Source organism: Numenius arquata, chromosome 5 (assembly GCF_964106895.1).
Source record: "Numenius arquata chromosome 5, bNumArq3.hap1.1, whole genome shotgun sequence".
NCBI classification, from domain to species: domain Eukaryota; kingdom Metazoa; phylum Chordata; class Aves; order Charadriiformes; family Scolopacidae; genus Numenius; species Numenius arquata.
Window position 1 is genome coordinate 8496056 of NC_133580.1, and position 286549 is coordinate 8782604.

General features: G+C 44.5%; 5 protein-coding genes across 13 annotated transcripts; 4 read left to right on the plus strand and 1 right to left on the minus strand.

The window, feature by feature from the left end:
• The first annotated feature begins 5712 nt into the window (after window positions 1–5712).
• MAMLD1 (mastermind like domain containing 1) lies at window positions 5713–88877 on the plus strand. The gene is made up of 5 exons (XM_074148086.1): window positions 5713–5957; window positions 54682–56379; window positions 85142–85288; window positions 86363–86444; window positions 86737–88877. Exons 1-5 carry the CDS (start codon window positions 5904–5906, stop codon window positions 87756–87758), a joined length of 3003 nt encoding a protein of 1000 aa, XP_074004187.1. The 5' UTR covers window positions 5713–5903; the 3' UTR covers window positions 87759–88877.
• Window positions 88878–101934: 13057 nt separating this feature from the next.
• Window positions 101935–148269, plus strand: MTM1 (myotubularin 1). Of its 4 annotated transcripts, XM_074148237.1 has the most exons (16): window positions 101935–102013; window positions 104070–104225; window positions 114220–114291; window positions 115297–115369; window positions 116461–116555; window positions 117570–117680; window positions 118327–118428; window positions 129152–129235; window positions 130487–130636; window positions 132428–132616; window positions 136246–136431; window positions 137470–137676; window positions 141047–141139; window positions 141973–142086; window positions 142438–142614; window positions 145031–148269. In XM_074148237.1, exons 3-16 carry the CDS (start codon window positions 114229–114231, stop codon window positions 145196–145198), a joined length of 1812 nt encoding a protein of 603 aa, XP_074004338.1. In that variant the 5' UTR covers window positions 101935–102013; window positions 104070–104225; window positions 114220–114228; the 3' UTR covers window positions 145199–148269. The 4 variants fall into 4 exon arrangements, with proteins under 4 accessions (XP_074004338.1, XP_074004339.1, XP_074004340.1 ...); XM_074148238.1 differs by lacking the exons at window positions 101935–102013; window positions 104070–104225 and having other exon boundaries at window positions 114229–114297; window positions 115306–115369; XM_074148239.1 differs by lacking the exons at window positions 101935–102013; window positions 104070–104225 and having other exon boundaries at window positions 114229–114291; window positions 145034–146824.
• Window positions 148270–148618: 349 nt separating this feature from the next.
• MTMR1 (myotubularin related protein 1) lies at window positions 148619–187343 on the plus strand. Of its 6 annotated transcripts, none has more exons than XM_074148282.1 (17): window positions 148619–148752; window positions 151616–151721; window positions 154410–154433; window positions 156629–156682; window positions 158089–158164; window positions 159061–159155; window positions 159372–159479; window positions 159891–159992; window positions 160677–160760; window positions 161416–161565; window positions 162337–162525; window positions 163017–163202; window positions 166341–166547; window positions 167368–167460; window positions 172184–172297; window positions 173700–173876; window positions 186096–187343. In XM_074148282.1, exons 1-17 carry the CDS (start codon window positions 148619–148621, stop codon window positions 186258–186260), a joined length of 2064 nt encoding a protein of 687 aa, XP_074004383.1. In that variant the 3' UTR covers window positions 186261–187343. The 6 variants fall into 6 exon arrangements, with proteins under 6 accessions (XP_074004383.1, XP_074004382.1, XP_074004384.1 ...); XM_074148281.1 differs by having other exon boundaries at window positions 156632–156685; XM_074148283.1 differs by having other exon boundaries at window positions 156632–156682.
• A 2600-nt stretch (window positions 187344–189943) lies between these two features.
• On the minus strand, window positions 189944–223012 carry CD99L2 (CD99 molecule like 2). Its single transcript, XM_074147902.1, has 10 exons — window positions 222911–223012; window positions 205678–205743; window positions 203382–203420; window positions 200972–201052; window positions 199907–199999; window positions 197762–197824; window positions 196705–196740; window positions 196500–196613; window positions 193894–193959; window positions 189944–193480 (listed from the first exon to the last, which is right to left on the minus strand). Exons 1-10 carry the CDS (start codon window positions 222966–222968, stop codon window positions 193416–193418), a joined length of 681 nt encoding a protein of 226 aa, XP_074004003.1. The 5' UTR covers window positions 222969–223012; the 3' UTR covers window positions 189944–193415.
• A 38879-nt stretch (window positions 223013–261891) lies between these two features.
• Window positions 261892–268464, plus strand: HMGB3 (high mobility group box 3). The gene is given in 6 exon segments (XM_074147341.1): window positions 261892–261975; window positions 261978–262045; window positions 264862–265018; window positions 265538–265677; window positions 266252–266426; window positions 266967–268464. Coding segments are annotated over 6 exon segments (768 nt in total). The 3' UTR covers window positions 267111–268464.
• Window positions 268465–286549: the final 18085 nt, after the last annotated feature.

The following is a 286549-nucleotide window of genomic DNA, read 5'->3' on the forward strand; positions in this document are numbered from 1 at the left end:
TCATGTAACTAATGACTTACTGAAGGAAATGTTGATCAACTGAGTTCTTCTTTCATGTCCAAATCAACAAAGGCCATGCTGAAACCCTTTACCTAACTGTTCACAAACAAAAGCTTTTTCCTTGAAGCTTTCTATTTTCCTAAAAGTTGTGTTTCTTTAAAAAATTAGAATTGATATGTTAACAATTCAACATATTTTTCTACATGACTAATAAAATTACTTAATGTAGCAAGCATTGCTGAGGAAATTAAAATGGTTTATTGATGCAATTTATATATTTTCAGGTATTTTCCATATATTTTTACTAGGAAAAAAAGGAGATCCAATTAAACACATTCAGAAATGACTTGACATGCCGTTTTACTCAACACATGATGTTACTGATGCTAATAGTATAATGGGTTTCAGAAATGAACTGAAATTTTGCATGCATTCGGAATCTCATCCCTGATATACTATAGCATACTATGGGGGAAGTGCACGAGGACACGAGCCCTCCTGGTTCTGAGCATCAGCCAGTTACAGATTGTCTATGCTTAGAAAGAAATTTGCACCGCTACGTGCAATTTGTCCAGCCCATGATCAGAGACAAGATACCAAACGAGCCAAATCACAGATCTGACCTAGCATAAGAAATGCAATACTGACCAGTCAAACCAAAGGTTCATCAGGCCCAAGTTCATCAGTGCCTGAAAGCGGCTGATACTAGGCCTTTAGGAAAGAACCTGCTTTGTACATGAGGCATGGACAGAGAGAGTCCTTCCTCCCCTCATATCACTTGCCAGCTTCCAGCATTTGGTGGTTCAGAACCAGAGGTCACATCCAGACTTTTGCATTAAATAGCCACTGATGAATTTGCCCTCCTCCATAAGTACTTCCAATCCCTTTTGAACCCATTTATTCTAAAATGTCCATCCATGGTAATGATCTCCACAGTTGAATTAAGTGCTTTTTGAAAATGGGTATTACTGATAACCTGAAGAAAAATAGTATTTAGGTGCATCTTTGATCTGATGGGAATTCTTATGTTCTTATTTGTATTATGCTGACTTGTGATTATGCCACAGTTGTCTTCATTCCTTGAGAGCAAAGAGTTGGATTTGTGTGTGTTTTCTTTAATTTTCTATCAGAGGAATAATTTCATCCTTTTTTTATATTCTTCCTCATCATCCTGTTTGTGTTCAGCCTAATAATTATCTTTGCTGTGGGTTGGAGTTACCCACATCCCAATTCATACATCGCTCCCTTGAATTTTGCACCTCATTCTCACATGCTAAGGGTTTGCATTTCGGGTAGAATTAGGACAAACTCTTGTTTTAGCTTATGAAGGCTTGTGTATATCTGTTGCAGTTCATGTGATTTTACTCCCTGAGAGCTTTGATTTGTGTTTTAGCTCCCTAAAAACATACATTCAAAGTGTATTTCAGCCAAAGCCATTGATTTCACCTGATTTTGGGTCAAAAACATGCGAGTTGCAAGCATCGCGTGATTTCCATCCATCTGATTCTGGGTCACTGACAAATTTGTGAATCCTTCAGTGAATCTGTGGTGAATCCTTGCCCTGCTCAGTTGCTGCTTCCCTTCAGTACACAAGACATGCCGCAGAGCAGCCCTTGTCTGCTTGGACTTTCCTTGTCCTTGCTGATGTCAGGAACTCCCAGAGGAGTCGGGCATGGTTCTCCTGGGAAGACAGAGTCCCAGCATTAAGGCTACCGGGACGATCAGTTTTAGCATGTTTAGTTCACACCAGCCTGAAAGATGCAAATCTTTTCTCTAGCCCTTTTTCAACTGATTTTGGCAGTGCCTGTTGCTCACACGACTCATCAAGATTGGCTCAGTGTGTGATCCTTTCACTTGGTGAACATAACATTGGCCAGTTATTTAGCACAGTGCAGCTTTCCAACTAAGAGTTCTCCTTAGATAGCTAAAAAGATACTGCTTTTCAAAAACTATGGAGTACAGGACAAGCATTGGTTCTGTTTGAGGTTTCTTTTTTTCGGAAAAGATACAGTTCAGGGCACTCCTTTCACCATTTTTTAGATACAGTTATAACTGCTCAGCTCTCAGACTGACTTTTGAATAAGACAGCTCTATTTGAAAAGAAATGACGCTAGTTTGACTAAGTGAACAAAGTAAATTATCTTTTCTGTGGATATTAAAGATGCTAAGTAAAATATGGCAAACTACTGTAAAATTGATAAGGAACAGAATTAATCCCAGGTGGTCATTGCCCAGGGTTCAATGCCCAGCCTTGGGGGAAGCATTTGAGGTACTAGGATGCATTCTCGCAAGACTCAGCCTGTGGCCATATGCATTGGGTTTGCATGGCAAGGTTTTGGTGCTCCAGGGGCTGGACCAGAGATTCCCCTGCAGCCCGTGGTGAAGACCATGGTGAGGCAGGCTGTTCCCCTGCAGCCTACGGAGGTCCATGAGGGAGCAGATATCCACCTGCAGCCTGTGGGGGACCTCACGCCAGAGCAGGTGGATGTGCTGCAGCACATCTGCAACACATTTCTCTGCTACCATCCCTTGTGCCACCTGGGGGGAGGAGGCAGAGAAAATCAGGAGTGAAGTTAAGCCCGGGAAGAAGTGAGGCGTGGGGGGAAAGGCGTTTTAAGGTTTAGGTTTTATTTCTCATTACCCCACTCTGATTTGATTGGTAGTAACTTAAACTAATTTCCCCATGTTGAGTCTGTTTTGCCCGTGATGGTAATTGGTGGGTGATCTCTCCCTGTCCTTATCTCGACACGTGAGCCTTTCATTGTATTTTCTTTCCCCCATCCAGCTGAGGAGGGGAGCGATAGAGCAGCTTTGGTGGGCACCTGGTGTCCAGCCAGGGTCAACCCACCACATCCCATAACAACAGCCTTGATGTCCTTCGAACTGCCTCTTCTCTGCAGAATCCAACAGCTCCCCTTTTCAAAATAAGACAGAAGCACAATAATAAGACAGTCTGCAATTTGCTTAGGGTAGGCCTAACCTAGGAAGATAAAGTGCTGCCCTGAAGAAGCCAGTGGAAGTTTTGTCACTGATTCCAGAGCAGCCAGGGATTCCCCCATGTCAGCTGTAGTAAATATGCCTTAAGAAAGGGCTCATAATTTACTCACCAAAGACCAAAATTGCAACCCTGAAATCCCCTGCTTAGCCATTATCCATTGCTGAAAATGAGTGATCTCTGCGAGGGTGTTACTTCTCTGTTAAATGCTCCCACTGTCTGGAATTAGGCTTCCGTGTACACCCAAAGCTGTCCTTGTTGTGACACTGTTGAGCATCCCAGCACGTACCTTACAGCTTCTCCCGATCAGTCCAGAGCCCCACACATGGCAGCATGGGGACTTGGCACTGGATGAAATCCAGACCTTGTGCAGCTTCAGCCAGTAGTTTCAAAGGAGAAAATGTTGCCACAATTCTGCTGTGGACTAACCAACTGCTACAAGTACTTGTCTCCATTTGATTTCCATCTGAGAGTGTATCCCACCTTACAGAGGAGAACACAAACCACTCTCTGGCAAGCAGATCCCCTTGACGACTGCAGGCAGCAGCATCATTCCTGCTGCATGAGCAGGAACAGACAGGACTCCTATACACCCTACTCGCTTCGTCTTCCTTTTGGGAAAGTCCTTTGGTCTGGTTTTATGAAATGAACAAAGCAAATGACAGTCCTTAGGAAATATTGCCATTTGTCGGGAACTTCAGATGTCTGGCAAGAGTCATGAATGACATGGTTTGTCCAAAACTTCTGGACAAATGACTTGTGTTCACTCGTGTAAGTACTGCATAGAAAAACTGGCATGGACCTACCATGCATTTATCATCTGATCATGGTGTTGTCAGTAGGTCCAGTATATCTACAGAATGTGGGAATCCCCGTATGTCCTACATGTTTCATACATGTGTATTTTAGTCCAAAAAACTCCAGGCAGAAAGGTGGGAGCCCTTGCACACACACACACATATCTTCAGGGGAGGGTTCCAGACATTGCACACCGGGCAGACAGCGGCACCTCCTTGCAGGTGGAGCTTAATTCATGCATGATGAACGCGTGTCTTCACTGAGCTTGCTCATTTTAGGTGACTCCTCCTCAGCTCTTTCAGATCCCATGCTGATGCCCTAATGGTGTGTTTGAGCCCCAGCACTTTAGCCAGGGTTGTAGAGTCGATCTGGGCAGCCCACAAACCCAAACATCAGGTCTCAATGTGCCTCCCCTTAGCCACCGAAACCTTTTGAGATCCGGCCTGCAGAGTCTGTAGAATTGAGGGTGTTTGCAACCACACAAGTTTATTATTTTTTTATTTCTTTTTTTTTTTCAATAGACAAAATACATTGAAGTAATTTTAAATAATATAGAAGGCAAAACCAGTAGAAAAGCAAGCCAATAAACTTTCCAAACAATGTAAACTGAAGTGACAGAAATACTGCTCGGGGAGTGGGCCCATTCATACAGCAGTCACAGGAAAGCTAGAGGCTTCAGCAAAGGGGAAAACAAATTTTTCTCCATTGATGAACTGATATTCCTGACAGTTATTAACTTGGGGTACAAAGATGGGCTTGGTTTTTACGTTGAAGATGATTGCTGTGTGGAAAACTTTCAGGAAAGTGAGGCCAGATTCTGGCTCCACTTGTACGTGTTTGGCCACGGCAATTGAGTTTTATTCTAGTAACTTTCTTCTTAATTTTATAGAGCATAATTTACAAATATTACTATTTTAGGAATTAATAAAAAATCAGACATTTTATTAGAAATGGTACAGTGTCTTCCGCATCTCACCCCCTGAGTCAGTGTACTGGGACAGGGTCTCTAGCATCGCTGGTGTATCAGGACAGGAGTGACAGTGGTACTGAGTTAGCAAGGTAATGAAATGAAATGATACCAGCAATTATTTGTGGACCCGGGGTGCTCTCCGAGCTGCCTGCAGCTTGCTCTTCCCAATCGTGCTCTTGCACAATCCAAGAGGAGGTCTGAACAGGTTCTCAGCTTTCAGTTGATGGTCTGTCAAAATTAATATTCAAAGACTGCAGCTTGTAACAAGCACGTTTATAGCCATATGAGAAGTGCGTGGTTTTATGGGAGCTTTCTATTCAGAATTGCATCTGTCTTCAGAGATACACGTACATAGCACAAAGGGGGAAAATGAAACAACTCCACTGTTTCCTTCTTGGTAACCTGGGTTCACCTGTGTGCGATGAGTTTAACCCTTTTGTGAGTGTTAAGAGTGCTGAATATCGTATGGTAATGGCAACAAGACAGGAAAACTACACTTTTTAAGAATAACTCAAACCTTTACACTTCATGCCTCGGTCTCTCTTTTCAGTGATTTGTACACTTTGATTTGGAAAAAAAAAAAGAAATTATCCATTAGTTGCCAGTATATTTCAGAGCTACTTTACTTTTGTACTAAGTAAACTTGAAGCTCTACAAAAAAAAAAAAGGCAGTAAATATGCTGCCAAGCAGCTCTTTGCCTGTTAAAATACTCTCCGTAGGCTGCCTGATTTTTTTACTTCATGCAACGAAAAAAAAAAAAAAAATAAAATCCTTGGATGTGTGAGGTTTCCAGTTTCTAAAGAGAAGAAAGTGTTACTTCCCCTTTAAGCCGGGAGCCGTTCGTGTGTGTGTGTGAGAGTGTGTGTGTGTGTCTCCTCCTCTTTGAGTGACACAGCACTTAGATATGCCTATCAGTAACTTAAACCCCACAAACTCCACCTTCTAAGTGAGGAAGCTGTGGGTTGATGGAAATGTAGTGAGCAGATTGAGACAGACAGTGAATCATTAGCAAACTGCAACGCCAGGATGAACTTGTCTGGAACCTAAAAGGAGAAAACAGTCTCAGAGTCCTTGGCGGTGCTGGGTTTTGCTAAATACAGCCAAAGTGGATCTAAAAGCCGGTTGATCCCCAGTCCAAGATGCTGCTGGTTTCCCAGCGGGTAGAAGCACCACGCATGGAGCCCCATATTCCGGTAAGTAGCATTTGAAATCGATACGGGCTGGAAAAGTAGGAGTTGATTTAAAAGGACTTAAACACCCTCGGAATAGTTGCTGGCCCGGCCTCGGCGGGGCTGTAAAGTTTGCCGGCGCGGTGCAGGGAAGTGCCCACCTTGTGCTGGCTCTGCCCGGCTCCTTCGTCTTTTTGGGGGGGGGGGCTTTGAAGGAGCAGGGACCAGAAACTTGGGGTGAAGGTTTCGCCCTCCTTTCTGGTGAGAGCTGATGTCAGTGCGGGGAGAGCCTTGCGGCGGGAGGGAGGGAGAGAGGGAGGGGGTCCGTGGGCTTAAAAATGGTGGTGAACAAGGTGATCTGCGGGGCGGTGCGGTCCCCCGGCGGGGCAGCCGGTGCGGCGGGGAGGGGACAGCCACGCCGGCCAGCCCCGTCCGCCGCCCGGCGGGGGGAGACGCTCCGTGGGTTTCCGTGTCGTTGCTCGTGTGGGGACGCGGCGGGAAGAGGAGGTGGATGCTGCCGGTCCCGGCTCCGGGGGCGAACGGGATTAGGGCACTGCCGGTGCGCCCGGGTGGTGTCCCCGTGTAAACACAGCCCGGCGCTGGGGGGGGTCATTTAAACTTAGATCAAACGGGCAGGGAAGGACAAACCCATCGTCGCAAGGGGACTCCTCCGGGAAGGTGGCACACGTAGAAGGGGTAGTGCTGGTCCGTATTATTATTATTTAATAACTCCTGCTATTTGCGTTGGCAGCAGCGTGCCTGCTTATTTTGGGAGTCCGAAGCGGGCGTTCTACAGGCAGGATTTTGAACAAAAGGCTCCGCCGAGCCCTGGGTTATTCCTGAAAAGAGTGCGGAGCCCGGCATCCAGCCGCCGTTTTGGCGAGGGTGCGTGTGTGTGCGTGTGTGTGTGTGTGCGCGGCTCTGGGAAGGGGAATAGCCCCGAAGTGAGGGAGCTGGTGCAAAGGCGGCGTGTTTGCCGCTCTCTCCGAGACTCTGCGTGTATTTGAAAGAAAATGCGTGCTGACTCACGATTTAAACTGTTTTGGTTTCTCATCCTGTGATTAAGATCGGGGTTTAGAGCAATCGCGGGGTAAACAGGGCGCTCGCTGACTCGGTCCCACGTCTCCTTCTAAGGCAGGGGCTGCCCCTCTCCCCCAGTCAGCCGGCGATCCCTCCTCCCGGTCCCTCCTCCGCCGCCTTCCCCGGCCTGTTGCTCGGCCCGGGGGAGCGCCGGGGCCGCGGGCACCGCGGCTTTTGTTCGGCTTTGGCTGGCGGGGGGTTGTCACCAGGGTGACTCGGAGGGATCCCGGGGAGAACGGCCGTTTCTTGGAAGAAAACGGGCTTTGGTTTCCTTTCACACCGCTCCCCCCGCCCCCCCCCCCCCCCCCTCCCCGGAACAATAAATTAAAAGGCCGCTTTTGTTTTCCACGGTGCTCCCGGCAGGGCGGCGGGGGGGAGGCGGCGGAGCCCGGGGCTGGGCAGCGGGGGCCGGGAGGCGCCGCCGAGCCGCGGCCGCTGCCCGACGCGATCGCCGGGCGGTTTCCCCGGGGCGGTGCGGGGCGGCGGGCGATCCGCCGGGCGGTGTCTCTGGTCGGGGCGGTGGGCGGACGCCTCTCCCCGTCGGAAGCAGATGAACCTCTCGGGCACCGGCCGCTTGTCGGGAGCCTCCTGGCACGGGCGCTGCACGAAGAGCCCGTCTCCTCCTCCTCCTCCTCCTCCGGCACCGGGAGGGGGGGTACACCCCGCAGTCCCTCCCCCGACCCGCCAGCGGGGAGATTAACTGCGTCTGGCCCCTTCCCCGAGCCGGGGGCGGAGGCGCCGGGCTCCCCCCGCTGCCGTGCGGCCGCCCCGCTTTGGGAGGGGGGGGGGAGGGTTAGCAGGGCCGGGGGGGAGGGCGGAATGCCCCCCCTGTTATATAATGTGAGCGTGCCCCCGCTGAGCCCCGTAATCCTCGGGTAATGCCTAACGCCCGCGCCCCTGGAGGCTGGGGGGGTGGAGACGGGCTGCCCCTCCCAGAGCTCCCCCTCTGGGCCGAGCTGATGTGGGGAAATAAAGCTGCTGATGTGCGAGATGGACCATATGGTGCCTCCAGGAGAGAGGGAGCCGGAACGGCCTTGAACCTGCCGGCCCCAGCAGCTGCGTGCTGCCCCCTCGGCTGGGCTGGGCTCGCCTCCCCCCGGCTCGGCGGCAGGCGCACCGGCATCCCCCGGAGAAGGGGGGGGCCTTGCGCCGGGAGCGGCTTTTCCCCGCCACCCCCGAACCGGGCTCTACCCGCGGGAACGTATTTTTGTGTATTACCGTGCGGGAGGCTGACTGCAAGTAGAATAACAGCAGCGACAGTGCGGGGGGGCGTGGGGGGTGCCAGATGCTCGGGGGACGAACGCGGGCACCGGTGGGAGAAGCTCCCTCGCTCGGGGGCTGCTCTGCCTGCGGCCGCGCTCCCCCGGTTAAAGGCAGGCAAGAGCAGTTCGAGTAAGTTATACGCTAGCACCTAAAAAAGCAGCAATCTAGTTCTGGCACTGACCATTTTCAGTTCTCTCTCCCTGCCATATGTTGGGGGGGGGGGGGGGGAAGAGGCAATTTGGGAAAGATGCGCTCAGCTGAAGGGAGGAGGTGGGCTGAGGGAGCGAGATACAAGGAAATTCCATGTTAGGAAAGCATTAGCAAGGGGTGACTTCTAATGTTTTCCTGCCACTGACGTTGACAGTGACACACATGTGTGGGTTGAAATTGGAACGTCACTGAGTTTTTAAACTCAACCAGGAAATAGTCTGTTGCTCAGGGATAAAAAACAAATAGTATATATTGTAAGGCAGGTAACATGCAGTTAACAGCTCCTCTCGAGTGAGTGAAAAGCTGTTTAATGCTTAGAATTGAGCAGCTCAAATTTAATTTAGCTTTTTATTTTCAGAGGGTGCTTTTTTAACTTGAGGTTTTTCATGTCTATTTTTAATCCTTTCAGCTAATACTTTAGAATCAGAAAAGCAAATATTGACAGGGCTTCACTTTTAGTACCTTGTAACTAAATAGTTCAAACCTGCAAAGTCTCTTGGATTTTTTTTTAAAGTAAAGGTAGTTGTTAAAGGGCTTTGGGGGGGATTAGTAATTACAGGAGGCAGTTATATTTTTTTAAATTCTTTTGTATGGCTTCCTGTTACACAGGTAGAAGTGTTTTATAAATACAGTGTGTTTGTTTTTCGCTTTTTACTGACCTTGTTACAAATGTTACAGTGTGGTAGCATTCAGAGATTTAAAATGGGATTGGGGAGCTATTGTGCTAGATGCTTTCTGAATATACAGAAAGATTTACTGCAAGAGTTCATGATCCAAGGTGCTGGGCTGACACCCTTGCCCTGACTTCAGTGGTCACTAACCTGCTTGGATGCAACCGTAGGACAAGGATCGACCTAGGGACTGGCTTCAGGAGAGACAAAAGTTAGGAAGGCAGGAGGTAACACAAGGGCAAGGATAACAGTAAGTAAAATCCCTGAGTTGTCCTGTAGGTTAAGTACAGTGCAACTCACTGGTTCCCAGTCATTTAATCGATAAATGTTCTGTGTTACTTGCTACTCTGATGAAAGTTGCCTTAAAATAACTTTTATGAGTACGTAGCCACGAGAAAGCGAAGTAAATCTTGCAGAAGCTGTGACAAATGGATTTATCTAAACTGGGGGATGGAGTAGTAGAAGGTTGTCTGAGCTCCTTAAGTAGGGAAAAAGGCAGGATCCCCAGGTTTTCATTGTTCCCCCGTGCTGGCTGTTTCTCAGTGTCCGTGTTTTTCAACATTTAGGTGAAGGTGACTATAAGTTACAATTCATTAGTGATTGGTATGGTCTCCAAATAAAGATAGTTAAATCAGTTTAAATGATGCTGGCGCCTCTCCGAGGAACCCTCTGTATATCTGACACATTTGCCACTCACTTCTTTAAGGAACAATTAATATTGTACACTGCTATTTTTTCCCTCTATGGGAAGAGCAGTAGTGTAACTCATTATGAAGGCTTTCTACCTGACGTTCCAGTTTGACTTGCTATGTTTAAAAAAAAAAAAAAAAGTATTTTGAACTGAAAGAAGCAGAAGACACACCAAGGCTTTGCGTTGAACTGTTTTATATCAATATTGATTTTTTAAGGGGGTTTGTGTTATAAAGAGGGAGCTTTTATCCCCCTGAGCTCTTTGGCAATTATCTTCCTGCCATAAATGTTGATACGCACATAATGGATGTAACTAAAAAATCTCCTTATCCCAGCAGAAAAGGCTGACTGTTTGTTGGAGCAGAGAGAATGCTGAGAGTGTGAATAGACAAACCCATATGTCGCTGGTGAGAGAGATAAATGATGGACGAACAGGAGTTGGTTACTATGGATCAGCACAATAAACCAATTCCCATCATACACCTCTCTTAATAATATACCAGTTTCAATGCCATTGACGGGTAACCTAGGTAGCACCAGTCAACTGTAAGTTTTTCAACTGTTCTTTTATACATCTCAAAGAACAGTTGGGACTGTTCTAATTTTTTCAGATGTTGAGTGCTAAAATTATGCAGAACTTCCTTCCTTGCCAGTAATTTTGCAGGGGAACTTTAGAGCGTTGCTGTAAAATGCCAAATGTGCGCGATACCGTTGTGTACTCATAGTAAGTTTTATTTTGTGCACCCATAAGAGGGGTGCACTCAAAAAGGCAACTGCTTAACAGATATCTGAAGGAACTGCTTAGGCGTTTAGTGCTACCCTTGTTAGTGGTGCTTCAGATTAGATTGCATATTGGAAGATACTGGAGTAGTGTTTTAAGTGAAAATAGCAAAAGAACGATGCTGGTTTATTTTAAAAACAAACAAACAAAACAAAACAACAACCAACCAGCCCTGCAGACTAGGCAGTGATCAATAACACAGTTTTAACTTTCTGTAGCCCATTTGAGAGCTGCCAGCAGCTGAAGGGAAACTTCGCAAAACAATCTGTGCTTGCATCATGGTCTCCTTCCCGTGTTCTTCATTATTACTGCTAACGCTGTGTACAGAAAATTGAAATCTTTGTCAGTTTAAGGTTTCACTTCATGTCCTTGTCTTCTGGTAGATATTTTTCATTGCAGTTGCTGAGGACTGGACTGTTAGCTCTGTGCAAAATGAAAGTATATCTCAGGGTGACAGTGTAAGCAGGACTCATGGCTCCTAGGATATGACTCCATCGTTTTTGAAGCCACCAGTTGCACTACTGGAGAGTGATGCAGTGGGAGAGGGATAACTAGCGAATGCAAATGAGCTAAGAAGAGTCTTTATTCCTCTTGGGAAGCCTCCTCCCTGATAATAATTTTCATTTTTTAAATGGAAGAAAATGTATTACTAAGTCATTACTTTCCTTTAAGAGGAAAATACTTACTTTGTGCAGCTTTTACTTGCAAAGTTGCAGTAGCTCTTTTTAGGGCTGTTTACTTTGGTGTGCGCCTGGGATGAACTGAAAGGTGTTTGTTAGGCCAGGCGGGAGGAGAGTACACCCATCCTTCTCCCGTCAGGGCCCAGCTGAGCAGCCCTTTTTCAGTAGAAAAGACTCGGATCTGATCCTAGAATTGAGGGCTCAGGGATCAGGCCCTTGAGCAGGGAAGGGGGTTGTTATGTTTCCCCCACGCCGCTCGCTCTCCCCTGTTGGAGGAAGCATAATGGAAGTGGCGCAGGGCAAGGGATATTGTCTCTGCAGGCTGGATTTTAGCTGGCCCTTTGCTCCTGTGGAGGAGCAGTTGTGCCCAAAGGGTAGAGCAGGGGAAGGAGTTGTGGGTTTCCCCCCTCCGCTCGCTACCAAGCGGCCCAGCCAGCTGGACCGGTGGGGGGACACAGGCTGTGCCTGGGGAGCGGGCGGCCGGTGGCTCTTTCCGTGGGGCCAGCGACGTGCCAGTGGGGCCCAGGCGTGGGAGGTGGAGGGGGATGTGGGATTTCGTATGGCTCTTCACTCCGAGTGCTGCCACATGGCTACAATGAGCCATTGATAAGCGCTGACCTGATTAAAGGGCTGCTGCTGACGGGAGGCTGGGGTGGCCCCGGGGGCTGCTGGACGGACCAGCACCTCTGTGGGAATGGGTGGCCGGGCTGAGAAGGGGAAAACCAGAATTCATCCTTGGACCCTGCCCAAAGGGAGGCGTCGTATTATGACTTGTCGAAATCCGCTCTGCTTTTCCCTGCGAGGAACTTGGCAGTTTTATTGATAAAGAAGTGTTACGTAAGTACCCCATCAGGCATGTCCTAATTTGTTAATAATTGATGATCTGGGTAATACAGAAATACCAGTGGTGTTAATGCACTCCCACACTGATCTGCAATCTCTGCGAGCCCCCTGTTTTGCTTTTCCTTTAATTGTAATACAGGCTTTTTTCCTTTTTTTTTTTTTTCTCTTTTCCCCCCCTTTTTCTTTTGAATTTCCTGGTGATCCAACTGCAGCCGCCCGTTGTGCTTTCCCGTTTGGGCAGGGACAGCTGGGGGCTCAGCCTGGCGCAGCCGTGCTATAGATTACCTCTGCAGGGGAGGGTGTTAACTACGTTATCGTTTCCCCCGACGTCAGGCAATCTATCGAGTGGCGTCAGCGTTAGCCCAGGGGGAAGCCCCTTTTCTTGCACCTTCCACCATCAGAGGTGCAGTGTATGTCAGGTGGGACGGACGCGCTGGTGCCCCTGCAGTTCCCGCACAGGGAAGCCCGGGCGCTTTTTTGGCACAGCACAGAGCGAGTTTCTCCCCGTCTGATAACACGCTGTATTCGCCTGGATTTAAAACCCAGCTACTTTTGTCGTGCCACAGCTAGAGAGAGAGGAAAAACCATTTATTTCTGTTGACGTGCACAAAAAAAGAAATACTTACTGGCTAGCATCAACATGATCTGGCCGCCTCTTTTGTCCTGTGTTGTTTTTCTTTTGCATTTCTGTGGAAGTTTCTTTTTCTCTAGAATTAAGTACCTGAGAACTCAGAGCACGTTCAGGAGTTACACCTGCCCAAGACATACCTATTTATCGTTTTCAGAATAAGGCAGCGTGTTTACTCTGTTGTGGGCAATGAAATCCATTGCCTGCATTAAAATCAGAAGCAGCAAGGTAACTTTCTAGTTATGTTGTGAAATATAATGCCATTGTTCGCTTTTATTAACGTCTCGAGGTTGATTATACGGTGGTTAGAAGCCTGTTCTGCTGTGCAAAGGGCTGGCTTTAATTTCAAGTGGTTGGTCCTGATCAGGCAGTTGGAGCGGCTGCAGCAACAATTGCTTGGAGCTCGGAGTCACATTTGTCACAAGATCTGCCGGGGAGTATTGGCTGCTCGAAGACTTACCCCGACTTCTCAGCGTTACCCTTGGGTTGGATTGCAGCGGTGAGGGACTTGCCAATCTTGCCTGTTCTTTGTGCCTAATTCTGAAAGACTGGCAAGCTTTATGCTGTGTTTTCTGAAGAGAGCCCAGCTTTACTAAGCTGCCTGTCTGTCAGGGATTAATTTAACCTCTAATTACTACATTTTCTTCACAGTTTGCTGCACATGAGCGTGTTACAACAAAAGCACAAAGAAGTATGTCATTTTATTTAGCCACTACTCTGAAATTAATTTAGGGGGTATAGAGTCAGATCTGACACACTTGGTGTTAAAATAATTGTCCTGGCATTAGAATTAAAGTACATAATCTTGTTGTTTCTAATGATACAACAGTACTGGTGTAAATAGTGTTGTTAACTCGTTAGTCATAGCCACAGTAATAGAAATGATATCTAGTTACGGAGAAATACTCAAATAAGCATGGCAGCAGAAGTTTCCCCAAAATAATGGTTTCCCCAAAATCATGTATGGTTTCTGCTTGATCCCCATCCACCATTTGGGTTTAGGATTACATGTCTAACAGTCCTTGTTTTTTTTCTAAAAAGGTCTTCCAAATTGCAATAAACAAACATTTACGATAGCTTGGGTTTCTTCCAGTCTGGATAATGGGTTTTGAATTTTTTATTTTTTTTTTTTTTAAACATGCAGCATCTTGGGAACAGTACAAAAGGCCATATGTCCTCTTCTGCCTGCTCACACTGACATCAGCGATGCTGCAGTTCACGTTGCATCGAGAGCAGTGGGTAGTCTTGAAGGAAGGGAGTGAGTCTGTTTCTGTTATGAGACATAGGGTGACTTTCTCCTTTTCCAGTTCTGTGTCCTGTAAGATTTACAACAAAGGGTTTTTTTCCTTTGGGAAATTCTGGGTTGGGAAATGGAGCCTATCTCCAGTTCAGGTGACTGTAGTTAAAAGAACTGTTGTTGTCACATGAGAGATTTGGAGTAGCTGCATCTTCATTCTGCCCCATGTCCATCACTTCTGAGCAGGCCTGTTGAGATGACTTTGGAAATGTAAATTCTCACATAGGGCTAGGTGTGCAAAACCGTCGGTGGATGATTTATTTCTAGTGGAAACAGAAGATCGGTTGTATATTTTTGTGTCGTGCATTCGAGTTATAAAGCACGGCCCCAGTTCAGTAATTCTCCTTCAGTAAAAATTGTAACTGCATTTGATGGGAAGCTTCCCCCAAAGATTCCCCAAGGTCAGATAGGACACAGTTGCAGAGTCAAATCTTGTAGTCCCTTTCTCAAAAGGAGAATTAATGTGGCATCGTTATCCAGGCTTGTGACCACAGTGACACAGGATTGCCAAAAAGACTAATGGAAGGAGATGGATGATTGATTCTCTTTACAGTAGTAGATCAGGTTATTTCTCTGAATTCTTTCTTCAATTCTCTCAATTCCCAAACTGTAAGCAGTTACTGTGATTATTTACTCTAATAACTTCCAATCTACAAGCAAATTGAACATAAATTAAGATCAAGTGACGTAAGGGACAGGAGGGTTCGGTGAGCTGACACTCAGATGGAGAGGCTTTTGCTGCTCAGTAGTTACACGGGATGGCTGTGTGATAGTGGTGTGCAGTGAGTGGTAAGTCCCTGCTCTGATTTTTGTGGACATTAGTTTTCATATAACAGTTTGGGGATCTCCTAAGGTAGAAGCCAAGACCAAATAATGCCTACTCTAATTTCAAAACTGTAAAGGTTTTTTTTCAGAGGGTCTGACTATCTGTAGCCCCGCAGGCCTCCAGAGGTGGAGGCAGTTTTTGGAGTAAATAGTTCCCAGGTTCTTACTTGTCCATTGCAAAATGGGAATAATGGTGCTTTACCTTAACTTTCACACTAAGCCTTAATGAGTTAAATATTTTGTAAATTCTAAGTGCTTGTTACTAGCTGAGGTCTTTAGGCACTTCTTACATAGTTGGAAGTTATATTGAAAATAAAGGCAGGTGCATCTGACTCTAAGACCCCCTCAGTGTGAATGATAGTTTTATTTCTTTGCTTTGGCTCTAACGCCAATGCAGGCGGATTATTTTTTTTCCCCTTGATATCACATCATAGTATTTTCCTTTTTGCTGAAACTTCAGAATTTGATACGGGGGAAAGACAAGATTTAAAGACAAAAATGGCATCTACTCTAAGGCATGTATTTCATGTTTCGTTCTCAGTCACAGGTCTTCACAGGTTAAGTTTTGGACAAGGGTAAATAAATTATTATTTTATGAAGACATTTGTCATACACAGTTCCACTCACATGCAAGAAACGTTTTCCCCATACCTTAGTATGTAACGCTTAGTATGTAAACATTTTCATTAGTTTAGGAGTAATTATGCAACACTCATTTTGTATGGTTATCAGGATAGATACTGAGTACAATTTCATTTTGCTTTGACTAGTTACTTCAAAACTTACTAGGATTTTCACAATTCCAAATTTATATGTGGAAATAATTTCTAAACTCTTCCAGTGTTTCAGTAACCCAGCAGATCATGCTGATCTGGTCAGTTACTTTTTAAGGGCTTCACTTTTCCTGTTCCTTTAACTAACTTATTTTCTTAATTAACTGTGTTGATTTAAATAAAGTTACACAGACTGAAAAAACCCCAAATATATACAATCTTGCAGTCAGAAATACAGGCAAAAGGTTTTGATCTCTGACTGCCAAATGGTGACTCATTAAAAAGGAATTTTTGTTCCTCCCTTTTCAAAGGGTTACTCACTACCAAGCAGTAAATATCTAGTTTTGATGCTCCTGCATTGAAATGCCTGACATTGTTGGTGTATTAAGTCCAAACTCTGTAAGGCTATTTGATCACAGGCTCCATGAAGTTTTATTTTGTTGTTTTTCTCAATTAAAGAAAACCTGTGGGGGGATTTTCTTCAAGCTTTACCCTGTCAGTTTGAGTACAGTCTAAAATGAAATATGTTTGGATTCTAATAACAGAGGACCCTTTCCATACTTTAAGCAGCGGGTCATTCAGATTATTTTTAAACACACAGGACCATGCCAGCACTAATTTCTTTCTAATTTTGCATTGGATAACATTAGACAAGGACATTGGAATTTGTCTAAATCAAAAAAATTCTTTTTGTCTTCCACATCGAGGGTTGTGTGCTAAGCATTTTCTAATATTGCATTGCATAAAGCTGAAAATAAATTGTACTGAAGAGACACAGTAAAAATCCAACCAAAGGCATGCCCTTTTTCTTGATTTCCATATTAATCATGATTCTCTGAGCTATCTCCTTTGTCTTCCTGTTCTTACCTATTCTACACATTTGATGAAAGGGCACAAAGGCATGTTTGAGTCCTCCATCTCATCTCCTCCTCTTATTTATGGATTGGTTGGTTTGAACTTTACATAGCGTTGGAAGGATGTTTTCTTGGTTGCAGCAACACTTGTGTTTGACTCGAAGCAGAAGAAGAGTGCGTTGGGGCTTTTCAGCCTTTATGAGAAGTGAATCTTGGTCCCTGATCCCAGAAGGTAGATCAGCCTTAATTTCAAGTGAAAGTCCTGCATCTTCAAATAACTTCCCATGTCAGTTAAAGTTCAGCACTCTTGAATTCCAGAGATATAGATGAGTCAAATCTAAAGTTTACGGCAAGTGTGAAGGATGTAAGAGAAAATGTAGATGTTTCTTCTGATGCCTCTCCCCCCTCCCCTTCAGGGTTCCTACAGTCTGTCAGCTGTAACGGAGTGATTTGATTACTTTGTAGTGTTAAGCTAAAAGAATAAATCTAAGTGCCTTGGGAATGGGGAACCAATCCAACAATCAAAAACAAACAAGTTAATAAATGTGAAGCATTTCTGCACGGTGCTGCTGTAGAAATGCTACTTCCAGAAATGCTTGGGGGCAGCCATGACTATTGGACCAGTCAATTAGTGTAAGTGTGTTCACTGTACGCAGCACCATTAATTGGATGCTGGGGGGTGCACTCTGTGTTTTGAAGAAGTGTGTGTCTTCTGTTGGTTATAAATTATGAAAATCGCGAGTGTCACAGGCTGAACTGTTTGTTGCCCACCCCCTTTCTTCCCAGTCACTCTAGCATACCTGGAAAAAGCTTGACTTGGGCAGTCTTAATAGCCCTTTATTTAAAATCATTCTGGCTCTACCCATCATCTGCAATTTCTTTTTTTCCCCTTGTCAGCTCTTCACCTCCTGTACCCCAGTCCCCCCAAATCTGGCCAGATATACAGCATTTGAGTGACTGTCCACAGAGGCAGTTTGAAGTCCAGATTAGCCACTCGAGCTGGTTTCTGCTGCCCACATGCCAGGCTGCCTACAGTCTGGGGTCATTTGTAAGGACAGCGTGCATTAGAAATATTGTTAGCTGCAGCAACAGTGTCAAGTGTTGTTGTGTAAGAAAACCCCTACTACTCGCCTGTGTGGAACTGATTTTGGATGTTGGTACTTGTGTGGATAAGGTGCAGATTAATTACTGGAAGTCTTTATGCCAGCCTTTAATTTCATCATATCTAAGAATGGCAGTAATGGTGAACTAGTGGGTAAGTGGCTGATTCTGGCTGCCCATGAATCCCCTTTGGAGGAACATCTATAGTAACTACATGTCATTTAGGATTTAAAAAGGTCACCCACTTCAGGTAGTCCAGTGAATGTCCCTTTGGCGGCATTCACAGCTGGAACAGAAACGGGTATAGGCCTTTGTACAAGGACTGCAGAAAACGTACCATCGAGTGCTTTGCCATCTGCTACCCAGGACGCAGTGAAGCAAACTGTTAAACTTCACGTGGAGCTTAGGGCTCGATTAACTTAAATTACCACCCTGGTGTACATGTTTGCAATGCCGAGGGGATTAGGTGGCATGTATTTTCAAGAAATACACGTTCATTACTAAGAAAGGTTAAGCAATAACATCCAGTGGTCATTTCCTTTTGGAGCACAGCTCTGTTTGTAGCGTAATTTGTTTGTTTGTGTGTAGTGCTGGGTCCCAGCAGAGAGGTGGACCGGCACTGCAGGCGTGAGCTGCTCTGCGGCACTGGCTGGCCCGGCTGCACAGGCTGGGGCTGCCTGAGCCACCGATGGAGAGCCAGCGACCTCGGGGTGTAGAGCTGAAGAGGTCCAAAGCATGAGGAGACGATGGTAGGGGAGAGAGAACAGGAATGGGCTGGGACCAAAGGGAGGGCAAAGCCAAGGAGACGGAGGGAGAGCTGAAGAAGCCGGGTGGGTATCTGGGGGGAGGACGGAGGCACAGCAGGTCCAGGCCCACCTTGGGACGGCTGGGATCCCCCAGGTGCCTGGTCCGCCAGGTCCAGCATCTCCTATTGCTTCCACTTAAGCAGTGTTTCCTGTGTGCAGACTCCTCCTGTGCTCCTTCAACGCTGACGTACAGACAGTGCTTTTTCTTTACCTCCATTGTCTTTTTTACGTTTGCGACTCTTGCTTTTCTCCTTGTACTCTCGCTTTCATACCTTTGTTGTGATTGCTCTGCTGGAGAGGTTGGACCCTGGTAGCAGCAGTGAAGGGGTGCTCCAGGGAGCTCCCCCAGTGTGGGCTCTCCAGAGGCAGGTGGAGCTGTGGCGGAGAGCGGGCACGCAGCCGGGGCTGCACACCTTTGATGGCCCCGTGATCGCGGCGTGTGTTGGCTGGGCTTGTTTTGTTGGAAGGGTTTTTCTGTGGGGCTCGTGCAGCCCAGCTCCTGAGCAGCTGACCCAGGCACACCAGTGCTGTTGAGCACGCAGCCGCGGAGCCTGCCGCTTGGCTTTGAGCCGGTGCTGGGACAAAAGTCAAGGTATGTCTGCACTGCTCTCCTTGTTGTGTAAATTCGCTGGTTCGGGCAGAAATAGTGAAGACTGCTTTCACCTGGCTAATCTGCCAGTTACTGCCAGCGGGACAGCGGTGGTTGCAAGAGCTAAGTTTGAGCTGCAGAAGTTGCTTAAGACATTAAGTAAATAATCTGGCTCTTGACCCACATGGAACAGCAAAAGTGTGTGGTGTGGCATCACCAGCCTTCCCTGGGCCAGCCTGGCGAGCACGTCTGCGTGAGATCTGTGCGCCTCGCTGTGCCCAGGAGGCTGCTGCAGAAGATCAGCTGAGCTGCTAATCATAGAATCATGGAATGGTTAGAGTTGGAAAGGACCTTTAAGATCATCTAGTTCCAGTCCCCCTGCCACGAACCAAATCTCCTTCAATAGAAATTTGGGATCTTAAGGTGGCCTTGGATTCTGTCAGCCTAAGATGGTAATGTTCTCTTTTACAGCTGGCTCTGAAGCATTGTAGCTTCTCCAAAGTAAGGAGGCATAATTCAGTGTTTATAAAGGCAGACAGGAAAATGAAAGATTCTTTAGTTCTCTCAGAGCTTTTTCACACGTAGAAAGAGTGAGTCACTCGACATTGCATTATTGAATAGGAGCTGATTTACAAGTGTCTATGCTCCAAGATGAATGTTGGTGGATGAACTCCTATACTCCATGACCATGCTGTAAATGGGCTTCAGCCAGCTTGACGTAATTCATTCTGTGGCACTGTCCTGTCTTTTGGAATGGAAGCATCATGTTTCTTATGATCTTCTGAAGGCTAGAAGGCCTATTAACATGGGAATTCTTGATTAGCTTTAATTCAGCTCTGCTGCTCCAGGAAAGCATAGTTCCTGGAGTACACAAAGGCAGGCTCTTCAAACACGGATCCAAATCAGTGCATTGGAGATCCTGTTGGTAGGTGTGGTGACTATGATTAATATTTACTTGATGCCTTTCATCTTCTAAGTGCTTTACACAGAACAAGCATTTCATCTTCACAAAAGATGTATGACTTAGGTGAAATAAGTTTTACTGTCCCTACTTTATTAATAAAGGCAGGGAAACCGAAGCAAAGAGATTAAAGCAGTTTGCTCATGGTTACAAAGGCAGCCAGCACTGAAACTGTGTAATTTCTGGTTTCTATTTCTGTGTCAAGACTGATGTCTCTTCTTTGTAAGAAGAAGCAGCAGGACAAAATTTTGAGTAAGAACATCCTAAGATTTTTAGCGAGGCAACCGAGCAGATGTTGCAGCTGCACCTGTGGCACTCAGGCTGGTGCCCTGCTGCGTGATGCACTGTTCTCCCTTGGCACCGCAGTCTCTCATCCACCCTTATGGAAGCATCACCACAGACTGCTGCTTGAGTTGTGAAGCACCCGTGGACCTTCTTAGGCTGATATAATGGCTCAATTTAATCACTGGTCCAGCTGGACTGTTGCAGACATAAGTATGTGTTGAGATTTCGGCAGTAAAAGAGTTTCTGCTGGAGTGAATACAATGAGGTGCATACTTGATTTTATTCAACTCGGTGACTTCTTGAGATGTTCCTTTGGAGATGCACTAGAAAGTGCTCAAATTATATTGTTGAATTTTAAGCACGCAAGCGGTCTCACTAATATGGAAAAATTATTTCTTTACCTTTGGTTTGCATAGGGCTGCTCATAGAACTCAATGTAAGTATGTGCTGAAGTGCATTGCTGAATCGGGGACCTCGTTAACAGCAAAGGCTGTGTCACCCTCATCTGCAGACTGGCAGAGAAGGTGTCGAGGGCCCAAAGGTCGTTTTTGGTTTAAAGAGCTTCCTATCAAGATGAGTCAGTGGACAAAGCTCAACATCTGAGAAAGTTCTTATCTGAGAAGGCATCTGAACTTTTGAAAGAGAAACCTCCTTTGTGGATGCCTACGAGTTGTGTGCAGCCTCCCTCGGGTTGTGCGCCCGGTTGACTGCAAAGGAGATCCTCGCCTGGGGAGGCCGTGCCAGGAGCCTCCCTCCCTCTGTGCTGGGAAGAGCAATTGCCTTTTGGTTGCTCCAGTCCCACCTTAATGAAGGAAGAGAAGACGCCCTTGGCTGAAACTGGAGTCTGCTCGGAGATGGCGGCTGTAGAAGCCACTTCATTTAGTCTAGATTTGACTATAAATTCAGCCTCCTGTTTCGCGTGGAGTAACGATTTTTATGCTGCAGTGAGGAATCACTCAGCGAGAGAAGGGAGACAGGAGATCAGAGCAATGCAGCCCTGCTCTCCTCGTAAGGCCGTGCTTCAAAATGTTTAATTAGTTGTTTCGAAACGGTGGCTCCTCTCCTTTGAGGAAGGAATGATGTATCAGCAAAAGCTGACCAAATTGATGTAGCAAATCAATTCTATGGTAATCCGTTTATTTAAACTTTGGTACTTAATTTTATAAGCTCTTCTCAAGTGCTCCTGTGCTCCCGTTCATTAGCCAGTGTTCTTTTATGGTATTGCTTGGAGGTTTGTGCTGCAGATAGCAAAATGGCCAGGACTTGCCACTCGAAGCTGCCTCTAAATGTAATTCAAGTAGGTCTGCAATAATAGTGCTAAAAGAAGAGCTATTTAGCAGCATTATTAATGGGCAAAGAGTTCAGGCAGGATTATGAAAAAGTAAATTTTTATTAAGAGTGGAGGAGCTAGAAGAATGGACTGATTGCCCTGAGTCCTCTGGGCCCTCGAGCAATCAATTTCCCTTTCTACTATTCAGTTACTTGCTAATTGTATTGATTTTTATCAAATATGTGTACAAATCAATTTTATATTTTAGTGCTGTTAAAAGCTTCCTTCCTTCCTTGCAGGCGGTGCTCTTCTGATCATTCTCATTGTCTTCCTTTATTTTAATGCTTTTATCTTAATGCATATTTTTGTTAGGACACGCATGTTTTTCTTTGGGACATTTGACCAGGGAGGAGTTTTACGGAGATGCTCAGGGTTGGAGCAAATAGGCGTCGCTGGGACAAAACCTCTGTGAACGCAGTGGAACTGTCTGCTTGAGTAAAAATTGCAGGAAAGGGATGTGTTGTGTCGTAAAATGGGTGGGTGCGAGTGAGCATGGAGTGTGACCCCCTGAAGAGCAGGAAGCCCTGCTAGCGTGGGGGATGAATTGTGTTGCGGAAAGACTGTAACTAGAAACAAAGAAGGGGATAAATGCTGAACATGACGCACTCTTACTGAATAAACACGAAAATGAAGTCAGGGCGACAAAAATTAAACTCGGTACCTCCTCCATCGTTTCTGAAAACCGAGTCACTCGGGCACTTCATGTAAAGTGGATGCTGGAGACATCTCTAAGCAAAGGGAATGTATTGAACTCTGAACAAAATAAAACAACGTTCTCCGTTTGTGTTTGTTTATGCCCGTGGCGGTTTAAATTGTTCCTGTCAAACGTACCTATTTTCTGAGATAGCACATGCTCGTGCTCTCTTTTTAATGTAAGCTGCACAGTTTGGAGTCGAGGAGAATCTCTCTGGCCGTGTAAGCCTGAGAAATTCAGTCTCATAATTGAAATGTTTGGGGTATGTACAGTGCTGCCGGAGACAGTGGGAGAGACTTTGAACTTTTAATGGTGTGAGCAGTAGTCGTGAGAGCAAGGAGAGTTAGAGCTCTGCTTTTCCACTTGCCTCAGACTTAATATTACACTGCAGAGTTTATGACGCTGTGTTTTCTGCTTTTATTGCCAAGGCACTTCAAAAAATACACTTACTCTTTTCTTCCAGAGGGAAGAGTTGCATTAGGAAGTGTCCAGGTATATACACATACCCAGTAAAAACACACTTTTCATTTAAAAAAAAACCCTAATACGGTGGTAGAAACATAAAGCATTTTCTATTTTACATTGATCTCTTTAGTCTTTTTGGTTTTGTTCTCCTCCCTGGTTCTGCTGATGTTTCTTCATTACACAGCGATCCCAGCTGGGAAAGCCAGCAGAAACCACAGGTTTCTCAGTCTCTCTTGTCTGCCAGTAGCTGCTCCCAAAGGCGGTGGTGCTGTGCTATGAGAAGCCATACCCAGGCCCTCCTGCCAGTTGCAGGGGCACGGAGGAGGGACCTGGGTGGTGGTTCACCGGGAGCCCCCAGACAACAGGTCAGTAAGAAGCAGGCACCTTTAGTGCCCCATAATGCATTTTTCCTGTGCTCCCCAGCTGCCGCGGCGGCTTTTCTCGCTTACGGGGTGCTTGGTATTTCCAGATCCAGTGTAGGCACCTCAACCATAATCATCCGTATAATGTTTTAGAAGCTGGTTAAGAGAAACCAGTCTTATTCTCCTTTGATCTCTGTGCGCGGTGAGATTCCTCGCCGTGTTCCCAGCTGGAGCGAGGGGGGACGGATGCCGCCTGCCCCCGGGAGCCGGCCGGCTCCCTCGCCCACCCAGCCCCGGCCCTGCGGGGGGAGAGCTGCTGCCTCCGCTGCAAACCGTGAGCACGGTTTTGTCATTAGGTTTATACAGCACCTCTTGTACGAGAAATCACAAACTGGATAAGCTGTATGAGGGGTCATTATAACACGGAGAAGATAAATGTACCGGTTCTGCTGGAGGCTGTCCTCAGGCTGTTTGTTATGTGTCTCTAACACTGTCGCTACATCACACACTTCCTCGATCTCCGTATTACCCTACAAGCCTGTCTAATGGGATCCTCTGTTGCTGATTCCAGCTTACCCTGACCTACTTCTTTCTTGTGTCCCAGCAAGCTGTCAGGAGCGATCAGAGCACTGGGAGCTGAAATAAACACTCACTGAGGGGAAAAGCAAGGCTGTCTCCAGTGAATTTAATTAGCTTTGTTTAACTGGCTTGTTTGCTTTGTAAATCACATCATTTTTAGTCAAATTTAAGGGATAAAAAAAATCTGTAATTAAAATCAAATGATGCACGACCTTATTAAAAGTCAAGGGGTTTAGAAGTTCAGTACAAAAAGTCATTTAGTTTGTAACACATTTGCAGTACTCTGAATATTTTAGGGGGAAGAAGGATGAATTTGAGATGCTTTTTGGTTTTGGGGTCTTTCTTCAGACACAGGGGGAGATTGTTACTATTATTATTAAAGTCAATATCTTTACCTTTCCTTGAGTTTGGAAAAAAAAATAAATCACTTCTTTTTAAATTAAGACTCAAGTCTTTTCATCAATACTGCAAGCTTGCTGGATAAAATTTTTCAATCCAAATTAAGATTCTTACTGTTTCTGTCCTGTGGCCTAAGTATCAGTATATTATCCATACTTTGAATCCCTGCTGTTGTGTGGGTCCATGGTTTAAATCCTGGCTTTCCTTTGCACTTCTGTTGCATCTTTGAGCATTAAAACAGAAGTCGTCGTAATTTTGGCTCTGCCAGACAAATGAAGCACTGACTGGGCAAGTCATCACTGGGTTGAATTTGAGAGTGCTTATAGTGTTTTTATCAGACAGTATGTTATGTCTTTCAGGTTCTTTACGGTATTTCAGTGTGGTGCATATTTCGTCTAACAATTGATGTTCTTGCTCTTGTCAGCGTAGGGTCTAATCCTCTTGCTGCTGAAAATGATAAAAGCCCTATGAATTCCTAATATGTCTTATCAAAATCTGGCTAAAATATAAAACGTCTGACCCCAACTTCTGATTCTTCTTCAGCAGAAATATGTTTCTTCCTTGCACCATGCATGCATATTGATAGAGCCTCCTGAGTACATGGCTTACAGAAATACACCTGTCCTTGTGCTGAGCTGCAGCATCAACAGAAAAGGATTAAAGGACCACCGAGAAAGAAATGGGTATGGATGAACTTGCAGTGTGCAAAAATACAGGATAAAATGACTACCCAAGAGTATAAGAGGAATTCAAAATCTGTTTCACATAAGCCACAGTACTTCTCCCAGTCCTTTGAAAAGGATGTAAGATCGGCCAACCTGTACTACGGCACTGAGAATTACTCCTGGTAATAATTTCATTGAGGAGTATAATGAGCGGCCTGATTGCTTGATGACTTCTGAGCAACTCCCTGACTTACTGAGCGCTGTGAGATTTCAAAGAAGGACCAGAGAAATGTTCTTTGCCAGTAGGAATTTCGGAGGTGGCTTGGCTCCACTGGAGCGCGTGGGGCAGGGAGCTCTCTGCTGTGCCAGGGTAGAAGTCGTGTGGAAGTCTTACCAGAGGCAACACATTGGGAGACTTCAATGATTTGACAAAATTGAATCAAAATAAGAACAGCCAGGTGAGTGGGGTAAAGCAGCGCCAAGCTGTTGGAGTCAGTGAACTAGGTTTGCTGAGTTACAGCAGTGGGAAGTGAGGCAAGGAAAGCTGAGACATCCCAGTTGCAGAATTCACATATCTTCAGAGACTCCGCTGAATGGAGAGCAGAAAAATTGAAGTATTATAACCTCGGAAACTTTGCTTGCGTTCTGCTGCTTTACCGGATCCTGTCTCTCCCTTGTGGATTGAGGTCTTAAGTATTTTTGGCATCGGTAGCTGAGATGTGTAGAGTGGGAGGAATACAAGTACTTCTGGGTCATCGCCCCAGAGAAAGTGGGTGAGGTGGATATTGTGGAGCTTTTATCATAGGCATGGAAGCAGACATGTTTTATAATCTAATCCAGTGTGAATAGCAAGAAAAATTTTATGGTGTTAATGCGCTAGCAGAAGGGTGAGTGGTGGAGCACTGAGGTAACGGGGGGGGGCTAAAGCTCGATGCTCGTTTGGACCCATTAGCTGCTGAGTGCTGCTCGCTGCAGCTGAGAACCAGGTGTGAGGACAAGGGGACTTCAGCACTGTGGGAAAGTGGGAATTCAGTGTGTTTAGCAACAAACATGTGATTAATAGATGCGTGCCTGTCATCTCTGCCGTAGCTCCATAGCCCCTCCATTCATCTCCCCGGCTGCGGGGGGAGCAGAGCAGGAGAGCGGCTTCATGCTTGGAGGGCATGTTTCTCTGGGTGTAAATCGGGAGCAGAGAGAGGGATCTGTCCCGGCGCCTCCCTCTGTGCTTAGAAGAGTGCCTGGCGTGTTCTGGGCACCGCTGTAATCTGAATAATAAACACTTAATTCCGAGCTCCTCATATTTGGCTGAGGTTGTTCTGTTAAATGATGCTTTGCTTAGAGGACACAGAAAGGGGCAAATGTTCAGTGAGACTTGAGTCGTTTAACTTAAATCAACCTCCTCCTACCCACTATTGACATATCAAGAGAACCAATGAGGCATGTTTAATTACACATGCACAGAGTTTACAATTAGACTATAGACAGTGATTTTTTTTTTTTTTCTGTTTTTTTTTTCTTCTGATACAGCATGGAAAGATTTGATCCTGCAAGAGGTCTTATTAGCTGTAATACAAGCAGGGCTGGTTTGTGTTTTGGTTTTTTTTCTATTTTAAATGTAAGTGGAATGTTTTTATCTTCTAGGTCAAATGATTTAATCTGATGCTCTAATGTTACATGGTTTAGCAATCCTTCTGCTCCCCTTTTGCTTGTAATAAGTGACAAAAGTACGGCTTCTTGCTTGATAAATGGGTTAACAGTATTCACCAGGCAGGTAATAGAAATCCATATTAATAGGTGGAAATTGGCTTTTGATGCCAGGCAGGAGAGCCTAATGAAAGTATTATTGTTTTAGCTTCCAGCTCCTTTGGAAGCTGAAAGCTAAACGCCTGTATTACATTCTTATTACCTATTTATCACACCATATAGCTGAGTGGATGTTTATTAAATTACATTCATGTTTAATGCCTGTTTGTATACTTTTCACTGAACGTGTTCTCAAAGGAAATTCTCTGGAAGCATTTCAGAAATGCACGACTATTTTCCCATTCTCTTTTTATAAAGTAAAACCATTGTTGCCAACTGTCAATATACAATTGGCTTGGAAATTAAATTGTTTCCTGCTAAGCTGTAAGAACCAGCTAAACCTACCCTATTTAATTTAGGAAATAAATATTTAAAAATCTGAAAAACACACGGTGTTCTTGGGTAGTGTTGATTCTATTCTAGTCTTTGAAAATACCCAAGATCCCAAGAGTTGGGCTTACCTAGCTTCAGCTTTAATTTAGCATTAAATTGCTTCATCAGGGATTTTATGTATGACCTTCTGTATGTTTGTGATTCTTTTGAGAATATTTAAAATAGTACTGAATACCATCAAAGATAAGAAATTAGGAGCCTGTTTATTAATATACCTACTTACAGCACTTCTCCAGTTTTGCATTCTTATTTTCTTCTTAAGCAGCACTTTCAATTCATTCCATCTAGATTAAAAGAAAAGAAAAAAAAAGCCACAACACTCCAAATCCAAAAGCCCAGCCCAGCTCAGCTACTCCCATGTAGCTTTGACCTGGAGAGTGCTGGGATCTCAAGAGCTTTCTGCAAGTTCTGGGAGGTTAAAAAAGGAAAGGTGGGCTTGCATTTTTTTCTACCTGTATTAGCCACAGTTTGTCCTCCTCGTCAGAGCACTGTGACCACGCAGCACGGTGGGGTGATGTGGCTTTGGTCACAGTGTGAGTCAGGTGAGGACTGTGGCTGGTAGCCAAGGGCTCCTGGTTGCATCTCTGCCTCGTCTGGTGGAGTCACACCACTTCCTTTCCTGACCCAGTGTCCTGCCTTGACACCTCTGTCCTGCACTCACAGACCAGACAAGAGGGATGCTCAGCTTTTCTGGAAGCTGTGTTTCCTGGTCCTGGGCTGCAGACGCCCATGACTGGAAATCTGTGCCAGTTTATTTAAGCAATCCCAAACAGGAGGTTTGACTCCCACTCTCCCACTGGGAAATATCTGTAACATGTAGAAATCTGAAGTGTGCATTCTTTCCCTTCACCAAGTAATTAGCAGATGCCTCAGAAATACCTGGGGCGTGGTGCAGGTGACTCTTGTGCTTGTGGAGAGCCTCGGCGGCTCTGCCAGGCACCCTGACCATAGATGAAAGCAGCCCAAGTGCCGGTGAAACACAGGGGCTCCTGCCATGAAATCCTGCTTGGAGGATCAGGCTGGAAGATCTGGACCCAAATGAGAAAGACCGAGGGTTTTTTAATCAAAGGCTTTGGTAGCTCTTCTCTGCTTGAAGTTTGAGTTCAGTAGAATATTGTATTGATCCACCAGTGCAATCTGTTAAATACTGTGATTTGAACCATGCTTACTTGCTTATATTAAGAATAAATAAATCAGAGCTGCTACATGCATTTCAGCTCTCTGCTGGGCAGACAATAATGAAAACATTCTCACTTCTGTAAAGAGCAGGTTAATCACTTGATCGCTTTTACTAAAATCTTGCTGCCAATGCCCTTTAAAGAACTAACCTTTGTCTGTAGTGGGTCCTAACAGCGCACAGTGAACATACGTTCAAGTTAGAGACTGAAAAAAAATCTGTATAAAAGAATGTCATGTTATGCTCCACTTAGTACTGATTTACATTATTAATTTAGCAGAACAATTCACAACACAGTTGTAATCATGCTACCTTTTTTTTAAAAAAAAAATTTAAAATTTATTTTAAAATTAATTTAAAAAAAAAAATCAATCAATTTCCTGGAGTATGTGGAGCATGTGAGAAAGTAGTATTTGAAACAAATTTTAGCGGGCTTATTGGGTTTTGAAATTTCAGCTATCTTGCATCAGCAAATATTATTAATATTATAAGAGCCATTGCAAGTGTTGCTTTTATTGTATATATATAAAAATATATATGCGCTAAGAAAAAATATATATGCGTGTATGTATATGTATAGAGAAACTCCATTTTTGTTAAACATTTTAGATGTCGTGGGAATAAGCTCTTTAAACTGTTATTCTTTCAGTTTTAATAATCTTAAATTCCTTCTCAGAACTTGCGCCTCTGCTTTACCTTTGTGTTCACTCAGTCTGATGAAGACTCTACAGACTAATTAGTTTCATTTCTGCTTATGGCCGGTCTCTAATAGTTTTCATTCTTTTGGCTTCTCAGATCTTAATCAATGCTTCGGAATGTTTGCTGTAACCACTGCAGGGAACGATTGCTCTCTTTTCGGTATCCCAGTAAAACACGTTGTAGCGTTTTACTCGTTCTGGATTTTGTAACACCTTTAAAATAAGGATCTGTTTGAGTCAAAATGCAAACACTGCTTTCTTAAATCATATTGATAGAAAAGTTGCATTAGGTCCTTTTTCATGTAGTGTAACAGTACAATGAATTTATCCCATCGGAACTCATCCGAAAGATCCATAATAACGCTAGTATTTTCTAATCTGCCTTAATTTCTTTTCTTATTCCAAGCACCTGTAATTGATTGTGTTAATTTTTTGTTTTGTTTAATGAAGTTCTTTAACATGAGACTCTGCCAATTGGTGTTTGAGCAAGTTTTTAATAATATTTTTTATTTTCTAAAGTTATTACCTTACTCTCCAACAGTTTGTGCGTATTTGAGCTGTGTGAGTTTGGAGTCTGTCCTTGGAAGTCAACAGGAGGTGCTTAGCACAAGGGAGAGGTCTTGTAGATCCTACGTGTAACATGAAAGCGGTTCGTGGGACTGCAGACAACAGCAAAACCACTTGCAGGTTTAGTGTGTTTGGATAGGGAATGCCCATGAAAACGTATTTCTGAGCCCCGTGGTGTTTGTTAAGTCACGCTGACGTGCAGCTGAGGGCCCGAGGAAAAGTTCAGGAACGGCAGAGCTTGACGGCGCAGACAGCGAGGGAGGAACTTGTCGGTGGAGCACTGCTGTTGAGATAGTTTGTGGCTGCGTATTGATTGCGCAGGTCATTGGTGAAAGGTCAACAGCTCTGCTGTGTCGGCAGATAAAGATAGAGGAATGGCATGTTGAGGTCACATTGGGAAGGAATTCAGTCACGCTAAAGAAAGAGCGTTTTAAACCTTTATTTACTCAAAAAGGGTTGTGAGGTATTGAGCTTGCACATTTACAACCCTTCAGTGTAAGATTAAGAAACCTTATTCTCAGCTTTCCCTCGGAGCTTTCCCCTTCTCTTTACAAGCTGTTTTTAAAGTTGAATAATTTTTAGCTTATCACTGTAATTCCTTGCGCCTGCTTTTGTTTCTTGCAGAGCATTAGAAGGATATTTCTTTGTGCAAAGAAAGGCTGGTCATTTTTTCTGAACTACCAGATTTTGAAGCAATTATGCTCTAATTTTAATATTTTTCCCTTTTTTTTCCCCTCAAATTGCCTATAAAGCCCTGAGCACTCTTTACGCATTTATTTCTATTGTGTTTTGCTTTTACGCTATTTGGAGGTAACTGTTGCATGGCAGGGCTGAGATGTAACACATCTGAAAGGTAAACTGTTTATGTTCAGGACAAATTTTAAATCAGGAGGACTCGGGTCTTGTCTGAACAAGGTAGTTACACTGATTATCAGCTGGGGCATGCTGTAGTTTAAACAGGCTGGGTAAAGTCATTCCTTTTCATTTTATTTGCCTCCATTAGCAACTGATTTAAATGAAAGCTAATAGGCTGTTATACTTTAGAAAAAGTGTTCTTATATAAACAGCTTAAAGTTCACACTTTTAACTAATCCGATGCAGATTGTTGTGCAGGTAAGATGTAAGTAGATGGCTCACTATTTTCTGGAGTTAGGAGCCAAAATGCCTTCCAATAAACATGATATTTTTTCTAATGCAAAGTCTTGGTTGAGACCTTCCCTGTCACCAAATTCTGCGTAATTCCTGGAAGTGGTGCAGAGCGTCTCTTCAGTGCAGGGAATTACACCAGACACGAGGATAACCTTGTGGAGAGGCACCTCTGGCAATCCCTTGGCAAACAGGGTGGCAAAGAGCATGCGTGTTTCTTTTGTTGGGTTTGGCATAAAGGCAATATGAGAATAAGATTTGCCTTTTATAGAAGATATGAGAAAAGGTTTGTATGTTGGAGACAGGGCTGCTTTGACTGATGATTTTAATATTGCCACTTATTCTGGGCTTCTAAACTCCAAAATTACATTTTTAAAAAATCCATGTCTCTTTCTCCAGTGACTCAAAGCCCCTGAGTTTATGATCAGGGTAGATTTTTTAATATTTTAATATTAAAACTAATAAATCCTGCCTGTTAGATCATCCAAGAGTGCTCAGGTAGCTTGCTTCCCCGCCGCCGGCCTTGATGGAAAGCACTATGTAAAGATAAACCCTTCTGCTTTCATCCAGTTCCATGAAGACACTCAAAACTGCTCAAGAGAAGATGCTAAGGAGCACTTCCAGGCACCGGGCATGTCCCCGCCAGCATCCTTGTGCACCCTCTGCATCAGTGCTGGCGGCCGGGGCTTCTGCTTGCTCAACTTCATAGATTGATATTTTCCAGTGCAGTCGGTTACCTTCTGTACCTCCCAGGGAACACAGTAAAAAATAAATGTTTCTCCTGCGTTTTGCAATCGCCTTATCTCTGCTCTTCCCCAGCAGCACACGTATGTGGGTGGAAGATGATAGTGTTCTTCCCAGCTCTGCCCGTGGAGCAGGGTCCACTGGCCGGAGGCGGCTGATGTCCCTGCTCTGCCGCGGTCCTAACAGGATGGAGCAACAGAGAAGCTGCTTCCAGCTGTTGGTGTAAGGCAGCTGTGGTGGGGGCTGCATTTTGGGTGAAATTTTGATAATATGGGGAAGGAACCTTTTCAGAGCATAAGACTGACGTGATAGTGAACACGGGGTTTATTTAGTGTTATTGATGTGTGGCTATACTATGATTTCTCATAGGTCTTCTGAGTACTGGAGGAGAGGAGTAATAGTGTGTATTATGTAAGATCAATAGTGACTGTAATAAAAAAAAAGACCGAAGTAAAAACTCTAAACTGAATTTTAGTTTAATTTATTAAGAAAAAAGGAATCTAGGGGATGCAAGGGACACACTGCTACTTGCCTGTAGTTGCTGAATCACATCCTGCTCCTTCCAGAGGTAACTACATGTTGGCATCTAAATGCTGTTGAGTCACCTCTGCAATATGAACTGGTGATTTTACATTCATACATCAGAAAAGTATCTCCGTTAATAGTAAAAAAAAAAAAAAAAAGAAATCATTAAAAAAAAAAGCACTTTTGCAAGGGGCCGCCCCAGAAGAAAAATCTCTGGATGGGGTTAAGATTTCCATTTCAAGAGGCAGGGAAAACTTTGCAAGGAACCTGCCCCACGTAGCTGCTGGGAGAAGGTGTGGAGGTCGCCAATAGCCAGCTGGCAGCATTGGACAGAAGCACATCCAGGAGGTGCCGGAGCTACAGCTCCCTCCTTTTTCATTATTGCCAGGTCCCAGAACCTGCAGCGCAGCCTGGGGAGCAGACTCCTACAGCTACCGGCAGAGTAACTCGCCAGCACCGTGCCCAAAGCAGCGTGACCGTGTTTTCTGGTGTGCGTGCCCTCCTCTTGCAGAGAATCAGGCCTTTGTCTCAACAGCTCCTTTCTCCTCTCCTTTTCTTTCTGAAGTTTTCAGTTGGCGACTAGGAAGGCGGAGGGCGAGGGGGGGAGCAGCCTGCAAAGATGAAGCAGCTCATGAAAAGAAAGCTGCTGAATAGGCAAATTGTTTTATCTGGACGGGTTTTGTGTTCCTGACTCCGCGTTGCAAGGGAAGGTACAGTGGAAACAGTGTTCTGGCTCATGCACTCCTGCTCCAGCCAGGAGATCGCTCTTTCTCCTGCTGCTTCTAATGCTCAAAAGCTCTGAGAGTGTGTTATCTTTTTCCTCCTCCCCCTGAAGAAATCCATTCGCTGCTGATGGCATTTCTATTTAGTAACGGCCGTGTTTACACACTGTAAAAAATGCGAACTAGTCTCAAGGATTCTGCAGCTTTGTGCGCCCCCGCAAAGTGGTATTTCCTATGGCAGTTGACTCCAAAAAGGTCCTGTGTTTCCAGCCTCGTTTGCTTAACAGTCTGGAAAGAAAACTGCAAAGCTGAGGATAAATCGTCTGCATGAGCTTGAGAAGGAAATTTGAAAGCCCAGGCTTGGAGTGGGGATCCTGACTTGCTCTGGCATTGGCTGAATCTTCTCCTGCTTCTCTCTTCTTCCTTCAAAAAAACTTTCGGAATAGCTGAGGCTCTGCTGGTCACTTCGGTAGCCCCTGTAATCCCAGGCTCCAACATCAGATGTGTTGACGGTCTTTGAAACGGAGAGGCGATGGCCTCTGTATTATTAAAGGTCATCAGGCATCTGGTACGAGCTGAAGGGATTTTTTACTGTGAAGGCAAAAGAGCAAAAAGGATGTATAAATTTTTAAAATAAGAAAAGAAAAAAATTATGGTAAATTTAGTGGCTCAGCTTCAACACTGTGGGGAGGGAGAGGAAGGTAGGACGTGTGTGTCCAGGCAAAAAAAATCCTGATTAAATAAGTCCTGTTGATTAAGGGCCTGTGAAAAGACAGTTCCTCATCTGATGCGACTGGGGTTTTTTCCCATCCTAAACTGTGTCAGTGAGACACGGAAATCCTCATCAGTGGGGGGGAGAGGAATGGGGCTGCCGGCTGCTTCTGTGCTGAAACCGTAATTCAAGAATAAGGTGGGGGCTTTAGGGCTGCTAGAAGTTTTCTGGCTTTTCATCTGAGAATAAAGTGCTAAGGCGTCCCCCTGCTCAAAGGTAGGAAAACAGTGAGCAGGACTCTCCGCAAACACAATGGCTCTATCTTGCTCTATTATGCCACAAAGGAGTGGCTTGCTTAATCTCCGAAATTAATAGAGCAGAGAGGAAACGGCTCTTAAAGAGATGTGTGTCTGCTTCCTTCCTGTGCATAGCACGGGGAGCCTGGGGCTGTGAGGTAATGTCATTTCACATAACTAGAGGGCTCTTCTTATAAAGGACAATTACAGTAAGTGTAGCGAGCCTGGAATTTTTGACTTTTCAGTGGTTTCTTTCCTGCTACGGTGGTGGGGGTTTTTGTTTAAAACCTGACATATTATTTTGGTGAAAGATGATGCAGTGAGAGTTTGTCCCGCGCTTGATTTTCAAGAGACTTTATATGGTTTTTTTGTGTCTGCCTCTCATTTAGTGACATCGGAGAGAAACCAGCCTGCTGCTCCGATCCCTGCCACGCTTAATACAATAGTCTAAACGCATTTTGAGCCGTTGTCCTAGGAGAATGTCAGTTCAACCAGAATTAACGGAGTGTATTCTAGTAGAACAGCTCCTTTTTCACACTGTGTTGGCCCTTTATAGCAGTGTGTTACTCTTGGTGTGAAGCCAAATCGACTGATAAGCAATGGACTAGATTTTCCTGCACGTGGTCAAGGCTGCTCACATCTATCCAAACATTTTTAGCTTTAGGAAAAAGACCTAGCACTTAAAAAACTAAAACCCACCTAACTATTATCGCTTCGGAGGGAGTAAAAGGAGAGAAAAAATAGGCTTGCCCAGAAGCCTTCAGGATTTTTTAATTGCTTCGGGAAGAAAGATGGGAAGACCAGGCAGAGATGCCATAGGGACCAGGGCTCCTGGGTACCACGCTGCCTCCAGCCCATTTGACTGGGGAACAGGGGGATGATGCTCAGCATGTTTCAGGATCTGTCTGTAGTTGGACAGATAAAGCTTTGCTCTGCTTTCATTTCTTAACTTTTGTTAATAATTTATGTGTGATACTGCAGAAATATCCCTCCAACACTGCATTTTAAACCACTGTCTAGAGCAGCATAACACAATCCAGCCATGTTGTGTAACTTGTGCATTTATTAAAAAGAAAGGATGCATGAAACGTTTGTTTTCTGAGTCACAATCGGAGGAATCTGTAATAAAATGACTATCTATAAAATGCAGGACAGTTCATTCCCCACTAGCAGCATGATGTATTTTACATATGAACAATAGTAGGTTGCTTTGCAGAAAATGTGTTTTTGATATAAAGATTATCAGTGCTGCCACCCCTCTTCCCTCATCTATTATTGGACTCACCACAGCAAAATTGCCGAGCTCCAAGTGCTTTTTCAGCTTTCATTCAGCTGCATGATTTGTAATGACTGTGGTGAGCTGGGGAAAGGAGGAAGTTTAAATTTGGGCAGTTGTGCATCTATCCACAGTTAACGAGGCATCTAATTTCTCTGCAAATTCAATACAGCTTTACCACAGTCCTGGCTGTAGCTTCAAGTATGCTGTAGTATTTTTCAATTTGTTTCTGTACCTTTGCTGTTATCTGTGTGTGTTAAGCTCCATCTCTTTCGGATTTTATTTATCTGAAAGATGAGATAAAGAACTGGCTTTGTATCAGAGCTGCTCACTCAGGGCCAGGGAGGCTCAGCAACCTTTTGACTGCCTGACTCCACACTGCCCGTGCGTGCTCCTAACCAGATACTGAAAAAGGCCAATATTCAGTGGAGATTGTATCGCTGCTGTGTCCTCTTCCTCTTGATGCATTTTCAGGAGCATCGAGTAGCTACATCTGCCCGTCTGAACCACCACTTTAACGCCCTGCACCAGATCTCCCTTCACGGTGTTAGTAAAGCTTAGCTTCAGAGTTACTGCAAGCACCTGGGGGCAAAGACTATCTTTTCTTCTGTTTTTTGGGGCAGGTATCCGGCCCTGTCTGTCTTTGAAGGAATTACCATGATTCACGTAGTATTGACTAAGAATGGACGGCAGCACAGCGCAAGGTGGGATGGCTACAGTTTAAAATAGAAGATGGCATAATGAAGTTCTTAGGCTAAATGCCAACGTAAAATTAGCATTTAACCTCCCTGTTAGTATTTGCCTGTTAATTGGGTGTCACTGTCTATATTGGCATAGTGTTTAGAGATTGTTACGACAATATTAACATGATTGAAATCCATTACATAAAATTATAACACCCATCGAAGTTTTCTCCTGGTGGGGGCTTAGATCATCCAGCCCACAGCTGGGAATGGTATTATTTTACTTGTTCTATTATAGACATCCAGACGCATACACAGCCCTCAGACTTACAAGAATGTGTCTGCAAAGTGAAATAATAAGCGTATACTAGACAGTCCGCAGGATTACAAGGCTATTTAAATAAGAAGAAAAAGTTAGGGACAGAGATAATAAAGGAGGGAATTATATGGCTTGTAATGATACCCTCTCTCACCGTCCAGCTAGGACTTCTCAAACTGGGTTAGGGCACTGGGCTTTTTCTTTCTTAAAGCCTGATCCAAGTATCCAGGAGGAGGTTGGATAGAGAGCCTTTCCATCACATCCTTTCTTTGGATTTTTTTGGTTTTTTTTTTTTACCTAAATATTATTGCAGTGCCTTTCATGATTTTTGATGTCAAGTTTCACCAACTTGCAAAAAACTTCCACTTCTGGCTGCTCTCCCAAAAAAGATGCGGCCCTCAACTGCTGTTGTTGGGCTTCCTCCATGGCCAGGGCCCTTCTGAAATCCTCTGAAGGTCTGGGATCCAGTTTGTGTGGGGCCGCCCGTTCCTTATACATCGCGATGCCTCCTGTTCCCATGCCGTCACTGTGTCTTTTTGGGGGCCTCCGTGTTGTGGGGGCCCACCCGGCCGGCCTGTCACAGCTCTGCCCATTCATTTTCCCCGGCTCCATTCCACCCTCCCCTTAAAACCAGCCTGGAGATAGAGGGAGGCTGGGGCTAGATGCAGGCTCTGGGGTCCTGTGCCGTACACCGCAGCAGTACCAGAAGGCAGGCAATTTGCATTTTAATAACTCCCTCATTATGTATTTGTCTGATCTTGTCAATATTTTGCATTTTTTAAATTTTGCTGACTGTAGACGTTGTGGACTATCAACTTGATAATTAGATTGCCTGATTTTAAACACCTCAGTTATAAATCAGAGCAGCCTATTTCTATAGCCCAGTGCTATTGGAAGGCAGCTGTCCTATATATGCGGAAGGTGAAAGATTTGAGGAAAGCGCTGCACGCAGATTTACTGTTGTTAGGAATTCCTTGATGAACATGTGGGGGATTGATCCTTTTTCAGAAATAAAAATTACAGAAGTGAAATCTTTATCACAGGATGTAGCATCACCTTGCCTGCCAAGTGAGCGTGGTTCTTCCCGCACCGAGCAGGAGTGCCACAGGCTTCACCTTCCGTTGATTCCACCTGTCTGAGGAGGATTTTTTTTGTTTCACCTAAAGCTAACAGCAAAAACATTAAATGCAAATTGCACCTTCAGGGCCCCCTTTAAATCGCACAGCACAGCTTGCGCTGCAGTTGATGCTGGGTTTATCTCGATTGCCGTCTAAAGCTTTGGAATTATAAATGTTTGTGTTAGACACACACTTTGTGTAGTGCAGTTCTTTGTAGCGCACATGGGGTTTGAAACAAGTCGAGTATGGTGAGTGCAGAAACAATAAAAACTCTTTATACGCACAGGTATTGGGAAGGAAAGGATAAGCACTGCTACCATCAGAAAAGATGTGGCGATCGTTCCATTCTCAAAAGAGCCAACTCTGAGTAGATACACAGAGAAACGCCCACTGAAATCAGCTGAAAAGTTTCCAGTTGTTTCAGCACCCCAGGTCCGATTGTAAAGCAGAATAGAGATTACTCTGCATATAGAATATCACACAGACAGATTTCAGAGAGGAAAAGACTCAGTTTGCTTTTATTTTAAAAAATATTGCTGACAAGCACTGGGATACCCAAACAGAAATGTGTTTGACGCATGAGGCAGCAGAAAGCCTGGACCCGATGAGATCTACAATTGGCGCTGAAGTGGGGCAAAACGGGTCCTGGGAGAACATCCACACAAGGAGCACCCACGAACAAGTGAGTGTAGAAAAAGGCAAGTTTTGCTTCTTTAAATTTGTATCGGGAACCAGGGAAAGTTGTGTGCAAATGTGTTGGAGAAGGAGGCAAAGAAGCATTAGAGGTTGCATTATTTCTCTTACTGTAAATAGCTTTCTGTTCAGCGTGGAAAGACTGCAGCTTTTCCTGGGATTGTTTGCTGATCTCGTGTGACTGATGGTTCAGTTCGTTAATGAACCAGGTTTCTATTAAAAGTATTTAGTTGTTTGACAGCCATGTGCTTCAGAAACCAGGAACATATTACATGCTGGTGAAGGATAAACATAAGCACATTTTTAAGGGGTAACAAAAATTCCTCCTTGTTCTTGGATTACTCTTAGAATTAAGCACAAACCATTTACAAGTAAAGGAAATGGACCTGAGGTTAATTCTCCTTCCCTCCCGTTCAGTCCATGAACTTCTACACATTTTAAGGGGGAAAAAAAGTCCGGTGTCTTTCAGAAACCCTAAACTAGTATGTGGCAACGAGAGATCCAGACAGTGGCAATGCGAGAGCTGTCTAGGAATCCCGTCGCAGCTCCATTTTGCCATAATTAAACGGCCAGTCCCGACGAGCTGGTGGTTTTCAGAATCGTTGTGCAAGAGCTGCCAGAGCCCGGTCCGGCCGGGCGCCGCGCTCCCCTGCCGCCCTGCAAGCGGGAGGGACGTACCCACCAGCAAAATCTCGTCTGGCACAACCCCCTGGTGAACAACCCTGGTGACACGGCATCTGAGGGGCTGACACTGCAGTTGGTGCAGAGAATCCCATTTTCTTCGCTGGGTTGAGGAATCGGGCCTCGCGCTTTGCCGTGGGGGCAGCTCGCTTGCAGGCAGCCCCATAAGCTCCTTCCCCGCAGTTCGGTTTCATGGCCCACATTAGAAAAGCTGTGTTGTAAATGAGCGAAGTTTATTTTGAGGGAGTTACTCATATTGACGCTTCTGACTGAGTGTCTGTCTTGTTACAGAACAGATTTGTCTCGCAAAAACCAGGAAGCGCCGTGTAAGGGAGCACACACTCTGCTGCTGGAGAAGAAACTTCCTTAAATCAAAAGTCTACTCCGGTGTGACCCCATTTCTCCCATGCGTTATTTTTGGTGTCTTGTTGTGTACTAACCCAAAGTACTTCAAATTGGTGTATTGTGAGTTAATTCTTAATTGGCCGTGTCCAAATATAACACAGACTTGATTTTTCAAAAACGACCAGCATTTCAAAAATGATCCAGTATCTGGAAGATACTGGGTGATCAATCAGGACCTGTGAATTCTTGAGTGATATAATGAGGCATGTTTTCTTGGCATTAGATAGAAACTACAAAAAGCTGAAGACAGCTACTGGAAAAAGAAAGCACTAATTCAGGAAGAAGGAGATTTATTTATTTTTTTTTATTGGAGGACTGATAAATTGTGGTGCATTTTTCCTTTAAAGCTACACTTGACATTTATCTTTCCCTGTTCATGTATAATTAATGGTGAAACAAAAGATGAAAATGGTATTTCAATTTAAGGTGTTTAAGAAGAAAAGAGGGGTAGTTTTATTAGAGAAATACATGTGTATCTGATTCCATTTCCTTACTCCTTATGCTGTCATTTACACCTGGATAAAGTGAATATAAAATGCTGCCAGGTTAGAAAAGTATTTTACATCCATTGTCCAAATGATTGTGCAAAGAAGCAAGGTGAAGGACTAGGTCTTAGTTGGTTTTCTGCCTTGGATTTTTTTAGTGGAAGCAATATTAAGATGACTGTAAAAGGGAGAGGGAGAAATATAACAGCTGAAACCTCCTCGTGCTTAAACTCATGTGCTTAATCATAGTACACCTTTTTTGTGCATCAGCATCTCTCACGTCTGTACAGAGCTCCAGAAATATAAATTCTTTAACAGGCTTTACACTGGTACCAGGAGGAGTGAAAAATAGGTTGAGTTTTTTTAATTTTGTTGATCTTATAAAATTCATGCAGTTATAAATGCGCAGTTTGTTTTAGATTTGGGTACGCATAGGTATCAAACAGAGTGTCACCCACTTTCATTAAAAAAAAAAAAATAGAATTAGGGGACGTGTTTGGCTTTGTTTGGTTTTGGCTCCAGATCTGACTCAAATGTTTGTGTAAAAAAGTCTGCACTAAAAAGTGCAAGGTCAGGTCTTGGTATGCCGCTCGGTTGTGGCAAGGAGGGAAGGGGAAGAATTGCTGCGATACGTAAGGTTGACGTTTCCTGCCCATTTCCTGTATCACGTCTGGCAAATCTGGTGACTGAAACACGGGAAACCAGGTACAGTTTCTTTGCAGTCTCCGTAAGCTACTTCAATGGGAAATAGGTTTGTTTTGAAGAACTGGAGCTTTCTTCTTCCGAAGCAACCACAGCGGTGGGATGCGGTGTACCGGGCTGGGTGTGCGCTGTGCCGTGCTGTGGTGCCAATGCCGCTGGTGGGCACCGGGAGGTACTCTGTTGAAAATTTGGTTCAGAAGAGACATTGGCTCTCTGTTAGGAACTTGGGAATGGGAGACTCGGGAAATGCGTATCAATGCTCACAATACATGCTGGAAATACTGTCAAGGACCAAAGCTAAGCTGGCAGGAGCTTTGTGCAGAGGTGAGGGGTCGCAGCTATGGTAAGCATTTGGAAGTGCTCAAGTTAGTCCCTTTGAAGAAGTGGTGTTCCCTTCTACAACGCGGTACCTGACAGCCTCTGTGCCAATATGAAATAAAATGGTTACCCGCAGTCACTTTTCAGTGGCTAACCTGGCTCAGTCTCCATTGCATTTGCAGTCAGTCAGTGCTTCTCTGCTGGGGTTCAGCACCTCCCACCCGCGGGGCTGTCATTTCATAGCATAGAGGACAGTCACCTTGCCATGCCTAAGAGGTCCCTGTTCACCAGCACTGAGTAAGCTAAGGGGAGTTTCTCTTGATGCAGTTCAGCTTGAGATTGTTGAGACTACCGGCGCACGCTGTGTCCTGCTGAGGTCCTAGCATGGCCCAGCGTGGTGGGTCACATTAACACAGTGCTGACCCCTGCTAATTAGTCCCAGAGCTAGCTCAGTGCAGCCTTGGCTTCAGGATGTGTGAGCCCCGGGGAAGGAATACGGTCTGAAGTGATGAAGTGACCTCAAGCAGCTCTGCTGAAATGAAGTGAACCTCACCTCTTTGGGCTAGGGTTAAACTGATGGTCCTTCAGTTCCCTTAAAAGCCTGAAACTTGAAGGAGGACACGAGACTCTGTTTAGTGACAGATTAGAGCACTTCCAGTAAATCCAAACTTTTGTCCCCAGTTTGCAAGGTCCTTGCATCTCCCCGATAACCCTCTGTAGTGCCATGCGACATGACAGTCGTTTCCTGATCGTTACAGCAGTTATATCCTCCCTACGCCATGTAACTGTAACTGAAAGGGGAAGTTCCTCCCATTCTTTCAGAAAAAATTAAGAACTATCCACCCTCCAGCTCTGTATTTTGGGAGATTTCATAGTTCTTTCAGGCTTGCAAAGTTTGGTGTGAATGGTCACCTGTGGCTCTCCTGGGCAGCAACTCGCCATCGGCTGCCGTCTGGGCAAGTCAGGTTCCTCCAGCCCCTTCTCCTCAAAGGTGGACAAGGTGTCCCCACGCACGTGTCTGCTGGTGGCTGAAGCCCTTTGGAGAGGAATGGCTGTATTCTTGACAAGTCACTGGATTCGGTGATGGCTCTGATAAGTTAATACACAAAAAGAGTTTCACCTTCACTTTCCAACTGGGAGAAAAGCATGGGTTTGGGCTTGAAAACTTTTAGGGGAAGTAGTGTAATTCTTGTGGGTAAACTGAAATGTCATAACTAAAAGGCAATAGCAGTTTTTTTCATCCTAAACTAGGTACCTACAGTTTAAGTGTTCTGACCTTTCAAGAATGTGTTTGCTCAACTCCAGACATCGTGTCTGTATTAGAAAATGGAAGAGTAATTTACTGTTGATGTTTGAAAGTATGCAGTGAGTCTTCCTGTAATATCATTGTTTCTTAGTAAAGGCTAAGTCTTGCAACCCACGGTTTTCATTTGAAAAGCCCTTAGTAGGATGAGGACCATACCCCAGGATGTCATCCTCGCATCCTGGGTGGAGGGGAAGCTTCTACTCATTTAAAAATTAAGTCCTGTTAAGAAAACACTCAGAAAAAACAAAGTACCTGCGGTTTTGGGTTTTTTTCTTTTCTCCTTAACCTGATGCTCATGTTACATAATGCCAACACGTCGAATGAATAACTGTGATATCCTTGATTGAACACGTGCTATGCTTAAAAAGGAAAAAAAAACAACTCTGACAAAAAAAAAAAGAAAGAGAAGAAGAAGAAAAACCACAGATGTGTATTGTAGACTAGTGCACAGTCCGTGCTGCTGCCTAGCCACTGCCTCCTGTGCATCTCAGCCTTGCTCTGGTGCCGCTGCAGAGCCAAGGGACACCCTCCCAGCCCTGATGCCGCTTCCCCAGTTCTCACACCTCCCAGATGTACGGCCATACCTGTGGAAGGGTAGAGGAAGCTAATGAACAGTTTGTTTAGAAAGTTCCATTATCTTTTAAAGAATTTTAATACTAAGTAGTGTTTGATAGCGTGTAGTAATGGGAGAGGAGATTAGTGTAAATGGGGAAGTGAGGAGCCCATTTGTGAAGCTCTCACAAGGTCTAAGGTTTTCTAAGGGTTTTCAGGTTATCTTGTCCCCTTGAAATTAAATTGGAGCCAAGTGTCTAGGCTCATCTGCAAACCTCATCTGAGACACTTAATGAAAAATAGTTCCTTTATATAATTCCCTTCCTTTCACCGTTAGCAGGATATATGGGATTCCATCAGTACTTCCTCTGTAAATCAAGGTATCAGAGGGTATTGTCTCCATACGCAGCCCCAGCTCAGTGTGGAAAGCATTTCAGATTTGAAGCTTCTAAGGTCAATCATCTGATTAATACTGCCATTCCCATGATGAGTTTTTCTCTCTTTGTGGTAAACCTGTAGTTTTGAAACGCCTCATACAGATGACTCTAAAAACGTACCCTACGCACTCAGGCCTGACTCAGCCGCTGTGGTTGCATGTTGGAACGGGTGGTGCTGCAGCCATTTTCAAAAGTTCCTCCAGGGAGTGGAGGAGCAACCTTGGGGCCAAGCCCCAGCCATCCAGGAGGCTTCAGCGAGACAGTCTGACAACAGTCAGCAGTAAATGTCAAGCTCTTTTTTCCCCCCTCTACAGTACATCTCCTTCCTGAAGTTTTACAAAGAGACCAGGACCATGTAAAGTATTCCCGAACGGAGCAGCACGCTTCATTCTGTGTATTCAAAACTACCTCCTCTGTTGTGACAGATAACTGCAGTCTGGCTACAAAATCTGTAACAGGGATTGGTAACCCTCCAGGATGATACTTGGCACTCAAGAGCTAACACATGTTTTTGTTACATGAGCGTCAGTCTAATAAAATGGCTCACTGGTTTAAGATGCCTCTTTGTAAAAACAAGACGCAGTTGGATTTAGAAATTGTGATGATTTGGCAAGTTCAATTATTAACTCCTCTTGCGGGGTTAAGCTTTGGCCAGAAATTTGCCATGAACCCATGGGCACATCCTGCTAGGAAACAACAGGCAGAAATCCTTCCCTGTCCTCCTTGATTTATCTGCACCCTGTGAACTTGGAGCACAGAGCTGTATTTTCCCTGGAGGAAGTCACGGCCACCTCCATCCCCACTCCAGAGCAGAATGCTCTAATGTTTTAACGTTTGATATTGTTCTGCTCTACTTGAGACACTGCACCTAAGGAAACTGTGGCAGGTCCTGAACTGGCCTGTTGTATCGTCTGCTTTCACCGTGTTTTGGGAGAAAAACTGAATGTGGTGAAGAGCCGGAGCTATGTTAGCTATGCAGCGTCCTGTGGGATTGTTTGTGAACACAGCAGCTAAAGATAGAAGTGCACCATAGAGATGCTAAAAATACTGTCCAACTCTACGGTGGTTGTTTAGCATTTGGAGCGCTATAGTTGGCCTTACACAGACAAAGAGAAGATGCAGTTTTGCAATTTGAATATGCAAATGAAATCCTGATCTTGCAAATGTGCAATCATATGCTCAAATCTAAAAAGACCGCTTGTATTCCTGAAGTTAAGCATTGGCAAGATTAAGAGTTTAATCAGTCAAATACGGTGTCATCAGAAGTTAGTGTGATTGCATGGCAATGTGGGGACTTTACTTCAAAAAACAACAAAAAAAATCACGTTGCGTGATTAAGATCACATTTTCACATTCCACATGTTGATACTTGGAACCGTGTTGTCTGATAAATCATCTCTTATTAACACAGTAGGTTGCAAACAGTTTCTTCTTTACATTTATATGCATGATTTAGTAAACAGTATTTTAATATCAGTGGGAACACATGCTATGCTTCATAACTTTCAACTGTGTGACCTTTAAAGGCAGAACAAAGGCTTAGAAATTAGAGTTTACATAAAACTGGGAAGTGTAGAAAGCTTGAAAGGCTGTGTAATTCACTTCTGCAGCAAGAACACCATTTTCTCTAACATTGCTTGCACAAGTCAGCATTTATGTTGTCAATTTGCAGTGATGAATGTGTGATTAACGTTGCTTCTAGGACAGAAGGGAACTGGTATCTATAGCAAGTCAAGAGGTTCTCTGGTTAAAAAATTAGTAACTTCAGCATTGCGTTTTCTGCTGGAGAGGATTTCTCCAAATCCTGTGTATTTTTAATTCACTCCTTTACTGAATCATAATGAAAGAGCAAAGAGTGAAATCCCACCCCTGCTGAAGTCAGCGTCCCAAAATATTTCATTGAGGCCAGGATTTCAACGGCACGATGGTCTGTGCTTGGTTTGGGGTCGTTAGTCCCACTGTTTCACAGAACCCCTTTAAGGGTCGCTGGGTAAGTAACAGATGCTGTTCAGAGAGTGTGTGTTGCAGGAGCCAGAGCTGCACGCTGGTGCGGTCATCTCGCTGGTCCAGGGAGGGAGCCTACGCATAACACGTTGCCAGTGAACCGTGTTCCTATTCCAGTTAATGCCCGCTGAGAATAGTGGAGTTGCTGTGCAGGGAAAGATGGAAGTGGTGGGATAAAATGAAGTAGTCAGAAACAAATTAAATATTCACTACCAGACTCTTCTGCTTTACAAAACATTTCTGCTTCTGGCTGTATAAAGACTTCTCCCTACACCAGGTTCAGTGGGAGACTCACTAGATTAATGATCTTTTTACTCTAAGCGAGGCTTGGGTTTATGGTTCTATATTAATCAACATTCTGTTTATTGTTTCATATTTTTGAAAGGTAGGGGACCATCCAGGAGGCCAACAAAGGCCCCCCCATGACTGGGGAGGAGAGGAGCTGGTTGGGATGTTTCCTTTCCTTGCCTGCTTGTTCCACCTTTCCTGGAGTTACGCTCCAGTTTCTGCTACTGCTTAGGAGAAACTTCAAACTGCTCTTTTAAATGGTTTGTGTCCTCCCCCCCCACACCCCCCCGGCCTATTGGGGAGCTCTGGGTGCAGTAATGCCTTGCTTTCCCACACAGAAAGTACGCAGAAGGCCACTGGGCAGTCAGTCGTAAGCCACACTGCGTTAGCCACCGGTGCAGCCACCCAGGTGAGGTTGGGGGAGTAAGTGTGAGTACTTCAGCTGTTGAAACATAAATGCCTTTTTTTTCAGGCTGAAATCCCGTTGTTCCTTATTGTTCTGAGAATTTGAGAGCTTTTTGGCCCCAGGTTTGACCTAATTGAAGGCTTTGCCTCCAGGCTGTGAATTCCCCAACCATACCTTTTGACAAAATGGAACCTGTAGTTTGATAAATCCGCAGGATTAATTCTTCCGGGATTTTAAAAAGCAAAGCAATATGTAGCAGCAAAAAAGTGACAGACTGGTTTTTATGTGGTTATCTAGTAAGCGGTAAGCCTACCTCACAATTTAGGAACCTATACAGCCTGTTTCTTTTTCTTAGCTCCTGTTAACTTGTGGTCATTGCATAACTGTGCGATGTTAGGGGCTGTGTTAGGTGTTAGGGGCTGAAAAAGAGGAAAGAAAAGTATCTTTCAAATCCCAGTAGACCCAAGTAGCAAAAACATCACTTTTTGCTCAGTGGAGAGGATCTACAATTCTCCAGCCTAGCTATTGCCATGAGAAATTAAAGTAGTCTACAAAATTACTGCAAAGTGTTCCATAGGACTTTGAAATTAATGGACTATAAAAAAAGATATAAAACAATACTGCTGGTATTAAAGCTGAGGTAAGATGAGGTAATACTGATGGAAAGGCGTTGAGTCTAAGATTGATCTTGATTTACAGCCAGATATGAAAGAACTGCTCTTGTACTACAGCCTAAAAACCGAGAGGCAGAGAACTTGTTCTGTCTTCAGCTGTCTAGTTAATAACACTTGTCATTAAATGGAATGTGGAAGTTACAGCCAAACAATATGCGTGACGTGATTGCTGTAAGTCTTCAGATGACTAATTAAGAGGCATCTGTACAGAGATCTCCTGCTAGCAGTACAACACGGGAGCAAGCAGTAGTCCTGTTCCTCCAAATCCATTTGTCAACAGCAATTTTTTCCCCTGGAAAAATTTCCATTTTAACAGTGCCATTAATACTGAAAGCAGATGAATTACTAAGGAAAGACAAGATGGGAAGGCTCTGAACATTTGTTTTGATAGGGAAGATCTCTGTTGGTGCCTTTTAAGTGAGATTGGTAATTCTGTCTGACCTGAAAAGGAGCAAAGCTACTGGTTTGGGGTTTTTTCTTTTTTTTTTTTTTTCTTTACAGTGAATGTTATTTGGTCTCTTGCTTGTGGCTGGCTTGTGTGGGGCGGCAAAATAAGTATATTCTTGGCTCTGTTTTTTTTTCTCCTTGGAACTGATTCTACATTGGTATCTTCACACGGACATTAGTGTTGTTGCCTGTAATTTTACACAAGGGTAATTAGAAAAACCTTGTTCCCAGACTTGCTGCTGTGTAGCCTGTAAGGTGTTCCAGTTTAAAGCAGGATGTACATCAGATATATTTCTGTAATGATGTGCGTAACTGCATTCACACAAATCCCCACAAATTCACACACAATCACACAAATTGCCCCATCCCTGGAAGTGTTTAAGACCAGGCTGGATGGGGCTTTGAGCAACCTGCTCTAGTGGAGGTGTCCCTGCCCGTGGCAGGGGGGTTGGAACTCGATGATCTTTAAGGTCCCTTCCAACTCTAACCATTCTATGATTCTATGATTCTATGAAATCGGTATGAGAAAATCATAATTGTAGTATTTCCTTCCCTTTAATTTTTGGTTAAGATTTAAGAAAAAAAGAGCTAATACCTTAGGCTCTTGGTAGTCCAAGTTGAGTTTCCTGTTAGTTTCTGTGGTTTAAGCTTATTGTAAAATCACATCTTTCCGGTTTTGTATAGTCATGATGTTTTGGATTTTTGTGCTTACCAGGAAGACGGTGAGGTTCTGAGTATTTGCAGCCAGGATTACTTCCTACGCTGCATGGTGACTTGGGGAAGACGGCCACGTAGATGAAAGTGCCAGGTCGACAGTCACCATTTAAAAATTCACATATATTTGGTCAAACGCAAAACCTGTTGCACTTGAGCGATGGCACGGGGAAGGGGAATTGATGGTAGCTCTGGAGCAAGAGCACATGCCAGCAAAACCTCTTGTTATGGGCTCTGGTGACGGACAGGAGGTGTGTCTGCCAGCCCAGGTCCAGGTGATGGAGAAACTGCCCTGATAGTTCCTATCTATATTTTAGCACTCACAACAGGGAGTGTTGCCACCTTTCTATGGGAAAGCACACACCTTGTTTTCTTCTTTCTCTTTTAACACAGCATGAAGTTCCTGGTTTGCTGGGGGAAAAACGGGAGAAGGTAACAAGGCGTGGTGACAGTAATGGGGCAAAGGATCACAGCACACTCCTGTCAAGTCAACTGGTGTTTGCTGTACTGATGGGAGATCAAATTCTACAAATGTAGCAGCGGTGTTTAGGAGGTGTTTTGTACGTGCAGTCTAAGTAACAACTTCCAATCTATGTTAATATGCTTTTTTTAAAGATGGCAGTTTTCATATTGCCACTGTAAATTATAAATTGGGAGAAGCTGTAGTTGCAGGTAAAAATAATGCACATAATGCATGCAAGCTAGCTAATGACCAATGTCCTTTCATGGTTAAAATAACTGCTTGCATTCCCGGTTCCTCTTCCTACATCCTCCCTTCCAGTTGCCTATTTCGATGAGCGTGATGAATAGAAGGAAATCCACCCTGTGAATTTTCCCTAGTTATAATCCTTTCTCCACTACCACACCTCATTACAAACGGATCTGCCACCTTTCCAGCCTACAAATACCCAGCAGACCCAAAAGCAGACTTTACTCTGGTGCTCCTTAGCTGAGGAGTTGGGGTATTGCTATTTTTAAGCACAGTGAAGCACATCTCTGGTAGCTTGGAATCACAATGTGATCTCTTTCCTGACAATGTGAAATGACAACTTTGCGTCCATCCATGCTGAAATCGCTTGAAATCAGAATGGTCAAACAGCCTACAGCAGTAGGAAGAATGTGATTTTAGCTTATGTTTAATCTTAGTGTGGAGAAAGTGGATGGTAGTTTTAATTGCTTGAGCCTCCTTGAGTTCTCCTTGTAGCCTGAGATGTGACTTTGATAAAGAGTAGTTTATGTTCCTCATAGCCACGGACTGCTTTGGCTACTCGCTGGTCAGCAGGAGGCATTTTTTCTTGGATTCAGATATATAATGTGAGTTTCTGTTACCAGACTGCAGGCTAGCGTGCACGAATGGAAACTTGCAGATGTGCTACATGCACTTAATGCAGTGCCAGGTTCTGCTGGGAGTTAAATGGGATCTTTGCCCATGAGCACTTGGGTTTCGTTGCTCACGTGCAAGCCAGCCTGCTACCGAAAGCACCACGTCTGATAGTTTAAGCAGGGCTGCAAGGAACTACTGCCATTGAAGAGGTAATATTATATCAGATCCACTCTCCAGCCTTAAACACACAGTTGAAATCTCACCTTCTTTATTAAGTGTCCTCAAAGATTAGTAGGTCATTAAAATTTATCTAGAGCGTGGATAAATGAGCAATAGCGAGCACAAACCTTTCCAAATTGTGTATTTAAGGCACAGGAGAAAAAATTGTGAAGTTTTCTTGTTTTATATGGAAAATTGCCCATTCCATTTTCTCATTAACATGACTGTTTTTGTCAGAACAGAGAGAGACATTTTGGGCTGATGGGCAGATAGCTCTCGCTGAAGCTTGTTGAAGCCACAGAGACTGAAGTCTTGATCACTGAATGCTGCAAACAGTTTGCCTCTGGCAAATACATACTTCCAGTTTTGGCAGTGTCTAGTGTTTGACAGAGACAGAGAGTGATGGATTCTCTGGTCAGCTCAGTTGAGCAAACCTTAGAGTCAGGTTTTATACTTTGCAGAGGGAAAAACCAGTTTGCAATATACCTTGAAAAACACTGGGAAAAAAAAAAAAAAAGACTTCTACTCATCTCAAGCTGCTGCGTTGCTCAGCCCTTCCACCAAAAATTTAATGTGCTTTCTGTCAAAATAATTCAGATATGCCAGATCTTAGCAGCCTGTTGGTGACCTGGATTCCCCAGGTTTCTGAGGTTCCTGGTTTCTTGCTCTGAAGTGCTTTGTGCAAGGCTGCCACAACACTAGCATATCTCAGTATCTGGGGTGAGACTAAAATTCTCCTCGCCTGCCCCATCTTCCTTTTACCACCATTTCTCTTTTCTTCATTCAAACAAACAGAAGAGCCTGGTGTTTCCCAAGAGTTACAAGGGTCTTGAGATTCCCAGTGGAAGAAGGCTATCTGACTCCCATTCTGGATATCCCAGTCATGGATCCGTAGATTTAATGCTATTAAATCAAGGGAGTCTCCAGCACTGCTGGTGCATGCTGGAGGCAGGGGGAGGTGGACTGGCCGCCGAAGGAGAACGTGGAGCAGCCTCTGCAGACACGGGTTCAACGTGGCAGCGTCCCACCGGTCTTGGTTCTCACTTGAAGAAGCTGCGTAGGTGTGGGAATCGCTGCTGTAGGTTGGATCTCTCAATGGCAGTGAGCGGGGTGGGGTGGTTGCAGATCAATAATCAGCACCCTGCGGTTGCTGTAAATCAAGGCTTGAATCTCTGACAGGCTGCAGAAGCCAGGAAGAGGCACAGAAATACCTCAGCTAACGTTTTTCCTCTCTCTCATTTCTGCATTATGTTGACCTAAATAGGAATCTCTGGTTAGACCGGGCTTCTTTCTGGCGGAAGGGGGGTCGTTGCAAGGCTGGAGAAAGGAGGGTCTCCCGAGCTGGCCGTGGTGGCTCTTTCCCCCCAGAGTTGGTGCAGGAGAAGGAGCAAGTGATGGGAGGAGAACGAAGAGGGGCTGGCAGCAGGGCCATGGGGCAGCCCGGCTCCCTGGAGAGCTGGAGCAGTGGCTGAGGATGGCCGGTGTATTAAAGAAAGGAGGAAGGCTGAGTGGCAGCAAGGCAAGGAGCCAGCCCGGAGATGCCCGTTCGGTTGGTTACTAAAATCCGATGGAACCACCGCAGTGTACATTTATTAACAATTTGATCTCTCTGCTGCAGCTTCTGCCGCTTCCAGCCTTCCTTTCTCCCTTTGGTGAGACACAGTAAGTTACTCAGGGCCAGCCCCGCCTCCTGAATTTGGAAAGTGCCTGACACCAAAAGCCACCCGAGCGGGAACTTCAGAGAGCTCAGTCGAGGAGAGGGTGCAGCCGAGGACTGGTTTCACTTCCCGAGTCTGCCTCTTCTTCCTTGCACAAGAGGAGCCCGTGGAGCTCTCTGCCCACACGTAGGGAATGGGTTCTGTGCGAAGAGGTAGCGTGTGACAAATCAGATGTTTGTCACCCACAGCTGAATAGCTTCCCTGGACGGAGCAGGGTGAAGAGTTATTATTTATTCTTGTTACGCTGGCATTGGGAGCTAGTAGCGCTACTCGGTTGTAACTTGGGTCTTTCCCAGAAAGACAGCCTCTGGGTTTTGAGAGGGCAGTAGGGCTGGGATCATGGCACTCTCACTTCTGAAAGCAACCCTGAGATAATGGAGAACCTATAGTCGGATATTCCCCGAATCGGAGGGCCTGTCTTTGTTTCCCAGGTATTCCCAACCAGAAGTTAGCCTGTGCATGCTAATGCATTTTAATGAATTTTGACAAGGTCGCAAGAGCCCCTTTGTTGCTTGTCTGCTTCGTCCTTGCACATAGGAGTGAAGCTTTCCCATACTTAGCCATAGGCAGCCTCCAGCCAGCTTAAGCGCGTCTCTGTGTGTGTGTCATGTGTTTCTAAAACATTTCTGTTTGCTTCTCAGGTATTCAATTTGAAACAGAGCTGCCCAATATACTAATCAGCAGAGAAAGGGGAAGAACGTATTTTGGTGCTCTTCTCGTTTCTGTTGATTTTGTCAAACAGCGAAAGCCCTCTTGAAGAAGAGGAGAAGGAGTTGGAACAAATCAGATCCTTCCTGGGGAATCTAGGGCCAGATGAATGAAATGGGCAGTAAAAATGTTTTTAGTAAGGGAAGAGTCTAGAAAAGGATAGATAGGTTTTAAAGAGACGGTCTTGAGAGTATTGGATGAATGATCTGCAACAAGCAGCTTCTTCAGTTAGGTAGGTCAGGAGCTCCTGGTCCTAAAAGCTGTAGTGCCTCGGTGACGATCTTCTGCCACCATTGTTGTCAGCACGTCTGACCCAGCCAGTGTCCCCACAATACAAAACTGCGTTACTGTCCCCTGCACCGGTTAGGGCTGTCACAGTGGCACGTTCATGGAGAGCAGTCACTGGGGGTTGGGGAGAAAAATGCTGGCTCCTGGTAGAGAGCACCAGCACAGAGCATCCTGCACGGGAGCAACGACCACCTGCCCTTCAGTGGGGAATACTGAAGCAAACGTCTCAGCCCATCCAGCCCAAGAAGGGACTTCTGTGTGTAGTTGATACTTCATACTTAAGTGCCTGGTGAAATACTGTTGTCTATCGTCTATTTGTTTCATTTGTGATGTGCTTGAAACCAAGGGCTGATGATATCCAGGTGTCCCTTCTAACCGAAATTATTCTATGATTTGTTTAGTTGCTTTAAGGGTGGTATCTTTCTATTTCAAATTTGGAGCTGTGTTCAAATCTATTTTAAGGAAAAGCAATGCTACTATATCGTGTTGAGTTGTACTTGCCTGCACTGGGGTAAATTGGTCTTCTGGATTTTATGGTCCTTGTGCAGATATTCACCTGGGAAACAGGAGTCTTGTTTTTCAAAAGAACGTGACACCCAGCTAATTTCACTGCCTCTCTTCCAGCCAGGCTTCTCACAAGGGCTAAGCAACAGCATCCTATTTAAAAATCCTGTCCCAGTTTTGGAATGCCCATGCCATCTGAAAGCTATGGCCTTATTTTATCTGCTTATCTCTAGTAATAGTCTTGGGGAAATGGAGTTTTGTTTTCCCATCACATTTACTCCCCAGTGAAACAGTTAAAAAACTATTTTTCAAAGGGTTTAGAAAGCCCAAATTTTTCCCCAGTAACTCAGAGCAAAGGAATGTCCTATGGCAAAAGAAGCACTGGCAAGGACATGCCAGGATGTCAGCTGGCCAAGTGTGGGAGATCCCCCACCACTTCCTGCCTCAAGGTTCCCAGGGTGCAACTTGGGAACACGCCGTGTTTATTTTGGATGTGTGAAGCCCCTGTAAAGATTCTCTATACATGTCTGGGTTTAAATATATGTAGTTATGCTCTACCAACATGTTTCAGCCTACACAGGGCAACATCTGTTGAAACATGCAACTCTGGCTTAGTTTTAGCAAAGAAAATGAAGGAAAACAATTTCATCCATCATTAGACCAACACTTGGGAGAAGATTTAGGCCTTGTTCCATTTCCTAAAGCTAAGCAAATTTTGGCCTCATCAGCCCAGAGGAATAATCAAATCGCTGATGCTTCAGCTGGCTCTGGCTGTGATGTAAGGGCGGTCTCTCGCAGAGCAACGGTTCAAACCACGCGTAGCCCTGCTGACCGAAGAGGGCTCTCGGGTAACCAGTGAATGGTGCACTGAAAGCAGCTCTCCCCATTAGCCTCGGTGCTCACTTGCCAGTGGTTTTTGAGGGCAGCCCACGTTAAAGCAATGCAATTGGAGGTCACAGGAGAGAAGCACTGATTGCTTGAGTGAGGGGTAACTCTTAGAGGGTAAGGGGAAAATATCCATGTAAAAAGGTCTCTTTGCCACAGTGCCATTCAAAACTGCTGTGTCTGCTGATGGAGGGTATGTGAACTCCTCCTAAAACCTGATGAGGCAGCTCTCCTTAGTATGCAGACCTGATTTTCCATCTGCCATGGTGATCATGTGCAATTAACTTGTATCTTCTCTCTCTCCTCCAAATGTCCGTGTGAGCTGGATACTAGCATGGCAATGTCCAATACTAATCCTAAACTGCATCTCTAGCCTAAGCAACTCTAGGCACAAATCTGCAATCTTCTCACTGCCGCCAGTTTAGAAGTAAGTGATGAGAGAGAACTTGTGCGGGTCTGGCTGAGTGAGCCACCGGGCAGCTCTCCCATGTTCCCAGGTCAGAACAATGCATGTTTGTGGATTGCCTGAAGACAGGCTGAATTTAGGGGTGGACATTGGCCCTTTGCACAGTGACCTTCATGGGCACATTGCAGAAGGAGCTGCACAAGGTGTGCCCGCCTTGTGCCCCGCCGCCTCTGCACATCCTACGGTGATCGTCCCGGGACACCGTTGTCTGAGAGCGCTGGTGGCTGCGGCCGGTGCGTAGTGACTCTTGGGCAAAACTATGATGTGCTTGATGACTAGTGTAAAATTTAGAAGCTGGTCATATCCACCACAGCCCTAGAGTGGATCTGGTTACACCGGGGTTAGGTGGTGGGGCTTTTCTGGTGATACGAGCTGTTATTAGGTGTGAATTTTTTCCACGGTACTAGATGACTGGCTGCACTTGCAATTGTAGGCCAGGGCTGGGAGAGGCTTTGCTGTGAGCTGGCTTAGAGGAACAGTGACTTTCTATGGCTTTCCCATTGCTGATTAGATAGTTGTCTAAATGCTGCCTCCCTCTATTGATAAACAAGGACATAATGCTTATTTCCCTTAACTTGAAGCAGCAATGTTAATGTCTGATTAATCCTATGACATACAGGTCATGCTTGTTAAAATTGAAAGCCACAGATGATTATATTTGGAAGAGATTGCCATATCACACTGCATCAGTAGTAGAAGCGTTGTTTTCAGTTTCACTTTCTTTATATGTATAAGGCAGGGTTTTTTCCCTAGGATTCGTGGATTTACAACTCTACCATTTCTTGTAGATCAAGATATTTATATAATTGTATTTTGAAAACAGTTCCATTTTTATGAATGAGATTCAATCCTTCTAAAGAATGAAGCCTTAGACTTAGAAGAATAAACAAAAATTAAGAGGTTTAGCTCTTATTTACTGGTTTCTGAAATCTGAAACATCTGTGATTAGGAAACTTGAAAGTCTGTTTAGATAGATAGTTGAGAATTTGTTTTGTTTTGGTTTGTTTAGAAAATATGCCAGTTATTTCAGATGTTGTGCCTATAAAGAATGTAAAACAATTTAGTTGTCTCAGGTCTGAATTTAATCCGAGCCACTGGCAGAAGGTCACTAAATTCATTCCAGGGTTTCATTCAGATCTGCCATTGTTTAGACCTAAAAAATGTTACCGTAAAAATGTTGGCATGTTTGTAATTCAGGGAGTATAATGTCTTAATTGAAATGGTACCAGAAACTATTTAAAAAACTTCTATTACAGTTCACATGACAGTATTTTATAGCTTTAACATCTGTTTTAAGGTCAACATGTGAGATTTAGCCTTTGTCTGACTATAACTCTCTTGATTTTAGTGAAGTTTCACCCACTTAAATCCTGATTGAATTTGTCTCACATGATTGGTTTTTTAATTGTATGATTTAATTTTCTTTATCTCCAACCCAGTGTTACAGCATGGAGCTTCAGAGCATGTTTGAATAAGGTCAATAACGGATCTTTCTTCCTTTTTTTTTTTCCCAGTTACAGGGATCAATTAAAAGAAAACTGGAAGATGATAGCTCTCCTGCCTCCAGTGGCGTGTCTGATGTCATTTTCCCAAATGACAGTAAAAGACTTTGTCTTGATGATGTAAACCTTGCCATAGGCCAAGGTGCCAATCCCAATGTGGCGTGTCCAGAAATGCAAAGTTCTCCGTTCTCCACCAGTCACAGCGCTTCTTCCCTGGGAGTCGCAGGTCATTCAGTGCTTCTCGAAAACAATCACATGAATGGCAGTGGCATTGGTTCCCCATTTTCAGTGCCACCCAACGCGGAAATAAATCAGAAGGGGTCAATAGGAGGACAAAACAATAGCATTGTCCACTATGATGAGAAAGGAAATAGCTTACAGTCTGTGGACCAAGAGCTGCAAGATCTATTGGAAGAGCTTACGAAAATGCCAGACCCTTCTCCCAATGACCTGGACCTGGAGAAGATTTTGTGCAGCAAGGCTGAAGAGCCACTTGGGCTGAATCATTCTCAACCAAGCATAAATACCACTCCAAAGTCCTCCCCACAGACTTCCCACTTGGAGAACCATGTTGCTAACAAAGACTTTTCTCCAGGCTGCAATCCAGCCAGTGGAGGATCTCCTCAGATGAGACCATCATCTGCTGGAGCTAACTTCCAAGTTCCTCCCTCAAACAAACCTGCTGCGTCGCCCATTTCTACAGCAGCTCAGAGCAAGAACCAGCCACCACCTATGCTTCCAGTACCCTTACCCAACATACCTGGCTCCAACTGGCATGCTCAGCAGCTAAAGCAACTGGCAGCTAGCAAGCAGGTGTCTACTACTAAACAACAAGTACAGGCTCCCAACTGGCCAACCATGTCTCCTTCTGGTCTCTCTCCGCCTTACAGAGCAGGATCATCCCCACACCATCAACCTTTCAGTCCTCAAAATGTTATGGTGTCTGGCATGCCTGCTAATAATTTAGCAGGAAACAACATTCAGAGTCCTCAAAACACTCTGCTTTCAAGCATGACTTCCAGCAGCACCCCGTCCAGTGGGCCTTCTCCTCCTTATGGGTCTGAGAAGCTCTCCAGTCCGGCTCTGAACCAGCAGCCCTTCAGCCCACAGAGCTCCATGCTGCCCACCCTGACGGCAGCCACTTTACCAGCCAACAACATTAAAAGTCCTCAGAACAATTTGGTTGCCAGCATGGCCTCCACAAATACTGGACCTTCTCCTCCGTACAGGCCAGAAAAGCTGTCAAGCCCAGCTCTGCATCAGCAGCCCTTCAGTCCTCAAGGTACATTAATCTCTAACATCACTCCCACCAGCAATCCCACAAATATGCAGAGCTCGCTTTTTAAATCAATGACTACAAACCAGTCCAAAAACATGAACATAATTATGCAACAGCCATCCGGCAGCTTACAGTCAGGTCTGGTGAACGAGAGCCCTGTTAGCCAAGACCAGTTTTCTTTCAATAACACCAAACCACTGTCTCACTTTGCCTCAGAGTCAGCTTCTCAAAAGATGTCACCTCTGACGGCAGGACAAGGGCAGCAGTCTCTCATTCACTATCTCCAGCAGCAGCAGCAGTCCCCAGCCACGCAGCAGTCCCAGCAGGCCAACAACAGCCAGTTCCTCCAGCAGCAGTTTCGACAGCTGATGCAGCCACATCGGATGCAGAGACACATGCAGCCTGCCACGCTGCCATCTCAAAGCAGACAGGTAAGGACATCTCTTCTGTCTTATCAGGCTTATGTGAAAATATTGAGTCATTTATTTGCTTACTTTGACTTTCATTTGTGTTTCGAACGTGACGTTGCTGAACTTCTGGGGTGTGCAGAGTGTCTACATGGACAAGGCAATAACAACATCCTGGTGTTATCAGAGTAACTTTATTTATTTCTTCAGTTGAAATGTACTGTAATTCCACCATGCATTGTCTCTTCTAGCCCAGTGGAGAACTTTATGCTATTAGGCGAAACGCATTTCATAGCACTAAAATGAATTATTTCTACGTGTATAGGTGGTATTCCTATTTAGCTTATATTGTAAGCTGTAGAGATGTTGCCATAACATGTTTCCCATCATCTTTTTAGTGGGAACATTATTTTTTTTTTCTTAGTGCCCTTAAAGAAATTCATCTCCATGTTATGCTTCTGAGGCTAGAAAAGATCGGGTGGGGTGAGACGTGAAGTTAAAATATGACTCCTTCATGGACAGCAGGTCAAACAGTGCAGCTCCCGAGCAGCAAAGAGGCAGACTTGAAATACCTGTTACTAGCATTTGCCAGAAGCACTGCCCTGCTTTGGATGAGAGCCATTCCCCACCCTTTGTTGATCTGTGATACCAACCGAGCTGGTAAACGCAAAAATGCAGCTGGCAGGAGGGAGAGACAGCCCTGATTTCTCTCCAGCAACCTTCTCCCTGAGACTCAAGGGGCGGTGGGAAGCACTATCCACTACCACCCCAGATAAGAGAGATTGACTGTGAAGGGGACTTCAAAGCAAGGAAGGGCTTGGGGACTCAGTCTGAGAGCAGCCTGGGTGTGAGGAATAGCTAGCTATCTTTTTGTTAGGAAGAATAGGACACATTGAACCTCACCACCAAAGCCAAGTACCTTGTTAGGCTGAACCAACACTCAGAAGCAGAATCCTTCAAGGCGCTTAGCTGTGCACACAGGTGCTCCATCAGCTCCTTGAGAAGCATTGAAACACTTCTCACCCAGCTAACCAGGGACTGATCTCTCAAGCGCTGCTAGGATCTGCTTGAGAGCATGGTGCTTAGCTGGGCAATATGCTCCAGAGCCTGGGTTTCTTTGCTCTTCTTCCCTGCTAAGTGACTGGTTCTTGCAGAGGTGGATTTCTTCAGTGTAGGTGGCTTAGTGTAACCTTTTCCTATGATAGCAATGAGAAATAAGGGGATATTTAATAAATGTCAGCTTCTTAGTGGTAAATCAATGAGGTGCATTTCCACTGTGCCACTTTAGGATCGACTCATTCTGCTCCAAGTTGTGCACACTCACTACTCCCTTGCTTCGACACAGCAGCTTAAAACAGACAGCGGGAAGGACCGGTGAATTCCTGAATTTGCTTATCCAAATATATAACATGTAAAGATATGGCATATATAGTCCACTTTAAAGGGTTTATCGGTATAAGGCCCCTAATTCAACAAAGGCCTGAAGCAGTTATCTTGCTTTAAGCATGTGAGGAACCCGTTCGTATTCAGTGGGATCCAAATTAAACACAAAGCAGAGGGTACTGCTGGCCTGGGATCTGGGAGCATGGATGGACATACAATTGAAAGTGAGTTGCTGCAGCTTCGTAAATTACTGCCCATCAGATGTTTTACTCTGGAGGCAGTGTGGGTGAAGAATATACATTCATGGTGTTTTACTGCATTTCAGGTGATGGCTGGTAAGTTGTTAAACTGCAGTAACATGATCGCTTTTGATCGTATGTCCATAACCTTTGAGCATATATTTTTTTTCTGTCTCCCCCACTGGGTGTGTGGAATTGCCCCATCCCTGTTGGATTCCTGAGGTTTCCTGTGCCCTAGTTTTCCCTGCTTTGCATTTTTGTCTTACACCTCTGAACCCCCTACATCATTGATTAGCTAAAAAAAAAAAAAAAAAAAGGAGAAAAATTCCTGCAGTGAGTCTCTTTAATTGGCCTAAACAGCCCCTTTTCCAACAGCTTTCCTAGTGCTCTGCCTGTGCTGCATCTTTAGTGGATTCTCACTGTCAGAGAGAGAGTTATTATAATTTGGCGGCTATCAGTAAAGATCAGGGACAGTTAAGACAATGATTACAGGTGATGAACATTTTACATTTTCAGACTAGTTAGGTAAGCTTATGGTGCCTCCCTCATTTTACAAGTAAGACTTATTACAATAATTATACACCAGATGACAGTGCTTCAGTTTTACAGTCTGCTGAGCTGCTGAAGAAAGATGGTGGATGTTCAGGAGTGGAACATTTAGTTAGATTTTGATAACTTTACTGCAAATCTCATAGGAGAAAATGGATCTTGAGTGCTGAATTGAAAGAAAAATGACATGGGAAAAATATTCTAGGGAGGAAGCCTTAAAATTCTGGGATACTCGCTACATTTCTTTGAACATAGCATGTAGATCTGTTATTTGTCTGCAATAGATTTCTTATTTACATTGAAACATTGATACTGCAATTTTGGACCCGACCGGCTGTGTACCGGTTTTACTCCATTTTAGCGAAGTAGCTCCAGTGACCGTGGGTTTGATTTCCAGCAGTGTACCTGAGAGCTGAATTTGAGCTTTGCGGAATCTCGGTGCCGATTCTCTCCTGAGGTGGGTGATGAATTTCAAGAATAGAGCAGTTATTTCATTAAAAGGCAAAAAATGTTAAAGGTTCAGAAGACAGGGAGACATCTTCTGCATCTTCAAAAATTAGTAACCTTCTGGTGGAAAGTTGCCTTTTTTAGCCTCGTTCAAAGAAATTTTCTCAAAGAAAAATGACAGCATTCCTTGGAATGCCATTTAACATTTAAAAGTCATCCCCTTACTCTGTGTGTGTGTTTGTAAATGTGACTAAAATTTATAAAAAGAAGGCATAGTACTCTGTTCTTTAGAGCAAGAGGTGCAGCTTTGTACACAAGAAGAATGTGGATGGTGGCCAGTTGGAGGGAGAACAATAAACCATGAAATGTGATCCTTGTAGGAGGCAGAGCAAGATGGGGAAGAGCGCAGCGGCCGGGACACCGACCCAGAGTGAGCTCTTTGCTGTTGTTTTAATGCGTATTAAAGCAGAGACTCCACATTCCGAAAGCTGGGTTACTACTGGTGCCTCACAGATCTACCTTTTTTTTCTTTTCCTTAATGATACATCTCTTGAAGTGTAATCAGTCTGCATCCCAGATCCTGTACTGCCTGGACAACTGGTAAATCTGATAAGGGCTTATCTTTTCCCATCTGAAGCACTAGGTCTTTATTGTCGAGCATTGACGGATATTGATTGAGGCGCTGACAGTTTGCATTGTGCGTTACTGCAAAGCCTGGTGGTGCTAACGTTGCTCTTGTGGATATGTGCAGGTTTTCATTTTACTCATGTAGGACTGATACTTGCCGAGTGAAATTATACTCAAAGGCCTGGACTCATAAATCCACAATATAAAGATGGTAGTAAATGGCAGAGAGTCAAAGAAAGCCTACAAAACTATCACACACTGTTTTCTGGGCTTAAGCTCAGCCACTTGACTTTATTGGCTGTTTCTGGATGCATGAAAAGCTGCATTTGCCCAGGCAGGTTGAATAGTTGGGCATCTCCCTGATTTTCATGTCTAAATACAGTTTGTACTTGCAGATCTCCTCGCCTGGCACGTCAGATATATTGGGCCCAATTGTGCCTTCAGCAACGCTGGTACACCATCACCGCCCCCAGAGCACTCTGCCTGTACTCCCTCCAGTATAACAACAGCCACAGGTTCTTTGCAAACGGGAAGGAGGGTTCCCCTGAAGGCAGGAAAATGAGCCGGCGACCTTTGCAGTTTAAATCAGGCTGGAATAAAGGAAGCCCTTTGGGTGGCCATTACTTTTCCAAGCCCGAGTTTGTCCGAGTTACAATTTGAGAGTCTCGGGGAGGAGGGCAGCATTGCCCGCTGCTCTACGGGTAAAATGTTGAAAACCAAAACACAACTTAAAAGGTTGTTTTGTTGGGGGATGCAGCTAATAAATAGCCATTGTTTGGGTGGGACACACTGTGCATTTCTGAGCTCCGCGTGCGCTGCAAGAACCGAATGTGCTATTCTTAGAGCTCTCTGCATTCCTGCTGCCATCCAGATAGTTCTATACTGGATGGTCAGTGAAGGGTATATTTGTTTCAGCTCCATTGCCAAAAGTAATGGTAGAGGAAAAATGATAGGAGAAGAGACAAAGAGAAAAATAATATTATTTGCAGTAAAATGGGCAGTGGACTGCATATGAGATAGTGAAGAAGGTGCTGAAGATTAACATCCTTTGAAAAGGACTTGACACTGTTTCTTTAACTGTGGTAAAAGCACCAATACAGTATCTGAGTTGGCAGAGTAAATTATAGGTTGCAGAGAAACACCAAAACCCCTGAGCTAGATTAAATGGGGGGGGGAGGGGACTAAACAAAAAATCTTGTTTCTGAGCATGGGTTCTCTAAATATAGAAACAAAACTGAAGAAGAAATGCGCTGTTATAAAGAGCAAAATGACCCAGAGCTTAGATGTCAAAGGTTAAATAAATATAATGGAATACAAAATACAGCTTTTATTAATGTAAACAGAAATGTTAATACCGCAGACTGATTCCTGGATGTCCTATGTTATGCAAAGTTATTTCTGCCTGTGAAAAGTCAGTGCACCGTGACTGTTAGGTGAGACTGTTCTGATTGAGCAGCACTTCATGTTTATAAGCTCTGGTGCAGATTGATTAAGAGTTTGGAAAAGCAGAAAACACAGCCCACAGCATCTGAGTACATACAGTCCTCTTGTAAGTACAGGGAAAAATCATGTTTTATTTGGGATTTCTGAGATGTCACAAGAAGTCTTTCTAACACATAAAATAACTACAGTATCATGTATTATTAATAAGACCAAAAGTATTGGCCAAATTTCATCTGCAGTTTCAGCCTCCCTCCCCCCCTTTTCTTCTTTCCTTTTTAAAGTGTCAAACTTTAAAGCCACTTTGAATGAAGTTCCGTTGGTATTTCCCCTTTTTCCTTTTTCTTTTTCTTTTTATTTTTATTTTTATTTTTATTTTTATTTTTTTTCTTTTTCTTTTCCTTTTTCCCTGGAAAAAGTTTTTAAAATATTACTTTTTTTTTTCTTTTACTAATGCTGTGGAGAAGAAAAACAGATTTGATTTCAAAGGGCAATGGTAGCACAATACCGAAGCAAAGCCTTTGAGGGAGTGGAGAGCTTTTGAAGGCAAAGCAACAAGCCCTTCAGCTAATTAAGTGCCTTTGAATAGGCGAATAAAGGAAGCTGGTGATGAATCTGGATTACAGAGAGCAATAAGGCTGAGCCTGGAGTTTGACCTCTCCACAGATGTAAAAACATCTTCTTGAATGGTCATTTCTGAATTTATATTTATCTGTGCACTTGCAACTGAGTTGATTTTTTTTTTTTTTTCAAACGTGGAGATTCTCCCCTCCCTTCTTTCAAGAGAGTCTGAAAGGAGCTTGACTGAATCTATCAGACTGCCACCTTCTCCCTTCCCTTCCCTCCCCTGCGAATATACAATCTAAGATAAGTTTTGGAAAGTAGGGAGTAAACTTGTGGAAAGAAATGGGATGTTTGGCCTCAACATGCCAACAGTAATACAACATTTTCAGAAGTGCAGTAATCAAGATAAAAAAACTTAGTTCACATTTGATCTTCTCAGCCCATTCCTCTTTTGCAGTGTGTTTTTAAATCGCCTGTGTTGTCGTCTTCTGTTAGATTACAGGTATTTCAAAGCATTTCCCTGTTGCAGTGAAGCCCCTGTAGCCATGCCTTAACTTTCCCGGTTCTGTGGCTTGTATTTTAAGATGTTTACAGGCATTGATGTTTGTAGCAGCTCTGCCTAATGCACTCATCATTCCTTCCAGTTTAGCTATCTCTTGTGCTGAAAGCACTTTTGGACACCACATAGCACATCATTAGTAGAAACAATTGGCAGAGGAGAAGCTTGTAAATAGACCAGATCCTTCTGAACACCACGTAGGGAGCATCCTGCCTCACCATCATTTCCCCTTTGGATTGGAAATTCATGTGGACACTACATCAGAGCTGCAGCACTTGCCTCAATCCAGCCAGGTCTTTCCCTTAGTTATTACCTGTTTAATAAAATGGAAGATGTTCTACCGGCAATTTAGCACTTAGGACACAGGCAGCTCTATGGGAATCTCACGCTGGACTAATTAAAATCCACTTGGAAAGAAACGAGAGACTCGGGTGGCACTATAAACTCCAGCGTGGGGTGCTGGCAGGCGTTGGGGGAAGCCTTTCTCTTCATTACCTGCAGGATGATGCAGTGATGTGCGTGTGGGCAGACCTGTATTGCCCAGCTTCTCGGTGGAGAAAGACAAGAGGAAGTAGTACTTCTGTATTGTATACATGTAGATGGAAATATGACTTAGCCCAGAGACATGTAGGACAGAGCACTGAATTTCAGCCTGACGGGCTGCTTTTAATCGCTTTCCTGGTGCCCAGGACATGGGCTGTGTGTCAGTGCTGTGTCCCCCTGCTTCGCTCCTGGCAGGGCCGTACAGCCACAGGGTGAGCGAAGGAGAGTGTGCCATCACACAGAGGTTCTGCATTAACTCTAAAAAAAACCCCAAACCTCTTGCTTCTGTGGTTTTGAGCTTTAAGCAGCAGACGGTTGTTTCCTTCTGCTCTGCAGCGGGGGGTGGGAGAGCACCTCTTCTCTCAAAGGTGATGGGAAGGTGGTGGTGTCACCCTAAAAAGTGTCTGATTCATTTGATGTGAAACCATATTCCGCCACCCATTTGTACCAAAACCACCCTGATGCTGCCAGCCTAGCTGGGCAGTTTCTCTTGCGTTTTCTAGGCAGCTTGGTAGCAGCATTCACAAGTTTTCCTGGGCTAAACATCAGCTGAATCAGGCCCCAGCTGGAGATTTTCTTGCTTTCTTTTTATTTTAAAGTAACCCATTTTGCTTTCTTTATTACTACCAAAAAAAAAAAAAGCAATCCAGCAAGAAACCAACACCCATCCATATGCAGAAATCTTTAATTTATAAGCAGCTGAGCAAAAGGTTTTTAACATCTTTTTTTTTTTTTTTTTTTCCTCGCCTATGCCCTTAGATGCAATGAAGTTAAAAACATCCCAGGAATCTAGGGAAAGGCTTGGGGACTTTCTCACTGTTTGGCTTCATAACGAATGCCGTAACTTCCTTCTGTGTATCATTCTTAAAAATAACAACGTGAACAGAGGTTAGTGATGGATAAAACATGCTACTTGCATCCTCACTCACAAGTCAGTGCACCCATAATTCTTACACTGCAAAGGTGTGTTTGTGGCACGGCGTGCTGATGAATAGCAATGAGGAAATGGTTTCCATGACCCTGTTGTACACCCAACTTGTTTCAGCAGTGCTGTAAAGTCTCATTAATGTCAGAACATCTTAATTCCATATTTTTGCCACATTCGTGGAAGATAAATTCGTTCATTGTCTGTATTTTCTCTCTCTTTCTTAGTAAATGGCAGTTTGAGGAGCTTATTTTGAAATAAAAGCAGCCTGGCTTTCAGAAAATGTGCTCACTTCCCTAAAACCATGCCCTTCTTAATACCTCCAATTTGATGCCTAAATTAATAATTAATTTTAATACTTTTTGCAGTGATACTGGGAGAGCATGGTTTGTACCCTTGAATTTTGGGGTGGTTTCGACCTAGTGCTGTCTTGTAGTAGACTAAAGTTACATCTGGAATCCAGAAGGCAGAAATACTTACAGAACCGAAGTTTAATTTAACAATTAGACGGAAAAGCAAACAAATAAATAAGAGAGTCCCTGCGATGCTGTTAAATCATGAGCCTGGCGCCGGCCGGCGGTTGGGCAGGGTGGGGTGACTGGAGCAGCCTACTCTGTCCTCCTGCTCTGCTCCTCTTGTCATTTCTGCCTCCCTGCAGTAAACGCCACACGCAAAATAAAAGTACAAACATGTTTTGTTTCGGATGGAATACCTAGAAATAACTTTCCTGGTAAAATGAACTCAGTCTCTTTTTTTTTTTTCTTTTTCTCTGGGCATTTTGGAGAAATTTCAGCGTGTGGGTGGGGGAAAACAAAGCCGTGGCTGTAAACAGGAACTGATATTGTCTCCGCGTCTGAATGGGGAGAGAAACTGAACTGGCCTCAGTGGTTCTCTCGTACATCTGCAAGTCTGGAAACACTGGGATGATTCACAGTTTGCTGATTAATACAGGAGCAAGCAAAATGGTGTGAATTAACGGCCATTACAGAGCTGCTCTGGATGGCAAATATCCCCCTAGAACAAATGATGTTTCAGGAAGATTGCTTAGAGGAAGAGGTAATGGGTCTTAAATACAAATTAGAAGCAGTCCCATCAAAGCTGTTAACATTAAGGTTTGAAAGCCAAACACTATTATGAGCTGTCTTCAAAAACTCTGTCCATTTAGGGAGCGTATCAGTCTGCCGTGGTGGCTGGGCAATATTTCTGTCTCGAGCATTTTGGACTATTTCAAGCAGCCGGCACTAATAATTGATAGAAATCCACAATCAGAGTGTAGCAGCTCTTCTTAGGGCTTTGAAGGCTAATCACTCTATTCCGTGTACATTTTTAAGTTAAAAATTTTATAGCATATATAATGGCAAATATTATCATTATCGGTATGTAATTCTTAAAAGCTCTACTGTTAACAAAAAGTAATCCTGTATTACAGTTTAACCCTTCACATATGGGAATGTTAAAAAAAGAAGATAGGAAATACATTACTTTAGCATAAATAATATTCTCTATATGAGCAGCAAAGTGATTTAATATTTCTCATTGTAGAAATGAAGACACGATACCTTAGATCAGTGTCAGGCAGATGCAGATGGGAATGCAGGTTATGAACAATTATGCAGAGCTATTTTTCCCCATTACAGGATTGATAAGAGACCCACACAAACAGGGTAAGCCCTGTAATATAGACAGAATACTGGGATATCCTGGTCTAAGACATTACATTAACAGTTTGATCTTCTAAAGATTCAAACACACACACCTAAATTTACACAGTGGGAGGTCATCCCAGGACAGCTACAGGATTATTTCTGAGAGCAGGGTGAATCATGTGCGTATGTCTGTGTGTGCTCAAGAAAGACCAAAGGTGGAGGAGAAGGATGCAGCAAAGGGCACAGTAATCATTGGCGATGGCATATAAGTGCTACGACAGAAAAAGAGAGAGTTGGAAGCTTTGATGCGCTTGTTCCTACCTCAGCTCAAATCTCCATTTGAATTATTTTTAGCTTTTCTGGTTTTATTTTCTGGGGGTTAGTACCAGCTCTTTGTATATGTGCCAGACTTTGAATAAGTTTATGTTTTAATCAATCCAGTGATTATTTGTAGTCCTCTGGTGGGTTTTTTTTTTACAGTCATGAATTGCAGGAGCAAAATTTGCCCCTTGCAGAAGAAAAGCTGCCCCCTCCTCTCGAGCACAGCACTAACAAAGGCAAATGAAGAAGAAAAATTCTTAGCAGAAACTTCCCCCCCCGCCTTTTTTCTCTTTGGCGTTTGCAGGCTGCTAATGTGTTCCTTCCCTTTCCAGAAAGATGAGGACATATTATCCTGGGATACCAGTAGTCTATACCCCTTGTCATAAACAAATCTGTTTCTCTCAGTACTTAAATACTCAGGGCTTTTGGAAGCTTCCCTTTGCATAATAAATGTGTTTAATATTTCCTTTACTCTCCATCATTATTAAGTATAAACTGTTACTGTATTGGATTGAAGGGTAGTTTACATGGCACTTGTGTTTGGATAGTCTGTTTTCTTTTACCCTTGCTTCAAAGGGTGTGATTAAGCAATGAATAAATGATTGTATGAGCACTATTTTGTTTAGTACAACCCCCTTTTTCTCCTCCTTTCCAGCTCAGTCAGCACACCTGCAGCAGCAGCATTTTAGTTTCCTACATGGAAACGTGGCGTTTAGCAGAACAGATGCATGCCGAGGACGAGATACTTTTTTCTCCTTTCCCTCCTCTCCCAAGAGATACCCTGTGACTTCTTCTATGAGTCCATTAATCGCCGTAGCTCAAAATTCAGTCTGATCAAAGCAGCAGAACGAGGTTGAAAAGTGCAGATTCTGGCAATTGACTTGACTGTTTAGATTCCCCGCTGAGCTCATTTAGAGCTGGAATTAAGCTATTCCTGCTGTATTTTTCGTCCTTGGCTGGGCCATAGGGCTGTGCCTCGCGCCGTGCCGGGGAGTGCTGAAGGCAGAGTGGCCATTCCCACCGCCTGGACCAGCCCGGTCCAGGGAGCGAGCTCCGAGACCCACAGAGCTGAGCCTCCCCGTGCCAGGAGAGAGCCGAGTAATCTCGCCTTAGTTTGATAAGAAGGTCTGTGTTTAAGTCGCATTAGCTGTTCGACTGTAGAAAAAGTGGAGAAGCTGTTAACCGAAGTTGCCGGAGTCGGTATTTGGTGATTCTGTGGGGTTTTTTTTTTAATTTAAGCATCAGGTTTCCGTCTCTTGCAGCTCTTTGCTGAGGTTGGTGCATGTGTTATGAGTGGGAAGGAAAGAACTAAAAAAAATATGTAAACGGGAAATTTGTAAACAACGTGAAGTTTCTTGTAAAAGTTTTCTTTACGATGTAATGACTCACTTAAGGAATACAGTTGTTTTTAATGCCTGTTTATACGTGCAGATAGAAACTGGTGCTGTTTTCTCTCATTAATAGTCTTGTTGGTTCTTGTTTGCTTAAGGCAAAAATGCAGGCTGCCCATACCTGTGTTGTTCGCTGCAGATTAATATCTGATTTTGCAATCCTTACACATCTCAAATTCCTATTGATGTAACCAGGAGTTACAAGTTCTCCAGGAATAGTGTTGGACTCTTGATGTCATTATTTGTGAGTCTACAGTTCCCCAAAGTGTGCTAATATTTCTCAAACAGAGATAGAGTAATTTGATGTGTAAATTCTTATCTCATTAAAGTGAATTATTGTTACTGAAATGTGAATGGCGCTCTATTATCAGAAAATATTGTGTATTTAATAGTTTAAGAGTGCTTAAGGTCAGCAAGAACAGAGAAAGGCTGATAACATCACCATAGGCTGTGGGATGGTCCTGAAATGTGAGTAAATCTTTAACTGGAAAAAGTTTTGCGAGACATATTGGTGTTTTCCCATAGTTTAGGGCTTTGTCTAAAATCACCAATATTGGAAAAAAAAAAAAAAAAAAAGGCTGACCATTTAATAAGAACTTTTTTTATTAAGAAAAAATATTAGCAGTGAGGGGGGAAATGGACAATCCATTTCATGCCCAGTCCAAAGTTTGAGCTTTTCCCTACATAGATGGCATATATCTGTATGTCTATAAATTTCAATTTTAAAAAGAACGGTGGTGTGCATCAGGGACCCTATGTGGAATAAGATTAGAAAGGGGTGCCTGACTTGGGTGTGCTGCTTGGTTCTAGGTTGCCACAATATCTAAAACTACTCTGCTTTAGCTTACAGAGGTTTCCTCAAATTTCATACTTTATAAAGCATTTGTCAGTACGGTGAGCTAAAATCTTGTGCTGTCTGTGATTTCTTATTTTTTCTGCTTATGATAACAGTATTGAGGCTTTTCGTAAGATGAAATGCTGTCTAGCTGCATTTAAAATACACATTTTTGCCTGTTTCTGTCTTGATTAAGCTAGAGCGAGGGTACCTACCTGCTGTCTAGATTGCTGTCAAACTTAACTGAAAGTGAAGTTGAATTGTAGTGTGTTCTCTAACAGAGCCTATTTGCTCCTTCTGACTGGCTACTAAAAGGCTTTTACTGCTGCACTAACATTTTCCAAATGAAACATTTTTGCCAGTTTCTGAAGAAATATCAGAACAAGTCCCACCTTAGACGTGCTGGAAGGAGTCCTGCGCCATAGATTATAAACTGAAACAGTTGGCTAGAATAAGGAATTAAAGTAATCCCTGATATTAGGAGCATGGAAATGAGATGACCTTCTGTATATGCCCTGGGTGAGTTTCTAACCCAGTTGCGCTATAGGCGCCCCGTTATCGCTGTTCCTCCATAGCTATACTGTGCAGGAAACAAAAGACCAGCCATTCAGCTGGGAAGCTGGAACACAGGCTTGCAAATATTACAGACTTTAAATGCATTGTATTTTTAACAGTAGTTCGTGATTGGAATGACAGGAAGGAAATGAGCAGAAAACATCCTATTCTATCTCTATATAAAATCTTGCTTGTGAAAGATACAGTTACCACAATAATGATCGGACGCTAATTGATTCATTGTGCTGGGAGACAAGTGCTGAGCGGAGGAGCCAGCAGGGTCATTTTCTTGCTCCAGCTCCACTTTGGTTGTTTGCTGAGGAAGGGCAGGAGAGGGTTATAAAGCTGCTGCCACTACATTCAGCGCGTGTTTTTCTCAGAAAAGAAGAGACACCGCCAGCCAAGATCGCTTTCCTTTGGAAATTGTGGCTGGGAAGGGCCCCTTTGGCTCGGCAGACAAAGTGGGCAGTCAGACAGCCCCTTTCCTGAATCCCAGGCAGGCACCAGACGGCTGAAGGAAGAGAGGCACCAGGCTGAATTAGATTGCCTCCTGCTTTGGACAGTGAGGCAGAGAGGCAGGCTTAATTGCTTTGCAGCTGTTCGTTTTTTCCCCTTCTCCCTCCCCTGCCCTCCTCTCCCTCCTCCCCGCTGACCCCGGCCGCAGCCGCAGCTCCAGCCCCAAGGAGACCTCGCCATCCCGGGGAGAAGTACCAAGGGGTTCTGCGCTGGGTTTTGTCACCCTTTGCCCCTTACCCTCGAGTCCAGCAGCAAACGGGGAGAGAAACTACAGGAGAAAAGGAGTCTTCAGTGTAACCTAGTAATGTGGGGCTTTTTTCTGGGCTGGTTTGTTCGGTGGTTTCTGAACGCTGCTCGTGGCAAGGGGCAGGCTGGGACAGGGGACAGGGCAGCGACAGGCAGACGTGTCTCAGGTGGCGTCCTTTCAGGAGAGGCAGCGGGATGTCATCCTTGACAGGTCCCGGCATCCTCTCCAGGGGGCAGACAAACCAGGGGGAGCCTTTGAACTGGCCCCCTGCGATGTGGTGCGGGATTTACCAGACGTGGGAGATTCCCGCTCCAGAGCTGCGACACCAGTTATGGAGATCTCCCAGACTGGTGCCTGGCGGCGTGAATGTTGGTTAGGGTCGATTTGGTGATGCTCTCACTGGTAAAAGAGCCTCAACACCAAAATGTCCTTGACCTGACTATTGATGGAAAAGCTTTTTTGAACCTCAGAGGACTTGCAGGGGTCTCCAGCCCTCAAAAACTGGCTGAGAGCGGGCTTGCAGATTTGCATGTATCTCATAATCCCGAACTGTCAGAACCTCGTGTTTGTGCAGGAAACGGAGTTTGTTTTCTTAATTGCTCTCACTCCGCTCCCGGATTTAAACATTTGAAAACGCGTTTCCGGGCCTTAGCAATGAGACCGCAGCCGGTTTCCAGCTCACCTGGTTTGCAGCGGGGGGCTCTGCTCTCAGCCAGCCTTCCTGGCTCTCTTCACCTCCAGCAGCAATGTCGAGCTAACCCAATTTTGCAGCTGGTATCGAGCGCCAGAGGCGAGCTTGGTAGATGTCTCTTTAATTCCCGCACTTGTAGAATCTAGTGTATATTTTCCCTCCAGTTCCACTGACTCACGCAGCCCTCGGGGGCGGAGGCAGGAGGAGAACAAGGCGGCTGTAACCCAGCTCTAATTTACTCATCTGGTAGAGCCAGGCGGCGATGAGCCTTTCCCCTCTCTGTCCACAAAGATGGTCCCTCTCGGGAGCCTGTTTGGCCTCCCAGTTATAATTATGGCATCGGTAGTTTTGTACTTGACTGTCCTCCTAGGCCGACTGCATCCCCTCTGCCGGGGCATCGTGTCTGGGTGACAGCAGAACGTGAACTGCCCGGGGAGCTGAGACTGGGACCTGGGGGGGCAGCCCCGCACTGTTGGGGACCATGGGCTGCCAAAGCACGCTAATCGCTTTATACAGCACGTATTTGCTGCTTCTTTTTTATGATATCCTTAACAACATAAAGCAGAACTTGGGGTGGGCACCAGGGCAGGTTTCTGGCAGGTTTCTTTTAAGGGACAAAACTGTGAATGGGATCTTTGCTCAGGGCCACTGGAGGGATGGAGGGTGTCATGCCTGGGAGGGCAGCACAGCTGCCAGGTGCTTTGGGGGTCAGAGGGATTTGTGTCTGTAAGAAATGGATTTAGATATAAGGTACAGTAGTGTGTAAGTGACTTTTTTTTTTTTTTTTTTTTTAATCTGTTCAACATGCAGCCTACAATAGCTCCGCCAGTTAGATTTGAATTAAAACCGGCTCCACAAGCTACAAAGGCTCTTGAGCCTCACTGCCGGGACCGGAAACCCATTGTGGCGTCCTGATTAGTGCTGGTGAAATCGGAAACCTTTCTCGGGGCAGATAACAATCTCGCAAATGAAAATATAACCTGTTAATCCTGAATTTTAACAAGGATAGTTATGCAACTCCAGGCCAAATCCAGGATGTGTCCTCTCCGGGTGCCCCTCGGTCAGAAGGGACGTGCTGATGGGGAAGAGGTGGGATCGCAGCCCTCTCTCCCCAGCACCCTGCTTCATGCCCGGTCTGTGGCCAGAGGCAGGAGGAGGGGTGCTGGGGGATGAGGCTCAGCACAGGAACTGGGGTTCACATTTTGGGACTGACCTCTCTGAAGCTCTTGCCTGAAGTATCTGAAGATGGGACCACTATTTAATGTTCCCCTCCATGCCAGTCACCGCTGCCAAAGGAGAGGTGGTCTGGCTGGGGCCATCCATGCTTTTGCAGTCCCATAATAGTCCCCTTAATTATGGGTAACAATAGGTTCTGTTTTTTCCTATGTTAATAACAAGTTCCAGGGTATAAATAACTCTGCAATTAAAACGAAATGCCTAACGATTTACCATTTGACACCTATGCAAGCTGCCGGAGCCTTGGCTGTGCAAGGAATTTTTTCTCCTGTCCTGAATATTTTATAATTGTTTTACAAAGAGCACGTGGACGCTCCTGTCATTAAGAAATGCCAACCAAGGTACATCGTGGCACCAGGGAGCAGAGAACAGATCGCTGTGCCTGTGCCGAGGCCGTAGAGAGCTCTCCTTTCAGATGTGCCGCCATGGTTCATTTGACTACTTCTGTATATTGACCTTTGTTTTTTAAGAAAAACACAGTCGGGATTGCTTTATTGTAGGACCCATTAACTCCTTCAGAGACTCTGCGGTGTCTGTTGGTAAGAGCAGCGCATGTGTGGCCATGGGCTGCAGCCCGGGAACCACCTCTGCTGCTCTGCTGTGTTTGGATGTTTGCAGGCAGATGCTGCATGTCTCTTGCTTTGTGCATTTGGAAGAGCCAGTCTAGAAGTAAAAATACATGGAAGTGGGCCTGGGGACTCTGCTCACATTGGCCAAGGAGACAGGGGCCATGAGGAGAGGGGAATTCATCTCTGCTTTCAGTGGGGAGGCACGGAGCGCCGTCTCTTGTTTTCCGAGACTGGCTGTGATGTGTTTGATGTGGAACCTGTGAATGCAGTTGCTTAAATATACAAGTGTGCCTAAAAATGTAAAAATAAAAGCAGTGCTATTTTAAGACTGTAGAATCAGGGATTATAAATAGCCCGACTGGTGTGTTACTCCTGGCTGGGTGTGTCGGCCCTAAAACATCACCACAACTGTCACTTCCCTTTGAAGCAGCTCGTCAGCTAATGACAGCGGCAGTGGAGCCTCCTCTGCATTTCCATGTTCTCTTGATAAGCACAGGTCAATGATAAGATGCTCTCCAGGCTGACGTGTCTGTCACACAAGCCCTTGCTTTGCCAGCTTGGTCCTGCGAGCAGACCCAAACGGGAATGTGGGTGGACGCCGGCGGGGAGCACTGAGGAGCTGGGATTCGGGGCTGAAAGGAGCGTTAGTGGGGTAAAGCAGAGCTCACTCTGCTGGGCACGAGCCAGGGAGATGGGGCTGCTGAACCCCGCACAAACGGCAAAATAGTTGTGTGGTTAAGTGTGGGTTTGGGACTTGTGAGATGTGGGTTTAGCGCTCTCCGTCATCAGCCTTCCTCTGGGACTGGTTGGGATTCTTCTTCCTGCTACCATCATTTAGGCTTCTCCTGCGGCCAGGGGAGGAAAAGATCTTTAGAGGGTAATTTCACCTCAACCTAATGCGCACCTCCAAGGTGTGATAGATAGTCTGTGGTGAGGGAAGCCCGGACAACACGCTTAGGCTTGGCCCTTGTTTGCTGGAGGTACCTTTATTCTCCGTCTTTGGAAGCAGCAGCAGCTGTGGTGATCCAATATACAGGAGTCTGTGAAGCTGAAAGTCCTATAGGTACCGTAAATAGCTGACTTCTGCCTCAGAAGGCATTTTTGTTTCTGTCTGTTTTTCCAGTGCGGTGGCTGGAAAGAAGTATCTTTGATGGTGTTCCACCGCCTCGGTACCGCTGGGGGCTGGGGAGCAGGCTCTTCTCTGGTGGCCGTTTCCGAGAGGAATTCTGGCTGACTCCTGCACCGAGTAATGATATGTTTATTTGCAATATATGGAGCCAGGAGTCGTCTCTGAGATGATAGGGATCGGGAGACTAGTAAACAAAAGAAGGCAAGGTTGGAACTCAAACTGTAAGAAGACTTGTTTGGGTCTAAAGAAAACAACCATAAAACCAAATAATGATGGTGTTCAAAAAGGTCTGCAGTGGTGTATCTCAGGACAAGGGGCAAATGCATCTGCCGAGCCCCTGCACTGGTAGGATGCCAAAATCTGGGTTATTCTTACAGGGAGCTCTAAGCAGCCTGTACCCAGAAGGTGAAGAAAAGGCAGCTTGTTGGCCTCTCCTTCTTTTCGTAATAGATAGAAATGGGCCAGGAATCTCTCCTGGTGTAGCTGAGTCTTCCTCAGAAAGGGAGAGCTTATTTCACGTTCTCAGTGGAGGAAAGCTTGCAAACAGGCTGTGTCTAGCATCTCCAAAAGAAGCAAAACACCCTGGTGTCTGAAGGTTTCCCAGAGTTTGTGCTGAATTCTTCCTCTGTGACCTGCTTGTAACACAGAGGAGCCGTGTCCTGACACGATGCTCCCCTAGCACGGAACAAGCCACTTGTATTTTATGGTGATGGAGAAGATGATTTCCATCAAGAAATGAATGGGGGTGACAGCAGTGACAAATAAAGATCGTACGTGTTCAAAACCGAGAAGCTGACAGCTCCGTTTTCAAACCCGGATGTCTTGAACTAACTACCTAGAAATGGTGTTTTGGCAATCTGCTGACTGCAGTGGGCACCTGCGTTCTCCGCACTGCTGACGATCAGGGCGCTTCTTGGGGGGGGGCTGGACATGGGTATGAAAAGTTACAGAAAGTGCCAGGTCAAAAATTAAAGCCTTTGTCTGCAAGTGAAGTTGTTACTTCAGTCTGAAAACGGGGACTTCTCCCATTGCTCGCTGTGGTCAGAGCTGCTCCTGGAGGGCAGTAGGAGGACTGATTTAATGCTCCGTGTCTTTTTTCTTTTATGCTGAACTCTTAATTATGCCTGCATTTCACTGCCGATTAGCAGGGAGTGCGGTGCAGGGCCCGAGACCCCTGGGGTGCCGCGAGTGCCTGGATGTCCTCTGCCCTGGCCCTGGAATGTCCTTACAGGGACGTGTGGCTCTGCGAGGACACACACACACACACACTGTGAGGGTATGAAGAAGCTCGGTTTGCTTTTTATTCCTCCCCCCGCCGCCTTCTTTTCTATAATCATTGCAAAACAGGAACAAATGAGTGTGTCACTTTAAACCATGAAACCACTTAGTCCGTAAAGACAGATTTGGCGTCTTTGTGCTGGCAGTGACAGGCCAGCGCGGCGTTCCATAGTGATCCCACTGTTCTCCCTCTGCCCCGCACCCCGCCGCCGCTCCCCACCCCCTCCCAGATTTGCTCCGTGTTTGCCTGCCTCTGTTTTTGTGGTTGGTAACCAGCAAAAGAATGGAATGGATTTAATGATTTGTTGGCTGCGGTGCCGGCATGATTAAGTCAATAAAGCTGCAAGCTGAAAACAGACAGTGTAGTTACAGTATATGACTTTAACCTTGTTAATGCATGTTTATGTCCTCCTGCCCACTGTATAGCTGTACATTGCATAAAGAAGATCTGACCAATCTTTAACCCATTAAATAATTCATAAAGTGAGAGCAGACATCAGCTACTTGCGGAGCGGATCAGTAACCATGGGGTCAGCAATAACTTTGGCTCCCTGGACCATATCCAGCATGTTTAAACTCTGGTGATGTCACCAGGCAAGCTTCTAACCTTAATCATTTGGATGGGAACAAAGGGAAGTTAACTGTTGACATGCGGTGTCTCCGCGGAAGACACGCTTGCGAGAGCTCTGCACCATCTCTGCCTCGCAGGGAACGTGGACTGGCTCCAGCCTCCTCGCGTCTTCTGCATGCTTCCCTCTTCCCTTACAGCAAAAGTGTGGCTGGCCAAATCTTCAAAGGCACGTGTTTCCTGGACTCCTAATACCTTAAGTGGCAGAGGCACCAAAATCCCACAGAATTTCAGGGAAATGTTGGCTGACTGGAGAAGATGGTATTCGGAGGCACTTGGATGGTTTTTTCATCGTGGCTAAATTTTGAATGGAAAGCATCTCCTGCCGTGCAAATGACAGGGAAAGGACATACAATGGGGATGGAAGGGGGCAGAAGCCAGGGATGCGGGAGAGGATGTGGAGGGAAGCAGGACTGTTCTCACTGCAGTAAAAGCTCTCAGTGAAATACCAAGCAGGACTTGCAGAAAATTCTAGGATTCTCACCCAGGCAGCCTCTTCTTTTTGTGCCAGTCAAAACACAGGGCTGATTTCTCCCAGCACAGAGCCCTCTTCCCACAGCTCCCAGCTGGGCACCAAGGGATCCTCCAGGTGCGGCGATATCCATAGTTGTTGCAGTGGCCTCTTTTGCTGGCATATAAGGGGCAAGTCATGGGATCACGGGGCATGTGGCCGGGACACGCTGCGCTCCACTGATCTGTGCAGCCAGGTTAGAGGCCCCAGGGGACCATTACGAGTTGGTGTAGTTTAGTGCTGTTCTGAGATGCAACCAGCTGCAGCCGGAGCCGCAGGAGAGATGCAGGGAGGAGGACACAACAAAATCTCTTACGTGGAGTGAACCAGAAAAAGCCCTTACACCTCTCACCGGTGAGCGGAATGGAGCGCAGTTCTGCTGCAGGACCTGATGGCATGGGAGAGGCACCGTTTCAGGAGGATGAAGACATAATTCCCACGCTGCCCCAGGAATTGACCCTCACCTTCCTATTTGGTGAGAAACTTCCATTCCTTTTTGAGTGAAACTGAGACAGAGAGAGAAATGAAGTGACTTGTCCATAGTCATCTGAAGAAACTATGTGTGATGGAACTGGAAGGTGAACCTGGTCATGTGAACCTGAGTCTATGTGGCCAGTTTTTATCCTGTGACTTGGTCATGAAACAAACTCACCTTTCAAGATCATCTCCTTCAGGGGTGGCTTGGGAGTTCACCTTTAATGATCCCATTTTCTGTGTCTCCTTCTGGCAAATTGCATGCTCCCAGTCTCACGAGCTAACCCTCCACTGTGGGACCAAAGGGACATTTGCTGGTGCAGGTAAACCCATTGGAGGCCCATGTGCCTGTCTGCACAGCATGTATCCAGGTGTGTTTGCAAACAGACCTCTATGATGTACGTGTCTTCATGTCTAGAACTATTGGGCCTATTAAAAGCACGCACGTAGAAGCTCTCACATGGTCATTTGTGAGCCAGATGGCTGCGTACAGCAGAGCATATCTCAGGATCCACTACATCAGCCCAGTAGTGAATTTTCCAGGTGCCAAAAGATACGCACCTTGAGTTGCAGATTGGAGCAGGGACCTTCAGTCTGCTGTTGCCAGCATCTGCATCCTGAGACCAGAGGGAAAACGACCCCCAGAGCTAGTGCAGAGATTGTTCTCACTCACTCAGTTATTCCCTTTTGCTTTATGATTGTGCTAATAAAGACTCTCAATTAACTTACCCTGGGGTTTTTTTTTTTGGGGGGGGGGGGTTGGTTGGGTGGCTTGGGTAGGTTTTGCTATAACCCAGAGAAGTAATGTCCGCTTTGGAGAAGATGCTCCAGAATTTAGGGCAAGTCAAATCTGATCCAAGTAGAAAGTCCATGTTCCATTTTCTTTGGTTTTAGCTTGTCAAGTTGTGTGATGTGCCTGAAAACCTTTCCTTACCGGTCTATTGATTTCAATGAATGAACCCACATACACCTAGTGATGTTTTATTATCGCTCACCCACCATAGGGTATATAGCAGCTGGTAATTTTTGTGCATTGACTGCATTTTTTTTTCTGCTTGATGGAAAACAGACTCGCTCCAAGCGTATGCTAATGCTGAATTGGGGGGTCCCAACTTCTGACCCATAGCTAATATCCTGCAAGTCACATGAAGCTACCAAGGATTCTTGAGCTGGAGTTCGAAATGCCTATGTTATCAGCAAATAAACACCATTAATTGCTTCTAATATGTCATGGAGTGGTTAAATGACAAGATCCTTATTAATATGCGTGTATATCAGCCTTTTCAGTGTGTATGAGGGGGAGTATGAAGTGGTAAAATTATTTAAAATTAGTGGGGAATATTTACAGGAAGGCATAAAGAACTGTCAGTTGAGGAAAGCAGCATTTTATGTTCTTGTCCCGGATGACCTTGCTCCAAGGACAAATCAGAGCTTGATGAAATGAAGCTGCAGATGGCTAGTGATCTCAACTCTGTAATAATGAAATGACACAAGAAAAAAATGAGACATCTACAGTTTGTAAATACAATCTGAATGGAAGGGGAGAAGAGGAATTTTTAAGGGGAGATTGAGTTGACTTGGTTACAGCAGTTCAGCTTCGGGTGTTTTAATAATAATTTCCATTTAAAAAAATAATGGAATAGCTCCTTGTTCCCCACACTCAAGGTCACCTTAATAAATTTTTCTTTTTTAACATGTCAGTATCTTGGTTTTCAAAATTGGATCATGAGGACTACCTAGTCACAGCCTAATTTCTATCCATTATTTTAGCATATTATTTATCACTGGATTTTGTTTTCTAAGTTGTGGTGGTGATTTTGGGCACCTGATTGGGTAGATGATCTGATATAACCGTTTTACGTGTTTCAATAATTTCTTCTGTCGGGAAGGAGCAAGCTTGTGAGAGGTTTAATACTGAAAAAGTGATGTGGTATGTTGTGCCAGAGCAGGCTTTGTTTGTGCACTTACATGAGAAATCAGGAGTATTTACTGTTGGGTTTTGCATGTGGGCAGGTTTTCATGCAAAGGGCTTCTCAGAAGCGGTTGGGCAGCCAACTGCTATTGAAAGTTAACAAGACTCGCGCATCTGCCTCTGCAGATTGAACCTTTGCATGAAAAGGAAAAAGAAATTCATGGAAAAAATAACTTGGAGAAATCAAGAGATTTGCAAATCTCTATGATCCAGACCACCTCACTGCAGTTCACAGAGCTTTTCAGGAATGGGCAGGTAGAGAACGGATTTCTCCCATTAGCTCAAGGTTTCTTGACTTTCACTACAGTGAAATCTTCACTATTTTTTTTGGGGGTCAGATATTTTCTGCTCTCCCTAATACATAAATTCACCAGCCAGTCATTGCAGTTTCTCTGTAGCAGCTTCTGCCGGGTGCTGAGCTGACCTGGCTCCTTCTGAATCTCATCGACACCTCTGAGAGCGTGCCTTGACATAACACAAGGATTACTTGAGTCAAACCGCTTTATAGATAGGAGATGTTGTAGTTTGTCATCACAGCTAGCGCAGCCTTGCAGAGACAGGCAGAAGGACTACCAGCTGAAATTGGGTGAGAGAAATACAGTTTTAGATTATCTCATTGAATTTATAGGCAAGCTGCCCTCCATGGGAACAAGAGTGGGGTGTCAGGGCTTGGAGAATCATGATAGCTGTACAAGCCAAATATAAATATTTTGTTCTTTGCAGAGAATTCAATTTTGGATCCTGACTATATGTTACGTAGACAAGTACAAAACACCCATCTCTGCATCTTTGGGTGTATACACGTAAAAACAATAAAAAAAAATAAAAACAATACATTTATGTTAAAGTACGGTGGTACAAAGTTTGGTGGGGCTGAGTCCAGCCCCAGAGCGTTGCTGTCAGGTTGAAGAGCAGTGTGTTAATACTGCTGGTGCCAAGCTCCTGCTGCCATCAGAGGTCTGGCAGAGCCCCTGTGCGCCTCGTCCTGCTGAAAGGTTTGCCTGTCACTTGGAATGGTGGAGCAAAGCTATTCTCTGGGCTGCCTTCACCCATGGCCTGGCAGTTTCTCTGGGCCAAAGGACCTTTACGCAGGGGAACTTCTGTTGCTGGAGTTCTGATCGTGCCTCCTCGCAAGCACCGTAGTCCCTGGGAGTCTGTGTGTGTCTGTGTGTCTGTACACCAACTCCCCCATCCATGTTGTGCCTCAGGCTCTTGGCTGCTCCCAAAGCCGTTTCCCATGTTCCGTCTAACAATGTGGTGCTGGTAACAGCATTACAGCGTGATTTCAATGTGCCTGCTAAATGTGGATGCGTTTTCATCGAGGAGAAAAATCACTGTTGCAATAATTCACTCTGGGTTTTCTGTCATTCTGTTGGTCTGATTGCTGCTGCTCTACAGCAGCATGTTTTGATGGATAAAACCAGCTCTGAAAATATTGGTAGAGTCTTTGCACAAAAGACTAATTTGATTAATTAATTAATTGATTTAATTTTTTTTAAGAGAGGAAGGGACTCAGCTTCCATCTCACTAAAATTCCGGGTGCATTTTTAAAAGCACTTTGGATTCTTTGATGGGATTTTGTTTTGTTTTGAACAGCATGCAGCATAAGAGCAGCTATAGGGAAATTAGTGTTTCATCTGCTTTGCTTGAAGGGGGGAGATCCTGATACAATTGCTAGCCAGGTGTGGTGATCTTGTCATTGCTCTTAGCAAAGAAGGAGAACTACCTTTGAAGGAAGCTGTGCATGCTCGTGCCATATGAAAAGAAAGAAAAACTTAAAAGAACTTTTTTTTTCAAAACAAAACCCTATACTCATGGATCACTTACAGTCTTCAAACAAAGCCTTTTTCTGACTGACAGCCCCCAAGATAAGCTTAGAAACTTGAGTCTGGTAGCATTTCACATGCTTCTGTATCAAGTAAATGGGTGAAAGATGGGTAAAAGAAAGATCCACTGAGCTGCACAGTTTGTTTTATCAATGTTCATACATTGTGTTAAAACAAACAAGCAAACAAACAAAAAGCTTTGGAGCGTTTCTGAACTGAAAGGCTGTTTTATCTTGAAGAGCATCTCTGAATTGTGAGCAGAATAGAGGAGAGAAAAAAGACAGAAAACTTGCAAAGAGCAAAGAGAGAATTTTGTAAAAGGCAAGAAGCAGAGGCTAGAAGCATACGTAACCCTCGACTTCTGCGTGAAGCAAAGGATTGTGGCATCTCACAGACATCATGCTCTTGAGTGTGATGCCTGTGAGATGCCACAATCATTCTGCCAAACCATGACCCTGGATTTTGTTTGCTTTGTTTGTATGCTTTGGCCAAGCAGATTCACCATCTTAGTATCTACTTGGATTAATAGCAGTGGAGGCAATTATCCTGCTTTGTCAAGGTGCCATCGAGGTTTTCTGCAGGGCCGCGCAAGGTTATTAGACACCGGGAGTCTACTTGTGGCTTTTCTGTAGATCTGAACACAAAACTCTTATTACAACCACACAATTCTATGGGCGAGCCAACTTTAATAGTGCTTAGTTTGTAGCATTTGTAGAGTTGTTGTGCCTAGGAGTCTTAGTCCTGGACTTCAGAGTGACGTGCTGCCCAGGCATGCAAGCCCCACCAAGGAACTGGAACGCGCCTACTGGAGAGGAGACGGTGCACCATCGGGCAGGCGGGAGCACAGGGAAACACGGGGGCAATAGTTTGAAACTGGTATTTGCATTTCCTCAGCGGAGCACAGAACTCCCCATATGTAACAGATGTTCTTAAAATACAGAACAAAACTCGGTTAATGAAACTTCACCCCACCCCTCAAGAATAGCTGTCCCCGCTGTGAATATGGACCACCTAAAGTCCCCGCCGAGCAGCCGGGGCCTTGGAGCGGAGCAGGAGCACAGGCTCCTGTCAAGTCCTGGAGCCGTGTCTCTCCTCTCTGGTTGGTTGTTGTTTTTTTTTTTAACTGTGCAACGTCTTCATAAATACTTCAAGCTGAGTTATCTTTGGTTATATATATATATATAAACAAAAAAATGCTGGAAAAAGCAGTTTGTCCCTTTCTTTTATTTACCACAAACATCTACCCTGAGCGACCCATTTATTTGGTTTTTTCCTTTTATTCTGGGGTGAGCTGTGGCTCATCTCAACAACCCTTCTGTTTTAAGCTCTATAATTACTGGATGCAGCTGGATGCCCCATTGAAAATGGAGGGAATGGTTCTCAAATCAGCAGTGTCTTTTGAAATGGAAGAAACTTTTTAAATGCAGGTACTCTGGGTATTTTTAATTGGCCACGTTTCTGTTCTTCCACTGCTGCTAACGCTTTCAGTTAGGAAGTGCAGTTCTTCCCCGACTCTGCAAATATCTACCGAAATTTGCAAAGCTGCCTGTCTCTCGGTAACCTTGCTGTGACCTGGTTATCTGTTGGAACCACAAAGAATTCAGTCTCTAATTAGTCCATCTGTTAACTATTGAAATTCATGGCTTAGTTTTATTGTCTGGGTCTGTAACATAATGCTGAATGGTCTCACCTGGCAGCTTATTTCTTATAAAGCAAATGTGCCTTTCCAAGAGCCATTTTGGTGCAGATAACTGTCTTTTCAGCATTGGACAAATGACCCTGTCTAGCAGCCTGCAGTCCCCTTCATGCCCTCGCTGAAATAAATTGTACATCTCCAACAGCTCTGGGCTTAAGTCAATAAAATTTAACATGTACATTTCTTTGTTTTATTCTTTGGAGTTGCACCGTTAGAGCAGATGGGAAAGTTTAATAATGATAAATGAGTTTAGTGTTTTCACATAGTCCTAAGAAACAATGAATGCTCTTTATTAAAGATCAGAGGGATTTTTACATATTTGCCAAAGAGCGATTAAAGCTCTAGCTCGGATCCTCAGAAAGTCTTGCTTTTAAATGCTTTTTGGACTGTTTCTTAATGAGGATTCAGAGGAATTAGGGGCCGTAAATTTCTTCATTCTCACTTAAGTGAAGCCACAAAGTGATTACTGGATATATAACTAAGAGCTGAGGACTGGAGTTTATCAACAGTGTTCACACAGAACAATTCATCTCTGCGCTTATTTACTGCAGTTGTGCATCTGGTACGTAATCAGCTGACGGGGCTGGGCAGGTCGAGCTCCTCAGTGGGTTTGTAGAAGGATGTATATTCATAAATATACGTGGCAGGTCTCAGTGGGACTGTTGGCACACTTTGCACCAAGCGTGTGCCCGAATGTTTTGTTGGACCAGACCCCGCTCTCGACCACTGGACGCAGCGATCTGCAGATGCATTTGCCCAGCCCCAGCCTGCCGTTGCGCACAGACTGGGAGGGACTGGTTTCACTGGGCTGTGCAACAGCTTTTACAATCACGGCCGGTGGCTGGGTACTGACACTGACAGTACACATCCCTGCAAACCTGCAACCTGACTCTTTCCTCCTTGCTCTCAAAACTAGTGCATGAGATACTAAGCCAAAGCCGGGAAGCTTAGCCCCAGTGCCTTTTTGAACAGCAATTGCCACACTGGGAGCCCAGGGAGGGCTGCGGGAGCTCCGGACCTGCTGTGCCACAGTTTGCCTAGCAACAGAGACACGCTCTCAAACACATGCTCTCCAATTCCAGGCCCACGTGGCATGCCGTTTGGTTAGGGATTCTGCCCATTTGATGTTTTAATATGAGTTTTTGGAGGGAAAAATGTCAAAAAACCCGATACCTACATGCAAACACATTTTTTTAAAAGTTGAAGAACAGGAATCCCCTGTAGCCATCCGTACCCTCCAGGGTAGCTTACGGCTGGCTCAGCCGCAGGACCCTTTGGGTGTGAACACCCGCTTCCATCGTTCCCAACTTCGACGCTAGAACCCTCTCTTTGCTGCCTTTCTGGATTTTAAAATGGGATAGTCCAAACTATAGACAAGTTAAGATTATGGCTTGTTTGGCTTGGCCTTACTATGGGAAGGAAAATGATTTTTCTTGAGGAGTGATGAAAAGGAAAAATGTTTAAAGTTCATTAACCTTTGGTACAGATAGCAGTGTCCTTTAGACTACACCAGAGCTATTCTTAGTCTTGACGTTTAGGTGGTTGTTTTTTATTGTAAGGGAATACAGTAGTTCCCACTAGTGGTGAAAAAAGAGAACTTTTTCCTTTTTCTTTTTTTTTCTTTTTTTGGCTTAACCTAAATGTGAACTGTAGAAGGCAAGATTTTGAACTAATTCCTTGTCTTCCCATCTATGCTATTTTGTCCTAATTTCCCCAAAAGCAAAATTTATATCTATAGATTGTTTCTTTACTGGCTAATTAAGCGTTATACAACTTTGCTCTGAAAAACTCAGCAGCCCATTCTGTGTATTTGCAAATGAACTTGGGTGATTGTCATTATTGCTATAGGGGGCCTGCAGAAAGTCTCATATAATTAAGCTGTTGTACTGCTGCAGCACAAGAGCCGCAATTAGAAATGTGATTTACACTTCTTTACCATTAATAATATGGAAAAATCAACATTATTTTCTTGATGATGCTTAGGAGAAATTAGAATGAGGTGGACATGATTAGGAGAAGAGACTTTAATGTTATGACTTGTTAATGCAATAGCCCTGAGCGAGACATCAGAATGATTGTCCTTGCACTAAACTCATTTGCTTCAGTAAGCACAGACCCTCTGCACGCAACAAGACAAGTTTGGAGGAAATTGGATAGATGGCAGGGATTTTGGTGGTATGAACATTTCAGTGTCTTTCATGTGCAGAGTACACAAACTGAATCCCTGCACTTTCAAATATTCCCCTGGAGGCAATCTGCATTATTCAAAGCTTAACTGTGGCTGCAGAATCCTGTCTGACATGAAAGCAGAGTGCTAGCTTTACATGAACTTTCATATTTACATCTGTAGTAAATCATATTTACTTTTTTGCTCCCCTCCCTCTTTTTCTGTGGGAGAGAGGGAGTAAAATGGATAGGAGGGAAGGGGGAGGAGCAGAGATGTCCAGCAGAATTGTAAGCAAAGGACCAGTAATAAAATCTAGTCTTATGAGACTGCCCATGAATAGGAATGATAATGAGAGCAGTGATGAGCTGCAGGTTTGTGTCTTTTAGTATATTATCTAGCAGGCATTTACATTTCATCAATTGTGCTTTTGCATAATAGACCAAAGTGCTACAACAAAAGGAGGCACCATAAAAATGAGTAATTTCAGTGCCCTTCTTGGTAATCGCTCTTACGGAGAATATCTTGGAAAGAGTTGGGTGATTCCTCATGGTGAAGCTGCTGTGGAAAGGCGCCCCAGGCCTGAGAAGCTTGTCTGGTGACAAATGCCTCCCAAGGCTTTCTTCTGGCCATGCTGAAACATGGCTCGTATCCTGTTTTCTCCATCTGAGCGTGCTTCTAATTGTCAGATGTCAAAAGGCAACAACCATTTTCTTCTTGCTTATCTCCTGATAACATTGATTCTCAAACAAAGGATGTGGGCTTCCATTCTGAAAACAAAGGAAGCATGGCCTGGCTAAGGATGCTGGATATAATATACATACTTCTCCCTGCCAATAAAAACAAAACATCATAAATAATGTAGAAACTAGATGTGAAAATGGAGAAAGGGGAATACACTGGTACTGCTGTGCCTGGGGACAGCACTTACAGAATCTTGTCCTCAGTGAGGCCTTAACTTCTTCCTTCATTTTTCTCTTGTATTTCCCTGCCAGCTTCTAAGGTGTTTAGACTTAAGTATTGTTTTAATTCTTTTTCCCTTTTGGGTTGTGTCTTTATTGCGTTCTTGTGAATTTTTTTTTCTCTTCTCCCCACAACACCCTTTCTTTGGAGGCAAGTCCTCAGCTGGTGTAAGTCAACTCAGATCTTTCATTGAGGACTTACAGCAGGCCAGTCTGTACCAGCCAGGAGTCAGACCCACTGCATTACTGATTTGTGCCTGGCTGTGACCCTTCATGTTTGCATGTTCTTCTCTCCTTTCATTCTCCTCATTTGTCCAGTCATGGAACCCACAAGAACCGCTTCAATCCCAGGTCCATGTCTTCCCCATCTTTCCATGTTCCTGGTCTGATGGCACCTTTTCCCCTCTTCTGCCTTCAGTTTGCTGTTTTCTTTTACTGTAGGCTTCTCTTTTATATCCAATTGCCAAATCCTACCCTGATGCAACTTTTCTTTCCTTATGTCTTTCAGTGTAACAGTTGGGGAACTGGTGGGCAATGTGACGCTTTACTCACATCCCTTCTGCTAGCCAGGCAGCCGTGTGACTCCAGTAATGGTAGTGAATCAGTCCTCTAGCCTTGGGCTAGTCACAACGAATTTTGGATTAACCTTTTGCTTCTCTCATTTCTTGTGTTGATCCTCAGAAATCAGCGCGGTCCCCTGCCCCTTGCTGTCCTCACTGTGACATGTGGGTCCCTGTGAATCCACAAGGTGTTTGGCCTTGGGACAGCCAAAGACCAGAGAGAGGGTATCAGCAGAGAGGATAAGGCCTTCTGTTGTTATCTCCATGATGAGATTAATTTTCTTTTTTCATCTTTCTTGGCAGGATCAAAATGCTGGAATTGTTGCCAGACTTCAGGAGCCGGGCTCCATCCCAAGCGGAGGTTCTGTGCCGGCACCAGCCACGGTGAATGGGTACACGATGAGGAACCATTTACTGAAGCAGCAAATAATGAAACGACAGCTGATGCAGGTGCGATGCTGAGTGCCTCTGTGGGTTCCTGTGCTCTCCACCTCACTGGGAAGGACAGGACTAACTGGAATGGGGAAACCACCAGTCAGCAAACACTAAGGAGTGACCCTGGAATTGCTGGGTTGAGTCATACTAGGGCTGTGGCGAGTCCAGGATGTCATGCCCAAGAGAGGCCAGGGCCAAGGGCTGCTCAGCAAGTCCAAGTGCAGATCTGCCCACTCATGTGCAAGGGAAGGATTCAGTCACCTCCGTATCATTGCCGTCATCCTTGGTCAGCCGCGAAGTTGGGAGGGAAGATGCAGAGAACGGAGGCTTGGAGAGTGAGTCAGCCCCGGGAGAGATGTTCTCCATGCTTGCCTTTCTCTGTGGCTCCCTAGGGATGTACCAGAGCAGATGTTAGACTCCAGTTTGTCCTGGACTTGGCTGTAACATGCTGTGAAGGGGCAGGGATGGGGGAATCCCACAGTTGAGTTGGGTGAGGCAGCATTAAACACGTGCCTCTGACTTTCCGAGTGCACTGCTGGATTTGGGTCAAAGAGGCTCATTTCTTTGGATGGGAAATGAGATGAGAAGTAGCTCAGTAAAACCCTCAACTGAGTACTGTCCTGCTCCTTGATCAAACTCCCTTTCAAAACCAACTCTGCCTCCTTGTCATCAGTTGGCACCAAGCTTGTCTGTGCTGCTCTAAGACAGCAGGTGGTCAGCCAGGCCTCAGCTTCCACCATCCACGGAGAGTTCCCGAGGTGCTGCACTTCACTCATAAGCTGGTGAACACGAGAGTCTCCATGTTCATCCAGCTCCCCTTGGGCCTTGGGCCGCCTGCACAGCGTGGGCTGAAGGCTGCGCTTCCTGATGCTGGGCTGTTGTCAGGACACCTTTGCAAGAAGGAGCATGGGAGCAATTAAGATCCGGTCTCAAATGAGCTGTCCGTGCCGAGTCTCATCAGAGGTGGGGGGGGGGGATGTGTGTATGGGAGAGGTTGTTAATGATGACAGTGGCTACACTTCAGGTGTCTGCTGCTGTTCTTGTTTGTCAAGAGACTGCAACTTGACTATTATCCCCCTTGTTTTGCAGGAAAAGCAGAGACAAAACATGCTGGGAGTAACATCTGAGCAGAGGAGTTTGTTTACAGCCCAGCAGATGAATCAGTTTCAAGGTAAGGAGGGAAACGGCGTGCCACGAACAGCCTCGAGGAGCCAGCGCCTGGGGCCTGATTAAATACAGGGCACTTAATGATTCTTTGCCCTGAAATACAAGCATTTCACATTTTATCCCATACCATGAGATTTGCCCGTTTCCTTATCGCTCCAGTAATGACTCTGTGACAAAGAACACGGAGGAGGGGCCCATGTAATGAGAGAGAGAGACGGAGTGGCCGCCTTTAAAGGCTCTGCCGTGATTCCAGGGTGAACATGCACTCGCCGACTAACGTGTCTGTCTGTCCGCAGCCGTGCAGCAGCCCGTTCCCCCCGACTGCAGCCAGGTGATGCCGGCTCCTCCGCCCAACCACCGCATGCTGCCCTCGAACCCAGCCATGCTCCAGAGCACCCTGGGCTCCGCGGGCATGGCCCCCGCCACCGCCAGCCAGAGCAGCGGGACGATGGTGATGATTCCGCACAACCCTGGCAAGCAGCAGGGGATTTTCCCACCTAATTCTGACTTTAACATGCCGCTGCGGCCGAGCCAGAACTCGCTGGGCATGAACTCGGGGTGCCAAACGGCGCATAGCCACTCGGCTGTGCGGGCGGGAATGCCGATGGCAGGCTTCAGCTCTGGCTCCTTAGCAAACCACTCTGCGACTCAGCAGCACTTGAGGCAGCCCAGTGTGCCAAGAATCCCTAACGTCTACCCCACCTCGTCTGCCCAGATGTGGACACCGACCGCTGTGCCAAGGATGCCCAGTCAGAGCCAGATGGACACCAGCATGCAGCAGTTCTCCGGTAACGCCCTCTTCTCCAAACAGAACGTGAGACCGAGCGCGCCGGGGCAGCAGTTCTCCCAGCCGGCGGTGGTGCCGCCGAACCAGATCGCTCCCGGCGTCCAGGTCAGGCAGATGCAAAAACTGAGCATGGGGCAGTCCGGCCAGGGCTTGAGCTCAATGAGTAATCAGAACTTGAGACACAATTTAACCAGAGGACCGTTGCCAGCTATGAATGTTATGAAATCCATGCCCCAAGGAGTGTCCGGGTTTAACCAGCTGGCTCCTGCCTCGGGCCTGGGTCCGCCTGGCTACCCCTCCCCGGGCCAGCCCCCCGACGCCTTCGGCAGGATGGGGGCCGCTGCCGAGCTGCCGCAGTATGACTTTGTGTCCCAGCACAGCAGCGCCGTGGTGCCCGCCAGCTGCAGCAACACGGACTTCCTCGACTCCCTCATGAAGAACAGCGGCAGCAACGACGAGGAGTGGTTGAACAATCTGACAATGATAGACGACATTTTGGGACAGCACGCGCAGAGCTCCGGCCACGTTTAGCTGGGAGAGGAGCAGTCTCTCCTTGTAAATATCATACGTCTGACTTCGGAAAATGACAGACAAGCCGTGAGAGCCGCCGCCTCTTTCGATACGGAACGAATAGACTCAGCCAATTCTTTGCCTGCATCAAAGTTTAATATTGGCAGTTTTTCAGATGACTGTATATATTTGAATATTTTGTAAATTATGTTTTCCTAAACCTTAAATGTAGAAGTATTTATACTTCTTTGCTGGACTGTTTGTAAATAAATCTATAGCATAACTTTTGGTTTTATTATAGGGATTTCATTATACCTTGTTATAAATATGCAAATAATATTGTTAGTTTCAGTAATACTGTGTATTACAGCATAAAATACTTATGTTTTTGACATAACTTAACACATGAATTAGGGGTGTCATTGCAACCAGACTCAGTGGAAATCAAATGTGGCATCTGTTCTCTCATATCAAGAGGAAAGATTGAGAAGTTGTGTTAAAAAAGAAAACAAAATCCATAAAAGGAGCTGCTGATTCCCTCGTAGCTCAATCTTGCAGCCCAGTTCTGGTATCTGGGTCCCCTCCGGGCTCCGGTGCATTCAGGGACCTGTCCGCAGGGATCCGTTGTGCGAGATCCCGGGCAGATTCTCAACTTGATACTCTCCCGTCAGCGGGTTCAGCGGTGACAAGGCCTGGTCCCTTGTCCCTCAGGGAGTGTGTGTGTGTGCGGGCAGCGCACACAGGGGGCTCTGGAGGCACTGCCCGGCCCGGCAGCGAAAGGGCAGCTCTGGTTCGCGCACCTCTGCCATGTATGTTTGTAGTGTACAGGTGATTTGTTCCTGGTTTTAAGGCTTTTCATAAGTTCTGTTTTAATGTGAGACTTTTTTTCAGGGGAAAAGTCTATAAACATGAATAGTTAATTTTTGATGTTTTTCTGTCAGCTACTATTGTCCTATGTATATTTAAGAGTCTGTTTATAAAAGATTCACTGTACTGTAAACTTCTTAAAATGTTCATACTTTGTGTAATCATATTTTAATAGTCACGTCATACTTCGCAATACATTTGTAATATAACGTCAGCTTCAAGCACAGAATGTTTTTTTCTTCATACCATAATAAACTGCCAGGGGAAAATTGCATATACTTTATGTGCTCATTTCTCAGCTACAACATCTCGTACCTGCAGATATTTGAATTAATTTGATTTGTCCAGGATGCTACAACGTCAATATAATAACATGTACAAATGCCTGTGTGCTGTTAGTAGGAGAAATGGGCTAGACGAAGAATTGAAGCAGGCTTTAATTTTATTTTAAGATGGGAGTTCTTAGGGCAGCTCTCCTTTTCCAGTGTAATTATAGGTGAATGTGAAAATAATCTCTGTTGGGTTATTTATTTTTTTTTTTATATAGCACCACATGTATTTAAGTGACAGTTCTTGTTTCTAAATGCCCGTATCAGTTGGTTCATCAGAAAACAAAGCCGAGGCGGTGAGGGGGGCTGGTTCAGTGACGGTGGGTACGGCGTGTCACTCCTTGGACACAGAGCTGGTGCCTGTCCTGGGGGAGCCCAGGCTGGCAGCGGGGGTGGGAAGAAACAGGAAAATTTTAGCAATCTTAAATAAATGCACAAGTAGAATCTGGAACTAAAATTGCCTCATTTAAACAGAGCCAGACGCCGCCCCAGGTTCCTAGGAGGGGGTGGAGAAGACGTGTGGGTGCTGCCCTTTGCTTGGGGCACACTGTGGGGACAGCCTGAGAAAATCTCCTGGGGGGAGCTCCCTCAAAGTGGTCCATGCTGGAGGGTCTGGCAAGGTTGTCCCCACCTGGGAGCAGGTCTTTCTAGAAGTCTTTTCTCCAGAGCCAGGTGGCAGAAAACAGCTCCTGAAGTCAAGATAGTGAGGGGACAGTCAGGGTGTGAAGCAGCTGGGGACAAGCTCTGCTGCTGGTGCTCAGGTGGGCAGGAGACCTTTCCCAAGCACAACCACCCTGGGCCTTGTCCAAGATCCCTGTGGCTTCATGGTGGCAAAGGCAGGTCTTCACGGCGTAGGAGGCTCTGAGGGGAATGGCCCCCAACCGGCTCCATCTCGAGAATGGCACGTCCTTGCCCGAAACCAGGGTGAGGAGCTCGTTTTTCCAGCAAAGGCAATCAGCCCCACCAAACAATTGCCCAAAACGGGCCGTAAAACTCGGCACGTGTCTGAATGAGACAGAAATGCCTCCTCGCCCCCAGACACGGAGAGGGGGAGAAACGCCTGCGAGTCCGTCTGTGGCGAGGACAAAGGTGAGTTTGTTTGGCCATGAAAACTGGCACCGTGACAGCAGCTTTTCTGTCGCGAGCTGTGTCCTGCCGGGGAGCGGGGCTGGCTGCGGCCGCCCCTTTGCTCTGACCACAGCTCCGGGAGCCAGCAGCGCCGGACCCCCCCCAGGCGAGCAACACGGCAGTCACAGATGGCAGAGAAGGCTACTGCCCACACGCTCGGCTTAAGGATATTAATAAACGTAACAAAATGCCCTCTTTTCCTTCTTCATTGTACTTGTGTCAATGCACCTTTCAGCTTTGCAGTTCGGCAGGATTTGGGTTACAAACACTGGGGAGGGACGTCTGCAAAAGCCAACTGTTTCCCACAGAATTTACGGAAAACAGTTTATCTTGTACCTGAGTTGTGTAGCCACTTGTTTTCACTCTGTTTTCTTGTCTAGCTTTCGAGCTGGTTGAGCTTTTCACCCCTCCGTGTCCCAGTACCTCACATCTCGAGGGGGAACGATGATCCTTCCTTGCCACAGAGGAGTCAAGCTTGGAAGCAGAACAGGACTAGGCAGTATGGTTATCTTGCTGTGTCCGGTTGTACTTGTAACTGCTGATTCTTAAACATATATTTTGATGGGGTTGGCACTACCGCAATGGCCGGTGCTCTGCTGGGTTGCAGCCCGAGCGCTGGGCGGCCGCCTCTCCCTGGGGCCAGCAGACAGCTGGGGCTGGAGCGCAGGGATGTGCGGGGTGAAGGCGGGATGCCCGCGGGGTAACATTTCATCAGCTGGAGAAGGAGCGCTGCAGTGCTGGTTGGTGTCAGGCTGTAAGAGGTAATGCCTCTATCACCATAAATTGTTTTGTTTTGTCCTGCAAAATATACCTTCGTCTGTGCTTTGCCTTCCCCCTTTCTTCTCTCTGCTTAAAGTGTGAAAATGCCTTAAGTTTGATCCTGCCTTTGCTTTCATGGTCCGAATCACCGAGGTGAACGGTCACAACTAGTGGGGGAGTAAGACTAAATAGATCTGCACGCTTCTCCCATTGCGTTTACTGGACGAGCAGATCCCACCACAAGGCGTACGTACGTGGATTGATGCCACGAGGCAAACTCTGCTGCCGTGGACAGGGAACAGGTCTGCTGAAGGCAGGGGTGTAACACGGGACTTACACAGGCATAAATAAGAGCAGCATCTGGTGCCATAGAAGCGCAGAATGAATTTGGATTTCTAAAATAGTTACAAGGAACGAAGTGTCTGACAGCGCTCGCTGTTGAAAGCTATCATTTGTTTCCCAAACAGGTTACGTCACCAGACTGCCCTCATAATTATGGCCGTGAAAACAGGCAAGGCAGTAAGCTTTTTCCTCTTGGATTCTAAAATAACACCGAATGCCTATAAAGGCCAGAATTTCCAAAGACCTGAGCTCACTAAAAGCCTGTCTGTCTGAAAGGTTAGTAGCATAGGTAAGTTGGACTTATTATGGAAAAATTCTTTTTGTGGATCGTATTAATTTAAAGCAGCCCATTTTTGACAAAGGCAAAACAGAAAACCACACTCTTTCCCATCAGAAAAGCAGGGAGCAGCTAGGAATGGATGTCACGGGAGCCCGGATCAGGCAATTTCCCTGTGAAGCTTAGCCCTGACTTATGCAGAACCTGAGCTCTGCTGCTCGCTGGCTCTCCAGGATTGATTACATGTCTGTCTTAAGAAGCTTTCAACAAAGGCAGCTGCACTGATGTTGAAGTGTAAGGTCAAGTTCTCCTCTCGTGTAGGATGTTGTAAATCAGGAGCTATTCCGCTGCCTGCAGCAGGGTAACCCCTGATTTACACCACTCTGGGAGCTGGAGCCAGCGCCTGGTGAGAGGCTGGCACTTGCCTCCTGGTCCTGCCCCGATGTCCCTGCGCTGCGGGAACGGTGCCGCAGATGTGCAGGGTGGCCCCGGGAGGGGACCCTGGCACCTGTCTGCAGGGCAGGCAAGGACAGGGGAAGGCGTGAGGACGAGCGGCCGGCTCTGCCGCCTCTCCTGCCGCCTGCCTGCGCTGAAGGGCAGGTGGCACACGCTCCCCGGGGGGGGACACTTGGCCCTGGCACATCTGCCCAGCCATCTATTCAGGCTGAGCACAGGTTTTGGTGCTTAATGCCAAATTAATGCCTGTTTCACCTTCTATTCCCTGCTGTCTATATAGCAAATTTGGAAAAAAAAAAAAAAAAAAAAAAAAGAAGGAAAAAAAAAGAAAAGAGTCTGGAAGAGAGCGAGGCGTTTTAAATACCAATAAGGGTCTCTCCTGGGCAAGCTAAAATACAAGTACTGGTTGGCAGCTGCAGGAGTTACTGAGAACTTAAGACTCCGTCTGGTCAGGAGGCCTCCTGTGTACAATCCTGCATAAAGCCGGGGAAAGGCGCCTTATTAAAGCAGCCAGGCTGAAACCAGTAGAGCTGTAGTTAATCACAGCCATTTTCTTTGCTCCCTCCCTGCTCACTCGATGGTTTTGTAGCACTGCGCAGAACAAATAATGCTGTTTTATAGACGTCTTGATCCATTTCCCGTTATGCAGCGGGTCTGGGACTTGGCTTTCATCCTCCCTCTGCCCGAGGCAGCCATTTGCCTAACGAGGGTGACGCTGTCTGCATTGGGCTGTGTGTGTGTTGGGCTGTGTGTGCTGGTGTTGGACTGTGTGTTGGGCTGTGTGTGTTGGGCTGTGTGTGCTGGTGTTGGGCTGTGTGTGTTGGGCTGTGTGTGCGGGTGTTGGACTGTGTGTTGGGTGTGTGTGTTGGGCTGTGTGTGCGGGTGTTGGGTGTATGTGTTGCACTGTGTGTGTTGGGTGTGTGTGTTGGGCTGTGTGTGCGGGTGTTGGGTGTATGTGTTGCACTGTGTGTGTTGGGTGTGTGTGTTGGGCTGTGTGTGCGGGTGTTGGACTGTGTGTGTTAGGTGTGTGTGTTGGGCTGTGTGTGCTGGTGTTGGACTGTGTGTTGGGCTGTGTGTGTTGGGCTGTGTGTGCTGGTGTTGGACTGTGTGTGTTGGGCTGTGTGTGCTGGTGTTGGGTTGTGTGTGTTGGGCTGTGTGTGCTGGTGTTGGGTTGTGTGTGTTGGGCTGTTTGCACCGGGCCGTGTGCTCTCTGTGCAGCCAAGCTCATATGACCATGGATGTGATGGGGACACGGATCCCAATTTCTTTGCTTTCCTGAGCTCAGGAAGTAGAGATGGTTGGGGTTTTTTTTTTTCTTTTTCTCATGTCTTTCCCATGACAGTGGTCCGGGCTGCGTCACGGCTATGTGTCAATTAAAACAACCCACAGCTACAGCAAAGATTTGTCCCAACAGCCCAAAGGGCCCTTCGCTGCTCGGCTGAAACCTGCTGCCGGGCTCACACGCGTCAGAGCCAGGAACCAGTGAGAAGCTCCTGGCTTTTGTGCTTCACGTTGGTTTTGTCCTTATCAAGGTTTATGATGCTACAATTTAATGTCTGGGATTTAAACAATTTGGTCGGAGATGAAAAAAGAAATGCCATTTTAAGCTCAAAGTCGGATTTGTATCAAAAAAGGACATTTAATTGTTCTGATGTTGTCTTAATCCCTTTTCAAGGAGCGAAAGGACCTGAGTGCTGACCCTGCTGGGTCTCACATCCCGGAGCTCTGCTGTGTTTGATGAATGGCTGGGACAGGCGAGACCCGGGGCAGTGGCAGGAGGTGGTGAGACCGGCCTATTTTCACTCCCTGAGGGGAAACCAGCCTGAAGCTATAAAGTTGTGAAATCTCTTTTTTTTTTTTTTCTTTGCTAATATAGAGCTGTGCTTGACTCCATCCAGCTGCAGAAACATGCTTTGTTTCAAGTTTACAGGCTGCTCCTTGTCAGCCTGCCGGCTTTGTACGGCAGCCGGGGAAACCTGGCAGAGCAGGACCTGTGCTCCTTTCCTCTTCTCAGCCCATAAATTATTATTCTCTTTCACCTATTAGCTGGCTACACTATTTGCCTAAGCGGTTCCCATTAGCCCCCTGTTTGAGCCTCACAATCTTTAATAAATATATATATTTTTTCCTGTGCCCTTTCAGGATAGTTGATGATGTCCATTAGCAGCAGGGGACCGTGTGGCACAAAAGGCTCAGGAAGTGAATCCCAAATTAAGTGCCTAATGAGGCAGGCAGACATCAGTAGGATTTTTTTAAGTGTAGTTAAGCAGGACCGGCATCCATGTCTGGTGGCCAGTGGGTTGTGTGTTACCGTCGATTGCTGTGCACAAGTTTGGCCTTTGTTTTACAGACCAGGGAGGATAAACTGGTTATTTCTGTACGATCTGGTGTGGGCAAAATGGGACTGTGAGTCAGGCCCCTTGGTCTCTTAATTTTCCAACCTCAAGAGCCAAGTGGCTCATCCCGGCTGGGGAGATCATGCTGCCCGGCAGGTAGGCAGTGGAGGATGAGCCATAGATTTCACCCATCTTCTGTGCAAGCTCTTCTCTTCACCCAGCGCCGCGTTCCCAGCTCCAGGACCCGGCACACCTCACCCTGCTGGAGGGCTCGGGCTCACGGGGAAAACAGGAGTGGCTCACTCTTCTTGGCCAATATTCCTGCCAACAGACTCTTTGAAAGTGCCACCTGTGCATCTTGAAGAGCAGGTGGAGCCCTTCTACCGCTTCAAACCTGCAGATCTTTACTCTGCTCAGGTTTTGTGACCCGTGGTTGAAATAACGTAGCAGTATATTACTCATACTAATGCAGCAGGTGCCCAGAAAGAACTGTGGGGAGACAGCGGGAGGAAAGGGACAGATCTGCATTCCGACTGCTGATGGGATCCTCCCATGCTGCTCCACAGAGCCCTTGCCTTCGCTGGAGGAGGCTTTCTAGCCCAGCGGTGTGCTCGTCACCATAAAGCAGAGGTTGCTCGTGTCCCAGCCAAGCTCTGCACCTCAGTTTACCTACCCATAAAATTGAGATAGTCCCTCTTCCACGGAGATAGTTGGAGGGGTATTTGGTTAACGCTGATGAAGTGCTTCGAGCAGCTAGGACTGTAAAAGTGCCAAGTATTATTATTAGTCCCATGCCTTTGCTTTACTGTGTCAACCAGATCAAAGAGCCTCCTGGGACCGCAGCGGCAGCCTCCTGCAGCACCCGCTCCCCGCTCAGCACAGACCACGCAAAGCAGGTTAGCCCACAGCCGGCCTTTTCAGGGCAAAAACCAGCCGTTCCCTCTGCCTGCGGTGGCTGAGCATCCAAAGGAAAATTTAAACTAAATACTTGTAAATGCTTGGCTGCAACAGGCTGAGCTCTGCTGCTTGAGTGACTGAGAACCCAATCCCTCGTTGAAAAGGGAGATGAGTTTTTACACTAATGAATTTCAGGCCATGCTCTGGATCTACCTGGAAAATTAGTGTTTTGTTGGTGTCTCACAGTTTGTGTGGGCATTTGTAGTTATTTGCAGCCACTCAGAGATAGTTGATGCTCTTCAGCTACATGAGTGCTCCAGGAGGGCGTCTGCTCTTGGATTCGCAATTCTACTTTAATGTGTTACTTCACCAGTTTTTCCCCAAACAGTGGAAAGGATTTCTTACAGATCTGGCATTTATAACTGTTCTGACTTTTTAACTGAGGAATGCTTTTTTGGTTTTTGTTTGGGTTTTGGGGGGGGGGGGGGGTAGGGTTTTTTATATCTCTTCACACACTTATACATTTCCTTTTTTTCTTCACGTAGTCCTTCACACACGATGATAACCTGTGGACTGCTATGTCTGGCTCTTTATTTACTAGAGGTAGCAAAAAAAGGTGATTGCATCCTGGAATGGTTACCAGTGTGTAAGCCAGAAAACGTGCCCACATTTCCAGCTGCAATGCCAAAAGTGAACATGCTAAGCCATGTGTAGGTCTACCATCACAGGTGCAGGCTTTTCCAGCGCTCTCTAACTCACTGGAACATGTAACTGCTTCACCAGCTAACCCACTGTTTCATCTTGCAGACATCTCCATGATCGACTGGTTTAGAAACTCAAGCACCCGACACCTCTTGCACTCCTTATGGATGGCTAATGTACCCAAGAGTGCTGCAAGACACCATCTGCAGCCGTGCTCGGCCTGGCATGAAATCAGACGGGGAGGCTCTTTTCATCTTCTTGCACCTCGAGATGTGATCCCAGAATAATGTTTTCATTTTAATTGTCTGTCAGTAGGTAATTCTATTCCCGGTGTCAGCATCCACAATAAGCACGAAAAGAGTTTTCCCTCTGGCTGTGGCAGTAACGATAGCTGTAGTATCTCTTGTCTACATCCTCAAACCAGCCTCAAACTTAAACTGCGAGCTATTCTAGAGAGCAAATATATTATTTGTGTATTTTATGCAGTGCCCAACACAATGAGGCCCTGGTCTCTAGATGCTACCATAATACTACTAATAAATAATAACTCAACACTGAGATTAACACTGCCACACAGAGACTTTCTGATTTGGTACATTAACTTCTTATTCTTTTCATGCTGTGAATGTAAGCTGTAGCTGGAGATACAAAGTGCTGTGAAGATTACTGTAAGTACTCTGATCTTCTGAACCCTGAATGGAGGTCGCTGTTGTATAATAAATTGCATTAAAATATAAATGAAAAGAAATCATGTACAATTTTTCCAGCAAGAATTATTCACAAGAAGCTTCATGGAAGAAATGACTGCATTAGCTCCAATAAAAGCCATTATTTCTTTCAGGTGGCTGCTTGAAGCTTTGCTAATTGTCTGAAGAAACCTATATCAGCATCTGATGTGATATTCAGGGCTTCCAAAGACCCCACTTGTCTCAGCAATTTTGCAGAGCTGAGAGGGTTTGGTTTCACTCATTAGATCAACTAAAGAAATTCTGTTTCATAATGAAATTATTTTCTCCTACTCCCCAGAGTGCAAAGATGAGCCAGGCTACCTGATCCATGGCAGTATGGCTCTTTCAGTCCCACGGGAACGATCCTTGGTCCCATGGGAGTTAAGAGAAGAACCCTAATTGACTGCTGCAGTGGAGACTCCTGCTAACACCACGAATGCCAGTTGTTTTTAATCCTGTCAATAAATGGCAATTTTCTCTGACAATGGGAAAGAAAATTGCATCTGAAACCCAGTTTCTCTTCTCCCCACCATGACATATTTAGGCAAACTGACTATGGTGGTAGGTTGGCTTTTTTACTGTAAAGAATAACACCTTAAAATAACAAGATTAGATCCATTTTCCCTTCAAAATATAGTCAGGGGAAATTTCAATTCAACCAAAATCAATAAAGCATGAGCTTTGGAGAACCCAAAAGGAACCATATTCTCAGTTCCTCTAGTTATGTGCTGGTAGCCTCTGCTGACACAGGCTTGAATCCAACCTGGAGTTCATCACCAGCACCTGAGAATGCAGAATTTCTTCCTAATTAATGGATCAAATGGGCTCTAGAGAGAGAAATCAGTAAAGCTCTGGTGGATAGTGGTGCCTGGAACAGCCAGCCAACTCATTGACTGCCTACCCTGCATAAGCAGTCACTTCTGTTGACAATATGACACCAAATACTACCATGGAAATCAAGCAAAGATATGTTCTGGTCTAAACAGATTCATGTTTCTAAAGAAGAAAGAGGAAGGGCTTTCCCAGTGCTGATCTTTCTGCAGGCTCTCTGGCTGGTCCTCTGACCTTGGGATTCTTCAGAGCTTGTCCAAATTTTAAAGGTAACTCCTCTTCGTGGAGGGATGACAGCTGAGAGGGGTTGGGCTGTGTTTTCAGAATGTGCAAATGTTCCGCTGTGAGTAGGAAACACTGGTGAAAATGTTTCCCTTCCCGCCCTGTCAACTGCTGTGACTCTCGTACTACAAACCAAAGAGTATTTCTGAATAGAGTGTGTATTAACTCTGTTCTATCAGCCCGTCTCTGCTGTGCTCGTTGGCATATTGAAAATAATGCTTAAAATAACTCTTACATGCTGAATTCTAAGTGATTCAGACACTAGAGTAGTTTAAGTTATATGTATGTGGCCTTTGACAATAGGGTGCTGGGGAGGTCCATCTTACACCTTGTTTCTTTACGCTGATAAAACTCCGATGCCGATGTGCCATGCTTTTACAGGGTATTTTAACTTTGCCCACTTCACTGCTGCAGTCTCAGCTGCCCTGTGTCACTAAAGCTCTTTCCGGATTTGAATGAAATCTCAGCCCTTCAGAGAACTTCAGAGCTCAGAGCAAAAGCAAAGCACTTAACAGGTATTAGTCTAAAAGGTCCTTCTGTTTTATGAGCTATATTTACACATTTAGCAGGTCACTTTCTATTGCAATTTACATTTAAGTGCACTGGAAGCTTATTCCTTTGTGTGCTATTTCATTTAAGAGGATTTTCTTCTATTTCTCTTAATTTGGAGCATTGTTCTGATGGTACTAAAATTAATTCCACTAACAGTTCTAGTAATTCAGTGGATATTGCTAACTTCCATTTGTTTGGTTCTTTTCATCCCAATTCATCCCAGTTCTCTTAAAACCCTTTACTTACTATGCAAATTAGGCATGATACATGTGAGAATGAGTTTGCCTTCCTGTGAAATGCAGCTATTTCTCAAATAAAACATACTAACTGCTTCTAATATTTGCACGGAGAAAATAATGTTGGTTTTTTTTTTTTTTTCTACCTAAATATAGAATCAGCAAGTACCTGATATTACTTTTATCTGTCTTTGAAGACAAAGAATCAGCATCTAATAGGAGGTCACAGCAGACGTCTATATATACGCACAGGTGTGTATATGTATATATATATATATACATATATATGTATGTGTATGTTTGCTTCAGTTGCCATGTGGCAGGTTTTGGGAGCAGCAGTGCTGTGCATGCCAAACCTCGGTATCTGAAAGCCAGCATCTGCCTGATTTCACAATAACAAGTACGTACATTCAGCCAGGGTTTCTGAAAATAGTTCCCAAAATACAATTGCTATTTCCAGCCCTTGGGAGCCACAGGATCCAGAAATACAACCAGCCCCTTATATAACTCACCTTATATCTACCGTCAGTCGAGCAGCGAGGGGCAGAGTGTTTTTAGGGTGCGATAGGTGTTTTATTTGGTAACATTACTTAATAAAGAAATGATTAGGCTAATTGAGGGAAAAGCTAGATAGAAATAGGTTAAAGAGGTCTTAAAGTACAGCTTAAAAGAATTAAATCTGGCAGTCTATTTAGCTGAGACAAAAATAAACATCAAGTTAGCAAACAAAGGACAATAACAGGAAACAAAGGGTGTGAGTAGCACAGTGCTAGAAAAGCAAAAGAATCACTGATGTACCATATCTTTTCTAATATCTAACTCATAAAAGGAAAAAAATTGTGAGCATGCAAAACACGTGTGAACATGTAGACATACCTATATGTGTATGATGTGTTTAACACTACATTGTCTTTTCCATTTTCTGTCACAACAGCAACTGTATCCAAGTGAAAATTTTTGTGAGAGAGCAGGATATAAATCATCTTTAACTTGATCTATGGGTTGGATTTGCAGACTCCCCACCTCCACTTCATTTTGCCACCCTACCCTCTAGAAAAGTAGGAAAATAAGTTAATTTTATGATCAGGTATGCTTATGCTCCCAAATTGCACTTTGTTAAGCTTTTGGGGCAGGACCGTCCTTTGTGTTGATCCTGACCAATAACAGGGTCTTGCAGCACTATGGTAACACAAATAATAAATACACATATGGAAGCGAGATGCCAGGGAAAACCTAGGTATTATGAGACTGAAGAAAACAAAGTATGAAATGAGAGAAGTGAGGAATACAGGCAGGAGAGGCAGCATCAAGAAATGTGACACTGTGTTGTAGACTTGACAGGAAAGAAAAGTTTTAATTAGAGTTTTGAAGAAAAATTATCAGTAACTTTTGGGCTGTTTGTAGGATCCTTGGAAATAAAAGCCAGCCAAAAGAATGCCCAAAAGAAGCTGTTTAAACATATTACCAGTGGGCTGTGAAAACTGGCATTGTGAGCTGACCGGAGCTGCAGTTAGATCCCAGCAGTGAATGGAAATGGCAAGTAAGGTGAAGACAGGCTACCGAGGCCTCCCAGAGTAAAGACGTGCAGGTACGGATCGACATGATAGAGTGGGCTGAGCCAGCCCAGGGATGAAAAGAGGGGAATAACACGGTGAAAATGACAGACTAAGAAAAATGGTCTTTGTAGCGGTGCTCTCGGTAAGTATGAGCAAGACAAGGTTATATTTTTCCAAGGCCAAAGGAAAGGATGTTGCAGTAATTGAGATCTGAGAAGATGGGAGTTTTAGCTATACGGACAGATTTAAATATAGTCTGAACATAAAGCACTAAGGTCTGAGTCAAAGATTATTACATACCGGCAGATAATAGTGTAATAGATAAAGTTGAGAGTACTTGTGGGAGAAGACTCGACACTTTTTTTAACTACACTGAGCTTAAAATGACATTAGGGTTGTCAATTAACCAGTTTTTATCCAGATGGTCCAGAGATTGGAGGCTGGAGTATTTGTGTGCCGTCTGGGCTGATTACGACCCAGGCACCATATGCTGCAATACAAAAGAACGAAGAGAATAGAGACAGCCTAAACACCCCAGAACCACTCACACACCAAACTTGAATCATGTAGGCTGTCACAGATCCGAATGGCCACCAGGTGAATCATCAATCAGGTAACTTGAAGCACGTTTCTTCCAGTTCACATCATCTTCGGGCACCTCTGTGGGATGCACGGGGCGTTTGTGACTCTGCAGCAGGAGATGACGTCCCACTGAAAAGCCATAAGAAGGTAACGGAGACACAAGGCAAGAGTTTAGTTAGGAAAGCGTGCCAGTCTGCAGCGAAGAGGCACCACCGTGACAAATCTGAGTGGAGGCTGTTGTTTGAACTGTAGTTGTAGTACACATTACCTGGGGATAAAAGGTAGAGTGACCAGAGAAGGGGCCCAAGGGGAAAGGCCTGTTTTGTATCTACCAGAAGGCATGTAAGAAAAAGCCCCTCAAAAATGTGCCAGTAGATGGGTTAGGAATGTAGGAGGGGGGAAAAAAAAGGTAGAGGACAGAGTCACCGACCAAGGGTGGAGAGTATTTCGCTTGACAGATTAGGGTGGAATAATAGTTGTGATCATTAAAGGTCATATGAGCAAGAAGCTGTTTGAGACTTTGTCTTTTTAAATAAATGCAAGGGGCATAAGCCAGGCTGGAAAAGATCTAGGGCAAAATTGATGGAAAGAAATTAATGAGAGAATTTGTGGAGAGCACTTTTAGTGATCTGAGCCATTAAGTGTCAGAAATGACTAAGGCAAAAAAAATATACCTTTCTAGGTTTCATGTCAGAAAAAAGCTTTAAAACATGATCCGAATGAAACCTTGAATGAATGATCAAATAAGAAGGATCCTCTGTGTGTATACACACACGTATATGTAGATGAATAAATGTGTACCTATACATATCAATATATTGATTTATGGTTGGAATATACCACGCTGGAATCAACCAAAGCAAGACTTAAAAACCGCATCAGTAATTTTTCTAGCTAGTCTTTATTGAATAATCCTCCTGGTATCTGCATCACCAAATCTTTTACTTCCTAGCAGTTTTTACTGGTAGTCAGGGAGCATTCAGAAGGCTTGGGCCGCTGGGGTGTCTCCGATCATCAACGGCCAGCGACTTGACCTGTTTGATACTGGACACACGTCCTGTGTTCTCCTTCCCTTCCCCTCCTGTTTTTCCCGGTTGTTTCATTTAGGAATGCTCTGCTCGGTATGGGACAGGGCCGGTAACGGCTGGGAGGGCGAGCGAAGGCCGGCTGCCTCGCCTCACAGCTTCCCCTCAGCGCCACAGGCGTCCGTTTCCCGCCCCCAGGACTACATCTCCCGGCAGGCCCCGCGGCCTCGGGGACTACACCTCCCGGCAGGCACCGGGGCACCCCCCCACACCCCCCGCGGGGTGGAGCGGGCGCCGGCCCGTCACGTGAGCGGGCGCGGTGGGCCCGCGCGGGGCGGGGAGCGCCGGGCGCCGCACTCGGGCCCGCCACGGCGAGGGCGGCTGCGTCCCGGTGAGTCTCGGCGGGGCCCGGGCTGGGCAGCGGCCCTGTCCCCGCACCCCCAGACCCTCCCCGCCCCGGGGGATCCGCTCCTCCCGTCCCCCCCACCTCAGTATGCCCAGGCGGGGGCTGGTGCCGGCCCGGGCCTTCCCGCCGGCCCGGCCCCTCTCCCTCAGGGCACGGCGCGTCCCCCCGTCGCTTGTCTCTTCGCCTCACGGGGTGCTCTGGGGGTGGCTGGAGGTTTTTGTGAGGGCCCCCCGTTGCCGTCCCGAGCGCTTTGGGAGCCCCGCATCCCCGGCGGGCCGCCCTGCCGGCAGTCACCTGTGGCGGCGGCCGGTGGGGCTGTGCTGCGGGGCTGTGTTGTTGCTGTCGGGCTCCGGCTTCTCCTGACTCACGCCCTGATGTGCTGAATCAATCTGAAGGCGAGACGTCGCCGAAGCGCATAGCCCAGCGTCATGGCTTAGTAAAGGCACCTTTGAACTATAATTTTTACCTTTCCTGTAAAAAGAAATGCTCTACTGTGATATGAAAATAGTCCGAGCGCTCTTTATTTGCTTTCAGACCTTTAAGCCACTGTAGTGTTCGTTTCTGACTGGCTTAAATTTTGTTCTGAAGCATGTGACTACTTTCCGTGTTCACGGCTGAAAAGCCAAAACCTTCCATTTCAGCGCAAATATTTTTAGTCGATTTAGAATAAGAAATGACTCTTGAAGATGAGAGACTGTTTGTGCTTGCTGGTCTTTGTGCTGTGGCAGTCAGAAAGCATAATTCCTGCTTTGTGTGATTGGTGGTTTTGGGTTGTTTGGTTTGGGTTTTTTTCAGGTGTACATGTATTAGTGTTTTTTCTTTTCACAGAAAGCCCTATTTTTCTTGGTACTATAGAAAGCAACACAGGCAAATTCAGTTTCAAAACTGTGTAGATGTTAAGTGTTTTGCAGTTGGCCTTTAGACTGACTTGTCATGAGAGGTACTAATAAAAACTGTATCTGTTTGAAAGGTACCTTGGCTTTATGACATAATGCCTGTTTTGGGGCAGTATTGTGCTTGTTGCTTGCTGGTAGTCATATATTTGTTTATCATTAACCAGATTTGAAGGGCAGATGTATCATGGTACAGGATTAGCACTGTGCTGCAGTTTTCTTTTTAATGTTAATTTGTGGTTTAGGTGGTTAAAAAAGTTAGTCTGTACAGTTATTAACAAAGCTGGTAGGTGCAATGAGCCTTAAAACACAAAACTTTTGGGCCTGTATGTAGCTTTGTTGTTTGGTGAACGTCACAAGAGAGGAGATGTGGTGTTTTCAATAAAACACATAATTTCCCCTTTTTGCACTATTATTCTGTGCTTGGTCAGAAGGAAACTTCCAAAAGACGCACTTGCCAGAGAGATGGGCTTGTAGCATCATTGAGGTGGAGCAAACTCTAGTATTAATGTATTCCTGATATGTGGAGTTACAATCTTAACTAGCAGTAGTTAATTTAGAATGCAAGACTAATTTGATTAGAAGTAACTGTGAATCTTTAAAAATCTTTAATATTGTGTGTGTTCTTTTAAAGGAGACAACATACTAATTTTTCTAAGAACTTTAATCAGGTGAAAATAAGTTTTGTTTCATGGTCTGTCTCTTCTGACTTCACGAAGTTATGTAGCAGCTTTCGTGTGAAAGTCATTCCTGAATGTATTTGGGAAAAGAAATAGATAAATGGCAGTATTCTTTGGGAAGGGATGAGAGAGAAAGTGCTTAACTGTGTGCCGTAAGATGCCCAAATATGTATGGGGAACATAAGCATGGTTAAAAGTCTGCATAAACTTTACACATTAGAAACATTTCAAAACTGTATCTTTTGGAAGAGAGAGTTCCACTTAATTCCAACTACTTGATGCCAAACCTCCTGACACAAGATAAAACATAAAAAGAACTAGTACTGTGTGTTTCCTTTCTCCAGAATGTTTTTAGTAGCAACTATTCTGGGGTTTTGCTTCCTTTCTGAAGTTTTCTAAAAAAGTAATGTCAATTGAAACACGCTAGCAGAGCTAACAATGTCTTCCTACCTCTTCCATTCCTGCCAGGGGCCAGCTACAGCACGAAAGTCAAATGTTGTTTGAAAGGTGAAGGAATGAACACACTGTTGTCCTCTCATCTAACACTGAAGTGGGCGTCACTGTATTTTCTACAACTGAAATGACTTATTAAACCTGGAGGCTTCTGAGCAAGAGAAAACAAAAGTAAGTGTTTTCAAGTAGACTGGGTTACAGTTTTGTGTAGGATGGGATGTGTGTTTTTCAACAAAATCTAAGTAATTGGTGCACAACCTCTTTGCTGGGTTGCTGCATATAATGAATGGAAGGGCTGTGTGCCAGAGACTCTGGGTGATGTGACTGGACCCGTTAATGCATAACATACGTAGGCAGATGTGGAATACAGAAGCATCAAACTTTCTGTGCCCGGTAAAGTACTTGCCTGTCACTTGAGAAGAGAGCACACCCCGAAGCATGGTGCTGCCCCATGAATGGGTTAGGCAGGACAGTCCCAGTCTCTCCTTTCGTAAGGACTGAAGCAAAGAACGGTTTGTGGATGACTTCGTCATAGTCCTTACTCTACTTCTTTTTAAGCAGAGACAAACTCAGAATGGTACTTTCTCCGTGGTATTATGTGTATTCAGAGAAGCGATTTATGTAGTGGAAGAAGGAACTAAACAGAGTAGATGAAGGAGGAGGGGTCTGTTGCATGGGTTGTACATGTTCTCAAAGGAAAGCTGGAGGAAAGCCCGAGTAGGGGATGTCATTTTAACTGTTACAGTGTCTTTTTTTTTATACAGTATATCATTGTATAACAGATACAATTTCCATTTCTCTTGTGGAATCATCAGTTAAATCTTTAGCAATAGAACTACAGTGGCCTAAGGGGATATCTTTCAAGAGGAATGAGCAGAGAGCAACTGAAGGCTTTCTTAATAGAAAACTTTGAAGCTGTATTTGCTATCCCATAGGCTTTCCTGTCAACCGCATCAGCTTTTGACAATGTGGGAGGTATACATTCCCTGCAGGGGATGCAGAATAGAGAAAATAGACTGGGTGGGTTTAGAAAGCTACGGATCAGCCTGCAGGCATAGGTTTCCTACAGATGTAATGCTGATTCTAGAGGTAAGGTGACAAATGGTTCCTAAAAAAACCCACTCATTTCTGTCATGACACCTAATCTAGCTAGATTTAGCAGGTCCTTGCTGTACAGGGGTACATGCATAGAGGGAAAACTACAACTTTCTTTGATCCACTCACATGACTGAACTTCCTCTTTAGAACTCAGTTACCAAAGTAAGTATTAAGGAAGTTAGGAAAAAGATAATCATGGCAAGAGAAAGATATTACGCATAGAACAAATACAGGAGATGCAATAAGCGAGTACAAGTGGACAGAAATAATTGTTAGCATAAATTACAAGGAATAGACCTCTCACAATTGCTAGTAAACGGGCCTAGGCAAATCATTATATTTATTACCTTTGAAGCAGGTGCTGCTTTTCCTTGTTACTGTGATACAAAGCATGAGAAATATCTAATGAATAGATCAGAGTCCATCAGCAGATAAGTTACTTAGTGTCCATGATGGCAAGTGTCCTGTTGTTTCATCTCTCCTTGTGAGAGAGCTTGTAATTCTCTTACGAGAAAGCTAGCCAGGATAAAAGCCAGGGATATCACCCTAAGCTGCATTTTCAGTATAATTGAAAGGAGGAAGCAATGGGGTTGATAATTAGAAAAAGTAATGTTACAAAGTTTTTATGTTGGATCTTGTTGGAAGTTGTGATTTACTTTGAAAATAGGGTGGGAGTCAAATTCCATGAGAATTGAAGACAATAAAAGAAAACCTTCAAATGAAGACAGTAGAAATATCAATCAAGATAGAAGTAAAGATTTTTTTACTCCCTCCAGCTATTATTTATTCAATACCTGGCTTCCATGTACAAGCTACATGATATATATTTTTTTAAAGAAATGTATACACAAAAGTGTACAGGATCTGGTGACACGGAGAAAGTATTTGCCAGACTTTCTACCAAGCTGTTGCTACTTGCTGCCATTTGTAGGACTTTGTTGTCAGGATATTATTTTTTTGTTAGTGCAAAGTTTTGCTTCAAAACTACCTGGTATAGCGAGCCTATAAAATAGGAGTGGGCAGGCAGCTGGAGCACTTCTAATTTGTTTGCTGAATTAGCAGTCACTTGACTGTTGTGAACTTTTGTCATTTGCTCTTGTTCATATTGAGTCCTTTGGGGACAATGACTTGCCCTTTCAAACACAGGGCACATTAGGGAACAACAGAATGCTTTTTCTGGGAGAGGGAGCATTTCTGATTCTTAGCAAACAAATTCAGTAGCCCGTGTGGAGTTGTACAGCTGCTGTTCACAGTCTAGCAGAGAAGTGGCAACAGGAGGGATTCTGGAGTGTGTTTTTCTTAAAGAGAAGAAGCCCGGTGGAGAACTGACATTTAGCAGACAGGTAGCTCCAGACTGCAAGTGGTTTTTTTCAAAGTGATACTTTTTTTGTAAGATACAGAAATTTTTTATAATGCGTTACTGATGGATTTGATTACCTGACTTAGAAACTTCAGTGCAGAAGGGAAAATACTAGAATGCATTCTACATGCACAGTATCCCATTGAGGCTTGTACTGCTGATGTGCTTTTTGCGTTCTAGTTATGGCTTGAATTGAGAAGATTTTCAAAGAGTCTTGAAAGCTCATATGTTTTCCCTGGAAAAGGTAGATTTAGTAATTATGTGTGAATGGGGTAATATCATTTAGACCCTAAGGGAGAAGACCCACTAGTGGCATAATCCACTCTCAGATCACGAGAATCCACTTGAGGAAAGGTAAGGGCTGCAGACTCCACTACTAAGAGGTTACGCTTGGAAGGATTTTACACCCTGTAACTGTGATGGTAAACAAGAAATAGGAGATTCTGTGATCTAGCAATATATGTTGACTCAAAAGATCCACTCTGGAATAAGTGCCGGTAGAAGCTTATGACTTGCAGAGGTGGTCTGTTGGTGTACATCATAAGTGTGATTTGCCCTTGAACTCTGATGGTGAGACATCATAAATGCTCTCTTAAGTGGTTTAATAGAGCCTCTTCCTTTTCCTGTTTAAATGATACTTACATCTCACAGGTAAGTCAGTTCTCCTTTCCTTCTGGTTGCCATCAGTTGCACAACAAGTGACAGGTAATTGCTACTGGCCACAATTAAATACATGTAACTATGAAGTCTGAGTTGGCATTGCTCTGGGCATGTTTTTGATGTCAATACTGTATGACTTGAAAATTACAAAATCTGTATTTTAGTTAAGTAGTCTAAATGAATCAGGTCAGGGAGCATGAGCAACATCATTCTTTTAAAAAAATTAAAAAATTTTAAAAAACTAAAAAATAAAAAAATAAAATTTGCTTCTAAAAACCTCCTGCATTGGTATCTCTCACTGTTGCAGGAAGTTTTTATGGGTTTCTTTATTTACTTTTACTTTGGAAATAAATATAAGCAAGTGTTTCTATGATGTAGATTTTTTGGTGGTGTGTTCTTTTTGATTTTTTTTTTTTGTTGGTTTTGGTTTTTTTTAACCGTGTCTGTTTGAAACTGGAATGCTCTGCTTTATGCCATTTATTTTTTATAGCTTTGTTAAACTTTGGAGACTTCTGCTACCTTATTTTTGTTTCTGTTATTGAGTATAGTTCTTTTGTGCTAAAATATAACTGGGTAAATGAGTGTGAAAGAGATGTATTTATTTCTGTGGACTTGATCGGGTGGTTGTGGCGCTGATCATCTTTTTGGTTGATGGTGCTCTTTGCTTAGGGCAGCTGATGTCTGGAAAACTGCCTTCGTTGCTGTAGATATTTCTTGTGACTTGTTTCATATCTCTCTATATCTTTTGATCTAATTCTGAAATTTTATTAACCTTTAATGAAATGAATGACTGCTCTTCATTATATGAAATACTCATTTACTAGTATTAAAGATGCTGATGATTATTTCAGTGACACTGTGATGTGATAACTTAGATGCTGTTGTTGGCTTGACCCTTCAGGACTGTTGCTTTTTCCAATTGTGTTTTTTTTTTTTAAAAGGATTTATGTTCCTTTCTTTTTAATGCCAAAAATGAAATACTTTTTTTTTTTTTTTATTTCTCCCTTCATGGTTGTCTTATTTTAATTTTGCTACTGTCTTAGTGAGAAATTTCTAGAGTTCTGCTCTATTCTATATGTTATTTCTGAAAACCTATGTATTATGTGTTATCTCTTCTGTGCAGTTGTGGTGCTGACAGATGTGGTTTTGTTTTTAGGACTTTGTATTTTATGCTTTTAATTTTATTATGGGAGACACAAGGCAGTATATTCATACTGGCTCTGAAGGTTGTTACTGTACCAAATAAAACTCTACAATCTTTGTGTAACACCAATATACCTTGTCATTATAAATGTTTTGCAACCTCTGTTTAAATGAGGGTGCAAGCAGTTTTTTCTCTATACCTGCACTTAGACTTACCTCTCAAACACAGTGAAAAATGATTTACTAATATAATACAGTTTTTCTTCTCTTTGAAAGAATTCCTTATTTGGTAGCAAGTCTAACTATGAAAATAACTTCATATTTATCTGGACTGACAGATGCCTTACAGATCTTAAATGATTAACCCACTGCACTGGTTGCTTTCAAATGTCATGTAATTGTCCAATTGTAACTAACTCTTTTTAGAAGTGCTCTAATTGTTTTCTAAATTACTATGACAGCAAATGAAGGGACTTAGTAAATTTTGTAACTATATTTTTGGACAGGTCTTGGACATGCACAGATTTTTTTTTCATTCTTGCACAAATGATTATCTGGAGCAGGATTATGAGAACTTTGATGTTATCCTGTGTCATGGTTATTGACGTGTGACAGAAATCGGAATGCTTCTAGAAAATGTTCAGTTGAACTCTTTGTTCATTTTCACTGTATTGGTAGATCTGATTCTGGTAAAAGCAAATAATTCTCATGCTTATCCAGTTGCCCTTATGTTATTTTTATATATATATATATACACATAGATATATATACACACACAAAGCAAGTGTTTCAGCTATAATAATATGTCACCAATGTATTTTCATCATGTTATCATCTTATTCAGTATATTCTGTAAATGTCTTCTGTGTATGGTGATTTAGCAGTTTAGTTTCCTCTGTCTTTCCAGGTTAACATGTTGAACATTATAGACCATACAAAATTAAAAAATTCATTTTACATTAAATGTTTGCAAAATTGTTCTTGCTCCAAATGATTGCTATAGATACAAACTTAAAAGCGTTTTTTCCAAAGTTTTAATTCAGTGATGGAGAGTTAAAAATATGACATATTTGGAAAGTGGTGCTCACAATTTACTTGATGCAGTTTACTTGGTCTCAGGTGTTTGTGGTAGTAATCCTTTTGCAGACGCAGATTATGTTGTGTTTGGGCATAAATTAATTCTTTGTACGTGTAAAGATTTTAGATAGGCTTAGTTATACAATAGTTACAAATTATTTGGTGTGATTCTGATGTGAAGATGAAGTCTTAAAAGCACCAGCAAAATGTTGAATGAGCTTTAATTTGTTCCTGGATCATAACAATGAGGACTAATTTCACCAGGCTGTTGTCAATCTAAATGTGGCTTGTAAGAGTCTTGATGGTCTTTCCAAGCTGCGCTGCACACATCCTCTAACCTGTTGGCAGTGAGAAACCTTAAGGAAAGAATAGCTCATCATTTTAGGTTTCGTAACTCTCAAAAGCTCATTTACATGTTTTAAAGTTTATTTAGATTTTCTGTGTGGGCATATGCAGCATTTATTCGTAAAGAGCAGGTAGGATCCTTGTGTTGACTCTTAAAATCTGGCCTTTAGTGCTTACCCTTTCGAATGTTTTTGTGCCTCCATTCCTATGAATCCTAGGAAGCACAAATATAAATACCATCTTTAATGAAAATACAGATCCCTAGTAGTTTAATTGTTATTGTAAGATCATTGGAGCCTACATTTCTTGGTAGTGTTACTATATTAAGTTCTGGTAACTTTAACAAAGCTTTGTTTATTAGTTCAAGTTAAATCCAGTAAAATTGTTTTGTCTCCTTGCTATTCTAGATTCAGGGAAGAATGTTCAACTGTTTGTAACTGCAAAATATCATAAACAAAGTTGTCTGATTTGTTTTAAATTTGCAGAGTAATTGTACTTCTGTTGAGCTGCTAACAAGCGTGAGTTTTGTATGGAAATGCGTATGGGTGATACTGGAGAATAAAATGTGTTTGCAATGGAAAACTACTTGCAAGATTTTTCCCTGTGTGGAAGGACTACTGCTGCTCAGTGATAATGAGAAAGTTGTAGCTATTTTAAGACTATGATGGAGTATGTTTTTGAATTGTTCATGGCAATATTACTTTGGGAGGTTGCCAGAAGCTGCTTTTACAATTTGACAGAAAAGAAATAATATTATAAAAGGAAATATTTCGTGCTAATTTTAAATATTTTTGAAAACTTGTTTGCTCTTTTGATATAGTGGAGTCCAATTCTTTAAGGGTGTGTCCTTGTTTGTGGGATGAGAATTTAACCTTGTCTCTTGCCTGAAGATCACAGAAGCACAGAGTAATTCAGGTTCGAAGGGACTTCAGGAGGTCTTTAGTTCAACCCTTTGCTCAAAGCAGGATCAGATCCAGTTGCTCAAAGCTTTATTCACTTGTGTCTTAAAAACCTCTGAGGATTGAGACTGCAACCTCTCTGGGCCCCGTTTTCACTGCCTGACTGCTCTTAAGAGTGCAAAAGTAGGTTGTGCGGTTTTTGTTTCTAAAATCAGGCTGGAATCTAGTTTGGTTTGGTTTCTGTAGCCTCTTGTCCTCTCATAACTCACCACTTTGAGGACCCTGGCTCTGTCTTCTTGGTAACCACCTCAAACATACTTGCGGGTAGCTGTGAGGTGCCACTGGAGCTGGGATTCCCAGCTCCCTCAGCCTCTCATTATAGGGCAGATGCCCCAGGTCCTGGTCCTCCTGGTGACCCTCTGCTGAACTCGCTGCAGTTTGTCAATGCCTGTCTTGTACTGAGGTCCAAAAGTGGACACTGTTCTAAACGCTCTCTAATGGGTGTTCTATAATGTAAAGTTTAATTACTTGACCATACTCTACTTATAGAATTCAGGGAAATGTGCGTGGTTATAAATGTGCTTGTTAGTATTTGGGTTTTTAAAGTGTGATTGGATTTCAAAGCAAAATTGAGGTAGCGTGGAAAGAATTCTTCCATTTATATACTGATGAAATAACTTGCATTGATTTTAGTGAAAATGCTTGATGGATTAAAAGAAAAATAATCTGACAGATAACACCTTACCTTCAATACGTATTTATTCAACTTAATTAGCTCTGGATAAGTCTAATTTGCATAATTGAAGTGTAGGAAATGAAACGTAGTTGGTTGTAGTTCTGTAATGAAATATTCTATAGAAACTGAAGTTAGTGAGTGGATCTGTTGTCACTCTGTTTAAAGCAATCAGCCTTGCAGAGGGCTGGGGAAATTTTACACAAAGTAAACGTGAATACAGAGGTGTCCTGCAAGAGCTGCACAGGCATGGCATTTGTTTGAAGCAGAAGCGTGGAGGGGAGGTGAGCTCTGTCTCTCTGTATTGGCAGGTTCTACAAGGAGAAATTTTTCTGAGAATCTGAAAGGATTTTTGCTCATTCATTTTAATTTACACTGAGGTTTGGAAAAGTTATAGGCAGTGTTCAGGAGTGAGATGATTATTTCAGAATGGTAACTCGCCTCTTGTAATACTACAGTTCAGCCAAAACTTAGTCAATGTGCAGTAAAGGAGGAAATAATACAGAAAGCAAGGGAGGAAAGAGAAGGCTTTTAAAACGCTTCATACTGTTGCCTGTGCGAGCAGCAGAAGTACGCTATGCTCAGAAGTAATATTGAAAGGCATAAGGGTTGTCCAAACGAGCTTTTGCTCTTAAGAGCGTAGGCAGTGGGTTAGCACCGAGGTGAGTGCCCAAGATCCTGGGTGGGCTGGTGTGACCTCTCCTGAAGCTTGTCTTTCTGTGGTGTCGCTGGTGGAGTAGCTGTGGATGCAAGGTCAACGTCTCGCTTGGGTGTGCCTGTACCTGCTGCAGTCAACATTTCCATTTTGCAGTGCAGATCTAGTCAGGGTTGCCACATCTTTTAAAAGTCACTTTTCTAGGACTTGTTTATGCTCACTTGTCTCTCGTGCTTCGTGCAGCCTTAATTTAAATTTGTGTGAGCTCTAGTTAAAGCCACTTTCTATGCTGACATAGAAAAACTGGGGCTGCTGTGCCTTTGTCTCCCTGGTATTTCCCACTTAAAATATGAACAAAACCCAATTCACATGGAAAACACTTTTAAACCAGCTTCTGAGTAAATACACCTTTTACTTTATAAATATCTGGTTATTAGAAAACTTAAGCTTCTATAAGTTAAGGAAAGTCGTCTGAACAAATACTGAATGTTCTCAAGTTAACATAGCAATATAGAAAAAGTTAACTCTACCGTAAGTTTCATAGTATGTAAGATCTCCCAAGGAAGGAAAAACTGAAAATATCTTCTCTTAATCTTCTACATTTTATAGTCAAAACATCAGTCTCCAGCGTTGGCACTAGTTTTTCTGTGGAGGGTAGTTTGAAAGAACAAAGATTTAATGTTGATTGCTAATATCTTTTCATTTAAATTGTTGGCGTCGCTCTAAAACTAGCTCAGGATCCCTCTGTTTCAGTGTTTGGAGAAAGCTGAGTCTGCGGGAGACCCAGAAAGGAAGCAATACCTCGTGTGTGACAGGGTCACGCAGGCCCTGCCACATTCAAAAGCATTTTTCAATTTAATGTGAGTTCCTTTTTTTTTTTTTGTCCTTTTTTTTTTTTTTTTTTTTTGGCGGAGGGGTGTGATTTTTGTACTGATAAGCTGTATCACTGAATATTGCAGTTTTAAACACAATGTCAGGTTCCCTCTGTTTTCTTTATGGGATATGGAAGGCTTGGGCGCTGTAAGGAGGTAACAAACCTGTAGAACTTCAGGTCGTGGTTTTCTACCTTCTTCCTGCACAGACACATTCCTGTATCGTTGTAGTAACTTCAAAGAACTTCAAAGCGTTTTGGACCTTGCAGTTTGATCTGTCGCTGTCGCTTGTGTATGGCTGTTGCAGTGTCACTGAGAGCCCGCAGCCATGCAGGAGCGTACAGAGAGGCCTCTGCAAACTTTCTTCGGTGTTGAGAGGGGAGGGAAAGTGCTTAGTTAAGGCTACAATGTTTCATTTATGGAATTAGAAACACAGATTGTGTGATCTGCAATCACAAACAGACAAAACCTCTTGAAGGTTGCTGTAGGAGGTGAAATGGGGTAGATGAAGGGCGTGTGACTGGTGAAAGGGAAGCATAATTTGCTACAAAGTTACTGTTTCGAGTAAGTATAAGCATTTCCGCAGTGTGTGTTCTAGAGATCCCTTTTGCAATGTCGGGAAATGATTAAGATGATGAATCCCGTATCATGCAATTCTGTCTTTAATCAATACCATTTAAAAAAAATAAAGTCCTTTTCCTTTAAACATATCGAGGCCCTTCAGACCAGAAGGCTGGACACTCCCCCTTCTGGTGCGCTAACTGAAGTTTCAGTTTAGGAAATGGGGGATTGTTTTTAAAAGTAGAAGTACTGTGGAGCTCCTGCTTTTTCCTTCTCTCTTTTTAAAAAAAACTTGAAACATTTGAGTGTATTGACATGCTTGTGATTTCAAGAGCTGTGCAATAATTTCATAGTTTGTTGCTGTTTTCCTAAATGAGAAGTCTTAATACTAATGCTCCAAGTAGTTTGCATTTCAGAGTATGTGTATCCTGTTGCTTAAAACAAGCACTCTAATGTCTGTTGACTGAACTAATAATAGTATTCAAACAACTGAATTCCAAAATACAGCTTGAGTCAGAATTTTCTTTATAATAAGAGCCAATCCCAGAGCTAGTAAGGAATTTCTAGTTAGATTTGGATGCTTTTAAATAGTGACCTTCAATTATAAGGCATTGTGTAATTTTTTAAATTAATAGTAACTTGCAAAACATTCTTGGAAGCTCTTGATGTCTACCTGTGGACCTCCAAAGTCTAAAATCTCTAATGTAAATAGTATGCAATCCAGGAGGAAGTTTAAGTCTCCAATTTGTGCTTTCTCATCAGGTACCCGGTATGGCCTCATCATCAACACCTAAATATAATTCAAACTCCTTGGAGAGTTCCTCAAGTAAAAGGGTGAGTGTAACTTTTTTCATGTTTTTTGCTTCGGAGGTCCTGGAGATCACTATCTTCCATATTTGCGTAGAAAAATGAATCTTTGAGTGACTCATCTTGAATGCATATTTTTATTGCTGAAATTCTAATGCAGTTAACTATGGATTTAAATATTTTTCAGAGTGGATGGGTGAAATAGTCTCTGTATCACAAGTTATGAGAGCCTTTTTAAAATCAGTTCTAATATACTTACTCTCATCCTTGCTTTCTACATTGAAATATCCTGTGGTGTTCTTCAAAAATTTTTGGCACTTTGATGCTGTGGAAAGATTCTGTACTGCAATTGATGAGTTACACCTAGTTATGTTTGGCTGGCTCAGTTTTAAAATGTTAATCTGTAGTGGGAAATACATTAATCTAAATGGCATTCCCCTCTGCTTTTTGATGCTCTGTGGCTGAAGAAAGCACCACCTGTGTGGAAGAAAACAGAAACTAAGGCTTTATTTAGCTTTTAAACATTTCTTCAAAAAGAAAGATTATTTTCTATTAACCATTCTTGAAAACTACTGAAAGTGGGAAAGTCACAAAGGAGTAGGTTGTGTGTAATAGTTGTGAGTACATTGCTTAAGTGATTTCAGTTGATTTGTTCTTCCAAGCCCAGCATACTTGGAAAATTAAATGCACAAAACTTTCAAAGAACTCACAGTATAGAAATTTAATACCAATTTAATGGAAATGTAGTTAGCTGTTCTTTTAGAGGGAGAAAGACTAAAACATGCTTATGTTTCAGATGTGTTCAACCTTTAAATGTTTAATAGTTGCAGTTTCGGATAGTGGCATGTGCTCCTGTTTTGGTTCAGTCTGTTGATTTCTACTGTGGAAAAACCTGTTCTTTCCCAGGAAGAAATCACCTTTAAGGCTTTTTTTTTGGTGGTGTGATTTTTTTTTTGGTTTTTCTTTTTTAATCTGGAACTTGAAGGAATTGTAAAGAAAATATGATGTGCTGTTGTACTTGTCTTTCTTTAGACTCTAAAGGATGGAACTAACTGGGAACAAAATGAAGAAATACCTCGTCTGCCAGGAGAGACTAGAGTTACAGGTATGAAGCTATGTAGCTGCCTTTATGTACAGTAATGTTGGAGCATAAGGAAGAGTAATGTATTGGGTACAGTGGTTTCTTACTTGACAGAGGCTCTTCCTGGAGTGGAGCCTTCCACTCATGGAAGTTTGTGGTGAGGTATCAGAATGCAACTGGAAGTGGTCTGCCTTTTATTTGTGAAGCTTCTCCTTCCCCCACTGCCCAAGGATTTTTAGGTGGGTTTGAAACAAGATTGGCTGAGATGAAACCAATGTGGTGATTCAGAGGAAGTAGTTATGTTTTTAATGAGGAAAGTTGTGGGGAAGACGTGAGGGGGAGGGTGTGGGACAAAGATAGATGTTTGATATGACCCTTATGAAAATTGTCTGTGCTTTGAGGCAGCACACTGGAAGGAGGGTGCTTGTTGTGGAAGGCAGATAAATAGATTGGGCTAAAGAAATGAGTGGACAGGGAGAAACAGGTGTTTTATAGTGCTTCACTTAAGTCTTTAATGGCATTGCTTCAGTTAAGTCTTTCTTTTTTGAGAAGTATGTGTTAGTACTTGTTTTGTTACTGTCCTTGCTGAAACATTGCTGGTAGCCATGCTGTATTTGATTGCCTCAAATTGAAATGTAAGGTTTCTCTTCAGGATGGTGAGTTCTCTAAACGCTTTACAACTTGAAATACGTACTTCAATGCAGAATTGGTTACAGAGCACTGAAAGATGTAATAGTATCAACAGAAGAATGTGTTTGTTCTGGCATAGTGAACAGTCTGGTTCAGTAATCACAGGGAGGACTTAAACCTGCTTGCTGTTCTATGTCCTGCCGTGTCCCACGTAGTGGCAAGAAAGAGAAGACCACAAAGTAACTAGGAAAAGGCTACTGAAATTTGCTGATTTAATTGGGCCAAGTTTAGTATATGAAGCTTTTACATTTTCTTAATAATTCAAGTGGACAAAAATCAGACTTTTAAAATTCATTCATCTGGCTCTCTGGAGAGTAGCTCTTATGAGTGCAGCTGTCTTTATTTTACTGCTACTTAACCAATACTGTCCTTAGCTCTGATTTTTTTCTTTTCACAATCTTTAAGAAATGCTGCATTTCTTACAGACAAGGATGTTATTTATATGTGTCCATTTAATGGCCCCGTTAAAGGAAGAGTGTACATCACGAACTACAGGCTGTACCTAAGAAGTGTGGAAAATGTGAGTAATATGCCAGAATTACTTCCATGGGATGAGTTGGCTTTAAACCCCCTTCCCTTAACCCCCACTGCCTTTGATTTATTTTGTGGCCGGTTCGTTTGTTTTAGTTTTGGCACATGTATGCTTGTGGAATTGCATGGGAGGCTTTTTACTTGAAATAGTCTGTAATGTTTGTAATAACTGTATCTTAATTGTGTAATGACTAAATAGTAATTGCCTTTGTGCCACTGAGAAGTCTATATAAAAATGGAAGTTCTTTAAAGTTAAATGTGTTGTAAAAACATGATTTTTGCCTGGTAAAATTATAGTTTAATCACTTATGCTGAACTGATACCTTTATCTTTTGTCTGTTGAAACTTTTTTGATAGCTGTTCCCCTTACACTTATTCTGTGATAGATCAAGGGCAGCAGCTAATGATGTGTAATAGTTCTTAAAAGTGGCTATCAGTAAGCCAAGATTTTTATTGTCCTCGCTGTTGGAAAAGAAAGATACTTTGATCGATAGAATCTCACATGAGTGGGGGGAGTAGTAGTGTGTTCAATAAGGACCAACATGAAAGAGAATAAAATGTGCTTGTTATCTGTTTCATAATTATTTTTTAAAAAAATAAGGTTTTAGGATTGAGTCTTTCTGGTTGCAGCTAACTCTGCTAGTAATCTCTTTTTCATTTTGTTCTACTTTTACTCTCTATAGCAATAAAGCAGCCTTAGCAAGCAGAGGCAATCAGAAGTATGTAGCAGAAGGCATCTTTTAGGGTGTTACCAGCTTTTTTCCCTGCGTACTGTATTAAGTGTGAAGTATTTTTGTTGCAAGTTAAATTGGATTTCAAGGGTGTAGAGTGACCGTACAGGCTTCATAACGTGTTGGGAGTGGAAACTCAAATCAAACGCAGAAACATACTTTTGCTTCCTGTATGTATTTCACGTCTGCTTTCTATTCTAGAATGCATAAGAACATTTTGCTTGAGTCTTCTTTTCAGATTAATCTTTTCCTTACTCAAACTTTCATTGCAGGATCCAGTTGTGATACTGAATGTTCCATTGGGTGTAATTTCAAGGATTGAAAAAATGGGAGGAGCTTCAAGCAGAGGAGAGAACTCCTATGGATTAGATATAACCTGTAAAGTAAGACTTTCCAATAATTCAATAGGAAATGAAATCTAGAGGTTCCTTTTCTCACTGCTTACCTATTTATAGGAATGAAAAAAAAACCCACATTCCTCACAGCTGAATTTGAAAAGAGTTTTTTTGAACTCCGAGGAAATACCTTTTGTATAAAGGGCTGTGGTGGGTTGGCCCTGGCTGGCCACCAGGTGCCCACCAAAGCCGCTGTCTTGGAGCCAGCTAGCGTTGGCTCTTGTTGAAGTTGATATGCAGTCTACTTATTTTTGACATTAGCAATGAGAAAATAACTAGGGACAATGTAGTCTAGACAGATTATTGGGAAATTTTCATTTTGAAAACATAGAGTAACTCCCATCCTGCAAACACTCAATAGCCCATGAGACTATGATGAATAAGATATGGTCATTTCTGATAGCTTTATGCCAAAGCAGCGTCTGCACTGCACAGAATGTGGTGCTGCTTTATTTGTAGAATTCTTATGCTCTATTCCATTTTATGGGATAAGAAATAAAGCCGAACATTCACAACGGTTCGAGGTGTGCTGCAAGCAGATGCTAAATCATGTTTGGTATATAATATAGCATTGGTACATCAGATAAGTGTCTCACTGCTTTGATTCACTTAAAAGATAATGCCTTTGTTTTAGGATATGAGAAATTTACGTTTTGCGTTAAAACAAGAAGGGCACAGTAGAAGAGATATATTTGAAGTCCTCACAAAATATGCTTTCCCCCAGTCACATAACTTGGTAAGTTACATCATATATATTATCGAGTTGTCTTAATGCAGAGTTCTTGCCAATTAACTTTAACTGTTTGACCTACTAATGGACATCATGGCTGCTTAAAAAGAATAACCACAGAATCTGGTGTCAGAATAAACTAAAGAAAATGAATGTTTTTATTTTGTACATTTACAACACTTACATCCATGTATTTGTAAAATTATGGATGCTATACACTACACTTCAGGTAAACTACTGAGCATCTCTGATGCATACAGATTTCATTGCTTAGAGGCTGCAAGTTATCCTCCCTAATTAGGAAATGTAGCAGTACATGCCTTACATGATTCTTGAGAGTGTTAAACTATTGGGCAGTCTCCAAGGCAATGATAAATATGAATCACCAAAAGCTTTCGTTCAGGAAAAGAAGACATGGTAAGACACTTGTGTTATTGATGAAACTGATGAAAAATGTAGCTGGCAGCTAACATGGTAATGAATTTACACAGATTTATTTCAGGTAAAAAGAACATCTTATGAAAGGAATTGAGTGACAGTGATGTTAAATATCCATTATCTTCCATTTCTTTGCTGAAATCTGTGTACTGTGCATGGTGGATCATTTTGACTTCACCTTAATAAATGCTTTATTTTGTCTTTTGTAAAATTCAGTGTACATTTTATTGAGGTGCTTTCATTTAGGATAATTGTATAAGAGCTCTCTTCACAAAACGCTGGAAAGTTCTGCTATGAATTTTTAAGAACTTTGTTCAGAGAATTGTTGAGTATATGAGGCTGCAGCAAGAATCGTATTTTCTTCTCCAAAGATACATGTCCATCAATGGGTTATATTCTATAAACGTTTAATTCTTTAAAACTTTGTTTGCATACAGAATGAAAATTTTCTGCAAAAGTCTGTGGAATGAAAGCATAAGGAAAAGAATGCTTTTGCTTAGAGTATTTTGTAGAGTTGACAGGTCTTAAGAAATGAAACAGATTTCTACATTTGGGTAGGTGTGAAGAGTTCTACTCACAAAGTGAGTATGTAGAAATGAATGTATCTCTAAGTCTGCTGCTGGCATTTTATACATCTTACAGTAGAGAATGATTGAAAGCATAACAGGATATATGGACCTTGAAAGGATGATGGAAAAAAGAGAGAAAGCTGTATGTATAAATATCAAATTATAGAGAAATTAAGTCAAAGGGGGCTTCTGGACATCATTTGGTAAAGGATTCTGTTGCAAGTAGGGCCTTAGATGGGGTTATCCAGGGCACGGTCAAGCCTAGTCTTGAATATTTCCTGCAAGGTAGATTTTGTCCCGTCTCCGAGCAATCTCATCCAATATTTAGTTGTTCTTATGATGAAGAATTTTTTTTCCTTACATTGAGGACTTGTGAGGATTTGCGCATAGTGAATGTGGACAAATTAAGCTGTAACTGACTTAGAGTCCCTTGTGGGATTTTTTTAATGGTGTCCAACCCAACTACAGGGCTTGGAATAACATGGTGATGAGGTGTGGACTTGTATTAGGTTTTGTCATCCAAAAAGACCTGGTGTTCCTGTCTGGTGATGGTAGTGAATAATGCGTGGAGTAGTACACTTCCTGCTTTATTTGTTGCACCTATTGAACCTAGTAAAGCTCATCTCTACATGGCCTGGCCCATTTTGAGTATAACTTGCCAATAAAAGTTATTCGCTATAACAAAAGGCTTAGTCAAGGTAATTTTGCCTTCAGATTCAGTAAAGCACAAAACTTGGGAAGATAGTGACAGTGTGGAGAATGGCCGTGCTTTGTATCTCTTAGCTATATTTGAAGCAGGGTATAACCATTAGAAATTATGATTACATTGGAGTGAAATCAAGTGAGCCTGTGTTATGAAGTGTCATGAAATTGCACCTGTCCCTATTTTCTAATGTCACAATGTGGATGAGCCCTTAACTTCAAAATGAGCTAAGCAAGTACGTGATATTTTTGGTGTGCTTTCACCATGTTTCAGCAAGCAGTTTAAATTGATCCTGCCAAAGGTGGACACTTCTGCCTGGTTGTTCATTCCTGCTCTGGTTTTTTCCTCCACGAGTTTGAGGCTACGTGATGAACCGGATGGGGAACTGAAAGGAGCTAATGTTATACAAGGAGAAAAAAAATAAAAGCTTTGCACTGAGTTATTTCCTCAGTCTTGTTAGCCCAGTGTGAGGATGGGGTTGGGGCATTTATGGGTGGATATGAATGAAGAGGAATGATGGGACTGACTCTTTCAGTGGCTGGTTTAGGACAAAGTTACACTGTATGAATATGACCGTATGTCTGGGCTGTACATGCCTGCCTTCTCCTCTGAATGTACACTAACACTATGACCATGCAGTCAGTTCCATCAGGGAGATCTTTTATAAAGGATGTGCTGTGGCTTCATATGGCAGCCCTCTGCTACTAAAATGCTGAGCTCTTACTTTTTTCTGGTCTCCTCCTCTCTACCTTCCAGCCATGTGCTTCATTATTCCTCTTGTACCAAACTGACAGTTGTATAATCACCAAGTAAGCCAAATGTAGCTCTCTTATCCAGCACAAAATATTCTGTTTTCTGAGTTAGCCTTGTGCCACCTTTACTAATTTAAGGAGAGCTGGTTTAAAATCTGTATGCACCAGAACCAAGGGCAAGAGGGGGCATGTGAGTGGAACAGGGAGCACGCAGGAGAGAAGAGAGTGATGTCCTATTTTTAGCAGTGTTAAACTAGTAATTTTGCTCAGACCACCTTGTGGAACTGCATCCTTCATCTTGAGCTGCTTCAGCAGCACTGATGTTTGTGCGGCTCTGCAGTGGAAATAAGGTGTCATCAGGACAGTAAAGGTTTAGACCTCTAGGTCCTGATTTTTATCTATATTTTTATATTTTATGTCAGATTTTTATCTGACTTATTTTTACCTGTAGTGAAACTATATCCTTAGACCTGATGCCTTGCTTCCGTTTTCTTCATGTTATACCATTCTCAGACAAATGGATGATAAATACAGCCCAAAACATTATTTCTGAGCAGAGTGTACTTACCGTTTTCAAGACTTCTCCATCACCATCCCAACGGCAGTGTTTGAAAGCCTATAATAAATCACAGGTCTGTTTGCAACTGTTCGACAATGTCTCAACATTGTCCTATGTGCTTACTTCCAGAAGCTAATTCTTGTCTCTCTCCAATTTGAGCATAGGTTGGGTTCAGATCTCCTTGAATAAATATCATAATGTAAAATCTGATAGCTCATCTGACTGGCAGCTTAGTTGATATGAAACAAACAGCTGCTATCCATAATCCTCTGTTACACTTGCAAACTTGTGCTAATTGAAAGAAAATTGGTGCCGAAAGTGTTTTTAAAGAAGTAAAAAAAAAAAAGAAAAAACAAACCAAAAAAACCCCCCAAAAACAAAACCCAACCAAAAAACCCCCAAAACCCAATCCACTCAAAATTAAATGTTTGTAGTACCCCACAAAAGACGAGATATATTTAGTCTCTGTAGTTTAGTTTCTGCATAGCAGCTGCTTCACTTCCTGATCTTATCTTGAAACTACACATCATCATTTTTATAAGATTATTCACCACCATAATACCTGCATGATATGTATTTATTTCTAACCATGATAGCTCTGTGGGAATGCCAGTTTTGATGGGAGATGCTAGTAGCCATGCTGTCTGACTGACTTCTCCCGCTCCTGATGTAGCTGATTATCCTGGTCATGTAAAATCTCTGAGAGTCAGATCATGCCAGTGTTGCTACTGGACCTACAAAGATGATTTTAGGTGGCAGGGAGTCCTGGCGTAGGTACCTGTCTGATGGAGCACTTGATTTTGCAAAAAGCATCTTGACTTGAGGCTTCATTCTGAGTGACTTATGTCAGTCTCAGTGCAATAATGGGGTAAGGTTACCGGATTTGCAAATGATCCAAAGTTAATTATGCAAACACTACAATGTCTGATCTTAGTTTTTCGATGAACAGGTAAGATGTAAATGGCTGAGTTGTAGTAATGGCATATTAAAGGCAAGGGTAATTATGTCTTTACTTTTAAACACACTGAGAAACTGTCAGCCTTTTCACTGAGTAAAAGCTTAGTGATTTGTAATATATGAAAAGTATAAACCAGTAAGTTAGAAATAGAAAAAAACAATTTACTTTCTTTGCATGTGTGTAACACCCCCTTGTTCTAGTTTTTCTGTTTTCTTCTTTTGTAATGCATAAAGATTGGTCAAATATTTAATAAATTATATATATGTTACATGTTCTACTTGTACATGAGCATATATTTATGCACTATGATTCCATAAATAGAGTAAATATATATTTGTAAATAGACTGCTTGCCAAACTGTACCGTCACATTGCAGCTGCGCTCTCCTTTATCTTGCAGAACTACATTGTGTTGTGAGCAACTGGTGTACTGCATATTATTTTTGTGTTCAAAATGGTAATGGTGAATTCAATGTTGAAAGCAAACACTTGGTCTGTAGGAGCGCTGAAAAAGAGACTGTGTGTGTTGAAATTGCAGCTTAGCACCTGCAAGGAAGTAAACAGAATTATTTGCATGGTGAAGCATAAAAAGTAGCTTACCAAAAATGTTACAAGATTTGAAAGACTTTTGTAAAGTGAAGCAGTAGCCTTCTGCTTCAAGTGAAGCAGCAATCTTCTGCTTTTAGACTATGGAGTGTTTCAGGAGCTGCCTTCGCCCCTCTCGGCACTGAGACCAGCTAGCCAAAAGCCACTTGAATAAAGTGTAGATTCACCTTAAATTATATTGATTACTGGTTTTATCTCGCATCTTGGATTCAAACTGGGATGGTTTGCAGTCACTTCCATTCTGTCCTGAGTTTGATGGAGATTAGTGATACGTGGCTGATGGAAGCCCATCAATTCTTATTAGTCTGTCAACCAAAAATGAGTTTGAAATTCTTTTCAGCTGCCATAGGAAATAGAAAGAAGAAATCAAGGAAGGTATTAAAGAGGTATGAAATAAAGATACAAATACAATAAATCACCACTCAGAAAACTTATAGGGTACAAGACTTCTGACTTAATACCTGTAGTTGGTAAAAACAAGTAAGACTTACAATACATTAGTTAATTAGCTGTTGCAAAAAAATCTTAAAGCCTCAGCATAGAATTTGGAGGATAGGAATTTTGCTGCAGATCCGTAGTCTATAGCTGGTCATGTAGTTTGCTTCTCCAACCTTCCTCTGCCCTTTGCACTCTGAAGGATACAAATATCCACGGAACTGGTCCATATTAAATGCTTAGGGGCAGTGAAGTGACTTCCCTGTTTTCGTCCTGCCACGAGAGGGGGGTGTGTGAGGCACTAATACAAAGGAATCTGCATCCACAAAAAGCTAAGCCATGTATTTTCACTGAGAAAGCACCTCTCAAATCTTATGTCAATTGATATGAGAACATAGGCAGAATATATTGTAAATTATATCATTTCTTCTTCTGTCCCATTTGCCTGCTGCACTGTAGAATTGCATTCAGATTATATGCACTGTGATGCGAAAGCTTTGGCACTTTTAAGTTAATCAAGACATACAAACATGCTGCTTTTAATTTGTAAGCTTGGGTTATTTAGGACAAAAGTGGAAAAATGTGGGTCTTTAGTGCAGATGTGAAGCACGTGTAACAAAATCTTCTGGGATCTAAATGTGTATTTATCACATTGATTTGTTCACTATAATGGGGTTTGTCAATTTAGTACATCAGAGTAATAAAAGGTCCAATTCAACAAAAAATATGTTATTCAATAGAAATTACTTCATATTACTTTTATTTATTAGAAACAAAATGTAATAATGAGGAATGTACAAATGTGTGCTAAATATGGCTTATACTGACACAAGCAAGAAAATGCTTATATCTCGTGTTTGCTTACATATATGATTCTTATTATCAAAATTATAAATATGGGTTGCTGGTTACACTGAAGTTAAACTCTAGTTTGAAATTAAACAGAACTGTATGAAATTAGTATAAATGATGCAGAGTGTTTTAAATGCATGTTCTTCCACTGACTTTTCTGCTGTGTCATGTTGGAATACAGAGAGGGATACAAATTTTACTTTCATCTAATGGGCTGCATAAGTGGAGGTGAATGTACGAAAATCTTAAGTTGAGAAATTACTTTAAACGGTATATTGTTGAATGGAACCATGCTACGATTGTCAGAGTGGAAAAGGAAGCATTTTTACTCTTTGAAACAGCTTAATATATAGCTTTGTGTATTTTGTGGTGACAGATGGGCCTAAGGTAGGGTGGGGATAGTGCTGTATTTCAGACTGTAGCATTTAGCCCGGACTAAAGTTCAGGCCATCTTCATAGAATATTTCATGACTTGATATTTCAACTCTGAAGTGAAAGGCTGTTGGAGGTGGTAGGGGTGGGCTTCAGATCTTTAGTATCTTTTGTAAGGAAGTTAAGTTTACTTTAGTTAAGTAAAGTAAGACCTTTAGTAGTAACCAGATTAAGTGTATAGTCTGTACGCAGTGTGCACATATAAACGTGTGTATATACATTTTTGGTATAATTTAGTCAACTCTTGCAGAAGAAAAATAATTTTTAGTCTTCAGGTTTTTAGGTAGTGTTCATTTTTAAATGCTATTCTTGTTGGAGTATATTTGAAGAGTTTTTCTCTAAATAGCTCATACAAAGATCTGAGTCCAAACTTTGCTCCATACATGTGTGCAAGGCATGTGCAGGGCAGCCAAGGGATCAGGGCCAGCCAGCATGGGTTTATGAGAGGGAGGTCCTGCCTGACCAACTTGATCTCTTTCTATGACCATGTGACCCGCTTTCTCGATGAGGGGAAGGCTGTGGACGTTGTCTACCTGGACTTTGGTAAGGCCTTTGACACCGTCCCTCACGGCATTCTCCTGGAGAAACTGGAGAATCATGGCATAGACAAGTGTACCCTCCGCTGGATAAAAAACTGGCTGGATGGCCGTGCTCAGCGAGTTGTGATTAATGGAGCAAAATCTGGTTGGCGGCCGGTCATCAGTGGTGTCCCTCAGGGCTCAGTTTTGGGGCCAGTCTTGTTCAATATCTTCATTGATGATCTAGATAAGGGGATTGAGTGCACCCTCAGTAAGTTTGCGGATGACACCAAACTAGGTGGGAGCGTTGATCTGCTTGAGGGTCGGCAGGCTCTACAGAGGGACCTGGACAGGTTGGACCAATGGGCCAAGGCCAATGGGATGAGGTTTAATAAGGCCAAGTGCCGGGTTCTGCATTTCGGCCACAACAACCCCAAGCAACGCTACAGGCTTGGGGAAGAGTGGCTGGAAAGCTGCCTGGCAGAAAAGGACCTGGGAGTGTTAGTGGACAGCCGGCTTAACATGAGCCAGCAGTGTGCCCAGGTGGCCAAGAAGGCCAACGGCATCCTGGCCTGTATCAGGAATAGCGTGGCCAGCAGGAGCAGGGAAGTCATCGTGCCTCTGTACTCGGCACTGGTGAGGCCTCACCTCGAGTACTGTGTTCAGTTTTGGGCCCCTCACTACAGGAAAGACATTGAAGTGCTGGAGCGTGTCCAGAGGAGAGCCACCAAGCTGGTGAGGGGTCTGGAGAACAAGTCCTATGAGGGGAGGCTGAGGGAACTGGGCATGTTTAGTTTGGAGAAGAGGAGGCTGAGGGGAGACCTCATTGCCCTCTACAACTACCTGAAAGGAAACTGTAGAGAGGCGGGGGTTGGCCTCTTCTCCCAAGGGAATAACGACAGGACCAGAGGAAATGGTCTGAAGTTGCGGCAGGGGAGGTTTAGATTAGATATTAGGAAGAATTACTTTACTGAGAGAGTGGTCAAGCACTGGAACAGCCTGCCCAGGGAGGTGGTGGAGTCACCATCCCTGGAGGTATTTAAGAAACGTGTAGACGTGGCTCTTCAGGGCATGATCTAGTGCCCGGGATTGTTGGTTTGTGGTGGGGTATTGTGTGTGGGGTTTAGTTGATGGATGCTGCTTGCTTTTTTTTTTTTTTTTTTTTTTTTTTTTTTGGGGGGGGGGTGTTGTTGTTTGTTTGGTTTTGTGTTGTGTTTTTTTGTTTGTTTGTGTGTTTTTTTGTTTTTTTTTTTTTTTTTTTTTTTTAATGTGGTTGGACTCGATGATCTCAAAGGTCCCTTCCAACCACTAAGATTCTGTGATTCTGTGATTCTGTGCGTTCATTGTAGTGTTCCATCATTTGCTAGTCTTCAGATATTTGCTGGTTAATCCATGCTACAAGTGATTCTTTTCTTGAGCAATACAGGAAGAATTTGCACTACCTGGAATGTCAACAGAACTGGTGAAGCTTAACTGTCAGCTTTAATAGTTGTGGGTTGTGTGACTTGAAAGCATTTGTAGCTGCTGTGGTAAAGCTGCTGTAGCTAAGTGTGTGAAATGAAACATGCTGTACCTGGTAGGACAATGTTCTTTTGGAAAGGATTCTGTCTATCCCCTCCTCATACATAGTAAATGTAACCCTGTTTTTTCTTAAATGTGAAAACAAAACACACTTTTCCATCTGATGTCTGTGGATTATTTTGTGGGTGACATGAGCAGCATAGCTGCATTTGTTCATTTCTAGTTTGGAGCATCACCTTCTTTTTTTTTTTTTTTGTAAATTTTTCTGTGTAACAGCTATGACAGTGCCCTGTAATAAACTCATGTATTTTACTTATCAAGGCCTAAGCTGGGTAATTTCTAAGTTCTCACTAGGAAACTTGCAGTAAGTAGCAGCTTAAATAAATAACATATTCCTGCCTTTGAGACATCTTTTAAGTGATCTGTTAGGATTCCAGTGTTTCTGTTTCCTCCTGTTACAAGATTCTCCTTTGTGTCTTTGGTTCCTTGGTGAATTCTTAGCATAGTTGCTCTTCAGGATATGGCAAATTCCTTTGGGGAGGAGGGGATGGTTCTTGTGTGTAGCTATTTATTAATAGTTCAGCAAATCAGTTGCATCTAGTGCTTTAGATAGTGTTATTCCTGTTTTGCTTTATTCCTGGTTTGCAGTTAAAACAAACAGCCAACCTTTTCCAGTTTTTCCGCTTCTGATACTTGCATCTACTTCTGATAGATTGGGGTTTTTTTTGATGCAGTTGGTGTCCACCTTATTCCTTTTCCAGTCTTCATCTCTCCCTCCATCCCACTTGATAGTAGTTTACTTAGTCAAAGGAATCTGTAATATTTACTTACACTGAAGGCCTACCCTTTTAAAAATGGTGAAAACATTGAGAAAACACAAATTGGGAATGCATTTTTTACTTCTGCAAACTTGCCAATGAATGTACTTTGTCTAAAATACTGATTTAATTTAAAATCTGAGTTTCTAAAACTAGTGGTAACAGTGAGGTCCTTTTAAAATACTTGTTTATTTGAAATACATGAGGAAAAAAACTCATCCTTTTGGAGGGATTCAATTTTGTGTTTTGATTAGAGCTGTTTACTGTTTAAACCATTGTAATTTATTAGGCTGAACAGAATTGCCTTGAGCCATTAGCGTCTGCTTTCCTAAGATCTAAAGCAACCTCCATGGGGCCTATGGTGCACTTAGGAATTCAGCATGGCCTTACCTCTGTAGAGCTAATCGTGGCACCTTAGAGCCATGAGTATGTTTTTTCTTGCTTGCCAGGTTTTCTGCATTTGTGCTTAGTTCAGGTCTATGCTTGTGAAAATGATGTAGATTTGGGATGTTCAGTTTAGCATTCAATTTCTTCTTTTAATGTCTTTGAATAGCTAGGGGACTCGGGTTTTTTGTTACGAATGAGCTCTGATGGGCTCTTGAATGCTTTCTGCTCTGGCTGCTGTTGCTCAGTTAGCTCAGGACAACACATTCTCTTCTGCCTTTTTTTTTTTTTTTTTTGAAACAGCTTAGTTTCATGCTCCAGTTGGCATCCGAAGAATTCGTAAGCCACCAAAATCAATTTTCTCTATGAAGGAGATTGCTAAAATAAACATTACTTTTGCTTTCATCATAAACTGTAAAAAACCACGGAAAAAAGAGGTTAGTTAGGTAATACAGCCCACTTGGAGCTGGTTGAAAGGAGAAGGAAGCGAAAAGGTATGAGGAAGTTGTCAGAATCCTGGGTGAGGATGCTGTCTTGTATAAATGATTCTCGAGAGTAAGCAACAAAACAATAGAAAAGTAGGTAGTATAACCTGCTAACAACATACTTTGTTTCATTTTTAATTGTAACTTTAATTTTCATGGAGTTTTACAGTAAACCTGATTTCTATTAGTAAGGATCAATTGAGGAAGGGGTACAGAAAGAAGACTGCTTCCTAATGCTATGAATAGCAATTAAAACTCTTTTCCACTTTCAATTTAGCATCTAATATTTTATGTAGTAATTGAAGCTGTACCTAGTGGAGAAATTTGGGTGAGAAGACAGTAGTTTATTTGGTGAGGTTATGAAATATGGTAAATAAACCAATATAAACTATTCTAAAATATTTTAACCGCCTGACAGTAAAAAATTCCAGCAGTTTAAGCTTTGTGATTTTTATTACTTTGCCACTTCTTGTTTTAACTGTTGTCACACTTTCATTATGTCATAAGCAGATCTGTATTGTTTATTACTTCTTGACCTTTGCTTTACAGTCTTATAAATATCAGATTTAGATGGAGAGAATGGGGTTGGCATGGAAAAGTCAGTCCTGTTTTGTGGTGGACGTTAGCATATAACTGACGATGAACCCTCATTTTTGCCACTTTCAGTGAGTTTGTAATAAGCTTCTTTTACATCCTACAGCTTTTTTTTGCATTTTTAAATGAAGAAAAGTTTTCTGAAAATGGATGGATGGTGTACACTCCAATGTCCGAATACAGGAGACAAGTGAGTTATTGAAGTTGCAGTTGCTGGGTGCTTTCACCTCTGACAACTTACACAGCAAAATTATTGTTTGTACATTTCTCTTATCAGCCCTTTTGGGGGAGTGGAGCTGAGAATGGGGGAAGATGGAAATGAAACTTGAAAAAAGTAAAGAAAAGAAAGCAAGCACTGGAACCTTTAAAAAATTAGAATGTTATAGGAAGGTAGTTTTTGCTTTTTGAAGTAACTTACTGATACTTCTTACAATGTGCCACTGTTAAGTGAGCAGGGGGCAGGGAGAATGTGCCAAACGTGTAACTACAGAACTACAGTGTCCTAAATATAAATTTGATTTGGTCTCCTTCTTCCTGAAGTGGGAAAAAAAAAAAAAAAAAAAAAGCATCTTATTTTAGAAGCAGCGTTGCTTTACAAAAGTTATTTGTATGTCTGTCAGTATTCTACCTTGCTTTCTAGGTGATTTTTGAAAAATGTCAATGAAAGAGGATGATATATTTAATTTTAAAATGTCTTTTAGACAATTTATTTTTGCTTTAAATATAACTTTTAAAAAAGAATTAAATAACAAACAATAAGGACTTCCGTGGATTTTTTTTTCCCCTCCATGTTTTTTTCATTCAAGGTTTAGAAGCCCAAGACCCAAAAAAGGCAAAGTACAAACACCCACACAAACCCCACTGTGTGTGCGTGACTGTGGAGGGCTTATCAGGCTTTCTCAACTTCCTGGCTTCTCTTTGTGAAATACCTTACTGAGCAGACTGCAACTAAAAGCTGTTGTTTCTCAGTAAGAAACCTACCCTGGATCTTATTTTTAACCTGAAGGTAGTATCAGGCTACAGGGAAGAAAGGCTGAGATGATACTTCCTCCTCCTATCTTCTCAGGAGGATAGTCTCTTTTCAGCAGGCAGAGCTTTGAGGCAGAAGAGAAGGCAATTTTCTTTCCTCAATCCTACAGTTAAAGAAATACATCTACTAGTTTTAATCGTTGTTTTGAAACTTGTTGCAAGAATAGAATTGTGTATGTAAGAGTATACGAGATAGCTATGCAGTTGTTTAAGGCTGTGAATCCATCAGCAAGGAGCTGTTTTGTGTGGTCTTGTAATCTTTTTTTCTTCTATTGTTTTGAGCCAGGACTGTAGTTAGGTTAAATTGGTAGGTTGTTGCCACCATGTGGCCATAATGTTATGTAAAATTTGGGAGCAGAATTACTATTTGTACAGCCAAAAATACAGTGAAAAACTTTGTGTTACATTTTAGGGACTGCCTAATGAACGGTGGCGAGTGACTTTTGTTAATGAACATTACGGACTGTGTGACACGTATCCATCGCTCTTAGTAGTGCCATATAATGCAACAGATGATGATCTCAAGAAAGTTGCTGCCTTTAGGTCCCGAAATAGAATCCCGGTGAGTATCGTGATGAAAGTTACCTTATAGTGTGGCTACATTTAAGTACGCATCCAAACAACTTTTTGCTGAACACGACACAGAGGATGCTTTTTTTGGAAATGGTTACAGCAAAATAGTTTTGATTGGCTGGTGGTTTTTACTGCTTGAAACTAGTGTCTTCGCCAAGCCACATTTCCGTTTTTCCCCCACAACAATCACCCGTTCCAACTTTGCTGGTTTTAACTTGCGTTTTCTAACAACTGCCAGCGTTGCAGATTCCCTTTTCTTAATGAAGTACGAGCCTTAGACTGCCATCTGTACTAGTTTGTTTGACTATTGTTGGATGCACATAAAAAGTGATAGCAAATGTTATCCTCCTGTAAGCAAACCGCATGGCATTTAAGCGTGTTTCAATAGTCAGCCCTAAAATAAGACCTCATGCATAGTCTCTGTAGTGAATTCTTGGGTTTTTTAACCTTTCGATTGGGTTGTGCAATTTAAGATAAACTCATTTGACTCTTTGGCTCTATTTCTGTAACTAAAATTCTTTGAGGTAAGAGAATTTTTATGTGTCGGCTCTTTTCAGCACTATAGAAAATAGTAATTTATGTCACAATACAATCTGTTTTAACTAATATTTCAATTTGGCAAACTTGGGAGAGGTGCTAGATTCTTAGTATCAAAAAGCTGCCTTGAATCTCAGTTAATTTACAACACGCAAAACTCAGTATGATAAGTATTTATTAGTATTTACTGACAGGCTAGGCCTATGATTATAAATTTACTATATACACACACATGTATATGTATAATATATAATGTGTATAAAATATATATGGCAAATATGTAGCGTGTGCATATAGTTCTTGTAACATAGCTGTATCTTCTCTGTCATCTCAAAATTCATGACAGGGCTTTTGTGTGCCTGTACAGTGAGAGTCATTTCCTTGTAATAGTAACTTCAGTCTTGTCAGGAAATAACCCATCATACTCACCCGCACACACACTGACAGCTCTCGTTTCTACGTCTAAAACTAAGGGTTGTATTTCAGGAGTGAATACTTTCTGAGGATTTATTTTTTTAACTCTGTAACCCATAAGTTTCAGACTGGGTGAGAATACCATTTCTTAATATTTTTCAATGATGAAGTTGGAGTTTTTACCTGCTTCTTGGGATGTTTATCTTTAATCTCTTGTGCTGTAGTCTGTTCCCCAGGCAGCTCACTATCTCTTGTTTGTGGTAAGTCCCCCGTGGCTCAGAACAACAACAAAGGCAGTGTGCACTCTGCTCCAGTGCCTCCTCTATAAAGAGGGCTGAGGAACAAAATGTACTTTAAAGATTGGAAAGGGAAACATACTGCAGAAAGGTTCAACTTTCCTTTTTTATCCAAAAAAAGGGAAAAGTTGTTCTTGTAGAATTGGAGCATCTTAGTCATCGTTTCTGTAATGAGTCCATTCTTCTGAATTGTTTCTTAGTTTCAGCAGGCATTTCTATGCTTGTTTCCAGTTTGCTTTTCAGAATTATTTGTGCAACCTAAGAGGTGTAGGAAAATATTAAAATACACTGGGTTATACAGGTAGAGCGTAATTTCAATATGTAAAAGAATGAACTCTTTCAAAGATTATTATTATTATTAAATTTTTTGAGACTAAAGTGAAGCAGTTGAGATGTCTGGGGATTATCTTTTGGAGAAATATAACAAAAAGTGTTAATTTTCATATCTTTTTTTAAAGAATGTAACTCTAACATTTAAATTATGTTTTTTAATAAAATGTATTTCTTCTAATGTGTTCTTGACATGTATTTAGGTTCTGTCATGGATTCATCCAGAGACTCAAGCTGTTATTATGCGCTGCAGTCAACCCCTTGTTGGAATGAGTGGCAAGAGGAATAAAGATGATGAAAGATATCTTGACATCATCAGGGAGGCTAACGGGCAAATCTCAAAACTGACCATCTATGATGCTAGGCCCAATGTCAATGCAGTTGCAAACAAGGTAAACAGATGCTTAATAGTCTTACGGGTGGAGGTGCATGGGGAGGAGACTCAACTTGAAGTTTTCTGTGAGGAGGTTTTTGGGAACAGTAGTAATCTTAATGTAGATAAATTTACATAAAAAAATACATATTTACATAACCAAATACTGAGGCTTAAGGCCATGAAATGACATGAGTGCCTGAAGTAGATCATAAGCAGGGTTTCAGGACCACATGTGGATTTCCAGACACGCTTTACCCTGTCTGTTATCAGTCAAGCACAGATCTTAGCATGGGACTGAAATCAGATATGACTACACTCTGCACTGTGAGGTAAATATAGGCAGAGCTGTAGAGCATGTCCTCTGCTGGAATGACGTGCCACCTCTGGGCAAGCCACAGCTCTGCTTCATATCCTCTGTGAAAATTCTGTCCTGGAAAGGCTGTATACGTACAGCCAAGCCTACTGATAGGCATCCTTTGGTTCTTCCAAACCATTACATGAACCACTTCAGACCTCTCCAGGCATCCAGTAAATAAAGTGATGAAGAAGTTAATTTGGGGTTTGTACTCTGAACAGCAGCATGGGTAGGATCTTGGATACCTAGGTACCTATTCTTCCCTAGGTGCCTGTAGTTGGTAAGTGCAGTAATAGAAGTAGTGTTTTCATCTGACAGAGTGACCATTTCTTCTGCGATGAAAGCCTAAATGGAATCAGAATCACAGAACAGCCCAGTTTGGAAGGGACCTGGAAAGATCATCTGGTCCAACCTTTCAAGAAGAAAAGGTGTCCCTGTGCCTTGATTTCCCTTGTCCCCCCCTCAACTCTGGTGAGGACCAGATCGTTGAGGCATACTCCGATAATGCCAGTCACGGTGTGTCAGTGGCGTATTTGGCACACAGCAGGCTGGATGTGCTCCATGTTTGTATGAAAAGCCTAGTTAGGGAGAGGCAGTGAAGGACACAAGTTTAACTCTTTCTTCATATGAGAATGTACCAACTTCACTCCCTCCATGTCTAGGGTAGTCCCTTACCCACTGAACGTCAAGCAGAAATGGACGCACTCTTTACTCTTTCTCAGGAGTGAAGTTGCGTGTCTGCACACCAAAGAGCACGAGAGATACGATCTCAAGAGGGTTTGAGATCGTAGTGAAACAGTGTGCTTGTCTGGGGGAGAAGGAATTCTAGCTTCTGAAAGTTTTTTGGCACAAAATGAACACTAATTTAGTGGAATGAGACCTCTTCAATGTTTGTGCCCAGAGGAATATGAAATATTAAAACTTGTTTGCCTCTAGAAGGTTTATATGTAACAAACCTTAAGTTGCTTTAGAATTCAAGAGGGACAGTAATGTTAATGTTTTGCTTTGTGTAACTTAAACACACACATCTGTACCTTTACAGTCCTCTTCTCTGTAACAGAGAATGTAGTTTATTTAAGCAAGAGATAAGGTGCTTTTCTGTGTATAACATACACTCCCTCAGACACTCTATCCTAGGGGCTGTTTGGCTAGGTTTTAATCTGATGGTTTGTATTTCGAGGGTCTGCCCCAATCGCTTGCATTTTACTCTACAAATTGCATTATTCTCTGCGCACTGAATTTTTATGGTTGAACAAAAAACGTAATCCTTTTGTTTGCCTCGTGGAAGGAATGCCAATTCTTACATTAACAACTATTTCCCAGTTCTTGGGCAAACTCAAATTTTTACTCTGGTTGTTTCAAAGATGTATTATACACACATACTTATTGAAGTATGAAGCACAGTTTTCAGCTTTTTTAAATGGTCTGTGTATTTCACCCATATGTTTTAATTAACTCCTGGTATGTCTAAATACAAAATAATCATAGCAGTAAAAGCGATAGGGTATGTTTCTGGGTCTGAGGGACAGTGACATACAGAGTGCAAGCCAGTGTTGATCAGCACTGAAAAAAGTTTTCTTGAACAGCTGTGAAGATTAGTATAAGCAAAATCTTGGGCTATGCTACTCGTGCATTCCTGTGTTCTTTGTACATAGGTCAAGACCCCACAGTCAGTAGGAGTTGCAGCAGCCCTGATGCTAAAATTACAATCATTCCTCACCAGGACTTCATAATACTCAAAGGAAGGAGAAAAATACAATCATCACTTCGTTTAGCGCAGAGCCTGGCAGCTCTGAGGGTACCCCCGCATCTGAGGAAGGGGTCAGAGAGCACAGAGACACTGTGCTACTGTCCAGAAATGCTGCTGGTACTAACGGGGAAAGGCTATACCCTGCTTCAGGTTGTTGTCTGGTGTGTGGTTGGTGGCTGTAATAGCTTATTAAGGCAAAATTTATCACAATTCATGGCATGGCATGTTTTTGCTGTCTGTAGGAAATGCTGTGATTTTGCAGCTATCTTTAGAAAACCTCATCAGCAGTACTGTGTCCTAAAATACGTGTGGTTTTCCACTTCCATTTGTGACCAGGCACATCCTCTGCTGTGGTGGTGATCAAATGTTTAGAGAGAGCAGCAGTAGAACAGACTTTCTACTTATGTGGCTCTTTGATTTCTTAACAATTTAAATACATGTTTAGGCTTCAGCAATAAAATTTAACGTTAGAAAAATTACTTCAAAGTAAACTTTAATGTTACTAGTAATTTTCTTCTTAGAAGCAGAATCTAAGGTTCTTGAACTTAATTCTTAAATGAAACGTAGCTTATTCTTAACTGAACTGAATTTAATTTTACTTGGTCAAATATTTTATCATTTTTATCTATTTAAATATCAGTTCAAATTTTAGTAGTAAATAACTAGACAATTTAAACACAAAGATTTAACTATTTTTTTGGTAGCAAGTTTGCACTGATACAAAGATTTGCTTTCTTTTGAATTAGTGGTGTAAAGAAACAGACAACTCCTTTTGACTGAATTTTGTTCTAGTTGGTACAGAAACAAATAGATGAGCAACTTTATTCCCTGGAAGTGGTGATCTAGTATGTTATGAGTAATTGCTTGTTTGTGTGATGTACTGTACGCTTTAATTTGACCTTTATAATCTGTCTGGGAAGTAAGTTGATTTCTCTTGTATTCAGAATCATGAGTTTGTTTAATCCTTGGTGGGAAAAGTGAACTTAAATGAAGAAAAAATATTGACACTGTAATGTCAGCTGGTCAAGGAAAAGCTATTTCCATCATGAATCTCAAACATAATGGGAAAGGTACAAATGGTCATTTTATTCTCAAAGCAGTCTGAGTCCTGACTGATGTGATACTGCCCACTGTCCCTTACCTGGCTAGTTCAATCCTATTCAAAGGTCTCCAGGCCCAACAGTACAAACAACCTTTAAGTGTTAATCTAAAATAATTAATTTTCCCTTACATGGTTACTCTCTTGAGGTTTTGAAAGGAACGAGGCTGGCTGGAGCAGCTTGAATGTCTTTCTGGCCATATGCTATACTTAATATACTTTGTCCTTTTGGACAAAGGAAAGCCCCTGAATATTACTCTCCAGCTTTTACCTCTCCAAAGCTTGTGTCCGAGGCTGATGTTTTAAACAAGCAACTGAAATTGTATATTGCCCAACTACAAAATAAAGTATAAATAAAATTCAGTCCCTTCTTGCTCTGGTGAAAAGATGCTGCAACAGTGTATATATGACTGTGAAGTTAATTTTGGATCTCGTTTGTAGGCAACTGGGGGAGGATATGAAGGTGAAGATGCATATCCCAATGCAGAACTTTTCTTCTTGGACATTCATAATATTCATGTCATGCGGGAATCTTTGAAGAAGTTGAAGGACATTGTTTATCCTAATGTGGAAGAATCACACTGGTTGTCAAGTCTGGAATCAACACATTGGTTAGAACATATAAAGGTAACTTTTTGCTGTTTGTTTGAAATACAACAGATTTGGACAACTGTTATCAGACTTGCTTTCTGTGCTAGACTTTGAGATAGGCCTGATGTGGAACACATCAATCTATCTGGACTACAAAAACAGCATCGCTGAGTGTTGGCTTTTTGCGAACTACTCTCAGAGTATGTTATGAGATATCATTACTAAGCAGCAGTAGGTGAAATTCATTGTTTATTGTCTGCCTCAAGTCAAATGTCAGTCTTTAATAGAGGAATGCAGTGTTAGTCTGATTGTCTTCACATGTGTGAGAACCGATTTATTTTGGTTTCTAGCAATACAGGACTACAGATAACTGTTATTGTGAAAGATTAGTAATTACTTCAGTTGTCAGTATGTATGTGATTTTTGTGAAATACGATTTTGTAAATCTTGTAAATTTATTTGTAAATTTTTGTAATTTTCATCTTGTAGCACAAACAAAATACTTAAACTGGTAATTCACCAGTGTTCTTACTACTTGACCTTTGAGCTTTTTGCCTTAGGTACAGCTGTGCAAAAAGTATTTAGAGTATTATGTAATGAATCCTACTTAATAAAAAATTCATTTTAAATTAATATTTGGAAAATAAGCATACTGGAAGGGTACCAATTCCTTTTCCAACAACTGAGATACTTCAGTAATTTAGTTCAAAGAAAAGAGCCAAATGAAATATAGAATTTTTAGGGAGTATTTCCTATGGTAAATCCTCTCTTTCTTTAAAAAGCTGCTTATGTTCTTCAGTTTATCAAGGTTACTATTTTCTGCCCCATTTTTTAAGAATTTACTGTGAGATGAATTAGATCTTACTAAGGGATTAGGGAACCAATCTGTTTCTCTATTTTTATACACGAAATTTACTTGATCTCCCAGAAAATTCTTTTCCAATTAACTATGCCATCCTCTTTAGGTCTTTTAATGGAAACAGTATCAATTTAGATACCATGTAGATACAAAGAAATCAATTTTTTTTTTTTCTCAATCTTCTGCCTTGTTTGGTGTCTGTCCCTCTTTGCAAGCTTGTCTTGACAGGAGCTATTCAGGTGGCAGACAAGGTGTCCTCGGGAAGGAGCTCGGTGGTGGTTCACTGCAGTGATGGTTGGGACCGCACAGCACAGCTAACGTCGCTGGCCATGCTGATGCTCGACAGCTACTACAGGACAATTGAAGGCTTTGAAGTTCTGGTGCAAAAAGAGTGGATAAGCTTTGGACACAAATTTTCGTCGGTAAGAGTTGGAAGATAATCCCAAGGACCGTGCAACATTAACATTTTTAAAAGCTTTTAATGTTAAACTACTCACTGTGTCAAGGTTTGATAATTCTTTTCATTATTTTGGAATTCTGATTTAAAACATTTCCAGGTAAACCTGAGCAGAGCTTTTGGTTTTGGACCTATTTGGTTAATATTTTTTTGCTATTCTTCTCTGAGAACTCATATGATTCTATGATTCCATATTTTGTCCTTTAAAACATTTTAAAAATGTAGAATTTCTAGGGTTACTGTGGTTGCTGTGCAAAGAAAATGGGAAGGCAGAAAAATAGCGTCCTCCCAAACTTTTCAGAAGATGATCAAATAAGGTTGGGACATGAGGCTACTCCCTCACCCTCCCTTTGGACTGTTTTGAGTGTTGTGAGAGGCAGATGTATGACTCTGGCCAATCTCTTTGACGTGATGTTTTGAATGCTTCTTCCCACATGTTCTAAACTTGTCACTGGTAATGGGGGCTCTAGTTCTCTTCAGTTGTCTTCTTCTGGATGCTTAAAAGGTTAAGTAGAAATTGTCTATAGTTCTTAGTGTTTCCTTAATATTCTACCTGTGTATAATGCGAAGTCAAGGGTGTTTGTGTTAGGAAACTTTTTAGAGTCTTTGTGGAACTTCTCTTAAATTTGGCAGCTACCCATTTAACCAGGAAATCCATGGGAGGAACCTGGAGAAGCAGAGTAGGTTGCCAGGGAGAATGTGCTGGGATACGTAATTATAAAACATAAGTTGGGAGCTTTGCAACAGTGTTACTTGTTGATGCTGAACCTTGTAATTCACAGTAAGAAGCTTCCACACCTTCAGTAGAAGCTATTTGCACAATTTGTCCCTAGTGGAATATTGTAAAGATATTACCTAATATTGCTAACATTGGGAAAATAGGCAATCTGGAAAAATCAAGGAATGGAAGAATATGCCTATGTGTGCATTTCATGCCCATTTTGCAAGAGTGTCTCAGTCATTTGGAAATTCACATAGAGCTACTCAGCATGAATCACTTCACCCTTTAAGTGTGCTTGTAGGGTGCGGTAGTCTTTGATCTGATATTCTAAAGGTGCTTTGAGGTTTAGGAGATTTGCGTTTTGATTGTTGTGAATGATATCTGCTGTAGTTTTGTGTACTTACCTGTAGTCTTCTAGTAGTGATGTGTTTTATAAACCTTTGAAGTATTCTGTCTTGGTACAGCCACAGAAAAACACTGGCTTGCCTTTTTATTCTTGTATTTTATTTTGTATTTTAAAAAAACATTATAGTCATGATGCAGATAAAATTAGATTGTGTCACTAGGAGACTTGTAGCCTGGCGCATATGTTATGGTTTAACACAAAGCTTAAAGAGAGAGATCTGTATGTCCTTCACCATTATGAATAAATCTGAATAATCTATGATTCTTTTCATGAAGACATGCATTTTGGAGTAATCAAAGGAGTTTGTTCTCTCTCAACAGATAATGTTTTTCTCCTATTAGTGAGGCAGGACTTTGATACCCCTTCCAGGTGACTCGCTCAGTCCACTGAGTCCATCTCTGACAATGTCACAGCAATAAGGGTGATATTTAAATAGCTTGCTCTTGCTTAAACTACTATTTTATTTTCCCAACTTGCTCACTCAAGTAATAATCTTTGGAAACGGTTGAAGCCACTCTCCTTTAGCCATCTGCTGTTTTCTGCAAGTACGGTATATTTTGATAAGGTTGTTTACCTTATAGTGAAGATAGTCCTTTTCTGGAATGTTCTGTAGAATAAAAGCTGGTAATACAAGCAGAAAGTATTCTGATCACTCTGTTTTAGTTTGGTAATTATTTGATAGAACTGTGAGTTTTAATAGTGGGGACGAGGCACTTCAGTGCAGTTACCATTTCCTGAACCTCATCTCTGAAATGCTGGTTGTTACGCCTTTCCGTGAGTGGGGAGTTGGAGAAGAGTAGGGTGTTTCTTACGTTGTCTGGGTTAGAGCAAGCTGCATGTTTTCATGTTACCAGGATTGCAATTCGGATGTTTTAATAACAAATAACTACACAGTAGACTACTTAATAGTTCCTCTCCATATTTTCTGTCATAATAATTTATATGTCAACATAATCAGTTTCCTTGTTAAAAAGGAGTTCCCTACCCCAACTTTTCTATGTATAGTGAAGTTAGCAAGCTATTTTATCATCTGGATAGTGCACTATGTGGAATGTCATTCTAATAATGTATTCTACTATAAGAAACATGAGACATACTTATAGATGGAAGATACTCAGACGTCCTAAAACTGCTAACTGTAGTGAAAGTGGAAGGACTTTTGCTCTTCACTGGTCACATGTATGACTCTGTTAACAGATACCGTATATTTTTAACAATTAAAACTGGAAAGCAAGGGGTCTAATTCGTTTGTCTTCCCTATAGTGCTTTTCTAGTCATTTACTACTGCTGACTGAGTTCGGCTACAATCCCTCATCTCCCTCGGTTTCCTGCCATTCAATTCTATTATTCTAAACTATCTCGCAAATCATTGTAGAGAGTAGTGTGCTGGTTTTATCTTTTTTTCACGTGCTTAAGACATTAAGCCTGCTATCTTATAGGCAGATAAACAACATCTTAGTTCAATGTACATGCTCTTCATGTCTCCTCCAGGCAAGTATATTCAAGCAGAATTACAAAGTTAATAGAATCTCTTTTCCCTGAATCTCTTACCTGTTCTCAGCTATCAAATGTGCAAAGGAAGGAAACAGCTTTTACCAAACCTGCTTTTTGTCTGTGTGGATAATTCCTTCAATTGTTACTTTGGTCTCCTCAGAATAAGCAGCTCACCCAAATTTTAAAAATGTGCATTAATTTTCTGTCAAGAACATGAACATTTCTTTAAGCTTGCTCCTGTTCACTGTCTACCTCAGGGTGAACCTTCAGGTTTGAGTGTGGAGGGGGAAGAGAAGAATCTGTATGGGTAGTTTGATGATCTAAGTCGGCCCAGTGGCTTAAATTACAAAGGAAGACAAAGCATATAACTTGGCTTTTGACAAACTTACTACGTAAATTTGGTTCAAGATATGTCTTGATTATTTGCAAAGTAATGGATGCTTTAACAGTTCTGCCTGTCCAATAACTAGCCAGTTTTTATAACAGGACCAATTATCACTTTGGAATTTTTCTCAGACATCTCTGGAACACCTTTGCAGTATTTCTGTATATCTGAATCTCTCCTCCTTGGTGAAATAACTGATTTTTGAAATCATAAGAACAGGTTGCTCTGTTACAGAAGCACTAATATTCTAGTGCAAAACATGACACAATGTCTATTGGCCATAAGATAGACTGTTTTGGTTAACAGCAGGCTGTATTGCTTCATTTCAGAGAATAGGCCACGGTGATAAAAATCACGCTGATGCAGACAGATCGCCCATCTTTCTCCAGTTTATTGATTGTGTGTGGCAGATGTCTAAACAGGTATGTTATATCATTCTTCAGAAGACAACTTTGTTAAGAGATTACTGAATTAAAAACCTAGATCTTTATTTAAAAAAAAAAATATATTTGAAGAGGACAGCATATCCTTCTGCTCTGACTCTGTAGTCAAAAAGAGTGTATTTACTTTTACACAATACCATCTCTCTACCCTATTTCAAAAAGTGGTCTGCAGGCTGTGGTTATGTTGCTTGATATGGCATTGGCTGTGCATGCGAGGCTGGTGTCTCTTGGGTACAGGCTTCTCAGAAACATCTTGAGAGATGTGACCCAGCAGAACGCTTTTACAGGAATTGCATTCAAATAGCTTAATAGGCTCTGTTGTTTCATTTCACCATTTTTGTGAAGCTGTCCCTTAACTACAGGGACAAATGTTGTTTTGTGAAAGCTTGAAAAGGAAGCTTGGGAGCTGTTGAATGCTGTGATTTTAAACGTGTTTTCAATAATTAATGAAATAAAGCAGCAAATTTAGTCCGTTTAGGGTCGAGGATTAGGGCCTAAACCCTTCTTTTCTTGTATGGTGCTGCACTATAAAGTGTATTATGGATATCTTATTCTGTCTTGCTAGTAAAAATGTAACTGTAATCATTCTGTAGTTTATTTTTCTTTTCAGAAATTAAAGACGGTTAGAACATTTTAAGGATGGTTCTTTTCAGTGACTATACTCTGCTATAAAGTACATGAAATTATTATCTTAAAAATTACTTGTAGATATAGTCAGGCTTTGAAATGCCACCTTTAGCCTCGTAACAGGGCATGTGCATCTCTCCCTGCTTTTATGATGTAAAGAATAAATTTGTCTTTTCTGTTATTAGTTTCCTACAGCCTTTGAATTCAATGAGCAGTTCTTGATTACAATCCTGGATCACTTGTACAGTTGCCGGTTTGGTACTTTCTTATACAACAGTGAGGCTCTTAGAGAAAAAGAGGTTAGTCAAAGCGCTGATTTTTAATTGTATTGCTGTCTTGACTCTTGATGATTACAAAAAGTTTTGGTTGTATTGTATTTGGTTATATTCCTTGAGTGACAGTGTTTTTTGATCTGGCTTTATTCTTGTAGAATAGTTGCATGGTAAATTCCTTGGGTTTGGTAGCTTAACGACTATGCAGTCACTAAAATACTTGTCAAGCACTGGTTTTGGAATATTTCTAATACAGGAACTTATTGTGCTTCTAAGTAAATCAGAAGTGTATTAATTTTAGAATGTAACCATGGCTTCTGTGACGGGTTTCCTCATTTTGTGCAGATATTCACTGCTCTTATTTCAATTTCATTTTAGAAAGTGACTGAGAAGACACTATCATTATGGTCTTTGGTAAACAGTGAAAAATCTAAATACACCAATCCTTTTTATACTAAAGAGCTAAATCGAGCACTCTATCCAGTAGCCAGTATGCGGCATTTAGAGCTCTGGGTCAATTACTACATCAGGTGGAACCCAAGAATTCGGCAACAAGTAAGTAAATTCTCTATAATTACAAAATGCTTTTAGATTTCAGAAATAGGATTTTGTGTCATAACTGATTTGTAGAATAGTGTCTGTAATCTGTTCAGGTTTTTAATATTATATTCGTAAAGATGGAGAAAAAAAGATGAAAATGATTATTCAGGTGGGGGGTTTTTTTGTTTTTTTTTTTTTTTTTTTTTACTCAGCTCTTCTCAACACTGAGCTTATTTCACTGCTTAGTATCAAGTCATCCTCTAGCTCTTTCTAGCCCCTTTTCTTAGGGACAGGGCTGGGGGAGCATTTTTTAAGGGCATTTGATGCTACTAAAGGATGAATGGCAAGGCTTAGAAATAGGGCTTAGTGATCCCTGAAGAGTTAGGGCATTAGCATCACAAACACGCTTAGTTGCATGTGCTTAGTCTTTCTTCTTTTTCTGAGAGAGTGTATGAAGTCTTTTACAAATTAAGATGACCCTTTCAGCCCTTTCTCTTTCAAAACTGCTATCTGTATTGATGGCTTGTGGTAAGATTTTATTTTTATGTAATTTTGACCCAACATTGTTTACGCTGTGTAACTGTTGGATGAAAGCTGTTAGTGAAAATTATACAAGTGGATCAGATTGGAAGCCCAGAAAAGCTTTTAATCAAATTACCCATAGTTCAGTTCTGTGCTTTTAATGTTTAATATATGGACACTCAATGTTTGTTACAATCTTTCTAGAAATCTCAGCAATGTAGCATGTAAGGATAGAGTACAGTGATTTATTTGTCCTTCTTAACAAGCTGTGGAGTTTTGAGTAGGAGAAGCTAGAGGAGCAGTTTCTTTGACAGAGGCAGTCTTCACAGTCCAGCCTCTGGAATGAAACAGGAGCTTTCAAGCAATGCACTTCCTTTTCCGCAGCTGATCTCCTGTTTTATTTACAACACTTTAGAGGCTGCAAGAAAGCCAGACGGTTTGCTGTATTTTTGTACAAGTATGTTGCCAGTTTCAATTTGAAGTTCTAGTTTTAAAGCTTTTGTTGCTTGCTGTGAAAGATGAGGGCATTTTGCAAAAGCTGAACCCAAAGATTTATTTTAGAAAGTGAAGGATTATAGGGCATGCAAATGAGCTGTAAATCTACTTAAAAATGCGCTTTGCCATTATTCAGGAAAGGTTTTTGGCAGGAGTTTCTTATTAGAAATGCAAACCTATGTGATAATCTTCTATGCTGCTGCTGCTTGTCCCTCATTTTCACCAGTTTTATATACAAAATGCAACGCATTTTTTTGCTGCATGTGAAATTTACACTTTTGTCTTGACTTACGCAACTGAACAGTGCATGTGTGGCCGAACCAGTTTTTGATGACTTTTCTTAGTGCCATTACTTAGAAGCACGTTCCGCATCAGACTTCAGTCTAATGAAGAGTCTGGTCTGTCACTAGCCCTAGCAACATCATTAGCCTTGTGTCTCTAATCATCTTAGTAACTACGTTCAGTCATTGATCCAACTTCCACAGCTGCCTCAACATTCATTGCCGGCCTCATCTGGGGTGCATAGTAAGTGCTGCACATAAGAGTGCTGGTTCTGCTGGTGTTGAACTGGTGAGGCGTTTACATTTACTCCTGAAACTGCACTGCTAATAGCTTTTAATTACCAGCACTTAACTGTGAAACCAGTAGCAACTTCTCCACAGCTGAAGATAACTTTAGGCTTTGTAGCTGCCTTGAACATTTGTAATACTTCTTTTCCATGTGTTTCATTACTCTATCTGAAAAAGGACACTAGGCTTAAAATGGAAACAGTTAAAATGCTTTTTCTGTGAGTAATCTCCTGAAAGCTGGGGCAGTTGGCTTTAAACACATTCAAGTTAACTTACAGAATTCACTATTAAAGTTTTGCATTTAATTTCATTTGTTTATATACACAAAGCTGCAAATTTACTATTAAAAACTGAAGTAAATTTTATCAGTAAGGAAAGTTATTTAATCTGAAGACATGGATTTCATCTTAATCTGATTGGTGTAGCTAAAATAGTCAGTCTGGCTAAACACTGTTTTTAGGGAAGATGATGAGACATCTGACCTGGAATCTAAAACCTTTTAATAAGTCAAGAAGAGAAAAGCTTTGGACAAGGTGTTCACACCTGTCTTCCACACAATATTAGAGAGTAAGAAAATAAAATCCCTGTGCTCCAGGAAGTGCTGGCTGATTTTATTGGGGTAGGAAGAACTGTTTTGTGTACAGATTTTCTTTGGATGAGAACACCTGGAAGGCAGAGGGCTCTTGCATTATAGAAATAAATATTTTTATTTAGCTACAACTTGTTAACGTATGTTGGAAACTAAAAATACTGAGTAATGCCAGGAAAACGCAAATACTGCAGCAGCCTAACTGTGTAGAAGTAGTTGGACTAAAGTGACAAGACTAACATAGATCTCTTTCTAGCAGCCAAATCCAGTGGAGCAGCGTTACATGGAGCTCCTTGCATTGCGTGATGATTATATGAGGAGACTTGAAGAACTACAGATCACAAATAATTCTAAGATATCCAATTCATCAGCCTCATCAGCATCTCCCTCACAAATGATGTCCCAAGTACAAACACATTTTTGAAGAACGTGTTGGCTTCTTTCTATACTGTAATAGCAAGTGGTGCTTAACATAGAGCTATAGCATAAAGAGGAATATTTTAATGCCTTATATTAGACTGTCCTAACAAATTATTTTAGACTGTCTTCATTTGAGGAGGACTTCAAAACAAACAAAACCAACTCTTCAATTATGTGCCTTTCAGAACCTGTGGACTGGGAACATTATTAATCAACTTCTAGTTATGGAGGGCTTTAAGAGTTATTTTTGAAAGTCTGGTACAATTGGAATGAAATTGATTTATTGTTTTCATAAGAGCGCTTTAATTTATTACATTGTAGGTCATGTTGGTCATGTTCCTTTAAGGAGATCCATGCTCAGTCTTACATGTCATGAATAAACACATTAATGGTAATAGGAATATTCACACTGTAAAATTAGGTATGTGTGTATTCCTGTTAGGAATACATTTATGGAGTTCATGAGACAAAAAATAAATTCTATTGTAAGATTTCAGAGGGGTGTTGAAATTTTCTGGTTACCTGAGAATTCAAAATTTTGCTTTTTCAAAATGAACAAAACTATGGAAGGGATTTCACTGATATGCTTCTAATTAAAAAGTTCAAATAGCTCAGTAGATATCAAAATAAAAGAAAAATCTATTTTTTTATTGTAATTTGGTATTTTTCTTTTTTTTTTTAAAAAAAAGACAACTGTACTGGATTCTGAGAAGTCCTGTTTTGGTTAACTGTTCAGCACTGAAGTATATTACAAATTATTGCTGTTGGCAATATTGGTTATTTGGATTAATACAGAATAAAATGGTTTTAAAGAAGGTTTATATAATTAAAAACAGACCCACAGAGACATTGCTTAAATATCCAGCAGTGGCTGTAGTATTAAAACTTGTGTTTGTCTTCTAAAACTAAATGTGCCTGTTTAAAGGAGCTTTTTATACCAAATTAGGCAAAATTTTTCAGTTACAAATACTACTAAAAACTTGTACATTTATAGCTTACCATTTAATTTAACTTTTGTTCAACAAATTTATTCTTAAGTATTTAAGGGACTTTAGTATACAAGATTTGCATATAATTTGTGCGCTCACATTGAACCTTCCAGTGAACTCTGGTTTCAAGCCTTCATAGGCTTCAGCCTTCAGCCTTCAGGCTTACTGTAAACCTTTAATTTGTTCTTTTCAGGAATTTTTTAAACAGTTGCAAGTATTTCTTATGATGGCACAAACCTTACTACTCGATATTTAATAAAAATTTTGTATATTCTCAGAAGTTTAATGATATTCAGGCAATCCAGGAAATACTGCAATTCAGAATCTGTTGAGGACTCTATCTAAAATTATTTTAAAGGTGATGCTTTGATGCTTGAGGCTTCTGTCGTTGTAAATTATTGTACATGTGGTGAGTTTTGATTTGCAAGATATAATAGGATTATATATAAATTAAGTTTTATGTAAGTATATATAATATAGTTTATTAGAAATTCTGCAGGTTTATAAAGTGTAAATATTTTGCATATAAAAACTAAATTTAAAGCTATAGTTCCATAAAATAAGTCAATGTTTAGAGGACATCTGAATATTTTTAGAACAGTATTTTTTCAAAGGAATAAAAGTATACCGCCTCTTGCTTGAATTCAGTATATACACTGAATTGCACTATTTTTTTTTCAGGGAAGCTCGGAGCATACAGCATGTGTGTTCTAAATACACATGATTTATAAGACTTATTTTTGTCCTCTAAATTTCATTCTCCTGTCAATGTTCTTCAGTGTGTCTTTGCAAAATAACAACATTGTCCCAAAATCTTGACTTGTTAAGGTAAAAATAAGATGCATTGCATCAGATAAATGAAGAAGGATACTCAATTGCTCATATGATGTACTTTACACTTTGAAAGCTATGCATACTCTGGTATATTTGCCTTCTACTTACTTGTGGTTTATTAAAAAAGCTATTTTTATTAGAATATTTAAAGTTTCTGTATTTGAATTGAACGCATTGGTGACATCTCTGAGCAGTGTGGAGAAGTTCAGAAAATCTAATAGTTTTTACTGTGTAAACACTACATGATAACATATTGCATTTGGGAAAGTGTAATATAATGGAAAGGATCTTTTTGCACTTACTTCATTACATATATGCCATTCTTCGTATTACTGGTTCAGTCAAATCGCAGTCTTTGAAGCTCTCTAACATAGCTCCGTGCAGGCTTGGATTTTTTTTCAAGTCAACAGATAAGTTGCTTGTTTTAATTCTATTTTTACACGGCAATATTGGGCAAACGTAGAGGTGTTTTTAATCCAATACTTTCTGGAAAATACTACTTTAAAGTTGTTGTGAAGTTAGGTGTACAAACTGATCAATGTTAACAGAAAACTTTTCTCCTCTCCACTTGAATGCGTGATCTGGGCTGTCCTTGGGCAGTGCACGGCACGCAGAGTCCCCTGCGTGGTCTGTTCCCCGCTGCGGCCGTCACAGCCGAGGGCAAACCTGGGGAGACCTTTGAGGTGGTGAAGGAGTGTTTGGGGCCGTGAGTGCCTTCTCCAGGAGGGGAGAAAAAGCAGGGCTCGGATGCCAACATCAGCAGCTATAACTGCCCAATATCCAGTACAAATATCCAGTACATCTTGGAATGCTATTTTAGTTTTCTTCTTTCTGTATTCTTACTTCCATGGACCCCAGAAACTAACCCAGTTTTTGTGCTGGGCTTCAGTTACTTATTTAGAAAGTTTATTTGTTGAATGCCTTCTTTCTTTGCTTATGCCTTGTCTACCCCAGCATCACTGTAATGGGTATACCCTAGGAATGATTCGCGTACTACCTCCTTTTGATGTAAACTCTGCCTTGAGTTCAGTTTTTTGTCTCGCAGTGTGCATTTAGTGTCATGCTTGAGGAAAAAAAGGTTTTCATAACTGACCCCCAATCTCCTCCTGTACTCCTTGCTGCTCCGTAAATACTAGCGTTGGATACTGCAGGCCCGCTCTGGAGCTGGGTGTTACTGTCAAGCGGGGGGGGAGTACACCATCCGCCTGCCGTGTACGTGTGTGAGGGGAAAAAAAATAAAGATGTCGGTTTTAAACCCTTTGCCTCTGGAAGACGTTTTAATGCGCGTTTCCCTGACTGCTGAGGCCTGAGGGGCCTGGCCCCACGGCGTGCCCGCCGGCCCCGCAAGCGGCTCCCCCCTCAGCCCCCGGCCGCCGGCGGCCGGGCCTTCCCCCGCCGCGCGGGGCCGCTGCCCGCCCTCCCGGCGGCGCGGGGGCCTGTGGGTAAGCCCCGCCGCCAGGTGACAGCTCTCGGCCGCCGCCGGGGCCCCAGCGGGCCGGGCTGAGGCGGCAGGGCCGGGCCGGGCCTGGGAAGGGGCCGCCGCGGAGGGGCGGGAGTCCGCCACCCCGGCGGGACAGCCAGTCCCGCCGGCGGCCGGAAACATGGAGCGGGCGGCGGCGGCGCCTGGGCCGGCGGTGGAGGGCGGCGGCGTCGTGAACCGGCGAGCCGTGCGGGCGGCGGGGCCCGCGGCGGCGGGGGCCGGGTCGCGGCAGGCCAGCACGGAGACGCTGGACAGGTGAGCGGAGCCGGCGGCGAAGAGGGGGCGGCAGGAGAGGGGGCTCTGGGTTGTGGGGGCCGCGGCCTGCCCTCCCCGCGGGGCCGGGCGGCGGGAGGCGGCGGCCGGCGCCCCTCGGCCCGCGCCTCCGCCGAACGGGATTCCTGACCGCGGGGCGGCTTCCCCCCCGCGTCCCCACGTCGCGCTGGAGACGGAGGCGATGGGGCCGGGCAGCTCCGGTGGGTGAAATCTGGGGTTTGTTTCTGTGTGGCCGCGCGGGGTAACGGCAGATTTCCCGCGGGGAGGAACCGGCCGTTGTCAAAGTTTCCTGCTTGCGGTTGTGTGTTTTTCGTCATTAACGTCATTGCTTCGCGAAGGCTGAGGCTGCCTGCAGGATTCTGGCCAGGGGGGTTTTGGGCAGTGCGTTGCCGCTCATCTTTGCCAGCTGAAGTGAGACCGTCCTCAGATTTCAAGTCTTTATTCCTGGGCAGTTTTTTTCACGCGAGTGTGTGTTTCACCTGCAGAGGTGTCCCTGTCCCGAGGCAGCACTGCCTGTCCCCCGTCCCGTCAGTGTCCGCAGGTGCGTGCGGTGGCTTCGTGTCGGGGTGGCCGTGGGCTAGCAGGTGCCACCGGGCCAGGCTGGCTGCACAGGAGCCTGAGCCAGATCTCACCGTGTCTGGTTCAGCAGTCGCTGGCAGAGCCGTCCTGTCCTTTAGAAGTCTCCAGCTGGAGGCAGGCGTCACACCTGAAGTCAAAAATCCTTTAACGAGGAGTAGAAACTGGCTGAAATTGCACACAGATGAAAAATAAAGAAAAAAGACTGTACTTAAGAATCAGTGCCAGGTTCCGGTCTCCATGTTCTCTCTCTGTTCTGTTAGGAGCAGCCTGCTGGAGTTCCACATCATTCTAGTGAAGGCCGAAATCAAATGTCCACTTTCTCTCACCAAAAGTTACAACTTTGTATTCCTTATGAATGTACTTTCTTACCTTAATTTTCATCTTTAATCTCCTAATCTTGTTCTACCCTGGAAAAGTTATAATGTCCGTTGGTCGTATAACTTATTTATCTACCAGTGCGATTGTACCAGGCTACGCTAACGTGCGTGACCTCAGAGGAGGCAGAATGAAAAGGTGTGTACTGGTGTGTGTCCCTCTTGGCAGGCGGTCATAAGTCGTGTCGGTACGATCAGCATCCTGTGGTACTCTGACACATCCTGAGATGCTGATCCTAGGAGACAGACGCTGCATTCACATTCGTTTTCCTGCTGGCGTTAATTTTGTTGATGTATTGATTTCTGGTGAAGATAAGCCATAGAAAAATAAATAATTTTCTTAATTAACAAGTATATGCTTATTTGGAAACAAACTTAGGCTAACCCTAAAGAGATACACGTGGAATTAAGACGTGTGAGGAGAGGAGAAATAAATGAGATCAGAAAAGGATTACTGTGGACTTTAGCTCATGCACTGTTCTGCAAAACTTAGGTGAAAAGTTTCTTTAAGTGAATCTGGACTCAAGTTCCGCACTAACCTGAGAGGATATCTTCATTATTAAAGCAGCAATATAATTAGATGTGTTTTAGTTGCAAAACAACATTTTGTAATCTCATACTGTATAGAATTTTGCAGGTGGCGAGAGAGCTACAGAAATTACTTAAAGTTCTGAAAGAGCTTTAGTTTCTGATATGAAGTTGTTGTATGCATCTTCACCTTGGATCTACCTATCCTAGCAGAGTTAATGTAAGAAAAGACCTCTAGTCGTCTATGCTCATCTAATGCCGTTATCCCACCCCCTTAATGTCCAAGTTGTGGTGCACCTGGTGGGTGCTGGGTATGTGTATGTAGTTATTCACTTCAACGTCACAGGATGCTCACAGAATCTAAAGCTCGTTTATGAATGAATTCTAAAAATTAATTAGAATTTTCTTTCTGTATTTGACTTCCGAATAAGCATTAAATCTGTAGAAGAGTTTGAAGAAATAACATTTATCTAAGGCATCAGCTAAGGCTGCCGGGGCACTCAGGGAACAGTTCCCTCTGGCATCCCCAGTTTCTCATCAGATACAGGTGTGTTTTGAAGCAGATCCAGTGGCTGGCAACACACTGTGTAATTGCTTCTCGCTCTCAATACTGCGTTATTTGTAAGCAGCACTAGTTCAGGTGACTGTTCTCAAAACGCATCATCTGGGATTTAGTACGATTCTGCTGTTCAGATGCTTTGTCTTTAGGGTTCTTATAAACACCCTACACTGCAGAATTCCTTGCTGTGGCATGGGAAGGCCTGTTCTGAAGATTATTCTATTAATTCAGATTATTTTAGGAATAGGAAAAAAAAATAAGGCTAACTAGAAGTTACCCGTAAGAAAACATGTATTTTCTACATTTAATATTAATGTATTTTCTACATTTAATATTAATAGAGTGTACAACAGTAACATAATTTAAAATTTAAATACTAGCATAAAGTAATTTAATTTTGAGGATTTACTGAATAATCAGGAAATAATGTCAGGAAAATCAGGAAAGTGTAAGGAATTTCCTGTAACTTGACCAAATTCATTCCATGGATGGCTTTGAGAAAAAAAATGTGTGAATGATGAAAAAAATTACACTGGATAAAGAAACCAACATTTTTATAAGTTCCTAGGACCCTAACCTCACTTTTAAGCTACTGGCAGCTCTACCATCTCTGATAATATCTAGTAAAATTCTTTTCCCTAATTTGATCAGTGAAATAGTCGCATTCTACCCACAAAGCAAGCTAATTTTTATGATGTTAGTGATCATTTATGGTCTTGTTTTCTGGATATGCTCAGTTGCTATGTTATTCTCAATATACAGTGTGAATTATTGCAAAATAATTTTAAATATTCTGTTTTTGTAGCCCGACTGGATCCCATGTGGAATGGTGTAAACAGCTGATAGCTGCAACGATTTCTAGTCAGATTTCAGGGTCTGTCCCATCAGAAGGTGTGTCCAGAGACTACAGGGTAAGTGAAGAATGCATTGATTTGTTTAATATAAAAGAGGGAATGGTGAGGAAAGTCCTTACTACCTTGATTGTCAGGTGGTAAGTACTTAAGTGATCACTGAATGTTTCAAACTAGAAACATCTCATTATGTGTAGGAGTCTCATGAATCTGCTTTGTGTTTTCCTCCATATTTAGAATAGTGGCATTGAAGCCTACAGAATAAAAATAGAGAGGTGAAAGGAAAATTAAAAGTCAATGTTTTGAATAAAATGCCAAAAGTGAGTTGTCTTTTCTTTTGATTACTATGTAAAAAAAATTCGGTAAAGTAGATGAATAGTTACAGGTTGAAATTGTTTCTAGTGTGTGTCATTCAGAGTACAGAACTGATCTCTCCAGATTTCACAAAAAATAAATGTGTATGTCTTTGTTACCATGCAAGAACATAAATGACTATCATTTTTCATGGGGTTTCACCAGAGACAGAGAATTTAACGTCAAACAAACAAAAAAAATCATCTTTTTCATTCCCTCCCGGCAACATTTTTGTCACTAAGGTAGTGATTGCACAGTCTGGTTTACCTGATAGGTTCCGTTATGCCTTTTTTACCCCTATTCTTTCATGCTCATTTGTCATTTCCTGTGTGCAGTCAGACAACTGAACTGTCCAGAGTGGAGCAGTTGCAACTTTCTTTCTCTTACAAATTGACAAAAGTCACCTGTGTTTCAAGTCCCTTTAAGAAACGCAGGCTGCTGCTGTCCAGCTCTTTTTTTCTTCCTAGATTTGAAACAGTTTCAAGGTCTTCATGCAACATGGCCAAATGAAGATTTTATCTTTTTTTTTTTGTTTTTAACTAGATTTTATATTATTTTCTAATATACTCTGTGTTTAAAAAGTTTGTTGTCCAGAAACAGCATATTTTCGGTTCTGTGACAGCAGGTCAGATTCAGCCCAAGCCTGGGGATGAATACACAAAATGTTTTTGAGCATAGGCTACTTAAAAATTCACCTCACAGAGTGTCACACTATTGGCACAGTCAGCAGCTTATACTCATAAAAAAGTGTAGCTCTTACATACTATGGCAGCGGAATTGCAAATGCTTACTTTGGGTCAAGGCTAACATCTTTGATAAAACATTGTGGGAAACCTTGCATTACAGCTGTCGATGTTGTATTTGCCCTGTAGGTCAAGGACTTCATTTTAGTGAAATCCAAGTGTGTAAGCTTGGTGTTCAGTTTATCTCTGAGTTGGAACACATTCGTCTGGAATAAAGAGCACTTTTTAATTCTAAATAACCTCCTTGTCTATACCAGACTCATTTTGGATGTTATTTAGCAGGAGTAAGTCTTTTAAGGCCTAATTAAAATTCTACTTCATTCTCTGTTTCTTAGAAATGAAAGAAAAAATTGAAGCCTGGTGGTATTCAGAATTTTTGTGTATAAATTGTGTTTGGTATCATTGCATTGCTGTGATTTGAAATCTTGTATTTGTGAGAATTCCACATCATGGAATTTTTTATCCTAGAATATCTTTAGTGACGTTCAGGACCAGTATCTTGTGAAGTGGTGTCTGTGCTTTAGGAGAGGTTTTCCTTTGCACGCAGCTTCTGCAGAAGTTCAGTGGTAGGATTAGTTGTTTAGTCAGTACCACTAACAGGCTGGGTTTAGTCATTATTACTATGGAATTCACATGCAGAAAGCTAATGCCCTTTAATAATTAGGTTTCCCTTTGAGACATCTTTCCCTTTTGGTGCACGCTGATCAGTTTTCTGGATCTTCCTTACCTTTGGTTACCTCAAATTGCTGCCTTTAGAGACTGTCTTACGGCAGCTCAGAAACTTCAGGTAGGGCCAGATGTGTGTGTTTGCTTCTGGAACTGATGAGGCGGTTCTGTTGCTTTCTGCTGGATTTACCAAGAACTCACTGCTTTATTCTTTCTTTCATCCTGTTTTTAATATTTCAATCACTATGTTCGCAAAAACAGGTAAATACATCAATTCTTGTATCTAATGGTGTTATTCTGTGTAACTTACCAGAATGTAATTTAGGGGAGGGAGGAATCAAACGGAAGCAAAGAGGCTGCAAATGAAATCATCAAAACTGGAGAGCGCTGAGTGAGCTCTTGCTAAACCTGCAGCAGCGTGATCTCACTGAGTTTGAACTCTGCTGTGTGTGTCTTCTCTGACATACTCTCTGCCTGGAGAGTATTCTTGAATGAGGGGTTCATATAAATGAAAATTGCTTACGTTATAGTAGCTGAATATAGACACCTTCAGAAAAAAATTGAGAAGAATTGTCACTATCCTTGTTTTGCCATTTGAATCTAAAAGATAAGGAGGTTATACTTCATGGCTGTTATTGCAGGCTTATTTTCTTCCACCTAGAAGCATTACCAGGCTCTTTCTTCTCTTTTCACAGTAGCACATTGTAGCTGGATAAAAGGGTGATTAGGAATGAATGTTTCAAAAGAGCCTGGCATTTGTTTCATCACCAAAATGAAGTGGCTAGATTGTTTTTAGACCAAAAACAATCCTGCAAATGAGCTACTAGATCTGCATAGTTTTGTTTTGTTCTTTCAAAATTCAGCTATAATTAAAGTGTTTGGAAGTAGAGTTTTTTTCTGAAAAAGTGATGAAGTAAGATATAGTATCTTTAAGAAATCAAATCTCTGTGTTTCGTTGGATAACATTTTATATTTTAACTAACAGGTGTACAGGAGGCCTGTTATACGGGTAAGATTACCTTTGGAGCAGTAAAACGGCCTCCTACCTGTTTGTCTTTTGTGCTGTGTGAGATCTTGGTGTGTCAAGCGTTCTTCTTTTCTTCATTAATGGTTTTTATGAACCAGTCAGACCATTTTGCTATGCAGTGCAACAGCTTCTTTGCCATAGAAATGCTTTATATACATTACAATGTTTTTGTGAGCAATAAAAGTCAATGTGTAAGAGAGCAGTATTTTTAAATTATGTTATGAATGTGCAATACTAACTTCAGTTTTATTACATTAATTTTGACAAAATGGATGCTTGCAGCTGAGGTTTACATGCTTCAGACTACAGACTACTGTATTAGCAGCTCTAATGTGTTATCTATGCTAAAGAATATTAGTGGTAAAAGTGTTATGTCTTTGTCTATACTTTTTAAATAAGGTCCCGATTCATGCTTGCCTTTCTACATGTTTTACCTTGTTACCACCCTGTAATAGGATTGCAAGTTAAGTTTGAAGTTAGACACTAGTGCAATGACCTGCATCTTTTTAATGATAATTTTGAGACTCAATCTTGCCCATTGTTCATGGGAGATATAAAAGGGGCATGCCTTGTTTTCTTGTCCCTCTCTCTCAGTAACATTTATGGAGTGAGAAATGATCTGGATCGTGTTCTGACATTGTTCATGAAATGTGTCTAACACTTTTATTCAAACAAAGACCTCTTGTTCCGTCTCAAACCAAGAGATGAAGTCTGAATGACTTCTTGTTCTCATCTGTTGTTTACATATTTGGAAATAATGTGTTTAGTCCAATCATACAAATCCACAAGTTGATCTTTTTTTTTTAAATAGATAGCTCTTGAAATAATTGGTCTGGGTTGAGTAACAAAAATTGATTGTTTTTGTTGAGTTTTTCATAGTTCTTTGTAAAGGCTTTGATCTTTGAATGATCTGTTGTGCTTCTCTAGCTTTCATTTATTTAAAATCTTCTGGTGTGTTTTCTGGTTGTCCTGGTTTTCTTCTAGACATCACAATATCTGCTTTGCTTTAATTTCAGAAACAACGTTTTTATGGTCTGAAATTTAAGTAATTACTATTTAACAGAATTCTACCGATACATAAATGTTAGGAGACCTTTATAATTTCAAAGGGTTTTTTAATTAATTATAACTTTTTGAACTTGTTGTAGAGTTCAAATTATCTGAAGATATCTGAACTACTTCTAAGATTTTTTTTTTTTGAGGATTCTGTAGAAATACTGTAAAAAGAAAAATTGACTTCAGCAAACATTTGTAAATTTAGACTAAGGCTGGTTTTACAGTCTATCAAGTGAGAAGTTCTTTGCATGTGAACTGGGAATAATGGACTGTCACAAACACAACTTCTCTCCAGTTAATAAAGAAAGAAAGTGGAAGAACAAATTTGGCCAAACGTATTAAAACAATTACTTCATGTGACCCTATGACATTTGTGCTTCTCTCTGGAGTGCAGAGGGACGTTATGCTTATTAAAGAGATTTAATTAATATTCAGGATTTGCTGCCAATATGATGCAAAATAAATTAACATAAAAATGTGAATTGTTTGCATATTATACTATGAGGAGTAATTTTAGGTTTTGTAAAGTTACTGACTAGGTTTCCAGCAACAACACAGAAGTTGCTGGAAAAATATGTGAAATCATAAAACTGAAAGTTCAATTAAAACATGTTTTACCCAGTAAAACGTTTTTTAAATTGTCTAGATACTTCTATTTGATGTCAACCTATTTTTTCCATAAAAGATTGCATGAGTTTTCCCCTAATGCTGCCATTGCAAGCTGTACTCAATTTCTTCTATTGATAAGCATGTGGCATACTTTGAATTCATTTCCTTCACTATAAGGTTGTTTGTCTTAAAAAGACAGTACATACTTTTATGTTCTTATCTACCAGCACTGACTCTTTTGTGAAAAAGGGAGTATGTCTTTCATTTAGTGTTGTGCCAAATAACATTGAAAGGATAGTGCTAATAGCTTGGATTCCTTTCTGTGGAAAGTTGTTTGTGCCAGGAGTGGAAGATTTTAAATAGCTAAACTGGAGTTAAAGTATATACTGTCTTTTTAAGGAAGGAGAAAAAAAAAAAGGCAAACAAAAAAGAAAAGATTCTGTCCTTTCACCTGTTATCTGCATGTTTTTTCCTGTTACTTCTTTCTTGCCCTACTGCTGCCTCATGCAAAGCAGGAGATTCAGGATGGACACAATGGCTATCATTCTGAAGCAGACCCTGATCAGGTGGCAAGTTTTACTCATCTTTGATTCATTAACTGTGTAGCAAGGTACTATATATTAGTACTTGTACAGTACATAGAAATCTTCTATTTCTAAAAGAATGGATAGAAAGCATTTGGTGTGTTAATTGGTTATGTGCTAGGTAGGGTTTTCGTGTAATGTGATGTAGTTTAGAATGTAATACTGCACGTAAGCCCCTCTCTGACAGAGCACATCCATCCGTCCTTCTAAGCTTGTAAGTATTGGCTAATTCTCTACACATTGTCATCTTTTGCAATTAGGTACTGTATATAAAAATTTTGTTAGTTTCCAGGAAAATCTAAAGCCAGGGATCAATTTAAATATCTGTAGAAATTATTTATTAGCGAGGGCTCAGGGTAGTTTGTCTGGAGGCAGATAGATCCTAACAATTATTTGTATGTGGATCAGAGCTATAGTACAAGGAAAGAGTTATTTGTTTACTGCAACATAGACTATTATATTTATTCTCACTTCAGGATGTAAAAAATTGAAACTTTAATATCTCATCATGTTGACCTGAGAGAGATCACTTTCTCACATGGTCCTTAAAAGTCCCACAAACCCTTTTATTCTTAATTAAAATCTTTAGTACATTGTAAATCTTGGCCGCCAACAAAGGACCCAAAGGGTCAGTCTTGTATCGTTCAGGAATGAAGCCATTTACCTAAATGAAAATTTATGGAACTAGCCCTTATTTTAAAATTGCTAATTGTTCTTCTGTGTTTCATTATTACTTCATTCTTAATCTGACCTTCTGGATCCGAAATTCCTATAATGGCCGTCTTCAATAACCTATGGCATTCTCAGTAGGATATTGATTGAAATAGAGCATCATGGGGTGCTTCTGACTTCTTGCTATCAAAAATACAAAGTTAAAATGTTAAATAAATAAAGCATTCACCATATAATTCTCTCAGGTGAAAATACTCAAATACTAAATAAACAACATCAAGGAAACAAAGAAATTTAATATGATCTTTAAAATGTTCTCAAGTAGATAAAATACCCAAAATAACACCTGCATTTAGCAAAAGACTAATGAACTATTAGTTACAAATTTGGGCTGATCTTATTGTTCATATTTTTGTATGCTATATGTAGCTAGCATGCGAAACTAATTGTTGCATAAACGCTTTATTACTAATATGTTACTAACATGTATGTCTGTGTAATATTTATAATTTATAAATTTTGTGTTTGGTTTGTTTGTTTTTTTTGGTTTTTTGTTTTTTTTTTACTGTGGTACTGTTTAATACAGTTGTGCCTTGTAAAAAAAGATACACTTCTTGTGTTCCAGTAATCTGGTACTAAAAGTACTTTGCATCAAAACGTATCAATGTAGTACAGATGGAAAGTGAGATTTACTCATGGCTTTGGATTTCTGCCAGGCACTGCGGGATGGGAACAAACTAGCACAGATGGAAGAGGCTCCACTTTTTCCTGGAGAATCAATCAAAGTTATTGGTAAGCATACCATTGAGTACTACACCGAATACTATTAAATCACTAGTTTGTTTATTTAAAAACAGAATATTATTTCCTTTTGACTTTTGTTATGTTAATTTAATGCCATTTTAGGTTAGCTGATTTGATGTGGGTTTCCTTTCTTTGTCTTTTAAGTCTGAATGTAGGAAGGAGAAATCAGTTCCAGAGGATGACTTGCTCCATATAGATAAATCTTTTTTTTTCAAGGGTTAGTTTGTTGCATATAGGTGTATGGATTGTATTTCTGCTTGGGGATGCTAAGCATACTTCATAGACTCAAAAGCCTCAAAATTATGATAGCAAAGAAGATGAAGTTATGGAAAACGGAGTTTTCGGTTCTTAGTGAGGTTTATTTCACTTTGACCTGTGACAAGCTCTGCATTAGCAGTGCAGTACATGACTATAAAAGAATACTAGCTCTTTCAAATAAAAGTGAAAATGAAGCTGTGGGCATATAACTGAATTACTTGGAGGTCTGTTGTGTACACACCAGTAATTTCCCACTCGGATGCTCTCTCCGAGGTGCATGTGGGTGCTTTACACCTGAGGGCAGGGACTAGAGCCCTGCAGCTGCTTCCCAATAGGGAGCTTTGTTACCTGCCTGGCCTTACTGCTCACAGCCAGCCTGAGCCCGGCCCCAGCCCCAGCAGTTGCTGAGCAGGGGTGGGACTGAGGAATCTGTTTGTTTTCATTGCTGAGATAAAGGCAGCTCTTTCAGTCCTGACAGCATCTGAGGACTAGGCTTTCATATATAGAGGTGAAGTGTCAAAATCTTATGGAACTGCAAAAATCTTGCTATTTTTAAATGGAAATAGATTTTTATGGAACAAATGTCTATAATAGTAAAACAAAGCTGTAATTGGTCTGTTTTCCAGCTAAAGATGTTATGTATATCTGTCCATTTATGGGAGCTGTCAGTGGTACACTAACAGTGACGGACTTCAGAATGTTTATCAAAAGTGTTGAAAGGGTAAGACTTCACTATCTATCTGCATATTGTTTCGGGTAGGAATGTTACTGAAGTAGATTTCAGAAAGTGACACGTTTGATGTAAGTGAAGTATGATGTTCCACAGCAATCTATTGAACAGGAATTATAGCTGACTCTAATGAAACATACATGAATAATATTAATTTGTGTTCCTCCTAAGGTAACAAAATTAATTTGTTTCATAAACAAATTTCAGGATCCACCTTTTGTTGTTGATGTGCCCCTTGGAGTCATAAGTAGAGTTGAAAAAATTGGAGTACAGAGCCATGGAGACAACTCATGTGGTATAGAAATAGTTTGCAAGGTATGGCATGGTAGAGATTTATTCATATTAAAGTATTTTCATTTCATTTTTCTGTAAGAGGAATCTGCATGCACATGTGCTGTTTTTGTCTGATCAGTTCCCTGTATTTGAACCATTCATTTAGATAATGTATTTCAATTCCTCTTATGATACTTGCAGTCTTAAACACTTCTGCCTTTTGTCCCAAGACTGAATTCAAAGGAAAAATGGCTATTTTCATGATATCTCGCAACTCTTAATGATGATCCTAGTCATCTGATACGCACACTTACAGAACTCTGTTCTAACGTGGGTGGGATTATGTCGGTGACTTAGTGCTACATACGTGCCTTCCTTCAATCAAATTTCTTTTAGCTGCTTTTTTTTTTTTAATTTATCATAGAGTAAAATAGTGTGACTTATTTTTGACAGGATATGAGAAACTTGCGGCTGGCCTATAAACAGGAAGAGCAAAACAGATTGGAGATTTTTGAAAACCTTGTAACACGCGCGTTTCCTGTTTCTAATGGGCTGGTAAGTCTTAAGATGTAGAGAGAACTGTCACCGGCTCTCCTCTTTTTGGAAAGTGTAGTTGGGGAAATACAAGGGCTGTGTAACGAACATTGAAATGTATATTCATATAGGCTGTTACAAAGCATGCAAAGTACTCTGACTCTGTTACCTTTTTGCATTAATTCCTAAAACGTTATGCTGTGTCCTGCTGTCAGTGAAGTTAGTTAATTTGTACATAACCCTAAATATGTATGTATTGACTCTTACTTTCTGCAGTAGATAATTCAGTTTAGAAGTTCTGTCTAAAACAACAAATAGGTGCAATTAGTCTTATTATTAGTTAGCTGCAGAATGCTATTTCAGTTGCTTGTACAGGTAAGGAACTGGTTGGGAGCTAGGAGACCAATTTTCTCATGCTGGCTTTGCCATTGATGTGTTGTATGATCACAGGCAAGTAACTTCAGCTCTCTCTGGCTGTTTCCTATCTTGATTTTATTAATTATATAGCATGTGCTTGAAAGAGGAAACTGTCTTTCATTTTCCTTCTAGCACAGTGCTGTCCAGTCTTGACTGAAGGTTTTATGTCTGCTGTTAAAGAGTTTTAGAAGTGTTACATGTGAATTATTACAAGGTTCACTGTTTTGGAGCTTATTGTGCATACAGCCCATCAGACAGTAATTTATGCCTTTGCTTTGTTTTCTTCAGCCTCTTTTTGCATTCAGCTATAAAGAGAAGTTTGCTGTTAATGGCTGGAAAGTGTATGATCCAATGGCAGAATATAAGAGGCAGGTAAGTTATAGAAGTAGTTGGTGTATTTTTTTTTCTCCATCTCCCCCAGAGCCATTTAAACAAGGAAAAAAGTATCAAAGAAAACTCAAAATTTTCAACTTTAGCTACGTACAGAGTCTAGATCTCATGTTTCGATAATAAAATGCAAGCGGCCTGACTTTGAGAGTGTTGAGGGCCTGCTGAAGTTGATGGAGATCACAGGTGCTGAGTACTTGAGCAAATTGGTCTGTCTTAACATCCATTCTTAAGTACACATTTTCCAGGTGCTGTTTCTAGAAAATGCAGGCTTTATAAAAATTTGGTTTTGAATAAGAAGCATTAAACAGAAGACTAACCATAGTTTGTCATTTTAAGTCTACAGTTTCCTAGTTGCAAAAGTATTTTTATTTCACTATATGATCACTTTTCACCTGAGTGTGCAGCCTATTCAAATGGTTATTTTGCATATCAGTTTTAAAAATAATAGATAGGAAAGGCTTTCAGTGTTTTGGTTTATGGTTCAATACGAAGACATAAGTTTATAGCTTATTTAAAAGAAAAATGTGGGCATGCTTTTTAAAAAAAGGTATGTAGCATATTAAAATTTTCTTCACCCCAAACTCAGGTATGTAAAGGTCTAACCTGAAAAATACAAAAATGTTTTGTTTCTGTACAGGGCTTGCCCAATGAGAGTTGGAAAATATCCAAAATTAACAGCACCTATGAGCTTTGTGATACATATCCTGCTATTCTTGTTGTGCCAACCAGTGTAAAGGATGATGACCTCTCAAAAGTGGCGGCGTTTAGAGCAAAAGGCAGAGTTCCAGTAAGTGAAACTTTTATAAGGAGATACAAGTGCTCTACAAATCTGTAGTTTATAAGAGATTGTCCGAGTTGATTCAGGCTTTTTTTAAATAACAGTAGGCCATTTTCCTTCCTGAAAGTGGGGAGAGGGGATGGCAAAGAAAGAAGAACTGGGCTTAATAGGTTTTGAACTGAAGAGAGCAAATCAAGTGTGAGTCTTATTGCTTGGTTATTGTGCCATGTAATAATTTTTTGTTTGGGGTTAATACGTTTAAGCCATGATGGTATCTGATGCTAATTCACATATTAACTTGTGTTCTGATCGGGTGAGGAATGTGTCACAGCCATAGTGGTTTTCTTGAGAATAGACAAATTTTGCAAGTAGCGTAAGAACCCCTTTAAATATGTTAGATGGTGACAGTTTTCGTGCTGTAGATCTGCTTAGCAAGGTAGTGTACAGGTCCGTAGACTTCCACATAGAAGCAGTTTTTCTTCCTTCATTGTTCTTTTTTTTTTTTTTTTTTCTAATTGGTAAGATGCAATAGCAGGCTTAGTTTTTATTAGAAATAAAAGCTAAGATGTTTAGTGGAATCACTTTGTATTTCAAGCGCGGATTTGGGTTAAGGACTGCTAGTGTGCCATCAATGTGGTTTTGCATCAGCTTGTCCTTAAATTTACATTTGTTGATTTGCCAGGAAATAATGTCACGTCGGCGGTGTGTTTGTCTAATTGCACTCTAGCCTGCTGCTTTTATAGTAGTATAGTAAACTAAAATAATTTTCTTTTATTCCAGGTGTTATCCTGGATTCATCCTGAGAGCCAAGCAACAATAACACGATGCAGTCAGCCATCGGTAGGCCCAAATGATAAGCGTTGCAAAGAAGATGAGAAATATTTGCAGACAATAATGGATGCCAACGCTCAGTCACATAAACTTATCATCTTTGATGCCAGACAGAATAGTGTTGCAGATACAAACAAGGTATGTTGGTACCATCACTAGCACAAGTAGTTCTGTCTTTATTACAAGGCTGAAAATTGAGTAAGAGATGAGGATGAGGAGAACTTGATGTTGAAAAGAGATTAAAAAGGGTCTCTAAAGAGGGCATGGGGAGGAAGGTAAGTTGCTTGTAGCATTTTGGAAAGGCCAGCAAGAATCGAAGGCAGCTTGAAGACATAGCTGAGAAATGATGCAGTAAAGCCCAGAGAAGACCAAATGTTCCAGTAGTGAAAAGGGGAAGGTATATGGATGTATTATCAAATTGACCCTATTACAATTAGATTTTCTTTCACCTAAAAAAATGCCCTAGTTCTTCTTAGAAAAACAAAGGCAAAAAATATGTTTTTGTTAGTGCTAAAACAGTCCTTTATCTCAGAAAATTCTGAAACCTGACCAAAATAACTCTTTTGACCTTATACTGAAGTCCTGTACATGTTCTTTTTCTTCATCTGTTTTTACTTTTTGAATGACAGGCAAAAGGTGGAGGATATGAAAGTGAAAGTGCCTACCCAAATGCAGAGCTGGTCTTTCTGGAAATTCATAATATACACGTAATGAGAGAATCCCTGCGTAAACTTAAAGAAATAGTTTATCCTACAATTGATGAGACTCGGTGGTTATCAAATGTGGACTCCACGCATTGGCTGGAATATATAAGGGTAAAATACTTTTGATGTGAAAAATCTATTTTTTTTTTAAGCCATGTTTTTAACTTCCATTTCTGAAAATATTATGAAAATAATGTCTAGATTTAAGCACGTTACTTTGATCAGGATACTCCTGTAAAAATGCTTAATTTGTAAATGGTCACTTAGAACATAGCATTTTAAGCATTCCCTTATAACTTTGTATTTCCAGTTTTATAGATTGGTAGGTAATGAGTTAATTCCTGATAGCACAGTATCGTAGTGAGTGTTGGACAATGTTTTATTTTCTTGAGAGGGAATGTTTGTGAACAGTCCAGGGTTATCCCTGCTGTTTGGAAGAATGCCCTGGGAACTTCAGATTGCATTTGAACAACTGCCAAAAGGACTTGACTGTAAATTCTGCAGTCTTTCTCATCCTTCCCTCCTTCAATGCAGTGATGGTGTTTCATGTGTCGGGTACCTACATTTTCATGGGCTGTTTATAGTCAGTGCTCTACTGGGTTATAATCTGCTCCATTATTTAGCATAATATTAAAATAAATCACTACCATACTCAGTTTTACAGTCTGTTTCACTAACCTCTGAAATGCTTTTAGAGTAGATTATTTCATTACCACATTCACTCCCCTGTTTATGATGAATATGGATGGAGTGGAATTTGGTTTATTAGCAACTGGCTCAAATGTCACTCATGCAAAACATGGTTGGGATTGTTCATTAGTTTTACTCTCTTATGAAGTAGTGCTTGCTAACTGCTGCAGGAGAACCAGTAGAGGGAGCAAACACTTAAATTAAGAATTAAACAAATTTGATGATCTTTTGGGAAAAGTTTAATTTTCTTATTCTCTTGAAGTTGGACTGTTTCAAACAGCTTTGGGAATCTTGAGTATCTGGAAACCTTTTCTTATCAGCCTGGCCTTAAATACAATGGTTTATTTTTAAAAGTGGGCCTTTTAAAAGTGTTTGGGTCAGTGTCACCTTTCATTGACGTTGGCTTCGGTGGGGTTCCTGGGCTTAGATGGTGCCAGAAGTGGACGTTGTTACCACTGTTGCACAGGTGACAATAGCATAGAGCATAGCAATTTGAAATTCCATGTAAATTATTTTAAAGAGTTGACACACATGTTACATTCTTCATGAATTTCTCCCTTATGTGATACTTCATGTTATGGTATTGTAAGCACAAGCTGCACCCTGGTTTCTTAAAAGCTGCCATTACAGTGTTAACAGTGTTGATGGTATCTCGTTGTGCTTTTATCCAAGAACTGCTTGCCTTTCTTGCCTATTTGATTTGACTTGTAATAGCAATTAACAAATCCACAGCTTTAAGGCATCTTCTGTTGTCTGGGCTCAGACCAGTGTGATTGTGTCCCGGTTCAATGTGATGCATTACTGGAAATTCACCTTCCTAGCACTGGGCACCCACAGCACTTTGAAGATGGTCCAGGAGCGTCTGGGGAGGTGCTAGCAGTGTTCTGTGTGTGTGAAGACAGTAGTGACAATAGGAGTAGAGTCACTTGATGCTTTTTGCACAGCCAGGATGTTTCCTCATGCCCCCCAGGGCGTTTTCTGTCTTTCAGGGTAGAACTTATGCTATTAATTATTTTTAAACCAATTCTCATTTTCAAAACCAATCCAAAGCCAGTTATTCATCCGGAGCCCTAGCTGAAATACTCTGATGGTTGCGAAGTTTTGAAACATCTATAAAGAATAATAGTAGTTTGTGAAGGAAGCTATTTTCTAAAGGCTTTTGTCCAAAGTAGAATAAAATGCTTCACTTGCTCCACAGATACTTCCTGAATTAATAGTAACTCTGTTTTCTTTCTCCCATTCTCTGCTTATTGCCTGTATCTGCTCTATCCTTTTAGTCTCAGCTGTACTCCTTCAGAGGCGTCTGTGTTCTCGTTAGGACAATTTAGAGCAAGCTATTGCATACCTGTACCTTATATAGATCAGTTTTCTCTTTTTATTGAAGACCAAACTGTTTTAATATTTGCACTTTTTTAGTGCAGTAGAACTTTGTAACTGAAGTAATTGGCAATTAACTAGTTCAGGCCACAAGCTTTGTTCTCCCATAGAAGCTTTTCTATTGTTTCCTGTTATTTCCATCCTGGCGTTCTTCAGTTTTACCATAAAAGATATACTCAGTGAAAGATACAATCAGTGCAAACGGTCTCTAAAGCATGGTTCTTGAAATAGCTTTGAAGACTGGTCTTGTGTACAGCTTCTCCAGTGGATGCTGGCTTTCCTGCTTCCCAGAAGATGTTTCTACATGCCTGAGAAGGGAAAAACACAAGTATTTTGCAAGATTCCATTTTCTGATGTTGGAATGCAGAATGGGAATTTCTCCTGTGGTTCTATTCTAATGGTGGGGTTTCTTCACGTATTTTTCAGTGCCATGATAGGTCATGTTACACAGACGTATCTTCAGAGGAGAGAGATTTTTCAAGTTTTTTAAAAAACTACAGAGCAACATAAGAGAACAAGGGAGGGTTTTTTTGTGGGGCAGAATAACAACAAGTTCACACAGGTGATCTCAGTCCTGTACCATCTCTGTCCTTTGTTCTCCTGCACACTTCTGAATCCACACTATTAATGGTCTGCTCAGGGGTTGAATACAAGGTATAGTTCCTGCACCAATACATCAGCATAGGCTTCCAGCCAGGGGTTTCTGGGCTTTTGGGGGGCTGGATTTTGATTTAGATTAGCTGGATAGTTTGTCCCTTTCTCTAAACTTAGTAGTTGAAAACTGAAAGCTGAGGAACAAAAGAGTGATTGATTACTGTGAAAATGAACTTTGAAAACATTGAACCTTCAGCCTTTGGAATAGGTTACAGCATTTGTGTCTTTCCGTTGTGACACAGAATTTAAGATTTAATTTAGAGAAGGGATTCCTATGTTCTTTTGCTATGTGCTACTAACAATGGAGAGCTGGTAAGAACTCTGTCCTGGACAACAGAGTGCACAGTTTTTGTACCTCTAGGATTATGCATCCCACCATTTGGAAATTTCTAATTTAAAGTGATGTTGTCCAGATGATTAATCTGAAAATTTAAAATATATTAACCTTAAGAGTAGAAAATTATAACTCTTTTTTTGGTAGGGCTTTGGTTAGTATTTAATATGCTTGTTTATTTTTGTTTATTTAAGATGCTTCTTGCCGGAGCTGTAAGAATCGCAGATAAAATTGAATCTGGTAAAACGTCTGTAGTGGTCCATTGCAGTGATGGCTGGGATCGAACGGCACAGCTGACTGCACTAGCTATGCTTATGCTGGACAGCTATTACAGAACTATCAAGGGGTTTGAAGTTCTTATAGAGAAAGAATGGATAAGTTTTGGACACCGATTTGCAATGGTAAGCTGGAAGATTTAGTGTACAGTTTGTGCACCTTCAAGACTTTTATTTTGAATAGCATGTTTTCTCACAGTGCTCTGCTTCATTATCATTATTTTCTCTGGTGTCCTTCTTTTAATGGAGTGAGTGTGTCAGAGAATTGGGACCTGTTCATTTTTAACAGGAAATCTGTGTGAGGTATAATATAAAGTAAATAAGAATTAAGTGGCTTGAACATCGTGGTTAAAAAAAATCACATGACTTTTTTATGAGGAAGAGGGATTGTAACACATTGCTTCATCTTTAGCAATCTTATGAATGGAGAAACAACGAAAACAATTAAGGTGTCTAGAAGGTAAAATTGCTGGAACCATTACTCTGATTTAAGGTTTAAGTGTTTATTTAACACATGGGCTAGTGGGGAATTAGGACATAAATTACTATGACATTTTGTGGGCTCTGACTCAAGATGGTTTAGGAGAAATGGTATGTAATTATGGCAGGTGGATACGCAATAATCATTGTTTCAGTACAGTCTTAGTAAATACCTACCAGTTTGACCCACTGATAGAAGTAAATGGCTGTGCAGTAAGAGATGGGGAAACAACTGGCACAGCTTTGTTAACCAAATGTCTTTCCAGCTCTGCTTAACCACAAAGGCATGTCTGTAAGTGAATACTAGGATGTATTTTCAGTAGTTGAAAAATTCAGGTTAGCATTATGGAAGATTTGCTTGTCTGGCTCACCGTTGGAACATATTTAAGAGTTACTCAGCTTTAAAGTGTTGGGATGGTCCTGTAAATACACCAGAGTGAAATGAAAAGTTTGTTTTGACTTTCAGCGAGTAGGCCATGGAGATGATGATCATGCTGATGCAGACAGATCTCCCATTTTCCTTCAGTTCATCGACTGTGTTTGGCAAATGACAAAGCAGGTAAGATGCTTAGGAGTGTATTTCTATGGTGTCTCAGTCTTTATCTCAGAAATGTGATTCATGTAGAAGCACACATTCCTTTGCAGAGCAGTAGCATGTTTCTCTGAAGTCAGTCACGCTACGGCTGCACCGTGCACAAACAGGGAAACTTTTTGCTCAAAGTGAGGTACAAGGAGTGAGAGTAGAAGTATTGACTTGAAACCAAAATACTTTTTGTTTAAAACAGGCTTTTCAAAGGATTCTCTGATTACATAAATGAGGGCTATTGATGAGATAAATGATTTGCATTGCATATTCACTGGTGGAGTAAATGTTCATATGGATTTATATTGTCCTTAAGAAATGGCAAAAATCCAGGCTGATTGTAAACAGGGGGGAGAGGGTTCTTCTATGTGTGTCTCAAATGTGAAATGTAAGTTAATGTTGGCATCATTGTACATACAGGCCAGCATTTCTAACATACAAGCCTAATATCAGGTAAGTTTTCTTGCTTCCAATACTGCTTTTACTTCTGGGTCAGGGGACACCCCTCCCCTTTTTTTCTTTCTCTCTCCTTGAAGCCTGACATAGATCTGTGCTTTTATGGTAAAAGCTATTGTTCTGAAGTCTATATAGTATGTGATTTGTTTTGAAGAGAGGAGGATAACAGTCTGGTTCCATATGAGACTAGGACTCCCAGATCTCCTACCTTAGTCTTCTTGTTCTGAACATGGTTCGTAAAAACTTACATCATAGTTTCCAAAACTTGTATTCAAAACAGTTGTCTTCGGTGCTTTATGAAAGTTCCCTGCTGTAATACTGGGCCCTTATCCAGAGTCCCTTGAAGACTTTCACTTTCTGTGTATCTGTATTTCAGTATTAACGTGCTGTTTAGTATGGCTGGAGAAAATAAATGAAAAATTTTGCCCCTCTCTCAGAGGAAGGCTAATAACAATAGCAAAGAGAAGCAGTTCTAAACACCTGGTAGGAACAAAAGTCCTCTGGGGAGATCCTTAATTGAGAGCAGCCTCTTCTATTTTTGTGATCTCCTTTGCTGCCTCCTATTTCTTGCTATAAACAGTTTAGTTCCCTCTAGTTAAAAAAAAAAAAAAAGACAAGGAGGGGGGCAGGAATCTGTGAAACATTTTGCCAATACCACATCTGTTCAAAACCTGGATCCAGAAACTCTTCTGAAATTCATGAACAGCAGTGGCATTGAAAAATCATTCATGTTGCAGCAGGAAAAAAATTGAAAAAATAATTCTTGGAGAGTTCTTCCCACTTATTTTTATTTTTCAGTTGACTTCAACACCTAGAAAGTAGATTTGAGGATTGTGATTACCTTGACATGGCCTTATGAAAACCAGGATTCTATTTTATCCCTGTGTAGATCACTTGCTCGTAAACCACTGCTAGTTTCGTGCTTTAGAATCCATGGTAAACATATGTGAAATGCTCCGAAGCTCAAATAAGTGTTAATGACTGCGGGAGGGTGTAAGGGCTCAGGTTTAGGCATGGGCTCAAAGCAAGCAAATTTTCTTTTTTGTGTTCTGAGGGTTACATTCTTAAAACAGTCAACTTAGTACAGTGAGAGAATCTCTAACTTCCCACTAAGATGCAAATTTCCAGATAGCTTCAGAGAATGAAACTTAATCCTTGACAGCCTTATATTTTCCCTTGTTTTTTTATTGTCTTCTTGACACAAAAATGCAGTAATAGAGAACTTGAGAGCTCTCAAGTACATTGATATCAGATTTTAATAAAAAACATATGGCGAAGTGATTTCCCTCCTTTGTGAGTAAATTTTGGTAATTTTGAATAGCAGATGACAAATTGGAAAGGCCATGTGTGATCTGATGAAATACTGATGCCCTGTTAAAAACGAAACAAACCTGTAAAATTTGCGTGTAGCATTGCAGCTCAAGTAGTACTTTCTACCTTCCATGCACGGTGCCCACGTAAGGGGAAGGTATGTTTAAAGTGGGTAGAAAGTTGCATCCTCTTTGTTTACCGGGTGTCATCTGTTGCCAGAGATGCATTTTTCACTAGTTTCAGTAGCGTACTCTGTTATGATATCTAGTGTTCAGTTAACCTGATTCAGTCCAATTCCACAATCATAAAACTATTCCGCAAAGTATTTGAACTTTAAATATTACTGTTGTACAGAATGAGCAAGTTTATTTTGCATCTGAATCAGACACCACTTGGCATCGTTAGACTTTAAACAAGAGAATTCTTCGTTTAAATAACTCCTTTACAAAAATCCCAGGCAACTCCAGCAGCATCAAGTGGGAGATTTTAATGACCCATGTGTTCTCTCACAATTAGTGGATTTGACAAGAAGTAAATTTTCATTTGGGGAATTTTTCCACCTGAATCTTCAAACAGACGCTAATGGGCTTGGAACTACAGAGGAAAGCATTTTTAGGTCAGTGATTTTTCAGCAGCGGTAATAGAAGCTTTACAGTCTTGATACATCAGCTCCAACAGTACAACTCTTGTATCCAAAGACAGGGTTTCAATAAAGTGCTATCACTTATTAATAAATTAGTTGGAGTGCAACCACTGATGTATGGAATTTTGAATATGCTTCACTGGATTGGAATAGCGGCCATGTCGGCATCCATCTGATTAGTATGGACCCGCCACAACACAGAACCCTAATGTGACAAGGCTCATTAAGTGCTTTCAGTTTAAGAGAGTCCCCTTAGGAGAGGCTTTGTCTTCGAAGTTATTTCCAAATATCATTTTGATCCTTTGCAAATTATTTTTGCTCTCCGTATTGGGCTGGATGCAGGAGACTGAGGTCTGAGACTCACTGAGTTCTCTCCTGACTTGGTTCCCCACACCTACTTACCAAGTTCTGCTCACACTTTTTTAAAATCATAGCTGTGTTGTTAACAGCATTGTGTTGTAATTGAGTTTTGTCATGATTTCCTAGAGAGAAGGAAGTGCTGTAAGTGGTAACTTTTGAACATGACTGAAAAAGAGAATTTGATAATCTTAAGTTCCTGCATGTTTCATGAAAACAAGCGGCCAGGTGATTGAAAAGAAGGCAGTGAGTTGAGAGAGGAGCCCCAGCGTGAGCACACCGTGCGGTTGAACAGTGTGCAATCTGTAGCAGAGTCAGAAGAAGGAAGGCTCCTTTTCATTTTGTGAGCCGTGATATTGATAATTTCCTTACTCAGAATTTTCAGTTGAAATTTGGTATATCTTAGTTTGAGAAATCTTGGAAAGAGAATGTTTTTGCAATGTTTGACTTAAATCAATCTTCTTTTAAAAGAACGTTGCTCAAATCTTAGATCTTTCTGGGTTTGATACAAGCACAAGCGTTGTGTATTATTCAACTCTTTACTTTCAACATGAATAAACATTTGCCCTTCATAAATCACAGATGACACTGAAGAGGAATTTCTGGATCAGCTAGTTCATCCGCAGTCCCAATTGCTGCATTATTCCTCCTAGCTATACTTGTCGTCTTTCTTTTTTTTTATTTAAAGTGGCTCTTGAGTCACTCGTGCCAAGGTGTTCAGTATTCTTCAGGGGCACATAAGAGAAACCAGTCTGCTGCTTTCTTCACATCTGAAATGTTGACTTGAGATTTCTCCATATAGCAGGAAGTTCTTCCTTAGGAATCTGTAACTTTGCATTTTAGATTTCTGTAAAGATTTACTCCTTTAGTGAGAATGAACAAATTTTGTTTCATTTGTCCTGAAAATTCGTGGTAAAGAGAGAAATGCAGCTTCTTAAATTTTCCTTTAATCTTCTGATATTTTTTTTTCTCCTAAATGTTTACCATTCGCTATCTGTGTTTGAGACCCTTGTCATACTGAACGCAAAGTTATTTTGACACATCAAACAGTCGCCATATGTAGACCTATCATAAAATTTGATTGAAGAGGGACCTTTTCCATCTGAATAGGTAGCGGTCCATACAGTTTGCATTAATTTCTTTCTTTTTGATTTTAGAGCACTACAGATTAAGAGATATCTTAAACATTTTGAGTGTTTCAAGTTTCTAACTCTTTTTCCTAGAATGTATCAGATAACCTCTACTTGTGAATAAATACCTAGTGGCGCTCGGTGGAATAACAGTTCTTTTACTTCAGATGTACAGGATTTACTTTCCAATGTAAGAGAAGAGGGAATAAAGGCTTATTGTACATAGCTGATGGTAAACTCAAGGGGTGAAATGGAGAAAAGTAACTTACTTGGGTAGAAAGTGAAAGAAACATTTAAAATATATGTACATGCAGTAGTCTTTATTATCTAAATTATTGCATGTTAGAATAGGAAATAAAACTCTTAAATGTCATCATCTTCCTTCCTTTTTTTTTTTTTTTTTTCCCCCAAAATGCTGTGTTGTCCTGTAACAAGAGAAATAAAGCACATGTTGAAGACAGTTTGGGGTGGGTTAGAGCAGAATATTGTTAGAGCTCCTTAAAATGGATTGCTCTGTGTCACCAGTTTCACATTAGCTAATGTTTCTATGTTTGTATTCTAGTATACTTGCATAATGAATGTAAGGTTTGTCTCCAAGGAGTATTTATAAAGAAGTATGTAGGTGAAATGTATTATTGCAGTGGGAATTACTGAAGTTGCTGAGTTTTGCTGAAAATAATCACCAAATAAGAAAAAAAAAAATCTTATCTGAATCTTTTGGTTATTTCTTATGACTGAGTTTCTTCCTTTCTACACTGGTTAAAATAAAGTTTAAAGTAATTTTACCAATTTTTTATTTCAGTTTCCTGCAGCATTTGAATTCAATGAGTTATTTTTGATCACGATTCTGGATCACCTTTACAGTTGTCTCTTTGGCACTTTCTTATGCAACTGTGAAAAGGAGAGATTAAAAGAGGTAAATAATTAGTGTAATACACATTCTTAATTTGTTGATTTTGCATGAAAAGGCTTAAAGTACAAGACCTAAGAACACCTGGGCTGTGTTTTTGGGTACATTTGCCACATAGCCTTAAAAGACAATGCGGACAGGAAATTTCACAGTATGAGAAATATATACTGAATGTCCTGCTATTAAATGAGGTGGCACTGATTTTTTTTTTTCAGTCATTATCTGTTCAGGGGTTTGAGGGTTTTAGAAGTCCCCTTTCAGATATTTCTAGCCAACATATACAATTTAAAATAAGCATTATCAAATTATATTAGCATTTCTTTCGCTGTTTCCAAAGGAACTCATATGGTTGACTTTGCAAGTCGCTGTGGGACATAACTAGATGGAACTTATGGTTGAAGATTGTGGAAATTTAAAATATCTAAATGAATGAAGTTAGGACTCAATGAAATACTTTGAGTTTGGGGAAAAAAAATTAAACAGCTGTTAATATTCCAAGTACACTTTTGCTTATGTTTGGCTTTGTTGTTTTTAATACTTCTTATTTTTTAAAGAAAGTAACAATTCCTTGCCATATTTAGCTTTGCTATTTTTTTTGTTTATCTCTACTGCTTCTGTAGGGAAAAAACTTGCATGTAAATACCACAAGATGGAGCTGAATAACACATTCTCAGTAAATGCAGGGTTTCCAGACAGCTTTCTTTCATAATTGAATAGTCAGATGCAATTCTCAATAAAGAAATGCAATTTAAGACACAGCAGTAGTAGAAACACAAGCTTTACTCCACTGAAGGACTGTTAAATTGCAAGACGAATCTGATGTAAATTCAGATTTCCAATCTTTGATCTAACCATGATTATGCTGATTACATTTAGCATAATACAACTTTCAGAAGTGCAAATAAAGATAGAATAGGCATTTTAAAGCATAGTATCAATTGATAGGAACAAACAGTGTGAGTGGGAGAATTGAATAATTATTTTTCACAGATGCTTTTTTGGATCTTCCAAACTACATACCCCTTCACAGATTTTACTTGTCAAAGCTAATTTAATTTTTTTTTTCAGTTGGTCAGTGTGTAACCATATATTTAAATAGCTGCTAACATTGCTGTAAATTATGAGCAGTACAGCTTTCTTTTGCTCAACTAGACCTTAGTGTCTTTGAAAATAGTATGCCTGAATCTCCTTTCTCAGCTAGCCTCGGACCAGAGTAAATGTTCAGATGTTTTGCTGAAGTTTTAAGGCTGTTTAATGATCAGCTACTGGACGTGTTCTCAGAGTGCAATTTTCTGGTAGACGAGGTAAATTTCACAGACAAAATTACTGATATGTAGATGTTAACCTCATATTTTAAGGTTTTACAGTCCATATGATTAATTATTTTAATATTTTTTTTTCCAATCAGGAGGTAAGCACAAAGACTGTATCGCTGTGGTCCTACATAAACAGCCAGTTGGATGAGTTCACAAATCCTTTCTACGTAAACTATGAAAACCACGTCCTGTATCCTGTTGCCAGTTTGAACCATTTGGAGCTATGGGTGAACTACTACGTCCGATGGAACCCACGGATGCGGCCTCAGGTATGAGCTTTCACATGACTTTTATAGTGAAGATCACGGAAATTTTTAAAAAAGATTATTTTTCATAGTGTTGAATGCAGCTTTTAGTTTCAAAAGGGGCTCATCTGTTGCACATATTTCAGCTGGTAGAGGAAAAGTGATTTTTTCAGAAAAGATGCGAGATGTGCTCAAACTTGGTAAAATGATGTTTTCTTTAAAGTCACCAGTAGAATAGGGAGTTACAGTATCACTTGCTGGCTTGTGTAAAGCAGCAGATTAACAGTATTTGTTGTCAGAAAATTACCTTTATAACACTTCTATAATACTTTGTAACACTTTTTAATACTTTTATTGCCTTAACCTTCTTGTAGAGTTTAGGGTACCTTTGTTTTTAATCATGTTTTGCCCTTTAGGAACAATGATATAAAATACAGCAGCAGTTTCTGAAAGAATCAGGCTCTGTATCGACTCATTTTGTAGGCTCTCTAAACTTAGCATCACATAGGTGCTTGTTTTCAATTGACCTTTACGGATTCAAGCTGGCACGCTAAAGATTAAACACTCCCTATACATGCTCCTTGATTCATCCCGTATTTGTTCTTATAAGTAACGTCTGCTATTCAGATAAATCTCTAAATCTCGTCAGACAAATACTCCATATGCTCTCATGCTTAGAAGTCTGAAGAAAGAACATTCAGTTTGTGTCTCAACCATAATATATCTGAGGGTGCTGCACCATCTCTCTATTAAGGTAACTTTCCAAGGTACCCCCAAGCATATTATGATAAATTACCTGTATAGTGACCGCTCGAAAGCTGCTTTCATCTCCTAGCAGTTAGAATGAGACGTGAGTTTCAAATTTATTAGACATCCACAAGTCAGAGGCTGTTGTAAAAGATGATGTTCCAAGGTAAGTTTCAAGGACAGTTCGCTGGTGGAAGTCCAGGCATCTGAGAAATACCTTTTAAGGTCCTGGAAAAGCCTGGATTGCTTGCTTTCTCACGGAGGTGCTTCCTCTGAGCTGCTTTGTTTCCCTTACATGCTATTTTGGTTGATACAGTCCTATGACTGTTAGGTGCCTGTTAGGTGTTAGCATGTGTTAAAACTTGAAAGATAGTATATTTTAATCTTTATGGGTTTAAAGTAAAATTGTCAGCTGCTTTTTAGCAGAATATTGTCTTTCCCTTAGCTTGTTTGCTGAAAAACGTTTGCGCGATTTATGCACGTTTTAATATAATCAACCTGCAGCAGTGTCAGTTTATTATTTGTATTTAATTGAGATCTGTAGGCCCTGAAAGCGAGCAGGCTTTGCAAACACACATGAAATCTAGTCCTCCCCATCCAAAAGAGATAAGGGTGGGGAAGAGATGACATAATGAGAAAATACCAGAACTGCCATATCCTTAGTGGCCAGCTCTGCTCACTGCCACTGGGAGAGCGCTCTGCCTACTTCTATTCATGTGAATCAGTGATCTTCATTGCTCTTTGAAGATCAACGATTCCCTCAAATCAGTAGGTTGAAGGCAACAAAATTTGATGATCTGGTAAATGCCTTAACTTTACTGCCACCTTCTTTTCTTGAAGAACTAATACAATTGTTTCGACGTTTTAGATCTACCATGTTAGCTTTGTCTTGTGGAGATACATCATGCCTTTCCCCTTGTCTCTGTCCTGAATTTATGTGATATTTGTGACAAATATTCAGAATTGTTTCACATCTACTTGGATAAATTTGCTGCAGAAATTACAGGTTTTTATGGCAGAATTGTGTTCTCCAATCTAATTATGAAAGCGCAAGCTCATGCACACAAGTAAATAACAGTCTTTGTAATGACGATATACTGAGTTTGCTCTCTTCTGTATTTACATTGCCTAGTGGCACACCCCGTCAGCCGATTCAGTAACATTCAGACCATTTCAGTAACAGCAAAAAAGGCAATCACCATTGCGATGCCCAGCAGGTCTTCACTTATCTTCAGTGAAAAGATTTCTTAAATAATCAGTGGATTTATTAAAAGAATGGGTATCTCCACCTACTGAGAAAAGGTGTTTTTTGTTTAATAACTTTAAGTGTGGTTCTTTTGTTTTTCAACTGGAATAAGAGAAAGTTAAATATTTAATGTTCCTGAAGAGCTCTCTGATGAATAGCAATTCAAGGCAACCTTACATACTTTATCAGCACCAAAAACTTCTTTAGGAAACTAGAAAATGTTTATTGTTTTCTAGGAGCTCACCAAAAAGGAGAAATGCCTAATGACATGAGTTTAAGGGAAGATGAAGAATAGTCCTTTAATATAATCAGAGTGGATGTTTCATACCCATTATCAAGCGTCTTTATATTGTGGGAGAGGAAACGCTCGAGAGCAAAATGGCAGATTTTGGTTGAGGCAATATTTTAGGTTTTCTGGTTTCAGCATTATTAGTGAGTGAGGGTTGAATTTTAAATGGACTGAGAGAAGTTAATCATTGCACTTCATTGACTCTTCTATTGGAAATGATTGTGCATCATCTTTAGTTTTTTTAATATGAAAATTACTGAATGCTAACTGGATATAAGCATTTATTTTTATTTTGTTGTACTCTGTCTTCAAATCTCTGTGTCTCATCAGGCCTCTGACAGTACAGTAAGGTCTGATCATATTCGTCATTGCAGTAGGACATATAGAGTTCAGAGTTATTCTTATGTTCTGTAAAGAAAACTTTGCTTATAATGATGTACCTTCAGTTCTGTCCAAGTTTGAATTGGTATTTTTGGTGGTGTTTATTTGCATCAGGAGGATGCAAATTTTAGGATTACAGCTGTATTGCAATAGATGCTGTGCAATTAGGTGACACACAGTCTCCTTCCACAGGCTTCAAAGCTCAAGTGTCTGAGAAGTGAATGACGTGGGGAATTCTAGGTTAAATGTGGACATCTCTTGTAGATTCCCCTTTTGCTAAACTGTGCTTCAACAAGGTCATCCTAATTCTTAAGTGAAATAAAATGTTCCTTGGTTTCAGTTTGGAGGTGTTACATCATTATTGACTTCTTGTCCCAAGAAAATTAGATAGATTTTAGTCCTATGTTATTTGAGTTCATTGACTGAAAAGAGGTTTTTTTCAGATTTGCCCTTTCCTTGGGTTGAGAAATGTGTATTTGTATGTGACTTGTGGAAGACAAGCTCTTTCGTTCTGTCATTCGGAGGTGTGTGCTCAGTGGATACCAGCCACTGGACTTAGAGGTGACCCTACTAGTCTAGAGTAGATAAGATGGTATAATGCTTTTGAATTTTTTCAGTTAATGTCATATATTTCTCTTCCCTTTCCTATGTAGTCATTCAGACTTCTTCTTTATAATGGTTTGAGGGGTTCTTACTGCCAGATATCAGCTAGTTATCTGCTTGGGCAACTCTGGAAGGTGGGGAGAACACAACAAATTATTTTCCTGAATATGACTTCTGCGGGAGCTGTATTTTTGAAATAAGATACTCTTATCATTCAGATATGCAGAGCATTAGTAAAAGTTCTGGTCCTTTCAATTCAAGCTGTGCCTTCCTATGTGAGAGGCAGGAAAAAGAATGTATTTTAGTCACAAATATGTTTAGTTGTTTTTATGCCTTCTGGGAAATTACATTTTTACCCTTGGAGTACAGGGCTTAAACTTGTTCTGTTTTAATTGTTGGGGTTTTATTATTTTTTCTTCAAGCTCTGTTCTGGAAATGTGGCCATGGTGCTAGAGATAGTATCACAGGAATCCCTATAAGTTTTTCAAATCAATCTTTTCCTTGTGTGTGTGTAGACTTTCATCCAGAATATAAGGCTGGCACCATCTATAACCTAGAAATTCAATTCAGCGACTGGAATGGGATCATCTGCTAAAGGCAGTCTTCAGAGCTTCCATGAAAAGCCAGGGGAAGCCTGTTCATAGGTTAACAGTTGCCTTTAAAAAAAAGGAAAGGAAAAGGTAGAAATAAATAACTGTTTGTTCAGTATATACAGAAATGATCTGGAAAGCATATAAATAGGTTACAATGCTGCTTTTTTTTATGCTGTGTATAGAATTGTAGAATGATTTGATGTGTTGAACAGTTGAGTGATTAGGTGTCAGCTGAACTTCAATGTCAATAAACACAAAATATTGCATATTTAAAAGAACAAATAAGATGCTAAGTGTCTGGAAAATCGTTGAGAATGAACTGGGAAACATAATTACTGAGATGCTTCATCCTGCACATAACAGGATAGGACTTACTGTCTGGCACGTGGGGTGTTCATATTATTTATTACCTGCCTTAAGTCAAATTGCCTGGCTTTTTCCTTTCTGAGCATGTTGACATTGGTTGTAATGTTTTCAAAGTTCGTACATATGATTTAAGACCATTTTGTGGCAGGACAAAGCCATCATGTGGCTCTGGAAATGCTTGGCACTGCTGGTCTGTGATCCATGGTCTTGAGTCCATCTCTTTGCATGAATGAGTGAGGCAGGAGATGTTGGGAGAAGGAATCGCCTCGTCAGTTAGGTAGCTGAGTGTTGCCCTGGCTAAGGAGATTTCATTTGCATTCATTTGCATTCATTGCATTTACCGCAGTTTCTTGTGAGACAAGGCAAGTTTCTTACAGTACCTGATAGTTTCTCTGGGTGTCTTAAGTCAAGATTTCCAGTCTGATTTACTGCAGGTAGCTTGCACCTGCAGATAAAACTCTCGGCCTTCAATTGATGTGGAAGAAAATAAAGACTAACGCTTATCCTGTGTGCTGAAATAATCTGTAGTTACTTAAGAAAAAAAAAAAAAGATTGGTATCCTGTAATGAGCACAGCATCAGTACATGCACGTAAAGGGAGAAACTAGTACTGTACAAATAATCTTCATTTTTGGGAGTTTCTGACATATTTTGAAGAGCAAGCACTCAAAGCATTGCTCTAATCTATCAGATGTCTAAATCTAAATGGGCTGTAGGTTTTAACAAGCAATGGCATCAGCTTGTAGCGTGTAGAGTTTCCCGAGTCTGGAAATCTATGTGGTTGTTTGCAAAATTCTCTGTTTCAGTTCCTACATCATAGGAGTCATCATTTCTGTTTGCTAGTCATTGCTTTTCCAGAAAGCCAGGGAGTTTTGCTTGGTTTCCCAGGAATGTACCACTACAGTAAGTGTGGAAGTATTGATCATTATTGAAAACTGCTGTTTTCATCATTTGAGATTTCCTTTTTCTATGAGTATACTGTTAACTAGGTTTTAAAAGCAAGTCTGTCAGAGTTCCAGCTCTTCGTGAAGAGGAACAAAAAGCTCGAGTGAGAGATATTGTTGTCTTTCCAACGCACAGAGTAGGTTTTTGAAAAACCGGCAGTCTTAAGTCAAGCAATGAATTTAAAATAACCATTTTGTCTGCAGCCTTTCTTCCCTGTTGCTAAAATAGATAAAGTATACTTGCTGAACAAGACAAAATGCATTCACTCTTGAACGATTTTCATGTGAATGACTGTCCTTGAGCTAGTACAGTAATACACAGTAGATATCCATCCAATTAAGACTTGGCGGTACTATAAGTGAGTAGCTATTATAATTTCTTTTATACCTATCCTTGTGTTGACAAATTTTTGCTATCCAAAAGCACTCCAGAATCCTGAAGGATTACTTGGGAATGAAAACCTGAAAATCAATACTGAAAGTGAACTGTAGCAATTCTGTGAAGAGGAAGGTTTGAATTTTTTAGGAGATGAAGCTATCTTATGTCTAGATGGTTTTTATGCATTGTAGTATGTATATTGTATAGCATAACTGTAGTTTCTGTGTGAGCATAATTAAGAAACCCCAGTTTTATCTTTCCTCAAGTCCTCACCCAGCAGGAATAATTTATTATAACTGTGAAGTGGTGTGTTCTGAGAGTTACAGTACGCCAGCTTCTGCTTTTGATGTACATGTGGATAATTCAGTTTAAAAAATTGTTTCGTATCAATGGTATTTTAAGCAATAAAGAATATTTCTTTAGCAGTGTTCTAAGCATTTTTCAGCTCATTATAGGCAGTGGGTACCTTATCTTTATAGGAAAAGTATCTGCTTTTGAATCAAATAGGCAGCAAAGCTAACTAATTGGGAAAATAAAACCCCATCCGTTTTAACTGATTAGTTTGCAGGAAGCTACAATCAGTTGTTTCCAAGTGAAGAACGCTACTTGGCTCTCTCAATTTTGCAGCATTTTTCTGTTTTTTACTGGTTGGGGCGGGGATTCAAATATTGCAAATATCACTAGGAGTGCGAGAATCCTATCAAGTCTTACAGGGGAAAGAGGCTGCTTGTACCCAGGGAGAAGAAGCTCTCTGGATAGACAGGGCAGCTGGCAATATCCTAGGTAAGGGAGAGAGGGGAGAAGAAGCAAGTAGCATGGAAGTAGTGCAAGAGTAGAAGGTAGATAGAGGTGAATAGATTGTAGGAGGAGAGGGATCAGGTCCTAAGTTTAATCATGGCTAGATGCAGAAAATTTGGACTGGAAACTTAAAATAATGTTGAAATGGGCAAAAATGTGAATTGTTATCCTTCTTGGTTTCTGAGTCAATATTATAGTAGCAATTAAAAGGAAAAAAAAAAAAACCCTGAAAAATCTTCTCGAGGTGGAGGTGTTGCAGGTAAATTCTCCTCTGGCTTTTACAGGGCCAGGTTTCTGTTTAACGCCTGGAGCAAGGTCAGGCTTCCCAAGGATCTGGGCTCTTATTCCCACTACTTAGTGCTCCTTACTTGGATTACCAAGTATTACCAAGTACCAGTACTTACCAAGTCCCTGCTGGGATTGTATTGCTAGCTATATTAGATGTAAATGCTGGCTTTGTTTTGGATTGATCAATTTCTAATCTGCTTTCAGTAAATTTTATGTAATTAGAGAAATCTAATTTTATTTCTTACAAATAGTTAAATGACAAAATATGTTGATGAGGCTAATGCACCAAAACCTGTTAAAATGTGGTACATTCACCTTTATGTTTCTACTTTTTTTTTTACTGGAATATCTTGTTAAATAACAGAAATGAAATTTATTGTTTTTCAGCCCATTGAGGTAATAGTTTAAATAACATGTGAAGAAACATCCTGAAGACCTAATGAGCAATGGCCCAGCCAATTCTCCAGCCCAGCAAAACTGCAGATGTGCTGATGGGTTAGATTCTGTCTGTGTGAGCTTCCCTTGGAGCGTGGACAGAAATGAGGGGGCCCTGGCTGTAGTGGCCGGGTGTTGCCTAGCAGCGTTACTGCAGCAACACGCTGGGAAGCTGCTGTTACAAAGGAAAGGATGCACACTTTTCTGAAAAATCTGCTATCAATACAGTGGAGTAAAGCAGCAAAAAATAACTTGAATGCAACTGCGTGGTGGGTGCAGAGTCATCTTTTGAGCTTCCACTCCTAGTTTGAGAGGCAGGGTAAGAGAGCAGAAAACAGTATCTCTGCTGTCAGACTCCCAACAAATTCATCTCGGTCAGATCAATTATACGATTTCTTAACAAGACTGTAATAAAAGCTTGCCACGGAGACACTACTTTTGCTGTGCAAGTATACGCTTCTAGGGTTAAGGTGGTAACAAGATCTTTTAATAAACCATCTTCTCCAAACTTCTTGTTCCTTACAGAATCTGTCACTCTTCCACTTCCTTTTATTCTAAACAGTGAAAAAGTAAAGGAGAACCTTGTTCACAGCAAACCATTACAGGAGTTATTGTGAAGGTTGTTGGACCCGTTCCTTTCTGAAGTCTTTATTTGAGAGAGGAATCACATGCTGAAATATAATGGTGTGAAGTGACAAAAATGGAGATAGATATATGTAAGAATTTGCGCAGGATGGTATGAGGAAATACTGGCAGCAACAGGTCTGCCTGGCAGTATGTCTTTAGGAAATGTGGAAGTGAACTAAACAGGTTTTTTAATGTATTTTTTTTTAAAAGGTTTTTGTGAAGCTGGTTCATTCTCTTTATTTAACTCTTTTATTTATAAATAACTTTTATTTATAAATAGTAACTCTTTTTATTTATAAATAAACTCTCTCTGTTTATTTAACTCTTCCTCCTCCTTCCAAGACAGAAGGAGGCTTCCAGAAAGCTGCATAATCCCTGTTCTATTTGGTTCTCTTAATGGTTTCATTAAAAAAAATAAAAATACACATGACTTGAGGTCAAGGCACTTTCCCCCTTTTCCTCTCTAGCACCATTGTCTATCTTTTAATTCTTTCACATTTGAATTTGCTGCTTTTTTGAAAAAAGAGAACTTACAGTGGCAGAATTGAAGACATCTGGGGGAAAACACAGCTCCTCATGCCAGGCTGCTTTTCAAGTCTTCTTATAAGAATTTCTATAGTGTTTTTTTATATATCTTTCAGCTGCCTATACCACCTTTTTCTTACCCCATGAGTATATAATTCTGACATGGACCTTTATCACTAAGAAATCAGTTATTGTCAGCTGCTTGAAAATACTCTGAAAGTGCTAAAGATTTCTCTAGACTGAATTTGACATGTTATTTCATGAAATTAAAGTATGTATCAGCAGTTTAGTGTGTGAAATCTATTTTTTGATTTTTATTGTTTTAAATCAATGTGCATCTATGTGATGCTGTGTTAAACGAGAATCTTTTCCTGGGGAAGACTTGACATTAGAAAACCATTCGTGTTTACGCTACCGTATGAAAAGGCATGATGATATTTATGTAGAACTGTCTTGCAGTATTTACATCTAACATGCACTTATTGAAAGATGGCTAACATTTTAAAGCTGACCCTCTTTTTTTTCCATTATAAAACCCTACTCTGCCTTGCTTACAGCTTTGCTGGACTCTAATGATACATACGGAGTCACCAAGTATGTGTGTCTGATGGAATTGTTTTGTAAAACTTCATCCAAGAAGGCTCAGTTGCTTATGAGAATGTGACTAAGAAAAATGTTTTCCCATATGAAAATATTGGTATTTTACGCTTCTTTTGTTGGGGCAAGGGGCTGTTTTTTTCTGTAAATATTACATCTCTACGGCAAACATGGGATTTTAGTAAGAGAGATTATGTTTCAGAAATGTGCCTGCTCATATCCTGGAGGAAATTCATCCAATTTGGAGGTCTGAGGCTGGAACAATCTTAGTGAATTCTCAAGGACCGAGAATAAATGAGACTAAAAGGACTGAGAGATGTATTTGATACAGAGTCTACGAGAGAGTTGTGATGAACTGGGAATAGGAACTAGGAGTGAATAATGCTCCAAGTGCTGGAGGTCTTTGCTTTCTGTTCAACCCATGGAATACAATCTGGGAAGGTAGGTGGGAGGGGGCACAGCTGCAGACAAAGAAAAATTGTCCCGTGGGTGCGGGAGCAGGATGCTGCTCTGGAGAAATGAAGTTTCTCCCTGCCTTGGCCACAGGATTCCCCTGTTGTAAGGGAGATACCTCGAGCAGAACGGTCCCTGTGTGTCTGCTCCTTATTTACTGGGTGTCCTTATTGATACCCACAAGGCCGAATTGCAGAATTACAGAGTTCTCTGTTAAAACAATTTGAGCTCCAAGCTATGCAAAATGAGGAGGTGCTTGCTTCAGATCCGTGTCTGTAAAAGTGGAGTGTTGGTACTCCCATACCTCATTAGGGTACTGCAGAAATAAATTTGTTTCTTGACATGAGATGAAAGTACAGAAAAGGAAATTTTAGCATTTTAAGTTCAGAAGAATAAATAAAGGATGAGGTCAGACACTGCAAAGAAAACTAAATATTGAATAACTGCTCACTAATTGAGTAGCATCAAACTGTGCACTGAATAATAAGGACTAAAGGGGGAACCTAGTATTTTAATGTTTATTTAACCAACATTTTATACAGATGTACAGGAAGGCTGAATTGAGTTTGGAGAAGTAATCTTCATTCTGACACCTAATTTTTTGAGGGCGTAAGTTTTTTGTGTGACTTGAATATACACAGACTTTTTAAATGCCATTATTGTCATTTAGCTCGTATTTAAAGGCAGTCCCGTTCTTTGAGATGGACGTGTGGGGAGCACAGCACTTGTGTCAAAGTTTGAGCACACGTCTTGTTGAATTAGGTTCTGGGGGAATGCAGGAGAAGGATTGAGATGTACAGCCAGAGTTTTCCTCCTTGAAGCACTTCACACGCCATGCCGAGTTCTGCAATGGCTTTTGTGTGGTGTATCCTGGAAGGGTTTGTAGTGGGTTCCCCAGAAGCCAGTTCCATGGAACTGCTTTTTATGAGTGTTTGAGCATTGTGCAGTGGAACCCACTGGCTAATGCCCGTGTGAAAGGTGTCTAAGAGAAATTGGCCTGTTAGGCTGAGTCATGATTAAGCTGTGCGGAAATTAGGTGTACAAATCTCCCGTGACCCAGGGCTTGCGTGACTAATGGTACCAATGGTAAATCACTCTGTTACAGACCTAAGTGTTTCAGGAAAATGTCTTCATAAAGAAGAAATCTGAAGTGGGAGGGTGTGAGGAAGAGATCTTTTACTTGAGGAAAGAAGAAAAAATAGAAAGGGAGTGCTAATTCCAGGAAGTTTTGGTCTTCAGTGAAATCTGAATTTTCCATGGCGTGTATTACAGCATCTTGCACAAACTTCATCACCAGACTCAGTTTGCCATGTTTTTAGGTGTACACATTTTCTGTAGACCACCTCAGAAAAATAAGATGGGCTTTCTGCTTTGTGTTTGATTAGTGAAGGAGGCTGTTGTCTGTAGACTTGTGGCCTCACTTGCTGAAGAGTTTGTATGGTGGATACAGGAGAAGATTGCAAGAAGAGAAGGAATTCATTGCATGGCAAAGGCAGGGTTGCGGGGTCATGGGGAGCCTGATGGTGTGCAACAATTGTTCTGCTGAAGACTCAAAAAATTATGCTTTTAAAATTGCTTTAGATGGCATGCTGGATGAATTGATGACTCTCAGGGAGCAGCACTTTGTGAATAGACTGAAGTTTCTGTTCATGGGTTAAGTCACAAACAAGAAAAAAGTGTGTGGCCAAAAAGATGTTGGCCTAAACCGGACTGTTTGATGCTACTGTGTTATTTTAAGTTAGAACTAAAGTTAGAAATGAAATGGTATTTTCCTGTTTCAGAAACACGAGTGTTAGATTTTGGAAAAGTCAAAATCAAATGCTTGGATTTTTGATGAACTTTCATTCAAAAGCCTGAATTCACAAAAAACACAAATTGTGACTGAGTTGTTTGTTGATGGCAAGAAGAGAAACCTGTTCTGGTTTTTGATAGCTTCTTCATTAGCATCGTGTGAGAATTTCATGCTCAGGTGTGCCTCCCAGCCCTGTAATCACTTTTAAGCAGCAGGAAGTGATCATGGGTGAATGCAGTTCCCTGGAGCCTGGCATTCCAGAGTCCCAGGGTATAAATTACTTACAACATCTAGCAATCCAAAGGTTTCCCATTGCTGCATTTCCCTATGATTGTCTCGCCAGCCCAATTAAATTATTTTCCCATCTCGATCTTACCCAAAGCTGTAAACAATTAGAGTTTATACAGGATAAAATAAATTAAAAACAATTTACAGTCTAACTTTTTTGACCTTTCTGTGACATTTGGAAGGAGGGGAGGTCTTTTTGTGCTTGTCTGAGATAACAGATTCAGCTGCAAAAACCGGTGTGGCTTGCATCTTCCTTCGGCCGTGATACAGTTGAATGTTCCAGATGAGTGTGAGCAATGCTTAGAAGTCAGACGCAGAGAGGTGCATCTCTGGTGTTTTTTGAGCACTGTCAGACGTAGAGACAGAAACCTGATCCACTTCTACGAAGGGTTTATCAGAGTGTGACTCTGGGAGGTCCACCACAAGCACAGTTCTCTTGGCTGCTGCTGGAAGGGGTCAGACTCTTGGAAAGATGCCTGGTTAGAAGAGTAACAAGATGCTCCACGTGGAGCCAGCTTTGTGAACTCTACTCTCTTTACAAAATAATTTCTGTCCCAACAGGCAGGGGAAATAGTTCCCGGGAAAGGCATTTTAAGTTCAACTGAAAGTGTTATTGATAAAGGATAGGGGTACATTTGTTGGAATATGTTTGGTAGCCCATCAAGACCATTTGCAAAGAGTCTTTTGAATAGGGGTCCTGCCAGTTGTGGTGTCAGAAAGGGACAGTTTGCTGAAATGTTTCATTTCAAATGACTAAAGAAGCACTTTCCCTAATAATTGAAATTCATAGGTGTTGGACTCATCGTGTCACTGAAGGAAACAGTGGAAGCATTGCTTTAGAAGATAACTCACTATGAGAGTCAAAATAAGCCTTTTCTTTCTTCACCCGGCAGGTTCCAATCCATCAAAATCTTAAAGAGCTCCTTGCCATCCGGACGGAGCTTCAGAAGAAGGTTGAAGATTTGCAGCGGGAAGCTGCTACACGATCCATTTCTTCCTCCTCCGATCGAGGTTCATCTCCTTCCCATTCAGCCACACCAGTGCACACCTCTGTGTGATGTGTAACAAAAGCCATGTGAAAAAATTCGTCAGGTAACACAGAGAGGAGGGTGCAATGCTTTTCCCATCACAAAAGGATTGTGAGTGACTTGTAATTGCTATGATCTACACGCCTTACTCTGTGTCTGGTATTATCGTGATGAGGCCAAAAAGAGCTTCAATAGATGTGATGTATTTTCTTGTTGGCAGTTCCCACGTGTTTTGACATCTCTAGCTAAATCACCAATTGTGAAATTAAACTTTGTTTTGAACAACTAACAATTTAACCATCCTAAAAAGGAATCCATCTGCCAAGCAGAGAAAAATGCCTCTCACACTGCCTGGGGTACCATGCCTCGTTGAGAGCATCAGATAAAATGCCACATGATGCTTACACAGAACACAGAACGTTTTTCTGAATGGGAGCTCCTTATTTCACTCAGTAATATTTTTTTTTTTTTTTGCTAGAGCATTTTTTTTTTTTTAGGTAATTAATGCACTTGGAAATTGATTTTAAAAGAAAAGTTTTCCAGTGTAGTCAGTTTTACATTTTGACTAAATATGCCATTAAAAGTGGATGAAGTTAAGCTGGATTTATCAAGTACACCACACTGACTTGTATGATGTAATATATTTGGTAAAGCATGTATTTTAGGTTTTTTAATGCCTTTTGTACAAGTTGAAATAAAGTCTTTTGACTGTTTAGCTTATTGTTCAGTTTCAGCCTCCTGAGCAAGGGGTAAACTTATTCATGTCAAAGTCTTGTACAAAGTAAAAGTTTGTTTTCTAGCAAATGGTAATATTTGGGGTTGGAATGACACCCAGCTGTGTAAATTGTATAGTCTGTATAGCTCCACATTTTGTTAAGCGTGTTTTGTTTTAAAGTGTACACACAAAATGCAAAGCTGTGTCCGTTTATACACGTGTATGTGATGTGAAACATATGCAAACTCTCGTGGTTTTAAGCTGTAAGTTCAGAAAATGGATCCTGCCTGTCCAAACTCTTTTGAAGACCTTAACTTGTAATGACTTTGACAAAGTTTTTAAATAATATGATCGTAATTGGTTTTCTTGAAATAAAGCCTCTTGGCTTTTTGTTTTTTAAATTGCTGCTAGCATTTTTTTTCTGTAAAGTGAATAATTTAGTGGTGTTTTCATATAAAATATACATTTCCAACTGTCTTTCATCTCCCCTAAAATATTCATATCGGAGAGATTTGATTTCTGTTACATCCAACCTTTTAAAAAATGATTCAGTGGCTTTCTTGGAAGGCCCAGAAATGGTGCATGCTGAAAATTTTCCCTGGATTGTTTTCCTTGCTGTTTTCATGAGAATCTGGTTCTTCTCCTTAGGGCACTTAAACACTGCAGCTCTGCTTTTTGACTCATGCTTGTGTTGCCCAAGTTCTGCTAGTGCGAATTAAGCCTCGTTCTTAAGAGCCAATTGATTCTATATGCTGATTGTGGTTTTTACGGCCTGTGAGTATTCCTTTATTACTGCGCATTTGTTCTTAATATGCGATGGCGCTTTCCTGTTTCTCTGCGTTCATGTATGTAACGTATAGTTAATGCGTAAGGTGAGCCGTGAGCATTTCTGCAGCCTCAGCTGGAAAGGCAGATGTGCTGTGTCCAGTCTTATGAGTTTACTGTGCAGTGCAGGGTTATTTCCACATGTCCTTTTTATTATCATGAATGCTTTTTATAATAGATACCTACAAGAACAAAGCCTAGGAAAACTTGCAATGTTGCATCTCTTAATCAAGCTCAGGCTTTTTATAAATGGATGAAAGATGTTTTCTTGCAAAAATGGTTCTGCTGAACAGTATGCCAGCGGTGAATTTTACATTGCCAAAATATGTTGAGCTGGTATTGAATTAAACTCTTCCATACTCGGATTTCCTTGACATTTTAACTGTATATTAAAGTAAAGCACATTATCTCTAAAATGCAGTGCTAAAGAAAATCTTTTGAAGTTTTCCTCTTCGTTGCTGCTAATAATCACAACGTTTTTTCTATAATTATTGTAAAAGTGATGACTGGATTAGCTTGGGTATTCTGAGATTTTGAAAGCTTGGATTCCTAGAGCTAAAATCTGCGAATTCGGTTTTACATAGAAGAATACCAGTGATTTCAACCGACTGTCTGTTTATCCACAAGTTTCAGCATGGCTCAGTGAGTCTGCTCTGATCCGACGGGAGAGCGCTGGGGGAGGGCTCCCGCTGCGATCCGCGTAGGCACAATGGAGGTTCTTGTATGTACTTAGCATGGAGATTTTCAAAGGTGTTACATAGCTCGTATATGCTAGTTACAGCATAGTCTTATATGGAAAAGGTGACTGTCTTTGTACTCAGTCTGATTCCTGATAATCAGATTTTTTCCTATTGATTTAACAACTACTTCTGTCATTATTTTTTATTTTTTAATAAGGCATAGTGAACTGGTTGAGGAAAGAGCAGGACCCTGCTTCCTCTCTGATGCACCTTCAAGAGAACTATTACTTTTCATTCAAAAGCTAGATACTCTTTTGCTTTGGTTTTTCGTTTTGACTCTGCCGAGCATAAAGAGAACGTGCAAAGACAGTGAGCAGTTAAATCTGACCTGCAGGATTTTCCTATTGTCAATGACATGTGAGAGGGGGAGCAACCTGAATCCGGTGTCCCAGAATGGGCTGAAGCCTTGGTAACCAACTGAAACATTTTTTTGGTTATAACATAAATTAAGTGAATCATCAGCATTAGATGCTTTGCCTTTTTAGTCCTGTTTCAGAGTTGAATTAAACTTTTTCCTGCTTTGTAGATAAAAGTTGTTTTTGTTGTTTCATTAAAATGGAAGGAGGCTTTTAAAGCTGGTAAACACTCCTATCTGCCTGGTTCTGTTCCCTGCATAGGCAGCCTTCCTCTCAAGGAGTTAAAGCTTTAAACAACAAGTGTTTGATTTTTCTCTTATTTTCTGAGAAAAGCTGTACTGATTCACATGCCGTATGTAGTAACACCAAGAATGGCTGGTTCTCTAACAGAGAGCAGTTGTTGGGATGAACAGCTCCCATTCATTAAACCCCAGAGCAGAGGACAAAGTAAGTCGGACAATTTAGAGTATTCCCAACCTACAGCATTTCTGTTAAAAAGCAAAAAGAAAACGGCCATTTGTTGAGAGATCACTTCTGCTGAACTAAGTGGGTATCTTATTAGAGATCTTTTGACTGCCAGATCTTGTGCAGTTGGAAAGAATTTCATTGCTACAAGAGGTATGAGTTGGAAGTAGCTAGTTTGAAATATAAACCACCTTTTTTGACTGTGAGACTAAGCACTGCATCATTATACAAAGGTCAAAAGCGTAGTTTGCACTGCATGGGAGATTCATCCACTGGATGTGAAATTTCAAAGAAAATTGCAGGAAACCTGGGGCAGCGAAAGGGACCAAAATCCAGCCGTGCCGAGAGCAGCCAGGGACACAGGGCACTACCTGGAGTTTAGCAGGTGGGTGACCCGAGGAGAGCGTGTCTGTGTGCACGCAAATACTTCATTTTTACTGTTAAAGTTTTCATAATGATACTTGTTCTCCCACAAAGTCCACTTTGTTTTGGTTTTTTAAATAAAGTCTTTAGTGTAGTCCTAGAAGAGGTGACGTACAATAAGGCTATAGCCCAGCATCTGCAGTTTACTTCCAGCATGAAAAAAAACCCACAAAAAATCAAGTCAAAAATGTCTTACTAGACAACTGGTTTTATTTGGTGTTTTCCAATGGTAGTCAAATTCTGATTTTTACCCCCATGATCCTTAGATCCATGCACATTATCTTCTCATAGCGTAACATTCAACTTTCATTTGGTATAGATCGCTTCTGCGGCAGCGTTTCAGTAGGACCTTCACTCAAAAGAAAGGATTCTCTAATTTCACATAATTTGTTCCCGAGCCTCCTTCGTTGCAGAAGCAAATTTTTAAAGCCTTGGCCTGTCAACTCATCTTACTTTTTCAGAATCTGAAATGGTATTATGGACTAATTTCATTTTTAACACAACAAATGAGTAGTTAAGAATGACAATATAGCACTTGTAAGGGTTCCTTAGTGGGGCTGCATGGAAATGACGGAATTTCTAGTAGCAGAAATTGATGTCAGAGTATTCTCGACTGAAGAATCTAAAACAAAGGAACTACGACAGTATTGCCAAATCTCAAAATGATGAAATTACTACAGTTTTGCCAAAGGAAAATGCAAGTAATTGATAAACAACAGGAAAAAAGCTAGTTAAATTCCTTCAGTTCTCTATTTTCTCTGTAATTGAGAAACCTTTTCTGAATAATTTTATTAAAAATAGCTTTAATTAAGCTGAAGAAGCGAAGTGTGGTAAGAAAAAGGGCTCACAGCACAGTTAGTGTAAACTCTCTGAGCAGGTCTATATATAGGTTTTGGACTCATGAAAAAAAAAATCCCATTTTCCGATGGCCTTTTTTTATAAAGGATACGAAACTTCATACTGTGTATACAGACCCTAAAGTGCAGGATTTAAAAAAATTCCATGTCCAGATTTAAAGAGAATAGTCACTAATTAAATGAAAGTAGTTTGAGGTCAGTGCTGGGTCAGTTGTTTCAGAACTTGGATCACAACTAGGAAAATACATAGGAATCCTCTCAGTTGCTATAATGCCTAAAATATAGATGGTGTATAAGCTCCCTGTTTCTCAGAGGCTGGTCTGAGAGTTCAGATCAAGGAGACAGATTGCAATAAAAAGCAATTTGAGCCTTTACTGACATTTAGCACATTAAGACTTTTGTCCAGTTTTGAAGACAAGACCAAGTTTAGTTTCTTCACTGTGGTATTGGCAATATTTTCCTATTTGAAATCCTAGAGAAAGAGATCTTTAATCCTGTTACTGTAAATTTTTGAAAAAGTGCTCCCTTTTACTGTGCATTTACGGTTTTCCACATTCCTAGGAATTACACTAAGGCGAAAGTGTTCACCAAAGGCATAGAAAAGGCCTTGGGGAACAGAACAACTTCTAAGTTCTAGAAACTGGGTGTTTTTTTTCAGTGAAATAGCTTTTTTTTTTGGCCTTTTTTTTTTTTTTTAACTGTAGTATTTGTGAATTAGACAGTTATTTCTCCTATGTTCTAGTGTAAGAGTTTCCCAAAGGAGGGGTAGGTGCTCTGTTCTTTAAGCAATGCTGGAGGCTCCATCGCACTGTGCACTAGATCAAGAGGGCAAGCGGGTAACGGAAATGCCATAAACTCCATCACCTGCTCCTACAGAAACCCCCGGCATCGGGAAAAGGAGAAACGGAATTACGGTCACTTCATCTCAAGGTAGGAAAACCGCTCCTAGTGTTCGTCAATGCCGTGTGGTAATGTGTCATCTACTCTAACTTTCTAAAAAACAGTTTCCATGCTACAGCTTGCAAATGCGTTTGGCTACGAAAGAGAACCAGAGGCTGGTGTTTGGGAGTGGAGATGCACACGCTCGGCCACCTGGCTCCTCGGCGTCCGAGCTGCTGCACGTGACCATCCCAGTCCTGCAGACCCCGCTGCCTCCCCTTCCCGAGGAGTGAGCAAACAGCGCAGCCCAGCTCGACTTCCCCTGCTTCCAGTCTCTGAGCAGCCAATATTTAAATATTTTGTTTCCTAATCCAAACACATTCATAAAACAAAGCAGCGGGGTAGTTCGTAGCAGTATCGGTGTAGCCTACGGATTCTGAATATACGTGAGGCACCGTATATCCCTAGAACTCATCTCCCTCGTAAAACACTGTCGCTGTTCGGCTAGAGCTAGTGTAAGGCTTTAAAAATGCAAGTGTTAAAAAGAGCATAAAGAATTGTGCAGCTATCGCAAAATACTTCAGCGTGTTACTGGGCAATTTCCTTTCCAAGGGAGCTGGTGGGCAGCATCGCTCCTGGGCTGATTCACCTCCTGGCAAGGCCACCCCTAAGTCCTGTCTACCTGAAAGCTGTGAAATTTGTACATCAAACTGAAAGGCTTTTTTTTTTTATACACATTCACAAAATACAGGATTTGCAAAACAGTACAAAATGCACACATTTCAGGTTTATATATAAATAGTGAGTACCTCTTACATCAAGTGAATTTTCCTTCACTTGAGAGCATGCTTTTTAAGCAGTCGTTGATTTGGATAAATGTACTGGAAAGTGGCAGCATCCACACTTTAGCAGCGATTAAAAAGGGTTGGGGAGGGATTGCAAATACAAACACAAATTCTTGCAAGACAGCGAAGGTCAGGTGTTGATACCGGTACCACTTCTCTGGTGGTAGTGAGTGTCACAGGTCTTAACGCATACATACTTTGTTCTCTTTTGGGTTAAATCTGTAATTTGTTCTAGTGTGAGCGAGATCTGAACCTCTCCTTGAAAGCACCCAAACACACACAGTTTTCATTTAGGTGACAATCTCGTGTCACACGGACAAACTATCGCTTGGCACCTTCAGCTCCTGATCTCCAGCGTGGCCAAGCAATCAAATGGTATTTGCTAAAAGCGAACGCCGCACCCGCTGCTATTACCTGTATTTATGACTTGGCGTGAAAAATCAGTCCTTTTATGTGGTTAGAAGCCCAGTGCTGCGTGGTGGGGACGCATCCTCGACTCCTGGCTTCGGAGCAGGGAGTCACCTGCCCCAGCCCGAGGCCCCACCTGAGGACCCACCCGTAGGCACTTCGTTTGTAGGTGTAGCTACGCCAGGGACCGCAATCTACCCTCAGGAAATGTGCGGTTTTCATCACCGCCGCTGGAAGGGACGTGCCCGTAGCTGATGGCAGCAGTTGGCTGGAGGTGCTTTACAAAGGGCTTTGGATGGTTTGCTTTGGATTGCTATTTACAGGCACTTCACTGTCCTCACACCTGTAAGCTCTTCTGCTCCTTGAAAAAGATCTTGTCCCTTAAATTGAAAGGACCAGTCGAAAACTGACCGCTACTGACACCCCTTCTGTTGGTTTGCATACGACTGGACATCAAACCTACAATATTACTTCAGTGTAAACGTATACCTCTTTACAAAAAATAAACACATACTACCACTCTAACCCTAAAGCCTAGAGCAATAAGAAGCCAGTTCAAGCCTAAGTATACCTTAAATAGCTTGGGAGTCAAATTAAATAAAAAGCTAAATTACAAGCATGTAAGATCTCCATTTGCTGCTGACTGATTCCCTTCTAGCCCCGGGTCGTGCTTTACATCTTCGCACTGTCTTGTTTTGGTGGTTCCGCCGACTGTGTTTCCAGCACTGAATATTTAACTAGGGAGAAAGAGAAAAAATCGTGAGTACGACAGCACACGATGGAATGGGTGCCCAGTACTGGTTGGCTGTATGTGACATCGGAACAGCCTTTGCAGCAGCCTTGATTATCTGTCACTGAAAGAAGGATCACGCTTTTCTTGTCTGAGACGCTCCCGATGGCTGAAAACATGAAAGCGAAATATTAACTGCCACCGTTTGCAGCGTGAGCTCCTTGGTTTCTTTTTCTGTGCAATAAAGGGGGGAAAAACACTGTGGTGGGTGTTTCGGAAAAAGCTGCAGCATCACTTAAGTGGTGTCTTCATCAAAGAGACAGGGCAGCTCTGTACGGCGTGAGGGACTTTCTTAAAGTCCCCCAGTAAAGCTGCTTTTGTGGCCAGGCGCAGACAGGGTAAGGAATGCAAGGTTCTCACCTTGGGGCTCCTCGCTTACGACAGCTTCCATGTTTTCTCCTTTCACGTATTCTGCATTAAGTCCCTCTGAGAAGTAACAATAAAGAGAGTGAGATGGGAAGGTAGGAAGTAAAAATTATTTGCTTTGATGCCTTAAAAACTCTGGTAACGGGCCAATCTGCTGTACCAGCCAAGATGCCTTTTAGCAACCTCCCATCATCCCACCAGCATCACCAGCGGTACGGAAACATCAATAAACCACAACCAGCCCTGAGAAAGTGCTGCTGGATTTTAAAGTGACCACAGAGGCTTGCCTAGAAGGCACAGCTTCTAGCAGCAGCCCTTTTTTCCGAGTCTCTTGCTTCATCGTTATCCGGCAAGGCAGCATGGCTAATTACTGTGCTGAGGCGCTCAGCGAGGAGATGGCATGGAGTAGGTACATCCTCCAGATGGACGGGACAGGGCTGCAAGAAGCAGTTCAGAGCAGGGCTGGGGTGATGCAGCAGGATGACAGTGGGGTGTCAAACCCCGAATAAGTCCCTTATTTAAATGCAAAGAAATTTCCAGTGTTTGCAACAAGTGTCTAGGGGCAAGGCTGGGCGCTGGAAGGGGGCAGCAAGAGGAAAGGGGTGGCACCACTCATGGTGGTCCAGCTCAGAGCTGCAGAAGATTGAGTTAAGACTGTCTGGGGTGTGCCATGGACCTCATCCATCCTCTACAGCTCCTCTAAAGGAACTCTTTGGAGAGAGGCAGTGATGGGAGTGCTGTGCTGTTCCATCCCATTAGGGAGGGACCGTAGGAAGGGCAAGTGGCCGTGCGGGTTTGTGAAGGAAGGCTGAGGCAATCCACGCTGCGGCCATGCAACACACAATTTTTAGGGATCTAAACTTAATATGCATCTAAGGCAGCACAAAGCGTGGCAGGGACTCGCTGTGCCTCACCGCCAGTTTTTGCTGGGGCTCACTCCTACCTGATGGGGAAGGAAGGAGGCAGGGACCCGGGCCAGGGCCAAGGCAAAGCAGCACGATGGCAGCCCTCAGGCAGCAATGGGGCAGCCTCTGCCTCCAAGGGGCAGGAGAGAGGAAAAGTTTCTGCAACTGGCTAAAAAAAACAACCATAAAAACCCCCATGCCATCAGAGACAGCCAATCTGCAGCTGGCCAAGCCGTGGAGGCAGGAGAGGAGCTGCCGACAGCCCCTGTCCTGCCTGGGGACAGTAAGCGCTTGGGACAGAGGGACACCGAGGCTAAGCCACAGCCTAGGGCATGGCTAATGAGGGGGAGACACCGTGTAATGAAAAAAAGCGGGATAAAGAGTATTAGGCAGCATTGTACACATCCTTTAGAGGAATCAGCAAACACTTGCCAGAAGAGACTCAAAACCGAGACGTGGAGCTGCAGCCTCGCCACTGCAGAAGGATGGCTGGGCAAGGAAAGGAAAAAGCCAAGCCCGTTCCTCTGTGCTTCGAGCGAATGGTCATCGCACACCACCGCTGCCTCCCCCAAGACATGTGTTTTGCTGGGATAACACCAAATGCAATTTATGTTTTTCAATAAAAAGCCGCTTTTGCAGCGGCTGACGGCTCTTAGATTTCTGTCATGCATTGCAATGCATCTAAGGCCTGACATTAGCCCAGCATGCCATGTCTGATGGCTTAAATTAATCCTCCTTTATAATTAACTTTAATTTCCTGCCGCCTTTCTGGGGCTTTGTGTCTCTCAGCTTCCCCCTCATCAAAGCCTTTACTCTTTTTTTTTTTAAATTATTTATTCTTGCCAAAATATCATTTAAGTGGGGGGAATATACAAGGGTGTTTCATTCCATCACATTCATTTGACTTTTCCTGCTGATCTAATTTACCAAAATGCTCCTGTTTGTTTCAGGCACAACTGGGAAAATAGCACGATTCTAGCAGAAATTTCCAACCCCAAACACCCTTCCACCCGAGCAAAGGAGACTCGCAGGAGATTTCATTTGATTAATTTAAAAAGAGCTTTTTCCAGCTGTTTCCAACCACCCCTTAACAAGCTTAGGAGCCCACCTTGGCCAGGGTGGTGTGACTGTTGGGACACCTCCTGCAATGCTGACACTGGGAAACTTTATGGGGCAGCTCGTGCAAGAGGTGCTTTCTGGGAGTAGGAAGCTTTGCTGCTTAATTTGCACTTAATTGCAGTGATTGCTGCCCACCTGCAGGAAGGCGGTGTGGCTTGTACCATCCGTGGCTGCCACAGTTGCAGATGCTCCCTGTGCTTCTTTCACCGTTGCTGCTGCTGCCGCCTGGTGAGTTTTTACCTCCTGCTAAGATTTTGGGGTGGTTTTGGTTTGTTTGTTTTGGGGTGGGGTGGGTTTTTTCCATATTTACCCTGTTTGGTGTGGGTGGTTTGGTCTTTGGCTGTGACTGTCAGTGGCTGTGCGCAGCCTCCGGGGTGGCAGCTGGTCCTGGGACTGTTGCCACTGGTGGGGCCAGGTGGGCTTGGTAAGCCGTGGCTGAGGCTTTGCTCTGCCAGCTCCGGGCCACTGGATGCCTGATACCCTCTCCTGCCTCCGGGCTGGAAAATGGCAGCAGGTTCAGGGGGCAAATAGGTGGGTGCTTGCTCTGTGTTCGGGGTGGGGGATGTCACAACTTACGCTGGATGCTGAAGCAGAACTTCTTCTGCTGGTAGGAGATGTAGCTGGAGACGGCCCCGATGAGTGCCATGGCCAGGGCGCTGGCGATGCCAGCAATTGTTCCCGTCTCCGCCACTGTGGGACACAGAGAGAGTGGGGTGCTGTGCGGCAGGGGCACACGTGCCTCCCATCCCACCACTGCCCCTGTGGCCATGGTGGTACCTACCTCCGCCATAGTTGCTGTCGGTGTTGCCCCCGGCACCTGCAAGAGACACAAGCCTGTCAGTGGCCCCGTGTCCCTCTGCTGCCCCTGCCTCTGTGTGGGGCAGCCTCGGAGGGAGTGGGCACACGGGGCAGGAGCGGCAGCATGGCCCCAGGGACACCCCTGGGCTGGGGACGAGTGTGTGTCTCCGTGGGGTGCAGTGTCTGCTGCCCCACACCTCTGCCTGGCTGCCCCAGGTGGCTCGTTGCTGTTTCTCAGAGGGGTCTGAAGCTGATCTGCCCTCCCATTGTGAGTGTTTGGGGACGTGCAGGGGACACCTCTCCCTCTGTGACAGTTAACCTCACCTCCGTGTAAAGAGCAGATAAACGATGCGTTGTCAGACAGACAGCACACTTGGGCCACCACAGGGAGGTGATTCGCGAAGCTCTGTAATGTCAGGGAACCCTCACTCGGCTTGAAGTCTATTTTAAAATCACCTTCCCTGGAGAAGCCGCTCCTGCTGGAAGCTGCAGCCCTTACCGAGTCACTTATATCCTGAATTTATGGAAGCAGGTCAGCATTGTATTAATGCCTCTGATGCGGTTTGTCTTTGGCGCAGGGATTCATTAAATGTTGATTGGGCTTGTGGCATTCATCTCTTTACTCGACTGCTTTTAATATTTAATGCTGTGGATCCTCGCAAACGCGCAGGCTTATCCGATTGTTGCTGGTTTTCCTTCTTGTTTCAGCCATCGGTGGTCGCACGGTGGAAGGTAAATGAAGGCTTGTGCCCTCTCGTGGCACAGGGGTGGGCATCTGCTTTCGAGGCGGATGGGGAGATGCGGGGTCCCGTCTGCCCTGGTGGCAGCTGGAGCTGCAGAGCCTCCGCACAATTCAAAAATAAGCCCCTCCAACCACTGGCACGAGATATGACCACGGAGGCCAAGAACTGTGTTCCGCTGGCCCCACGGCTGAGAGCCCCTTTCCCCGTGTGCGTGCCCCCGTCCAGAAGGCAAGGTTGGTGACTATCGCCTGAGCCGCCACCGCGAAAGCAAACGAGCAAACATAGATCACCGCTCACCTTTCTTCTCGTCCGGGCTGTAGCCGCCATCCACAATGCTGGCCAGGTCGTCATCTGAAAATCCTTTAAAAATAACAGGAACAAATGGTGGTTGGCACCTGAAGGGAGATGTGGGAGGTGGCCTCCCCGTGGAGAGCTGTCACGGGCTTCACGTGTGCCCCGTGGCAGCGGGGGAGCTCACCCTCTCGACCCGCGTAAAGCCAAATTCACCCACTGAAACACCGCAGCCGCCTGCCCGGGAGGGTGAATGCAGCCAGAGCTGCCTAGAAAACAGCATCACAGGAAGGAAAAACAGTGTGCGGCTTGGAATGGGAGAGATCCCAAAAATTGAGTGTCTTTGGATGGGCAGGGCCTGGAAACGGGACTTTTGGGGAATTCTGGGTGGGGGTTCTCTGCGAGCATCATGCACCCAGGGTGGGACTGGCCTCCTGCAAACCCCTGCTCCTGGAGAAATGCTCTTCTCTGGGCAGATGGAGCCTGCTCTACTCATTCAAGTATTTTCTCTAAAACAGCTATTTTTGAGGAGCCATGTGGGGTTTTCTGTGTGGCAGGGCCCAGAGCAGGGTTTTGCACGCCCATTTAAACCAGCAGCTCCCAGTCAGCTGGCACTCGGTCCCCAGTGAGAACAGGGACTGGTCAGTATGCAGTTCTGTTTCTCTCACCATTACTAGATGTTAACAAAACGTTTAACCCAAATTATTTTAAGCTCGTAAAAATTGACTTTAAGCCTAGCTTGAAAGAAATATCCTTGAATCAAAGTTTAAACCACTGTATTATTTTTTTTTTTTTAACTGAAGTGACCGGTATGTTTACGAGTTTATGAAATGTTTTGGCTGCTGAGCCTCAGCTGGCAGTGGAGGAGGAAGGAAGAAGCGGTTTGCGTGCGTGATGGCTGTAATGCCGGGGACCAATGTGCCCTTGCCCTGCCTCTGGTGAGCCCCTGGCAGTGCCAGCCTGGCCCAGGGTCCCGCAGGCAGGGAGCGACTCCCCTCTTTCCCAGAGGGACAGAGCAGCTCCAGCGGAAGAACTGAGCACCAGCACGTCTCGGTACAGGTGAAAAAGTTACCTCGGTTGTAGTGGGAGTGTTTAATTTGTGCAAGACAGGCGCAGAGAAACACAGCCTGGGCACCAGCAGGTGAATGACTGGAGGTGTTGAACCCCTCGGCTCTGGTCCCAGAGGGAACCTTGGGGTGCAGCGAGGTATGTGATGGGAGACGCAACACTGAGCCAGCATCTCTGATGCTGCACCTTGGGAAGGGTTACCTTTGCCTTAACAGCCTGAAAGAGGCTGCCTTATTCACCACCTTACCACAAAAACCAGATTTATGGGCTTAGTAATGAGTGCAAAAAGAGGGGAAAAAAAACCCAAACAACCCTGACTATGCCAGAACCTAGAGGGGTCCCAGGCAGGCCTGGGCGCAGGGATGCTGGGGGAACAAACGCGTGTGCTGGTTTGTGACCCGTGCCATGTTCCAGCAGTTCAACGCCTCAACCTTTCCTGCAGGGGTCTGAAACCTCAACAAGCCCAGAATACCAAAGTGCAGACAAGTCACCTGGTTAATACAATCTAATAAAATATCTGACTATTAATTACGCATGCGAGCAGGGTACACGGCCATCCCGATGTCAATAAACTAGCCATGCAAAGTCTGTTTTCTAGCTCAAGTGCTCAAGGGAACATTCCTCATAGACAAATGATTCATTCACCGGAGTATTTTAGAGATGGGAAAAAAAAAAATCTCCCAGCCCATGGCGTATGTTTTGCCAGGACTTAAGCCTGCTCTAGATTTATGTCTTGGCAATGCCCGCGAACCCCAACAGCACATGCCCTCAGTTAAATAGCTCAGGTACGGGGACGAGGGGGAGCTTAACACAATCGCTGCCATTTAATGGGTCAGAAGAGACCCTGGGAAAGAAACTTGCAGACAGGCAACAGGTTGTTCGGCAGAGCCCCTCTCTGCCAAGGGCTGCCAAAGCTGGGGCTCTGGGAATGTCCCCTCCTGCATGAGCAGGGCAGGGGGCAGGAGCCTCGGACAAGTCAGTGCCTTTGTTTCTCCTTGCCCCGTCACGTAGCAGGGACGGTGTCTGGCAGCGAGTGCCTGTACCTGGCTGGTAGCGAGCAGGACAGAAGGGAAGTCAACGTACCTTCACCTGGCCTTACATTTGGCCTCCCAGGGTCCTTCCTATCGTTCTTATCATCAAGGGCATCAGCCAAGTCAAAATCCATAGGATTCTTTGCTAAAAATAACAACACGGGGGTTAGCAGTGCTGGCCACAGGCTGGGAAACTGCAATTAATTAACAAAGGAAATGCTCAGCTTTGCCAGGGAAAAGTGCCGGTCAAAGAGATGATGTCCCCGACACGAGCATCTCCCATTTTTGGTATGCAGTGTTGTGGCAGATCTTCCAAACCCATCCCATTTTGTGTCCCCATGCCGCTGTGGTGGGAAATGCCGTGTTCTTCCCGCGGAAAGGGTCTCACACCACAGCAATTGGTATAAATCAAGACAGATAGAAAAGGATGGAGCCAGACAGGCGCTCCCAAGGAGGAGGCAGTGTTGGAGGAGGTGCTCCCAGGCAGTGGCAGTGTTGGAGGGGGACACCTGGAAGGGGATGGAGGTGGCTGTGCTGTGCTGGTGTGCCAGCTGGACCGATCTGCAATGTGATTTCTTGGTGTTATTTTCCTCTGTGCACCACCCAGCCCAGCCCTGACAGAGCATCTATTGCTAAACAGCAGCTAAAACCAGAGCACGAGCCAAGCTGAGCTCCTCAGCCCTCCCACCTGAGCTTGTTCTGATCCAAAATCAATTTTTTCTGAAGCCTGGGAGAACCTTTTGCCAAAACTCTGTGTGAACAGGCAGCAAAGTGCCACAGGGTGCCCTGAGCCTGTGGGACAAGTGCATTGGTGGACCCAGAGTGGCTGGGCTGTGCCACTCCAAGGAGGACAGCAAGTCCACAGCCTTAAATCAGGCAAAGGCAAAATGGTCCAGGAGCCATTGAGACCCCTGAGGAAGTGCAGGATAATGCCAAGATACCGTATCTGCCGTGTGTTTTTCTATTTTTTTTAAATTTTTTTTCCTAGATGTCTTGTGAACAAACAAAGCAGAGGCTGGCAATACCGGGGCGAGGGGCAGTGCCGCCGTCACAGCATGTCCCAAAGCCTCTCCCTGCGCCGGGGTGAAGCCACAGGGGCTGGGGAGCTTGCCCTCACCTGGGTTATGCTTGGGGGGTGCCCTCGTAGTTTTTGGCTTCTTGGTTGTGGTGGTGTGGATGACATCCCAAAAGTTGTTGTCTGAAGGGAGAGGAGGAAAAAAAAAAGAGACCAAAATAATGTTACCCTCTGTCCTGGTTTGAGCTGAATTTTACTCTTTCAGCAATTTCACTTTTCAGTAAAGTCTTTTCTAATGCTTGGGAAAACTGCACTTTTAGAAGACTCCAGTGTCTGAATTTGTGATAATATTTACTTTACTGACAGCTATGGCATGTGGGTTTCAAGGTCTCAGTGTTTTTGAGCTCACCAGGTGCAGGGATGAGGAGGACTGAGAACTGGGCACTTGACCCAAGCTGCCAACAGGATTGTTTCATACCATGAATGTCACATTCAATATAAATTAGAAAGTTTGCTGCAGAGTTCTCTCTCTTCTATGATGGCTGCGATCCTGAGAACTTCTTGCCCCTGAGCCCTTCCCTTCCTCCCGAAGGCGCAGCGCTCACAGTGTCTGACACTTGCTGTCCCCTGCTGGGAGCACACAGCTTCCTCCTGATAGAACGGGCTGAGGGATGGAATGGGCAGCGAGGGAGGGATGCTGGCTAAATGCTGGCGCCGCCCCTCCTGGCATGTCAGCGAGAGCCTGGAGCATCTCCTCTGCCGGCAGGAGCAGAGGAGGAGGTGGTCACCTTTTGAAGTTACCTGTTGGTGGTCACCAGTACTTGCTGAAGCTCATCTATCAACACCTGATCCCAGTCTCCCAGTATGGCTCCCGGTTCCCTGGGGGGAGCATTTTCCCCGTCCAGAGCCCTGAAGGTGAACACGCATGCTCCCTCCCGGGTGCGGGGAGCTCTGCACTACCTGGCTTCCCCGGCCTGGGGAAGGGTTTCGGAGTCGGCTTCGCTGGTTTGGCGGTTGCCTCCAGAGGGGTGTCAAAGTAATCAGCCAAATCAAAGCCCATTGCGGGAGAGAAGGGATCGTCAAAACCCCCATCGTTTGTGGGGATGGCGCGAGGCTTTTGGCTGGCTTCCCATGGCCGACAGCTCTGGGTGTGCTTGTGCGAGCGATGCTGCACCAGCGCCTGTATCGGCGTGGGGCTGCAGAGGGCATCCAGCTGCTCTGCTGCTCAATCGCAACCCTACTGCAGTCTTCAGATCAGCCTGGCCAGCGCTTAACTCTCCCCACCGGAGCTGTGGCTGCCGCCCATCCCCAGCCTGAGCAACCCTAAAATAATGTGTTTTGGGGGGAGACCTGCCGGTGTCCTGCGGAGGCTGCAGACGAGCCGGTGCTGCAGGGATTGAGCCGGTGGCCGGGACCTGCTCTGTTCCCTGCATAGCTGCCCACGTGTGACCCTGGGCTGAGTGGAGCTTGGACAGGAGGTGGGGTTAGGGCATGCGAACCTGCTGCAGGAGCCCCTCGGTGCCATCACTCATCCAAAAAGCACTCCCTGGGGAAGAAGAAACTCGCCAAGACAAAGCCTCAGCCTCGGCATCTGTCCATTTCCCGGGGAGGGTTTATTGGATGAAATGACCTCTCGTCGTTTGGGCTGTGATCCAAACGACGAAGCCCAGCGCGTTCTTCTGGTACTTGGCTTTTCTTTTCCCTAGCAAAGATCACAGTGGTCGAGGAGTTAGGCAGTTGGATTTGCTTAAATCTGCACCAAGGTCCTCACGCAGGGGCGAGAGGGTTCACTTCTGAGCACACCACCGCTGCAGTTTATTTCTGGCTCCTCTGGCGGGGTTGAGCAACCCTCCGCTCTTGTGACCACGCTATATTTAAGTAGGTATGTTTGGCCAGAGGAGCTGCCAATGATGAAACTCGGGTGAATTTAAGGGAGCTTCCTCATCTGGGGCAGATGCTGTGGAGCCGGCCAGCCAGGACATCTGACAGGCACAAAGAGTCGGAGAGCTGTGTTTCCCCTGGATGGGGAAATGTCACTAGGCTGGGGCCTTTCCGTGGATGTTGGGGATATCTTGGTGAAAAAAAAATAGAAGGAAAATATCCTCTGGGCTCCCCCCTGGAAGGAAAGCTAGCAGATGCCTAGCAGCCAGAAACAACAGTCCTTGTGCAGCTGAGCAGTGATTTGTGTCTTTTCCATTCAGATACTGCGAAGTGTGCAAAATTCAGCCCTGGCTGTAAATGCTCCAATGCCAATCGCCTTCAACATGGACAGAAATATCAATATTGCATTTACTTTGGCCATACGGGAAGAGTGCATGTGTGCACACCGGCACCAGCTTTCTTATGGGCAAGCAACGATGTCCACCAAAGCCTCTGCTACGGCAGCAGCATCCCAGCCACACACACGCAGCCTTGGGGCGGGGGCGGGGGGGCGGCTCGTGTGGTCAAAACCCCCGCAGGAAACAAACCCAAATGATACGCAAACTTAAATGATATGCACAGAAGGTCTCACCTGTCCCACCTGCTGGCTTTCTGGGGCTCTTGGGAGTGGCTGTGACAAAACAAGACAGGGAGGAAAATGTTAGTCGTGGGCGTCACCGAAAACGTGTCACTCTTGGTTTGAGAATAAACGGCAGAGATTTCACCACGAGCTTTTCCAGCTGAGCATCGCTGGTCTGTGTTTGTAAACTCAGAGCCCAGAGCCATGGAAGCCCCACGCACACAGTGAGTAGCCGCAGGGAAGGGGATTGCCTGTGCCCGAGGGCGAGTGGTGACAGCCCCGTGCAGGATGGGGTCCAGAGCTCTGCAGGGCACAGCTGTATCCGGGGCCGAAGGCTGCCTCCGCACCGGCCAGCATCCCGAGGAGCGTGATGCAGAGGGCTGTAATGAGCTGTGCCGAATTAAGATAGCAGCAAAAAGCAGAAGGGCACATACTGTACAGAATAGCGTGCAAAACAAGAGTGAGCTGCCAATGTTTTGCTGTCCCTTGCCCGGTCGGTTAGTTAAATGACAGATAATTTCCAGTACTGTGTTATATACGGGAGGTTCCCTGTCAGCTGGAGGAATTTTGGTGACAACCCAGTGTTCAGATTCCAGCTCCCCTGGCTGCTCCTGGGGTAAAACGAGCTACACTCAGCCTTTTGGGGGGTTTGATTATGTATTTTTTTCAGCCCCTGTAAACCACAATCTATTAATAGTGGCTAACATTACCAAGTATATGAATAAATTATAAGCAAGAGTCATGGCTGCTCTATTCCCATTAATTTCCATTTGCGCCTTTGAATACGGAAGTGCTTCTGCTGGGCTTCGTTTCCAGTGTGCTGGCACAGTTTGACCTGACCCTACTCCAGGCCCTTCACTTGCTTTTATTCCAGGGCTGATGTGATGCTGCCCGGGATGCAGCAGCTGGGCAGGCTGGGACTTCAGCCTGGGGAAACGCTGCTTTCCCTCTGCAGGAGGTGGCCGTTAGGCGTTTCTAACCAGGTCTCTCCACATACTGTATTAAAGGGCTTGCGAAATCCTAGGTGAGATCTCTCAGACCCGTGACCAAGCCTGGTACCCCATGGTCTATCCTCCCCGCCTCCTGCTGAACCCACCATGCCGCAGGAGAGGTGCATGGAGCATCCGGACTCTTTATTCCATGTAAACTCCAGCGTAACACAAGTGTCTGCGTGTTGTTAGGCTGTAAAGTAAGATGTTTCAAACCCTGTTACTGCTTTCACTTAAATATCTGTAGGTGCGTTTTGTGTGATCACAGAGGTCGGCATCGCTCACAGAGCACTCTCTGTTACTGCCTGGCCAGGCACTGGCTCTGGCGATGGTCACCATGAACCGCACGGGGAGGGATGGGCAGCGAGGGGTCCTGGGCACAGGCGTTTGCAACTCCACCTTGGCATCTCTGTGGCTGGGCAGCAAAGGGGAGCGTGGGACGTGTCTGGGTGCAGACACTCTGGGTGCAGAGGCTCAGCCCTCAGGCTGGGGGCAGGTGTGAGACGTGCCCCTGGGAGGGAGAGGAGCTGCTGCACAGCAGTTAGCTTATCTCTTTTGGGTGTAAAATGAGAGCTGCTCCACTGAATCCCCTCACAACAGTGTGGTGCAAACCCCCGCTGTCCCCCTGACCTTGCTGCTGTTCCTGCCAGGCCCTGGCTGAGCTCTGCCAGGCACCACTGTCCCCCCAGTGACACAGCCTGGCTTCAACTTACATTAAAATAAGCCTATTTTGAGCCAAATATTAAATATCAGCACGCCAGCAGCAAGGCACCCCCTCAGAATGAGTTTCCTTCAGCTGATGGGTTGCGTTTGAAATTAAGCAAAGGAAAGCAGCAACCCAATGTGCTGTTTGCTTTCCCCAGGCGCCGTGTTGCAGTGGGACCAGGGAAGGACCCGGCACTGCCCCTTCCCAGCCAAGCTCCGGGGGTTGTCCTCACCCACTAGAGGAGAGCGGGTAACATGTCAGCTTCCAGGCAAACGGGGGCATGTTCGATGGTAGGTGTTACTGCTGAACACGACGTAGCCAAAAAAATGTGGTCAGTGCTGCTGCCACGTCAAATCACTGGTGTGCCTCTGGGGTTTGCTCACGGGAATCAGAAAGCGAAGGGCACACAGTCAACAACCAGCTTCTCTGGGACTATCCCCAGTCCCATCTCTTGGCAAGCCCAGACACCACATCTCCCCGGGCAGAGACGAGGAGACAGCCCATATCCTCCACCACCCTCCCTGCAGCATCAGATCCCAAAGAACAAATTGCATCTGTTAATGACTACTTGTTTTCTCCTCTTTAAAAGAATAAATAAATAAATGTGACTTACGTTGCTTGTCGCCGGGGTCATACAGGGCATCTTCTAGGCTGAAGTCACCTGGGTCGTCCCCATGACCTGGAGACAAAGAATCAGCACTGGTTGTTCTTGCTCTGCACAAAGTAAACCGCCTTTAAATACGGTGTGGCTGGACTCATTCACTCAAATTGCTTCAGTTTTTAAAGGGCTTTCTGTTTTTTCCCAAGCCTGACCCATCATCGGCAATGAGGAAGACATCAGCCTTCTCCAAATGCTGTGACTGGTAAATTGCAGAGCAGTCATCTCTGGATTTTCCATTTGTCTGCCCTAATGGATGTGGGATAAAAACACATGCTATGCTTAAATTTGTCAAGGAGAGCCTACCAATTCATCTCTCGAGCTGCCACTCATCTGTGGCTGTGCTCATGATTATACATTTGCTAAACACCATGAAAACACTGGGACGGCGCAGGCAAATTCGGTGAAAAACAAAAAAGCCCTATGCACCTCTTCTTCGCAAGTGCCTTCCAACATCAAAGGCTTCGTACGAAAATGCTGCTGCTGGCTGCCAAGCACAACTTAGCATTTCAGAGACCTCCTGCATCACTCTGCCTCGGTAACGCAAACCAGGACCAAAGCCTCATCCCAGGGATACACCTGACGGGCACAGGCAGAATTTTTTTCTTAGAGATGCCTCGCCACAACCCCAGTCACTTCATAATATCCCGGGGATAACTCGGTGCTACGCCGTGTTCTCCTGCGATAGGGCCAGCTAATCCTTCCTTTCTCTGCCTTTTTTTTTTGCATCGCGTTAATTACTGTTGACTTACCCTAGTTCTGAATGTATTTGTCTTGATAAATTCATGCTTTTACATCTCAGAGCATGCTGAGTAATTAATATCCTTTGGGTTTGCTAAGTACTGCAGCACTGCAAGAGAACATTAAAATGGCTTTCCTCTTATTCCTACTGCTAAATGGATTTAGCTATTGCCACCTGAGCTCCAGTGTGCTTCATGAATAAATTTAAAGCTTTACTGACAAGGACAATAACAACGGGAAGGTACCCGTCCATCAGAAAGCAGGTATCAGCATTTTGGTGAAAAACTTCTACCGAGAGTGGTCACTAAGTACTGCGACACCTCCAGCTCCGGTTTCACTTACTCACGCAGCACATCTCCTTTCATTTGCCGTCTATTTAAACATGCACTCAGCAAACCTGGGGGTGATTTAAATGCAGGGTCTATGGCTGGAGAGTTGCTACAGGCTCCTCTCCTCTGGCAAAGCATTAAGCTGCTACTGGATGCGTATGCGTAAGTAATAGATGTCCCAGCCCCAGGGCTGTGTTTCTCATCAAGACGAAGGGAGCCAATGCTTCCCCTGCGAGCCCGGAGGAAGGGCTGGCAGCGGGCGATGCCCCGTCGCAGGTGGAGCCGTTACCACCGTGTGAAATCCATGGGGTGAGGTGTGTGGATGAGCCCCTTGCTCAGCGTAGCAGCACGGCAGGGTTTGCTCGGCACCCTCAGCCTCCCCCGCACACCCCTCTGCTCCCTCACCAAAATATCTGCCTCTTGGGCCTTATTGCTGATGAAATATTGGCACTGCCAGAAAGGCGATGCTCTCCCACTCTGACAGCCTGGATGAAGCCACATGGCTATCAAACGGTCTGGCAGTGCAAAATCAGGAACGAGCAGGATCATCCACATTACAGAAACACCCTCCCAGCTTTAGCACTCACGTGGGGTGCTGCTGAACCACCAGCATGTCCCTGCTGAGACCCCACAAGCTCATAACTGCAGTGGCTGATTGTCCTAGGCTTATTACTCCGGCAATTTTAAACAGGCTCCTTTTGCCAGTATGGCTTTTTCCTCAGCCTTTACTGGATTTTCAGGAACCGGTGGGGCTCCGTCATTCTTGTCTTTCTATTTTAAACTGTGCTTAAAAAAAAGGTGGAAGGGGAAAACCGCAGCGCGTCTCCGGCGGGATGAGAACACTACAAACCTGACCGGGGGAAATGCGCCGTCGCTGTGTTTCATTTCGGTTCCCCATCTCCGTGGCAGGAAGGGTGAGCTGGCAGGAGGGATGTGGTGGCGGCACCAAGACTCGCATTGGTATTCCAGGAGCCATCCCTTCCCTCTCTCCTCGCTCCCTCTGCTCTCTGTGATTAAGTAAATGTTAAGGGCACTGATTTGCAGCATGCGGAGCCCTGCTGTTAGCGCATCCTCCTCGTGCTTTGAGCACAAATACCCCCTGCCTGGCTTTGGGGAACTCACCAGACCTGCCGGCTGAGCAGCATTTACACCTCCTTGGGTTTGGTGATGACTGCCCTTGGCACCTCTCCCCACAGGATGAGGGGAGGGTGCTACTTCCAAAAATCACCCTCCAAAGTGCCAGTTGGCACACCCGTGGGTCCGAGGGATGAAAGGGTCTCAGGGCCCTCCGTCCTCATGGGGCTGATGGAAACCAGCAACTGCTAACGTGTCCTGGGCTGCAGCCACGTCTTGGGGAACTCCCCTGCACCGGGAGAGGTGTGCGGGGTGTGCAGCCGGTGGGAAGGCTGGGAGGAGCGTGGATGCACTGAATCACCCGGTACAACCTTCCCCGGGAGCTGCAGTGCTCGGCACAGCCCTGCTCCCAGGGCTTTCCCACCGCTGCCCACGGCAAACGGAGATCCTTTTCCAGGGGAATTTAAATCCAGGAATCCCCTAGGCATTGGCAAGGATTAATAATAGATTGCCACTTAATTGCAGTTGACAACATCTTTATTTCATGCAAAGGGTGTTACAGAGACGCATTACACCTTTTATGGATCAATAACCGAGCGCTGCCGTCAAAGCCACGCAAACTTGCCTGCTCGCTCCGACACATCAGAGCTGAGCGCTCTCCTCCGTGTTCTTTTAGTCAGTTAATAAGCGGTAACAAACCCGGCCCTTCACAGCCAGATGCTTCAAACCCAACCAGCACTCGGTACGCCTGTTTACCTCGCAAATGCAGTTTTTCGGGAGGCAGCGCTGCTGCTCCCTGCACTGTCTCCTGCAAATCCCTTTGCTCCTGGGGTGCCGGTCCAGCTCTGCCATCGCTGGAGGAGAGAGACTCCCAAAGCCCATCCTCTGATGGGAACCCAAGCATCTATGTATTAAGGGTTTATACACAGAGTGTCTTTATATTAAGGGTTTATATTCTCTAGGAGAAGCTGGGGGCACATTCCTATGTACTAGAGCTTACAAGAGCTGTGGGGTTGCGGAGGTGTTTGTAATGCAGGCTCAGTGGTTGGGGTCCTGCACACCCCGACGTTTCACCTCCCCTCTAGGACATACCCACGCTGCCTGCGACCTGGTACTGGACTGTAACACCACTGACACGCAAAATCATCTGCCGCTGGTTGCTTGGTGCTGGGGAGCAGTATGAGATCTTCACCAGGGTTGATGACTAGACTAGTTTGGGGTTTTTTTTCCCCATCCTTGCACTGGGTCCTCGGCAGAAATCTTTGTCTCTGGCTCTGGGAGCAAACGCACATCCCCAGGGCTGGCTGGGAGGTGATTCAAGCCCTGTGTGCCAGCTGGCCAAGGACACTAGAGCATCCACAGGCCTGCAGGTCTATGGCAGGGGGGAAAATGAGCAAACGAGACATGTTTTCCATATTTTTCTTTAATATGACAATCAAAAGAAACTGAGCCGGGTCATCTCATGGTACCTAATACAAATCCTGCAATGCCAGAGTGGGGAGGTGAGGGGGCCCTAAGGTGGCAGCTGCGCTGGGTAGAGGCTGTAAAACAGAGGTGAGAGTTATGGCCGAGCCAGCGCCACAGGCTCCCCCGCCTCTCGCCGAGTCCCCTCGCCTTGCTGGGGGTACCTTTAATCAGAGCTAGCTGCTCTTTGAAGGTAGAAGGGGTTTCGTGCCTTAATGTATTCTCTCCTCATTATTTTCTGTAGCAGGCAGCTCAAACGCACAATTGTACTCGTCAGCTTTTTAGTTTTTACAATTATATATATATTCTAATTAAGCCCCACTGTTTGACAAAGCTTGAATTACAGTATCATAATTTACACCCAGTACATTGCTAGGCCGTCTGCAGCACTCGGAGTGAGGTGTATTCCATTTTTAGTGCCAGCCCACGGATCCCTTTGTGCAATATATATGTGTTTAGCTTCCCTGGGAATTGAGAGCCCGCGACGGTACGAGATTGACAGCCCGGGAGATTACGGGAGAATGCAAAGCAGGTACAAGGGCAGCGGAAAGTAATTCAGACTGCCTGACTTTTATGCATCTACCTGAGGAGTGATGCGGCGGGCAGCGGGTGGGAGAGCAGGAGGAGAGCATGAAAAGGTAACTGAAAGCACCAGGGTCTCCCCAGCGACCAACGTCGTCTTTTTGGCTCTGAGTTATGGTGTCGGCACACACAGGCGGTTCCCTGTGCAGGGCACCCACAGCCACCCTGGCACCTCTGCAGGGCGCTGGGGATGGAGGTGTTTTGGGTGCAGGGCTGCATCCTCGCAGCGGTGTTTCCCAACATCTCAGCAAAGGCACAGCCCCAAAGGTCTGCAGGGAGCAAACGGCTGCTCCTCCGTGGGCACAGGTCCGTCCTGCAGTAACTGGGGTGCCTCCAGGGACTCAGGGTCCCCGGGGACCTCTCCTGGAGCAGCACAGACCAGAGCTCCAGACTCGCTGATGCTCTCCACCACCATTGCCTGGGTGCTGGCCCCAGCTGCCTGCCAAACATGTGGCAAATTTACTTGCAAGTGCCAAGTTGTCTGCAAATCTTGAGTTCTTGCTGACTACTAAGACCAAAGCCCAGTCCTACGTGCGTAGGGGGAGCAGAGCTCCTAGAGCCCTATGGACAGTCTCTGGGAGCAGCACTGGCAGGTAAGGACAGCCTCAGAGCGGCTCCACTTCTCTCCGGAGATACGCCCAGGCTGTCTCCTGAACACGGAGCTCCCCCTGAAGTTAGCCCTGGTTTGGAAAGCAGACCCTGAACTTCCTCCAGCTCCTCGGCCGCTGCCAGGGAAGACAGACTGCCCAGGGACATGCTCCTGCACAAACATCCCTGCTGGCAGTCCGCTGGGACAAGGAGAAGCAGGGCTCAGCCGGGAAGAGACGTGGGGGAGAAACTCAGCCCCCTGCACCCACCATGGCAGTGGGACCGAGGGCTGAGGCCGGGGGTACATCGCCCTGGCCCGGGGCACGGCCAGGAGAGAGCAGTGGGACACTGCCCCCCAGCTGGGACAGCCCCTGCTCCTCACCAGGGACAAGGTAACGCTGCCGCCCTCATTCTCCATTCCCAGCGAAACATTTTGATTTCCAGAAGTACTAATCAAAATCACTCTTGATTATGGCAAAAACAACCTCTGCTGAATTTTTTTTTTTTTTTTTTTTATGCAATTAACAAGGGTATATGGTAATTCCAAGCAATCTTGCTCTTGAGATTAAAGGAAAGCCTGCCAGGAAGCACATGAATAAAGCTGTAAGATGAGAATTTGCATAATGAAGACCTTCTCTTTGTGGAGGGACTAATGGTGGTTATGTTTGAAACCTATTAACGGAAATGCCTAAAAGCCTCTGCAAAAGTCAGCGCGTTGTTGCCGAGCCACCGTGACCCGCACAGGCTCCGTCACCCCCGCTGTCCCCCACACTGCCGGGTCCCCCTGGCTCCACGACAGCCCCAGTTCTGTCTTCTCCTCAGCTGGGGCAGGATGGGCAATGTGGCCCCACGGCAAGCACTGCTGTCTGCAGCCCTGGGCAAGGCACCTGGGGCAAATGGCAGCCCCCCGACGCGCTCAGCACCCAGCAAGATGATGGAGGTGGCGAGGAAAACACAACCAGTAAAACCAGCCTGCAGCTGGTGGGCTCCAGGCTTCTTCTCAGCAGACACCGTTAGCACCATGATGTTGGGCCGGGCCAGGAAGGCCACCATCCCAGCGGGCAGGAGAAGGCAAGCCCTCGCTGGGAGCTCCCCCAGGCACTGAAAGCTTGAGGGACGCTGGTGTACATCTGCCCTGCACCACCCTGACAGCTGCCAGAAAGGCCCAGTGCATCTTGTCCCCACCTCGGGTGGAAGGACAGACCTCCAGGTTGCTCCCAAAGCATCTGAAGAAGCAGGGCTGCCCCGCACACCCCGCGGTGTCCCACAGACCTGAGCAGCAGCCCTCGGCTCAGCCTCTGCCACCACTGCCACACCGGGAGGTCACTCTGCGGAGACCAGACAAAAACATGGCAGGGAGGAGTTTCTCATCCGCTGCCATCTCACACAGCCTTTCTCATGCCTCCACAGCAAGATTTAAAGCCCCGGAGGGAAGCGCCCTCATCTCCTCTTTCCAACAGCCAGATCTGGTGACCGGCTCCCACAGAGCCTGCACGGAGGCTGCACAGAAACCTCGAAAGCTGAGGGCTGAGGACAGGCGCTGGCCTCTTCCTCCTAAATTCTGGCATGTGAGAAGAGCCCTGCTCCAGACCTGTCTGCAGGAGGATGAGCTTTGCCACCAGGCTGCTCTCACCCCCGTGCTGCCCTTCTTGGAGTAACAGCAGCTCCCGCCGTCAAACCCACCAGCCTCCATTGCCAAACCCACCAGCCTCTATCACCAAACCCACCAGCCTCCATCGCCAAACCCACCAGCCTCCATCGCCAAACCCACCAGCCTCTATCGCCAAACCCACCAGCCTCCATCGCCAAACCCACCAGCCTCTATCACCAAACCCACCAGCCTCCATCGCCAAACCCACCAGCCTCCATCACCAAACCCACCAGCCTCCATGACCACCCAGCCAGCTCCCAAAGGGGCAGAAACCACCCTCAAATCCAGAGACATTTCTTCATGCTAAACTCTCGTCCTTTCTCCTTCTTCCCAGCGCTTCTCTTTCACCTGCTCTCAGTCTCACTGACTCAAACCAGCGGTGATTACCGTATTTCCATGTTTTATTTAAAAAACGAGATGAGAAAGGCTATTAGCGCAGCAGTTTGGTCCCTGCCAGTCGACTTTGCTTCTCCAACCAGCGCAGGGCTGCCGGCTTGGAGGCTGTGGGAGCGTGGCAAAGGGGTCCTTCTCCGCTCGCTTGGGGGCTGAGACGCAAGGGAGCAAATCTGCTGCCGGAGGGAAACAAAGCGTTTCCGCACGTTTGACTGCTGTGTCGGTGTCGGTGTCAGCCCGTCACCGTGTCAAGGCTGCGAGCGGGAGGGGGCTGCAAGTGCCAGCTGGCCCCGAGGCACCGCGGCTCTGCTAGAGACGGGCTAATCCTGGGGGTGACGCACCCGCGGGCAGCCGCACAACATCCGTGCCCAGCACAGGGACGCGCGCGAGGTGAGGGAGGGGGGACCGAGGGCCCCGCATCACGTCACATCAGCCGCTGCCACGCGATGTGACAGAAGTCAGAGTAACAGCAGTGAGTACGGAGGAGCCCTGGTACCCGGGGGACCACCTCGTCCCTGCAGGCTGGCAGGGCACAGGCCACAGCCCTGGTGCTTGTGGCACAGCAAAGGGCCCTTGTGTGTCCTTTAATGGGATTCCCACCCCACTCTTTGGGGACAACCCCAAGGAGGAGTATGGAGGCTCAGCGCCATGAACTACATCCCCTTCAGCAGCAAGCTCTGTGCAGGGACCACCCAGGGCTTGATGTCCTGAAAGTGTCTGACCCCCAGGAGGCTGCAAAGCCTCAGGCTGGGCTGGAGCCCTCAACTCCATGGGAGACCAGCAGCTCCTAGACTGGCTTGTGCACCGCAGGCTCCCCAAAAGCACAGGACAGAGCGGTACCCCTCCGCAAAGGACAGACAAACGCCTCCGGGTGCTGGTAACAACCCTCGACAGCTCAGAGTGAAAAGCAAAGCCCTGTCAAGGGCAGTGCTACCGGAGCTAGGAAAGGCTTCGCATCAGGGCTTCCCACGGGATGCCTTGGACCAGTGGCCAGCCGCTGCCTGGGTCCACCCCGTCCATGACTCCACACAAAACAAATGTTTCACCAGGTCTTCTTCCACCCCAGTGTGGTGGGAAAGTGGGTATCCCTGTTCAGGAAATACAAGATACCAATCAAAAAGGTTTTCTTCAGTATCAGTACTCAAAGCTTTCAAGGTTTCCAAGGCTCTCTGACATCTCTGTGCATAGAGTGGGTGATGTTTTCTAAGCAACTTTAATAAGATAGTCCTTCTTTGAGGTTTGTGTCAAAGAGGTCTCCGCCGCAGCATTGCCAAAACCTGCTCTCAATTAGGCCCAGATCAATTGCATCAGGAGCAAAAAGCTGGAAGGTTTTGAGCACAAGTATTTAAGATTCCTCCCTTTGTGGGGGGTGCCTAAGGCCAGTTGTACCCCTGATGAGGATGGGATGATGCCCAGCTTTCCATGCCTGGGACATTATGGCCAAGGGCCAATGAGGGCAGGGGGAGCTCGCCCTGTCCCAGCCATCTCGGGCTCTGCCGCTGAGCCTGAGAGCAAATCTCTGACCTTCCCCGGGACTCTGGGAGAATGCTCCAGGTAACCCTCAATAATTCAAAGGTGTATCTGATGGGAAAGGGAGTTGTTTCTTCTTTTCACTCTTTTACTGCTTGTTTGGTCTGGGTTTTTTCAAGAAAGAATGATTTATTATACCTAAAGTGGGAAAGGATGGTGAACGGCATAATTTTTTTATTCCCGTACCCCACACGCTTTGCAAGTGTCAAGAGCAGAAATTAGCACTGACCCTGCTGCACGAGTTAGGGAATGGTTAAAGGCGACTTCCTCAGGTCACAGGAGAACCAACAGTGTCATCCAGGACTTGGGTTTGTCCCCCTCCAGATGCAGTGTGCAGGGGTCTGCTGGAGAACTGAATTACTGCTCCTGCAGGTAGGGAAGGGGAGATGCAGGGGTGCTGCGACCCCACTCCCAGGGAAGGGCAGGCCAGGAGCAGGAGGCAGGATCTGAGCTGGAACCACTTTGGAGGCAGCCTTGGCACGACCTGTGTCCTGGTGCACTGCCCCTGCCCTTTGCCCAGCCCAGCCTCACCGGACACAGGGTGGGAAACACAGACCCCAACTCGGTTCATGATCCCTAGTGAAGGTCACAAAACACAGCAAGTTCCTTTTCCTCCTATGACTGCGGGTGCAGGGCTGAAAATTGGGGTGCTTTCGTGTTTTCCTGCATGCTGTCCACCCAGAAACATTACGAGGTATGTTCACATTAGCCACTTGATTTCTGCTTCCACGTTAAGTAATGACTACGAATTTGCCTAGGGCCAAAGACGCCTGTTTATCAGCCAGACAACAAATTGTGGCATGAAAGCATTTTGTTCATAACCCAGTGCGGAACAACTGATGACAAAGCCACCGACGCAGGAGCCCTAAGAAAACTGAGGCGGGAGATTAAATGCTTATCACCTGATTCCCGATGGAAAAAGATTGCTCTCATCAGATAAAGATCAAGAGAAGATGCTGTAGTTAAAAGTAGGTAAATAGGGAATTACACAGTAAAAATGCTGGTTCATCACTTGGGATGTGCTGCTCCTGCCGTACTGTGCTATTTAAAATGGGAAGCGGAGCGATAGTGGGAATGAAGACTTGTGCGATGCTGACAGATGGAGCGAGGCTCTGGGAGAGCGTGGGGGTCGCAGCCCTCTCTGCTGGCTGGAGGCATTTGTCTGTCCCTGTCACCGCAGCCTGCAATGCAGGGCTCCTGCAGCACAGTGCCCGCCACTGCCTGCTTCCCCGTCCACGGCACCTCACCGGGCAAACGCTGGGGATTCGGATCAGGATGGGGAGCTGTTTAGGATCCAGCCTCCACTGCCCAGCCATGCTCCCCCTCCCCAATGCGTTGGGTGAGGCGGCTCTGCTGCTCCCTCGAGCATCGCAAACCTGGGCAGTGCTACCAAGGGACCGCTGACATGGGAAGGGGCTTCCAGCAAGGAGAGACAACAGGGTGGGGGGCTGCACCCCCCCCCCAAGGAAAAAGCAGGGGCAGAGATCTGCTGAAGGTAATTTTGAGTAGGTGGAGCAGCAACTGGTGATGATTTTTTAACCTTGGCCAGCTGGGCCAGGCTACCCCCACCCAGCCTGGCAGCTGTGAGACCACCCCTCTTGGCTCACCCACAGCAAGGGGAGCTGCTGGTCGAGACTGTGGTGGGAAGCTGTGCCACATCCTTCAGCCTTTTGCATGGACTCATTTTCAATAAGGTGGGTTTTGTTCCTTGCTTTCATAGAGGAGTTTGGAGAAGTCCCTCGGGAAGCATAGTTTGGGGTGCGCATCCAGCCGCGGCTGCTTCCCATGCCCAGCACAGGCTGCGTCTGCAACTGGGGAGGTAAAGCCAGCTTCACCCAGAGCCTGCAGCCAGCTGGTGAGCACCCACCGTGTTCCCTCACCTCCCAGGAGCACTACCGGGAGGTAAAAGCAGAGTCCTGTGTTATGCAGGTGGGAAAAGTCTCCTGAAATACTTCTGCCAGGGGAAAAAAGTGTTTCTGTTAAGTCAATGACAACTTATTAGGGCAAATTCTGAAGTTTTTCTTAAAGAATTTAATGGGTTTTTTTTTAAAAAAAATTCATTACTGTAATTTAAAGTGTCATTTTTTTAAGTCACGAAAGACAGCCGTTTAATTCAGAGATAAAACACTTTTGTAGAAGAAGGAGGTGCACAGCTACCTGGTTTTGCCTCCCATCACCAGGGGAACAGTTGCCTTATAACCAAAGCACCACTCGCTACTGATGCGGCATGAAATAATACTAACATAAAAACAGGAGCTCCCTGAGTTCAAAGAGAAATCCACCAACAGGTCTCTCACTCTCTGTGACCCTACTGGTGGAGGAAATAGCACCAACATTTACAAAACGAACTGTTTGTAAACTGTTACTTTAATTCAAATGTTATGGCTCTGAGATTTCCTCTGCAAAAGTATCTATACCATTCACTCAGTTAAGACCATCATTACAAAAGAGAAAAAAGGAATATATGGGTTTGGTTTCTTTTTTTCAAACCTATGCTTAACCTCACTTAAAAATGCTCTATTTTCTGCATGGGGCCAAAGACGTGCTGGGATCTGTGAGCATTTTTAAGAACTCACACCAGCTCAAAGCTTAGTGCTGTCCTATGGATTTTTGGGAAATAACAAATTCTGGTTTCCTGGCAAATAATTACACACAAACTGCATGGCATCCGCTCAGTGTCTCTTGACAGTGCGTGAGACAGTCTGTCACCAGCAGCAGTAGCTGATGCCTGGCGAGCGGGGCCAGGCTGAACACCCACCCCAGCTGAAGCACCTGGGTGAGAAACCAGCCTGGTTTTTGGTCAGAAAGCAGGGACAAGGGGGATGCTCTGGGCAAGCTTGCACCAGCTGGAAGCATCCCCTTGGATGCTTCAGCTTTGGGGGGCTGCAACCTCTTCAGCCCAGTGTTTCACTGGGGACAGGTTGCACAGGGATTTCTCTGGCCAAAAGAGCTTCCAGGGTGCAAAAATATGCTGGGCAAGGGGGAAGTCTTGCCAATTCTTGGTCTTTCTACCTCTTCACAGCATAAGAGCATATCCCGTGGTACGCTCAGGCTCTGTAGTAGAAACTGTGCGAATCTCCGAGAGGAATGCTATGTACTGGATAGCAGGATGGGACCTGGAGAGGTTTTTACTCCAAATGAGGCAGACAAGGTCTGGCATTAGCTTCGCTCAGATCGTATTGTCTGGAAAGACGACCCAAGTCCTGCAGCAGCAGGGACACCTGAATGGACGTGGCTGGTCATCGTGGAGACGCATGCTCCACCAAGCTGCTTGCTTTCATCCCATATAGTCATATAGGGATCTGACACAGAGACTCTTCCCTAAGCTAGAAGCACATATTTGTCGGCAGACAGCTCTTTATGGTCACAGATTAATGTGCTGTTCAAAATCTTATCACATCTCTAATGACCCTCTGCAGCACAAACACCTCCTTTGTCACCCCCAGCTGGGGCTGGAAACCTCTTCTGCTTGTTTAGCTCTTGCTTCCTCCCCTCCTGGAGCCCACGCTGGTTATCCCTAAACACCCAACCAGGAGCACATCCGTCTGAAGCGGAATTTCAGTAAGATTCTTCCAACTTTGACCCAACTTCTTCAAACTTCATTCTACCCAGATTTCTTTCAGCATGGACAAAGAGAGCACTTGAAAGGGCAAGCAAAATGCTGAGCAATTTTCTTTCCCCAGCACCTTCTTTGCTGGAGACAACCCCGTGCCAGCCGCCCCTCGCCTGCAAAGCCTCCCAACAGCAGAACAATGCTGTTCACAGCATCCCTCCTCCCTGTCTGAGCTGCCACATCCAAAATCCTGCCAGTTCCTCTGGTTTTGCTTTCTTTGGCTTTTCTACACAAACATGCCGTGCCAGCGCTGAATCCCTGCAGCAGACGTGGCCTACTCCTTCCCTGAAGATGCTGCTCATGTGGTTGGGTATCTCGGTGACGAGGAGCTTGCACTCAGCATCAGCTTTCTGCTTGTGGCCCCGCTACTCCTACTGCAATAATTTTCTGTGTTTCCCAGACAAGGTTGGAAAGCAACAAAAAAGGATTTTGGAGTGACTGCAGGACGGTTTCATAAATATGCATTAGCATTAACTTTATCCACATCGCACCAGTAGGCTGAGCTTTCAGGAGATCAAAACCAAACCTGACCCTGTGCAGCTCCACCGAAATCCCTGCAAGTGCACAGAAAGCGTTCGCCTCTCGCTTTGCGACGGCTATCGGGCTTCTACCAGGGGTCTCTGTTTTCTTCTCAAAAGCATCGTTCACTCAGCAAACACGTACTTGTGCTCGCCTCCCAAATCACAGTTAGTGACTCCAGCATCTGAATCCCCGACTTTGAAGTTTCCTTTTCAAAAGAAGTCCTTTCATGTTCTGCATTTTGATATGCCACGTTCATCTTCTCCCACTTTCCTCTATTCAAGTTCTTCCACCAGTTGTGAATTATATCAGTCAATCAGATTACAAAGGAATTATTGCAAAGGTTTTCTCTTTGCCATCAGTGCTATGTAGTTTATTAAACATATGTTTTGTTATCAGAACGGCTTCAGAAGCACTGTCTAATAAAACCCTAGTTTTTCCTTTAGTTAATTGTAAAGTCAATGCCTTAAACCTCCAGGAGATATTTTTCCAAGGAGAAACAAATTTGTTTTTAAACTGAGCAGTCCTAAAAGTTTATTCTAGTCGACACTGGAGATCAATAGACTCTTCTGTTTTATGTGCTTTAAGGCCTGAAACGGTAGCAACAGATGTAAGGAAAAAAACTACATTTTTGTAGAAGGGAAAAAAACCCCAAGAGTTAAATGGCCGTTTCCAAACACAGGTATCACTAGGCTGGTAGAAGAAAAAGTTCCAAAATACAAGCAGAAGAATGGAAATTAATTATTTCCAAAGCTCTGTACATAAATATCTGGGCATGGCACATTTAATTAATGTGTATTTGTTCAAAGATCAGAGATAATTTGTAAGAAAACCAATTTAGCTTCTCCCGCTTTGTCATATGCACTAAAGACACTATCAAAGTAAAAATTATTCCTTAAATATATTACTTTGACTTGCTGCTGATACCTAGTAATTTTAAATTTAATAACATAATAATGTATTATAACAGAGATTTTTAGTGCAGGTAAACGCTTTACATGATGCTTCTATCTCCTTCAGCTTCGACAGCAATGCCAAACCAAGGCTTTCGTTTCTACTCCAAACAATTCCTCCCTGCAGCTCTCCCGGCACAACTGTGGTGAGCAACCCCAGCCAGCGATGGGCATGGAGCCGGCGGGTCACCTGGCACTGGCACCCCTTTTTCTGCCAGCTGTGTCCACCACTGCCCATGGCAAAGCAGAGCCCGGACACCTGGAAAAACATCTGGAAAAGAGCTGGCTCCTTTCTGCTTTCTCTGTGCTCTCGGTTGGGCACCGTTGTGCGGAGACTGTGCAGAGGAGCCGCCTGCAGTGACTGCAGCCATCTGTGCAACAGTTATAAATAGCTAATTATACTGTCTAATATTACTTTCACATTTAAGTAATTATTGTAATTGCTGATGGGATATTGTAGTCACACTTGAGAGGAGAGGTGATCTGTGAGACGCTGTCTATTAAGACAGGGGATGACAGAACGCAAAGACTTGCCCATCACTGCTGATTCTGCAACTTTGGAGGACGTGCCCAACTATTCCCATTGCCACTTTGTCATTGTGAAGTTTTTCTTCAAGCTTTTCTTACCTGACGTAGAGCATAAATCCGGACATGCCCCCTCTGCCTGGCCTGCAAGAGGTAACTTTGCGCTCCCTGCAAGAACACTGACCTCAGATGTCTAATTTGCCATCTTTGCAAGAAAACACATCAGTGCATTTCTGTACTGACTTACCACGAGAGTGGGGGAAAAAAAACAGCTGCGGAAAAGTTCCTTGTTTGACTGTTTTCTTTATCATTTTGCACAAACATGTGGCTAACCCTGGATGACTCAAACGTAACTACTTTCTGGAAAAGCCAGGGATCTGTGCATTTAAAACATCATGCAACACGCTAGCACGGGGAAAACTCGTCTCCAGAAAGAAAGGCTTTGAGGGGCATTTGGTTTCCTCCACTGCCTCAAAATACCGTGATACTTCTGCCCCACACTGCGCTGCGGGAATACGCTGGAGTTTTGCAGCACTGGAAAACGGCTTGTTGCCCTGTGAGCAATTCCTATTTCCAGTGAGCAATTCCTAGTTCCAGCATCGCACCCACAGCCAGACGGGTGGCGAGGGCAGAGGGAGCACGGCAGCTCAGATGCCGGGACGGATGCAGCATGGCTGTGTCCAACAGCCCACCGGGCACTGAAGCACACAGTCATGTATAAAGGGTCAAAGGGAATTTGACCAAAGAGAAACCCAAAACCAACCACATTTTTTTCAATTAAAAAGTGGGGGTTTGTTCCTGCTTTACTGGACAACCTCAGCCAAGATGCACATTATTCTCCTGTCAATGGTGGAGCTGGACCTCAGCTGCAGGAATAAACTAAGTACCAATTTTGTTGTCTAGTTTGCTGTTCTTGATAATCTGTAAACCTCTGAGCTTGCAAGAGACTGGTCTGTTTACAACCCACCACCGGCATCGCTGGAAAGACTGTTTCAGAACAAGAAGCCAAAAAAATAGCCAGCAAATAGATGCAATGAAGAAATTTGACTTCTGTTGCTGCTGTATTGAAGGGCTGGGGTAGAAAGCCCTGCCTCAGAAACCCACATCCTTACCACCACCTGATATTTTCTTGTGGGCACAGAGTGATGGTGGGGAGGATGACCGGGTACCCGAAAGGCCAGTTCCACGCTCAGGTGGGGAAGGGCTCTTGAAGCCTCCGTCAGGGCGCTGTAAAGCTGCTCCAAAACATTTGGGGGGGGGGGGGAGCCAGAGGGAGGAGCAGGCACCCACCCCTGGGTTGGGAGAGCCACTACCGAAATAAACAGCGGGTGAGGAACCGGAGGCCCCGTGGAAAGGCTGAAGCCGCCCCCTGGTATCTTATCCCTACGCGTCCGGTGTCAGCAGGGCTCTGCTCAGAAGAGGCTGCAAGTGCAGAGCCCCCTTACCTTTACGGAATTGTTTCCACCGAGAGGCAATTCAAAGCAGCTCAGACAGGAGCTGAACTTAATGTTGTTCAATTACCTGTGAAGCCCCGCGCTGGCAGGAATGATTTATAAACGTTTCGCTGAAATTCACTTTGATACAAACACAGCCGAGGATATTTAAGAGCTGGACCCTGCAGCCCAGCGCTCCAAAATGGAACAGAACAGCATTTTTCTGTGCCCACGCTGCAAACAACACAGAATACAAATAGCTTTACTGCTGAATAATCAGATTTTTTTTTGAAAACTATTATTTTAATCTAAAAGCAGGACTTCATGCACAGTCTCTTAGCTCAGCCTGTCAAACTGATATCCACCAATTAAGACAGCAGCTGCTAAACTGGTGAGCATAAGCAACTCTATACCATGCTGTTACCCTTCCAGGTGCACGGGCACGTAAGTACCTAACGCAAAGGGAGACTAATTCCAGGCTGACTCACGGTAAACCTAATCTCTTCCAGCAGCAAAAGCCTCTTGCAGCCCAGTTCACTCCTCATTTTGATGCTAATATCCTCTAACCAGTCTGTGTTTGATGGGTGCCTCCTAGCTAATAGCTGATTTTTTTAGAAAAACTTTCCCAAGGCCTTTTACATAATTGCTGTCTATTTTGTCTGTGCAACCTTCAAGAGGTTTTTTTTCCTATTCAAGCAAACAAACAGCTTTTTAAGAACGCTTTTTTTAAAAAGAAACAAACAAAGAGTTGTGGTAAGCTTTGCATTGATTTTAATTCCCTCCTTCCACTCCAAAAAACATGTTTTTTTTCCCCTATCTTCCCAGCTACTGTCCAGCTGGGTCTGATTTCTGGGTTAGACTATTCTGATCTGCAGAAATAGCAGTGGGACTGAAAAGAAGAGTGAGAATACACCCAGCAGCCCAGGAAATTTGGGTCACACAGAGAATCTGCTAATCCAACAGCTCAGTAAGCAGAGAGACAAAACCAAACTCCTTTCCTGACGGCTCCGTGACTCCCTCCGTTTTGGATTATCGGAGACACAGGCTGTTAACGGAGCTTTATACCTGCAGCACCGCACATTTGGGTTCAACATCGTTGTGACACTTTGTCATGAAGAGGCATACGCTGCATTCTGAGATGCTTTAATCATCATTACTGTCATCTAATGACAGGTTTAGAGCCATCATATCTGTCAGATACCTGTGCAGGAGCATCCCCGGCTGCCGAGCTGGGGGAGAGGGGACAAGCGCTGCCAGCGGACGGTAAGAGCTGCGGGGGAGAGGGGGTGACTGGGGAATGGCTTTGGCCGGGCCTGGCCCTGGTGCACAGGCTGGCGCCCCGCCATCTGCTGCGGTGTCGGGGTGCTCTGCGCAGGGTGGGGCCTCGGGGGGGTGCAGTCCCCTCCCAAGGGCGATCCCTCGGGCGGTGCATCCTCCTGGGATCCCCTGCTAGGGACCCTCTCGGGGGCGCATCTCCCCGTGATTTCCCCCTCCCCGGGGAAGGCTGCATGCTACCGGTGGGATGCATCCAACCCGGGGAGCCCTCACGGCGGGGATGGGGGGAGGGGTGGGGGGGCGCTGCGGCCTCTGCGGGGTTTCCACTCGGGTGTGCACGCTGCGGGGTGACCCCGAGAGGACGGGGAGGGATGGAGGGTTCCGCCGTGCCTGCGCCGAGCCCGGCGCCGCGATCATGCGCAAACCGTCCCCCGCCGCGCCCCGCGGGGATCCCCCCATCCTCCCGGGCCGCCCCCTCCCGCTGCCGCCCCGCGGAGCCGGCGGCCCGGCCGCCCTACCTGAGCCCAGCAGCGCGGCCAAAGCGAGGAGGAGCCCCAGGAGGCGGCGGCCGGCCATGTCGCGGCGGGGCTGCTCGTCTGCCGCGGGCAGGGCCGCCTGCCTTCCGCGGGGCGGAGCGGGACGGGGCGGGACGGGGCGGGCACCGGCGCCGCCACCGCCCCCCCCCCGCTCCCGCACCCCCGCCCGGCCCCGGCGGGTTGCCGAGCACCGGACCCGGCCCACGTCCTCCCGCCGGGCGTGTGCGCTGGGCTCAACCAGCTATTTCCTCACCGACGTGGGGAGAACCCGCGCTGCAGATAGCGAGGAGGAGGCGCGCAGGAAACCTGTGCGGGGGTTTGGGTTGCTGCCGCCTGGATGCGATGCTGCTGTAGCGGCTGGCGGGGGTGGGGAGGGACCGGCGAGGGGGACACCCTCGGGGGCTGCGTGGTGGTGGGCAGCACCCCGGGGGCTGCGGGAGCCGTGCGTGGTGGTGGGCAGCACCCCGGGGGCTGTGGGGGTCGTGTGCGGTGGTGGGCAGCACCCCCGAGGCTGTGGGAGCCGTGCGTGGCGGTGGGCAGGACCCCCGGGGGTCGTGTGTGGCGGGGGGCAGCACCCCGGGGGCTGTGGGAGCCGGGTATGCCGGCTGGGGTGGAGGACCCTGGGTGGGGGGGCCGTGCGTGGCGGTGGGCAGGACCCCGGGAGCTGTGGGGATCTTGTGTACCGGCTGGGGGCTAGCACCCCCGGGGGCTGTGGGGGCTGTGGGTGCCGGCTGGGGGGCAGCAGTGGTGCCGGGCGTGGGTGCTCTGCCCCGCTCCCGGGAAGGGGCTCCGCAGAAGTGCAAGGGGAGGCAGCTGCTGTAATTTCACCCTTTCAAGCCAAGTTTTTAATGTGGAGGTTACAGAGCCATAGAAATGTTGGCTGGAAGCGACCTCTGGAGGTCTCTAGCCCAAACGCCCCCTCGGAGTGGGACCCACGGGCAGCAGGTCACATCAGCCATGGCATTGTCTGGTGAGGAGATGAAAACGTCCAGGAATGGAGGCTCCCCCACCTCCCTGGGTGACCTGCAGCAGTGCTGCCCTACTGTCCAGCGGAGGAGATTCTCCTGGGTCCAGTCTGACCCTGACACTGACCTTGACCACTTCTTTGGCCGTTACCCCCTGTTGCATTGCCTGCCATGGCCAAGAAGAGTTTGGCTCTGTCGTCTTAATAACTGCCCTTAAGTAGCTGTAAGCTGTGATTAGGTCTGCCCTCAGCCCCCTCCTTGCCAACGCAAACAAGCTGCCCCTTGTAGTTCGTGTGCACCAGGTGCTGGACCCTCTTCTCGACAGTGCTTTTAAATGGGGGGAGGGAATTGTTAATAATACAGTAAGTATCTTCTTTGTTGATATATATAGGTTGTTTCACTACAGAAATGGGGGTGAGGAAGGAGCTTACATTTAGGAAGAGTTCCTAAAGCTTTAATGGGGACTGAAAGCCTGAAGAAGTGTCTGGATTGTCCTAGTCCCACCCCACTTTACAACAGTTTGGAGATATTGCTGTCCCCAGCTAATCCAGCTGAGTGTCGGGACTGCCTCGGGTCCAGACGGTGTTTTTTGTCCTTGGTGGGAGCATCACTTGAAAAGGTAGTGAGCAAACAGACCACGGAGGAGTTACAGTCCTCTTTAGAAGTGCCCGGGTTGCAGGATGCGGTGGGATAGCAGGGGGAGGGATGCTCTATTGCTGATTTTCGTCTGTGTCCACACAGAAGATTGCAGGCTCCTTCGCTTCCAGTGCTTTGCCTTCCACAAACCTCCTGAGGGTAAGGTCTCTAAAAAAGCAGGTTTCAGTAGGTTAGTGTAGTTCAGCGCGCTCGTATCGTGCCATCGGAGCTGCGGACGCTTCTGTACTGTGCAATTCTCTCTGCTGCTGCAGCAACTAACGGGAGTAAGAAGGGTCCCAGGCTGCAGAGAGGCTGAGCTGGAGAAGATGCAGGTCCAGCTGCTATGCAAGGCCATCCGTGCATTCACAATATTGCCTCTCTTCCTATTTATACAAAGAGAAAATCAGGATTACCGTCCCGTTTGAGTCAAACTAAAGGAAAGTAGCGGGATGACATTTGTACCTTCCCAGCCTGGTTCCCCAATAACCTCTCCATCAGCTATTTGCATTTCAATGGCTTTCCAAGCCTCTGGTAATTGTTGGGGGAGGAGGCGGGTAAAAAGGCTATTATATTAGAGTTAGATCAGCTTTAGCAAGCCCGAAGGCATGAGGGAGCATCGCAGCAGCTGATGCAACCCGTGACAGTACATTGTTCGCCGTTCCGTGTGAGCCTGGGGTGCGCACCAACGCTTGTGAGTTGATTCATAATTACAAAGAAATGTATGAATGTAGCACTTAATTGGCAGGCAGGAGCAGTGCTGCGCTCCGAAGCTGGAGGGAAACGGGGCGGGTACGAGCTGGGAATTCATGTCGGAACCACGCAGCTGGCTAAACCTGCCGGAATCCGGGGGTGCCATCACTGGGGGGGGTCATGCCCAGCCAGAGCTGGGGCTGTGCTCGGCGGGCACAAGTTGTGTCTTTAAGGGAGCCGAGCCCAAGGCAGCTGGAGAGCCTGGGGACCGGCCAGCAAGTGACTCAGCATCGCCTGACCTGTGCCCGGGAGTCCAGGCTATTCTTGGTTCAGGGTGTGTTTAAGGCAGGCGGCCCAGGCTTAAACGCTTCCAGTTGCTCCGCAGAGGATGTGTCTGTGCCCAGGCTGGAGCCTCGCACACATGATGTTGTCCAGGAGTGCAGTGCCGTCTTCCCAGTGGATCACTTTCCTCCGAGACTGAGAGGGCTACGACCTTTTCATTTTCTTCTCTGGAGCTAGATTTAAGCTGTAACCTTTAAATAGAGGAATAAACAGCCGTCGGAGAAACTTTCAGTGGAATAATATACTTGCTTCCCGTTATGTTTTACCAGGTATCATGCTTAACTCTGCTGCTGTCTTTGAAAATCTGCTCCCTGGGCTTAGCATGCTCTGTCTCTCTGAGCAAAAAGATGTATAAAGGGAAGGGGAAACGCTGATCAGGAAAGGTAATGCTGGGTCAGACCAAAATCTGATTTAGAATCTTTTTCTTCCTAATTCCATTCAAATAATTTAGCAGGCTCAGAACATGTAATCCGTTAGATCTCGGAGCCCCTCGCAGGCACTAATCAATTACCCTTGATAAGTGATGGACACATAAAAAGCGTCAATTTAGCTGCTACTGAAGTGCTGCTGTTTTAAAAGCAGAATGAGCTGTCATGTAGCAATGCATAGCCTTGCCACACTGTTATCTGTGATGGGAAATGAAAATACTATACGCAATGTAAAATGAGCAATTTCAGAGGCTGAATTACATTTCCACCTGTGCCCGTCTCCTGCCTGAGGTATTGTTATTTTATGGCCCTGTTTTCAAATACAACAATTCTTTTTTAAGTAAAAAATTTTGCTAATTTGGGGGTCTTTTAAATTCCCTTATGAAGCTGCAATGCATCTGCTCAAATTTTCTAAATGTCTTGTTTTCTAAAGACTTGATTAAAGTTATAATCCAAGTGGTTTCCTTTAAAAAGAAAGGGGGAAAAAAAAACAAACAAGCAGTAGTATGAGATGGCTACAAGGCTACAAACAGCCCTTAGCCTGCACCGTCCCAGCAGCCCTGTGGTTAAGGGACTCGGGGATATTCCCAGTCTCTTCCGTCACAGCTACATCACTGTGGAGAAGGAAGGAGTAGGTTTCCCTGGGCAATGGGCTGCCGGCTCTGGTCCTGTGCCAGAGCTGAGATCCAGCAGGCTTTCCCCCTCCGATGCCAGCAGCTGAGCTGAGGGAAGCGCCTGGGGGTCTTTGGGGCTTGGTGTGTCCCCTAGGCCACTGTGTGCTGTGGCTGGCTGTGGTGGCTTGCCTGGTGGAAGTCATGGCTGAGTAGAGCTCCCTGTAAACAGCTTTACTCTGCTGCTCACTGCCTGCCGAGTGCCGAGTACTTCTCACCATAACCATCTTCCCAGAGAGCCTCCAGTCTGGTTCCTTGCAGAACTCATGCATTGGGCAGTATTTGTACAAGCTAATTTTAAGTATGTCATTTCTTTGCCTAAATTAGATGTCTAGACTCCTGCTATAATCAAAGGTGAGAGGCAGGTTCCTAATTACAGTGCTCTGAATCACACCCAGAAGATCTCTTGTCTGTATGGGGACCGTGGGCGCCTTACATAGGTGCTTAAAATGTGTCTCAATATTCCCTGTTGTGTGCTGGGTCTGCCACTGCTACTGCAAACAAACACAGAGCCTCCTCGCCTTGCGTAAATCAAAAGCTTTAGCTGCACTCTTAGAGGAGAAATGTTAGTAGTACTCAGATGGAAATTAACTGGAGAGTGCATTTATTTTTGGCCAGTCCCCTGGGAGCACCTGCCAAGCATTACCTCTCATTTCAAGCCTGGCTGTTCCTGCTGAGAAAGTCTGATGGAGCTTCGAGTCTGGGTCAAGGTGAGTGCCTGGCTCTTCATCAGCTGTCTGTGCCATTTAAAAGGGAGAGAGGAGAGAAAGCTAAGCTGCAGATTGGGTGTGAGGAATGGTGTGCTCGTGCGAGAGAGCACAGCAAAGAGAAGAAACAGGACTGCTTGGGTATGGTTTATGTACTGATTAAATGCACCTGCCAGTCCCCCAGCATCAGTGTACAGTTTTAGAATAAAATAGTTGAATCGTAAATTAAACAGAGAAAATTAATTCTGGCCTTGTCTACTCCGGGACGATAGCCAATTGCTTAAAACAAGGCTTATGTGCACCTGTTTGAAACTGGAATAACTGACACAAGCCACGGTGCCTACGTAAAAGGTTTCCGAGAGTCATTAAAGCCCTGGTGTGAACACGCTGGAGTGTCGGCAATGGGGACGTCGGCATTGGGCAGACCAGGACTGGAGCACGTGCAGGGATGTGCCTGGAGGTCTCCAGTGGTGAACGGGAGCCGGCATGGCCGGACCGCCTCCTCTCCCGCTTCCCAGCATCGTGTCACTGGGAGCACACTGGTCCAGCACTGGGCGCACTGGAGTTGAGCTCTTCTGTGGGTAGGACTGATGGGCAGCGACATTCGGGACTTTGTTTTCTCAGAATGGCTGTGATCTCAAATGGAGGGACACTGCGGCATTGGGGTCAATTCACATCTTTTGCAAATGCATTAGAAACTCGTGTTTGTTCTCTAGATTCCTGAAAAGCAGAAAAACCTGATGTTTTCTTTTTTTTTGTAATTTTCCACTAGGGACAGAAATTGCTGGCTGAGAATCTGAGGCCTGAACCCAAAGAAAACATGTCTCAAGAAGCAGCGTAACTGCTCTGGCCAAGGTTTTTATTTCTTTTCTCGGCCTGCTCCAGAAGTCTGCAGAATCCAAAAGGGGCTACAGAGTGTAAGGTGACGTTCAGTGGATCAATGAACAGCTGTAAAAGAGCTTTCCTGCCTTTCCCAGCAGTTAATAACTTTGCTGCACAGAACTTAGTTTTTCAGAAAGACCTCATGTGTTTTTTGGCTGACTGAAGACTGGTGAGGAATGTTCATAGTTACGAATGGGGAGAATTTATTATTTTTTTTAGGAGGAAAAAAAACCCAAAGCCTCAAACAAACAAATTTGCTTTCACCAAAATCTTTGTTCCTGTTGCTGAGAGTGTGCAGTGTTACCTGCCGTAATAAAATGGTGCATAAACCAGCCTTATTCAGACTGAGAACTGTGGAAATTTGAGTGCCGAACAGGTAGTGTCAGGCAATTGAGGTGCCTGCTTGGGTTTTTTCCCCTCGCACTGGACAGGGGTGATCTGTGAGGCTGGGTTAGTATCGCGGTGGGGTGGGCACTGGCAGAGAGCAGGCATGACTCAGGGCTGATGCTGCTTGGGAGGAAAGTGGTTTTCTTGCCAAATCCTGGATGCTGGCCCTTGGAGAAGAGAGACGACTCTATCTTCTTGGCTCCTGAACCTAAAAGGAGACTTTTAGCACAGCTAAATTGTACATGTCCCTTGGGAAGGGTTTTGAGGCCAAAACCACTAAAAAACCCAGACTCTTTCATCTAAATACAGTCCTAGGAAATTACCATGGTCTCAATCTAATATGCACTCTGTCTTGTACAATGTTGTCCCTCTTTTGTAAATAAGGGTTTGCTTGTTAACTCATCATTCTACCTGTAATGGAAAGTTTCATCAAGTGTAACAGAAATTATGTGCAAAAAAGGAAGCTAATGCTTATAAAATCCAAAAAGTTTAGGATTGTTCTTAAGTTATTGTGTATGGGTTGGGGTTTTTATAACCATATCATAAAATTTTGTAATGGGGCAATGATTTTATATTAAATTTTGTTACAGGTTCAAAACCCTATTGAAAAGTGCTTATGTGTCTGGTACTTTCTCTGTCACTCTGGGAGTTAAAAAGCCCAAATATTGGAGATGTACAAGTTCTTTTCGGACCAGTGCACAGTTTTTCCCTTGTTGGGACTGTTCAGGTGCTTTGCAGGCTGGTAACCTCTACCACATTAGCTGGATAGATATGAATTTGATGTTTTTAACTTAGCATCATGAGGGTCATTTTCTTTTTATCAAAACTTTGGGACATATATTAAGTGCTATTACGTGTGACTTAGAAATGGGAAAAATCTATAAAATTCAGGCCCTTTTTCCATGGTTTTTGTTGTGCTCTGAACCCAGCTCTTGGGCTGGTCTCCACGGTAAAGAGTATGTGACCTGACCCCTACTGGTAACACGAGTCAGTGTGGAAGGATTCACTCAACGTTCTCTTAAATGAGGTTATTTGCTTACAAACCCAGTTGTTTCTACTGCTGATGCCACAGAGTGGATCTCCAGGTGTAGCAAAACTCCAGGGCTAGCAAAAAGCAGAGCTGGTGGGTGTTTAACTGCTGAGCTAATTTACAGAAAAAGATCTGAAACTATTTTGACATATGCCTGAAGTGATTCTGTTTTACGCTTGTACGGCTTTGATTTGGTTTGTTGTTTTTGTGGTTTTTTTTTTTTTTTTTTTAATTCCTGTCTTAATTTTAACTCTTTTCCTTTCCCTCTTACTATTGCTGTGATCATAACACTTTCCTTCCCCTTTTCCCTCCCTCCTCGCCTCCTGTAGTCTTTAACATCTTCCTGATTTGGGGGGAATGTAACAGCCTGGTTTCGTCCAGTCCCGCTCTGCGTTCCAGCGGGATGCTGTGGCAGTACCAAGCCCGCTGAGATGCAAAGAGCAAACGGTACCCAGGGGCATGAGCTGACGGGTCGGGGGGCAGACCCCCAGCTGCCGGCAGGTGATCGCAGAGTATAAACCCTGGGAAGAACAGAATGGACTCTCCGCTAGCACAGGCGCTGGCAGAAAGCATGTGTGTGTATGGATGTATTCTGGTCTAACGCAAGTCAACCAAAGTTTTACCCTCTGCTTTTCAGCCCAGGTGCTCTGGGCAGGCATAGAGAGGAACTGCCTTTGTGTTAAAGATCTTACCATCAAAATAGACTCTTATTGCTAGACCATAATGTAGCAACGAACTTCTGCACCCAGACAGAATTCCTACTGATGTCAAAGGTTTTATTTCCACTGAGAAATTAGTAAGCGCTGCAGATTTTGGAATATTATCAACGTTAAAACAACAGTCTGGACTGTGTTTTCCCTGCTGTTGTCATGTGAAACACTTAGGGGTGACTATAAGTGTAAGTCTCTGTTACTCTTTCATTTTGTTCATTTGATGGCAAAATTGCTGTTTGCTCAGTTAATTAACTTCTCCTGCTGTGCTCGGGTCTTTCACACAGCACTGGAGTCGGGGGGAAGTCTTCGGGGGTGAGACAATGTAGCGTGAACCCACAAAAGTTGTCAGAGGGACTTAGGGGAGGTGAGAGGTTCTGAAAGTTGGTTTTATTGTTTGAAAATGGTTTTCCTGTAGAACACAAGTGCGTGTGCCACTGCGGTGTCAGTGGTCAGAGCAGCTGGACGGGAAGGAGTTTGGTTGACCAGCTTGGAAACCCATTATAAAATCTGTGATAATTCACTGAAGCAAGTTGGTAAGTGATGGGGAAAGTGTTTCTTTCTCATTCACAGCTGTCAGAACTTTTTACAGCTGGGCTGAGGTTTGTGCATCTCCTGCAGCTCTGCTCTGGGGGCTCAGCCTGCTCTTTGGGCTCCGCTGCCGTTCCTGCATGGTCAGGCCGTGAGCTGTTCCTCCGCGATTAGCACTGATGATAACTAAGTTTTCATTCCCCCATCTTGAGCCAACTGCAGAAGTGCAAATATTGTTACTGCTGTTTTACAGGTGAGGGGAAGACGGGTGGGGAGAAATGTGTTTTTCCCAGAGAGCTCAGCCCTGTGGCCATGCTGTGAACTGAGCAGATTGCACCGATAGGGTGACCTGGGAGAGGCTGGAGAAAGAGATCCCATGCGTTATCCCCCAAATGCCACCTGCTTGGCTCCATGCGGAGCAACACCAGCTTTGGTTCACGTGTCTTTAAGCTGTCGCACTGCTGGTGGCACGGGCGGCTGTGTCTGCCTCAAGCTGAGGGGCACAGGCTGTGTGCATCTGGAGCCCAGGCTGGTAGGGCTCTCACGCCGCTGTTGCCACGTGTTAGAGCCAACATTCACCACGGTTCTTCCCTTCCCAGCGTCTCTCCGTGGCCCGGGACGGCGCTTGGCCCCTCGCTGTGGGTTGCATAAAGACGATAAAATGGTCCATGTCACCTGGCGTGTTTCTGCGTGTTGTGACTCCTTGGGAAAGCTCAGTGCTGTGAGCCTACTGTTTTCCAGATGCAACGTCTACCATCCCTACTCCTCCCGGCGGAGCCAGTGCTGTCCCTGGTGGGAGTGTTTGCTACATCAAAGCCCTGGTTTGTGCTGTGAGCGGATGATTTCTCTGGTATATTTACACTTGTAAGGGAAGATTTTTTTTTTCCCCTTGTAAATATCACGGCACTTCTGTTGCTTCTGTGCTGGCCCATCTGTGCACCATTTTCACTTGTACTGACTCATGTTCACAGAGTAGTAAGAACCGTCTCTAAGTGTTTTAATTTCTGCATTAGAGTGGGCCCATTTTGCTTTTCCAGTTAGCTCCTAGGCAGCTGAGTGCTGGGTTTTCTTTTTTCTTAATGACATCTCTGGACTCTGCTGGGCTGGCATAGATTTAAAGGAAGCAGTTTGCATTTCTTCATTCAGATTTTTCAAGACTTCCCATGTTTCTGGGGATTGTTCTCTGTAGTGGAATGTACTTTCTGCCTGTTTTCTGTGTGACTAGAAGTCACTGGGGGTGTACTCCCTCTGAAAGTGGGTACAACATCTTTAGTCTGTCATAAGGTTTCAAGTTCAGATATTCCAGAAGAGGGAAACATTAGGTTAAGGTTGTTCATGTAGATTGCGTTCAGGCCCATTGAGTTGGGCTGTGCTCTTTTTAATGAGTGATCACGTACTCATTTTCTCCACCTCTGCCTCTTTGGGTAACCAACATAGACAGCAGCTGTTTGCTGAGCAGCTCTTTAATATTTTGCTTCGTCTTCAGTGCTCCATGTGCACCCAGGGTTGTCTTCATTGTCCGCAGGTCAGACCTTGCTCTGGAGGTAGGCTGATCACAGGCTCTTTTTAGTAGCTACTTTCCCGGTGTTCCCTGAGACATAGCATCCGTATCCTCGCCCAGCTTAAACCATCTCCCGGCTCTTTTCTGGCCTGGTACCACAGAGGTTCTGCAATCAAAGGGCACATTTGCAATGAAAGCCCTAGCAAACCCTGCAGCTGCAGGAGCATCCTTGGTCACGGTGGGATGCCGCATGTGTTGCCTCACCAGTGTCTGGCACAGTGGGGCATCGAGCTTGCTCAGTGCTGAGGATAGTCAAAGTAGCTGCTGGATCTCTGCTGCACATATGTAAACAGCAAATATATGTATATTAAGTCTGAGGTTAAAAACAGCCAAATTATGATCCTTTTTTCCCCCTGAGAATATGAAAAGACATGTATTTCACAGCAGTTGAGTCTGCCATTATTTCAAGGTACTGCTTTTAGAAGCATGGAGGTGTGAGAGCATTCCAGCGAATGACAAAAAGATCCTTTTAACAGGGGTAAAAGAGAGTCTTTTTCCTTAAACATATTCTTGGGAAAGACTTGAGCCATTTCAGCTGAAATGAAAAAATTTAGCCTGAGGCCAACCCAGCTGGAGAAATTTTCAGCCCAAACAATTAATTATAGATGGAATTATGAGTAACCAAAACTGGAGTTATACAATAGTCAACTGTAATTACAGTGGTGCTTTCAACTCCGCCTATAACATTGGCACATGTGTCAATGTAAGTTCTTGGGTGGCTCTCTCGGGAAGAGCCTTCTTGCAGAGCTCTATGGAAACCCCAGCTTGCTGATTTGAGGGGATGAGAGCAAGCATTTGACATCAGAAATAATCTGCTTCAGAAAGACAAATTAACCGGTGACTTTCAGAGCAGTGTCTTGTCTGTGTTCAGTGTTTACCCAGGGTCAGGTTTAGCTGGGCTGTTATGTTTCTGTTGCACGTGGGAGGAAGGGCATAATGAAGAGGGAGTCTCCTATGATGGAGAACAGCTCAGGCATGAGAAAGCTGGGTTGGCAGAGATTAATGGGGCTGCATCCCGTCTGCAATATCTCCGTCTGAGCAAGGCTTTCTTGGGAAACTGGAAGGTAACCTCCCGACGATGGAGGTTGTCTGTTGTAAAAGCAGTTCCTTGCTTAGCAGGGAGAACACACCAAGACTCCAAGTGTGTCCTGAATGAATAGTTTCTCGCGGACATGTTCATGCCACCCACAGTCATGGGTGAGCAGTTTAGAAGCTTGCGCATGGGGGAATATTCTCACCTCCGTTGGCTGCTAAATTGAGCTGCATGTGAGCCCTCAGCAGCAGAGGTAGTGCTGACAAACAGTCATTTTCAGTGATGAAAGGAGTGCAGGTGAGAGGAAATTTTGTGGGAGGAGATCCTGCTCTGAATTTCTTGTGGAAACCGTAATTATGTGATTCAGTGTAGAGAAGTATGAGGGTTTCCAGTGTAAGCTATAAAAAAACGCTTAGGGAAGCAGCCTACGGATGAGGCTGCTCATTCAGACCTTATCTACTCATGTGGGAGCGTGGAAATCTTAGCACTCCACCTTATCTCTTCTCCCCTGGGAGATCAGTGTTGAGAGAGTTTGACCTCTCACTTACCATTTCAAATCAAACCTAGTGTAATAGTGGCTTTGGCCATGCAGTGCCTCGATCACTTAATTAAATACTCTTGTTCCCTGCCCTTGCGTGTAAATATGTCTTGCCAAAACGCCATTTAAGTGATACCTGGAGGACAGTCATTACGGAGTAGAGCTACAGCAGAAACATTCTCGCTTCCTCCAGGCTTTCCCTGCAGGTGCAGAGCTTGGGATGTTCAAGGTGGTAGAAGCTTGTCCCTCTGCTTCGGGGAGCTCCTATTTGGTATATGAAGAAGATCCCTGTTTCTGTGCTAGCTCCTGGGCTTTTGTAGTTCCCTGCAGATTTAAATGAACTTTCAATCAGTGTTGATTCAAAGCATCCAGGGCAAGGAGATCCCAGACCTGGAATGGATGTTCTCCAAAAGCAAGGGGCCCTTGGTGCCAGCACAGGAGTGTCCATACAATGAGGTCTCAGCCAGAGTGGGCCCAGAATCTATTTTGCTTTCTCACACTTGGAGCTGGTATACTTTAAAGGATATCAAGCGGCAAATGTGGCAAAGGGGAAAAATTGTTACAGACTGTATTTGGCAGAAAACCAGCAAAGATAAAATACCATACGTTCTGTGCAATGAGCTCCTACATAAATGATTCATTCACTAGAACACAGCTGGGGTCAACACCTTCTATTTGAATAGCCCAAAGTTATGCAAATATTTTTATGTGGATTTTCTCAAAAAAAAAAAAAAAGACAATATATTCTGTTCCAGTAAAAAAAGCTCTTTATCTATGTAACTTTTAAGAATCAAAATCCCACAAGAACAGTGTCACAGTGTTATACACGTATAGACAGCAGCTGTATAGCTAGAAAAATGACAAGATATGCCCTAGAGATGCAAACTCTGAAAAGACTGCTTGTTTTCCTCTGTATTGCCAGCCAAGTCTGTTCTACAAATTGTGTGTGGTGAAGATCACACTATTTCAAAATATCAAATTGCTAATTAAAGAAACTACTTCAGGAAACTTTCCAGTAGAACAATATATGCAGTGGGATAATAGTAGTCACTATTTCTTTAATGAGTTTCTTTCCTAACCAGAATTTCTTGCAATGCATTCAGTGCAGCCATTCAGTTAGATTATTATGAATCACATGTGTATTATTTCTGATTTGGTATTAACATAAAAACTTCTGATGAACCATAGGATTACGAAAACAGGTCTAGTGTGTAGAATGGCAATATCATTCCTGCAGATAAAAGCTTGGAAATGAAGGTCCTTATGCAGCAATACAATTTAATGTGTTAGTTTCTAGGCTTAATTTGCAAAGGTGCTGAGAAACTACAGGTCCAGCTGAAGCCAAGAAGAGCAGGGTGTCTCTGGTTGGTCAGATATGTTGATCCACAGAAAGACCATTGCTCTGCAGTGCAGCATCACAGTCTCTAGGATCTGAATCAGCAGAAGGTAATGGGAGGGAGAAATCTTTCTTGGTGGGCATTCTCATAACATGGTTGGTTGAGCTGGAGATTTTCTTAAATACTTATGTATTTGTACTTTGTACAATGTATTTGTACTTATATACTTATGTATAGCAAAGTAATTTAGCAATGTCATCCAAGGGACAGTGTGTGCAAGTGTGTGCAAGCCCTCGAGAAATGATGCAGGTAGAGGAGGTCAAGCAAAAGGTAGTTTATTTGTGTAGCTGAGAGAAGAGTGGAGAACGTAAGAGATCTCTGAAGTCCCTTCTTCCCCATTCTGTGAGAGGATGGTTGTGAAAATATTCCCTTCACATTCTGAATAGAGTTGACATAGTGAAGTGGATTTTCAAAAATATTCCAAGAAGGTGGACAGCTTTTGGTGGCTTGTTGGTGGTACCTAGGTGCCTCATTTGCTATTCTTGAAAAATACTTCATTCCTGCTTAAGAGGCTCTCTAGCATCTATTTCATTTTCTCTGGTGAACAAGAACGACTTCTTGATCTTGGGTTTTGCATTCCCAAATAGCCATTCTTTGTATTACCCTCAAGTAAAGTGAACCAACCACCATTTAAAGCAAAGAATGCAAGAGCTTCCTAAATATAAGGTAAGGCTTTTCCTCCTCATATATTTGCAGTGGTTATCAGGCGTTACATCAGTAGTCCTTGATGAGTCCTTGGTTTGAATCATTTTATCTCACCATACAGTTAGCCAGAGACCTGTGGAATGACTGTTCTTCCCCTGTCTTAAAAAATCTCTCTTGTAGCCTCTGGTGCTCTGAAGGACTTAGACTCTTCTTTGTCATCAGACTCAATGATAATGGTAGTGTTGGGATGATGACTTTAGATGGTTCTTACATAGCTAGTCCTCACCCTGGTGCTGGTTACCGTGACTCTTCTGCATTTCCTTGCACTGATTGACTCCCATTCCTTTCGAAATAAGAACTGAAACAAGCCCCATGGGAATGAATCACTTGGAGGAGGCCAGCGGCTTAGTTGGGCCGTTATTTGAAGACAGTGGAGCCAACGCCTACAGGTGGGGAGTCAGCTGCGCTATGTTCTACACTAACTCCTAATAGAAAGATCAGAGAACATAAATAAATGACTAAATAGGGTTCTCCATCCATTCTGGCCAGCAGAACTGGGGCGGGGTGCTGTTCCCTCTGTGTTGGCTGCAGATGGGCCAGTCTGTTAGGAAATGAATTTGTTGCTAAACATCAGTAGGAGAATACTGTGGTCAGGCTATGTGTGCCATTGTTTCCTTGGCATCTAAGCTTCACTTGGGTGTTTGCCATGAGAGTTAGTGACCTGGTGAGCTATTTCCAAATACGACCTGTGGCATATGACTTAGGTCAGGGAATATGGATCAGCTTAATTCCCATGTGTCCAAAGCACCCTGTGAAATGCTGAGAAAAATATTGGAGTGTCTAACAGGTCAGACTTCACTCATGAGGTCCAGACTTGGCTCTTTTGTCTCTAATGTCTAACAGACAAGACAAAATCTCAGTCCAGTCACTGCTGTCCTCAGCAGCTCCAAAATGTGAGTTGGATGTGGATCCTACTGGGCAAATCATTAGTCAATGTTTTAAGAAGCAAATAAATGTTGATGGTGGGACTCCTTCATCCCAGGAAGAAGTCAGGAAAGAGAGATGGGAAGGATCAAAGACCAGTATACTCCTCTGCCCTCATCGGAGCTGTCTTCAGGCAGCTTCTCTCTTCTCAGCCTGGAAGGCTTCTTGTTGGATCTGAGAGTTCCTGGTCTGGGAAGCTGTTGACAGCTGAAAGGTGGAAAGTGTAGAGAGAAGGAGAAGTTGGTGAAGGGCAGCAAGTGACCACAGAGTCCTTCACCATTGATTATGGACCCCTTTGTTTTATTTTGTTTGGTGGTGGGCATTCCTGCATTGCCTCCAGTGCTCTCCCCTTTCCTGCCTTGCAGAGCATTGTTCTTTGCATCTCAGTGGATTTATTTTCCTCCTTATCTAATTTTAATTAAAGCTCCTTTCTCTCCTCCCCTCTCTCCCCCCAATGTAATCAACTGAAGAAAAATGAGCTGGTAAGTCATTGTTTTTACCAGTTTGGCAGCAAACGAATGTTATGTCTGGCACGCTCGGCACCAAGTCAGAAAATGAATCAGCAGCTGTTGTGACAGAAGCTTTTTCCTGAATGGGGAAACAGAGACAAAAAGAAAACAGGCCAAGGAGAGGTTTCTGCAGTGGACATTGCCAGCCCCGCACTGCCATGAGCAATGTCTCTGCCCTTCACTGGGGAAGGCAGCCCGGCCACCAGTAGGGTCTCCCCTCTTGCCCCCGACATGGAGACAGAGCCGGGATGTGCCTTTTTGTGCCTGGCCCCTGGCTGCGCCCAGGAGGGGAGTGGTGGGATGTGGTGCCCTGGTCCCTTGGAGGGGAGCTGGCGATTTAGGGAAAGCAAGAGTGACCCAAATCCCTGCAGGTCTTCCCAAAAGTCCTGTCTTGGCCAGGCGGGTGGTGGAGCATGTGTGCAGGCGCATCCATCGAGAAACCCTTGTTTGTCCCAGGACCGCACAATGGTGTGGTTTGCTTTGTGCCATCCAGGGGAAAAGGATGAATCCTGTCTTTGTGTCTTGATGGACTTGGACCCGTATTTTTTTGTTTTAAGCGGTAAACATGCACTTACTATACGCTGCACACTGTGAGCTGCAAGGTCCTGGAGGAAAGAGTGGTTTATGGTACCCCCAGATCATCCTCATCCTTTTTCTTTATCTAATAACCGGTTAACTTCTCATAAGAACTCCATTTGCTTTGTGACCTTTGGCATCTGCTGCTTCTTTCACACCAGACATTTGAGGGCACATGAGAAATGCTTTTGAGTAATATTATGGCCTTGTTAATATATTGCAAACTATTTTTACAGGAGCAGCATCAAAGTTTTATCTGCTAAATAAATATTGCCGGGCTAAGCTAATACACAGAGTAGGTCTGGAGGCATTACCACACTGGGGTAGATACAGGCTCCAGCTGGAGAACAGCACTGTACAACTGGGCGATGAATGAAACTGGAGCTTCAGCGGGTTTGCCTGAGACAGAGAACCAGCCTCTGTATCTCCTTGGAAGGGGTTGGTTTCACTACGGTATTTTTAATGGGAATAGCAGACCACTGAGCCAGCTGAGCTGGTGGCTTGCAGCCTAAATAGCTTCAGTAAAGTCCAAAGGGACAGTGTGTGGTTGCGAGTCAGGGCAGAGGTTGTCCTGTGTTCCTGGAGACAATTATCACAATATTTATAGCTCCTTTCATGCCAAATGGACAAGAATGTTTGTCCATTCCCTGTCCCTATAAGTTCCCTCCTCACCTCTGCAAAACAGTGTGTGCTTTAACACCTGCCCTGTCACATGCTACCAGTGACACAGGTTGGAGGAGGAGTTTCTTCTCTGGCACGGCTGGAGAGATTCTCTCCACTCCTGGTTTTCTCCTGCTGAGCCTGCAGTGGTGTTCACAGTCCAGCCCACGGCCTCACCATGCCAGAAATCCCTCCTGGTTTTGGTTGGGTTTTGTGCGGGGTGGGATGGCTTGTTTTATGTTAGTAGGACAGAGTATGACAATTATGGGAGAATAAAGCTGGGGGTCAGGTCCATTTGACATTTTGTGTATTGACTGACAAGATCTCTGGTGAAGTTGCGTATTCCATGTTTCCCTTTCAGGCCCCTTCACTGCAGTGCCAGCTCCCTCATTCCAATCCAATAAAACACTGGTTTGCGCCATAAAAACCTGCAGCCCTTTGGAACCTCTGGGCACAAAGCACCTGCAACTCCTCAGGGCTCCCCAGCTGGAGGAGGAGAACGTGGTACTGACAGCCCGGCCCACCAGAACCATGGAAAGGTGTTTTGGTGGGGACTTGTTATTGACTGACCAAAGCACTGATGTGACAAACATACAGACATACCGGTCCTCCGAGTCCTCAATTAACAGGTTTATACAGGAAAAAAAAACTTAAGGAAGAGAAAGCTTTGTCTTAAGGTTTGTGGTTAATTTTTCTTTACCTTTGGTTTTATGACTGGCGGATTTACAATCCATCAAGAGGAACCCTTTAGACATCACTTTCTAGGAACACTGCTTTTTATTATCTTATCATATCATATATTTTCTCCTCTTGATCCTTACCCTGCAGAGCCTTTCCATCGCGTGTAGATGCAGCAGGACTCTTGTCACTTGTGTGGCGGCAGCTCAAAGGACCCCAGCCCTGCTGGAGCAGGGAGAGGACCTAACGAGAGCCCAACATTACCCCAGGGACTTCATCAGCTCCTGAGTAGCTTCATCCTGAGCTGCTGAAGTCAACAGGAGATGGGCCAGTCCTTCAAAGCAGCTCCACATGAATCATTCCTCAGCTGACTTTAAGCTAATTGATTCTGTTTGAAAATATGGGAAGGAGGAAATGATGTGCTGTTGGTGAGCACATGCCATCCCATTGAGCTGGTATGGACAGACTTTTTCCAACGAGCCTCGTATGTGTAAAAAGTATTGGGCCTGATTCTTAAGGTGTGCATGCCGCTTGCTCTGTGGGCTTTAGTGAAGTCACTCCTGATTTGCTCTGGGCTGGGATTCTGTGAGAGAAAGATGACTCTTCTGTCTGAAGAATCAAAATCAAAGCTGGAGGAGGGAAAGGTGCAGTGATGTTTCAGGACTGACCAGTCACCTGTGCAAGCACCAGCTATGTCCTAACCAACAGGCAGAGTCCATCTCCTTCAAACACTTGCTGCCGAGCTCGTTGGCCGTGCTGGCAGCACCGGCTTCTCTCGCAGCAGCACCTGCAGGCACAGCTCTGCCGTTTGAGGGGCTTTCAGGATTAGGCCAGGGCTCCTGCACAGCTGCCATGCCTTGCCCTTATTTTACATCCACTGAAAGATTTTTGAATGGACTTCAGAAGCCATTAGGAACCCAAATGTCGACCTGCACTTGCAAAATGTCTCTGGTTAATGTTTTCCTACTGACGCTCTGCTTTGCTCCCCGCCTGCCAGAGTTTCCTGTGACCTATTTGAAATATCACTCTCCTAAGTGAAAATGTGCCTCTCTTTTTCAAACTTGCAAAACTCACAAAAATAAATAGCCTAATTTGGCCAGTTAATAGCCCTCTCCTGGGGCTCCTCTCAGCAACTAAGAGGCCTTTTAAATACAACATTTGTGACTGCGTCATTAAAGCTCTGCATGATCCAAGCAGACTAAACCAAAAAGAAAGAAATTCCTTATTTGATCTAAGTTTTTTTTTTTTTTTAAATAGTGACACTAGAGACCCATTTATTTTTAATTACACAATTGCTTTATTAAAAGCCTAAATCCTGCAGTCCCTAGTCATTGCTCAGGCAAAACTGCTATCATTGAAGGAAAGACCTGTAGGAGTCAATCCCAAAAATAGGGCAGCTGACAAAGTCTGCCTTTCAAAATGGGCTTGCTTTATTTTTGAAGGATTTCCCGAGTCAAAGAGAACTTGCCTCTGCTTTGCTTTTCAGTTCTGCAGCAATTTGAAAGCTGAACATAGGGAAGCAGTTGCTCCAGAAAGCAAAATCAACCTCAGTTTTCCTTTCAGATGGGCTGTGCTGCCCTTTCCACCCTTAGACACCACCCTCTACACAGCCACGTTAGTATTTACTGGCACAGTGATGTACGCGTGAGAGTTAGCTCTGGCCAAGCTAGCCTGAGCCAGCTTTACCCTGGTAGGTCCTGAGCAGAGGTCTCCCTCTCATCCACCCATGGGATGACTTGCACTGTGCCCAGTGGGAAGCCCCCAAGCTATCAGCCAGGTTGCCAGCCCCTAAACACCTTTCCTGTGCTCCTACCAAATCCAGAGCCCTTGCAAGCCCTCCCTGGGCTGGGGTTTGTTCACCCGTGTGGAGTGATGGGTACGGCTGTAGCATCGTGCAGGGCCACCTCGAGTCCTGTGGCACCTCTCTGCAGCCCTGCCCCACACGTGGGGAAAAAAACCGGCTGCTGGGAGACTGACGGAGGGCAGGACTGATCCTGTGCTGCCTGTCCTGTGATGGTACATGTGTGACCCAAACGCATTTCTCTCTTTGGACTCCACGCGAAGGGCAGATGTCCCTGCTAGGTTAAGACAGTGCTAGCAGAAGGAGAGGGAGCAGGCTGGCCAGCCCCATATACTGGATTCTATTCCTGGGCTAAACTCCAGAGCCTTCAGTTTTATTATCTAATTACCCAACCAAACTCATTCATCTTTATTTTTCAGTCTAACCCACAGATCCTAGTTTAAATGCAGCTCTGCTATGTGAACTGCTGCCCAGGCAGTCTCCACTTGGAAAAAAATCATGGTTTCTCAGCTTTATTCACTGAAACTGTGTTTTCTTAGTGTAAAGAATGCATGGCAGAAATCCCAGCCCTGGTCAGTGGCAGAGGTCTATGTCAGGCTGGGCTGAGATGGAGATGGCTGCATTATCATGGGCAACTGTACCAGGGGGAACAAGAGAAAGAATATAAACCTCTAACTGTATATTATGGATGTGTAGCTAGATGTAGTCTTCATCACCAGTGTGACAAAGCATCATCAGATTGCACACAGGGCTTTCTGGTGTGGCTCACTGCAATATATGGCTTTATTACCAAGTATAAACACCACGAATTAGTAAATAAAAACAACAGTGGAAAAATCCTCCTTCCAGAAGTTAATGAAACATCAGGAATATATAATTGCAAAGGGGAGTCCAAGGGGGGCACCAATCCTGGTGTCCCACCCTTTTCCTCTTCAGGTCGAAGCAGGAGCTTGGCCTTGCTCCTCTGTCCTTGAGTGCCTGTGGCTAACACATGGCATGAAACCCTCTGGCCACATGCGCTGAAGGTAAGCCCTCCTCTCCATATGCTCCTATGGTGTCTATGTAATCCTGTACCATGCTGGGACAGAGGCCCCCTGATCAGCATAACCCTACCCCTGGGAGGGGCTTAGCTTATAAATATGCTGCTTTTTCTGTGCTCCTTGCCTTTATTTCCTAAGGGGATGCAGATAGTGGCAGGTTCAGTGAGCATCCAGAGCAGGTAAATGGCTAAAAAGGGGTGAAGTAGAAAACTTTCTTCCAGATCTAGCAGTATTCACGTGTGCTCTCCAGTTTGCCGGGGCTGGGAGGGGGAGGAGGGAAGGGAGAGGTGGCAGATGCTGCAGAGCATGAGGCTGCTGTCTCGCCAGCTTGCTCTCATCTTAGAGAGAGGAGAGACATGGGAGAGAAGCCCTCATGCAGTCTTTCTTTCTCCCTTAGAGGCCTCTTGCAGAAGGAGCCCTTCTGGTGCTGCTTTCCCAGCCCCGGCGTGCAGCCTGCTGGAGTTGGGGGGCTCTGTCTCGTAGGAGGCTGTGGCAGAAACACAGATGCTTTGTGGAGTTCAGTCATGCCCTCCAGGCAATCAACTGGTCCCACTTCTCAGCAGACAGCGCGGCTGGGACGAGCACACAGCAGGAGCAGCAGCCAGGGAGATGTTGCGAGCTGTGCCTGGGAAGTTAAGAGCTGCTGAGCAGGGCGATGAAGTTGTGTTGCAACACAGGTAGGTATGTGACAGGGAGGGTGTTTCCTCCTGGCCTGCTCGGGTGGAGGAAATGCTCTCCAGAGAGGTGGTGGCACCTTCCGCAGGTCAGGCCTCCTTAATTCATGCTGAATAGCACATGGGAAGGAGCATCCTGGCGCACAGTGCATGGAAATCCCAGGAGACGGAGCAGAAGGGGAAGGAGATGGGTTTGGTCAGGAGGAGGGAACGAGCAGTGGCAGGAAAAGCTGCTACATCTGGTGGTGGAGCTGCTGAACTCTGAACATGCCTGGTGAAAACCTGTCAGGCTCCCAGAAGTGTGTTGTGCTCTTGGAGGCTTCGCTCAGGGATGCTTTCACACACGGCCACAATTCAGTTCATCCTGCTCCTCCGGTGGCAGTGTTACTTCTCGCCTTGTCTCCCTACTTGCTGTTGTCTAGGCTTTCTCCAAGCAGAGACCAGCTGACTTTATCTTCCCAGATGTTTCTCATGATCTCTCCCATTCTAGCTTTTATCCCTGACCACAAGCAGCACTTGGAACAATTAACACCTTGTGCTCCTAACATCTTACGGTTTACAAGGCAGCTGGTTACTAGGGCAACAACTGCACTTTTTTCTTTCAGTGTATTGACTGAAAATCAACATTTTATATTAAAGGAAAAGAAAAATAATATTCTCTCTAGCCAGAGTGAGTTACAACACCATCTCTCCTGTAATCAAGATATTGCTGAATTATGGAGCTATAAACAAACACTTCTGATATAACCACAAACACTGTGGGACATGTAACACATTGGCAGTATATTTCAAGTGACAAACTCATTTATTGTGGGGAGTGGAGGCAGAAAAACACCTTTCCAGAAGCTGCTGCAAGGAATTACAGCAAAGAATGACCAGAGCTTAAGGATGCAGAGGCAAAGTAATTCTACCAACCTGACCGGAATGAAGCACTTCAAAGTTTGAAGAAGATTAGAGCAGTACCAGTAGCTCAGAAGGTGAGGACACAGGACTTGATTATTCTCTCCCTCCCACTGGCATAAATCAAGATTAATTCCATAGCATTAATAGAATCACCACGCTGTGAGACTGGTGTAACGAAGTAGCTCCCAGGAGGTTGGGGAGGCGAGCCCACAGCTATCCCGTAGTGTCAGCAGGCTGGCGTGGAGGCTTCCTTGCTTGCAGGTGGGACTTGGGTAACAATCATGAATCATTAAGGTACGTAACTATCTGAGAGATCAAAGTGCTCTAGATGTGAAACTAGCTGGTGCCAGATGCCGTGGAGGCAGAGAACAGGCTGGGAGCTGCTTGCCAAAGAGGTTTCATCTCTTGCTGTGTTCCAGGTGGCTGTTGGGTCACTTTGGTCAGCGGGATTGGAAGAGAGCCATCATCTGCTTCCTCGATGGTCTGCCAGCCCTTGTGTTTGGTGAGTTTCGGGTCACGAGACTTTCTTGCCCAAACAGGCTGATTTTGTATGCTGTTTTATTATGCCATGTTGTGCTAGTCTGTGTTGGTAGTGATCTGCTGCCCAGGTTAAACACATGCGAGCTGTCAGGAGTGACTCTGTTGTCCATAAACAGGACCATGGGCTGGGCAGCTGTTCAGGAACTCCCTAGGCACATACAAAAGGACATCCATGCCATGCAGTGGCAATGGGAGAAGGGACGGAGGGTTATTGCCCCCCTACATCCCCTTAGTAAACCCACCCCTGGAAAAGATAATGTATATAACCATCTACGTGCATACATGAATTTGATAATGATTGAGCACTTGTGATCAGGAAGTACCTGTGGTTAAAGTTAATTGACTGTCTTATAACTTATGTATTTATACCAACAGGTAGAGTATGAATGGGTTATGCAAAGCTTGCATGAGGTTTGCAGGGCTGATTTGGAAGTAAAAAAGCCTCAGTTGTGTGACATGATAGGTGATCTAGCCAACATTGTGGGTGAGGATGACTAGGGTGCCATTGCTTCTGGAAGGCTGGGTTTCCAAACATGCCATTACAAGAATACTGGGGCTCTCTGCCTGTAGCTTTAAGTGAGTTTGGGGTTGAGAGGAATAAAGCTCCAAGCAATCCCACCACAGAATTTGCAAATGAGCACAAAAATGCATTGAATGAGAGCTGTTCAGATTACAGACTTCTGATAGTTTTGACAGCGGAGCTCAAAAGTTCCTTGAATAATAGGTCTGTGATTTCTGGCAGCCTGTAAGCGATGAACTTCTTTGGATTTCAAAGCAAATAGATACATCTTAACAAAGACCACCTTGTGTCAGCTATCCTTAAAATTATAGCACATAGATTAAAATAAAACCTGTGTACTTGTCCCTCCTGGGACACCAGGGAAGGGAAAAGCATCATCAGAATTCTTTAAACTCATCTTAACAGTATTGAACCAATTATTTTGTTAAATCTGGGTTTGTTTTCTACCTCTCAATGAGAGCATTTGAAGTCTATCATCTCCACCATTTACGAGTTACCAGTATGCAAGTGGAAAATTTCCAATTGGAACATATGGTATCAGAGGGAACAAGGGGGAAATATCTGATTGCTCGCGCTCCCCAAACTCCAAATCTACTGCATTTAGTATTTTGCTCACAGTTCCTGCAGGGGGAAATAAAAGAAATCATCTCTGAGCTGAGACCAAGCACTGAACATTTCACCCTGAATAGGAATCTGTTTGAGAAACTTATAAGCAGCTGAAAAGGGAATAGAATAGAAACTACACTTCAGTTTCTTCACTGGGGTTGCAGCTACGGGCAGAACTTACCACCAGCAACAAAAACCCTCTGAACCTTCTCCTCTAAGTCCTGGCACCTGGTTTGGGGATGTGCCTGAAACCCCTGAAGGACCGATTTTCCGTAGGAAAGGAGGGACTCTCAGTGACTGCCCTATTAGACGAACTGACCGCTTCGCCTGCGTTGAGTGGTTCATGACCAGCTGCACCGTTTGTTCAGAGGCTTTCCAGGGGTAAGGAGCAGCCTCGGGCACTTGCACGTGGTGTGCCTGGTGAATGAGAACATGCTGGGGACTGATACCCAGCCCGCATGGATGGCTGAGCTGAGGTGTCGAGGAGCCACTGCTGGTGTGATGGTGGATGTATAACACAGGTCGTAGTCCTCCCTCTGCCTGGAAGCACAGGATCACTAGGTGAAGAGACCAGAGACCCCTCACATCTCCAGTCGCTGAGTGACACCAAATGCTTTGGAGAAAGACAGAAGGACACAAGGACTGAAATGTCATTTTCTACCCTGAGGTTTTTTGCAGAACTAGATTTTGAGTTTCTGTCTGTCCAGGCACGGTGACAAAGTAACACTGCTGAGGCACGCTGCTCCTGCATGGCAGCCTTGCCTCCAGCCGGTGCACGGGGACAGGGCAAGGAGGAGGCTAAAGACCAGATGTTCTTCCCCCCATGATCGCTCCCCCCCTGCCCATAGTGTTGGCGAGGCTGGGCAGTTCAAGGGTGGCTAGCAGAGCTGGGCATGCAGACAACGCGGCTGCTGTGGCTGGCTGGAAACGCTCTCCACCACTGAGCCCTGAGATGCTCCCAGACTGTGCAGGACATCTGGGTGGGCATACAGCCTGGGCTAACCCCTACGTCTGTATCCAGCACCAACCTGAGTCTTGCCATGCAACAGCGCAAGCCCTTTGAGACCATTGGGCAATACTGTTAGGCACTGAATAGTCACATTACTCCTGTAAAGGAAACGCTGGGAGACCTGGGTCTGTTTAGCCAGGAGAAGACTGAGAGAAGAGCTCATCAATGCTTATAAATGTCTAAAGGGTGGGTGTCAAGAGGATGGGGCCAGACTCTTCTCAGTGGTGCCCAGCGAAAGGACAAGGGGCAATGGGCACAAGCTGGAACACAGGAAATTCCATCTCAACATGAGGAAAAATTTCTTTACTTTAAGGGTGACAGAGCACTGGAACAGGTTGCCCAGAGATATTGTGGAGTCTCCTTCAAAATAGATATTCAAGATATTCAAAATCTGCCTGGATGCGTTCCTGTCCAACCTGCTCTAGGTGACCCTGCTTTGGCAGGGGGGCTGGACCAGATGATCTCTGAAGGTCCCTTCCAACCTCTGTGATTCTGTGAAAGGGTCAGTCCCTTGCTGGCACTGTGAAACGCGTGGCCTTCTTGTACCAACCACTGAGTTGAGTCGTTCTTGCAGGGGCATCCGTTTACCCCATTGCAGAAAATGATCATGCAGACCTTCCTTCTGTGGTGGTAGCAAGTATCCCTCTCCTTTGCTTCCCTGCAGAGCAGAGGCTGTTAGCCCTGAGCAACCGGGCTGTGGGATGCAAGAAACAGGATTCTCGCTCTTCATCCTGGCAGAATAAGAAGGGACTGAGCCTGCAGCCCTGGGAATCAATGTGACCAAATGGCAGAAGGTGAGCCTTTGGCTCAGCAGCACGGATGGTTGTGTAGTGCCATGTGTACAACTGAATCGATCCTTCCTGCCATTCAGACAGAAAGCAGCATGCTTTGGAGTAACTTCCCTGGGAGGGGGAGGAACAGATGTTTGAACCAGAAGCGTATGTGACAGTTGGGAGAGACAGCGTGGAAACGCACAGTTGAAAGGAGAAGTCTGATGGGAGTGTGATGACAGCAGCAGGACTCCAGTGACAAGGAGTGGGAAGGAGAACAAGCAGGGAGGAGTGTTACTTCGAAAGCTGAGCAAAGTGCACAAGAAGATGTGTCAGGAAAGCGTCAGGGAAAGGAAGAGAGGAAATGTGAGAGTAGAGACCGACTTTGGGATCTGCCTGCAAGCATGCGTGACCTGTCGCCTAACAAACGGAGAAAGGAAGACCTTTTATTCCTCTGCCTTCTTCCACCCAGTTAACTCTTCTTGCAGCCAAGCTAGCTGGCCACCTCTGCTGCAGCTCTTCAAGAGCCCAGTTGGCACTTGGGAAAGGTAGAGCTGCCCTTGCTGCTCCAAAGCACTGAGGTTCGGGGGCACCGTGCGGCAGGGACTGTGGCAGGGATGCCTGGGCCTTTCTTCTGCTCAGGAAGCAGGGTAGCACAGTAGCCACACGCCTTGGGATTTCTGGGTGCTGCGAAAGCAGGAGGAGCGGTGACAATCTCATAACAGGCTTCCCCTCTGCAACTGTGCAGGGATCGCAAGGGCGGGATGAGTGAGGGGAGAAAGAGAAGGAGTGAGTGCGTATTCCTCCTGCGGCGGGGAGGGACCTCTCCAGCAGCGCCTTTCCCTGGTGATATAAATCACAGCTCTGCAGTGTCCGGTTTTACCTTAGTTCAGCAGATGTGCAAGGCACACTGGGAGCGTGCCACTGGAGTGTAAAGCCCCTGACGCAAGAGATCCTGTCAGCAGGGGGAGGGGGGGACAAAAACTTCTTCCACAGAGGGATTTACAAGTACAGTTTTGCAGACCCCTTCCTGTGCTTGGATTCACCACTGACCCCCCAGTATGCCTTCAGAGGTGCAAACTGGATGGTTCTGCTTTGTGTCCTCTTGTAGGGAGGGGAAAATTTCTCCAAGTATGGGGTGAGTCTTGAAATGCATTAATGAAGTGGTTGTCAGGTAGATGCCAGCCACAGCTGGCTACACCAGGAGCTGGGATACATCACTGGATGTTGCATGGCTGGTGACTGTCTCCCCCTTCATAGAAATAGTGGCATTCATTTCTTGCTGTGAAATCCCAGCAAATCAGGGGGCAGGCATTATCCCCTAAATAAGTGTGGAAGGGGAAAGGCTGCATCAGGGCTAGAGAGGTTGCACTGCCTCAGAGATGTGGTGAAAGAAGAGGCCAGCATCTCCCCTGACCTGCCACAGTCAGGAGCAGCTTCAGACAAAAACAAGGGGGTTGGGACTACTGCAGTTGCTAGACTAGTGGCAAAACTGACCTTCCTGGGGTTAGACACACTGGTTTTCTCTCCCAGCCCGTACTTATGGACTCCTCAACTCGCCTCCAGCTCCTTGTTGCTGAGCTAGTCCTTGTTGGCCCATGTTCCACACTGCAACAGCACAGAATGTCTTGGGGAAGAGAATCATCTTCCATGATGACAATAAGCAAGTTTCCCTTGGCTGATCCCACCACCTTCTGACCAGCTCCTGAGCTCCCACATGGGCCAGGAACTCTGCCAAGTGTGTCCTGGTGGCCAGGCTCCATGTAGGGGCAGTTTCTGAGACATCCCATCCAGCAGCAGCAGACGGTCTGGGTGGTGGAGCCTGTTAGGAAGTACCCTTGGTCAAGACACTGTGGCAGTGCAAGGGTCTTGAGTGCTGTTAGAGATACAGCTTGATGAAGGTATGAAAAACTGAAGTATCTGCCTTCCCTTCCTCACCAGAAGGGATGGCAGGCTCATGGCAAGGGAGGAAGGTCTGGGCAGCATAAAGGTGATGGAAGTTGATTAAGGGAGTGTAAAGGTGATGTAGACCTCTCTGGTGCCTGTGCTGATTGACTCAGCTGCAGGACCCTTCTCAGAGCTGGTCTGGGGAGACCAGCTGTGGACAGTTCTCACTGATCAGTACTTCCATAAATGCAATGAACTGGGGAGAGTGTGACTTGTACTGGCTGTTCTTTCCCCCTCAGGTTACAGCGTGGTGTCTCATGGTGAGGGGCAGAAGGGGACCTGCAGGCTGCCAGCGTGGCTTTACCTAGGAGGAGCAGGCGCCTTGGTGTTTTCACCCAGGACCGATGAACTTCGCAGCAGGATAGGGCTGAGCAGCCCCCAGGCACTTGGCTTTGTGTAGCAGAATCACACCTTTCTTCTCATTAACTTGCACAAGATCTTGGTAAGAGTCAGGATCAGACCCAAGGTGTATTTTTTGAAGTTACTCGTGCAGCTACTGAAATTAAAATCTCATGAGTGAGGACCTGTCTTCCCTGCAGTCTAAATTTGGAACAACAGAGTGGCCTTTAGTCTCTGGAGATAGTTTAAAAACCTTCTCAAGGTCTGTGCTCCTTGTAGAAAAAACAATTCAGATGATACTTGCCACGTCTGACAGTTGCCAGCCTTTGTTCAATATGGTAAGGGCACTCTGAATTTTCACTGAATTTTTTTTTTTAGAGTTGGAAGGGACCATATAGATCATCTAGTCCAACTCCCCTGCTGAAGCAGGATTGCTTAGAGAATGCTACCCAGGACTGCGTCCAGGCGGGTCTTGAAAATCTCCAAAGAAGGGGACTCCACAACCTCCCTGGGCAGCCTGTTCCAGGGCTCTGTCACCCTCACCGTGAAGAATTCTGTACCGAATTAATCAGGAATTCAACTCCACGCTGCCTTGTGCATCACCAAACCCTGAGAAGATGCTGGAGTGTCACTGGGAAAGCAGGCTTTAGGAGAGCGTGGGTGATTTCTGCCTCGGCCCTTCCAGTCCGGGCTCACGGAGAAGGTTTCCTTCGGACCAGCAGCCTGAGTTCCTCTGGCTTTCACTGCAGCCGTGCTCCTCGTGGAGCAGAGCCGTATATCACCCGGCATTTTATGCGTGCCTAGGAAAGGGAGCCTGTATCCCCTTCCTGCGCAGAGAGCTGACAGAATGGGGGCCAACACACAGCCCTCGGCATTTTTTTTTATTTACTATAAACCTCTTAAACGAAGGCTGGGGGATTTTTTCATTTACCATGTTACTGTATGGAACCAATCACTATAAATTTAAATGGAGAGCTGGTAGGAGCACACTTACCTTTTATATAATAATTGTGCGAGTGCCGCTGCCGAACTGCTATTAGGATTATTCAGACCTTCTCAGATTTCATTGTAAAACATTAGGCTGCGAGAGGTACTGTAAGGGTGTGATTATCCAAAGAGGGTAAGTAGTAGTGAGCGTTGTCGGCCAGAATTACTACAACAGGGGAGAAATGCTGAGTCGCTGGGAGCAGAGGAAGCTGAGGAGCATAATCGGCCATTCAGAAATACAGTGGTTTGTGCGTGGAGAAATCCCACCTGATTTCTATGTGGATCTGCACGGGATTGACCAGTTTTTCTTAAATTGTCATCAGATGCGATTCCTTTGATGGGATCAACTGGTAAGGACCTGTCATACGTCCGGCTGTGCTGGCAGAGGAGGTCTTCCGTGAGGTCAGGGCTGGAAGGGGCCATCGGCTGCTGTTCTGGTGGAAGGGGTGACCTCTCCCACTTGCTGTCCCTGCTGCAGATGCAGTCCAAGCTCCTCCGAGTGGTGATGAACAGTTGGTCAGATGGGCGACAGCTGGTCTAGAGTTGCAGACCAGGGACCCAGGCTGGTGGAGAACAGGCAGGTCTCGGTGCAGTGAAGCTGCCCAGTGACTGGACAGTCACTGCTCTCCGGCTCTAAACAGAGCCCAAGGCTACACCATGCTGAGAAAGGACACGGTGCTGGGAGGGTGCTCAGCGACCCTGCTTCAGGCATTGGCCATCTTACAGTATCACCTCCGAAAGGACAAGGCTTTTGCAACTTTTTCTAGAAGGCAGGGAGAAAAGAGCAACGCTGCATATGCACTCCTCTGCTGCCTTGATTTTTCACCTGTGATTGAGATTTTAATTTTGCATCCCATATGATTTTCCTGTTGTAACACACGCCTCTTGGCTGTCACTGTAACAATGCCTTTTCTTGGCAGGGAAGGCAAATCTGAAAGGAAGCTCTTGAGCACTCTACTGTGTGAGTTCCTCAAATGATGGCTGTGTTTCTCCCCCTCATTCCACCCGTTTTCAAATAATATTCATGCTGGGAATAAATCTGAGTGCGTAACAATCATGTTCAGCATATGATAACCAGAGACAATTGTATATATACAAGCAGCCAGATGGAAAACAAATGAGCTGATGGAAAGACAGAGCACAAGACGACCCAGAGACCACAGTTACAGTGTTCACAGTAAGACCAAATAACTTTGATATCTCCATGTAATTGCACTTTTTTTTTTTTTTTTCCCCAGGACAACTGGATTCTGGAAAATATTGTTAGTTATTAAATTTTTATCTCATCAGTTTATTCAGTGGTGGGGAAAAAAAAAATCTCCCACCAACTAATATACTATGGACCAATTATACTTAAGCAACACAAAGTCAAATTCTGTCCTGAATTTCATCTATGAAATTCCAGTGAATTCAGTGGGGTTTTGTAACTGGAGGTCAGGATTTGGACACTAGTTTATAAATTAAAGAACAGCAGGGACTGTGCAGGGTCTAAACTATTTGGATATTTTTAAATGCCAGATACACTGGGCTGTTGCTGATATCCTGAAAATGTGCTGTCTCTGATGATACATGGAAGGAAGTTTGGCAGCTTTTTGATTTTTATTTTGTTTTAATCTTTTCAGTATGTTTGTTTTTCTTTTGTGATTGAAGCCGTTTTTCTTTGAAAGGCATCTACTTTTATTTGGGGAAAAGCACAAAGCTGAGACATTTGGGGAAAATTTTATCAAACACCTTTGTCTTGATATGAGAAGTTGTAATTAAAAAAAATGTTAATTGACTTCAGTGGAATCTTTGATGATAGGTATACAATACACACCCCAGTCTCAATAGACAATGTCTTTTAAACCTGAAATGAGTTAGCAAACCTAAAAGAAAATTAAAGTAGTTGCAATTTTGGGGGGGGAAGTTCGTCTTCCTTTAACTGTACAGCGATTCTTAATGTATGTATGTATACGTATATGTCTCTATAAAGAATATGTGCACACATAAATTATACAATTTTAAAAACAATTTCACTGTAAATATATTTGCTATTCACTCACTGTAATGTTCCTACACTCCTATGCAAAGCAGGGATTAAATATGTTTAAAAAGCAGATGTTCAACAAATGTAAAGCAAGAAGAGGAATTCAGGAGCACTTGGCAGAAATCTACACCCTTTATTACTAAATTTTCCCCCAAAGAAAGTTGTTCCTTCCACTTAATCAAGGGTAGATGTAAGCACCTGGTGGTAGCAACCTGAGTTGGACACCTTGTCACAGTCTATGACTCTCCTTTGTTTTTCAGTAATGTAAAGATATTTGTCCCAACCGTGTGTTGTAACACTCCCCTTCCTCTCCTTCATTGCTTCATCATGCTCTTAATTTCTATATCTCCCTGCTGTCCTGTGAAGTGTAACACCTCCATGGTTTAGCAGTAGCATTGAGCCTCATCTGCCTCAGCTCGTGCTCTGGCGTCGTAGCTCAGATCCATCCTCACTGCTGGGCATTGCTTCAAAGTGACCTGGACTTTTGGTCTTTCATTAAATCTCCCCCGCAGGCTCTGGTAGCTCGGGCACCGCTGGCAGTTTGGCCCGTGCCAGCACAGAGATGTAGATGGGGGAACTGCCTGGGATGGACCCAGCTGCTCCGGTTGGGTTTGTGGTCCACATTTGTCTCCAGGACTTGAGGTAGCTACTTTAAAAGTAGCTCAGTGTGCCTACGGGAGCTGCTGTCTTACCTTGATTACAGTGTAGCTGCATACAAAGTGCAGTCACTGAAAATATTCCTGCCTTCTTGATAGCTTAATTGGTGGCGTTTAGTTAATTGTGTATATTTTCTTTTAGTGGAATTACATCTAGAATTATGCAACTGATGGTTTTTCCAAAAGCAGCGAGTCGCTCAAGCCGGCTGCTGCAGGAGAGCCTACCTGAGTCAGCCAACAACTTCCAGTTGTTCGAGCTGCTGTTTGCTGTCTGTTGCTATGGTGAAGCGATAGCACCAAATTGATACCAAAAAGGAAATAATATTTTCTGAACAGATTTATGAGAGGAAAAAACATATAGGGGACAGAGAGGTCATGGGGAGAGTGGGGGAAGGTTGAGGGACTTTGAGGGCTTTCCTGAGCCAGTGTTTCTTGTCCCCTTTTTAACTGAAGGTCCACCTAACCCTTTGAAGACAATCCAAGAATCATCTTATGCAGTATCACCCTGATGGGTTTTTTTTTACAGCCAATTAAATGTCCTCCTAAACTGTAAATACTTCTAACTTCAATTTGCATTTTTTCCCTTCCTTTTCGGATTCTACATGCATAAGGGCAATGTATTAATTTCCCAGCTTTACAGCCAGTTTTGGAGATCTTATGTCCCAGCAGTGTAGTACAGGTCACAGATCAAGAAAACCTGCTTTAGTCTCCACCTTTGCAGGACCTGTATTGTTTATGTTGGTTTTTTTTTTTTTTCCTGATAATTAGATTTTTAACCCTGATAAAGCCCTGTTGTGCTAGCAGCATGTTTCCCCACCCAGCTGGAATCGCCCAATGCTCTCCTTGTTTTCGTACACCCAGACCTTCAACCTACTTCAGATGCCAGCTGGAGCAGCTGGTCCCTGCAATGAGCTCCAGCAGCTGATCGCCCCGGCAGCAGGAGCAGGCAGGGAAGAGACCGAGCGCTCAGTTCACAGTTCCTCCCGAGAAAACTTGTTCCTCCTTCTCTCTAGCCAAGGATTTGGTGCATCACTCCCCGTCTCAGCACTGACACCGGCATCTGGAGACAGGCAGCCTGTCTTTAAAAGTTACAAACCATGGCCAGACCCAAAGCTTCATTCAGAAAAAAGGTGGTGTGAGAGAGTGCAGCACCAAGATTATGCTTCTTGCGGAACGTTTTCCTCTTTCATTCCTTTGAACGTGAGTGGTTTTAATGTATCATCTGCATGCCGTCAATGCCTGAGTCCTGTTTTGGCGTGTGGACAGTGGCGGGATGGCCAAAGAGAAAAGGATACACACTTGTGTTCAGATATTGCCACGTGCAGGTGGGTATTCATGGTTTTGGAAACAGTTATTTGATGATTTGAAAGCGACTCTGACTACGGCAACATTTCAGGGCTGTGAAATAAGTATCCAGTGGCAGCTTTCTTGTCCCAGCACCAGCCCTTTTGATTGCTTCTGTTAGTGTCACTTCACTGGTGTCTGAACTACACCTTAGCCATATCATCACCAGCTTCTTTCTAATGTGGGGTCATGCCTCCCTTTATATCTCGTCCTTCGCTGGACTGCTGTTGGGTTGTAATTGCATTGGATTCCTAATAGAGTTTCTTGGTCTGCTGTCACAGCGTGATTGCAAGAACTTGTGTTGCATTGAATGTGGTCTTGATTACTTGCCAATTAAAGTGCAAGGAAAACACTTACAATCTTCTCCTTTAAAATTACATCTAGATTCCATCTCTTCTAAAGGCTACAGGAAACTTGCAGAGATTGTTTCCAGTTGTCCTATCTTCCTACTGTTAGTATTTGGCTTGGTGAGGTAGGTAGATAAATATTGTGGGGTTGGTTTGTTTTTTTTCAAGGGGCTTTCTTTTTTTTAGTGTGGTTCTTTGCATGCAAAACGGAAGCAGAAACGCCCTTCTGAAGTCAAATTTTGCTCATTGCTCATATGCCAGAGTGCTTGGGGTTTACAAGGTTTGGGATAGTGCCTCTTAAAAAGAAGATACGTGGAAGCAGATGGTCCCGTGGTAGCTGAGCATGGAAGGAGACGCCTGAAGAACGTGTGTGGTGGCAGGAATGATGTGTTAGATGAGGGAGCAGAGATGAGCCGGGAATGTAAGGAGGCAGTATGCAGGGGGCATGCAGTTTCCAGGAGTCTGGTAGCGTAGGAGGTGCTGTACTGGGGCAGCAAATCTCTTGGAGCAGGTGTGCAGGGGCAAACTGCCTGCATGCTACCCCCTGGGCAGCTTGGCCATGTGTGCTGGGGAAAAGCCAGGGCGAGGTGTGAAGGGAAGCAAAAACAGGAGGGGGAGAAGGGAGAGAAAGGAAGAAAAAAGCCAAGAGGGGTAGGGACAGTGTGACAAGAAGCAGGGGGAGCCCACCTGTGAAGGTAGCCATGAGTTTCTGTTTATCTTGCCTGTGGTTATACTGCAAGAAGGTTTTGAACTGCTGCCTAATGTGACTGTCAATTATTTTAACTTGTATTTCTCACCTCAGTCCCCATGAAGTGCATTTGACAATAATTAATTTTGTGTGTGCAACTGGGAGTGTATCCTACTCCTGCAGAGGTGTCAGCTTAATGGGATATGGCTACAGGGGATAACAGGCTGTGCCACCCCATGAGGGCATTTGGGGAGGTCACCTGTTCATCTGGGATATTTTAATTGCTGGAACATTAGGTTTCCCGTAGTTGAATTGGGATCAGATTAACCTCTGTCTCTCTGAACTTGCATGTTGGCAAGCTCCTTAAACACCATTGCTAATTTTATTTTCTACTTTCATCACGTATTTAAGATAACTTTTTGTTTCATAGGTTAAAGAGGAAATATTCTCACTGGCTGACATCCCAGTGAGCAATTACAAATATTTTACTGTAGTTACAGGACTTGGAATTCAGCCTCAGGCCGTGGGCATCAGAAAATCCATGCATGGAAATCCCACGTGTTGTAAGACTGGGAGGGTTTCATATGGAGGGATTCCCCTTCATCTTTACTGAAGTCAAACTCTTGATCAAAAAAAAATTAAGCTAAAAAAAAAAATAGTTCTTGAACTTGTAAATCAAACTTCTACCAACAGCTTTTGACTATACCAGTTAGAGAAGGGTTAATTGAGCGTCTTCGTCTCTATTGCATGTTAAGACAGAAGGTCAGTGGTGGGAGAAGCTAGGTCCAAACTGAAGGCTTTTAAAACAGCCCCCTAACTAGCCTAATGAATATGCTGTTGAGATGAACAGGTCATTTAACACTTTTCATGTCGCTATTGTCCATCCAACCTTAAATGTCAACTCTGTCACTCCGATAGGCTGGTTCTGCTTAAAAAGGTTTCCTGACTTTGTTAGATTCCTAGGAGGGATTTCCCCCCTGTCCTTATTCCTAATTGCTGGCAGAACCTTACGGATGTATTTATATCAGCCTTTTCATTTGGGTCAAGTCTTCACTAGAGAATTTTGCCAGTGGGTAAGGGTTGGGAAGAGATGCGATCCAGACAGAAGTGGAAGCGCCAGATGCAGTTGTAATTATACCACTTAAACTGCAGCTTACCCACCACAATGGAATCACTGGCTTTGCTAAGGGCAGGATGGTTGGATTCACCACTGTGAGGAACATACGATGATGTGCTGGGATTGCTGTGTCTACACTAGGACCTCTTTCACGGAGCTGGTCTGCTGGAGTCCAGCTGCCTGCGAACCGTCAGAGCCTGGTGTGGTCCCAGCCTCAAGGGAAGGGCTGGGAATGGGGCTGGTGGAAAGGACCCTTCTGCAGATACCTGCCTTGTTGCTAGCCCCTCGCAACAGAGTCCCCCCCCCGCTGCTGTTTCTACCGGGGCCACATCTTTAGCATGCTGACATTGGGTGTCCTGGTTGCTTGAAAAAATGTTTCATGGCAACCGAGTTGCATACCTGGTAGAACTGAATATTTATCAGAAATGTATTCCTGAACTTCCTCACCCTGTGAACAGCAAGCGTGTTTCTTCTTGGGAGACTTCTATTTTTTCCTGTAACCCATGGTGTTCTGTGGCCTAGAAGGCCTCAGAAAATTACTTCTTGGCTCAGGAGGACAGGGGTCAGATGGCCCCAGGCTTTCCAGTCAGATTTCTTGATGCCTCCTGTACTCCTTGCCTTGAATAGACTCCCCAGTGCAGCGGTCAGGAGCACAACAACATGGGTGCTCCTAATTTAACCACACCATTGTAGGCTCAACGTATTCCAAAGCTGGGTACAGGGCAAAAGCAGTGATGCTGTGTTAGTATCCAATACCTGATGGCAGTTATTTGCCCTCCACAGACTTTCTTGGCTTTCTGATACCTGCATCAGCTGGAGGATAGAGAGGTGGAAACTCAGGTATCAGCACTGGAAAATAAAGGCTGATGGGGCAAAAATATCATATCTCCAAGAGCGTATACTGTAGACCAGAAGAACTATGGCTATTCCCAGTGATGCTGCCAAATTTGAGCCCGAGAAGCTCATCATGAAGGAAACTGCTTTGGCAATGCACTGTGTATTTCAGCTGCTCCCCCCCCCCCAAAAAAAAAAAAAAAAAGGGAACCAGGTAACTGTTTTTATTCCTCCTGAATATGATCACGTGCGTTTGGGAAGCTTTTCAGACACAGTAGCTCATTTTGAGGACATCATTGCATCGAGGGCCCTAGTCATTTTTCTGTGACTGGTGTGTTTCTAATTCTCTGAGATACTTTGAAATGTCAACATGTGAATCCATACCAGCCTCTTGCTAGTTATTAGTAGGTGGTGCTGCCCATGATCAAGATAGCCAACACAAGAAGCACGGTGTGCTCTGAGCAATACTGGACAAACCCAGTAAGGACATGACATCAATTCAAATCCACTGTTTGGCTGAAATCATCCCAAGTGCTGAGCAAAGGCCTAGTGAAACTAGCAAGAGGTCCAGTAAAAGTTAATGTCAGGCTAACTTCCTACATCAAGACAATCTGAATTCAGACTGGGAAGCTTGTTAAAGGTCCTGAGGACTAATCTTTTACAAGAACATGTTGTCCTCCAGGATCCCTCTGAGGCATTCATGGTCTCACCAATGGGAACAAGATGGTCGAGATATATTGTGAGAATGGCTGGCTGAGCTGTAGAGCTCATCAGTGGTGGTGAGGATTGCATTTTCCTTACTGCACCCATCGTGTGGCGTTCCATATTGCTCTGGTCCTTTTCAGCACTTCTGATTTCTGAACATCTTAAATACATGGTGGGCCTTATTTTGCTAGCCATCTGGCACAACTGGAGCAGGACAGAGTCGTGAGAAGGCCGAGCCCACCAAGCTGTCACTAGTGTTCAGATGAGATCTGCCTGTTGGCTGAAGAATAGGTGAGCTTACTCTAGACTTCAGGCAGTTCTAGGGAGAAGAAGGTGGCATTTCACTTGTAACCGTGGATGACTTTCCTGATTTAAAGTGTATTTATGTAATCTATTGATTTGTTGGAGGACTCCTTGGTGACTCCAGATTTTTTCACAGCAGCCTCCCTGTTCTATCATCCCTAGCTGAAGAGGAGATGTCATTCCATCTTGGCAGGTAATGGTGCAGCCTCAGCTGTTTGTATCATCTCTGCTGTTTCCCGGACCGCACCAATATGATGCATGTGGGCCGGAAGCCTTCAGTGTTTGGCCACTCCAGCTGGGACAGGACTTTGTGGTCAATCTTCTTTGCAACAAGCTACTGCAAGTGTTGGAAGTTGTCTGCTTGCTATGGGACCTTGAACCAAATTTTATGCCTCAGTCCTTATATTCAAGATATTTCGTGGCCTGGGTCCCTGCTGTGGGATTCAGAGTATGGCTGAAAGTTGCTTAAAAACATAGGGTGTGTTTGCATGGTGAGGATCAGGCCAGAACTTTCTGATGGGAAGGTATAAGACTATGCATTGAGCTCTCCTAGCGTCATTGCAAACCTTGCTGCCTTCTCTGCCAAGAGCAAGGCATCCTGAAATTTCTTTTAGTTTGGGTTTTCTTCTCATGCTTCCTATAGCATAAATACACGTAATCTGTAATATTAAAACAAACCAACCAACCAACCCCTAAAATTTGCCAAACCTACACTTTTTAGGAGTGTCCCCCTGCACCCTCCTTTGCCTCAGCTCTGGTACTCACCTGACTCCTTGGTACACTGGCTCAGTCCACTAATCCAGCAGAAAACTAACCCAGCAAAAAAGGAGGTTGAATTTTGGGCTTTGGTTATTTTGTGTTAGGTTAGTGAACTGCCTTGGCTCCCAGAGGGGTCAGGTGAAAGCCAGAGCTGGGCAGTGGGAGGAAGTGGGACTGCATGGCCTGGAAGAGGTTGCAGCAAAAGGTTAGATTTGCTCCGCCAACTTTCTAGGCTGTTTTCTTGGTGCACTGCAGGAAAGTGCTCAGACACGGGGGCCAGGTGCAATGGGCAGTGCAGAGGGCACTGCGGGATAATTTCTTTCAGCAGTGACAGTTCTGGAGGTAAGTAGAAGCTTTCCCTATGGGGGTTATGTTCACCCATTTGCTACTCAGCCCTCCGCTGCTTTCAAAACCATGCTGCGAGTGCTAGGACAAAACCTTCAACCCAGCTGTCTCTTAGCTACCAAAGTATCTCCTTTGCCCCTTGACCAGCTGTCAAAACTTTCCTGGCCTTCCTAGAACAAGCGTCTTAGGGAATGTTTCCCCTGGTCTATGAGAAATGGGAGGGATGCACTCGAGATGACAAGCAGGGCTGTGCGTTTGATACCAGGTGCCTGTCCGAAGCAAGCTCCTAAGCAAGCCTGACCAGTGGGGCTGCCACCCCTTGCCTTTGTAATGCTCCCAGCTTGGTGTGTTCTGTCGGATGAGAATGTGGTTCAAGGAAGAAAGTGCTTCAGATCAAAAAATTGTGCAACTCCCGAGCCAAGAAAAAAAAGCCTTAATTATTCAACTAGTTTGAAACACTTTAAAGTATCCCTAAAAATAGGTGAGAGGGATGTTTGTCAGCCACAAAGAGATTTTTCTGCAGTAGTATTGCTTGTCTTATTTTATGATGATGCTACAGAATACAGTCCCTCAGGTAGGCTCATTAATGTTTGTGAATGAACCCCTTGTTTTATGCTTTTGGTTTTAGAAGGCAGAAATAGGGCGAGAGGCTAGTAAGACTGGTTTTACCATATATGCCTTGGAAAGCTCAAGGACGCAGGTGTAAGGTCTGTATAAGCCTCAGCGGTTCTGCGTATGGATCACAACCGGATTTGGGTGCTTGCTAGACCAGCTGAGGTGGTGTACCCATAGAGAGAAATCCAGGCAGGACTTTGTCGAAAATCCTGGGTGAAATTCTGCGTACTTCCCAGTGGATCTGTCAGCAGGAGGTTGGCACTCCTCTATGTCTCATCAGTTGTTTTGATCTCTTCCGGCAAAGGCAACCTGTGACCATATGTTGTTATAGCCATAAGCGCTTCCACAGGGCAATATCGGGTAAACCCCGCTGCCTGTCAGCATCTCAGCCCAGGGTGGAGGCTCCTTTTCACTATCTATTCCTTAAAGAGGGCAACTGTTTCTTCTGGCTATCATAGAAGAAGGGTGGCAGTTACGCCCAGCCCATAACAGTATACGGTGGTTTCTGAGTCTTACCGCTTCAGCCTTAAAATAACAGCTTTTTTTTCCTGAGCCAACCAACAATTGTGGTCAGCCACTAATACCAGTTTAACCATTTGGCAGCTGCCCTATTGGAAACAGCTCTTCCAAGAGAGCCAAAGGAGCCCTTGTCCCCTCGGCCCCAGAGCCACGCTGGGTTGGTTTCAGTCAGCAGGGCATGTTTACAGATTTCCTTGCGTACGACCAGCCCCTATAATAACAACCAAATCCTAGAAAGTTAATACCAAACAAATTGAGGAAGTAGGTTAGAACTAGTAATTCCAGTTAATTGTTCTGGTGTTTGACAAATGAGTGGGTAAAACACTCTGATTCCCACCCCAACAAACACTTAGTTTCTTGCTCTGTAGTTCCTTTTCCATCCATCGTGTGTTGGGACTGTCAGCGGAGTTTATTTTGGGCTCAGTTCCCTCCCTGTTATGCACAGTAGTAACCGGCTCTGCAAACGGTGCCATTGAAACCGGGATCGGGCCCTGACGGCTTTAGGACAGAAATTAGCAATAAATGGCTATTGTAGGCCGGGGGTTCCCACCCTCCCTCCCGGGATGCTGCCCTCGCTGTCCCGTGTCCCTTCCCGTGGTTCTGCGTCTCCCCGAGGCCCCCGGCCCCCTGCTCTCGCAGCAGATCTCATCTTCAACAGGGCACCCAGGCGGACGGCGCACAGGAGCGCGGACCCCGCGTAGCCCATCACCGCGGGGTGGGGGTGTGTGTGTACTGAACCCCACACGCCCCCCGATCCGTTCCGCGGTGAATAGGGGCAACCGGCTCCCCACGGGCAGCGGCAACCACGTGGCGAGGACAGTTTCCCGGCCAGTGGCCGGGGCTCCGCGGGGCGCGCAGCGGGGCGGAGGGGAAGGGGGGGGGGGGGGAAAGTTGGCGCGCGCCGCCGCGCTCCCCTTTCCCCGGCGGGCGCTCGTTTTGAATGAATGACCTCACCCGCGCCGGCCAACCGCCGGGCGGCCTCGCTTAATATTCATGAGGCGGGGGGCCAATGAGCGGGCGAGGAGGTTGTTTTAAACGGCGGAGCCCCGCAGCCAATCAGGCCGCTCTCGTAGGCAGCCAACGCGAGGCTGAGCCGCGCCGCGCCGAGCCCCGCGCCGTGCCCTGCGCTCCCGCTCCCCTCCACACTCCCGCGAACAATACAGGTACGTGCAGCCCCGCCGCAACTTTTCGGGGGGCGGCTGCCCCCTGCCCGCCCCGCCGCCGCCCCGCCCTGCCCCCCCGCCTTCGCCCCTCTGCTCTGCCTGCCCTCGGCTTTTTTTTTTTTTTATAATTTATTATAATTTTTATTTTTTTTTGTGTTTTGTTTTTCATTCCTTCCTTTGAGTGTTTTTTTTTTTTTTTTAATTCAAAAAATCGGAAAAATCACCCAAAACTTTTTTTTTTTTTTTCTTTCCCCGCTCGTAAAGGGGATCGGCGGTGCCGGGGCAGATGCTGCGCGCAGCTGGCGGGGGCGCAGCGTTTGCCCCCCTGTCCTCCTCCCCTGCCCCACCGGGACCCCCCCTCCCCCGGCGCGGAGGGGCTACCTGTCCCCGGTGCAGCCCGGTTTCTCCGCGCCGGGCTCCCGTACCGCCGAGAGTAATATGGCTGGTGCAGCAACTACACCGGGACTAACTCCTCTTCTCCCCCGCATGGGCAGGGATTTTTCTCTGCCGCCTCCTAATGTCGCACGGCAAAACGCGCGGCGCCCTCGGCTTTTATTTGCCCCCTTTCCCCCGGGTGGGCTCGGTGGGGCTGGCGGCGGTGGGAAAGTTGTTGGCCGTGCGCAGTGCCGTGCCCGCTGTTTATTCTGCATTAATATGGCTGTCGCTTTAGCATCTGACAGGGATAAACCCTGCGCGCTGCGCCCGTCGGTCCCGGCGAAGCACTTGTGGTTTTTTTCTCGCCGCCGCCGCCTCCAAACTCCCCCGATCCCTTCGCCTCTGCCTCCGCCGCTCTTCCCCTGCCCGGGAAGGTGTCTCCGGTGGGGCTGCGCCCGCGGCGGGGCCCCGCATCGCCTCTTCTCCGCGCCGCGCCGCCCGTGCTGTGGGCATTAATATGGCTGGCGCTGGAGAGCCCCGGCGAAGGGAAGAAAGACGTGTAAGCGGCAGAGGGATGGGGAGGGGGGTCGCGGCGGGGGAAATCTCCTTCCCGGCGCCCCGCGGGGGGCTCAAACCTTTCGCTTTCGCCCCGGCTTCTCTTTCCCCACCGCCCCGTGCCCTCGGCCGGGCTCCGGGGGGCCGCCCCGGGGCTCTCCGCACTCTTTTTTTTCTGGCGGCGCGGAGGAGCGTAGCGGCGGCGATAATGGCTGCACGGGAGCCTTTGTTAGAGAGCGCTGCGCTAGGCGGGGGGGGGGGGGGGGCCGCCTCCCGCCCGCGCCCCGGCCCCGCCGCCCCCGCCGCCCGGCGGGGGGCCGAGCGGGGAGCCCCTTCTCGGCGGGGGCGGCGTTTTGGCGGGGCCGGGGGCGGCGGGCGCGGGGGGCCGAGGGCGGCGGAGCGGGGGGGGAGCGCGGCTTTGTTCGGGCGGCGCGGCGGCGGCTCCGGGAGAAGCCATCTTAGCGAGCGGGGCCGGCCCTGGGCGCGGAGCGGCGGCCGCCGCCGCCGTCGCTCCCCGCTGCCGCTCGCACCGGCCGCCCCGGGGCCGGGCCGGCTCCCCTGGTCGCCGCCCGGCCCCCCGGCTCCCCTCGCCCGCCGCCCCGCCGCATTTGAGGGGCACTTTCTTTCATCAGGAGGCATTTCACAAAATGGAAGATGAATTATTGGCGTCTGGCGGAGCCGCCGCTGCCCCCTCCGCCCGACGGCCCCGGCCCCGCCGCAGGTGCCCGCGCCCCGCGCCGCGGAGCCCGGCCGCCGCGGTGACCTTGGAGGGGGGGGGGAGAAGATGGCGGGAGCGGAGCGGAGGGCAGGCCGGCCGCCGCGGGCCGCTCGCCCCCAACTTCGGGAGCAGGAGGCGGCCCCGGCCCCGCTCCGTGCTCCGGCCTGGCCCCCGGGTCTCCCCCCGTTCGGGCGGGTTCCGCGCCCCGCTGTCCCGGCGGGAGCGGGGACCCCACCGAGCGCCGGCAGCGGCAGGAGAGGGCGGCTTAAAGCTGCGCTTGGGGGGCTAATGGGTGCAATTAAATATTAACGTTGTGCCAATAAAAAAATAAATTGTCAAACACTTAAGAAGCCATAAATAGGAAATACTGCTGCGGATTTTTTTTTTCTTTTTTTTTTTTTTTTTTGGAGGGTGGTGGGAGGGAAAAAAGTAGGGAAGAAGGGGAAAAGAAATACATCCCAAAAGTTAGCATCGTCCTCTCGGTGACTTGCTAATCACATCTCTGCACTGACCACTACGCCTCCGAACATGTGTCACTTGGTGGAGCACGAGCAAGTGCTGCTCACCTCGCAGAGCTGCACGGGTCCCATTGTGTTTAAAAGTAGCCTTTATTTGCACACCTTCTGACACATAAAAGGTTATTGCACTTTTACAGGGGAAAATAGTCTGTCCTGCCTTTCTTCCCGGACCACAGCTGCTAACATGGGAACTCCAGCTCCTACAGGGATAAGTCATAGCCTGGCACCGTGCGTGCCACTCAAGCCACAGTGCGGTAGCCAACTAAAACAAATATTTTATATTAGTTCGTATATAACTCTTAATGGGCAGGAGCGTGTGTATTTAATAGCCTGTCTCCAGTCTTTGGACGTGATGTAAACATGTATCGATGTAAAACTTGAATCCAGTGACCGGTTTCACTTGGCTCAGGTTTGCAGCCCAAGTGTCAAGGAAGAATAACTTAAAGCCTGTGTACTGGGAGTGGTAAGAGGTGTTGGGGGGGGAAGAAGGGAATGTGTTACTGATGGGACATCACTTCAGGGGACGGTGGTGTGCACCACATATATATGTGTGCGCATATATATATAAAAACATATGCACACCATATACATATACACATTCATCCAGATTTGCTTATTATTTTTTTCCCCTTTTTCCCTCTTCCCTACAGAGTCAAGATGGCTAAAGGTGATCCGAAGAAGCCCAAGGGCAAGATGTCTGCCTATGCCTTCTTTGTGCAGACATGCCGTGAGGAGCATAAGAAGAAGAACCCAGAGGTTCCAGTCAACTTTGCAGAGTTTTCCAAGAAGTGCTCGGAGAGGTGGAAGGTACCTTTAATTTGTGACTTCCTGATGGGATAACTTGTGGAATCTGCTAGGATGAAGTGCATGTGTCTGAACGCTAAGGGAGCCGGTGCTGTTTTGAGCTATGTGCTGTGCTTGGCCAGATATCCTGGTCGTTGATGGGGTACTGCTGGTTCCTGTAATAGTCGTGAAGGCTTCAGCCCAGTGTTCCTGCCCGTTTTGGTGCTTCCACTGCAGTGTGGCCTTTTCTCCTGTTTCCCAAGCAGTGCCCTTCAGCAGCCACCTCCCTCCAAGCCTGTGTCCTCGAGGAGTACTCTGGCTGTGCCTGTCCCATTCCCCTTGCTTCCCTCTGGCTGGGTATGCCAGTGGTGGCTGTGGTCCCCAGTACAGGACCTTCGTCCCCAAGGTGGTCCAGTAAAAAACCAAACAAATCCTGAAACTCCCCTATCGAGTTGGTACGTGTTGGCTTGTTTACTTAAAGTTTGCCAGCTATTGAACAGTTGGGTAATCACAAGCTTGGTGTCTTGTTTTTTGGTTTTTTAGACCATGTCAAGCAAGGAGAAGGCTAAATTTGATGAAATGGCAAAGGCTGATAAGGTACGATATGATAGAGAAATGAAGGACTATGGACCAGCTAAGGGCGGCAAGAAGAAGAAGGACCCCAATGCCCCAAAACGACCACCGTAAGTAACTTTAAAGCATTAAATGCACAAGTATTTTGTTGTTGTTCTTGGTTGTTTTTTTTTTTTTTTTCACATCCTGTAACACAGCTGATGGGTTTCCGTAAAGGAAGTAGATGGGGATACTGATGGTATAGCAGTGTTAGTAATACTCATAGCCTACTGATACTGTCTTGTAAGTCTTCTGGGCAGCTCATAATCTTGAGTTTGTAGAGCGCTAACAGGAGTTGTCAGTCCTTGGTATCCAGGCTTGTAGTGATGGAAGACATGGAAATGACCGGGTCACAGTGAGACTTGTGTATCTAAGATGAAATTGGGTAGGGGGGGATAGACAACACTTGATTAAAAACAGCATTTGATTAAGGCTGCAGGTCTGGGTCTCGGTAAAATGAAAACACGTTTGGCTTTGTGGGTTGGTTGGTTTGTTTTTCTTAAGTGGGGGGGGGTGGGGAAGTGCTTCTGCTCAGCCTGTGATGAGCACATGCGTGGATGTTGTTGGTGAGGGATGGAGGAAGGGACTGCTCCCCGGGTGTGGTGCTGCTGTGGTGCTGACTGTCCTCTGGTGCTTCTCCCCAAGGTCTGGCTTCTTCCTCTTCTGTTCAGAGTTCCGCCCCAAGATCAAGTCCACAAACCCTGGCATATCCATTGGGGATGTAGCAAAGAAACTGGGCGAAATGTGGAACAACCTAAGTGATGGTGAAAAGCAGCCTTACAATAATAAGGCAGCTAAACTGAAGGAGAAGTACGAGAAGGTAAGGCTAGTTTTCACTTGTGCCTCTTCTGTACCGGCTTTTGTATCGATGTGTGACTGTAACCTAGACCCAGCCGAGGTGGCCCCAGCGTAGTGAGCATCTCCAGCGGACAGACCTGTTCTCACTGCGCTGTGTACGTTGGGGCAGAGCAGGTTAGGGAGCCGCAGGCAGGCTCCGGCGAGGAGGGAGAGCTTTCACCCTGTGACAGCAGCTGCGGCTGCTCCTGTTGCTCCAGCAAAGGGTTTGCTGTGCTGTTAAAGGAGCTTTGTCCCATTAGCAGGGAACTTTTAAGAGAGGCTGGGTTCTCTTCTCCTCCTCAAAGAAATAACCACGAACGCAGGGCTCAAGGCCTCCATCACCCGGAGGCACTGGAGTACGTGTAGGTGTCTGCATACCTGTGGGCTATGATGCCGGCTGTCCCCTTTTGGCGGGGGGTGCAGCTGTGGAAGGCCAGTCCCTTTACGTTAACACCTGCCGCTGTACAAATACTGTGTGTGTTCGCTGCTTAGAGCAAATTAAGACATCCCCTTGACTTTGCAGGATGTTGCAGACTACAAGTCTAAAGGAAAGTTTGATGGCGCAAAGGGAGCAGCAACCAAAGCTGCTCGGAAAAAGGTAGAGGAAGAAGACGAAGAGGAGGAGGAGGATGAAGAAGAGGAGGATGAAGATGATGATGATGAATAAAACTGTACAATACTTGTCTCCATGTGAATACCATAGAGTAGGGGAAACACCATAAATGAAGCACCTCTTATTTGAGATGGTGTTTCTTGCCCTTATTAGGCTTAATTAAAAAAAAAAAAAATTTGGATTCCGATCGCGTTGTAGTTTCTAAAAGTGCTCTAGAAATTGTAACTGGTTTACATGAAGTGGCCATGGGTGTAGTGAGCACCCTGAAACTGTATCAAAGTTGTACATATTTCCAAACATTTTTAAAATGAAAAGGCGCTCTAGTGTTCTCCTAACTCTGTGCACTTTGCTGTTGGTGTAACAAAGCATTTAAAAATGTTTCAAGCATTTTTTTAATTTGTAAGGTGGTGTTACTATATGGTTATTGGCTAGAAAATCCTGGGTTATAAACTGTACATATCTATAGTTTGTAAAAACTAGACAGATTCTTGTGGTACATGCTTAGAGTTATGATGCCTTAGAGGAGCAGTGATTGGAAAGGCTGTACGTTCCCCGGGGTGCCATGGCCCAAAGCATGCACTGTGAGGGTAGATCTATTTACACTACAGTGGGCGTCCATTTAGCTTAAAGTTGTCTTTCTGTATATAGTGAAATAGCATTCTGCTGCCATTCTTAGTTGTGGAAGGGGGTTCAGCTGGCATGAGAAGTGTATGGATTTTTTTAGTTAAGTGCGGTAGTTTTTAAACTGAAACTGTAGACCTCTCTTCATCGTCAACCAAGTGAAGAGCCAGTGCAGCAACTGAAGTTCAAAAACACTCTGTACTTAAACGAATTTGCAACGTTCTGTTTTTTTTGTATGTTTAGAATGCTGAAATGTTTTTGAAGCAAAATAAACAGTATTACATTTTTAAAACTGTTCTTGACAACACTCTAAATTTCTGGTTTAAAAGGATCTTAACAACAGCAAGAGGTTCATTTTGAAGTCTGTGGCATCCCTCAGGGCTGGTGACTTAGGAAACATTCTGACTCAAGGATTTAAAAAAAATAAAATAATAAAAAAAAATAAATGGTGGCCAGCCAAAACTGGCTGAATTGAAAGAGATGGCTGCTCCAGCTAATATGCAATCGTAACTGTTTATGGCTGAGTGGCATAAGATGCTATGCAAGTTTGAACTTTATTACTTGAACTTGGGAGCCTAAATGAACATTCATGACGTAATTGTTTGTTTGTGTGTGTATATAGCAGCATTCAGAGATGCAGAGAAAGGTAGGTGGCTAGGAATGAGGCTGACACCATGAAATAAGTATAAAAGCATAGTTTGGATTTTTTTTTTTCAGTTGTGTTGGGTAAATTTATAGCCCAAATGCATTGCTGTACATATTAAAATGTGCCTTTTTTGTCCTGTGTTACACTGTTTCAGACTTGTGGTTTTTTCTAGCATTATAATTCGTGGCAGGAGCCAGGCACCTAGTCTAACTCCCTGCTGAAGTAGGAGCGTGGCGCAGGTACTTAGTCTGTGTCCTTTCTTTAGTGGCTCAAGTTTTAGTACGAGTCGGGTGCTGTGAGGTGGGTTGGGGGAGCAACGCAGGTCTCTTGTCCCCTTTGGTGACCAGCTGGCTGTGGCGCAGTCGCTTGCTGTCTTTCCAGTTCCCAGCTGGGGGTGTTTTGCAGCCCTTGGAAGGGAGAGGTAGTACCTGGTCTCTAGCTGGTGACTAACCTCATTTTTCCTTAGCACAGAAACTGCATGAACGGGGAAAACTCTAGCAGCTCCTTGCTACCCTTGAATTCCTTCCTAGTGCTGGCTGTAGTGAGCAGTCGGTGCTTGCTTGGCAGTGAGGAGGAGATTGGGGTGTGAGGATACCAGTATCCTTATTAACAGCAGGTCAAAGATGTGACTGCTGGGTGCAGCTGATTAAGAGAACAGGGTAACTCATTAGCGTAAACTGTGGGTACAGGTTGCTGCCACCCCTTCCTTTGAGCTAGGCTTACAGGCAGTAACTACTTCTAATGTGGATAAAACTGCTTTGTTGCCTGTTTGGATAGCACATCTGGCTTCCTGTGACTTCTCAACAAGCATAGTATCCTTGGCAGGAAGGGTCCGATCTCGTGTTGAGATGGACTAGGGCCTGAAAGCAAAACCAAGCAAAATTTGGTATCAGATGAAGCAAGCCAATAAACTTTTATGAAACATAGCAACATGTGGCAATTTTTTTTTTTTTTTTAAGGCTAAGGTACACTTGGATCACTTAGAAATATTTCTATAACTGCTTAATCAGGGCAATTCTTAGTGTCTCAAATGCACAAAAAAAACAAGTGTGAAATTGGCCCCTGTTTTATGGCAAGTTGCATTTTTAAAAGCCTCAAAGCTGCATCTGGAAAGGAAATAGGTACCTTTGTATTTGCTACCCCTTCTGCACATCTGATGCAAGGAAGAAGACGACTGGAGATTCCAACACGTGGAAATTTGATGGGGAAGTGGTGGAGCAGAAGAGAAAAGCGATGGCATCATTTCAGGAGCTGTAATACTGTTTCTATTGTCTAGTTGGCAAAATCTCCCCTTAGCCACATATGGGAATTAGTGTAGATCACTGCTGTGCAAATCGAGCTTGGCTTTGAATTAACTGCTAGTGAGCTGAGCCCCTATTGATAGTGTTAGCAAATAAGAACTAGAGCTGACACCTCTTTGTCTTTGTTATATTGGAAATCTATCGAGTTGCAGGGCTTGATTAAGGTCTTGGACCTTACGGTGCACTACCTATTCCTGCTCTGCAAATTCCTAAAATATGGCATGCCTCGGGGATGCTGTTCAATACAATGCTAGTGCAGGACTCCAGGGACTCGGATTTGGATATTGCGGATGTAGTGATGATGTGTCTTCCCCCAATACTCTGCCATTGATAAATACCATAGTGTGAATGTATATAAATAACACATGATTACCACCACTGGTTCTTGTGTTCTGAGATGTCATGTCAAATATTGGGAACTGCTTAATTTCATCCAGCTCTGTGTTTTTTTGATAGAACACCCTCCAAATGCTCTTTCTGCTTTGAAATGCTTGTGGTGTTTCAGAGCAGACATTTCTGCTTTGAGCTGTGGCGCAGCTAAAACTTCGAGTTTGACTTTAGTCCCAAGCCAAGCAGAGTAAATATGTCTCTTATTAACTCCGTCATATGTAGGGAAGAGCAATAATAAAATAGATTTGGGGAAAGGGAGGGATGAAGAAAGACACTTCCTTGTGTGAATTGGACAGAGCTGACTGCGGGATCACTTCTGTTCCCAAAATGTGGTTTGTTGCCTCACCCCTGTGCCCACTGAAGTCAAGCTGAGGTGGACTGTGAGGATGAGGGGCTCGGTGAAGAAGGGATGGTGCTAGTGCAGCTGTTAAAGCTTGCTTGCTGCTCTGGGGAGGCAGAGGTTCGCTCAACTGGATGGGGTGGTCCCTCTGGGTGCCTAAAACAGTGGCAGAGGTGTGAGAGCTTTTACTCAAGGGGAAAGCATTTGCCGGTGCTGATGTGTGGGGCAGATGCTGGATGTGGGACCGGGATGGGAAGAGGCAGGCAGGGTGCTGCCTGGCAACACTGACCCACCTCCAGTGGGTCATTCCCTCGGTTGGTACCATTTGATTCACACTCAGAACTGTACGCAGTCTCCAGAACACACTCATTACCAAAATGCTCCAGGTCCCTTGGAAATCAAACCGCCTGGGAGGATGATGGCATGAAGGGGGCCGCCCAGCTGCTCTGCACAAGCCAGATCCTGCCACTGCCGAAAATGAGCCCGGCAGTCTGTTGGCATGACCTGGGGGGGCAGAGGAGCGATGCTGTCCCGCTGCTCTGTAGCCTATACGTTTCTAAATTCAGTTGAAGCATGGTAAATATTTGGTGTGAGCCCTTAGACCAGAGCGGGGGTCTCCAAGGGAGGGACTGCATGGGGAAAGCTCCACTGCTGGCGTGGGGTTTGCTCCCCGCAAGCAGTCACGATGAAAACCTTGCTGCCGGATGGTTTCCTACCGCTCATGTCAGTATCCTAATGCATCTGTGGGGAAGCAGTGCATTAATTTTTCTGTAATAAAATTAATTAAAAATCCTAGTCCAACTGCATATTGAATCAATTAGCAGTGAACGGCTGCAGCTCTAATGGAGGCCCATAGGAAGGTGAGATTCCGCTTTGGGGATCGTGTTGGGGATACAGGCAGAGTAGGAACACTTCTCTTATCTGCTCCCTTTGAATGGCTGATTTATATATAGTTTTATTCACTCCTAATAAACCCTGCAGGAACAGCAAAAAGGTGCAAGGGCTTCTCTTGGCCCTGGCTCAGGCGGTGGCAGGTGAATGGCTTCTCGCTTCCAGCCTCCAGCACAATTCTGGCAGCTGCCCCAAGTTTATGTTTTCCCTCTGCTCACGCAGGCTGTTGTTCCACAGGCAGAGAAACATCCCCCAAGCAAGCCCTCTTCTGCTGAGGGTTTTGAGAAGCAGGGCTTGGACCAGAAGAAGGAGCTGGGATAGGATCTCCCTGTTGCTTTTGCTGGGGCGAGAGCAGGACGCTGCATTGATGGCCATGCTGCCGGTTGTCTCCTGACAAGCCCCACTCTCCCCTCTATGAGTGTGAGCCCGAGCTTGCCCTCCTCTAAGAGATAACGGGAGGAACTGTGACAAGTGACATATTTATTTATTTCTGCTGGGGCTACACCAGATTTTAATGCAATAAACTGAATTGCAAATTGTAGCTGCGCAACAAAGTGTGCTGGAGACCCCGTTACCAATCTGTTGCTCTCTAAACATGTTTCAGCTTGCACCGGAGAAGAGGCCAATAACTGGTGTGCCCAGTGGGGGTTTCACGCCCTACGAAGTGTCTTCATCCCTTCTCAGCAGGCTGGGCTCCTGTGGGAGTGTGGTGTGTGACCTGCCCCTGCTTGGGCAGCGTTTGGCAACCTGTGCTCAAAGCGCTCTGTAAACATCACGTCCTTCTGATAGGTCTGAGATGTACATGCTAAAGCGGGATGTGGATGAGGGGTAGTTCCTTGTCTGTGCTAATGACCTTGATTGGAGTTGTCCGCTGCTAAGAGCCTTTCCCTGAGTGCCTTCCTGCACCTGCATCCCTAAATTAGCCAGGAGGAAGCAGCCACAGCCCTGCTAGAGCTGACGGCTGTATCTTCTGGGTGGTGAGTACCTCTTTCTCTTGTTCCCGGACATGGCAGGGCCTCACAGAAATGCCTATGAAGTGGCTAAATGCAGGGTTAGTCCTTCTGTTAAAGGAGGGCAGAGAGAGCAAGTGACCTCCTAGGGACCGGGGAGCCTGGGCGCTGTGTGGGGCAGCAATCCTGGTGCTGTGGGGGGGCTGGGATGCATGAAAGCAAATCCTTGTCTTGTTGATGTTGAGAGGTGGAACCTCATTGACTGTGGTAAGGGGATGCCTGTCCTGTAATTCTGTCCCCCGACATGGGTGGCTTCATGTCCCTGACTGAATCCAGCAGCCAGGAATATCACAGCTGGGAACCGAGTCTTGCAGTGGGACTGCATGATTTGATGGTGTTTGCTGTGTTGACTTGAGCTCCTGAAGTGCAGGGTGCTGCGGATCTGTCCCCGTACCTGCCACCTCGCCTTGCTTCTGGCTGGGCTTTCTCCACCGAGACCCCCAGGGAGCAGGAGCAGCCCCTGTGTGCGGGTGTCGTGCCCCGGGGCACGCTGCTGTAGCCCAGCCTGTGGAAGGAGAGAGGCAGGTAGGATGCTATGAGCGGTAAAGTTGCTTTTTCTTCCCAGCGCCTCCCCTTGTAAAGCTCCCTCAGGTATTTCAAGTCAGAAAAAAAGCTCTTTTTTAAAATATTAATCAAGCATGGCCTGGCTTTGTTGTTGTAAGAGCTTATTACTTGTAAGTGTTTTTAACTGCTTTTTTGTGAAGGTTAAGATTTTCTTTATGTTAGTTTAGAAAATGAATACATGTAGAACGGTTAAGTGGTTTGGGGGATTGCTTGAGACAAATGTCTCTTGCCCGCTGCTAATTACTGCGTGATTGCTCTTTTGCTATGTGTTACCTGGGATGTACCAGCAATAATTCATGGTCTGGCAAAAGAGGCTCGAGAAAGGTGGGAGCAGGGGCAATTTGGTCTCCATTTTTTTTTAAAGAACACATTGGTTAGGTTTTGCTCTCTTTAGCTTTAGAGCTCAGGCTGGGGATCTTCCATAGGCTTGGCTTCTGCAGTTGTTCAAGGTGTTGCTACCTGCAGCTCCTGGTGAAGGTCACTCCCTGGTAGCAGGGAGAGCAAAAGGAAGCATGTGCTGGGTCTGCTGTTGCTTCATATAGCAACGTAATTTTTGCAAGCTGCCGGGAGGTTTTTCAGACCAAGCTCAAAGATCAAGGTGTCAGTAAAAGTCGTAAAGGGAACCCTTGTTTCCAAGGACTTCTCTGGAAGTGGAATAAAATCTGAGCAAATAGCATTAAACTGTCTAATTAAAGATCTCTCGCTCCTCACTGTCGCTCGTGTTTCATTCGTTGGTGATTCCCCTCTAGAGAGAGTTGTCTAGTGTAGCAAAAAAAATCAGCTAGACCAGACTTGGTGTTTTGAACCTTGAGAGCAACTTGCAAAAGGCCTTCAGTGGTTTTGAACGTGGGAACGCTGGGCCTTGTTTGTTTTCCCCACTTAGTGGCTTGCCTGAAAGGGAGAAAGTGAAGGTGTTTCCCTTACAGGCTCAGCCTGTCGCCTTTTCCATTCACATGTGATTTCTTGGTGCTCTCCACAGATGAGTAATACTCCTGTAGACCCAGGGCAGATCACCCTTGACACTCGTCATTTACTGAAAGGTGACATCTTTAAAAAAAATGACACTCCAACAGCGGTCCAGGCTGATCTTTCCAACTGCCTTTTCTCTGTTCCCCTCCAAATAAATGCCCCCACAATGCTTATTTCCAGGTGCTGTTTCACAGATCTCAGCTTTTAAAAACCCATTTCTTCACCTGTTTCGTTTCTTCCCCTCCTCCCCTTCCCTGCTCTCATTCTCCTTCTGTCCAGTGAAGCAGCCGTGGTCAGAAAATCTGGCCCGATGGCTTATTTGGGGTGGTGTGACTTACTCCCAAATTTTGAAAGCAGGCTGGCCTGTGTCTTCCCGCTAGTTGAATGTTTTAGGGAAGATCTTCAGGTGGTACGGGCTGATGCTCCGTGCCAGCTCAGATCACCCATTGGTGCTGTTTCCCTGAGATTCTGTGCTCATGGCAGCATCGGGGTGAGGACGGAGGAGCCGCTGCCAGCTGGGAGCGTGCTGGACCGGCCGATGCACGTGGAGCCGAGCGGTCACGATGGAGGTGGGAAATGGGAGCGGGAGGCAGCTGAGGGATGTGGGTCTCCGGGTCTTGAGCAGACGGCATCCAGCCCGCAGGGTCTCTCTCTGTGCCGGGGACCATATGGTGCTGTATTTCACAGCTGGCCCTGTGAGATAAGGTTCGGCAGCTCGTATAGATGAAAGGGAATGGGTGGTCTCAAAAATGTTTGTTGCTTGTGCTCTGGCCTCTCGTGGAGATGGTTATGGCCAATGAAATGTGTTGGGCTGTACCACGGCCACGCTGGCTTCTGTAGCGTGCTTGTTGGGCTGGGGACACCTTCTCAGGGCAGGAAACAGAAATAAGCTGCTGCGAGGTGAGATAAGGTGTTAATTAATGTGTAGATGGGAAGCGCCTTCATATATACATTCTCATCCTGCTAAGCATGAGATTCCTGCCCTTTGGAGGTGCTCTGGTAAGGTCTCTTCCCCATTTACCCCCTCCCATGCTGTGCTTGGGTGCTGGCTCTCACAGGAGGTGACGGGGCCATGCCGGAGCACGTTGTGGAGCTGCTGGGTGACAGCCTCTCCCAAAGCAGAGCTGCAAACCTCCGAGAGCCGCAGCGGGATCACCTCCGGCCCCGCAGTGCAAGGGAAGCAAGAGCCACCCTCTTGCTGCAGAGGTGGGTGCTCGGGCAGCCCCTGGGGAGGGTCCTGGGGGGGGCAGCCCACCCCGACAAGGGCTCGGGGTGCCTGTGGTGGGAGAGGGGATCCTACAGGAGGAGCCGATGGTTTGCTAGAAGCCGTCTCCTAAATATGGACATGATTATTATTATTTATTTATTTGCTTGCTCTGGAATCTTTGCATTTTTCCCTTAATCCTGGAGGAAAATCAGCGGTGCCCTGTGTGCATGTGACAAGGCTGTGCACAAACTCCCTTTGTGACTTCTTTCTTTCATGGCGGAGAAACGCATTCAGGAAAAAGCAGGGCCCTGACAACAGGAATCAAGTGTTTCTAAATATGGACATCCCTTTTTGGACTAAAAAGTCTTTTTTGTACCCTGCATATTTCCCCTGTTAATCATTTCCTTTTGTTCCTCGCAAACTTTGGTCCTCCAATGTTATAGAAGGAATTATAGCTGCTCTGTTTGTAAACTTTCCTTTACGATACATGAACTGGCTTATACGTTAGATGAATTTGCTGGGTTTTCTTTTTAATGCGGTTGGAAAGGCTGGCGCTCTGGTTACTCACCCTTGGCTTTTCCTTTTTTTTTATAAAAACGGTCATATTTGGCCTCAGCCCATCTCGAAATATTGGGGATTTTACAGGCCATTGAGCTTTGCCTGGTCCTATTCACTGCTTTTGTGTTACGCTAATTGGCTTGATAAAGAAGGGCCTGGGCTCTGTAAAGTGCTTCTCCTCCAAGGTGAAATGTGAGATGGAGGGGGGGAAATATTCAGATGTTCACTAGCAGTTATGCTCGCTGGATAATCTGAATGCATCAGAAATCAGCTAGAGCTCAGACAAAGTAGGGGATTAGGAGTCTGAGATGGGCGAGCAGGGTGGACATCTGGAAGCCTGCTGTTTAGCTTGTCTGCCGGGGTGGGTTGCGTCTTCGTTATATGGGTTATACACGCCGAAAATGAACAGCGTGCTGGGATGGCGGTTGCTCTCTGTAGATATATTCTGAAATAACAATTTCTGTTGCTGTTTACGGAGCACCCTGCCCTCCCCAGCAGAGCTCTGGGCATTTAACACAAATCCAGTCGCCAGCGCAAGCAGAGCGGGAGCAGCTCGCCCTCTGAAGCTGGAGGGACACGCTCGGGTTTTACGGCACTGTTTGTGCACGCCACCGCTGCCTGCTGCTTTGAGGTTTTGGGGGTTTTTTGCACATGGCTGGTGTTATGCAGACAGCGGATGCTCGGGCTCTCCCTTGCACAGTGCTCCGCGCTCTTTGGGCACAGCCCGATGGAAAATCAAAGGCATGGGAGAGGGGGAGAGAAACCAAACTCGGGGCTTCTGAGCCCTTCCTGTGTGTGGACCCTGGTTGTCCTGAAGTTGAGCCTGTTGTTACGGCACAGGGCTGCTTCTGCCACCACCAGCATCTGCCGTGAGCAGCATCATGCATCCTGGCTTGGCTTCACTTGCCCCGTCCTGCTGTCCCCTGCCCCCCTGTGGGCATGAGGACATGGCTTGGGGTGCCACGTGGGTGGAGAGGGGACAATGTGTGGGGTTTTTCTTCACCTGATGATGAAATATGAGTTGAAAAATGCCTTTGCCCTTTTGAAAGCACAATATTGGAGAAGGAATTCCAAATATGTTGTGAACCGAAATAGCCAAAAAGTGGTTTGTTTTGCTTTTGTTTTGCCCCCAATAGTAATTTCTGTACCAGCCTCTCGGCATGTGCTCCATTTCTCCTCTATCTCCAGCACTTTGCTTTGCTCATGTTTTCAGCCCCTTCCTAGACAACCTGCCTTGGCAGCTTCAGTTTTGGACACAGCTGTAATGTGCCACAGTGTGGCTGTGCACAGCTGGAGCCTCGCAGGGCTCCAAGCAAATACCCACTGCTGCCTGACCAGCAGCATGCCTGCCCCCGGAGGGGGGAACATCGCATTGAGCAAGCCGTCATTGAGATGTTTGGGGTAGGTGTCTTGGTCAGGAAGGCAGTGTAATTCCCACCCTGCCCTGTCTCTGGCAAAGCCGAAGCAAAGTGATTTGGGGGAATGTAAAGAGGGGACCTCTAGGAACAAATGAGTCACCCCAAAGCAGATGCAAGAACTTGGTGGTGCTGGTGCTTTGGGTCATGCTTGGGATGATAATAGCAAGGGGACTTTTAATTAAAAAAAATTAATAAAATAAATGCTGCAGAAGAGGGGCAGGGACCTGGGCAGGGCGTTAACAAATGGTAGCCGAAGGACACGTGCCAGTCACTGTCGGACACGATGCCCCAGGGACTGAGGATTCAGCCCAACACAGCCATGTGGCAGCGTCTACTGAACACGCTGACTCAGCGAAACATGCCTGTGTTGTGTCAAAGACATGCAAAATTTGGGGAGAGGAGGGAAGGACCAAGATTCCATTTTTTGCATGCTGTGTGGGATGTTCTTGTTTTACCTGTTAGCTACGCACACGCTGATCCAGCCCCTGGGCTCTCAGCGCAGTGCCGATGGCCAGCAGCCCCTGCTGCAGTACCTTGTTTTATCATCTATTTTTGGCAAAACTGCCTTGTCTTTTTTGGGGAGACCTGACAGGACAGCAGAGCTGAATCCCAGCAGGTACCAGCAGCATTTTTACTTTTTGGGTGCCTTCGTGTCCTACTGGGGTTGAAACGTGATGTCCGTAGGTTTTCTGTGTGCGCTTAGGGAGGTGCCGCTGAGAGCGGTTTGTGAGCGCTGGGCAGTGCATGGGCGCACAGGTCTGTGTTAGCAGCAGTTTTTGGCTGGAAAGAAAGAGGTCTGGAGAAGTGGTTCAACTCCCCTGGAGTCACCCATGCCTCCCCTGGATGCCAAATCTCTGGAAGCTGCATACAAAATCTTCCTTTCCCCCCCAGTACGGGAGGAGGGAGTGCGTTTCTCCTGAAAAGCAGGGCCAGGAAAGAATTTGTGTGTTGTGGGGGAACTTGTGTGATTCTACACAGACTAAGTGAAGTTAAGCATTTTGTGGCCCCAGTTCTTGCTCCATTTTAATGTCACTTTTCTGAATTGCCAGCAGCACAATGCATTGGAACTTCCCTGTTCCAGGGGGCTTCAGGGGACCCCATTGCAGAGACAGGGCACGTTGTATCTCCCCGCTGCCCTTCTGGGCTGCCGAAGCCTTTGCTCTGAGGTAGAGGGGTCCAGGTTTTGGGGAGGCAGCCCCGAACACCGGGTGAGTCCTGATGGCTTCGGCAGGGGATGCTCCTGCAAACAGGAGCCGCTGGGCATTTGCATTCCCCTTGGCCTCAGCCCCAAAGAAAGCCTAAAGCCTCAGTCAATAATAAGCTTATAAGACAGTAAATCTTGGTAATGAGAAAAACAGAAGACGGCATCTGCTCTACATGATGGTACTGTGTATGGTCTGGTAAACAGCTACTGAAATGAGTTGCCCATTGTTGCAGGGGTTACAGCTGAAAAGCCCAATTTCCCTGCAGGATCGGCAGATTTCACTGCCCCCAGCCCCTCAGAGTGGCTGCTGGAATCCTGTCGAGGCTGAGTATGGGCAGAGATGACCTGTTGCCCATGAGGGCTGGGAGCTTGCCCACAGGAACGGCAGCCCCCACCACAAAACCAGTGGCAAGTTGCCATCGTCCTGCAGTTGTGGAGCCTCAGACGGGCAATGAGATGGGACCACCACAGCAGTCATCTTCACCTCCTCCTCCTGTGCCTCCTCCAATGCCTCCTTGCAATGGTGACACTGAGATCTACATGTACTTTGTACTGCAGAGCACAGGGCAAATGGGGGTTGGGGTAAAAATGGGAAAACAGTTTCTTCTCTATCATATTTTTGGAGATGCTGAAACGAGATGAGCTGATGGGCAACAGGCACTTGGGGATAAATGAGTTGTGCAGGATGCAGCAGAGGGAGGAAGGTGCTGGGTCCTCATCTGACATCCACTGGGACGAAGCTGGTGGCCATGGGGTGAAAGCTGGCAGCAGTCCCGGTCCCACTCAAACAGCATGAAGCTGGGTCTGCAAAGTGGGGAGGAGGAGGGGAGAGTTCAGGGGAAGGAATCTGCATATGGTGTGTAATGCTTTTATGAATTGGGTCTTTAATAATTTACATTACCAGTTTAATACTTTGAATACAAATTATCTTGCCCATATGCTGTGCTGACAAACATAAAAATGGAGTAATCAAAGCTGTAATAGCACTACAGCAAAAAGACATAAAATGCCACTAGAAGGCTTAGGATAAATTATTGCATGCACACACTAGCTCTATGGCTCCCTGGTGCCAAAGGATGCATTGCAATTCCTTCCTCAGACTTTGCATTTGGGCTTGAGGACTGGTGCAGTACCAGGAGCACCGCTCGAAATTCTGCAAGACGGCCAGTGGTTAACAAAGAGGAGGAAAGAAAAAAGGCTCAGACCTATTTGATAAACACCGCAATTTAAATTCAGCTCTGGCATTACACACGCTGCAAAGAAAATATAGCCCTCTTATTTGTAGGGAGCCCCCTTCTTCCTCTAACGGGGTTATTTGCATGTATTATAAACTGCAGTGTTGGCTTGCCATCTTCAGGCAGCTGCCACGCACTGCACAGCATCCCTGTGCATCCCTGTCCATCCCTGCACTGGTTGGAGGTGGCAGGTCCAGCCTGGGTGCCGCAAGGGATGCCCAAGGGAGGATGCTCGATGCATCCTGGCACCAGGTGACTCAGGCAATGGGTAGCATCAGTCTGGGAAAAACACAAGTTTCACCTCATCCCTCTTCATACCTGCGCTTCCTCCGCTCTAGTGCCTGAGCTCTGAGGGGCTGTCAAAGGTGGGAGAGGATGAAACAACTCCAGACCCTTGGCGCTCCCTCCTGGCTGCCCTCAGGCTCCAGTTCAGGTGTGAGGGAAGGGTATGGATGGGCCTGGGAGCTTGTGGATGCTGCAGGTGACTTAGTGGTTTGCTTTTAGCAGCCTGGCATCTTTTGGTGTGGGTTTGGTGGTATACCAGGCATCCCGACAGGCATGGGGCTGTGCAGTGAAATGAGCAGGTTTGAAGAGCCGAGATGCAAGTTGTGCTCACAGGGAAAAGCCGCTGTTTGTAGATGTCAGTAGACCATGTATTGCGGCTTGTGGCAAAGTCCCTGCTTTTAAATACAAGTGTATTCATTGGTGCCATATCGCAAAGATGTCCCCCCTACAGGCAGTCTTTCATAGAAAGAGCCATTTAAGGCTTGCATTTGCATACACTGAATTTCTCAGCTATCAAGGTTACTCCATGCTGTAATCCATTCTGTGCTTCTAATATGATCAGTGAAAAATGAATCTTCTTCCCAAATAAATCATCAGCAATAGACGGAATGGTGCTTTTCCAGAAGGCACGAGGCTCTAGCTACAGCAGTGTATTTCTGAAAAGGCAGAGGAATTGGGGCAGGCTCATTCTGCACTGCCTGAACTTGCTGCCAGTCTCCTTGAGACCCAAACTCCTTGCACACCAATGAGTTTTTTCTGCCTTTGCTGCTCCCAGGATCTGCTGCTGGCTGTCTCCCCCAGATGTGGTGCCAGTGGCTAGGGCATAGTACACCCCAAGGGTTAGGGTCAACCCATCTTCGGCTCATCCATTAACGTGTGTATCGGTGCACACACACATCTCTGTAATGGGCTAAGGAGCGGGTGACAGTGTTTGGGACCCTGTGTCCCCGTGATGTGGGCACCCAGGGGTGCAGAATGAGAGACTACCCTTCTCTTCCTCCTGCCTGCCCTGCCTGTCCCTGTGCTCCACCTTGCTCTGCTCCTTGTGTGCCCCGAAACCAGCTCTGTGCCCCCCTGAAGCCTGGTTTTGCCTGTGAAGAAGAGGTTTTGGAGGAGCCCCCTGGTGCTGTGGCCCCACTCCATCCCCTGGCACTGGGGAACAGCCACGTCGCAGAGCAGCCCCTGTTATTGCAGCTAAGCATGCCATGGCTCTAAAACCCTTGATTCAAAAAATTACCCAGAGCCTCTTCTGCCAGGGGCAATGGGGGCTGCCTGGGTGGATGAAGGGACCTGTGTGAGCTGGGATGGGGAGGCACAGGTGGGCATCCAGCCCCCACTGGAAGAACTTTCCCCATTGCCAGATCATCTGGAGAATAAGGCCCTCACTGATCCTTTTCCTCTGCAAATAAATTGGATGGATCAAGACCACAATGAGAAATATCCCCATCCTCATCCAGAGAGGGATTTTCAGCATAAAAGGCTTTATATGACTCATAAACTGTAACATTTATTTCTGCATGCGAGGTAAATATTTCCCCCTCTGAATGTCTAAGCAATGCAATTTTGTTTGAAGCCTCCATTTGTTTAAGTCTGGAGGTGACAATAATTCACCTGTTTTCCCTTCCCGTGATTCCCCAAGCAATGGCGTAAGCCAAAATAGAGCGAACTCAGCTCTGGCTGTTTGTCACTTGTCAGCTCCCTCCCTCAAATGTGCTCAGATGAGCTTTGTCCTGGAGTTTACACTCGGGCACCTTCTGATCTCTAGCCGTTGGTAAATGGCCCTGTGTTTTCCCTTTTAGAGGAAGAAATACAGCACACCTGTATGCAGCCACTGCCAGGGCAGGCAGGGAAGAGAGGCATAAGTTAATTTAACTCCAGATAAATCATGATTTTGCAGCGATCTGCCTGCCACAGGCAGTTGAGAGTCCCATCTCCTTGGCACAGTAACAATACTTGTCACTCAATGTCCCAAAGAGACCTGCTCACGGCCAGAGATCATAGATGACTGAGAAGACGCCTGAAGTTGTAAACACCATCAATCTGGAGAAAACAAACGCTCCTGGGAACTGCTGTCGGGTGAGGATGTTCAAAGGCAGCGCTTGCCTCTGCAGAGCATGAGATGTGCCCATGGGTCGCACGGATCATCCCCAACCTCAGACCTCCCCTGAGTCTGTCGCCATCCAAAGCTCCAGCAAAGCCAGGGAGGGAAAGTGCTGCCTCTCCTCTTCCCTGGGAGGGCTCAGATCCCTGGCTTTTGGGGGCCCATAGCCCCTCTGCAGCCCCCAGCCCCGCTCAGGAGGGGGAACCCAGGTAGGGGTTTGCTGTGGAGCAGAGGTGTTGGGGGGGGTGGCCTTAATGCACCGGCTGCCTTTGCTCTTCAAAGGAGATGAAAGAAGGATGCTCCTATTTTTGGCGGTAGGTGCAGCTCCTGGGTGCTTTCTGCTGGAGACTTTCACCACTGTGAAGCTGTTCAGCTCCTGCCAGGGGGTCAGAGAGCCCTGGACTTGGTTTTGTTACTGCTTAAAGATGTCTTGTGCAAGGGTGATGGGTGAATGCATGCTCACAGCCTGGCCACGCCACTGTCTGGCTGTGTGGCCCTGCGGAGCTGGCAGGGGTGCAGCCAGCATTCACTGGGTGTCCCCCCACCACCCTCCAATGAGCTGGACTCCTACCAGAGAAGCGGGCTGTTCTGAGAGAATTGTTTGGATTTTAGCTTTAGTTCCCCATCTTGCAGGCAGAGCCCCTCACCATCCTGTGTCAGCACATCAGGCTGTGGAGAAACCTCCCATCGCAGCACAAGCAGCATGTTCTCAGCACTGGAGCCTCACTTGACTTTCCATCCTTTTTGGTACCCCTGTGCCTTTGCTGGCTTGGGCAGTCGCCTCTGATTTACAGCTGCTGCCACATGAAATCCGAAGCAGGTGCTGCTCCTCCTGCCCCCTGCCCACCCACTCCCACCCAGGACCATCCCACCCCCCTGGCATCTCCCAACGCTGCTCCCTGGGCCCCTGCTGTCCTCAGGGATGTGTCCATGTCCAAGTCTAAACTCAATGCTAATGCTCACAGGCAGTTTCTTTTTCTCCTTTTTCAAAGGAAACTGAATCCAAGGCTGCCGTGTAGTGATGATGATATTATTGTTACTAGTTATTTCTAATTCCATAGCTTTAGGAGGGAGAGAACAGAGTCCCACTGGGTTAAATGCAGCACATGCTATAACAAAAAGACAGTCTAGGTGCCAAACAACTTGCAATCTTCTTCTTAATGTAAGGAATGTAAAATTAAGATTACTATAGCAACATCTTGCTCACATTGCATACAGATAGGATTTGTTGGTCTTTATATATATGTGTGTGTATCTGTATATGTAACATACATATACAAACCCTAAATATCTCTGGCAACCTTTTCCATTGTTGAATTTATATTTAATTTCAATCTTTCTGTATCTCAGGCTCTGCAGGATTTGTATCCAGCTTTCCTTCGGCAAACCTTGCCTTCTCCTTTAGGCTCTTCTGCGCATGCTGCGTGCCAGGCTTGAGTCCCCTCTGCCTGGGAAAGTGCTCGGCTCCCAGCCAGGAGCAGGGACAAACCCCGATGAGGGAGTTCATTCTATCTATTTGTTTGGAAATGTAGACACCCCTGTTAAACTTCGTATGTCACTTAACATCTTCAAATCTGCTTTCTTCAGTCAGATTGTAGGAGAGCAGGGTGAACCTGAGACATGCAAATCCCTCTTTTCTCTTCCCATCTCTCGTCTCTCAAGCTATTAGTTCAAATTTAAGTGAAGTTTCATGTGAGTTGTGAACCACAGCTCTCCCTTTTCATCCACAACTGAATAAAGCCTAGGCCCAGAAACGTCTGTGGGAAGGGCAGAGCACTCCCAGGAGCCGGGAGCGGAGGGAAAGGCAGCAGGAGGACGGATGCACCTACAGCTCAGCGTCACTTACATTCTCCAGGAAAGCAGCAGAAATTCAAGGACATCTTTCACCTTGTCACAGAGGTAAGTGGAGTTACTGATAAAGAGGAATTTTAACATCGCCAGATCTGAGGGAGCTGTCTTTGCTTACCAGCCTACAATCGGGTAGGAGGGAAAACCGGGCACCAAACTATGCTGGAGAGATCTGAAGGGTATCGCGCTCTGCCAAAGACAGACGCGTCGGAGGAATACCCCGCTTCTTGTGAGGAGCGGAAGGAACTTGCAGCTCGTTTGTAACAGCTTTGAGGCTGTGGAGTCGAACGTGCACAGTTGGAGGGCTGGTGGATTCACTGTTTTGAGACCAGACTGTAATGGAGATCTGAGAACCAAAACTGAAAACGTCTGCTGGCAGGTCTGGATGGAGGAGCTGGAAAGCAGCCTGAAGTTGCCAGCTGCAGATTCCTGGTGCCTCTGACTTAGCAGTGTTAAACACAAGGAAATAAATCATAGGCAGCTCTGACTGCAGGGTCTAGAAGGAAATCAAGGGGGTTGGGGTGAGGTGGGTGAGCAAACCCCACTTCCCAGTGGGTCTGTGGGGAAACAGAAGTGAAAAGGCAAAGAAAGGCCTAGAGGGACCAGCTGTCAAAGCCCAGCCAGGCAAACACAATGGCTTTTCTTCAGACAGAGCTGCCCTATGAGCAGGAACCAATACCCTTCTGCAGAGCCTGCGAAAATGCTGATGGGCATGAGCGTGCAGAGCTGATGCTGAGTAGGAGATTTCTGGATGGAGCTATTAAAGACATGGGTGGGATGGGAATGAGCACGAGTGATGCTTTACACATGTATGTGGTGTTGGTGTGGACCTTACAGTGATGGGCTGGAAGTCCAGGGACAGCTGAAGATCAGATCAGGCAACGGGGAGTGGGTTGAAGACCAGTGGAAGTTCATGAGCAGCAGTGTATTAGAGGGCAGAGCAAAGAGAACGTTGTAAGGATGGGCACTCAGCTTGCTCGCTGCCAGCAAAGCTGTCTCTTCACTGTCCCTTCAGCCCCAAACCAGGGCCGACCTAGAGGCAGAAGAGACACCACTACCTTCTTCCCCAAAGGAAGGAGTAAAGGCAGGCTCTGGGGGTCTGGCGGGGCAGTGAACCTGGCCCAGGAGGAGCCAGCAAGGTATGTAGGGCTGAAGAAACCAGCTCTGAGACCACTGGTTAAAACGCACACACATTTTCTCATCCTTTTCTCTGCAATGGGAAGCCACCAGGACAAGGGTCTGTTGATGATGCTCAGCTGAAATTAACCACCCTGGACTTCCCCAGGTAAGGGCAGTCGCTGCTGGCAGTGGGAACACTGGTGCTGGGTGCTGGGTAAAGGTTTGGGGTGCAACCTCAGCGCAGAGACCTGTTTGCTCACCCCTTAGAAATCCTGCAGGGCTTTGCAGGTGTGCCGGAGTGTCCGGGGAAATCAGGGCTTTTGGCAGGAGTATGGTGAGAGGGGGGAGTTGTTTCCCTTTCCCTACAAGGTGCCGAATTTCCCACCTGTGGGATGCACACTACTGACATGTACCAAAGGGAAAGCCTGAGAAAAGGGAATCTCTTCATTGGAGAAAAAGCTGTGGCTTTGGGGTCGACTCGCTGCAGCCCCTCTGTTAACCCCTGTTGCGCTGCTTCTGGGAACGGCTGCACTTCTACAGGGGCAGGTGGGGTCCATGCATCCCCCCCGGCTCCACATGCCAGCATCACCATCACCTCTACACTTTTTATTTCTCTTGACCTCTGTGTTTCCATCAGCCGTTTTTAAGCAAGCCTGCTACCAAGACTGTAATCGGTTCCCGTGTCTCCTATTTATGCTTTCACCCAGCAATTTGCGCGGGGCTGTCGAGCTCTCTGCTCATAATTGACAGGAGAAAGCAATCTGCTTCACAAGAGGAAACATCTCCACTGGCTGCTGGATCTGAGCAGGCTATTTCCCATAATGAGGATGAAGCAAAACAGGATCTCGCTAACAGCCGTGGATATAGCTGTGCTGAGCCCCCATTACTGCAGGCACAGAGGGGCTGCTTGGGGCGTAATTAAGAGCTCGATATTTGGAGTACAACGTGTCGCGCTGTCCTTCCTGCGCCGCTGGCTTGTGACGAGGCAGTTAGTGCCAAGCGCTCCCGAAGCTTGCTCGAGCCACAGCTCCTGAAGTCAGGCTGCAGGGGGTCTACTAGGGAAGGGAGGTCTCCTTGTTTCCTTTAAGACTGTTATTTCTCCCCTTGCAGAGGACGACCATAGCAATTTCAGCCTTAGCGTTGGAAAGCAGCTGCCAATGGCAAGGGAGTGATTTTGACAAGAGGGTGGCATCACCTGTGAGTATCCCCACAGTGATGGTTTGGCTGGGTGGGTAATGCAGGTGCTCGTGAGCTGGGCTGCCTGGAGCCCAGATGGGTTCACCCCACTATGCCAGGCTTGTGCCATTCCCAGCTGGAAAAGCAGCTTGGACATAGGGCTGGGTGGCAGAGTGGGTGTGGGCAAAATGCATGCAGGTGAGCGTGCATCCAGGTGAGTCCCAATGCAAATTGGGGATGGGGAGAGGGGGAATGTGGAGGGGAGAGTCTCCAGAGCATCTCGGCATTTTCCACCTCACACTCTTCCCTCTACGGCAAGGCCAGGTGCCCGGCAAGTGATGCTGAGCGTCTGAGATGCTGCACAAACTTTTGGGGGTGTCAGAGAAAAGAGCAACCACCTCTGCTTGGGCACTATCCGTGGAGCATGAAGCTTTCTCTTCAGGTTCTCAAGGGGGCAACCAATCTTGCCTCCTTGTGAAGCTCTAACTAGACCTTTTCATTGGGACTGAAGCACAGCCAGAGGATAAGTTTATGTCCTTTCTCTGCATACGTTGGTAAATTGGGTAAGTCCCTGGTGTGTCCAAAAGATTGGCCTGACCCCCCAGCTGAC

Bases quoted from the DNA above. Each gene is read 5' to 3' on its own strand.
- MAMLD1 (XM_074148086.1), top strand. From the start codon at position 5,904: ATGCTGCTGGTTTCCCAGCGGGTAGAAGCACCACGCATGGAGCCCCAT. The intron at 85,289-86,362 runs GTGCGATGCTGA...CTTGTTTTGCAG, and splicing joins TGAAACGACAGCTGATGCAG to GAAAAGCAGAGACAAAACAT. The intron at 86,445-86,736 runs GTAAGGAGGGAA...GTCTGTCCGCAG, and splicing joins GCAGATGAATCAGTTTCAAG to CCGTGCAGCAGCCCGTTCCC.
- MTM1 (XM_074148237.1), top strand. From the start codon at position 114,229: ATGGCCTCATCATCAACACCTAAATATAATTCAAACTCCTTGGAGAGT. The intron at 136,432-137,469 runs GTAACTTTTTGC...CCTCTTTGCAAG, and splicing joins ATTGGTTAGAACATATAAAG to CTTGTCTTGACAGGAGCTAT. The intron at 141,140-141,972 runs GTATGTTATATC...TTCTGTTATTAG, and splicing joins TGTGGCAGATGTCTAAACAG to TTTCCTACAGCCTTTGAATT.
- MTMR1 (XM_074148282.1), top strand. From the start codon at position 148,619: ATGGAGCGGGCGGCGGCGGCGCCTGGGCCGGCGGTGGAGGGCGGCGGC. The intron at 151,722-154,409 runs GTAAGTGAAGAA...TTTAACTAACAG, and splicing joins GTGTGTCCAGAGACTACAGG to GTGTACAGGAGGCCTGTTAT. The intron at 167,461-172,183 runs GTAAGATGCTTA...TTTTTATTTCAG, and splicing joins TTTGGCAAATGACAAAGCAG to TTTCCTGCAGCATTTGAATT.
- CD99L2 (XM_074147902.1), bottom strand. From the start codon at position 222,968: ATGGCCGGCCGCCGCCTCCTGGGGCTCCTCCTCGCTTTGGCCGCGCTG. The intron at 200,000-200,971 runs GTGAGGGCAAGC...TGTTATTTTTAG, and splicing joins ACCCCCCAAGCATAACCCAG to CAAAGAATCCTATGGATTTT. The intron at 196,741-197,761 runs GTGAGCGGTGAT...TGTCTCTTGCAG, and splicing joins CAGCCCGGACGAGAAGAAAG to GTGCCGGGGGCAACACCGAC.